At 36.7% G+C, this 288,358-nt stretch overlaps 2 protein-coding genes, 1 long non-coding RNA gene and 2 pseudogenes across 6 annotated transcripts; 2 read left to right on the top strand and 3 right to left on the bottom strand.

Annotated features, from left to right (window-relative positions):
- Window positions 1–59,765: 59,765 nt before the first annotated feature.
- Window positions 59,766–121,426, top strand: LOC125965496 (uncharacterized). Its single transcript, XR_007479439.1, has 5 exons — window positions 59,766–59,834; window positions 61,051–61,131; window positions 63,649–63,702; window positions 115,195–115,273; window positions 121,291–121,426. It is a non-coding gene; the product is annotated as an uncharacterized LOC125965496 (long non-coding RNA).
- Window positions 82,222–83,795, bottom strand: LOC101284913 (stress-induced-phosphoprotein 1-like; annotated as a pseudogene).
- Window positions 107,474–160,554, bottom strand: TMEM168 (transmembrane protein 168). 4 transcript variants are annotated; one of them, XM_004269879.4, is made up of 5 exons: window positions 160,414–160,554; window positions 154,768–156,021; window positions 124,414–124,556; window positions 121,828–122,102; window positions 107,474–112,702 (listed from the first exon to the last, which is right to left on the bottom strand). In XM_004269879.4, the coding sequence occupies exons 2-5, from the start codon at window positions 155,893–155,895 to the stop codon at window positions 112,155–112,157; spliced, it is 2,094 nt and encodes a 697-aa protein (XP_004269927.1). In that variant the 5' UTR covers window positions 155,896–156,021; window positions 160,414–160,554; the 3' UTR covers window positions 107,474–112,154. The 4 variants fall into 4 exon arrangements, with proteins under 4 accessions (XP_004269927.1, XP_049571174.1, XP_049571173.1 ...); XM_049715217.1 differs by having other exon boundaries at window positions 155,985–156,021; window positions 160,414–160,548; XM_049715216.1 differs by lacking the exon at window positions 160,414–160,554 and adding an exon at window positions 159,518–159,654 and having other exon boundaries at window positions 155,985–156,021.
- Window positions 160,555–167,843: 7,289 nt separating this feature from the next.
- On the bottom strand, window positions 167,844–254,964 carry BMT2 (base methyltransferase of 25S rRNA 2 homolog). Its single transcript, XM_004269878.3, has 5 exons — window positions 254,678–254,964; window positions 239,729–239,870; window positions 222,819–222,989; window positions 186,750–186,864; window positions 167,844–171,065 (listed from the first exon to the last, which is right to left on the bottom strand). Exons 1-5 carry the CDS (start codon window positions 254,835–254,837, stop codon window positions 170,436–170,438), a joined length of 1,218 nt encoding a protein of 405 aa, XP_004269926.1. The 5' UTR covers window positions 254,838–254,964; the 3' UTR covers window positions 167,844–170,435.
- Window positions 171,966–173,002, top strand: LOC125965491 (protein-L-histidine N-pros-methyltransferase-like; annotated as a pseudogene).
- Window positions 254,965–288,358: the final 33,394 nt, after the last annotated feature.

The raw sequence follows: 288,358 nt of genomic DNA, 5'->3' as shown, positions 1-288,358 counted from the left end.
GGAACAAGTTCATAGGAGGCAAAGCCAACTAGCTTGAGTAAGTAAAAGTTGGGGGTCCTTTCATTTCTACACAAGGAGACGTGTTGACCTTTTAAGTGGAGCAGTAGGAAGCTGGAGACAGCAATAGGATCTGAAGGCATTATACAGAGTAGGAACCACTTTTAAAACAGAAAAAGTACTTTTAGTCTATAATATCTCAAAATGTAATGCATTACAAGAGACTGCAATCTCTTTTAAGAAAAATAATCATGTACATTAATATCAGAAATATATCATTTGGAACCCTGATCTAGTCATATTAAGATTCAATGGTGAAGCCAAAACTTCTTATTGCTCTTAAAATAAGGCTCTGTCATGGTAATTATAAGGGTGACAATCAAACTCTAGAAATTAATATGACCAAGCTAGACAATTTATTAAATTTTTTCCCTTCCAATTTTAGGTTGTTGAATATTACACTGAACTACTGGACATTCTAAACCAAGTGGAAATATACCAGATATACAACCCTGACATTCCTTTAGCCCTACTGATGATTTTTAACTTTCTTGCCAAAGAGTATTATTTTGGGCGGTAATGAGATCATACTTGAAAATAGAGTTGAATTTCTAGAATGAAAAGTGCAAACTATGTATTATGATTTTCATTATTAAGTGTTGTTTATTATTATTATCCTAAGAAGTACCCAGTCATGGATACAAAGTAGGGTTTCTTTGTTTGTGATTCAGAAAAACTAGTGAGACTGGATCAGTGCCGTTATTCGGCCTCCTTAAAGGATATTTATGCAGCATCATTCTGTTGGACTCACCTTTGCAAAGAATAGAACAAAATAGAAATCAAAGTAGAAGACAGAAAAACCAAATCTATCCACTCTGCTCAAAGAGTGTGAACCTAATGACGCTGATAAACATATAAACTTTGTATTGTTAAGAGCACCAATCCTCCAGAGCAGTGCTTCTCAACAAGGGTTAAACATTAGACTCACCTGGGGAGCTTGTAAATGTTCAGATGCCCTGGCTATACATCAGAATCTCTGGGGGTGTGACCTAGGTTGTACATTTTTTAAAGCTCCCCAAGCAATTTCAATGGTCAGTGAAGCTGGAGAATGAAGAATAACTGTAACACCTTATTAATGAATTTCATTATTTTAAACCTTGAGAAAAGCCTTTTAAATATGAACCTGAATTTAAAATACATGTAAATTTCAGACAGCAGAAGCAAGAAGAACTATAATCCTTCAGCCTGTGGAAAAAAAAACCACATTCACAGAAAGATAGACAAGATGAAAAGGCAGAGGGCTATGTACCAGATGAAGGAACAAGATAAAACCCAGGAAAAATAACTAAATGAAGTGGAGATAGGCAATCGTCCAGAAAAAGAATTCAGAATAATGATAGTGAAGATGATCCAGGACCTCAGAAAAAGAATAGAGGCAAAGATCGAGAAGATGCAAGAAATGTTTAATAAAAATCTAGAAGAATTAAAGAACAAACAAACAGAGATGAACAATACAATAACAGAAATGTAAACTACACTAGAAGGAATCAATAGCAGAATAACTGAGGCAGAAGAATGGATAAGTGACCTGGAAAACAGAGTGGTGGAATTCACTGCTGTGGAACAGAATAAAGAAGAAAGAATGAAAAGAAATGAAGACAACCTAAGAGGCCTCTGGGGCAACATTAAATGCAATAACATTCACATTATAGGGGTCCCAGAAGGAGAAGAGGGAGAGAAAGGACCTGAGAAAATATTTGAAGAGATTATAGTCGAAAACTTCCCTAACATGGGAAAGGAAATAGCCACCCAAGTCCAGGAAGCACAGAGAGTCCGATACAGGATAAACCCAAGAAGAAACACACCGAGAAACATAGTGATCAAATTGGCAAAAATTAAAGACAAAGAAAAATTATTGAAAGCAACAAGGGAAAAATGACAACAACATACAAGGGAACTCCCATAAGGTTAACAGCTGATTTCTCAGCAGAAACTCTACAGGCCAGAAGGGAGTGGCATGATATACTTAAAGTGATGAAAGGAAATAACCTACAAGCAAGATTACTCTACCCAGCAAGGATCTCATTTAGATTTGATGGAGAAATCAAAAGCTTTACAGACAAGCAAAAGCTAAGAGAATTCAGCACCACCAAACCAGCTCTACAACAACTGCTAAAGGAACTTCTCTAAGTGGGAAACACAAGAGAAGAAAAGGACCTACAAAAACAAACCCAAAACAATTAAGAAAATCGTCATAGGAACATACATATCGATAATTAGCTTAAACGTGAATGGATTAAATGCTCCAACCAAAAGACACAGGCTCGCTGAATGTATACAAAAACAAGACCCATATATATGCTGTCTACAAGAGACCCACTTCAGACCTAGGGACACATACAGGCTGAAAGTGAGGGAATGGAAAAAGATATTCCATGCAAATGGAAATCAAAAGAAAGCTGGAGTAACAATACTCATATCAGATAAAATAGACTTTAAAATAAAGAATGTTACAAGAGACAAGGAAGGACACTACATAATGATCAAGGGATCAATCCAAGAACAAGATATAATAATTATAAATATATATGAATCCAACATAGGAGCACCTCAATACATAAGGCAACAGCTAACAGCTATAAAAGTGGAAATCGACAGTAACACAGTAATAGTGGGGGACTTTAACACCTCACTTACACCAATGGACAGATCATCCAAACAGAAAATCAATAAGGAAACAGAAGCTTTAAATGACACAATAGACCAGATAGATTTAATTGATATAGGACATTCCATCCAAAAACATCAGATTACACTTTCTTCTCAAGTGAGCACTGAACATTCTCCAGGATAGATCACATCTTGGGTCACAAATCAAACCTCAGTAAATTTAAGAAAATTGAAATCATATCAAACATCTTTTCTGACCACAATGCTATGAGATTAGAAATCAATTACAGGGAAAAAAACACAAAGAACACAAACACATGGAGGCTAAACAATACATTACTAAATAACCAGGAGATCACCAAAGAAATCAAAGAGGAAATCAAAAAATACCTGGAGAGAAATGAAAATGAAAACACGACGATCCAAAACCTATGGGATGCAGCAAAAGCAGTTATAAGAGGGAAGTTTATAGCTATACAAGCCTACCTCAAGAAGCAAGAAAAATCTCAAATAAACAATCTATCCTTACACCTAAAGGAACTGGAGAAAGAAGAACAAACAAAACCGAAAGTTAGTAGAAGGAAAAAAATCATAAAGATCAGAGCAGAAATAAATGAAATAGAAACAAAGAAAACAGTAACAAAGATCAATAAAATTAAAAGCTGGTTCTTTGAGAAGATAACCAAAATTGATAAACCATTAGCCAGACTCATCAAGAAAAAGAGGAAGAGGACTCAAATCAATAAAATTAGAAATGAAAAAGGAGAAGTCACAACAGACACGGCAGAAATACAAAGCATCCTAAGAGACTACTACAAGCAACTCTATGCCAATAAAATGGACAACCTGGAAGAAATGGACAAATTCTTAGAAAGGTATAACCTTCCAAGACTGAACAAGGAAGAAATAGAAAATATGAACAGACCGATCACAAGTAATGAAATTGAAGCTGTGATTTAAAATCTTCAAACAAACAAAAGTCCAGGACCAGATGGCTTCATAGGTGAATTCTATCACACATTTAGAGAAGAGCTAACACCCATCCTTCACAAACTCTTCCAAAAAATTGCAGATGAAGAAAAACTCCCAAACTCATTCCATGAGGCCACAATCACCCTGATACCAAAACCATGCAAAGATACTACAAAAAAAGAAAATTACAGACTAATATAACTCATGAATATAGATGTAAAAATCCTCAACAAAATACTAGCAAACAGAATCCAACTACATATTAAAAGGATCATACACCATGATCAAGAGGGATTTATCCCAGAGATGCAAGGATTCTTCAATATATGCAAATCAATCAATGTGATACACCATATTAACAAATTGAAGAAGCAAAACCATATGATCATCTCAATAGATGCAGAAAAAGCTTTTGACACAATTTAACACCGATTTATGACAAAAACTCTCCAGAAAGTGGGCATAGAGGGAACCTACTTCAACATAATAAAGATCATATATGACAAACCCACAGCAAACATCATTCTCAATGGTGAAAAAGTGAAAGCATTTCCTCTAAGATTAGGAACAAGACAAGGATGTCCATTCTCACCACTATTATTCAGCATAGCTTTGGAAGTCCTAGCCACAGCAATCAGAGAAGAAAAAGAGATAAAAGGAATACAGATTGGAAAAGAAGAAGTAAAACTGTCACTGTTTGCAGATGACATGATACTATACATAGAGGATCCTAATGATGCCACCAGAAAACTACTGGAGCTAATCAATGAATCTGGTAAACTTGCAGGATACAAAATTAATGCACAGAAATCTCTTGCATTCCTATACACTAATAATGAAGAATCTGAAAGAGAAATTAAGGAAACACTCACATTTACTATTGCAACAGAAAGAATAAAATACCTAGGAATAAACCTACCTAGGGAGACAAAAGACCTTTATGCAAAAAACGATAAGACACTGATGAAAGAAATTAAAGATGATACCAACAGATGGAGAGATATGCCATGTTCTTGGATTGGAAGAATCAATATTGTGAAAATGATTGTACTACCCAAAGCAATCTACAGATTCAATGCAATCCCTATGAAATTACCAATGGCATTTTTTACAGAACAAGAACAAAAAATCTTCAGTTTTGTATGGAGACACAAAAGACACTGAATAGCCAAAGCAGTCTTGAGGGAAAAAACAGAGCTGGAGGAATCAGACTCCTTGTATTCAGACTATACTACAAAGCTACAGTAATCAAGACAATATGGTACTGGCACAGAAACAGAAATATAGGTCAATGGAACAAGATAGAAAACCCAGAGATAAACCCACACACCTATGGTCAACTAATCTATGACAGAGGAGTCAAGGATATACAATGGAGAAAAGACAGTCTCTTCAACAAGTGGTGCTGGAAAAACTGGACAGCTACATGTAGAAGAATGATATTAGAACACTCCCTAACACCATACACACAAAAAAACTCAAACTGGATTAGAGACCTAATTGTAAGACCAGACAGTATAAAACTCTTAGAGGAAAACATAGGAAGAACACTCTTTGACATAAATCACAGCAAGATCTTTTTTGATCCACCTCCTAGAGTAATGGAAATAAAAACAAACGTAAACAAATGGGACCTAATGAAACTTCAAAACTTTTGCACAGCAAAGGAAACCATAAACAAGACAAAAAGACAACCCTCAGAATGGGAGAAAATATTTGCAAATTAATCAATGGACAAAGGATTAATCTCCAAAATATATAAACAGCTCATGCAGCTCAATATTAAAGAAACAAACAACCCAATCAAAAAATGGGCAGAAGACCTAAATAGACATTTCTCCAAAGAAGACATACAGATGGCCAAGAAGCACATGAAAAGCCACTCACCATCACTAATTATTAGAGAAATGCAAATCAAAACCACAATCAAGTATCACCTCACACCAGTTAGAATGGGCATCATCAGAAAATCTACAAACAACAAATGCTGGAGAGGCTGTGGAGAAAAGGGAACCCTCTGGCACTGTTTGTGGGATTGTAAATTGATATAGCCACTATGGAGAACAGTATGGAGTTTCCTTAAAAAACTAAAACTAGAATTACCATATGATCCAGCAACCCCACTACTGGGCATATACCCAGAGAAAACCATTATTCAAAAAGACACATACACCACAATGTTCATTGCAGCACTATTTACAATAGCCAGGTCATGGAAGCAACCTAAATGCCTGTCAACAGACGAATGGGCAAATATATGTGATACATATATACAATGGAATATTACTCAGCAGTAAAAAGGAACGAAATTGGGTCATTTGTTGAGATGTGGATGGATCTAGAGACTGTCATATAGAGTGAAGTAAGTCAGAAAGAGGAAAACAAATATCGTATATTAATGCATATACGTGGAACCTAGAAAAGTGGTACAGATGAACTGGTTTGCAGGGCAGAAATTGAGACACAGATGTAGAGAACAAACCTATGGACGCCAAGGGTGGAAAGCGGCAGGGGGGCGGGGGGTGGTGTGATGTATTGGGAGATTGACATTGACATGCATACACTGATGTGTATGAAATAGATGACTAATAAGAACCTGCTGTATAAAAATATGTATATATATATGTGAGAGACACAAAAAAATAAAATAAAATACATGTAAATTTTAATGTGGGGATCACAGAGGCAAATGTGGAGTTCTTTGCATACTGTTTCTCTGACTGAGAATGGGAAGAATCAGGAACCAGATGATATGAATTTTAGGCAAGAAATCAATGTGTAAAAAGATTCTTAATTCATTGTAATACTTCAAAACCCAATTCCTTAGATTGGGGGAAGGAAACATGTGATGAAAACTTGTTTCATGGCAGTCTCTGGAAACATGCTCATCACCATGACTTGAAACCTGAGTGTGAAAAGAAGTCTCATCCAATCCTGTTGTCTTTTCTGTGGAGACTGAAACAACTAAGGTTGTTGATTTTACAAGCACTCACTGTTTTTTTTGGCTGGCGGGCTCCAGATGATTTTCATTTATTCATATATTCAGGCTGGAATAACTCTTCCAGTTAACTTATTTTCTTCCTCTTAAAAATATTGAAGAGGTAGAATTAAAGCTATGCCAAGTGGTTGAATGTGCACTTCGAGGGCTGTATCTGAGTATCTTCTGTGATGATACCCTCCGTTTTGCCAACCAGCTCTTCTCTTAGAATCTTAATGGTACTCATCCTCCTCAGAAAGCCACCCACTTATCCTGAGCTCAGTAGCAAGAGATGAGGTTTTCGTGCTTATGAGCCATGATTGGTTGTCAAAAGCTCATTGGAACAAAGCAGAAATTAGCCCCAAGGCATTTTCCTCAATAAGTCTCTTCCAGTCCTACCACCATTAAGTTGGGTTTAGACATTTTTAATAAATCATCTTCTAGCCCATTAATTACTAAAAATTATTCGAGGTTTTGAATTCCTCACTTTTATTAAATACCATAAATTTTGTTGGTCTCATTTTTTAGGAAAGAATAACAAACCCATCTAAATTTATTAGGTAGCATGTATTTCGAAGTTTTTTTTTACTGTGCTGAAGCTGTAGTTTCAATCAGTGCAATTCAACATGCTTTGTAAATAATTGGTTTCCATAAATATTATTCCAAGTATGTATTGGCAATGATATCTGATGGAAATATTATAAAACAATAAAAATGGCAACTGTTATGCTTAAATAAAAAGTATTTTGGACCATATTACCAAAACCATCTTGGGCCTGATCACTATTGAAAAAACCCTGTTTGTTGAATTGCCAGTCAGATTTAGAATTCCTTGCAGCCTGGCTTTCTATTCCTCACAGTGATAAGGGACATTTTTCAAAGGTCATGGTTGCCTTTCATGATACCTCAAAAAGCTAAGCTGTCACTCAGACATTAGGTTAACAGATGAGAAAGTATGATTTTTCCAAGCAAGTAAATATACAGACAGAAGAGCAAAGGAGAAAGAGCTGACCTTTATGGTAAATACAGTGTTAAGATGGGAGAAGTGGAAGAAAAGTCAGAGAGAAGCAGTCATAAAGGGGGAAGAGAATGAGAGTAGGGCTAAGACCCCACCCAGTAGAGACTTTCTTAAAAGATGAGCAAGGAATAAAAAAGGGTTAAGTCTTTCAAAGAAATGGAGGAGAGTGATGAATGAGAAAAAACAGATTTGGTGACCTCCATGAACTTATAAATACTAAGTATAAGTAGCATTAGATATAACTACACTTTATTTTGTCTTACTCATTTTTAAGTTGTATTTTGTCTCATTTCTGGTATTTTATTGTTTGTTTTTGGCAACAGAAAGAGTGAATTATTGCTTCTCCGAGTGTTTCTGGGTCAAGCCCCAGAAATCTTGCCCAGAACTTAGGCACCAGCAAAGTCAGAAAACCACAGATTATTAGCATTGAGAAGGCCCTCAGGAGTGTGTCCTGGTTCATTTCATCTTATTGGTGGGGAAATTGAAGTATAGAGTGGTTGAGTGGCTCCCATCTGAGAAGCTCCCTAAGATGAGCCTGGAGGTCTGAGCCAGATCCAGGTCCCTCCTCTTTCTGATGTGTCTCCATGTGGCTTTGGAACAATCAGTAGCGTCAGCTAAAAGCCTTAGGCTCTCTTCTGACTTACGTATTCAGTCCTTCCTTGGTTTCTACAGGGGTTGGTTCTGCAGCCAGTACCAAAATCCTTGGATGCTCAAATCCACCCCTTAAATAAAATGGCATAGTATTTGCATATAACCTATTCACATCTTTCCATATATTTCAAATCTTCTCTAGATTACTTATATTACCTAATACAATGTAAATACTATGTAAATAGCTGTAAATACAGTGTAGATCTGTGGATGTGGAACCTGCAGTTTCAGAGGGTGGACTGTATCTCGACTTGCATCAATGTCACATAACAGAGGGAGACCCTAGACCAAAGAAAGATATTAAAAAAAAAAAAACTTTATTGTTGAATCAGAACACTGATCTGTGTCTGGTTTGTTTGGTTCAATGCTTTGACTGCCTCAGTGCCTCTTTTAGACATAACAACATATTTAGAATCAGTAGTGTCAGAATGAAATACATACTTTTTCTGGAAATGGATATATATTTAAAGACTTTAAAATTGTGGCACATAACTTACAGCATTGGAAAATGTTGAAAATAACAGTGGTTGAGATTTTAAGAATGAATTTCTGTGTAATTTTGTGTAGTTTAGCACATCATGGTAGAAGACGGCTGCTGGAATCAGCCCTGTTATTTTTCTACCTCTGCTGCCTGTCCTTGTGGCTGTTAATGTATCTGTTTACTCACAAGCCAGGAGATTTGCTCTTACATGGTTAGGAATGTAAACTGACGGACAAAAACTTTCACAGTATCCAGGAACCTATAGGAAATGTGTTGTCATACTTTCAAGAGGGAACTGTAAGCTAGTTTGTACTACAAGAGAATGTGTCTGCCATTTCAAACCACTAAACTCCTAGACTAGTGAGGGTTTGGAGCTGTACTGTGTAGGGATCTATAGATGCGTGTCATCATAGACTCATGAGCTTACTTTGGTTTATGTGTCTTTGGACTGGTCTGTTCTCAGTGGCACTGCGGAGACTGAGGCAACTTCCCCTACATCATGAATGACATTAGTAAAAGGGCAGAAAGAACTTCTTTTTTTATAGTTTAAGCTTAGCCAAAAGCTTGCTACTTCAAAAAACAAAACAAAAGCACAGAAACCTGGAGTATTTTGACACCGCTTTTCTCTTCCAGCTCTATGAGCGTCATTTTCACTTAGCAGTTGCTCTCCAGAACCTGAATCTCCACAAGAAAGCCACCCAGCTATTAACAAATGCCTCAAGGATTGCCTCCATACCAAAGGTAAACCTGGGGACTGTTGCTTAGAATTTTCAAAAAGGTGCAAATTGTAGGAGTGCAATGTGCTATTTGATGACAGCCATGTGTTTCCAGCAGCTATACATGGCATCATGTAAAAGACATGAAATGCACCAACCCAGAAAACACAGCACATTATGTGGTTCATATCAGGCATCACTATCAACCATTTTTCTGAATATTTTATGCTGCTTCATGCTTTGTTGTTGTTGTTGTTTTAAGTGACTATTTTTCCAGTTGTAGAGGTCATATGTATTCTGTGTTGAGAATTTGGAAAATGAAGAAAGGTACAAATCTCATCAACCATAGTATCTTCTGAATCTCCTAAAACAATGATATCACTCTCAAACAAGTAAATGAGAGACTTCCATTACGAGTGGAATTTTTCTTTTCTTTTCCATTAAATTTGTGTCTAGTAGAGTAAGTTTAGGGAGAAATTGGCTCTTCTGACTGTTCTGTAGTGTCATTTTACTTACATTTACTTATATTATTATTACTACTAAAAATGAACTTTCTCCCTGAGCACTTGACAGGTTTGGGACAGAATGCTAAGCACGGCATGTGAATTATCTCACTTAGCCCTCACGAGAAACCTAGGAGATTGGCAGGATCCCCCGTAACTTAATACAGGTGGATTAGTGGAAGCAGAGTGAGAGTATAACGAGCCCAAAGTCAGGCAGCTGGTAAGAAGGAAGGTGGATTCACACTGAGTCCTCTGCAATCGTTCCACTACCTAATTGTGAAAGGAATGGAGGGAAGGAGGTGATTTATGGAGCTTCTCCATTATGTAAGGTACTGTACTGGTTACTTCCCTTGCTGATCTCGGTCCATCCTCACAGCCTCACAAGGTAAGGCTTGTCATTTACATTTGTCATTTACAACCATGGAAACTGAGGCTTTGGGGGATTAAATACTATATTAAAAGTCACACAGCTAATAAGTGGCAGAGCTAGGAGACAGACTCAGCTGTTTCCAAAGCTGTCATTCCTAGTCAACCACACACAAAAAATACTGTTTTTGTACAAAAAACTATTTTTGTATCTCTTTTTCCCACATGGATTTATAGGACACAAATGGCTTTCCTTTTTTATATATATATATAAATTTGTACAGGATAATATGCACACTGGATCTGAAAACTCTTTAGCCCTGTAGATTCATGCTGACTTGGATTTTGAGGTCCATCTTGAAGAATTTCACCACAGATTCAACATAATGCCCGAAGATTATATTGAATGCACAATCTAATGTCTTGATATTTTAATGTTGAATGTCAATTTAAAATAAATTGGAAAGAATAGATTTGACACTTTATAAGAGATAGCGTTTTAAATATGTGTAGGAGGAATTTCAAGCACATTGCTGAAGTTTCCCCAGTCAAAAATGTTCTCTCATTTACCGATTAGATAACAAATGAAAATAAATAGATTTGTCATAACTTAGAATATATTTTTGCCTATAAAATAATTTTTTAAAGAAATTATAAATAGTAGAGAAAAGTGATATGAGAAACCTGGCTTAAGAGTGGTATCATAGTTTATTCAACAGTTATCTATTGAGTACACTTTTCTAGGTGCTGAAGGTACAGCAGTGAAAAAAGCAAAATCCCTGCTCTCGAGGAGATTACTTCCTAGTGGCGAAATGCAGACAGTAAACATAAATAATATATCAGATGGTGAGCTGTGCTATGGAGAACAATGAAGATGGATAATGGGGGATAGGAAGTCTGGAGTGTAAGGGGAGGTTATTGTTTAAATAGAGAAGTCAGAGATCCCCATGTAAAATGGAAACTACAATTTCTGCCTTAAAGCAATGTTGTAAGAATGTGGGATAAATAAAAGTATCCAAAGCTCCCTGTACTGAGAGGAAGGTTATATTATATTTTATAGATGAGAAACAGATGTGGAATAACAAGGTTGAGTTCACTCAGTTACTGCTAATTGGCAAAACAGGATTTAAAATCAGTTTTTCTGACTCTAGAATCTGTGATCGTACCATTTCACTTTGCAGTTGTGCTGTTTCCCATGGGTACTGATCGCCCTTGGACAGACATTGAAGATAATATTTGCTTGCAAATGAACCTAACATAAATGCTTATTTTTCATTTTCATAAATTTTTCTGTGATGCATTTTTGTTTGGAAAGTGTATTTACTGTTAACTGTAATTTTTATGTCTGTTAAATGTATTTTAAAAATTATAATCTCTAAGGATGTGAATTGATTTATATTAATGTGTGGCTAACGTTACAAGTTTTTAAAACAACCTCTTGAATTTTCATGTTGTTTTTAAAATGCGAGTGTTATTATAGGAAACATTTATGGAATGATGGCATAAGTCAACCCTAAAGGAATAGCAAAAGTCCTGGAGTAGTTTTGTAGAGACCTGTCAAGATTAATAAGGATGGTGATTTAAAACAAAGAACCTAATACTTTTACATGTACCTGTCCAGTTTTGCCAGCACCACTTATTGAAGAGGCTCTCCTTTCTCCACTGTACATTCCTGCCTCCTTTATCAAAGATAAGGTGACCATGTGTGCGTGGGTTTATCTCTGGGCTTTCTATCCTGTTCCATTGATCTATCTTTCTGTTTTTGTGCCAGTACCATACTGTCTGATTCCTGTAGCTTTGTAGTATAGTCTGAAGTCAGGGAGCCTGATTCCTCCAGCTCCGTTTTTCGTTCTCAAGATTGCTTTGGCTATTCGGGGTCTTTTGTGTTTCCATACAAATTGTGAAATTTTTTGTTCTAGTTTTGTGAAAAATGCCAGTGGTAGTTTGATAGGGATTGCACTGAATCTGTAGATTGCTTTGGGTAGTAGAGTCATTTTCACAATGTTGATTCTTCTAATCAGGTACATGTAAAAGTATGAGATTAGATCACTCCCTAACACCATACACAAAAATAAGCTCAAAATGGATTAAAGACCTAAATGTAAGGCTAGAAACTATCAAACTCTTAGAGGAAAACATAGGCAGAACACTCTATGACATAAATCACAGCAAGATCCTTTTTGACCCACCTCCTAGAGAAATGGAAATAAAAACAAAAATAAACAAATGGGACCTAATGAAACTTCAAAGCTTTTGCACAGCAAAGGAAACCATAAACAAGACCAAAAGACAACCCTCAGAATGGGATAAAATATTTGCAGTTGAACAACTGACAAAGGATTAATCTCCAAAATTTATAAGCAGCTCATGCAGCTCAATAACAAAAAAGCAAACAACCCAATCCAAAAATGGGTAGAAGACCTAAATAGACATTTCTCCAAAGAAGATATACAGAGTGCCAACAAACACATGAAAGAATGCTCAACATCATTAATCATTAGAGAAATGCAAATCAAAACTACAATGAGATATCATCTCTCACCAGTCAGAATGGCCATCATCAAAAAAATCTAGAAACAATAAATGCTGGAGAGGGTGTGGAGAAAAGGGAACACTCTTGCACTGCTGGTGGGAATGTGAATTGGTACAGCCACTATGAAGAACAGTATGGAGGTTCCTTAAAAAACTACAAATAGAAATACCATACGACCCAGCAATCCCACTACTGGGCATATACCCTGAGAAAACCATAATTCAAAAAGAGTCATGCACCACAATGTTCATTGCAGCTCTATTTACAATAGCCCAGAGATGGAAACAACCTAAGTGTCCATCATCAGATGAATGGATAAAGAAGATGTGGCACATATATACAATGGAATATTACTCAGCCATAAAAAGATATGAAATTGAGCTATTTGTAACGAGGTAGATAGACCTAGAGTCTGTCATACAGAGTGAAGTAAGTCAGAAAGAAAGACAAATACCGTATGCTAACACATATATATGGAATTTAAGAAAATAAAAAAATGTCATGAAGAACCTAGGGGTAAGACAGGAATAAAGACACAGACCTACTAGAGAATGGACTTGGGGATATGGGGAGGGGGAAGGGTGAGTTGTGACAAAGCAAGAGAGAGGCATGGACATATATACACTACCAAACGTAAGGTAGATAGCTAGTGGGAAGCAGCCGCATAGCACAGGGAGATCAGCTTGGTGCTTTGTGACCACCTAGAGGGGTGGGATAGGGAGGGTGGGAGGGAGGGAAACGCAAGAGGGAAGAGATATGGGAACATATGTATATGTATAACTGATTCACTTTGTTATAAAGCAGAAACTAACACACCATTGTAAAGCAATTATACTCCAATAAGGATGTAAAATAAATAAATAAATAAATAAAATAAAACAAAGAACCAATTGTGCTCATCCATTACAGTATAAAATTATTGTTAGATTTGTTGCAAGGGATTTTTATATTTGGCAATTCTAGCTGACCGCTAAATTGCTCTGAAAAACTGTGCCACCAAAGAAATGACCAAAGTATTTTAGTCTATGTAATCAGAGCTAAAGATGACATATGAAAAGTACGTTCAGTTGGAAGCAAAAAGTTGTACCCCAATATAATTAGCAAACACAAAATTTCATCCAAAAAGAAGTAGAACTATTTAGGAACCAGTAAAAATGTTTGTGGTTGCTACTAATCATAGAATAATATTAAAAGGCAGAACAAGTTATTTTTCTACTCAGATTAGTTGAAGGAAATGGTTGAGAAGAGACAATGAAAATGGTATTTTTATACCTTGCAAGTGGGAAGACAAATGTTACAACCCTCATGAAAAGCAATGTGGTAACAGGAACCAAGAGCCATGAAAAGATTTGTAGTATTATTTTTAATATACAGGATAGCCCATTCTCAAGGCTCTGACCTTTATTTATTTTTTAAATTTATTTATTTATTTATTTTTGGCTGCATTGTGTCTTCGTTGCTGCGTGTGGTCTTTTCTCTAAAGGCAGCGAGTGGGGACTACTCTTCGTGGTGGTGCGCGGGCTTCTCATTGCAGTGGCTTCTCTTGTTGCGGAGCACGGGCTCTAGTCGCATGGACTCAGTAGCTGTGGCCCACGGGCTCTAGAGTACAGGCTCAGTAGTTGTGGCACATGGGCTTAGTTGCTCTGTGGTATCTTCCCGGACCAGGCCTCGAACCTGTGCCTCCTGCATGGGCAGGCCAATTCTTAACCACTGCGCCACCAGGGAAGTCCAAGATTTGTAGTATTTTATCCAGCAAGTCAATTTATTGAATTTATTCTGTAAGAGTAAACTAAAATAAGGGAAAAACCTTGTTGAGGAAGATGTTCATTGCAGTGTTATCGATAACAGCAAAAAAATTAGAAGAAAAAATATCTCACAATAATATCATACTAGGTAAATTAGGGTGGACCTACTTGTTAGAAGACTGTGCAATTAGAAGAAATGATCATGAATGTAACATAGCAATGTAGAAATACCCTTAATATCTTAAGTGAAACATAAGTACAGGAAGTAGAATGCAGGCTATTATGATAGCTATAAACAATTATATAGAGAAGACGGAAAGGAAACATAAAAAATTGTTTGTAACTTATTTAAGGATAGTGGGATTATATATTTCCCCATCGATTTTTCAAATATTCTGCACTATTGTTATAATGCTTTAATAATAAAATGTTAATTCAAAGATTATTAATAAAATTCTTCATTTATTTCCAGTATGGCTATAATGTTGGCTGTAAATATGAAACTTTCTTCCACACACCAGTATTTTCAAGACTGGCATATTCTCATGCAGTATGTGGTAAAATGCATTGTTTCTCTCTGGATTGGGCTGATATATTTTCAACCTAACAAACCTGTTTCCTCTATGAAATTAAGTTTCCACTGGAGACCTTACACTCACTGTATATAAGCAGTAGTTAACAAAAGGCCACTATTTTGAAATGTCAAGTGCTTCCTATACTAAGATGTTTTTATATATTGATAAGTTACAATCAGCTTGATTAAAGCACTGCATCTTAAAAGTGCATTGGGACAACATCTTCATATGCACAGGATAAACCCAGAGGTTCAGATACAGAACTTAAACACAGAGGTTCAAATACAGAACTACTATTTTTGAGGGAGGTACCACTTAGGAAAACCATGTTTTGTAGGCCAGGAGAGATGTACTTAAATCCAAGGCTTTCATCCCTTGGAAGATGAATGAAGATCCCTTTGTTTTTATCCTTCACCTCCTAGATTTCCCAAAACCTGACTTGGAGAGAAGTCTGCTTCTGTGGATTGAGCAGAGAAGGGTGCAAATAGCTTGAGCTCAAACAATAATGCTGTATCCAATTTCATACAAGATTCCACATTCCTGAGACTTTCTCCTCAAGTCTGCATCTCTTCCTGTGTTCCCTATCTTGATTCATGGCTCCATCTTTCAGGAATTTACCTCAGAGAAACACTTCAGAGATATTCCAAGGCTTCCGTCTCTTTCATCCAAAAACTGTCAACTAAACCTCTAAAATGATTCTTGAGTTGATTCCCTGTTTATTTCTATACCTGGACTATTGTATTAACTTTTTGATAGGCTTCTACCAGAGTTATCTTCCTCAAACACTATTTCAAAATTTCTACTTTTATATTAAAAATCTTTGATGGCTCTTTACTGGCTGCCAAAAAAGGTCCATATTTCTTTTAATTTGAAAATTAAAGCCTGGGAATTGGTCACCTGCCTTTACCTCTTCTAGCTGTGTTTTTTCCAACACTCCCTTATGCATTTCACATTTAATTCCGACACAGCAAATTGTTTTAATTTCCTCAAACCAGGAGGCCTTTGTATGATTGCATGCCTTTGCTTGCATATTTTTGATAGCACATTACAAACACATGGCCATAATCTGCTTACATCTGTCCCCCTCACTAGATTGTCAGTCACTCAGCACAGAGACCATCACTGGATATCAAGCAGCTAACAGAGGTTGCATTAGTTGAGTGAATGAATGATTTAATAAATCCTATAGTGTAGAGTGCAGATAAAGTTAATGTGATGCTCCAAAGAGATGACTCTGGTTTTCATTGCGGGAAACTTTGGGAGGGGAAAAGCTGGGAGTGGGGAGTGTCCACAGACGTGGCCCAGATTAGAGCTGGAAGCAGAGCTCTGACAAGTGTTCTAAAGCTAGGGAGGAGGGGACCAGACTAGGAATGTGGTGGGGCTGCCCTGGAGGTCAAGAACCACGAACCAAAGATACTGACTGAGTCAAGAATAAAATTGCATATAATTAGAGAAACATAGATCCTGTATTATCTTTCCTATAGCCTCCCATAGATACTCTCTTGGAGCAGATGGGACCAAGTTATTTTTTTTCTGCTAAGAACTTGAGGTAGACAGAACCTGTGTAGGGAGAGTAGAACCAAATATTTTGACAGGCAGCTGGGTTAAGGGCAGAGTTGACTTCTACTCTTGAATGTTAAGGAACTTAACCAACACATGCATGCATCGCTGGCTAGAAGTGGACTGAAGACATTCCAGTTAGAAGAAACAGAATGTAGAAAGGTTCAGAAATGTGAAGGTGTGTATTATGTTTGAGGAATTTCTAATACTCTCATTCAGTAGGAAGATAGAATGTGAGAGAGCAGTTAAGGAGAGGATTAGAGAATTTGGGGAAAGAGTGAAAGATCCAAGGTGGCCCCCCTGATCCCTGCCTCCTGGTGTTCACGTGGAGTCCTCTCCCCTTAAATGTAAGCAGAACTTGTGATATGATTCTAACAAGTGGAGTATGGCATAGGTGATGAGATGTCTTATGATAATATTACATTCTACCCTACTCCATCTTGCTAGTGGACTCGCTCCCCCTTTTACTTTGATGGTTTTGAAGAAATAAGTGCCATGAATTCTGTAGCCAAAAGGAGCTGAATGCTGCCAAGAACTGCACGAGCAGGGAAGCAAACCCCTCTATAGTTGAGCCTCCAGATAAGAATGCAGCTGTGGTCACCACCTTGATAACAACCTGTGAGACTCTAAGCAGATGATCCAACTAAGTCATGTCCACACTACTGACCCACAGAAACTGTGAGATAATAAATGTATGTTGTTTTAAGCTACTAAGTTTGTAGTGATTTGGCACGCAATAGCAAACAAATACAGATTTTAGTATTTGGAAATGGGATGCTGCTATAACAAACACCTAAAAATGTGGGAATGGCTTTGAAGCCAGGCACTGGGTAGTCTAGAGAGATTTTGAGTTATAATAGAAAAGGCGTAAATTCCTTCAAACAAGTTGTTAGTAGATATCTGGACTTTAAGGACTCTTGGAAGACTCAAAAGGAAGTGAGCCTGTTATTGGAAAATGGGGGAAGGGGGATTCTTGTTGTATAATAGCAGGAAGTAAGCAAATTGTTTCCAGCAGTTTGTTGTTCTTCAACTATCTCAATAGGAGCCAAAGATAGAAAAAAGATTATCTTGAAAAGATCTGTGGGTATGGCTTTTGTCTAATAGAATGAACCCCCATTGAAATCCATGAGAGACCCACAAAATTTTTGAGAAAATTGTTTCAGCAGAAACACTTCCAGCCTGGGTGGAAAGGGGCAGAGAGAGAACAAAATGAAAGGAGGTTGTTGGACTCCCAACATTCTTCTGTCAGGAAGTAGGCTGATAAAACTACCTGGCTGTAAACCTATGCTACCATTTATGAAAAAGGAAAGATGATTTGAAGGGCAGAACCAAGATCGCAGAAGACTAGGCTGAGAGACATGGAGGATTATTTCCAGCCTTTGAAAATTAATAAAGGAACTCCCAACTTTTGTCTGGCTGGATTGATTTCTAAACTCCTGTAGACTAGTAATGGTTTTTGACCTTTGATTTTGCCCCTTTATGAATTAGGATGTCTATAGCAGTTTTCCTACACTTATCCCACCATTGCATGTTGGCTCTGTTTGGACAGGTAACTTTAGTTTCACAGGTCTGAATATGGAGAGTAATTGTTTCTCAGGAGTTGTACTTAACAGATTATACCTAAGAGCCTAATCTGCACCTGGACCTAATTCCTAATTTAGATGATGAGAGTTTAGACTTTGAGCTGATGCTATAATGCAGTGAGACTCTTGGGAATCTTAAGAAGAGAAAAATGTATTTTGCATGTGGAAGAGATGTGAATTACTGATGCCAGAGCATGGTCTATGGCAGACTCTAAGGCGGCCCCTATGACCTCTGTTTCCTGGTGTAATTACCTCCTCTTACAAGACCTGTGACTAGCTTGATTCTAACCAGTAGAATATAGCAAACGTGATGGAATCCCACTCTACTGATGTTATGTTATACTAGAATCTGTCTTGCTAGCTGACTTTCTCTCTTTCTCCACTGTAGTTTTAAACAAGTCAGCCTCTATGAATCCTATAACCGCAAGGAAGCGAATGCTTACAGCAATCACATGAGTGGGGAAATGGATCCTTCCCCAGCTGAACCACCAGACCAGAGCTCAGCCCTGGCCTGGGTCTTTGTATTGTAGTAATTTTTTACTCAGCAATAGATAACTAATACATTAGTATAGGAGGCAAAAGCCCCTGATAATCTCTACTTTCATCCCCAGTCTATAAAAATGGTTAAAATATTAAGTTTGAGGGGGAAACAATTATATTTCATCTTATCAAGATTTGTCAAATCTTTCTGAAGCATTTTAGTAGGCTTCTATCCAAAGAAGTAAAGAATTATTAAAACCAGTTTTCCTCTCAGATTAATCTTCTATTTTCTTCTCTAGCTCTTTTACATTGCTTATCTTCATCTCCAATTCAAGCTATGTCCAAAGCCAACCCTGCTGGTCTGATTTGAGGTGATAGGCCCTTTACTTCCATCAACTGTATTTAGATTACTTCAGTGGCTCATTTTTATTTTAAAAAACCTTTTCTCACTTTATAAATCTGTAAGAATTTCAGCATGTCCTGCAGTACTTTTCAGTAAATTGAAACTGTCTATGCACATGTCATATAAATGAATATCAGAATATTATATGCATTTATTATCCAGTTTATCCTTGGCAATGAAATGTAAAGAGAGACTATGGAAAAATATACTTACTTTCCACCTTCTCTACATTGATTTAGGACAGATGAGAGAAGCAATAAAGGATGCTAATAAAGCTATTTCTTTTTTTTTTTTATAAATTTATTTATTCATTTATTTATTTTTGGCTGTGTTGGGTCTTCGTTTCTGTGCAAGGGCTTTCTCTAGTTGTGGCAAGCGGGCGCTACTCTTCATCGCGTTGCGCGGGCCTCTCACCGTCGTGGCCTCTCTTGCTGCAGAGCACAGGCTCCAGACGCACAGAGCTCAGTATTTGTGGCTCACGGGCCCAGTTGCTCCGTGGCACGTGGGATCTTCCCAGACCAGGGCTCGAACCCGTGTCCCCTGCATTGGCAGGCAGACTCTCAACCACTGTGCCACCAGGGAAGCCCCTAATAAAGCTATTTCTTTGGACATTCTTAACCCAGTAGGTTTGATAAATTTTAATGTAAATAAATGACTAATAATAGTGTACTATTCTTACGATTCTTTCCTTTGTAATCTCTGCTTGCTAGTTGTTAGATACTGCAATTACCTCTCCCTATTTTTATGTATGTCTGTACCACTATGTATCTCCTTGACTAGTTTTTAAGTCAGTGAAAACTGTGCACCTTGGGATGCACAATGAAATCCCAATGAAATTTAGGAACACTTAAGTTAAAAACTGTTATAAACAGTAACACTATACTATAGTGATTTACTACCATACGTCATTTTCATAGAATGTGCCTCTAAAAACTTCACTTTCTGTGAAATAGATTGATAAAATGTTGCATTAACATTATTAACAATTTATCACCAAATGGCATATGCAGTTTTCTGAAAACATAGGCAGAGCTAAGGAATGTAGCGAATGAAAATACATGGAGAAGATGGTTGTAAGTCTATAACTTGAGAAGCCTGAACGATATCTGTTGCAGTTGTCTCACTTTGCAGATGAAGAAAGTAAATCCAGGGAACTGATTGGTTAAAGTTATGTGGGCTCCAGGGCCACCAGGTTGTGAATGACAGCAACCTTGGGGGGCACGATTCACATGATCTAAGTTTGGAGCATGTGAATGGTGCTCACGAGTTTCCAGTGCACAACCTGCATGGCTGCACAATTAGTACAACCCTGTTAGTTAATGGAACTCATGGGACGAAATCCAGATTTCTGAACTCATGGGCTGGGGCTCTTTAAACTATGTTACTCTAACCTGCCTGTTTCTTTTTTACTTGTTTTGATTCTTTTTTTTTTTAAGCCTTCTTTTATGGCTGAATAATATTCCAGTATATAATGTGTGTATGCATATTCATCCATCAATGGACACTTAGGTTGTTTCCATGTCTTGGCTATTGTAACTAATGCTGCAGTGAACATGGGGGTGCAGATATCCTTTTGAGTTAGTGTTCTGTTTCCTTCAGATAAATACCCAGATACAAGATTGCTGGATCATATGGTAGTTCTATTTTTAATTTTATGAGGACCCTCCACACTGTTCTCCATAGTGGCTGCACCAATTTACATTCCCACCAACAGTGCACAAGGGTTCCCTTTCCTCCACATCCTCACCAACACTTGTTATTTCTTATCTTTTTGAGAATAGCCATTCTAACAGGTGTGAGTAATCATCTCATTGTGGTTTTGATTTGCATTTGCCTAATGATTAGTGATGTTGAGTACCTTTTCATGGACCTGTTGTTTGAATATCTTCTTTGGAACAATGTCTATTCATATCCTTTGCCCACTTTTTGAATTGAATTGTTTTTTTGCTTTTGTCTTATTTATTGTTTCTCTGCAGTTGTGCTGTATGAATTCCTTATATATTTTGGATATTAACCCCATATCAGATATGTCATTTGCAAATAATTTCTCCCATTCTGAGGTTACCTCATTTTGGTGATTGTGTCTTTTGGTGTGCAAAAGCTTTTTAGTTTGATGGAGTCCCACTTGTTTACTTTTGCTCTGTTGCTTGTGTTTTGGGTGTCATATTTATAAAATCATTGCCAAGACCAATGTCAAAGAACTTTTTCCTGTGTTTCCTTCTAGGAGTTTTATGGAGGTTTCAGTGAAGTCTTTGTTGTGTAGGGCTTTTCTGTGCATTGAAAGGTGTTCAGCAGCATCCCTGGCCTCTACTTAGTAGATGCCAGTATCACCCTCTGTCTCAGTTGTCAGAGCCAGAAGTGTCACTAGACATTGCTAGGTGTTCCCTGTGGGGGGCAAAACTTCCTCCCAGTTGAAAATCACTGCTTTATTCCCCTATTTGGATTCATGTAAGGTTTTTGGAAAAGGCTTTAAGTAAAAACAATCTTATCTCCTGCTGTCTGGGAGTGCACACGTAGTTAAACTTTTCCAACCTTGTCAAGCCCCAGATTTCTAGATATTGTAGCCCTTTACCTCTTGCAAACTGGCCAGTTCTTGCCTGATCTCATATCTCTCTCTCTTTTTCTCTCTCTTGTAATAACTTGCCAAAAAGTGGCAAGAAGCTGCAGGTGCATGGTGACGTTCTGGCTTTTTGTTTAGCTGCTTCCCCTAAAGCAGTAGGCATGTAGGCATATGATTTGCCATCCAGATTATCATGGGAGACACTGTTACCAAAAGTTTTGCTGTAGCATAACAAGTCACAAGATTTTTAGCTTGCAGTGTCTGTGTGCTTTATTCCTGCCATCACACTGCTAAGCCAGTACCACATTTTAGGCTTTTATAATGGCAGCACTCCACTTCTGAGTATCAGTCTCTGTTACAGGAAAAAATAAGCCATTTGAGGGTTAAGGAGAAGACTTGAACAGAAGGAACAGCTAGTAGAAAGGTACAAGAGTGGGAGCATACTTGGTCTAGTTGAGGAACCAAAAAAAACCCAATGTGGATGGAACTTAGTGGAAAAGGGGTGGAGCAATCTGAGATGAGGTCACAGAGGTAGGCAGGGCCTAGCTCTAGTTGGGCTTTCTAGCCAGTGTAAGAAGTACAGATTTGGGGCTTCCCTGGTGGCGCAGTGGTTGAGAGTCCGCCTGCCGATGCAGGGGACACGGGTTCGTGCCCCGGTCCGGGAAGATCCCACATGCCGCGGAGCGGCTGGGCCCCTGAGCCATGCCCGCTCAACCTGCGCGTCCGGAGCCTGTGCTCCGCAACGGGAGAGGCCACAACAGTGAGAGGCCCGCGTACCGCAAAAAAAAAAAAAAAGTACAGATTTGTTCTAGGAACAATGGGAAGCCATTGGCATATATTAAGGAGGAGGGGAAAAAAACTTGGATCATTTTGGCTACCATGGGAGAAATGGGTTATGGGGAAACAAGAGCAGAAGCAGGGAGTAGTCCTATAAGAAGTTCCTATAAGAAGTGTGAGATGTGATAGTTGTTTAATCGTGGACTGTAGTCAAAGAGATGGAGGAAAATGGATGGGTAAGGGATGTTTCAGAAATAACACTGGAAGACTTCTTGATAAATTGAATATTCAGTGTAAGGACAAAAGAGGGATGAAGGATAATTCCTGGACTGTGACTTAATTACCTGGAGGAATAATGGTTTAATGTATTTAGCTGAAAAGGATTCAGAGATAAAAACAAGAGTTTTGTTTTTGTTTTTGTCAAATTAAATTTGAGATGCCATTCATCAACCATGCAGTTATATTAAGTGGCCAATTTGCTATATGATTCAAAATTTCCAGTAAAGGTGTAAGGAATAGAAATTTTGACTGGAGAGTTGTCAGTTTTTGAGGATATTGAAAGCCATCATCCTAAATGAGGTCATTATTGGAGAATGGAGAAGAGAGGGGAGCTTAGGATAGGTTCTGAGGCTTGCCGACATGCAGAATGTGAGTACAGTAGGAGGAACAAGCAAAGGAAACTGACAAGGGGCAGACAGAGAGGTAGGAAGAAACAGAGAGATTGGGAGTCTGGAATGTATAATGAGAGGTGAATCTTCTTTCTTCTTCTGATTTCCAGTTCTCTTGTCAGTAGCGGTTTCAGGTATATCCTTCCAGGAGGTGTAAGCAGGTAGTTTTTTCCTAGAGGATTCATATTCTTTAAAGATACTCAAATCCAAATAGGAAGATACCACAATATTATTTTGCAACTTGCTTTCTTAACAGTACATCTTTCCATATTAATACATACACATTGACCTCTTCTTTTCTATGACTTCATAGTATTTGAAACTTCAAAGTCTAAGCAATGCTCCAATTTTCAGATGAGTCTTTTTAAAATGCTCTGTTTACACACGTACACACACCCCAATGATATACTGAATAAGAAGCTACCAAACATGAAGCAATTTCAATTTCAATTAATGAGTTTCAATTAATGAATACTTGGAGGATCAGCTCTGACCTTAACTTAAAGATTTAATAATTGCCAAAACTGAGGGTTATAGAAAACCAGCCACAATGTTTTCCTCAATCTCCAGAAGAGAAAATGTGGAAAAACAAGAGAAAATGTTCCTTATGCAAGTTTCATGTGCTCAGAAGTAATAGATAAATGAATACCCTCTGACAATGCCATGGAATGGAGAGTTATTTAAGCCATCCAATCATAAACCCAGGCTGCTGGAATCCTTGCTCCAATTAAGTAAATACAGCAGCTTATTTTGGTTTTATTGAGTTATAAGTAGAAAAACTCAGCCTGCTGTTTTCTGAAAAAGTTAATAATCATGGGTCTAAAAAGTTTCTTCTCCATGTATTACTGAACAATGATGTTTCTTACTGCAGTGAAGCAATGCGATGTGTAAAAAAATGAATCACTGGATGCTTACATTACCATCAAACTATTCAGATTCATTTATTAGATTCCTTGTAATTGGAAAACAGCTTTTTGCACCACAGAAATAGACTTTGTATAATAATAAGTATACAATTAGTCGCCATAAACAAACAGATGACTTAAAACAGTAATGACTTTTGAGATTAAAAATTTCTCACACTTTTGTTCACTCAGTGATCACTGCATTTAAGCATCATTAATGAAGCATTAGCAATTCACATTAATGCAGTTGAGATGCCATTTTTTTCTTTAATAGGTTTGTAAAATATGCCCAACTAATAAGCATGTCTTAGATGTTACAGACTTCAACAGTCCTAAAATGGCTGATTTCTGTGACAAGTGAGTGGTGTAACAGATGAGAAGAATTTAAGTTACTTTTAAAAAATTCATTGTTATAATGAAATCAGCTTAATTTTTTTTCTGTCTGTTAGTATAAACATGCGTCAACGCCAAGGCCTGAGAGCCTGGGGAGGGAAGGGGACTCAGGCCTGCCTGAGCAGCTGTATCAGATCTGCCATGTTCTTTTCTCTTGAAATTATGTTCCAAACGCACACAAAGGCCACCCCATGACTTGAGGTCTGTGTCTTCTCCAGAAGGGCTCTCATTCTGATCTGATGCACAAGTCCTCCAGTGGCTTCAGGCTTTGCCTTACTCTCATTTTTCTCCTCTCCATCTGGTCAAGCTTATGTATTCTGTCAAGAACATTATCCTAAAAATTCTTTTTCTTATACCCTCTTTGCTTGTCTTCTCCTGCTAGAAAGTTGTTTTGTTTTGTTTTGTTTTGTTTTTGCGGTACGTGGGCCTCTCACTGCCGTGGCCTCTCCCACCGCGGAGCACAGGCTCCGGACACACAGGCTCAGCGACCGTGGCTCACGGGCCCAGCCACTCCGCGGCACGTGGGATCCTCCCGGACGGGGGCACGAACCCGCGTCTCCCGCATCGGCAGGTGGACTCCCAACCACTGCGCCACCAGGGAAACCCCGCTAGAAAGTTTTAAAGAGCAGAATCTGTGTGATTCTTTCAGCCCACACCAAGTCACTGTCTGCTGATCATAAGGAAGAATTCTTCTCGGGGTGTACTTTGTTTTTTTCACAGATAGCCACATGCCCCAGTCTCATCCCTCAAAGTAGAGTTTATATATATATATATTTGTTGTTGTTGTTGTTTTGTTTTGTTTTGTTTTGTTTTGTTCGGTACGTGGGCCTCTCACTGTTGGGGCCTCTCCCGTTGCGGAGCACAGGCTCCGGACGTGCAGGCTCAGCGGTCATGGCTCACAGGCCCAGCCACTCCGCGGCATGCGGGATCCTCCCGGACCGGGGCACGAACCCGTATCCCCTGAATCGGCAGGCGGACTCTCAACCACTGCACCACCAGGGAAGCCCTTTTTTTTTTTTTTTTTTCTTTTTCCAGAATTTTGTCTTCCTTCTTCAGCGCACTGTACTGTTTTCCCAAGAGGCGTGTTGATTTCTGGCACTTTTTTCACTTAGTTCCAAATTGCTCTGGTTTTAGTATTTCTCAAAATGTGAAGTTTGAGTTTTGGACTCTTTCCTGTTGGCAATGCTGATTGTTATTTGTTATTTTTGTTGCTGTTTTTCATCTGGTTTGGGGGATGGGCTTCTTCAATTCGGCACCAAACTACCAGTTACCAAAATACAAGCTCCCTGAGAGCAGGGATCTTGTTTTATACTCCACTCTCTGTCCAGTACCAGACTAATTTTGAATAATGAATGAGTCTTACACAATAGCTTTGGGGATATATTGAAAGTGACAGGATGAATCAGTTATCCTACAAGTCTCTGGGAACTATATTCAGTGAGTGACGTGGACCTACTAGACTAAAAGCATCAGGGTGTGGATGTTTCCATTACCACCTACAGCTCCTCATCCAGGTGAACAGTCCCTCTTGCCAATCCATGGTCTCTCCTGCACATCCTCCTTCTCACCAAAGGCTGCCTCTGGACACCCTCAAATCTCAGCCAAGCACTGAGAATTGCAAGGGGTGAATTCCATTTTAGGCACTTGGCCTGACTCAGATGAACACTGTATGCTAAATAGTAAATACTTATATACAGTTCCTCTGCAGAAGGTGTAGCAAAGGCTCTTCCTCAATTGTGTAATATTTTTTTTCTCAGTGTGAACAATTGTGTGTGTATCGACTAAAGAGAGATGTGCCCTGCCTGCCCGCTCTGTGTCTGGCCTTGAGTACAATCATGACTAAAATAATCTCTGCCCTCAGAGGGTTTATGGTTGAGTGAGAGAAAAAAAAGTAAATACAAATTATATACATCTGCAACCTGCTTTGATGGATTGGGTGAAAAAATTTCAAATTAGATAACATCCTGCAGGATTCAGGGATTATTGATAATAGAGATGAAAGTTCAGAGAAGTCTTTATGTTTTATTCCCTTACAGATTGGAGGAACAGATTAGTGATTGTTTTTTAAAAGTAAAATGCTTTCGAAATTTTGGCTGAAATTCAAATGAAAGTTTTGCATAGAATTTCTGGGCTTCAGTGAGAAAAATAATATTTGGCAACGTGAGTATCTATTGTTGTGTGGTTAGGAATCTTTTAATATCCCTTTTGTATGCACTTAAAAGTCAAATATTCACACCAGCTATTCAATTCATTGAATTTAACAGCTGTGTCTTCTGCTGAATTACTAGTTTATTTTTCCCTTGCTCTTTGAAAGTGAATGCTGTATGCAAATTGCTAGGTATACTTGGTAAGGTGTAGGCGTAAATGGTATAGTCTGAAATTGTTAAAATGCGTTTTACCTATACAGCTGTTCCATGGAAGAAAGTTAACAATGACATTTTATTTACTATACCAGGAAAACGCTATGTTTATCTTAAATCATTATCATTTCAAGATGGTATTTGCAACGTCTTGTCAAGATTTTTGCAATAGAAAATTTAAATTCTGCATTGTTTTTAAAATAAGCATTTTTCCATTCCATTTCTATTACATTCCATTTTCCAAAAAACTGCTAATTTCATTTTCTTTGAGAAACAAAGTACTCGTTCATCTTTAAACTGGTCGTCTTTTTTGTTCTCAGTAGCCTGCTCGGAACCATACTCTGCTCCCAGGTTTTTAGATATTTGATCTGGAATCTAATGGAATTAGAAAACAGGAACCTGTAAAACCATTACTTTATCATTATCTGTCTTCTTCTGGTAACACCAGAGAGAGATTCAAAGCATGTCCTATTTGTGTGTGGCAGCCCTCAATGCTTTCCTTGAGAGAGGAAGAGTAGTGTAATCCAAGGTCATCTGCAGGTTACTAGGGCAAACATTCTGGGTCTACCTGTAATCCTGTGAGGAGAGGAAATTGCATAGAATGCTGCCTGTACCTTTATCAGGTCCTGTAGGTCTTTGCAGAAATGCAAACCTGCAGAAGCTGCCCTACACAGATTTCTTTCAGTCCCATATCCGGGTCTCAGGAAAAATGTGCAAGTAGGACAAGAAAAATAGAATCCCACAACCAAATATTTACTTGCTCACCCTTCTCTGTCTTGGGTCTTACCTTAATTCACCTTTACTGCTTTGAGGTTTCAGGTCCAGGTAGAATGGCAGGTAAACTATTTGGAAGTGTTCTACATGTGGGAAGGTGTATCAGTTAGAGGTTGTTGGTTGCAAGCAACAGGCCAATAAAAAAAGAAACAGACCATTTTGCTTCATGTATTTGAAAGATTAATACATTAATGTATTGTGGCAGTGGCCTCATCTTAACACTATAAATGTAATTTAAAAGACTCACCCCCAGAAAAAAAAATCCAAGTAAAACAGAATCTAGCACACAGAAAAAAACCTGTTACTCCTGTTTTGGGAAGGTAACCTGGCAATGTGTATTAATAGCTATGAAAATGATCATGCCCTTTGACATAATCTTAACCTGTAGCCATCAAAAAAGTTTGTTATTTATTAAGTTTACATTTTTGGTAAATTTTCAAAATGCATTTAACCTTGACTTTCATTTGGAGAATACCTTCATAAATTATGATTCGGTGGAATTCAACATTTAATCAACATTTCAAAATATTTTTTGGATAGCTCTGTGACTATGGAACTTTTTTTGTTTTTTGTTTATTTTTGTTTTTATTTCCATTACCCTAGGAGGTGGATCAAAAAAGATCTTGCTGTGATTTATGTCAAAGAGTGTCCTTCCTATGTTTTCCTCTAAGAGTTTTATAGTGTCCAGTCTTACATTTAGGTCTCTAATCCAGTTTGAGTTTATTTTTGTGTATGTTGTTAGGGAGTGTTCTAATTTCATTCTTTTACATGTAGCTGTCCAGTTTTCCCAGCACCACTTATTGAAGAGACTGTCTTTTCTCCTTTGCCTTTTCTCCCTTTGTCATAGATTAGTTGACCTTAGGTGCGTGGGTTTATCTCAGGGATTTCTATCCTGTTCCATTGATCTATATTTCTGTTTTTGTGCCATTACCATATTGTCTTGATTACTGTAGCTTTGTACTATAGTCTGAAGTCAGGGAATCTGATTCCTCCAGCTCCGTTTTTTCCCCTCAAGAGTGACCATGGAATTTAACACTCTCAAATTTGTGACTCAGAGTTGCAGTAATCACTCCCAAGGAGTACCATTCCCAAAGATGTGCAAAATATGAATCGTTGACTCAGGCAAAGAACCTTAATGCACAGAGAGCTGGTTTAGAGCCAGCTCCCTGAATCTGAGACTCACAAACATGCCTCTGCCTTTAGCTGAGAGTGCTTTTAACTTGGAATTTGAATCAAATTTAGCACCAAGTCTTCTGAAGTGAAAGGTCAGCTATTTAATGGAATAGTTTTAATTAAATGATAATGGCTTTTGTGTTATATAAAAAGAAAGTAAGCAAATTCCAAAATGGAAGACTGAATAGCTAATTCTAATGAGGAAGTCAGACTTATGAACACAGACAACAAAGTTCTTATTAATTGCTTTCTTTAATGAAAATTTATTTTGTTCCATATGCCTCTGTATTAACTTTTATAAGTAGAGTATATTTCCTATATTTATATTAAGTTTTTAATTACAATAGGTTTTTCTGAGTCATCCTACTCAGGATGTGAAAAATAGAATGAGAATACTGAAGTTAAATTTTTACTGGGACTTGAGATAAACATTATGTGCATTGATTAAAACTCACTTTCAATATGCTTTATTTTAAAAAACAAATTTTTAAGCCAGATGTAGTATTAATTTAAAGTCAAAATTATTTTTCCTTCAAAATTAGCCATTACTATCTCAAAACTGAAAATATTTCTCATTTCTGTGGATAGGGTTTTGTATATTCATTACTGAGTTTATGGTTACTATGATTAAATTAAACAATAGGACCCAGAGCAACTTTGAGAAGATTTGCACTCAAGTGAAATTAATAATTGAGTGATCAGCAACTTTAATGTGCACATACACAGGTATGCTTACCACTGTTTATATTGGGATGACCTGTTACTGGGTGTGTTACCAGCTCGGGTCCCTGGACATTTTAATTGATAGAAATTGATAAGAGGCCAGAGGAGAAATTCAGGCAAGGCCTTATTGAGACTCCTGCTGCAGCAAAGGGGAGAGAAAACAAGTAAGAGGTGTCCTTGCTCGCTCCCTGAGGAGCGTGTGCTGGTTCCTTAAATGGAGGGCGGGTAGGGGCGGATAGGTGGGTTGGGCTGGAGGGGTGGCTTAGTTGGTCTGCCCACCTCATTGGTGGTGCTGTGTGCAGGGATCCTGTGCAGTACCCTGCTTTTGCTGCCGGCACCTCAGAGGTGGCAGTAGGTTTGGGCCTTTTTGGATCTTATTGTTCGTAGTTTGCCCCAACTGCACATGTACAATATGTGGTTATTTTTAGTCCCTTATAGTTCCTTGTGTTCTGTTGCTCTAGGAGACATCTGTCCAGGTACAAGCACTCCAGTAAAGGGCCCCGGGTCCCAGCCTATCTGAGTGGCTTCAATCTTTTCAACATTTATCTATCAACAGCCTCCATTTCTTTCTTACTTTCATCTTATATAAAAACTTTAAATCCGTCTTTTAGCCAAATTACTCTATTGAAAATGTTCTGAGAAATCCAGTGATTTTTCTAATTGCCAGTGCCAATAATTTTTAATACATTTTAAACAAGTTTAACATAAGACATTGAAAAATGCACATATCATAATTATATAGCTCAATGAATTCTCTCTTCTAAAGGTAACCACTAACCTTTACCTTTATGGTTTAGTTTTGTCTGATTTTTGAAATTTATGTAAATACAACCATACAGCTTCCCCCCACCCCTGCTTCTTTTACTCCACACTGTATTTTTGAAATTCTCCTATGTGATTAGGTGTAGCTATTTATTTTTCTATAGAGTATTCCTTTATAGAATATAATTTACCCATTTTACTGCTGTGGGACATTTGGCCTTTGATCAGGTTTTGGCTATTATGAATAATGCTTCCATGAACACTTTTGTGCACATATTCTATTGAGTTATATATTTAGGAGTAGACTGCTGTGTCATAGCATGAATATTCTCAACTGTCGTTGACAATACCAAAAAGTTTCTTAAAATTGTGGTAACAATTTATGTCTCCACCAGAGCTATAGGGTTCTATAAAAACCGTATTTTGAGTCTTTTAACTGTTTTGGTAGGTGATTAGTTATATCTCATTGCGTTTTTAATTTGCATTTCCTTAATTACTAGTGAAATGTGTCACTTTTCACAAGTCTGTTCTTTACTTGGATTTCCTCTTTTGTGCAGCAGTGGTTCAAGGCTTATGCTCATTTTTAAAACATGGGTTGTTTGTCTTTTTCTTATTGATTTGTGGTTATATGTGTACCCATATCTCCTCCTAGTCTGTGGCTTGCCTTTTACTGTCTTAACTGTGTCTTTTGATGAACATACATTTTTAATTTCAATAAAGTCATATTTGTCAATTTTTCCTTTATTGTTAGCACTTTTTATATTTTGTTAAAGAAGTCAGTCTCTCATCCCGAAGGCATGAGAATATTTCCTATATTGTCTAAATATTTTATTGATTTACCTTTTAAAAATCACTTCCAGGCGTTGTGGGAATTAAAGAACAAACCAAACAAGGCTTGTAGGAACATTATTTACGAAAAGTGGAGGATCTTAAGTTCGATATAAATGGCTCTAAGTCAAGGGCTCAAGCAGTTTTTACTTAAAAAATAATATACTCCAAGGTTCAGAAGAAGGAAGATATAAATAGCATTTTTAGGAGCAATGGTGGCTCATCCTGGCAGCTGTGGGCTTTGTGATTTTCCACTTAATTGGATTACAATATTCCTGAGTGTGCTAAAGAGTGAGTTGCTTGGACATGTCAGGAATGCAAGCCCAGCTTCACTGAAGATCATCAACGGGGAGCCGCATATCTCATACAGAGGAAGGGATTTGAACTTGCAGGAAAGGCAATACATCTCAACTAAGATATATGTGTTTGGAGAAAACTCATAGTCCTTTTTTTTTTTCCATTCAGTTGGATTTTTATCTTAATTCTGGTGTATATATCACTGAACAGAAAATAAAACATGAGCCATTTACCTGAAAGATAAAAGTATTAAGGGAAATCAACTTCACTTTTACTTAAAATGGAATCAGTTCTACAATTTGGTTTCTTTTTCTTTTCTTTTTTTTTTTTTACAACTCCTATTTTACACTTCCAATTAGTAATACTTTCATGAAATATCTAACAGATGGAATAAAAGTATATATAGATATGAAGATAAATATACTTACTGGTCCCACTTGCCTTGTTAAGCTAACTTTCTATCAGACAAAATAGTTCCAACGCTCTTGGTTAAATAAATTAATAATGATTAAAATAGTCAGGATTCCCGGAAAGGGGCAAGACTTCAACTCAGTCTTGAGTGAGTTTAATTTTAGTCATTTGAAAGAACTTGAGTAAAGAAATCACAGAAGTGTGAACCACCTGGTTTGGGATGGGTTCTTGAAGGGTGGTGGATGGTGGGGAAAGTCCAAATTTAAGTGACGTCTGATTTGGAAAACATCAAAAACTAGGCAGACGGTTGTGGATTTGATGCATCAGGAAATGTGGAAAGCTGTTAGAGAAATTGAAGAGTGATGAAAACATTGTTTAAGAAATGCTAACTGTACAGTTGTGAGCGGAAGGAACTACAGTGGTGAGATTCTGTGAAGGGCAGGCCGGCTGAGGATTGATCATGTGGACTGCACAGGGGCTTTCAAATGAGAAAAGCCTGGCTGTACTCCCAGCTCTACCACCCAGCCTCTCTAAACCTCCTTCTCCTTGTGTTAATCAGTAATCTTTTGCTGGCAAGTGACTGAATCTCACTTCAATCTGTGTTTAAAAAAAAAAAAAAAGTGTTGGACAGTAAACTGGACTGACTCCCAAATCTGAGGGAAAGTTGAACAACCAAACTTTGGGAAACACAAACCAAGGCAACTGGGGGGGACTCAAGAAATGAAACTAGAGATTTAAAACTGCCCGGATTCTCTCTTCCTCTCTGGGGAAGGGATGTGAGCAGATTTCACTGTGAAGTAAGGGATGTGGCTACTGGTAACTGTAGCTCTTTTAGCTCCTTCACCAAGAGAAAAGGACTCTTTCCATAGCTATGGTTCTTAAGTTTTAAGAAAAGACTAGCTCACAACCTTAGGCAAGTTCTCTCTGTGCTTCTGTCTCCTTATCTGATAAATGGGAAAAGTACTGGCACCTAAGTCATAAGGTTGTTGTGAGAATTAAATGCCTTAAAATATTTGGAATAGTTGCCAGCACAAACCTATCATTTTTGCTGTTGTATAATTGTCATTAGCTCATCCCTGGACCATCATTATGGTTCCATGGTTGACCTAAACATGCCTGGGAGGAGGGATAAGTGCACTGTCATTGGCACCACTGGGGAGGTGGGAGATAATGCCCAAAAAAACTGTGAGGGGAAGAAAGGGGTGTCAGGCAGACAAAAGCAATAGCTTTCTACCATTCTTCATTTGTAAAAGCTTTACTATTGAGTTATAATGTAAATGTATTAATAATAATGAATAATAACAATAATAATGCATATAAAGTATCTGTCCCATCTCAGGCCTTCAAGATATGTCAGCTATGCAGTCTGCACGTGAAAAAACCCAGGCCTGGGCTGGATACCAGTAATGCAAATTAATGAAATAAATGTTTTGAAGGAAAATCAGATAGACTTGGATTGGCTTATGGATTGTATTGATGGTGGACATGGACTGTCACTTTGGATGTTTTATCTCTGGCTGTGCCTTGCAGCAAAGAGCAGTCATATCATATATGTTACATTAAAAATATAAGTTTTGATCCTTTCTCCTACGGGTGGGAGGGTTTCCAGTAAAAGGTGCAATCTCTCCAGCTGAGTGGTATTCAGTCTGCTCTAACAGAGTCAGGCCTCAGCATCCTGCCGGTCCCCTGGGACCCTGGGTTATAATTCCTTCCGTCATCAGGTACCAGTAGAGAAGGCAGTGTCCATGCTTGGCCAGAGAGACCTTGCTAATCCAAACAAGTTCATGGGAAAGGAATCGTCTTTTTATGAGGCTTATGGGGTATTGTGGCTCTTACCAGTTACTACCAGATGATCCAGTCATTTACTCTTTGCTCCACACAAATATTCACATGATTCGAAATGCAAACCAATATTTATATCGTCATATTACATTGTTTACAAATTTGAGTCTATAGGCTTCTACTAATTAAATCAGTACTCTTGTGGTTGTGTTTTTAAAAATCCATTATATGGTGCACTGAGAAGGGAAATCAGGCCCAAGAATGATAATCCCAGACCATTTGCAGGCTCAGAAATAAGAGAGAGGCCTGAGTCAAAGATAATTCCAGGTTTTTCAAGGCTTCAGTTGAGAAGTAGGAAACTATGTTTTCATTTCAAACCCTTTGGAATGTGCAAATAAATAAGCATGCAAAGATCTCTATGTATATGATGTGCTCAAAATGAGCAAGGAAAGCTACAGATTTCAGCAAAACTTACCATTGTGACGTTGCTCTGAAAAAATTTATGTGAAAGAAGGAGTTGGGTAAGGATTTGATTGACACAGATTAACCCTGCAGGAAAGAAAAAGCCTAGGGAGACAATGAGGCAGAGAAACTATACTTGTGAGTTTTTCCTACAAGAGCCCAGCAGACCAGAGGGAATTAAAGAAAGGAGGTTGGGAACGAAACAGGGAAGGTCAAATGTAGGGGGTAGAAAAAGAAGCTGCAGAGGCTTCTGTAAAACAGGAGATTGTGAGATACCTTTGCTTCAAAATGATACTCTCTAACATGCAGAAAAGTAAAAGAGGGGTTGTTATTTGAGATGTTTATTTGACTTCATGTTAATCGTTTATGACACTCATTGACCAGAGTTTTATTTGACATGAAAAATGCCTAGCCTGTACCTCACCTTTCTCATGTCTTTACGATCTTAATAATCCCCGGGGCTGCCCTATGTACACAGTCCACCCCTGGCCCTCGCCACACACCTGTGTATATGTGTATAAATATAATAATTCTTTTAGAGAAGGAAAAGGCAATGCTGATCACACCCATTTTGGGAGTGTGCCTGTGGAGCACGTAGCTCATTTACTCGTATGTCAGCTTCATGTGAACTTTATTATTAATGCATCAGCTCACTTTGGAATTCGAGTCTTCTAAATTAGCTAATTATCTTGACTAAATGAATTAATAAGCACCAGTCACCATCCCAGTTAATTAGCAGCAGGAGCAGCAGCAGTAACCGTTTCCAGCTCTCTAGTATTTTATAATTTACAAAGCATTCTCACAGATTTATCTCATTGGATAAATGAGCGTGCAATGCGTGCAGCATGCCGTCGACTGGCTCTTTACGTAAACAAAATGATATATTTAAATAAGGGTAGGTAACCCTTTTCTCACAACCATAGAGATCGACTTCTGTCCCAAGGCCTATTTCAGTAAAAAGTTTATGTGGACCAAATATCAGTCCCAACATGAATAACAGGTTTAATTAATATGAGAGACACAAAGAGAGCAGTTTAACATGCAAAATTACAGTGGCCTACATGCTGAGCATTGGACTGTGCTAAAGAAGAGTACAACGAGCTCCACTGCTGCTGAAGATTAATTGGAACGATTCCTATGTAGTAGGAAAGTGTGGCTCATTTTTGCTTGAAAAATGTTAAATGTACTTAGCACTCATTCCTTTTGTGATTAATTTTTGGCTGATCATCATTTAAAAACAGTTCTTGGCCTAAGTTTCTAACAGCTTTATTGAGGGTTAATTGACATATAATAGCTTATATTTACGTGTACACTTTGATGAGTTTTGACATACGTGTGCTCTCGTGAAACCATCAGCACAACCAAGATAATGAACATATCCATCATCCTGAAAATTGTCTCAGTGCCCCTTTGTAATTCACTTCCCACGCCCCCCGCCCCCAGGCAACCATGGATCTTTCTGTCATTACAGAGTAGTTTGCATTTTCTAGAGTTTTATATAAATAGAATAATACAATATGTACTCTTTTGGTCTGGGTTCTTTCACTTAGCATACTTTTTTAATTAATTAATTTATTTTTGGCTGCGTTGGGTCTTCGTTGCTGGGCGCGGGCTTTCTCTAGTTGCGGTGAGCAGGGGCCACTATTTGTTGCGGGGCGTGGGCTTCTCCGGTTGCAAAGCATTGGCTCTAGGTGCGTGGGCTCAGTAGTAGTGGCTCACGTGCTCCAGAGCACAGGCTCAGCAGCTGTGTCGCACGGGCTTAGTTTCTTCACGGCATGTAGGATCTTCCCGGACCAGGGCTCGAACCCGTGCCCCCTGCATTGGCAGGCGGATTCTTAACCACTGCGCCACCAGGGAAGCCCAGTGTAAATAATTTAAGATTTGTCCATGCTGTTAATGTGTATACATAGTTATTTTCTTTGTATTGCTGAGTTGTATTCCATTAGATAGTTTATGATTTGGTTATCATTCACCTGTTGATGGACATTTGGTTTTTTAACTTTGGGTTCTTGCAAGTAAAGCTGCGATGAACATTTATGTACAAGTCTTGGTATAGCTATATTCTTTCAGTTGTCTTAGGAGTGGGATAGCTGGATCATGTGGTAAATGTATGTTTAACTTTTTAAGAGACTGCCAAACTGTTTTCTAAAAATGGAAATCTAGCAGATTGTTTAAAAAACAAACATTTCTTCAACATAAATTTTAACTTGCCGCTGTTTGAAACAATTGATTCCTGGTGTGTTTGTGTGTATTGTTCAAATTAATTAATACAATTAGTCTTAATTGAGTTGATACATGTTTTAGAATTTTTGATTGACATGCTAAAGTTTGCTCCAATAGATTTTTTTCAATCTATTTAGAGCTAATATGCCAAATATAATCTCGTTATCCATGTGCAGCACCCATTCCATTGCGTGGGCTGTCGCATGTCAGTCACTTGCTCTGCTTCTTCCCTTGTTTATTTTGAGGTTAATAGAAAGATCGTTACTAAAATATCCACATGAAGATTTGCATTATATGGCGATTTTAGTTATAAATACAAATTAATTGAAATGAGGAATCTCAGAAAAAGATTTATTTCTGGAAATACACATCTCCTTAGAAACCGTAAGTAACCAAGTTTGACACACAAGCCATAGAACATAGAGAGAGTTGAAGGCAAATTTACAGATGCCTGTCCCCAGCCCCGCTCTCCTGCTTTATGGGGTTTTCTTCCTTTAACGTGAAAATTACTATCATCCCCATTCCATGCATGGAACCAGCAACCCCGCCCCTTCCCACGTTGCTGAAGATTTGGGGGCCTGTGTTTCTCTTGCTTTAAGTTCCTGCTTCCTTTGAGGTCTTGCTCTCCTCTGTGTCTTGCCTCCTGCAACTGGCTTCTTCTGTCTGCCCCAGACCAACACAAATACAGAGCAGCCAGCTTTTCTTCAATACAAATGCAGGGCTCTTGCCTATAGCAGAGTAGTAGTGCAGGTTTGGATATATAGAGGACATAGGATGTGAGGGGCAAGGGATTGTTTCACAGCACAGCAAACAATTTAATTGAAAATGAAACATTATTTTTCTGGAGGTCTTTAACCATCTGCCTTAGAAAATTTTTGCCCGACACCATATTGCTCTCCCCCTCCCCCTTTCTCCAGACCCTTGTCAGTCTCCCCTTCTCTCAGCTGTCTAGAATCCCTTAATACCTAAAGCGTTTCCAAAGAGCCTTCATTTTCTTTTTTTAACATCTTTATTGGAGTATAATTGCTTTACAATGTTGTGTTAGTTTCTGCTGTATAACAAAGTCAATCAGCGATACATACACATATATCCCCATGTCTCCTCCCTCTTGCGTCTTCCTCTCACCCTCCCTATCCCACCCCTCTCGGTGGTCACAAAGCACGGAGCTGATCTCTCTGTGCTACGTGGCTGCTTCCCACTAGCTATCTATTTTACATTTGGTAGTGTATATATGTCCATGCCACTCTCTCCAGAAGTGCCTTCTTTTTCTCGCATAGACTAAAGCAGTCCTTCTCAATTTTAATGTGCACCTGGATCACCTGGAGATCGTTTTAAAATACAGATTCTGATTAATATGTCTGGAGTGGGGCCTGAGATTCTGCCTTTCTAACAAGTTCCCAGGTGATGCTGGTTCTGCACGTCGAAGGGCCACGCATTTAGAACTACTGGCCTGGAACAGTCTAACTCTGGTCTGTATCCACGTCTGAGCCTCCCTTTGTCTATCCTAGTGGTTTTGAACTTGGGTCAATTTTGCCCCCCGAGGTACATTTGGTGACATCTGGAGACATCTTTGATTGTCACAGCTGGGGGGAGAGTGCGAAATGCATCTCATGGTAGAGGCCAGGGATGCTGCTAAACGTCCTGTAATGCGCAGGACAGCACACCTCCTCAAAAGGAATTATCCAGTCCAAAATGCCAGTAGTGCGATGGTTTACAAACCTCGATTTATTCCAATGATCGAAACTACTTTGCTGAATGCAAGACCGCCTACCAGTGTCTCCACCCTTAGAAGAACATTTATGTGGTGACTTTAAGTTTTAATAGGATTCAACTTGGAGGCTTTGCTTCCTTAGCTCAGCTGCTAGTTTCTATGTGGAGGGTCCATCTTCCCCTTCTATCTCCTCTCCCTTTATCTGAAGGCAGAAGCAGCTGAAGTCAGTTTGTTGCTTTTGTTTGTTTTAAATATCAATAAAAACATTTCCCTGCCAAGTACAAGTGCAATATAAATGTATATTTATTGTTACAAACATAAAGGAGACCTCAAGCATCCTGCTAGCATAATAAAAAAAATTATTTTATAAATGTATGAGGAAAGGAACTAATTTACCTGACAGAGTTCTGGTTTAGGCTAAAGAATAATTCTCTCTGCTTTCCTCAGCTTCTACCTGTGACCTACCAGTTACCGTTCTAGTTACTTGAAGGTCTGTTTAACTAGAGTATAAAATCAATATGCATGATAATGAATAGTCCCTGAATAATATAAAAGAATTGACCTTGATGAAATCAGGGACCTACCAAGAGTGAGCTTGGAGGGGTTGGTATTGCCAACATTCCTAGGAATAAGCCCATGGGGACAGGAATTATGTAAAAGGAAAAAGTCCTAGATTAGTATAATGGTTAAGGGTAGGGGCTGGAGCCAGAGCGCCTGGGGTGGAGTCATAGCTACACTGACTACTCGCTCTATCACCTTGGCAGAGAAACTGCATATAGCAGTGTAGGGTGTCTAATGGCACGCCCTGGAGTTGTGCAATGCACAATCTGCATGTGTATAGTCCTGAATCTTGGGCGCCTTTAAAAATTATTCTGTGCCTCTTTTTCCTTATTTGTAAATGAAGGATTTAGAACAAAGGCTGGCATATGGTAAACATCCAATAAATGCCATGCCATTAATTTTCTTTACAAGGTTAGCAAAGAGGTAATAGGGATTTCCACGAAACACAGGAGTTTTTGGTGACTTTGGGAGGAACTACAGAGAAGGAAATAGAGGGGATTGAAGACAAAAGAATATTTGATATATACCCTTATTGTTAATGCAAAAATAATAGGACAAAATTCTATGCAGTTAATAATTATGACTCCAAATACCCAGCTTCAGGACTCTTGAGTCAGAATGAGAGACAGTCCCTTTACTTAGGAAGAAATTAGGTCAGGACCAAGAACAGTAGAGATAGCTAAAGGAGAAAAATGTGGCAAGACTTTCATTCTACGTTATTCAACAAGTATTTATTGAACACAATGATAGGCGCCAGGGATGCAGTGATGAATGAGATGACAAGGTCTTGACCTCTGAAACTTATCATTCAGCTGGAAAGACAGACAAGAGAACAAGCAATTACAGTGTGTTAAGTAGGACAGGGTGATTTGAGGGCACGCATTTTGTGTTCAGCCTAGGATTTGCTATATGTTTTTCTGAAATTTTTGAAGGGAAGCGTTTTAAAATTTTTAATGGTAACAACTATAAGGGAGGAAAGTTGTAACTATTAAATACCCTCTTCTTAAGATTTCACATGGCTCATGCTTCTTTCCCGCTATCTCCAGGTGGAGCATAGGAATGCCGCCAAGCTCACTCCCTCAGCATCCCTTCACCTCCCACACCATGCCAAGGAACAGGTTGGGAAGGGGCCATGTGTGATAACTTCCCATTGAAATGAAAGGTGGTTTGGGTTCACTTTGTGAGGATTCTGTGAAAGTAATGGACTAGTTGTTCTCTGTCAATAAGATTCCAGAGAAGATGGAGAAATGGCCAGAGGTTCTTGAAGAATTGTGACCTGCTTGTCACCTTGTCCTCTTGTTCCTTGACTCTTGAGCCAAGTCTTAGCATCTCCCTTTTTCTCTAGAACGTGGGTTGGGTATCTCTGGTGCAAGGAGGGATACGCTACAGCTTGCAACTCCACCTTAGTCCAGCTCCGCGCCCTAGTCCTGAACAGGCTCATTTATCATCCTACTTGATCCATACCAGCCTCATTTCATTTAGAAAAGCCTTCATAGATCTATGATAACACCATGCCCACAGGTTTTCTTAAGTGGTGATCAATGCTTTGGCCACATGAAGAGCATTTTTTTGCATCTTTTTAAGGAACGACTACTGAGAGTGTATCTATTACATTACTCAGTAAAGATCACTGTGATTTTTTTCCAGAATTTACTGCCAGGCAAGTGATGGTCTCTGGAGAAAATAGTATAGATAGTTACAGCTGTGAAGCCACCTGCCTCAGCTGCAAGGAAGTTCAGAGCTAAATTTAGTACTCAAGCAGAAGATTACATCATCCTGTTTCCTTTTTTTCTGTTAATTTAGAATCTGTCTTAATTTTATTTCCCTATGTACGTGCCTTTTCTATAAGAAGACTGGTTTCTTTTTATGAAAGTAGGAAAGATATAAATTATACATTTATTTTTAAGGTAGTAATATATTTGATAATGTCTTCACGATTCTTCAGGTCATCCAGGGTCAAATCTTATACTCCTCTCTCCCCCACCTCCCTCATTCCCTAAAGCTATGTCATATCAGTTTTTTCTCTAGAAAATTTTTATAGACATTTTCCCCCCTCCATCCCCATTGCTCCTACTGAAGTCCAGACTCTTACCATATTCCACCTGGGTTATTACAACATCCTGCTATCTGACCACTTGGCCTTAAGTGTGTCCCCCTGAATCTAGCCTCAATACCCACATTCAGTAAGTGCGAATTTCATTATGCTACTCATATGCTCAAAAACTTACAATGATTCTCCATTCGTTTGCTAAGTTTTACCTTTGCCAAGCCCTTTGGCCATATCTTGCTTGCTTGTCTCTTATTTCCATCTAACCTCTATTATTCAAACTCCACTCTTGTTTAGCTTGTTTCCTACCACCCCGTACCTGTCTCCAAATTTTCTCTCACCAAAAATGCTTTCCTTCCTCCTTCCCCTGCTCAGTTGAAATGCCTTTTTTTAAAGTAGTATTATCTTAACAGGTGGTATCAGAGTTTCTCTTAGGAAGAGAATCATCTTTGTTTAGGAAACATAAAAACCAAACTTTGATAAGTTGCTTGGAGTGAAAGATGGGACCTTGTGGGCATGGGTCAGCAGCAGGTAAGGCAGAAAAGGAATACCTGATGCCTCTGCATTACAGATGGGCAGAACTAAGAATGGAAAGAGCAGAGGACAGCAAAGGGGCGGCTTAAGCAACAGGTGGAATGTTTTACGAACAGGGAGGTCTGATATTCAATTTGAAATTCTTTTCTTTGCGGTGATGGAAACTCCCTCCTCATTTTCCCCAAACTTCACTTGACTGGCTCTTTACACACAGGCCTAGTATGAGGGTTTCCTCATAGAAATCACAGAAATGAGCTGTTTCTCCTTTGATTCAATGCAGAACAGAATATTGTTTTCTTCTGAGCTAGATTTTAAGCTCCTCGAGGGCAGAAGTTACAACTTAACTTCCTTGAGATTCTTCACAGGGTGAAGCACAGAGCTGGGCAGTCACCTACCCAATTTACCAGTGACAAAACTGGCCCTCAGGTAGATGTGATGAACAGTTCCCAGGGGTATTTACAACGGGCAGAGTAGGTAACATACTCACATGTAAGAGGCAAGTAAATTGCTGCAAAACCTGTTTTTAGGAAGTGAGCTACAATGTTCTCATTTACAGCAGAGGTTGGCAAACTTTTTCTATAAGGGCCAGATGGTAAAGATTTTTGTCTTGTGGATGATAATGTCTTTGTCACAAGTACTCAAGTCTGTGTTGTAATGTGAAAGCAGCCATACACAATAGGTAAACAAATAACCATGGCTGTGTTTCAATAAAACTTGATTTATGGACACTGAAATCTGAATCTCATATACTTTTCATGTGTCATGCAATATTCTTCTTCTTTTGATACTTTTCAACAGCTTTAAAATGTAAAAACCATTCTTATCCTGTGGGCTGTATTAAAAACAGGTGATAAACCAGATTTGGCCCTGAGGCCTTGGTGGGTAACCCCTAATTTAGAGAATCTATCTTGCTTGCTTGTGTTTTATGAAGTAAGCTCTTATTTTTTAAAAAAATCTACACTCTAAGCTCTTAGTTTTAAAAATCAACACTCTACCCTGGGAATTCCATGTATAATTTTGTTTGAAAATAAAGTTTTCCTGCTTTAAAAAAAGTATGAGAACTCATAATAATGATTTTAGACCATCATCAAATGGTTTTATTTCCCTTGAGTCACTATTAGAACTATGAACTGCGTGTCAGAGCAAGCAACTATAAATGATTCAAACACATGGGATGAGAGAGAACACATGTAGGGCCTGAATACCTAACATTTGTATATTTGATGGCCGCATCTCATAGACTGTTTTCTTTTTCTTTTTTCCCAAATCTCTAGAACAGTTGGAGACTCTGTTTCAATTAACTGTATGCCCATTTGCATCTTTGCCACTCTTGGAGAACTTAAAATGTGTCTACATTAAATTTGTGCAACATCCCTGAGATTGGTATCTGGTGTCTGGTGACTTTAGGAAAATTATTTAAGTTTTTAAGCCAAAATTCAGAAGAATATTTTGACTTCAGACTGAAAATAATGCAAGGTTGTAATTTTCTTACAGAAATTCCTGAAGTTATAGCTTGATTTGCCTAGGGAAGAAATTCATAATTCAGGAGTTCCCATTAGTTTTTTGGAAGCCCAGAAAAGCTTGAGTCTAATTCATATACTATCAAATTTTTGTCGTTGTTGTTGCATTTTTCCCCACCATGGGTCATTTAACTATAAAGTCTCATTAACCATTTTCGTAAAGATATCACAATACACTGAAGAGATTATTGTAACATTAAAAAAAAATTATTCTGATAACCCATTTTACACTGATTACACTCCTGACTCACCATAGTTAGAACACATTCTGTTCTAAATTTGTCCAAAAGGGCTAGAGAAAAAAAATTTTTTTAAGATAGAAAAGGATAATGATACCAGAAAAGCGAATACACTTCAGTAAAGCCACAGAAAAGAGCCATAGGTATGCTCGTGCCAAATAAATGTGAATGTATTGGAACCAAATATAACATGAATCATAACCTGAATGACCCCCCACTCCCATGTATATCAATGTGATTTGCCTTCTTATTGCTATAAGGTTTTCTTAGTTTTCTTAGTTTGGGTTTTCTTAGTTTGTCTTCTTCCTGACTACACCTATCTGTTTGGAGAAGATAACAATTTCTTCCAGTTTTAATGTTTTTCTTTTTTCCTATTGTGAGTAGCATTTAATCTTTTTGTGTTAAAAATGTATGGAGTTCATATTACATGTAAAATAGCCAAAACAGTAAAGAAAATTGAGGCAAGTAAAGAAAACAGTTACGTTTGGCTTACTAAAATTGTCTTTCTTCTAGATTCTAGTGGTCTCTGGACATCCCTTACACTATCACAGTGGTAAAATTATCAGAAAGACATACTTCATCTTCTAGCAGAATGTATTCAGATCTAGGTATGCATGCTTAAAGTTGGGGGTAAATGTTAATTAGACAAATGTTGATTTTCAAGCTATTAAAACCAATGATGACTAAATGAAGAAGGGAATGTGTATTTCCAACCAGAAGCAAAGCTACCAGAAGTCTCTGCAGGAAAAAAAAAAAAGACAAGTTTGGGTCCCAGCTGTGCGTATGGGTGATGATGTTTAGTGTCAGTTCAGTTTTGAAAATCCAGTGAAACTAATTTATAAACAAGTAAATTTATAATTTGGTAGGTTGATTTTTTTCACTTTTTCTTAACCAGTTTTATGTTCCTTAGCTACAACCTACGTATTAGAAAGTAACACAGTGATTGGAAGTGTAAGGTTACGAATGATAATAAATCAGAGAAAGAAAGAGAGAGAGAGAGAAAAGGAAGAACTTGAGAAAGGGAAGAAAGTTTCTTATCTGGGCCCCCTGGGAATGATTAGATGATCTTTTCTTCCCCCACTGTCTAGTTTTCAAGATTACAGTGAATATAAAATTCACTCAGTTGAAGAGGATGAAAATCAAGGCAGTTTCATAGCAGTCTTGAAGTTGGATAGCATTAGTACTCCAACTTTGCTCTTCTCCTTCAATACTGTGTTGGTTCTTCTGGGTCTTTTGCCCCTCCACGTAAATTTTAAAATGAGTTTGTCAATATTCACAAAATAACTTGCTGTGATTTTGACTGGGATTGCATGGAATATATAGATCAAGTTCTGAAGAAGTGACAACTTGACAATTTTGAGTCTCCCTATCCATGAACATTTATCTCTCCATTTATTTAGTTTTATTTGATTTCATTCATCACAGTTTTGCAGTTTTTCTCATATAGCTCTTGAATATATCTTGTTAGATTCATACTAAGGATTTCATTTTTAGGGGTGCTAATGTAAATCATACTGTGTTTTTAATTTCAAATTCAATTTCTTCATTCGTGTATATGAAAGGCTTTGACTTTTGTGTAATAACCTTGTATCCTGTAACGTTGCAATAATTCCTTATTGATTCTAGGAGCTTTTTATGGCAATTCTTCAGGATTTTCTACATAGACAATCGTGTCATCTATGAACAGACAGTTATGTCTTCCTTCCAAATCTGTATACACTTTATTTCCTTTTTTGCCTTATTGAATTAGCAAGGACTATCAGTGTGATGATAAAAAGGTGTGATAAAAGGAGATATCTTTGCCTTGTACCCAATCTTAGTGTGAAATGTTGTAATTTCTCACCCTTAAGTGTGATTTTAGTTGTAGGTTTTTATCAAGTTGAGAAAGTTCCCCTCTATTCCTGGTTTACCTAGAGGTTTTTTTTGTTTGTTTGTTTTGTTTTGCTTTTTTTAAAAATCATGAATGGGTGTTGGATTTTGTCAAATGCTTTTTCTGCATCTATTGATTTGATCATGTGATTTTTTTTTTTTAGTCTGTTGATGTGATGGATTACATTAATTGATTTTCAAATGTTGAATCAGCCTTGCATACCTGGGATAAATCCCACTTGGTCCTGGAGTATAATTCTTTTTAAACCTTTTTGGATTTGCTAATATTTTGTTGAAGAATTTTGTCTACACTCATGAGAAATATTGGTCTGCAGTTTTCTTTTCTTGTATGTAATGAAGTTTTCATTTCATTTTTTAACTCCAGGATCTTCATTTTAAAAAATAATTTTTAATCTATTGATATTTTATATTTGATGCAACATTATCATACCTTTTTTAACTTCTTTAATCATGATTTCCTTTAGTTTTGGAACATATTTATAATGACTACTTTGAAGTCTTTGTTAATTCCAGTGATCTGGTTGTTTTCACAGGTAGTTACTGTTGCATGCATTTTTAAGATATTGATCATACTTTCCTATTCCTTTCTGTGTCTCATAATTTTTTTGTTGTTGTTAGAAACTGGACATTTTAGAAAATATATTGTAGCGACTCTGGGTGCTGGTCCCTCTCATCCCATACCAGGGTTTGTTATTGCTGTTTCTTTGTTGAGTTGCTGGCTGTATTTTTTTAGTGAAATCTATTTCCTCCCTGCCATATGAAGTCTCTGATGTTGCTCCAGGGGAGATGGGAGGTAGGGGGTTAGGGGCGCAGGCTTGGGTAGGCCACAATCACCCTGGGTTTTGCCGGGGTTTTCTTAGTTTGTCTTCTTCCTGACTACACCTATCTGTTAATTTTCAGTACTAGTTGCTGGCTGACTGCTCTATTGTTTTCAACATGCCCTGGGCATAGATTGTACCATCCTCTGATCCAATCAAATTCAGGCTTCTTTGAAGGGGTGCTCCAGATGTGGGTGCTTGAGATTTTTACTGGGTTCAGGAGGGCTCCTCCCAGATGTCTCTTCCCAGCTGTCTGCTCTCTCTGACAAACTAGTTGATGTACAGTTTAGCTTTTATCTCCAATGAATCTATCAATTTCTTCCCAGTTTTCTTTCACCAGACCTTCACTGCTTTTGAGAGGATGCTTAGACTTTAACTTCTCTACAGTCTGTTACAAATGGAGTCAGTTAGTTTAGGACAAGATTTGGAGCTGTCTATTTTATGGCCTGCTTCTTACTCTGAGCAAAGTCTCAGAGTGGGGACAAGTTTGCTTTTCTCTCTGAGTGATACATTCATTCCAGGAGCTGAGCACTTGGTGGAGGGGGTGACCAGTAGCTTCAGGTCTTCTCAGCTTGCCTCTCCTGGCTTGGAACCTCTGATTTACAGACTACAAATGAGTCATGGCAAAGGCCCCAGCATTCGTAGTATTCCGTACCCAAGGTAGAGCCTGCATCACACCAGCGGGTGATGGATAGAAGACAGCCCCCAATTCTCAGCTACATTCACCCAGAACTTAACCTCAGCACCAGGTAGCTGGGGGCAGGATGAGAAATGTTGACATTGTGCATCTCTTGGATGACAGCTCTCTAGCTGGGACCTGTGGGGAGATGGAGCCCTGTGTAATTGTCTGAACCAGTCTGGAGAGGAGTTTTGTCTCACTGAGCTGGGAGGGAATAGCAAGGAAGTAAATACTGGTTCAAATACCACAGCCTCTGTTGTTACTAAGTTTTAGTAGATTTTGAATTCTTTATTTGCTGTATATCCTTCAGATCATTTCCCATGACTTTAAATGGTGGGTTGTTTTTTTTAAAATAATTTTCACCAATTTCACTGGTAAAATGGAAGTGGGTCTGTGGAACTCCTTACAATATCTTGCTGGAAGTAGAATTTGATTTTAATTAACTGGAAATCACACACACTCACACATACACACATGTGTATACGTACATGTATATACATACACACATGTTTTACTAATACATTATGCATATTATAAATATTTATAATTTACTATATAAATTTTTGAATGATAAAATTATTTCAAATAAACTTTTTAAAAGGTACTTTGTATTTGTGGTACAAAGTATCATATTGCTCTTTTAAAAAATAGGTTATTATATTATAAGTGATTAAATTATACTAATATTTTTAGTGAGAGTAGTGTGATTGAAATGCTTCTTTGTTTTTAAAGTCCTAGTTCTGATACAGTTTATTTTGATGCTTGGTTTTAATGGTGCCTTAGCTGGGAAAATACCTAACAAAGAACTCTAGATCTGAATGGATGAAGTACGTGGCTGGATGTACTTACTAAATCACTCTTAATCCTATTCAACAATGAAGCAAAGACTTGTTGAAACATGACTAGTAAATTTCCATCTCCCATCATGCCTATCACTTGTTTTTGCAAACTAAGTTGGATGGTTTTGCAGTTTAATATTTTTTTGAAAAGAGGTTCGAGCCCAATGAAACTCTTCATTTGAAAGATTTTAAAACAAATAATAAAATTGTTTCCAAATTTTTAAAGTGTTCAGACATAAAAATGTACCAGAGTGATAAATTACATTGGTTTTGCCCCAAACATTGCATAGCAATGGGAACATTTTCAAATATGTGTTTTCATAGTACTGTTTCTGTAGTACAATTTATTTTGAAAGACTTTCCTTCAAAAATCTGGTGCATTCTCTCTCTTTTTAACTTTTAAAGGATGGATTAGGTGTGTTCATGTGTTTGAAAACATTTGATGGATAGCATACTATCAAACTGCCACCAGTCATCACACTCGTCTCTGGAAAAGAGAAATATCCACCGTCTTTAAATCCAGATAGCCAGTCAACATCTGCTTGAAATTTAAAATTCACTATCAGCTGCTCATCTTTTTATAAAATATTAGGAATATACTATATTTCAATGTCCTGTCTTTATATAATTAATTACATTGCTATGTGTTTTAGCATTTTGTTCACTCCTGACTTTAATACTTTTCGTGTAATATTGACCTTGAATAATCTTTTGAAAATTGTTCCAGTTAAAGTTGCAGCTCCAACTAACACAGTTTTCCCACAAAACATTTTTTCAACCTAAGAAGTTACTGTGGAGACTATATCTTTTCTGATGCATCTTTCATTTGTTGACTCACAAAACAGGAGCTCTGTGTGTTTCAGAACCTAGGGGCTCATTCCTAACAATTGTGGATATATATACTCATATTTCAAATAGTATTCTTGGTTACTTCTTTCTTCTTCTTCTTCTTCGGCTGACCTCCTGTCAGATCTAATTTCATCATTGTTGTTTCTACATTGCAATGTGTCTACGAAGGGCTTATGTTAGGAATAGAAGAATCAGGTCTGCCATTTTCTTACTGTTTGCCTGTACTTACATTATTAAGTCTGTCTTTATTCCTCATTTCCTTTGCAGACATCTTTTAAAGATGTTTATTCATTTTGTGAAGGTTAGCTTCATTAAAATTAGAGAATATAATCTGGAAACTCTATGAGGTATGGCAGTTTCTATTAACAGAAGGACTTGCTGCGGGGGAGGGTGGGATGGATTGGTAGATTGGGACTGACATACATACACTACTGTGTATAAAATAGATAACTAATGAGAACCTACTGTACAGCACAGGGAACGCTACTCCATGCTGTGTGGTGACCTAAATGGGAAGAAAATCGAAAAAAACAGTGGACATATGTATACATGTGACTGATTCACTTTGCTATACAGCAGAAACTAATACACCATTGTAAAGCAATTATACTCCAATAAAAATTAATTAAAAAACAAAACAGAAGGATTTGCTAACTCACCAGAGGAGTTGTATTTTACCAACTTTATATAGCACTTACTATGCGCCAGGGTCTATTTTAAGCATTTTAGACATATTATCTCATTTAATCCTCATAATGATCCTATGGCATAAGCACAATTATTTTCTTACTTTACTTAGTAGGGAACCAAACCCCTGGAGCTGGGAGGCTGTCTGGTTCTTAACTAGTACACTCAGCTGTCTCTGCCTGTTGAACAATTATTAGAAAAGTGTAACTCAAGTTTGGAATGCAAATGGAAAATCAAGTCCTGACCTTCCTTCCCAATCTCACTCCCACCAATTACAAGGTCAGAAATCCTTTTGTGCTTCATTCTGGATAGGAAACCCTCTCAGAGATTATTCTATTTTCTCGGAATAAGTCTGTTCTAGGGAAATGGTCTGGGAATACAAATGGAATTAGAATATTATTTTATTCTGGTTAAAATAATATTTATTCTTTTGGGGAGACAGGAAGTTATTACAAATGAAAGAAAAAAGAAAACCTGTCCACCCAGGTGATTAAAAAAAAAGAGAGAGGAGGAAGAAAACCAAGTATGCTTTGGAGGAAAAACAAGCAGGGCTCAGTACATTTCCTATATGTTTGAGGTCGTGGGGAGGTGAAGGATAGCAAAATGACAAAGATGAAGGAAGAAGGGTTTGTCAGCAAAATTAGAGACATGAGAAGGAGGTGTAGATTTTTAAAACTTAATTTCATTTTTAATCTTTAATTTTTAAAAACCTTTTTGTGATGAGGAATTTTAAACAAATACCAAAGTAAAGATAATTATGTGCATGACCCCTTGTGTAACCATCACCGGCTTCAACTCATGTTTTATCTTATTTCATCTATAACCCCCAGTCCCTTTCCTGATAGAGGATTTCAAAGAAAAATCTCACACATCACATAATTTCATCCATAAATATTTTAGTGTGCATCTCAAAAAGATAAGGACTGTTCTAAAACATAACTTCAATACCATTATCACACATAAACTTTAGCAGTAAGTTCATGATATTACAAATTTCCCTGATTGTACCATATCTTTTTCCAGCTTTTTTGAATCAGGTTCAACATATGATCCACACAGTTGATATGTCTCTTAAGTCTCTTAATCTATAGGTTTCCCTTACATTTCTCTCTTGGCTTTTTTTTTAAATTGCAGTTTACTTGTTAAAAAATAAAAATGAGGGGGGTATTAGGGTAAAATGACCGATTTGGTGTTGCTCATGTTGTGTTGGAGGTGCCTGTTGACCATCCAGATGGAACTGCTCTGGAAACAGTTGACAGTGTGGGTCAGGAGCTTAGGTCAAGGCGAATCATATTGATCTGGTAAATATTTGAACTGAGGTTTATATTGCAGTCATAGGAGCAGATGAGATCACCTCCTGAGAGGACACAGGACAAGAAGAGGACTGGGTCAAGAGCTGGGCTGTGGGGAGAGCGAGGACAGGCAGGGCCAGAACAAACCAAGGGAGGGAAGTGCTTCAGGAGCTGTTGTCAGTAGTGCCCATCTCTGAACCAGGACTAAGGAAGACGACTGACCAATGAATTCAAGTGTACAGTTATTCTGAGATCTTTGGCAGTAAAGAGGAGAGATAGCACACAATTAGAGGGAATTGTGTTTTGTTTTGCTTCTAGAATACTGGAACTCTGGTGAACTCAGGAGAAATAACCTGTGGAGAAGGAGAGACTTATGGCCTCTCCCTGGAAAGGGAGAGACAGTGGAGATAGGAAAAAGTCACTGAAGCAGAAAGGTCTTGCAGGTTCTGATTGACCACGGAAGCAAAGACACATGTAGAGGAGTTGGCCTTGGGAAGATAGAAGGGCCTGTACCCTCTGAGTGAGGAGGGAAGTGACACAGGATGGATGAAGGAACAAAGAGCTTGTAGTGGAGAGCAAGGGAAGCTGAGGGAGCCCACATGGAGTAGCCTTCACCTCCCAAGAGACGAGGAAAGTGAGGGTAAGGTTGGGGACATGAAGAACAGTAAATAGTCCTTTTTTCTGCTAACCCTGTTCTCTACTCCTAACCTTGTAATTAATACCAACCTGAAGGACAAAGAAGTGAGGAGTTAGTATGTGTCCAAATGTTGAACTTAAAAAACTGCCTCACAGGGGCCTTCCCTGGTGGCGCAGTGTTGAGAGTCCGCCTGCCGATGGAAGATCCCACATGCTGTGGAGCGGCTGGGCCCGTGAGCCATGGCCGCTGAGCCTGCGCGTCCGGAGCCTGTGCTCCACAACAGGAGAGGCCACAACAGTGAGAGGCCTGCGTACCGCAAAAACAAACAAACAAACAAAACTACCTCACAGCCCTTTATTCAAGCCATCTTGCTTTGGTGCTCATGCTGAGGCAAATTTCAGTTTCTGCAGGTTTCTATGCTCTTCTAAAACTTTTCACCCTCTGATAAATGATCTGCTTGACTCTCACTCTGGTAAATTTTGAAGCATGGAGCAGATCTCACCATTTGAACACCCTCTACTAGAGAGGAGAAGACTACTGTTATGAGCTGAATTGTGTCTTTCCCATCCCCTGAAATTCGTGACCCCAGTACCTCAGAATGTGACTGTGTTTGGCGATAGAATCTTTAAGAGGTAATTAAAGTAAAATGAGATCATATGTGTAGGTTCTAATCCAATATGAGTGGTGTCCTTATTAAGAAGAGAAGGTTGGGGATGCAGAAACACAGAGGGAAGACCATGTGAGGGCATGTGGAGAAGACAGTCATTTACAAGCCAAGGAGCGAGGCCTTCAGAGGAAACCAACCCTGCGGAAACCCTGACTTTGGACTTCTAGTCTCCAGAACTGTGAGAAATAAATAAACTTCTACTGTTTAAGCCACCCAGTCTGTGGTACTTTTTAATGGCAGCCCTGGCAAACTAATACAAGTACCCTGTTGTGAAAGTTCTTTGCATCCTGCAGACATTGGAATATGGCTCCCTACAGCAAGGGCCACAACTGCAGGAACATAAATAATCATAGCCTCAGGTACCACTCTACTGGAGAGCACAGAATTGTCCCTGCAGGCTGAATAAGTACCCTCCCTGAAGTCAGCGCAGCTGTCTCTGGAGAAGTCATCAGAGCAAACAGGGCACATTTTTAATAAAGGCTGATTCAATGTGGAAAAAACACTAAAAGGAAATTGATGTATTGTGAGAAGTAAAAATGGATTTTGGAGAGCCAACTAGTAAAAGACCATTTAATACAGCGTTGTTGTTTTTTTAACTTACCAAATTACCATTAGATTTCTTTCACATTTACCAGATGATTATCAAGCCTGCAGGGCATTGCTTTTCCCTAACATGCAAAATCTAGTCATAGTACTTTTTGTTTCCTCCTTTGTACTGCTAATTCTTAAGGTTCCTACTTTTCCCCATTCAGTCTCCTTACTCTCCTCAGACTACATTTTTATTTTTCAAAAGATCATTGATAAGGAATGGAAACAAGATAGGGAAATCATCTAGAGAATTGCAGTGGACCAACACATTGATGTGGTGGGGGGGATTATGTACATTTATCATTTTTGTGATTATCTTAAAAACTCTTGAATCAGAAAAAGGAATTTACCAAATGGCAAGGTCAAGAATTAGGATTAGTTAAACTGAAAAGAAAGTTTGTCTTAAATAAAATTTGTCCTCTGGTCAATGGACTCATTCCAGTTGAGATTGATAAGATTGCAGTATGATCTTTAGGGCTCCCCACTGAGTATACTATCAATTGTTTGACATGCATGACTAATTCACTTTGGTGGTTGCCAATTACCCTAGATCAATTGTTTGACATGCATGACTAATTCACTTTGGTGGTTGCCAATTACCCTAGAAGAGAGCAAAACCTCTTGGTCAGACAAGACTCTAGTGAAGATCTGTGTCTCCAGAGATATTTAAGCATTTTCTTAACTGGTGAGTCCTAAATCTCCTGAAATGCCTCACTCGGATTAGTTTCCCTCTTTGTAGAAATAGAACATTGTCCTCCATATATATAGAGAGAGGGTAATAGATAGACAGAACTGATATCCCCCTTTGGATGCAGTTACAGACACTGGGGAAAATCTAGATCGGTATGTCCTCTGAGAAAGCTTGTTTAAAAGGAGACAAAAACCAACTATTGTTAACTCTCTACTATTTAATGCAGCATGATTCTTAACATCTTTATGCTGCACTGAATTCAGTTTGCACTGATATTGATATCTCTCTGTTCTGTTTTAAGAGCTTCGTAGGGATACTGTTAACAAGAAACAAATAGGAGTTCTTAATTCTTGGATAGATGTGACATCAAGAGACTAAGTCATGGAAAAAGTGTGTGGGTAATTTGGCATAGAGGAGGCCAAGCATATTAGTTTAGCCAAAACAATTTCATATAGAATCATGAGAAATGTGAATAAGTGCAACCTCCTCTCATCTTTCAATCTGGTGACCTATTAGCCTGCTTCTGGTAATTGTAGGAGAAGGACAAGACGTAATGCTGAAGAGGGCGTCCCATAATTATCTTCTGGGTAGCTATTTCCTGGAGGGATGGTAAGCCATAAAGCTAGTAGGAAAACAGTAAAACCGGGGCACTACCTTGCCTTGCTGATACCAGAGTGGATAGTTCCCATTTTGGCCTGTAGGAAGATATCACTCACCAGCTAGTTTCCACTCCACCCTCCATCAAAAAACAAAAACAACAAAAAAACCAAAATAGAGTCCCACAGCCAGAAGACATACTCTGCTCAGCAAGTGCAAGTGAGCGAGGGGGCAGGGTTCCAACTGCAGCTGCCCACTTGGCCACCCTAAAATGTGCCCAGTGAGCTCCTTACATTCCTTGGGTCCTTTGACTCTGAACTTGCAGCTTCCCTGAAACTAACCCCATGGCCATAGCAGTCTTCTCTGCGTCTTGCTTTGGGCTATCATTTCCTATATTTACCTCGGAGATCTGATCTTGTCTACTTTCTATTTTTCAAGTATTTCTCAGAATTTTTGATCCCTTTATTATTATCTAGTGCTGTTAATAATTTATTCTTTTCAGAAATACATTTTTTTCTTTCTTTCCTGGAGGTTGGAAGGCATAGGGAAACTTGCCATCTTGATACAACTAAAGATGAAAATTTATTTTTGAAAGGAAATCAGAGTTTATGGGAAAAAATCCAACTATTTACACTGGGTGTTAGGCTATCAACTCACCCATGAGTGCTAGATATTTAAATGACTTACACAAATATTTTAGAAAACTATTTTCTAGGAAAGCATATATCAAGGTCATAAAGACCACAGTTACTAAAATCATGAGATTATTTTCAAATTGTATTTTTCTAAAGAGGCTACCTAATTTATGTAGAATTAAAATTCTTCCATGTTAAAGCAGAGGCAAAGTTTATTTATAAAACAGAGGGACTAGCATTTTATCAAGTTTACCAAACAAGTGCTTACATAAATACTCTTACATTTTCCTATCTACTCTAGTTAGATGTTCTATATTGTAATACTTTGCAACCAGTTTCCCTATACTTGCTCCATGTTGAAAGTTTTAGCTGGTAACCGCTCTAGAATGTCAGATGTAGCAAGTTATTTATTGTTAAACATACATATATCCATTGGACTCTTTTCATTATACTTCAAAATTTAGATATAAGCAGCTGAAATACTGTGGGTACAGCAATAATGCTGCTGGGGTACAGGAGGGAGAACTAGTGTGGAGTTTTCTTCCACTTGATTGAGAAAACACCTGGAGAGCAGAACAAACTCCCAGGTAAAGGACCAAAAAGCAGAGGACCCTGGGAAGAGCTTGGCCTCAGAAAGCTATGGACCTCCCTGGAGAGATAAACATTAGTCCAGCATGAACATGACCTACTGTCCTGACTCCCCAAAGTCCAAGAAGTTGCTGAATGGGTGAGCCAAACCTGCCTTGCCCCTGATGCTGGGGGTCGGATACAGGAAGACGAAGTTGCCGAGAGACTTTCACCAAATACCTTAGCAGGAAATTGGCTTCTTCCTTTACTCCATCAACAGCAGCCGTTACAGGGGTAGAGATCACTTTGCCTGCCACCACTCACAGGATTGCCGCCAACTTAGGGTACCCCAGAATCAGACCTGAGCTCCAGTCAGTCAATTAAGAAAAATACCACTGAAGGGAACCTACCACCCAGAAATGAAAATTAGTCACACTATAAAACCAAATGTTTAGTGAAAGACAGTTGTTAGATAAGACAGATTAAAAACTTGAATTATGGACTTCCCTGGTGGTGCAGTGGTTAAGAATCTGCCTGCCAATGCAGGGGACATGTGTTTGAGCCCTGGTCCTGAAAGATCCCACATGCTGCAGAGCAACTAAGCCCGTGCAACACAACTACTGAGCCTGTGCTCTAGAGCCCGCGAGCCACAACTATGGAGATTGTGTGCCACAACTACTGAAGCCTAGAGCCCGTGCACCACAACAAAGAGTAGCCCCTGCTCACGCAACTAGAGAAAGCCCGTGTGCAGCAACAAAAACCCAAGGCAGCCATAAGTTAATTAATTGTTAATTAAAGAAAAACAACTTGAATTATAAAATATCAAAGTGAATTAGGGAGATTCTAGTGGAGTCCATTTAAAATTTAAAAACAGTAATCAAAACATATTTTTTAATGACTCAGTAAATAAAATGAAGTAGACTAAAATTAGTGACCTGAAACATTTAGTGGAAGAACTATCTTGTATTAGTTTCCTAGAGCTGCTATAACCAATGAATTGGGGACTTATAACAACAGAAATTTATTCTCTCACAGTTCTGGAGGCTAGAAGTCTGAAATCAAGGTGTTGGCAGGATCATGTTATCTCTGAAGGCCCTCGGGAAGAATCCTTCCTTGCCTCTTCCTAGTTTCTGGTGGTTGCTAGCTGTCTTTGGCATTCCTTGACTTGCATCCCTCCCGTCTCTGCCTCCATCAATACATGGCTTTCTTACCTTTGTGTCTCTATATCTCCAAATTTCTCTCTTTCAATAAGGATATCAGTCATTAGATTTAGGGTCCACCTCATCATCACTTATTTACATCTGCAAAGACCCCGTTCCCAAATAAAGCCACATTCAGAGGGACTGGAGGTTAAGATGTCAACGTTTCTTTTTAGAGGACACAGTTCAACCCATAACATATCTCAAAGCACAAAGCAAGAAATATAATGAGATACAAATCATCAGAGAAAAGATAAGAGAACTGGACGATATATATCTAGGAAGCTAAACATGGAAACAAAAGCAGTTCCAGCTGAGAGAGAAATCCATACATAGGGATAAGGCTGTAAGGAAAGCAAGAGAGGAAGAAAGTGTCCCTGAGTAAAGAAAGATCTGAATTTTTATATTGAAATGTTCACCAAGTACCTGGTCATATTCATGAGGAGAGACATATACTTAGATATATCCTAGGAAGTTTCTGAATTCTAAAGATAAGTTGAAAATATTGAAAGCTTTCTGTCAAAAAGAACAAGCCAACCATAAAGGGGAAAAAAAGGCCTGTAATACTGGGTTTGACCTTCTCATTTGCAACACCAGAACCTAAAAATCAATGGAACAGTATCTGAGGACTATTGAGAGAAAAGAATTTCAATGTGAAACTCCTATATACAGTCAAGAAATTACCCACCTGTCAGAACAAACTAAAGATATTTGAAGATATGCTAGTGTTCAGAGAGGATAATTCTCAAGAAAAGACTAATGAAAACAAAAAATAAATGTCACAGAACACAACAGAAGCCTAAGATGGGGAATCAAAGACATGAGAGGACAGTGATAAGAAATGAAGGTTTATACATTAAATCAACATTGCTTATGCAATTGAAATCCAAATGGATAAGAAAGAGCATTGTAAAGTAAATGCTAAGCAAAACCCCTAGAAACAGAAGGAATGTAAAATAATGTAAATTCTAATAAAAGTTTTTAAACTTAAATGTATTAAACTACCTTAGCAAAACTCAAGAGTTAGTGAAGAATACAGAAGGGTAGGGATGGGAAAGTAAAAGCACTCATTCATAGGGAAAGTGGAAGAGGAAAGAAGGGATAACATATATGTTATTATTATTTTACTTTACAATTGAATTTCTTTGAATTCAAGCAGAAGCAAAAATGGATATTGGAAAGAAAATTAACTTTAAAACTCAGTTCTATAGGAACTTGCTAAAGAAAGCCATTTTTTTCCCTTGCCAAAATGTGTTCCATCCCTTCATTTCTGAGAGCTATGATGCCGTCCATCATTCTCCTGTAACTGTTTTCTCCAGCACAGCCTCAGCCCTTGGTCTCTCAGAGGAGGCAGTGCTTCCCACAAGTGCCTGATAAGTACATGAAAACTGCCTCAGTGTTCCAGACATAAATGATAACTTAACTGGAAGCCTCTCCCCGCCTCCCTTCTCAGCATTTGCCCTACCTCCCAGGTCACAAAGGATAAGGATTCATGACTCAGAAAATTTCAGCTTAGAGATCAGCTGCAATGTTTATTCCTCTCAGTTAAAAGTCTAATGTAGAAGAAATCAGTGGTGTAATTGAAAATAAAATTATTTAAAAGTCTCACTTCATTGAAGAGAAGAGAAGTAGGGAAAAAACAGTTGTTGTGGCATCTTGTTTTCAAATGGTAGTAGAGAAGTATATGCATTTTATGAGACCAGAGAAGGGGAAAATAATATTAAAAGAATTTTTAAAAACTTTAACATTCAAATTAATAAAGGGAAAAATTGAATGAAGTACAACTTGATCAGTCCAATAAAAAATACGAAAAAAGAAATATAAAACAACAATGTACAAAAGTAATAGGTAACATACATGATGGAAGAGTAAAATTAATGTCATTACACTAAATATGAATGAACTAACTCCTATTGAAGGGCAGAGTATATCCAGTTGAGTAAAAAAGTAAACCTAGTTGTGAAGTCTCTATAAGAAACACAGTTAAAATACTAAAGAAATGTTGAAAATATGGCACTAGAAAAAGATATATTAGATACATTTAAAAAAATGTACACATGACAATGTTAATATGAGATAATGTAGAATTTAGAGTAAAATTACTAAAGATATGGAGGTAATTTCATAATGAAAAAGATACAGTCTACAGAAAATACACAGTCATAATTCTGTATGAGTCAAACAATATAACAGATAAATATATAAGCAAAAACTGGCAGATATACAAAGAGAGTTTTTTAAAAAATAAAGTTATAGTGGAAAACTTTAATACATGATAGGACAGAATGAGCACAACTTAGAGAACTGAATCACATAATTTAAAAACAATGTGATGGATAATGTGTGTATGTGTGTATACATATTTTCTAGCCCTTTACTAGAAAATAAGCTTTTTATCATGTATTTCTGAAATATTTATAAAAATTGATTGTGTTATCAACTAAAAAGGAAACCTTAATAAATTTGAAGCAGTAGATATTTACAGGTCACACTCTTTTGTCATGATCCAATAAAACTAAAAGTATGTTAAAAAGAGTGACTGAAAATATCATAATTCTTGGAAATAATCTATCTTTTTCTTTTTTAATCTATTTTATTTTATTTATTTATTTTTGGCTGCCTTGGATCTTTGTTGCTGTGCATGGGCTTTTCTCTAGTTGCGGGGAGCGGGGGCTACTCTTCGTTGCGGTGCGTGGGCTTCTCATTGTGGTGGCTTCTCCTGCTGTGGAGCACAGGCTCTAGGTGCGCAAGCTTCAGTAGTTGTGGCTCACGGGCTTTGTTGCTCCGCGGCATGTGGGATCTTCCCAGACCAGGGCTCAAACCCGTGTCCCCTACATTGACAGGTGGATTCTTAACCACTGCACCACCAGCGAAGCCCTAAAGTAATCTATTCTTATAAACCTTATTTATATCAAAAAGGAAATCAAAAGAAAATTTATGAACTTTTAGAAAGCACTGAAAAGAAGAACATTTCATTACACTTCATAACTAGAGACCCAGTGAAAACTCAGAGGAAAATTTAAAGCCTTAAATTTTTTCATTATTAAAGAAAATGGAGAAAAATTAAGACACTAAGCAGTTCTTACTGCAGTGTTTAAGAGGACCCAATAAATGGCATTCCTTTTCCTGCCCAATAAGAGAAAGTAATAAGATAGATGAAGACCATAATATCAACAAATGACCTTGATCACTTCCATTCTCATTTGATTAGCCAGAGCAAGTCATTTGACCACACCTGAGGTTCAAGGGGACAAGGAAGTGCATTATTGCCTTTTACCCAGAAGTAGAGAAAACAGGAATATTTGTGAAAGCCCTAAAGACTCCCATATTTCTTAATCCCAAATGTCATTTGTCTGGAATTTAGATAACATATTCAAATTTCCAATCGAAGCCTATTTAATACAAAATGTAGGTGAAACAGGAGCTTTTAACCACTGACAATTCCAGTGTATTAATCCTGCATTTCCTTTAAACATTCTTAAATCTCTCTAGGTCTGATAGCTGAGTTGGAGAAGTCTGTATTTGCACAGCTTTCTAGGCATTGGTGAGTCAAGTGTCTAGTGAGAGAGTAACAGCAATTCTATCTCTGTGTATGTCATTATTAGGTCAAATTTTAGTAAATTAGTGCATGTACACCTTATAGTTAATGAGATCTGTAAAAAATCTCCTTGGTTAGAAAGTACTGGTCTGAATATAAGTTATTTTATAACGTAGGCATTTCTGTATTTAGTGATAGTTCAGTGATGTAAGTAAAGTACTTTTGTTGAAAGGGGCAGCTCGCTATCTTACTGAATTAATAAGCAGGGCTAATCTGAAATGTAGCAGTAAAATCATTAACCATAAGTGTTTATTTGCATTTACATTTGCTACCCAATTTGTTAAAAGATTCTGCTTATAGTGGTGTGTTAAAATATTATGGAAATTATTATTTCTTAGAAAACAAATTTATGTCAGATGGTTGTTTAGCATTTCAACAAAACACATACTGAATAATCATTACTAAAGAAAAAAATTCACAGTTTGAAATTGAACACTGCTAACAAATACTGAAGTATAAAAATGATATGATATAGAAAATTTATAATGATGCAAGTTTTCAAAGACAACACAAAGAACTCCAGGACCATCTTCTGTATCTAATAATAAGGCTTTCATGACTCACCAATGACAAAATTATCCACTATTTTTTCAGGTAAAAGAATAATAAAAAATATTCTGATTGAAAACAGAATGAACATGGAAACAATTCACTATATGTGGTATGTATACCAAGAACTATGATCTCTCTCGATACAGATATAATCTTATTGCTTTGTTCTTTATAGTAGTAACAATAAAACCTGAAAACTTTAAAATCATTTCAACTTAGCTTTTTCCTCCACCTTGTATTAATGTATCAGAATATAACTGATTTTCTTAATTTCTTGGAGGCTAACACCTTATGTAAACTCTTACAATCTCATCAGACATTCCGTCTTTTTTTAAATTTTTAATTAATTTTTAACATTTTTATTGGAGTATAATTGCTTTATAATCGTGTGTTAGTTTCTGCTTTATAACAAAGTGAATCAGTTATACATATACATACATCGCCATATCTCTTCCCTCTTGTGTTTCGCTCCCTCCCACCCTCCCTATCCCACCCTTCTAGCTGGTCACAAAGCACCGAGCTGATCTCCCTGTACTATGCAACTGATTCCTACTAGCTATCTATTTTACATTTGGTAGTGTATATATGTCCATATATACACTACCACTCTCTTACTTTGTCCCAGCTTACCCTTCCCCTCCCCTTGTCCTCAAGTCCATTCTCTAGTAGGTCTGCGTCTTTATTCCCGTCTTGCCCCTAGGTTCTTCATGACCTTTTTTTTTTTTTTTTAGATTCTATATATATGTATTAACATACAATATTTGTTTTTCTATTTCTGACTTACTTCACTCTGTATGACAGACTCTAGGTCTATCCACCTCACTACAAATAACTCAATTTTGTTTCTTTTTATGGCTGGGTAATATTCCATTGTATATATGTGCCACATCTTCTTTATCCATTCATCTGTCGATGGACACTTAGGCTGCTTCCATGTCCTGGCTATTGTAAATAGAGCTGCAGTGAACATTATGGTACATGACTCTTTTTGAATTATGGTTTTCTCAGGGCATAAGGCATTCTGTCTTGCAATTACAAAACTACTGATTAGCCTTAGTTCATTTCAGCTCTACTCAGAATTTTTCTAAATGGTTTTCTCTCTATTTCACTATCCATTTTATTTTTAGAATTCTTAAATTTTGGGAAGATCTTTACAAGTATCACTCTGTAGTATAAAACTTTCCCCTCATTGTCCTTCCCTCCCCCTAAACCTGGGAGAGATTGCTGTGTTTGATCCTCAATTTACCAAATGTGCTCAATTATAATGTCTTTAAGCCAAACAATTTATTTAGAATTCCCTAAATAATTTTTTTAACTAATTCCAGATTTTTAAAAGAGGTGTGATCAGAGTATCAAAGAGACAATAGAATCATAAAGTGCCTAACTGGAATGAGAGAAATAAATCTGTAAGTTCCTTTAAATTTATTTGCTTATGATTGTAGAGGTAGTGTATGATCACTGTAGAAAACTTGGAAAAACCCAAGGAAGAATAAAGAATAGAAATCACTATAAGTTCTCCACCCAGATAAAAAAGATGTAATATTTTGATTGAATTATGTTTTAAAATAGACTGTAAGCTGCAACAGACTTCCATAAGGCAATAAAAATAAATGCCTTTCTCTTTCAAATTGTTTCCTTTTGGAGACTCAGAAGAGCAATACTAAGCAAAGGAGAAAAGAATGAGAATCAGGAAGAGGAGAAATTAAAGGCCACCATGTATGTAGTGTGCCAAAAGAGAGCCATTCATGTGCTTTTTCTGCAACAATATCTTCCTTGGAAAACAGTCAAGTTCAGCTGGTACTTCTACTTGGCAATTTATATTACAGCAACCATGATATTAACAATATTGTACTTTATGATACTGGTATTTAGTATTTTGGGTTACAAAAATTAAGCTGGAATGATTTAAATGTGTCTGACACATGAACGGAGCTTGTATCTTAGTTTTTCTTTGTTTTGTCTCAGTCTACCCACTATTTCAGCTCCTTTAAGCGAACATCTTTTTAATTGCACTTTTGAAATATTATCAAGCAAGACAGTGTCAATATCAGTAGGTTTACCTGTGCTATGAGGTTTAGGGAACATCTGGTCTCTAGGTCAGGCCTTTCTCATCTGTTTCCTCTATCTCTGCACTTAGGATCTTTTCTAACACAGGTACATACCTTTGAAGGATGTTGGACCTTCCTATTCAACTGTCTCTTCTTCAGGCTATTCTTCTTCACATAATTTTTCCCTGAAGTCCAGTTTCTATAAATGAATAATTTTTGTTGTTTCCTTCAAGACTACCCAAAGATAACTTTCCCTGTCTCCTTCAATCTTTACTTGAAAATAAAATATTATTCAAGACAAAAAAATTTTTTGACTTAAATTCTCCCACTACCTGGGCCACAAGGTTTTATAATAGGCGAGTAGCTGGAGACTTTTAAAGTCAGGTCAGGTGCTTACCCTTCAATCCTAATTCCTTATCTGCAAATCTCTTTCTTTCTTGTTTTCTTTATCTTATTTTCTTCATTATAAAATATTCTTATCCCCCTTAAATAGTTCACTGGATTATGCTTACATTTAAGAAAAGATCTTCTGCCTTTTCTATAATAATATCATATTTAAAAATTTTCTGTGATATATATTCATTTCATTTTCAGAAAATATTAGCAAGACAGTATTTTCAATGTAAGAGATAAATCAGAGCTTATTAATTGAGAAATAAAATTAGACCCAAAAAGAATGCAATGGCTTTTATTTAAATTAACTGCAGCGTCTAGAGATTTTACCTTGAAAACATATAACTACCTGATGTTATAGAAATAAATAGCTTGAAGAAAATGGTTTAGAAAAAAAGTATTGTCTTATTTTTATATAAGCTCATCTAAATATGCTTTAAAAAAGTAAAAGGATGAACAAAAATAAAAGACTGATTAAATTATTCTTCTAAAATTTATCTCTAAAAAGCAAATTGATTACTTCATCACATAGTAATAATAATGTATCTTAATGACATAATTAATTGATTATAATGCCCAGAAAAATATGTCTGAAGTAGGGAGCAAAGTTTTAAAAATCCTTAAAAACAGATCGATTTCCTCAAAACGTAAAAGATTTCAAGGGCTTCCCTGGTGGCACAGTGGTTGAGAGTCTGTCTGCCGATGCAGGGGACACGGGTTCGTGCCCCAGTCCGGGAAGATCCCACATGCCGCGGAGTGGCTGGGCCCGTGAGCCATGGCCGCTGAGCCTGCGCGTCCGGAGCCTGTGCTCCGCAACGGGAGAGGCCACAACAGTGAGAGGCCCGCGTACCGCAAAAAAAAAAAAAAAGATTTCAAAATCTGGCACTATCCTGTCAGTTGACAACATTCAAAACTACACATGAGTAGAACATTGAAATCTAACAATTACTATAAATCAGAATATTATAAAATACATATATGCCTTGATTTATCTTGGAACTAGTTTATTAATTATATGATATGTAAGGTGAATTTCAAACCAGAAATCTTGGCTCAGGCTTTTCAGTAAGTATTATATTGACAAATGGAGAATACCTGAGCCATTACTGAGTAAGTTTTCCCCCCAGAGATATTAAGCCTAACTCCTAAATGTTCTGAGTTTGAGTCAGATTCCATACTAAAAGGTTTCATTTGCTTGAATACACTGATATCGTCACTCCTCCCAAACTCTCTCAAATTCATTCTTTCTCCCTTTCCTCTATTTTCTCCCTTCCCTGAATTCACTGATTTACGTATCATTTCATGTGTCGATTTCTTCCTGATTGCCTCTATATGCCAAGAACTGTGCCAGATAATGGGAAAACAGTAACGAATAAGAAGCATTTCTGCTTCTGACTATTACAGAGTAATTGGCACTAGATTAGGGTTTATGTTATAAAAAACCATATAACTGTGTAAAATATATGAGGCCATTGTTTTCAGGTATTGGACAAGGGACAGCACAAGATAGTGATCCCTGAAAAGAAAACTCATCAGGTAATATCCCATAATCATTCCAGCTCTCTGCCTGGAGACACTTAATTGTGGCTCAGTGAGCTAAAGTCTGAGCAGAGCATGGAAGTCCCAGTTAGAAGAATAAGAATTGGGGTAGATATAGTCACCAGAATGTGCAGGGTAGGAATTGAAGAAGGAGCAGAGTCAGGGAGGGCACAGAAGTTCTGGGTAAGATGACACAGGCTCACCAGAGAGCATTTGCTGTGAGGTAGAGATTGAAACAAAGAATCTGGGAGACATTGGAGTTCCAGCCCAGAAAGAATGTTGACAGGCATCCAGATGAGGCAGCACAAAGGCCAGGCCTTAAGACCAAGGCCTATGCTGTTAGAGAAAGTCTATTCTAGAGCTACCCTAGTAAGGCTGAAAACCACCAGCCTAAAAGTCTGTATGTAGTGAAATTATCTTTCAAAAGTGAAGGAGAAATTACCACCTTCTCAGGCAAACAAAAATTGAGGGTATTTATTGCCAGTAGACTTGCCTTGCAAGAAATGTTAAAAGAAACTCTTGAGAAGGAAGACAAATAATGTGGGTCAGCAATTTAGATCTTCATAAAGAAAGGATGTGTGTCAGAGAAAGAATAAATGAAGGTAAAATAAAATTGTTTTCTTTTTTTTCACTAATCCTGCAGATAAAAATTTGTTCAAAATAATAATAGCAACAATGTATTTGGTGATTGTAGCGTATGGATAAGTGAAGTAAATGACAGCGATGTTACAGGGGACAGGAGGGATTAGGAATATTCTGTTAGAAGGTACCCATACTACTCATGAAGCTGTACAGTGTTATTTGAAAGTGGACTTGTATTGGTTGTAAATGTATCTTGTAAACTCTAGGACAACAACTAAAAACATTTTAAGAAAGGCTATTGATATGCAATTAAAAGCAGAAATCAGAGAAGGCAGAAAAAGAGTAAATAAAAAGAAGAGGCAGAGAAAGAGGAAGAGGAAGAACAACAGCAACAAATAACAGCAACAACAATAACGGCAATGAATAGAAAACAGATACAAATATGGCCAATATTAATCCAACAATATCAATAATCACTTTAAATGTGAATGGGCTAAATAAACCAATTAAAATACAGAAACCATCAGAGTGGATACAAAAGTAAGATCCACTGTATGTCTACAAAAAACCACTTTAAATAAAAAGATGCCGATAATTTAAAGTAAAGGAATGAAATAAGATATACCACAGTTAACAGCAATCAAAAGAAAGCTGAAGTAGCTATATTAATCTCGGACAAAGCAGACTTCAGAGCAAGGAAGATTATCAGGGATAAGGAAGGGCATTATATAAGGATAAGGTATCAATTCTTCAAGAAAACATAAAAATCCTTAATGTCTACTTGCCTAACAACAGAGTGTCAAAATACATGAGGCAAAAGTTGATAGAACTGCAAGGAAAAATAGATAAATCTACTGTTATAGTTGGAGACTTCGACACCCCTCTATCAGTAATTGACAGTTCCAACAGGCAGAATATCAGTAAGGATGTCGTTAAACTGAACAGTAATGTCAATCAACTGGATCTAATTGACATTTATCGAACGCTTCATCCAACAACAGCAGCATACACGTTCTTCTCAAGCTCACATGGAACATTCACCAAGATAGACTACATTCTGGTAATTAATACAAATAAAACACACCTCAGCAAATCTGAAAGTATAGAAATCATGCCAAGTAGGCTCTTAGACCACAATGCAATTAAAGTAAGAATCAATTGCAGAAAGAGAGCCAGAAAATCCCCAAATATTTGGAGATTAAACAACAGACTTCTAAATAAAATTTGGGTTATAGAAGGTTCAAGAGAAATTTAAAAATTCTTTGAGGAGAATAAAAATGAAAACAGAACTTGTCAAAATTGTGAAATGCAGCAAAAGTAGTGCTTAGAGGGAATTTTATAGAATTGAATGCATATATTAGACAAGAAAGATCTATAATCAGTAATCTAAGTTTCCACCTTAAGAAACTAGACAAAGAAGAGTAACATAATCCTAAAGCAAGAAGAAAAAAATAGATGACAAAAATTAGAGCATAAATCAATGAAATTGAAAATAAATTAATAGAGAAAATTAACTAAATCAAAGCTGGTTCTTTGAAAAGTTAAAAAAAAAATTGATAAACCTCTAGCCAGGTAACCAAGAAAAAAGACAAGACCAAATTACTACTATCAGAAATGAGAGAGGGGCCATTACTATTGATCCCATGGACATTAGAATGTTCTGTTCCTCTGGTGGGATCTTGAATAAGAAAGGTACACACATTAAGTTCATACATGTATGTAAAATACAAGGTGTGAAAGGATATTCACCAAAGTCAATAAAATGGTTGTTTGGGGGGAAGAACCAGGATTAGAGTTGGAACTTAGAATTGGGTTTTAGGCATCATTCTTTTTTTAAACCAAGAGAAGATTTCTTGTGCAATTAAATAGCATTTTCCAAAGAAAAGAACAGTTGAAAACCTGGATAATCATCTAATCAACAATACACAAGGCAAAGGTAAGTGTTGTTAACATAAGAGTGCAAAACATCAGTGTGAGAAGAAAAGCTTTCTATCATTTCTGATAGCATAATACATGTTCGGTAAACGCTCGCGATGTGCCAGCAAGATACTAGGAGTAAAAAAAGAAGCATAGGGCTTCCCTGGTGGCGCAGTGGTTGGGAGTCCGCCTGCCGATGCGGGGGACACGGGTTCCTGCCCCGGTCTGGGAAGATCCCACATGCCGCGGAGCGGCTGGGCCCGTGAGCCACGGCCGCTGAGCCTGCGCATCCGGAGCCTGTGCTCCGCAACGGGAGAGGCCACAACAGTGAGAGGCCCAGGTACCGCAAAAAAAAAAAAGAAGCATATATATGCGTTAGCATACACCATTTGTTATATGGGGATATATGTATGCATATGGCTGATTCACTTTGTTGTATAACAGAAACTAACACAGTATTGTGAAGCAATTATCCTCCAGTAAAGATGTATTTAAAAAAAAAAAAAGCAAAATGGTGTCTGCCCTCCCAAGAAGGAGACATCCTCATCGATACCATACTCTTCACACCTGCTTTTATTCCTAAGCGTCAGTGTTTATTGAGTGCTAACAAAATGCCAGGCACTGTTCTAACCTGTTCGTCATGTTTTACACGTGATTTTCCAGTCAATCCTCATAACAGCCACATGGACGTAGGCATTATTTTTATTATCCATGTTTTAAAGATAAGGAACTAAGCCCCACAGGTGAGTTACTTGCTCAAGGTCCCCCAGCTAGAAGCTGGGATTTAAACTATGCAGCTGATCACAAGGCCTAGCTTCTTAACCAATACTACTTTGTTATCTCGTTTAATCCTCACCCAAACCTGGCCACCTGCTACCCATTATTTACAAATGGGGAAACTGAATCCTGCAGAGGCTGTGGAACTGGCGTAGGTTACGCTAATGGTGGAAGGCAGACCAGGTTTTAAACCAGCCCTTCCTCTATTATTCTTCAAGAGGTTGTCGAAATAAATAACTGTAATCACGTGTCACAGAGGTTTGGCTAACAGACACCTCCTCGGTGACTACGGAGCTTCTTTGCCACAATGTTTCTCCTGTACCTTTGTCGGTTCCCCTCAGTGTCCTTCCCTTGGCTCCTTTACCTGCCGTTTCTCTGCATGGATTTTCTCCTCATCTGCTTGGTGGCTGCTTTCTCCCTTTCCCCTCTGTCTGCCTGCCTCTCTTAACTCCACCTTTCTGAATACTTATACCACACACCTATGTTAAAAAACAAAACTCTTCATACTTCTCAGTTGAGGGAGGGGCAGGAGAGGAAGCATTTATGGTCTTGGTTAAATTCAGGTCTTTGTTGATCAATTCCTTCCTGAAGAGTTAACAGTGTTTTTCTTCCTGTTCAAATTCACAATCATTGTGCTTGCAGTAGTTTTATGTGCATCTGTGTATCCTTCTACATGACATACACAAGTGTTGATGGCATACTGCTTTAATTGGTAAAGAACTGCCCGTTGGTGCCTGGGTGCTTAGACTGACTATTGCTTTTGAATCCTGTGCTGAAAACTTCATAATGAAACCCAAATGACAGAAGCATAAACACAGCTGCTTATGCCTATAAAGTAAGTGGCTTACAAGGGAAAGCATAATCAGTGGAATCTAGTGTTTAGTCAATTACATTAACAGCAGACAAATAGAAATCATATGTATTTGACAGGAGGCCATTTTAAGAAACTGTATATTTGTATGCTGCAAACGTAATGAGACATCTTACAAGAAATGTGATCCATTATTCATGAACTTGAATAAAATACAAAGAAATCACCCGAAAACCAGAAAATTTAAATTCTGTTAAAAATGTGAGGTTTTCTTTTTTATTGAAGTATAGTTGATGTACAATATTATATGTTACGGGTATACAATACAGTGATTCACAATTTTTAAAGGCTATAGTCCATGTATAGTTATTATAAAATATTGGCTATATTTCCTGTGTTGCACAATACATCCTTGTAGCTTATTTTATACATAGTAGTTTGCACCTCTTAACCCCCTAGCCCCTCTATTGCCCCTCCCCCCTTCCCTTTTCCCACTGGTAACCACTAGTTTGTTGTCTATATCTGTGAGTCTGCTTTTTTTTGGTTATATTCAAAAATGTGAGGGTTTTATTTTGGTAGTTTATTTTATTTCTTAAATTAATTCAGAGGTTTTTTTTTTAAGTGATTACAACCAAAGAGATTTAATATATCTTAAGTATGCCGTAGGTATTATTTCAAAAAACACTCTATTTGGGTGTTTTCCAAGGCTGTAAGAAACACAACCAATATCAGAACTTGAACTGGGTTGGAGGAGGGCCATAGTGAATTGTCATCCAGCAGAAGGTGGGAGGTGATTAAGGAAATTCCTTAAATGGATGATAGAAGGTAATCAGTGAAGGCAGCTGGACCATCGGCGCAATCTCGTAGCGTGTGAGGGTCAGAGGTCAAGCCAGAAAGCTTAAAAGACCCATTGCCAGCTCATTGGTGGAGTTTCAGCCCTTGGGTTCAGAACACAAAGAAGTCGCTGATGAAATTGATAAAGGAATCTGGAAAGACCCCTATGCTGGGACGTGGGTACAAGGATGCTGCTATTGGAATTGGGGCTCAGGCAGGAACTTGGTACGAGGACAATTTCCAGGACATCCAGACCTAAGGTACAGTGGTGGTCATTTGTTTCTTAAATTCTACTGATTAAGGACTGTTGTGAGAGCCTGGACTGGGGCCTAGTCTTCAGGTACCAGGTACATTGTCACAGTTACAAGTCCTGTGGGGAGCGGGAGAATGCCAGTTGCAAATGAAATTTTACTAATTTGGTATAACTGCAGTGGTGATAAATTGATAAAGTTCCAGTGTGAACAACTAGTAATTGCAAATTTCACAGGGCATTTTTTTTTTAACATCTTTATTGGGGTATAATTGCTTTACAATGGTGTGTTAGTTTCTGCTTTATAACAAAGTGAATCAGTTATACATATACATATGTTCCCATATGTCTTCCCTCTTGCGTCTCCCTCCCTCCCACCCTCCCTATCCCACCCCTCCAGGCTGTCACAAAGCACCGAGCCAATATCTCACAGGGCATTTTTGAAAGCATTCCTAGATTTCAATTATTACAGGACTAGAAGTCCTTAAGGTATCTGTTAATAACTAAGATAATAATAAATAAATGGATAAGATGCATGGTTGTGTAATTAGCAGAGATCCCCCAACAACTATGCATGAATCAGTTGCATCTGAAACACCTGGTGTTGCTTTAAGACATTAACTCCCAGGCCCACGAAAAGCCTACAGAATCAGTATCTGAGAGAAAGCCTAGAAATCTGAATTTTCTCCAGACTCCCCAGGTACTAATGACAACTCCCCTTAGAACCCTGTCAGGTTTATTCCACATAGCATTTCAAGTGCTTCAAAGAGTTTGAAAGTTTGAAGATTTTGTTATCGCAAATAGTTTAAGCATTCCTTTTCCAATAGTATCCAATAAATACACAGATAAATACAGCTTCTTGGTATACCACAGTGTGTAGCTTTAGCTCAGTGCTTCCCAGAATTATCATGAATTCCAATTTAGTAAGCCTAAATTAGTGAACTCTTAATTCCAGAAAATCATCCCCCTAAAATCCTATTCCTCTGCAGTTGCTCCATCCACCCCTGGGGTGCATATTTCCATGGAGACAATGTCCTTGAATAATCCCATCTGTATCTTTATTTTGTGTACCTTATTCTTCACTATCTTTCATGTCATGCTGAAGTGACTTTTGTCTGGTGTTGTTGGGAAGTGAGGAGAAGCCTTGATCCACTTCATCAGAAGGCAAGGATTCTACATCCAGTCAGATTATTGTTCCAGCTATAGGTGAAGATGCAGGTGCATAAGACTTTGCCACCCGAGTGCATTTCCTACCACCTGCCCTCTGAGCAAATCTCTCTGCCCAGCTAGCAGCTAAAACTGTTTTCTAAGTCTGTTCACGACCCCTGGTGATCCCAGACTCCTGGATGGGGAATCAGGAGATTCCTGGGTTTGCCTCCAGGACTAGCCAGCTGTATGGACTTACACAAATAGCATCACTTCTCTGGGCTTTATTTTATTTTAGTGGTAGGATCAAAGGTTTGAATCATGACTTCACTTACTATTTGTGTAATTTGGGGCAAATTATTGAACACCTAGTGCCTTGATCTCCTTACTTATAAAGCAGAGACAATAAAAGGACCCATCTCAGAGTAGTTGTGGCAATTTGCTCAGATATTGCCTGCTAAGTACTTAATACAGTGCCTGGCACAAAGTAAGTTTTCTGTAAATGTAAGCTATTATATTTAGGAAGATGTGAGATAATAGATGTGAAAACACTTTGAAATGGTTGAAAGTCCAGATGTACATAAGATAAGTGAAAAGTATTAGTATTAGCTATCAAATGCTATATAATAAATGACCCCAGTTAGCAGCTTAAAATAGCAAATATTTATTATCTCACACAGTTTCTGAAACTAACTGGTTTTGGCTCAGGATCTCTTGGTGTCAGGAGCTTAGCTAAGCTTGAGAAAGAGCTGAGCCGACAGGTGTTGGAGTAGCTGGTTAAAGCACAGGCCCGAAAAGATTTAACAGTGGAACCTTTAATCACTTACTGCTATGGTAGAAGCAAGAGTCTAAACCCGGAAAAGGTGTCAACTGCCCCCATTCCATTTTCTCCCATAGGGGACTGTGCTGGTCATGCATGAGGCAGGGAGGAAATGAGGGATAGGAGTGGAAAAGTACAGGGTACTGAGTCAGAGTCTGAAAAAAGTATCTTCAAAGTCCTCCCCCATAGAGGCACCTGAGGAATGCCTTGGCTGAAATGTGCCTGGGTTGGCCAGACGGGCTCCAGTTCTTGACTGAAATGCCCTTCAGAGACTGTAATGCCTTGGCTGTGCACCAAGTCTGACATAGGGAGAGCACCAATCCCCCGTAAGGCCTACCAAGCAAAGCCTTTGTCATTGCCTATAGTCAGGCCTGAAAAGTCACACATGGTTTTTCGTCAGCAGCTGGACTCCTCGGTTCCCCCAGATGTGATCTGCTGGGGTCGTAACACCACACCGCATGCAAAAGGCAGGCCTCAGTCACAGAGCAGCTGAAGCAAGAAGCTACAGCCCACTTGGATGAAGGGTGCAGGGGGAACAGAGGGCAGGGCCAAATAGATCAGTTCAGATAGACATACACAGGAGGTCAGGTGAACAAGGTGAGCAAATATCAGAGGGCCAAGAGCCAGAGTAACTCCCCAGTCAGTCAGAAACAGGGACCGTAGAGCGTTTCTCCATGTGTAGTGCTGGGACAATCTGTGTCGTCACCTGACAAGCTTGCTAAGCACTCCCGGCCCCACTCGCAGTTTCTCACTCACTAGTTTTTTGTTTTTTCATTTTATTTTATTTTGTATTTTATTGAAGTATAGTTGATTTACAATATGGTGTTAGTTTCAGGAGTACAGCACAGTGATTCAGTTATATATATATATGTGTGTGTGTATATGTACATATATATATATACACATATATATATATTCCTTTTCAGATTCTTTTCCCTTTTAGGTTGTTACAAAATATTGATTGTAGTTCCCTGTGCTATACAGTAGGTCTTTGTTGGTTGTCTAGTTTATATATAGTAATGTGTATGTTAATCCCAACCTCCTAATTTTCCCTCCCCCACCCCCCTTTCCCCTTTAGTAAACATAAGTTTGCTATGTCTGTGAGTTGCTTTATGTTCTGTAAATAAGTTCATTTGTATTATTTTTTTTAGATTCCACATATAAGCGATGTCATATGATATTTGTCTTTGTCTGGCTTACTTAGTATGATAATCTTCAGGTCCATCCATGTTGCTGCAAATGTCATTATTTCATTCTTTTTTATGGTTGAGTAATATTCCAGTGTGTGTGTGTGTGTGTGTGTGTGTGTGTGTGTGTGTGTACACACACGCCACATCTTCTTTATCCATTCATCTGTCGATGGACATTTAGGTTGCTTCCATGTCTTGGCTATTATAAATAGAGCTGCAATGAACATTGGGGTGCATGTCTCTCTTTGAATTATGGTTTTCTCTGGATATATCCTCAGGACTCACTAGTTTTAAAGTGGAATCGGAACTTTTTTTAAAAAAATGTTTTTAGGAAGTTCCTCTGTGATCTTGATGCAGACAACAATTTGAGAACCACTAGATGAAGAGGTCAGGAAGGAGCAAGAGAGCAGGTCAGAAACAACCAGAGAGACCAGGCAATGGCAAGGTCATTGAGCACCAAGGCAAGGCTGACTGAGCCCCATGCCCACTCTACTAGGTTTTAGTCCCCTCTTTTCAAGGTGGGCATCTTCCACCTTTGGTGAGATCTAGCCTGGAAACAACCCAAGAAATGGTAATTGTGTGGGGATTTCCATTTAATTCCCATTAAATGTAATTGAGAATGGCTAAAAAAAAAAAAAAAGCAGGACAGGTGTGGCTCTTAATATTGGTACCTGGTAATAGCCCAATAACCCGAGCACCAGGGCTCTTCTTTGCCTTCTTTCTGGCTTGGGTTTTCCACCCCAGGTGGGAAATGCAAACTTTGATTGACGTGTGAACCCTTTAGGCCGCTTCTCACACATGATCTGCAATCATTGTGACAGGACGACTTAGTTTACGTGGTTCAACCTCGTAGAAGTATTTCAGGTTTCACTGAACTCATGCTAAGGCAAAGTTAATTTGCTCTGTGAGAAAGCCAGCTGGACTTCAGTTGTCTTCTGAGATAGTTAATTGTTTTAGTGGCGTAGTGATTGTGGTCACTGGTCATGATGCAGTGAGTGAGTAGTTAGTAAAGCATGCAAAGCCTAATGACCAGTGGCTGTCTAAGCTAAGAGAAGAGAATCATCGAACTGAGAAATTCACAACCCTCATTCTTGGTAACATGCTATAGAGCACCATAAGCATTTGTTATTTGTGTCTGCTGTCCCCACTGGCGACAATCAACAGTTTAGAAAATCCGGGAAAGATGATTCATAAAACCCTAAAGATTCTTAGGATGTTAAAAAGCCCAAGGGCATAGCCTAGGAAATGTGAATGAGACTTGTACTCACCTACTGATTGCTTTCAGACCAGATTATATGTTACACAGAAGTCCAATTTAATGAAAAGAGGGGTCTCATAGTGGGGCTCCGTTTGGGGCAGTATTATGGGTCAGATATTCTGAAAAGCTATCCTGCTGAAGTACAGATAGATCCTGAACAACGAATATATTTTAAAAAATGACTGAGTTTGCGAGAACGTAAATTCCCAAGAACCAAAAGAAAAAACTGTGAGCTGAAATCAAGGTTATAAGTAAATAAAAGCCTGCCCTATCATGGAGCACATGCTAATACCTGGAATCTAAAGCTTTGGGGCTTATAATTGCTAAAGAAATGAAGGGGTAAGCTTTGTTTCCATGCGAAACAGGGGAACAGAGCCTGAGATGCGAATATAAAGTCAGGACCCTTTTGAAGGGGCTGTGACACCAATGAAATAATGTGTAAGAAGACAAATCTGACAGCCAGCAAAGGGCAGGTAATAGGAAATTTATCTGGGCTGCAGCACTGGATAAAAAACAATAATAACAAAACAACAATATCATCCCTTCTGAGAATTTTTAACCTTATCCATTTGTGATTTGGGGGTTTAAATTTATACTATTCATTGAATTTATACTACTGACAAACAGGAAAATCCCAAACTGAAAAATAAAATAGTTCCAGACTGGAAGTATTCCTAGTACCTGCCATATACAAATACAAATCCTAGAGACAGCATCTCCTCCATGAGGCCTGAGAATTCCAACATATTAGATTAAAACAAATAAAAATTCCCAGTGAAAAATTAACAAACTCTTGTTTGAAAGTCTGCAAACACAACAAATGATAGATTTAGATAATATGGAATTCAGATAATGGGATTTTCCAATATTGGCAATAAATAACTACCTAAAGAAATAAAAGACAAAATAAAAAGATTGAGAATGCAAAAACATATTGGCAAACAGAATCCAATACCACATTAAGAAACTAATACATCATGACCACATGAGATATATTCCCATGAATGCAGGGTTGGTTTAACTTTAGGAAATTCAGTAATATAGTTTACCATATTAATAGTTGGAGGTGGATATACACTTCTTAAATTACACTTCTTTACTGAGATATAATTAACCTACAATAAATAGAACATATTTTAAATGGGCAGTTTTGTAAGTTTTGACACATGTGTATACTCATGAAACCAGCACTAAAGTCAGGATAATGAATATATCCATCACCCCCAAAAGTTTCCTCCTGCCACGTTGTGATCCTTTTCTCCCTTTCCTTCTTGTGGGCTCCCTCCCCATCCTCTTGATACCACTGATCTATTTCCTGTCACTATAGATTAGTTTGCATTATCTGGAATTTTATGTAAGTGGAATCACATAGTAAGTTTGTGCTCTTGTCTTGTCTGGCTTCCACTAGGCATGATTATTTTGAGGTTCATCCATGTTATGTGTGTCAGGAATTCATTCCTATTTATTGCTGAACGTTGTTCCAATGGTTGGCTCACTTTAGAAAATTACTGGTAAGTCCTCTCTAGCTGAGTGGGCTCTAGCAATGCTGGAAGCTAACGGGCAATGGAAGAATAGGAAAGACCTCCACTTGCTTCTTGAGACTTGGCTCAACAGCCATAGGCCTGTGTGAATTCACAAGCACCAATAATCCTTAAGTTTGGACCATCTCCTTGAACTGAGTAGAGCTCTTATTGGAAGTAGGTCTGTGGCTCTAACTTGTCCTGGTTTGTGTCTACAGTGAGGCAGGAAACAGGGTTCATGTGCTGTACTCCTAGGTGTTTCCATTGGTGGGCATGCTGGGGGACCTTGCCACAAAGGCTGGATTTTCTTCTTGATTTCTTCTGAAGAACCAAGATGAAAAACCTTGGTCAATCAACTCTGTATAGGCTTGGGCCCCTCCCAGCTCCATCATGGGAGACCAGAAGGAAGCTAACCCAGCGTTTTTGCTGCAGGTTGTATTGTAGGGAAGGAGGGAAGGAGAGAAAACAGTTTTGAAATGGGCCACAATGATTTATACCCATCTACCTACTGGCATGCTCATCATTCCTTCCATTTCTTACGAAACGCTCAGGCAGGGGGAGGAGGATACAGAGCAGAAGGCAACAAAAGAATTCAGGAGGACTCATAATTGGCTTCAAAGATATAGAAACCTGTGGGTCCACAGCAATTTCCTCAATCATCTTTTATACTAAGGTGCAGCCAGCAACAGACAGGCCTACAGGACGGCAGAACCAGAAAAACGGTCAAAGGGCCTAAGTAAAGACTGTAGATTTGAGAGGGGGTCAGAACGGTCCAGAGACAGAATCCAGTGATCAGCCTGTTCTGATATTCCAGGAAGCGTTGAGAGGAGCCAGGACAAACATTGGCTGAGGGTCATGAGGACAAACATTGGCTGAGGGTCATGAGGACAAACTTTGAGTAGGCCTAGGGAAAAATGAAGGGTGGGCCAGGAGACAGAGAACTGGCATTTGACCATTTCAGGAAAGGTAAGAATGACTGATAATGGAAAACGTCAATCAATGATTTTCACAGCTGAGACATATATCAGCCAAGGTTATTGGCCATGTCAACTCTTGCCACAAACTCCCTTCCAACACAGGCTGGAACCAGTTCTCAAATAGGCTGACACAGGCAAACTGGCACAGCTGCTAGGGGAATGTGGTGGCAGAAGGGAAATTTACTTTCTTAGGGGTAGTCCTGAAAAAGCAATTACGTGCTTAAAGAAGTTTTTTGAATAGTGGCTCTTCTAGTGCCTTAGAAATATTTGATTTATGTACAGAATTCCCGCTTAGTACCCAATGTAACATATTTTTAAAAATACAGTCGTCCCCGCTTAGCCACAGTTTTGCTTTCTACAATTTCAGCTACCCACAGTCAACCACAGTCCAAAAATATTAAATGGAAAATTCCAGAAGTAAACAATTCATAAGTTTTAAATTGCATGCCGTTCTCTCTCACCAACCTGCCCCATCCTGCATGGGACATGAATCATCCCTTTGTCCAGCATGTCCTGCCCATTAGTCACTTAGCATCATCTTGGTTACCAGATGGCCTGTCATGATATTTTAGTGCTTGTGTTCAAGTAACCTTTATTTTACTTAATAATGCCCCCAAAGTGCAAGAGTAGTGATGCTGGCAACTTGGATATGCCAAAGAGGAGTCATAAAGTGCTTCCTTTAAGTGAAAAGGTGAAAGTTTCAACTTAAGAAAAAAAATCATGTCCTGAGGTTGCAAAGACCTTTTATTTGTGATTTCGTGGAAAGGGAAAAAGAAATTCATGGTAGTTTTCCTGGTGTACCTCAAACCACACATGTTACAGCCACAGTGCACGTTACATGCTTAGTTAAGATGGAACAGGTATTAAATTTGGACAATAAGATATTTTGAAAGAGAGAGATCACATTCACATAACTTTTATTACAGTATGGTAATAATTGTTCTATCTTATTAGCTATTGTTAATCTCTTACTGTGTCTGGTTTATAACTTAAACTTTATCATAAGTATGTGTGTATAGGAAAAAACATAGTATGTATAGAGTTCAGTACTATCTGCAGTTTCAGACATCTGCTGGGGGGTCTTAGAATTTATCTCCTGGGACTTCCCTGGTGGCGCAGTGGTTAAGAATCTGCCTGCCAATGCAGGGGACACGGGTTCAATCCCTGGTCAGGGAAGATCTCACATGCCGTGGAGCAACTGGGCCCATGAGCCACCACTACTGAGCCTGCACTCTAGAACGCACAAGCCACAACTGCTGAGCCTGCACGCCACAACTATTGAAGCTCATGTGCCCTAGAGCCCGTGCTTCACAACAAGAGAAGCCACAGCAGTGAGAAGCCCACGCACCACAATGAAGAGTAGCCCCCGCTCGCCGCAACTAGAGAAAGCCCGCTCACAGCAACGAAGACCCAACGCAGCCAAAAAAAAAAAAAACAAACACACGCAAAAAAGAATTTATTCCCCAAGGATAAGGGGGGACTACCGTAATAATCACTGTAATTCCAACGTAGCCGTAATCCCCACCCTGAGGATCTCTCTAATGCAGATAAACAGAAGCTATATCTGTAAGTAGTCACAGCAGCAATAGCAGCCAACACTTATTTGGCTTGCTATGTGTCAGAGGCCGCTCTGAATGCTTTCCAAACATTAATTCTCACAACAATCTTTTGAAGCAAGCATCATTATTCCCATTGTATAGAATGGCCTGTTTGTGTGTCACCAGCCTAACAACACTTTCATTAGACTAACAGGTTTTTTTAAGGTCATGTAATGCGTATATTAATAGTATTAAGAAAAAATTTAAACTCTCTTCAACTAATGATATCAGTTACGATGATAGCCATATTTATTCAATGAACTTCACTAACTAGACATTCTTTGGGGGCCATGTACTGAGAAGAGCATCTTATGCAGACTGCATCTTTAAACTCTGTCTTTTGAAAAGAAATCATTTCAACTTGCTTACGAAAGAAATAATGTTTAATTATTCTGGACACAGAGCAGAGTGTTTGGTGGTTGTTTTTGCCTTTTAACATAACTCTCAGTGACTTCTGGTTTCTCCACTTCGGTGACAGTTTGTACTGGTTATCTAGTACAGTTTACATTCTGATAAGCACATAGATAGAATAAACAAATTACATTTTTGAATTCATTGTTGTATAAGATAGGTACTTCTAAAAATGAATCTGGTTCTAAACCGGTTCCAACCAGTTTGGTTTTTAGAAGTTTTGCCTTTTTAACAACTGTCATACTATGAAGAGATCTCATTTTATTAACCAGTATTGTATTAAGGAAAAATTAAGTGTGAAATGTCTGCTGAGTTATAAAGAGCGTAGAAATGACTTCCTGGCTAAAAAACGTACCCTACCGCCCTGACTTGGGCCCTGATAGCTAGAAAGGGTCAAGCATTAAATCTGTATCTTCCAGACTTCCCTGGTGGCACAGTGGTTAAGAATCCACCTGCCAATGCAGGGGACACAGGTTCGGGCCCTGGTCTGGGAAGATCCCACGTGCCGCGGGGCAACTAAGCCCATGCACCACAACTACTGAGCCCACGTGCCACAACTACTGAAGCCCGCGCACTTAGAGCCTGCGCTCCGAAACGAGAAGCCACCAAAATGAGAAGCCCGTGCACCACAATGCAGAGTAGCCCCCCGCTCACTGCACCTAGAGAAAGACTGCATGCAGCAACGAAGACCCAATGCAGCCTAAAAAATTAAATTAATTTTTAAAAAGTCTGTATCTTCCATCAACAATTCAGCATTATGTTCCATTTTATACTGTAACCCATTTTCCTAAATTTCCTTCCATCCACTGCTCTTGAAAGAAGGAGTGGAGAGAGAGAGAGATGAAGGGCTTAGTATTCCTGTGGAACAGGTCTAAATTGAATGCTGTAATGGGAGATACCAGGGCCTGAACATCTTCAGCACAAGGACTGGGTCTCACAGAGATCATGACGAGAATGATTAAATGCTTTGGCAACCACATGGTGCTGCAGAGAGCTGTTAGAAGGCGAGCTGGTCACCGGTGCTTGATCTTGACTTTCCCACTCTTCAGCCTTCCCCTAGAGGAGCTCGGTATTGTCCTGGCTTCTGCGAGGACCTACATTCTACATCCTGCTGACTCGCACATTTCTTTTTCTAAAAACAGGTACAAAGTTTATTTATTTTATTTTTTTATTAGCTATCTACTTTATACATATTAGTGTATACATGTCAATCCCAATCTCCCAATTCATCCCACCACCACCACCCTGCTTTCCCCCCTTGGTGTCCGTACGCTTGTTCTCTACATCTGTGTCTCTATTTCTGCCTTGCAAACTGGCTCACCTGTACCATTTTTCTAGATTCCTCATATATGCATTAATATACAATAGACTCCCACATTTAAAAAAATTTATTTATTTATTTATTTGACTGTGTTGGGTCTTAGTTGCAGGTCTTAGTTGCTTCTCGGCATGTGGGATCCTAGTTCCCTGACCAGGGATCGAACCTTTGTCCCCTGCATTGGAAGGCAGATTCTTAACCACTGGACCACCAGGGAAGTCCTGACTCCCACATTTTTAATACCAACCCAAATCTCTCTTCTGAGCTGCAATTCCATATAATCTCGCTGCCTATTCAACATCTCAACTTGAATGTCTCTGGAGGCACAGGTTGCAACAGTGAACAAAAAAGCCAAAAAAGCTATCATCCTGGAACTCATATTCTAGCCCATATTCAAACATGTCCCAATGAAATCATATACCTTAAACCTATCCAAGCCATTCAGTTGCTGTGGTTAAAAACCACATCTCATTAGCTTTACGTTTAAGGTATTTTTCCTCTTCAATACCAACAAAATCATCCAAGAAATCCATCATTTCTCTCCTAGGCATCTATAAAAGGCCCCTAATAGTCCTCCGTCATCCACTTTTGTTCTTGGCACCCCCCCCCACCACCACCACCAGCCATCTAAGTCATATGGTTACTTTGTTTCATTTTCCAGGAGTGACCCTTTTAAAGTACAAAGCTGATCATGGCAATCCCTTGCTTAAAAATACTTCAAATGCAACTTGAATAAAATTGAGCCTACTAGACTCAGCAGGATCTGGCTCCAGCTTTCTTTCACAGCTTTCTCCCCTTTATGCTCTGAGTTCCAGACACAGTGACATTCTGTGAGCTCCTAACTAGGCCAAAATCCTTTTCACTCTAGTAACACACTTCTTCCGTTTGTCTCTGTTAACTCCTAATCATTATCAGATCTCAGGCTGAGCATCTTTTTTTTTTTTTTTTTTTTTTTTTTTTGCAGTATGCGGGCCTCTCACTGTTGTGGCCTCTCCCGTTGCGGAGCACAGGCTCCGGACGCGCAGGCTCAATGGCCATGGCTCACGGGCCTAGCTGCTCCGCGGCACATGGGATCTTCCCGGACCGGGGCACGAACCCATGTCGCCTGCATCAGCAGGCGGACTCTCAACGACTGCGCCACCAGGGAAGCCCTGAGCATCATTTTTGCTAGGCTACAATTCCTGCCAGATTACCAGTCCCTTTATGTGTACATTTGTAGCATTGTTTTTTCTTATGCTTGCTAGCATTGTAATTAATTACTTGTGTGATGATGATCGGTTTAATGTCTCTCTTCACCATTAGGCTGTCAGCTCCGTTAGGGTAGGAAATGTATCCATCTTTTACACCACAGAATTTCCAGTGATATCACAGTGAAAATAGTAGGCATTCATTGAATATATGTTATATTTATTCAATATAAGGAAAGGCTACAACTCCTTCAAGTAAGCCAGTATTATAACAACTAATAAGAAATAAAAATTCATCGTTAAGAGGGTTATTATGGGAAAGGAAGGAATTCTATTGGACTAATTAGAAAAAACTTAAATAAAATTTTTATTTTCCGGATAAGAATAGTGAATTAATACAAAATGCTACAGGGGTAAATGAATGTTGATAATACATAACTGATAGGAACAAAGAAAGACATTGCAGCAGCTCCTACCTGGATAGAATGAGGAGGGAAATGTCATCAATGATGAGAAGTGACTTTTGTCTGTATAAAAGAAACTGAAGACCTCACAGTGATTGTACATAGGACTTCTAGGGACCTTCCTGCACCAAATATCTTGGGAGCTATGATCTCTTGCATTCAGATATTCAGATGTGGTGGAATAGAGTTGTGTAGAGAATAGTATGAAATACTCAACTGGAGTGGGTAGGACCCTAGGCAGCTGGTATGTGGAGAAAGCAGAAAACACTGAATAGTTTGCCTGCAGGTAGATGCCTGTGATGACTTTTAAATCCGGTTTAGGATGCATAAATATTTCATGAACTGAAAAGCTTTAAGGTTAGGAGTGGCCCTGTACTGGTTGCACGTGATTTTCTCCTGCACAGAACTCCTGTTGACTTCAGATTTCAAGAGAACAGATTTGGGCCAAAATTACTTGCTGTGCAGTAACGATTTCATAATTGGAATATTATGTCTCAAGGTTTAGAACTTTCTAAATTATTCAAAAATCTTCTGAAATTTTTATTTTTCAGCTTCAAAGGATACAGTTCATTTTGTTTTGGGGAAGAGAACATGTATCTGTATTTCTGAGGCCTTGTTCTTTTATAAAAATAAATCAAGATAAATAGGTTTACATACTTGGGAACATGGGAACAACGTTTCTGTATTTTAATCCCAAAACGTTGAGTAAAACATTCAGTCTGCTCAGTGCCAAATATTACATCAGTAGACTGTGAAAGCACTTCAGATACTGAGCTCTTAGGTCAACATTAAAAATAGTTGTGAAGTTTTAAGCTGCTTTTATTAATAAATTGCTTTTTTTTCCAAAGACACCTTGATAATAATGCACTGTCACCTTTTCTCATTAATTAAGCTATGATAAGAGGATCTGAATTGACTTCTAGTTTCCTATTCCTGTAAAAGAACTAAGCTTGAACAAAGATGTATTTTCTTTCTCTTTCTCTTGTCTGGTCAATACTAACAATAAACAGAACTACTTTTTCTTTTCTTTTTTTTTTTAAACATGTGACCATGCTGGACTGGCTTGTGTTGTTGGTGAAGGGGTCATGGAGCTAATAGTGTGAAGCCACTTGGGGCCTGAGGTTGGGAAGAATACCCTCCCCTCCACATACATGCCTACTCCCGGCCCCCAAATCACCAACTATGCGAGAGCAGCTGGAACAGTGACTTGAGTGCCAGGGGTGGGACACATGAAACCCTGGGGCAGCAGGAGAGACCGTGTGTGTGCTAGGAGGGCCCAGAGGCCGCACAAATGACTCCAGTATAAGTCTCTGTATCTTCCACATAGGTCTGTATAAACATATAGAGAAGATGTTCGCCTTTTCCCCTTCTCTCTCTTCTGCTCTATGCTGCTTGCCACAGTTCCCGCTCCTTTTTCCACATGAGGGTGAAGGGAAGGGTTATGATGAGCAAGTCATCACTGAATTGCAATCAGACCCACATCCAGCAGCTTCTGGATCTTCTGCACTATTACAGGATTCTTCATGTGTCCGCTGAGTGCTTGGGGGTCCTTCTGCATCTGTTGCAGGATGAGCCACATGGCCAGGTCACTCATCTGCTGCACCTTGGCCATGGCCCATCGCTTCACATCTTCAGGGCTGTCATATTGGTTGTACAGGACCATCATGTAGCCATGGTGAACATCTGCTACCTCCTTCCAATGGAGTCCAGGTCTAGTGCCTTCTGGCAGACATCCATGGATTTTGTATGGTCCTTCATTGCTTCTCAGGGCAGCTGCTTTCCGTGTATAACCCTTGGTGAGGGTCAGTTCTAGCTGGATACACTCCTCACAGTCCTTGAGTGGCAGCTGAAACTCCAGGACTTTGATGAAGCAGGTAGCTCAACTGCTGTACAATTTGGTATCTCTTGGGTTCCTGTTTGATGGCTTCTGTATAGTGCTTCCTGGCCTGGGGATATTTCCAAAGCCAGGCCAGGGTTTATGTGGTCTAGCCACTCTTGCTCCTTCAGGATTTTCTCTGCCTGTTGGCATTTCTTGAGCACGTCTGGGGTTCAGTGCTCTGCCAGAGATTTGTAGAAATGGATGGCATCCTTGTACTTTCCTTCTTTGAAATAGGCTCTGTCAATTTGACATAAGCTTTGGCAATCTGTCGAGGATAGTCTTCTTGTCTAGCCTCTCTTCAATGGCCTTCTCACAAAGCTCCTGTCATTCACTCTCGTCGCCCTTTGTGAAATACATGGCTGCTTGATTGGTCATGCGAGTCATGTTGGTGGGGTCCTGGCCCTTGCTTCTGTCATACTGTTTCAAGGCTGTGTCAAAGTCTTTTTGCTTACAGGCATCCTTCCCCAACTTTTTCTTTCAGTGCCTGCTTATTATTCCCTGGAATATCTTCTTCCGTTGGCTCTGACTTGGTCTCCTTTTAGGGAGAAGGTGGTGGTGGAGGTGTCTCAACTTCTTCCTCCTCATCCGCACTGCCCAGATAGCCTCGAAGGAGACACTGAGGGTAGTAACGATCTGGGGATGTTGCAGTTTTTGCCCAGGTCAGACGGCCTGTTTGACATTGTTCTATCAGTTCCTGGTAGGTAGCATCCATGAGTAGTGTCCTTGACCTGGGATCACTCTCCAACTTCTGGTGCAGATCGGACATGTTGAAAGCATTCTTGAATTTCATCTCTGCTGACTGAGGCTCGATATTCTGTAAACCCTCTTTGAGCTGAGGATCGTTTGCTTCATGTTTTAAAACCTTGTCATAGGTTCGAGTGGCGGATTTAAATAAGTTTAAGAACTCAAGAGCTGCTGCTTTTTGGAAATAGCCTTTGCCCCAGTCAGGTTTTAAGTCAATGGTTTTGCAACCATCCTCATAAGCCTTCTGGCGGTCTCTGTTCTTGGTGTAGGATGCTGAGCGATTGCTGGAGAGCACATGGGCCTGGGGATCTGACTTACTGCCTCAGAGCGGCACTGTAATCCACCATCCATGTTGCCAGCACTCAAGGCCTTATTGCCCTTCACTTTAGCTCATTTACCTGCTCCATAGCCTGGCGGCAAACACCATTCAATAGACTTGATCTGCTCCCTGTTCCCAGCCTAGAAGTTGTTTTTTTTTTTCTTTTTACATCTTTATTGGAGTATAATTGCTTTACAATGGTGTGTTAGTTTCTGCTTTATAACAAAGTGAATCAGTTATACATATACATATGTCCCCACATCTCTTCCCTCTTACTTCTCCCTCCCTCCCACCCTCCCTATCCCATCCCTCCAGGAGGTCACAAAGCACTGAGCTGATCTCCCTGCGCTATGCGGCTGCTTCCCACTAGCTATCGACCTTACGTTTGGTAGTGTATATATGTCCATGCCTCACTCTCACTTTGTCACAGCTTACCCTTCCCCCTCCCCATATCCTCAAGTATGTTCTCTAGTAGGTCTGTGTCTTTATTCCTGTCTTACCCCTAGGTTCTTCATGACATTTTTTATTTTCTTAAATTCCATATATATGTGTTAGCATACGGTATTTGTCTTTCTCTTTCTGACTTACTTCACTCTGTATGACAGACTCTAGGTCCATCCACCTCATTACAAATAGCTCAATTTCGTTTCTTTTTATGGCTGAGTAATAGTCCATGGTATATATGTGCCACATCTTCTTTATCCATTCATCTGATGATGGACACTTAGGTTGTTTCCATCTCCGGGCTATTGTAAATAGAGCTGCAATGAACATTGTGGTACATGACTCTTTTTGAATTATGGTTTTCTCAGGGTATATGCCCAGTAGTGGGATTGCTGGGTCATATGGTAGTTCTATTTGTAGTTTTTTAAGGAACCTCCATACTGTTCTCCACAGTGGCTGTATCAATTTACATTCCCACCAGCAGTGCAAGAGTGTTCCCTTTTCTCCACACCCTCTCCAGCATTTATTGTTTCTAGATTTTTTGATGATGGCCATTCTGACTGGTGTGAGATGATATCTCATTGTAGTTTTGATTTGCATTTCTCTAATGATTAATGAAGTTGAGCATTCTTTCATGTGTTTGTTGGCAGTCTGTATATCTTCTTTGGAGAAATGTCTACTTAGGTTTTCTGCCCATTTTTGGATTGGGTTGTTTGTTTTTTTGTTATTGAGCTGCATGAGCTGCTTGTAAATTTTGGAGATTAATCCTTTGTCAGTTGCTTCATTTGCAAATATTTTCTCCCATTCTGAGGGTTGTCTTTTTGTCTTGTTTATGGTTTCCTTTGCTGTGCAAAAGCTTTGAAGTTTCATTAGGTCCCATTGGTTTACTTTTGTTTTTATTTCCATTTCTCTGGGAGGTGGGTCAGAAAGGATCTTGCTGTGATTTATGTCATAGAGTGTTCTGCCTATGTTTTCCTCTAAGAGTTTGATAGTTTCTGGCCTTATATTTAGGTCTTTAATCCATTTTGAGCCTATTTTTGTGTATGATGTTAGGGGGTGATCTAATCTCATACTTTTAGATGTACCTGTCCAGTTTTCCCAGCACCACTTATTGAAGAGGCTGTCCTTTCTCCACTGTACATTCCTGCCTCCTTTATCAAAGATAAGGTGACCATATGTGCGTGGGTTTATCTCTGGGCTTTCTATCCTGTTCCATTGATCTATCTTTCTGTTTTTGTGCCAGTACCATACTGTCTTGATTCCTGTAGCTTTGTAGTATAGTCTGAAGTCAGGGAGCCTGATTCCTCCAGCTTCATTTTTCGTTCTGAAGATTGCTTTGGCTATTCGGGGTCTTTTGTGTTTCCATACAAATTGTGAAATTTTTTGTTCTAGTTCTGTGAAAAATGCCAGTGGTAGTTTGATAGGGATTGCATTGAATCTGTAGATTGCTTTGGGTAGTAGAGTCATTTTCACAATGTTGATTCTTCCAATCCAAGCATGGTATATCTCTCCATCTATTTGTATCATCTTTAATTTCTTTCATCAGTGTCTGATAATTTTCTGCATACAGGTCTTTTGTCTCCTTAGATAGGTTTATTCCTAGATATTTTATTCTTTTTGTTGCAGTGGTAAATGGGAGTGTTTCCTTGATTTCACTTTCAGATATTTCATCATTAGTGTATAGGAATGCCAGAGATTTCTGTACATTAATTTTGTATCCTGCCACTTTACCAAATTCATTGATTAGCTCTAGCAGTTTTCTGGTAGCATCTTTAGGATTCTCTATGTATAGTATCATGTCATCTGCAAATAGTGACAGCTTTACTTCTTCTTTTCCGATTTGGATTCCTTTTATTTCCTTTTCTTCTCTGATTGCTGTGGCTAAAACTTCCAAAACTATGTTGAATACGAGTGTTGAGAGTGGGCAACCTCGTCTTGTTCCTGATCTTAGTGGAAATGCTTTCAGTTTTTCACCATTGAGGACGATATTGGCTGTGGGTTTGTCATATATGGCCTTTATTATGTTGAGGAAAGTTCCCTCTATGCCTACTTTCTGCAGGGTTTTTATCATAAATGGGTGTTGAATTTTGTCGAAAGCTTTCTCTGCATCTATTGAGATGATCATATGGTTTTTCTCCTTCAATATGTTAATATGGTATATCACATTGATTGTTTTGCGTATATCGAGGAATCCTTGCATTTCTGAAATAAACCCCACTTGATCATGGTGTATGATCCTCTTAATGTGCTGTTGGATTCTGTTTGCTAGTATTTTGTTGAGGATTTTTGCATCTATGTTCATCAGTGATATTGGCCTGTAGTTTTCTTTCTTTGTGACATCCTTGTCTGGTTTTGGTATCAAGGTGATGGTGGCCTCGTAGAATGAGTTTGGGAGTGTTCCTCCCTCTGCTATATTTTGGGAGAGTTTGAGAAAGATAGGTGTTAGCTCTTCTCTAAATGTGTGATAGAATTCTCCTGTGAAGCCATCTGATCCTGGGCTTTTGTTTGCTGGAGGAAGATTTTTAATCACAGTTGCAATTTCAGTGCTTGTGATTGGTCTGTTCATATTTTCTATTTCCTCCTGATTCAGTCTTGGCACGTTGTGCATTTCTAAGAATTTGTCCATTTCTTCCAGGTTGTCCATTTTATTGGCATAGAGTTGCTTGTAGTAATCTCTCATGATCTTTTGTATTTCTGCAGTGTCAGTTGTTACTTCTCCTTTTTCAATTCTAATTCTATTAATTTGAGTCTTCTCCCTTTTTTTTCTTGATAAGTCTGGCTAATGGTTTATTAATTTTGTTTATCTTCTCAAAGAACCAGCTTTTAATTTTATTGATCTTTGCTATCATTTCTTTCATTTCTTTTTCATTTATTTCTGATCTGATTTCTTTCCTTCTGCTAACTTTGGGGTTTTTTTGTTCTTCTTTCTCTAATTGCTTTAGGTGCAAGATTAGGTTGTTTATTTGAGATGTTTCCTGTTTCTTGAGGTAGGATTGTATTGCTATAAACTTCCCTCTTAGAACTGCTTTTGCTGCATCCCATAGATTTTGGGTCATCGTGTCTCCATTGTCATTTGTTTCTAGGTATTTTTTAATTTCCTCTTTGATTTCTTCAGTGATCACTTTGTTATTAATAGTGTATTGTTTAGCCTCCATGTGTTTGTATTTTTTACAGATCTTTTCCTGTAATTGGTATCTAGTCTCATAGTGTTGTGGTCAGAAAAGATACTTGAAACAATTTCAATTTTCTTAAATTTACCAAGGCTTGATTTGTGACCCAAGATATGATTTATCCTGGAGAATGTTCCATGAGCACTTGAGAAAAATGTGTATTCTGTTGTTTTTGGATGGAATGTCCTATAAATATCAGTTAAGTCCATCTTGTTTAATGTATCATTTAAAGCTTGTGTTTCCTTCTTTATTTTTATTTTGGATGATCTGTCCATTGGTGAAAGTGGGGTGTTAAAGTCCCCTGCTATGAATGTGTTACTGTCGATTTCCCCTTTTATGGCTGTTAGCATTTGCCTTATGTATTGAGGTGCTCCTATGTTGGTGCATAAATATTACAATTGTTATATCTTCTTCTTGGATCGATGCCTTGATCATTATGTAGTGTCCTGCTTTGTCTCTTCTAATAGTCTTTATTTTAAAGTCTATTTTGTCTGATATGAGAATTGTTACTCCAGCTTTCTTTTGGTTTCCATTTGCATGAAATATCTTTTTCCATTCCCTTACTTTCAGTCTGTATGTGTCTCTAGGTCTGAAGTGTGTCTCTTGTAGACGCCTAGAAGTTTTTAAAAGATAATTCCTCGCCACTCTTGCAAAACAGTTTGGCAGTTTCTTAAACTAAACATGCAACTACCATAATATCCAGCAGTTGTACTCTTGGGTGTTTATCCCAGAAAAATAAAAACTTATCCTCATGTAAAACTTGTAAACAAATGTCTATAACAGCTTTATTCAGAATAGCCAAAAACCGGAAATAAACATTCTTTAGTGGGTGAATGACTAAAGGAACTGGAATTCATAACCTTGAATACTACTCAGTAATAAAAAGAAATGAATTATTCATACATGCAACAATTTGAATGAATCTCCAGGGAATAGTGATGAGTGAAAAAAACCCAATCCAAAAAGGTTAGATAATATCTGTGTGATTCCAACATACAACATTCTTGAAATGACAAAATTATACAAATTGAGGAGACATTAGTGGTTGCCAGGGGTCAGGGACAGGGCAGGGAGTGGAGTGGGTGGTACAGTGGGGAAGGGAGTGAGTGTGATTATGAAAGGGCAACATAGGGATCTTTGTCATAATGAAACTATTCCGTATCATTGTTTACTCCTCCACTTGCCAATGGACATTTGGATCTTATGTCTCTTAAAATAATTATAAGAAAAGAAAATGGATATTTATACATTTTTTTTATAATTACCCACATATTTACCATTTCTGGTGCTCTTTTTTTTTGTGTGTGTGTGGTATGTGGGCCTCTCACTGCTGTGGCCTCTCCCGTTGTGGAGCACAGGCTCCGGACGCGCAGGCTCAGCAGCCATGGCTCACGGGCCCAGCCGCTTCACGGCATGTGGTATCTTCCCGGACCGGGGCACGAACCCATGTCCTCTGCATTGGCAGGCGGACTCTCAACCACTGCGCCACCAGAGAAGCCCTCTGGTGCTCTTTGTTTCTTCCTGTGGATTCAAGTCACCATCCTGAGTCATTTCTTAGTAGTCTGAAGGACTTTCTTTAGTAAATATTTTTTAGGCAGGTCTAAGTTCTCTCAAAGTTTGCCGGGTATAGATTTCTTGGTTGATAGTTTTTTCTTCCAGCATTTTAAATATGCTATTCCTCTGTCTTCTGTGCTCCACTGTTAAGGTAATCCTAAGTAAATTTGGCTTCTACCTTCTTTTAGAACTCAAAATCCAGGTCCTTCCTGCCTCATAACCTTGGCCCTTATATTGCCCTTTTTTCTGGACTCCTTGGCCATGTGTTTCATTATACAGTAGTCCTGGAAATCTCTGAGCCTTGGTGATTGTACTTTCCTATAATGAATGGGCTAATCTGTGGAAGAAAAAATGAACTTTACTTGTCCATAACAACAATGGTGCTGTGGCTTGTCAGAAAGCTGAAAGTTAAATTTCATGCAAAAAATAATCACTGACTCTTAATATAATCACCTTTCTTTATAGAACTAGGAGTCTTTCTAACAACTTTAAAATTTTTTTGTTTTTAAATATTCTGATAGTGAATCATTAAAGAAACCAGATTTCCAGTTGGGTTTAGTTTTTAAGCTTCTAGGACCACAATCCTCATTTTATTTACCAAGCTATCACATAGAAAAATTAGCCCTGGGGGGTGATTTTGAGCTTTCCTACCCATGTGTGATTCATGCAATCATGGGTCTGACTAACACAGTCCATTTACACATCCAAAGGAAGCAAATTACAATCTTTACAATAAGTATTTTTCCAAAAATTAAAAAGGGAATAAAACAATGCTTTACATGCTTCTTTGTTAAAAGAAACATTATATTTAACAAAAATTGGATATTATGGGAAGACCTTTTCCTTAATAGCTCAGGAAGAGTGTGTGACTGTCTTAGGAGGCTTACTGCTTCATGTAAGTAAACATGTTAAGAGACACTGCCTGGTATCTGTTAAGATCTAGTCAGGAGACTGCAGTCAAACTAGTCACTTAACAGAGAAAATAGGACATAAGTAATTATCAATTAGGTATAAAGTTAATTGGGTGACTGAAAAGGCAAAAAAGAGAAAATGAGGAAGCAGCTACCTCCCTTAGAGCTGGAAGAACAAAGGAAAGACGTTGTACATATTTAAAACTTCTCTCTCTCTCTCTCACACACACACCCACACACACAGAGCACAATTAGTAGAGCTTAATAGGGAGCCATCTGGCAAAGAGGTTTGCACAGTCCCCACTCCAGTATCACATAAAACAGCTGGAAGGAGAGTCAAAATCTTAGTAACTGGCACATTTCTTTAATCCTAAATAAAAACTTTTTCCTACCTATCCAGTTTCCCCTTTGCCTAAGATTACCAGAATGTTCTGATATGAAATAATCAAATGTTATTTTGGCTTATGTTTTCTGACAATTTTAACAAATGTTGATTCAAAGTTGACTTTTGCTTTTTTATTATTAGGAGGGATAAGTACGAAAGAGGGGAAGGATTACTTTTCATTTCCATAATGGACACAAGTTTTATTGTTGACTGCCTCAAATATGTTGGCAATACATGGAGTATAAATTGTAAATAAATACAACTCAGTTGTCCCAACTAATAAAAGAGATTCTCAACACTTCCCCAATTGTCTAACTTGGGGATGGGGGGTATGATTTTAATAGCAAATATTTCAAGCTAGATAGCAGACACAGTGGAAGAAAGAGGAGATAATTTGAGCAGACACAGCATTTCTTCAATCTCAACTGCATTTCTTACTCACCTGAGGACCACCAGCCTAAAGGAATGCCTGCCAACTTCAGGATAGAATAGCCACTTGGGAGATACAGAAAATGACAAAGTACATACATATTTAAAGTAAGAAAAAAAAGCTAAGATTTCTTTAAATGAAAATCAAGATGGAAATAATTTTACTCTGAAAACCTTCAGAGAATTAGGAGGAGTCTTTAGTTTTTTCCCTTTAACCGATATTTTTAAAACAGCCTATTTGTCAGTCTAGATTTGAAAGAATCTTTAAAATTGCTGCAAAAAATATATACTGATACATCTTACATGGTAGTACTTAACATGAAACAGGATGCTTTTACTTGCTCTAAGGAAAGCTTGTTACATAAGTGCATTTAAACATAGAACCCTCCTACCTGACATCAAAAAAAAAAAAATCTATAAATTCCTAAGGATCCTGAAACTCTTGAGTTTAAAATTTTGAGGGATTAGGGAAATGTAGGTTATACTCCACTTTTCCCCCACAAGAATGGTGGTTTTCAACCTCACATAGTCTTGCAGAAGGGAAGGGTAGAAAGGTATGAGTTATACAGAATTTTTCCTTGGCAACTTTGATATTCTCCTCTCTCGCACACCAGGTTTAGAACCTGGTGGAAAAAAGCAAACATGGAGGTAGAGAACTGCAATATCTGAAAATATGTTACCATTTAAAAAAAGATTTTCCATCTGATTATGTTTATGATTATTTCATTGTTTTGCATTCTAAGCTATCTTACATAATGATAAGAAGAGCACTGATAACAGCAACCATCACCAAAAAAAAAAAATCTTCATTCATAACTGGGGACTAAAATGGCCCATCAAGCCAGGCAGCTCAGTGTAGCTGGAATCTGCCACAAGGAATATAGATCGCACAAAACAGTAGACTAGGAATGAGGACAAAATTTAATTAGGCAAGGACTAGTCTCTGCTGAGACGAAGCCAAACGACATGGAGAGCAGAACTTGTGGGGCTGCATTCACAGCAGGCACAGGAGGCAGTGGACCCGCCAGCAGCCAAGAACTGCCCCAGGCTGTGGTGCTTCTCTCGGAGAAAGCCCTGCGAATAGGCTCTTGTTGCTAATTTTTCTAAAATACAGCCAAAAAAGGCTCATGTTGCCAGGTTACCAGCCCAGCAGAGGGCTTTTTCTTTTCCTTTTTCTGTTTCTGCAATTTCGAATGCCCTTGACTTGGAAAAACAGTTTATGAACCAACCCAGTTTCCACATTATCTTAACATCGTCACCCCATATATCTCCTGTATTAACTTATCTATGTTAGAAAGACTTTGTTATAATGGATGGACCTAGAGATTATCACAGTAAAGTAAGCCAGACAGAGAAAGATGAATATTATATGATATCACTTATATGTGGAATCTAAAAAAAATAATACAAATGAATTTACAAAACAGAAACACTCTCACAGACATAGAAAAAAAAATACGGTTACCAAAGGGGAAAGGGGTTGGGTTAGGAGTATGGGATTAACAGGTACACATCACTATATATATGGTAGATAAACAATAAGGATTTACTGTATAGCACAGGGAACTATATTCAATATCTTGTAATAACTTAGAAAAGAATCTGGGACTTCCCTGGTGGCACAGTGGTTAAGAATCCGTCTGCCAATGCAGGGAACACGGGTTCAACCTCTGGTCCAGGAAGATCCCACATGCTGCGGAGCACCTAAGCCCGTGGACCACAACTACCGAGCCTGTGCTCTAGAGCCCGTGCTCTGCAACAAGAGAAGCCACTGCAATGAGAAGCCCGCTTACTGCAGCGAAGAGTAGCCCTCACTCACTGCAACTAGAGAAAGCCCGTGCGCAGCAACGAAGACCCAACACAGCCAAAAATAAATAATTTTTTTAAAAAAAGAAAAGAATCTATCTATCTATATATATATATACACACACACACACACACAACTGATTCACTTTGCTGTACATGTGAAACTAACACAATATTGTAAATCAACTATGCTTCAGTTAAAAAGAAAAGAAAAAGAAAACTTTGTTATAGAACAGACTATCAGAATATCTGTTGATATTTGAGGTCTCAAATTTTTAAGGGAAAACTTTTCACAAATATATAAAAAAGATGTAGAACTATATTTAACCCTTGGCATTTTCAGAATATTTGTAGTGTCCTCTGCCCTCATTTTCACAAAAGTCCACATCGTGTGTTGATTTAAATGAAGATAATAATTCCATTGTATTCTATAAAGTTGTTGTGAGGATTAAATGATATAAAGTAGAGCACTGAGCAAGACTTTAAGTGTCAGAGGTGAAAGTCTGCAGGTCAGTCTTCTGTTAGAGAGGGAAGAACCCACTGATGGTTCACTAATCCAATTAATGAGTGGCTCCATTTTAAAGATTCTTTGAGGCTTCCTGCAATATACTAGAATTCCTCCAACTATTCTTCTACGCTTTTGATGAAAGAAAACATTTTACACTCAATCTGAACACTTCAATTGAAGAGAGAGAGCACTTTGGTTAGAATTAGGCTTCTGAGCCAGACCACCTAGATGGGATCCTTCCCTTTCCTACTGAAGGATCCAGGTGATTTATTTTTCCCTTCTGCCTCATTTTCTCATTCCTGAAATATTGATAATAATAGTACCTCCTTCACAGGATTGTTGAAAGGATTAAATGAGTTAACATATATCAAGGCTTACAACAGAGGTTGGCTATGTGAGCCAATGTTAGCTATCCTCTAGGGGTAAAGTAAAAAATATCTCCCATATCAACCTGGCTTCTGGAAAATTATTTTTAACTTAGTTCCAGTAACAGCAAAGCTAGCCTTAACAGTTTTGTTCACCACCAACTATAAGTAAACTAACAAAATCATGTTTAAAACCTAGTTTTCTACTTACTTTTTTAAAATATGGCTATTAAAAGAAAAAAAAAAAAACTATTCCAAGCAACTCTACAAAGCTCAATGGATTATTTACTGAGTCTATAGAATTGGCATTTTAGAACCCGCTTTGAAAACTGATGTCTTTGGCTCACTTTAATCGGCTTTGTTTTGATGTGCAACAATTTCCAAATCTGTTTTCTCTCTGTCAATGACAAATATGTTGGTGATGCAGATGGCCACACTGTAGTATTGTCAGAAACCTTGGCTGAAAGATGCTGTGGAAATACAAAAAAAGAAAACAATATTGCCCCATTTTTCCAAAAATATCTTCATGATATGTTGACGATTATTAAGGTTATTTCAAATAGAGTGGCAATTATAGCTGCCACATTTGACTTTGATAATCAGTAATTTATATCACAAAACAATTCTGGCTCATCAGCTTTATGTTTCTTCTCTGTGAATTATTCTTTAAAGTGCTTTATATAGATGATTCAGTGAGCATCACCATGGAACTAGTTCATGTTATAAAGCTTAATTTTAAATGTATATAAAGAATGGGAAGAGCTCATAAATGATGAACATAGGCATTAAAAATCAATTGCTGATAGAACTTGGGCATAAAGTTAATGAGGCAGTTCATGTTTTCTGGTAACTTTTCATCTACTGCATGGGAATTTCCATTAGGAACAGAGTTTAAGGTCCAGTGTGTCACCCATTTATCTTTTCTAGTGATGATTTTTCTTTCTCCAACTTATTCTCTTGTAATGGTCTTGGGACAAGCTACAGTCACTTCAGGATTATATTGAATAATATTAAAATACAGTTATCAGATCAGTACAGAAGGCATTAGGGATCAAGTAGTAAAGAAGTGATGGAAATAAAAGTGAACATACCTGGAAATAAATGACTTGAAGGAAAACAATCAAAGTCTTCCTTTTTTATCATTTGAGCAACAAAGTTCTCATTTTGTGGTAAATAGATAATGCAACCCTCATTTCTGAAAGAGCATAAAAATAGATTGAATACTTGTAAAAAGCAATATGGTTGGAAGATAAGAGTGCTGTGTAAAGAATCATAGCCAACACGAGTTTCTTCCTGGAAAGTCATTAAAAAAGAATTGATTAGCAAGTTTGATATCCTTTGGCATAAATTAGATTTTATTTTGCACAAATCTTGGCTGGAAATGAATTTGCAAATTATTATGTCTTCTAATGTAATTGTATTGTCCTCCAGTATAAATCACTTCAGAAATGAAAACTACTTTTAACAAGAAATGAATGCATATTCTTGGCAGAATTACATGAAGATCTAAGTAGAAACTGAAATGCATATGCACCGTGGACCACAAAATGGAAAAATATAGGATGCATAGCATCTCCATAAATGCTTGCTTTGAATATGAGTATCTTTGCACAGGACTGTAGGCTAAGTTTGGTACATTTGTTTTAAAGATCTATTTATTTAACTTGTGGAATCTCAGGAATTTTACTTTTTAAAAGTTGGGTTTGTTGCAAAACGTTTGTCCCTCTGTTTCTTCTGGGCAGTTAAAAACTTAAGATATAGTTAGATAACATGACCAAACCTTGTTTATTAAATGGTAAGAATTGTGTCATGGTTGGATGCATATCCTGGTTGGGATGAGTTTGAACTGTTTTGAATCCTGTTTGGTCACTTACCGCCTGAGCAACCTCAGGCAATCCTCATCTCCAATTTGGGTATACAAAACCCGCCTTGCAGGTTCATTGTGAGGATAAAAAGACAGGATGCATGCAGAGTGCCTTGCTGGTGCTAAGAGTATCTAAAGTATCCAAGAAGTAGCATTTTTATTTATTTATTTATTTTTGCGGTACGCGGGCCTCTAACCGTTATGGCCTCTCCCGTTGCGGAGCACAGGCTCCGGACGCGCAGGCTCCGCGGCATGTGGGATCTTCCCGGACCGGTGCACGAACCCGTGCCCCCTGCATCAGCAGGCGGATTCTCAACCACTGCGCCACCAGGGAAGCCCGAGAAGTAGCATTTTAAAATTTCCAATTATGGGAACATATTAAGGAGAACTTCTTAGGACAAAGTAAAGTGATTAAATCAGTTATTCTTTTCAATCATACACCCATGAACTGTCCTCAGATGTGGGTTTAAATTTACCATTTTACTGTTTTCTGTCTATTCTGCTCATGCTATGTTCTGTTTTTTCCCCTTTCTTGCTTTTCTATGAAGTCATTAATTATTTTAATTCCACTTTTTTTCTCTGTTAGTCTGAAAATTTGGCAATTTTTGTTTACCCTAGATAGAAATGGTAAGTTAATTAGTACTTTAACCCTCCACAGGAAAATACAACCAATATGCTATTATTTACATATGCTTTCTATTTTAATACTCTCTATACTTTAAACATCAGGTTATTATTATTACTTTACATAGTCAATGTTCATTTAGATTTACCATGTATTTATGGCTTTCTTTGGAATTCTTTCCTTCCTACATAGCTAACCTTCTAAACCATTAAGATTTCCTTCTGCCCAAAGGATATACTTAATTCCTTCCTGAAGGTCTGCTGGTAGTAAATTCTCTAAATTTTTCCCCAACAATATCTTTATTTCATCTTCATGCCTGAAGGATATTTGTGCTGGATGTAGACTTCTATGTTGGTCATTATTTTCTTTCAGCACATTGATTGCATAATTCTATTGTGCTTTGATTCTATTGTGCCCTTGCTTAAGTAGAGTTGTCAGTATACATTTTGCCTTTTTGAAGATAATCTATCCTTAAAAAAAAAAAACTAGTTGCTTTAGATTTTTTTTTTCTACAATTTCACTGATATGTCTACATGTAGATTTTTAAAAATTTTATCTTGATCAAAATCCATCATTAAAATAATTCCTTTTCACATCACAGTTAACATTATAAGATCATTCCTACTTGCAAACACCTTACTTGCAAAAAGCTAGTTATAACCATAATTTTCTACAGTCCTAATACCCATTACACTCAAAGAAAACAATAATATCTGGACTTATAAAATAAGGGAAGCTGGAAATCTTTTTATTTATTTTCCACCTTTCCCTGAATAACAAACTGAATATAACAGTGCTTTTTTTAGCTTTCCATTCCTATAGGTGTGAGGTTAAAAACAAAAGGTAACTGACTGACCAAGGAAGGATTCAAGGAAAGCAATTGAATGGTTTTAATGAAGTTTTTTTTTTTGACCATCCAAAGCCAATTGGTCCTGAGAAAGGGTGTATGAAAACAAATTATTCTGAAGAACATTGATGTTGAATTTAAAATATTTTTAAATTACCCTGTGACTTTGTCTTTGACCCAGTAGTTACCTAGAAGTATGTTACTTTAAAATATTTGAGGATTTTTGTAGATACCTTTTCATTTTTGATTTTTAATTTATTCCTGTTTTCATAGAAATGTTTCGTTTGATTGCAGTCATCTGTAACTTAATGAGACTCGTATTTTGGCCCAGCATATGGTCTATCTTGGTGAACCTTCCAGGTGCACTTGAAAAGACTATATACTCTGCAGTTGTTGACTGTAATATTCTAGAAGTATCATTTAGGTCAAGTTGGTTAAAAGCGTCAAATCTTGTATAACCTTACTGATTTTCATCTAGTTATTCTAGCAGTTAATGAAAGAGCAGTGTTTCAGTCTCCAAATATGGTTATAGATTTTGTCTTTTTTCTTTGTTTCTGTCAATCTATGGTTCATGTATTTTGAAGCTCTGTTACTAGGTGCATGCACATTTAAGTCCTTTTGATAGGTAGATTGTTTTTATCATTATGAAATATCTCTTTTTCTGGAAATGCCCTTTGTCTTCAAATCTGCATTGTCTGATATTAATATAGTCATACCAGCTTTCTTACAGTTAATATTTGCATCTTTACCCCATCCGTTTCCTTTAAAACTATCTGTGTCTTTATAATTAACATGTGGTTTTTTGTAAACAGCATATTGTTGGCCTTGGTTTTCATCTAGCCAAGTGGTTCTCAATCAGGGCTGATTTTGTCCCTCAGGGCACATTTGGGAATATCTGGAGACAATTTTGGTTGTCATAACTGAAGGGAAAAGGGATGGTGTTACTGGTATCTAGTGGGTAGAGCCCACAGATTCTGTTAAATAGTCTGCAGTGCACCTCTTACAACAATTACGTGGCCTAAAATGTCAGTAGTGCTGAGGCTGAGAAACTCTGATCTAGTTTGAAAAATCTCTGACTTTTAATTGAAGCCATTACTTCATTTATATTCAATATAATTATCAATAAGCTTAATTTTAAATCTGGCATCTCACTATTTGTTTTCTATTTTTCTTAATGGTTCTCTGTTCTTCCTTTCCTACCTTCTTTGGAATTAATCAAATATATACATACATACACATATATATGTATATATATTTAGTATTCTATTTTATCTCCTCTACTGATTTTTTAAAATATGCCTCTTTGTTTTTTTCTTTTCTTTTTTTTAAGAAGTGAAGCAGTCCTTTTGTTCTTTAAAAAGTCTTCTCCTTGGTGTGTGTGTGTAGTCTTTTATATACATAGTCTAGTCCATTTGGAAAATAATGTTCTAATTTATGCATATATAATATATATGCTATAAATGTGTTATATAATATGTATTGTAAATTAGATATTAAGTATGTAAAATAGAGCATTATTTTTCTTTGTTTTTGTTTTGTTTTGTCTTTGTTTTGTTTTTCACACACACACACTGTATTTTATTTTTACAAGAGATAAATAGACTGACACCAAGCATTGTAAATAGATGACCACAACAAAAGCAACAATGATTGCAATTACCAAACACGAAACACATTCATACTATGTCATAATATTGACATTCAGTCCAGTAATCCTCCACTGTAACAGCTCCTTTACTTTGCAGTGAAAATTGATTTGTATATTTTTTGCCTCTGAGTCCTTGTGGGATATTTTTTTTTATTCAAACAAAGTTACAAAAATTATAATCACCCTCATCAGTTCACTCAGTCCTGTGTAATTAATTTTTTTCATCTTGATCTTTTGTTAGCACTTTTATGAGTTCATCAGTTTTCCATTAGAGTTCTGAAAATGCTTATTCATTCAGTTCAGCAGTATAGTCAGTTACCAAAAACCTGTACTTGTCAGAGACTTTTCCATGAATTCCTTGAAGATGAAACCCTTTTATAGGAAAATATTTGCAAAACCATCACAGTACACACAGAACTGTCTGTAAGTGACAAAAGACTTAAAAATGACCACGGTTAAAGATTTGATGAAAGTTCATAATAATGCAATTGACAAGGAAATCTAGTTATTTCTGAGATATACATTTTAAAGTAATAACTAGAATTATGACTTATAACATTATACCAGAATATATAAGATTTTTAGAAATTTCATGTAATGTCTGAAACATTTATATTAACATATTTCCATACAAATAACCCAAAGAAAGTTTAGTATTAGTTATTTTGTTTGTCTGTTTGTTTTTTTATACTGCAGGTACTTACTAGTCATCCATTTTATACACATCAGTGTATACATGTCAATCCCAATCGCCCAATTCAGCACACCACCATGCCCACCACACTGCGGTTTTCCCCGCTTGGTGTCCACACGTCTGTTCTCTACATCTGTGTCTCAACTTCTGCCCTGCAAACTGGCTCATCTGTACCACTTTTCTAGGTTCCACATACATGCGTTAATATACGATATTTGTTTTTCTCTTTCTGACTTACTTCACTCTGTGTGACAGTCTCTAGGTCCGTCCAGGTCTCAACAAATGACTCAATTTCGTTCCTTTTTATGACTGAGTAATATTCCATTGTATATATGTACCACCTCTTCTTTATCCAGTTGTCCATTGATGGGCATTTAGGTTGCTTCCATGACCTGGCTATTGTAAATAGTGCTGCAACGAACATTGGGGTGCATGTGTCTTTTTGGATTATGGTTTTCCCTGGGTATATGCCCAGTAGTGGGATTGCTGGATCATATGGTAATTCTATTTTTAGTTTTTTAAGGAACCTCCATACTGTTCTCCATAGTGGCTGTATCAATCTACATTCCCACCAACAGTGCAAGAGGATTCCCTTTTCTCTGCACCCTCTCAGGCATTTGTTGTTTGTAGATTTTCTGATGATGCCCATTCTAACTGGTGTGAGGTGATACCTCATTGTAGTTTTGATTTGCATTCCTGTAATAATTAGTGATGTTGAGCAGCTTTTCATGTACTTCTTGGCCATCTGTATGGCTTCTTTGGAGAAATGTCTATTTCTGCCCATTTCTGGTTGGGTTATTTGTTTCTTTAATATTGAGCTGCATGAGCTGTTTATGTATTTTGGAGATTAATCCTTTGTCCGTTGATTTGTTTGCAAATATTTTCTCCCATTCTGAGGGTTGTCCTTTTGTCTTGTTTATGGTTTCCTTTGCTGTGCAAAACCTTTGAAGTTTCATTAGGTCCCATTTGTTTATTTTTGTTTTTATTTCCATTACTCTAGGAGGTGGATCAAAAAAGATCTTGCTGTGATTTATGTCAAGGAGTGTTCTTCCTATGTTTTCCTCTAAGAGTTTTATAGTGTCTGGTCTTACATTTACGTCTCAAATCCATTTTGAGTTTATTTTTGTTTATGCTGTTAGGGAGTGTTCTAATTTCATTCTTTTAGATGTAGCTGTCCAGTTTTCCCAGCACCACTTATTGAAGAGACTGTATTTTCTCCATTGTATATCTTTGCCTCCATTGTCATAGATTAGTTGACCATAGGTGCGTGGGTTTATCTCTGGGCTTTCTATCTTGTTTCATTGATCTATGTTTCTGTTTTTGTGCCAGTACCGTATTGTCTTGATTACTGTAGCTTTAAAGTATAGTCTGAAGTTAGGGAGTCTGATTCCTCCAGCTACGATTTTTTCCCTCAAGAATGCTTTGGCTATTTGGGGTCTTTTGTGTCTCCATACAAATTTTAAGATGATTTGTTCTAGTTCTGTAAAAAATGCCATTGGTAATTTGATAGGGATTGTATTGAATCTGTAGATTGCTTTGGGTAGCATAGTCATTTTCACAAATTTGATTCCTCCAATACAAGAACATGGTACATCTCTCCATCTGTTGGTATCATTAATTTCTTTCATCAGTGTCTTTTTTTTTTTTGCGGTAAACGGGCCTGTCACTGTTGTGGCCTCTCCTGTTGCGGAGCACAGGCTCCGGACGTGCAGGCTCAGTGGCCATGGCTCACGGGCCAAGCCGCTCTGTGGCATGTGGGATCTTCCCAGACCGGGACACGAGCCCATGTCCCCTGCATCGGCAGGCGGACTCTCAACTGCTGCGCCACCAGGGAAACCCTCATCAGTGTCTTATACTTTTCTGCATACAGGTCTTTTTTCTCCCTAGGTAGGTTTATTCCTAGGTATTTTATTCTTTTTGTTGCAATGGTAAATGGGAGTGTTTCCATAATTTCTCTTTCAGATTTTTCATCATTAGTGTATAGGAATGCAAGAGATTTCTGTGCCTTAATTTTGTATCCTGCAACATTACCAAATTCATTGAATAGCTCTAGTACTTTTCTGGTGGCATGTTTAGGATTTTCTATGTATAGTATCATCTCATCTGCAAACAGTGACAGTTTTACTACTTCTTTTCCAGTTTGTATTCCTTTTATTGCTTTTTCTTCTCTGATTGCTGTGGCTAGGACTTCCAAAACTATGTTGAATAATACTGGTGAGAGTGGATATCCTTGTCTCGTTCCTGATCTTAGAAGAAATGCTTTCAGTTTTCACCATTGAGAATGATATTTGCTGTGGGTTTGTCATATATGGCCTTTATTATGTTGAGGTAGGTTCCCTCTATGCCCGCTTTCTGGAGAGTTTTTATCTAAATGGGTGTTGAATTTTGTCAAAAGCTTTTTCTGCATCTATTGAGATGATCATATGGTTTTTCTTCTTCAATTTGTTAATATGGTGTATCACATTGATTTGCGTATATTGAAGAATCCTTGCATCCCTGGGATAAATCCGAATTGATTGTGGTGTATGATCCTTTTAATGTGTTGTTGGGTTCTGTTTGCTAGTATTTTGATGAGGATTTTTGCATCTGTATTCATGAGTGATACTGGTCTGTAATTTTCTTTTTTTGTAGTATCTTTCTCTGGTTTTGGTATCAGGATGATGGTGGCCTCATAGAATGAGTTTGGGAGTGTTCCTTCCTCTGCAATTTTTTGGAAGAGTTTGAGAAGTGTGGGTGTTAGCTCTTCTCTAAATGTTTGATAGAATCCACCTGTGAAGCCATCTGGTCCTGGACTTTTGTTTTTTGGAAGATTTTTAATCACAGTTTCAATTTCATTACTTGTGATTGGTCTGTTCATATCTTCTATTTCTTCCTGGTTCAGTCTTGGAAGGTTATACCTTTCTAAGAATTTGTCCATTTCTTCGAGGTTGTCCATTTTATTGGCATAGTGTTGCTTGTAGTAGTCTCTTAGGACGCTTTGTATTTCTGTGGTGTCTTTTGTAACTTCTCCGTTTTCATTTCTAGTTTTATTGATTTGAGTCCTCTCTCTCTTTTTCTTGATGAGTCTGGCTAATGGTTTATCAATTTTGTTTATCTTCTGACAAACCAGCTTTTAATTTTATTGCTCTTTGCTACTGTTTTCTTTGTTTCTATTTCATTTATTTCTGCTCTGATCTTTATGATTTCTTTACTTCTGCTAACTTTGGGTTTTGTTTGTTCTTCTTTCTCTAGTTCCTTTAGGTGTAACATTAGATTGTTTACTTGAGATTTTCTTGTTTCTTGAGGTAGGCTTGTATAGCTATATACTTCTCTCTTAGAACTGCTTTTGCTGCATCCCATAGGTTTTGGATCATCATGTTTTCATTGTCATTTGTCTCTAGGTAGTTTTTGATTTCCTCTTTGATTTCTTCAGTGATCTCTTGGTTATTTAGTAATGTATTGTTTAGCCTTCATGTGTTTGTGTTTTTTACATTTTTGTCCCTGTAGTTGATTCTAATCTTATAGCGTTGTGGTCAGAAAAGATGCTTGATATGATTTCAATTTTCTTAAATTTACTGAGGCTTGATTTGTGACCCAAGATGTGATCTATCCTGGAGAATGTTCCATGAACACTTGAGAAGAAAGTGTAATCTGCTGTTTTTGGATGGAATGTCCTATAAATATCAATTAAATCTATCTGGCCTATTGTGTCATTTAAAGCTTCTGTTTCCTTATTTATTTTCATTTTGGATGATCTGTGCATTGGTGTAAGTGAGGTGTTAACGTCCCCCACTATTATTGTGTTACTGTTGATTTCCTCTTTTATAGCTGTTAGCAGTTGCCTTATGTATTGAGATACTCCTATGTTGGGTACATATATATATATTTATAATTGTTATATCTTCTTCTTGGATTGATCCCTTGATCATTATGTAGTGGTCTTCCTTGTTTCTTGCAACATTCTTTATTTTAAAGTCTATTTATATTTGATATGAGTATTGCTACTGCAGCTTTCTTTTGATTTCAATTTGCATGGAATATCGTTTTCCATCCCCTCACTTTCAGTCTGTATGTGTCCCTGGGTCTGAAGTGGGTCTCTTATAGACAGCATATATATGGGTCTTGTTTTTGTATCCATTCAGGAAACCTGTGTCTTTTGGTTGGAGCATTTAATCCATTCATGTTTAAGCTAATTATCGATATGTATGTTCCTATGACCATTTTCTTAATTGTTTTGGGTTTGTTTTTATAGGTCCTTTTCTTCTCTGTGTTTCCCACTTAGAGAAGTTCCTTTAGCATTTGTCATAGAGCTGGTTTGGTGGTACTGCATTCTCTTAGCTTTTGCTTGTCTCTAAAGCTTTTGATTTCTCCATGTAATCTGAATGAGATCATTGCTGGGTAGAGTAATCTTGGTTGTAGGTTCTTTCTTTTCATCACTTTAAGTATATCATGCCACTCCCTTCTGGCTTGTAGAGTTTCTGCTGAGAGAGAAATCAGCTGTTAACCTTATGGGAGTTCCCTGTATGTTATTTGTTGTTTTTCCCTTGTTGCTTTTAATAATTTTTCTTTGTCTTTAATTTTTGCCAGTTTGATTACTATGTGTCTCAGCATGTTTCTCCTTGGGTTTATCCTGTATGGGACTTGCTGTGCTTCCTGGACTTGGGTGGCTATTTCCTTTCTCATGTTAGGGAAGTTTTCGACTATAATCTCTTCAAATATTTTCTCTGGTCCTTTCTCTCTCTTCTCCTTCTGGGACCCCTATAATGCAAATGTTGTTGCGTTTAATGTTGTCCCAGAGGTCTCTTAGGCTGTCTTCATTTCTTTTCATTCTTTTTTCTTTAGTCTGTTTGGCAGCAGTGAATTCCACCATTCTGTTTTCCAGATCACTTATCCGGTCTTCTGCCTCAGTTATTCTCTTATTGATTCCTTCTAGTGTAGTTTTCATTTCAGTTATTGTGTTGTTCATCTCTGAATGTTTGTTCTTTAATTCTTCTATGTCTTTGATAAACATTTCTTGCATCTTCTCGATCTTTGCCTCTATTCTTTTTCTGAGGCCCTGGATCATCTTCACTATCATTATTCTGAATTCTTTTTCTGGAAGGTTGCCTATCTCTTCTTCATTTAATTGTTTTTCTGGGGTTTTATCTTTTTCCTTCATCTGGTACATAGCCCTCTGCCTTTTCATCTTGTCTATCTTACTGTGAATGTGTTTTATGTTCCACAGGCTGCAGGATTGTAGTGCTTCTGCTGTCTGCCCTCTGATGGATGAGGCTATCTAAGAGGCTTGATGGGAGAGACTGATGGTGGGTAGAGCTGACTGTTGCTCTGGTGGGCGGAGCTCAGTAAAACTTTAATCCACTTGCCTGCTGATGGATGGGGCTGTGTTCCCTCCCTGTTGGTTGTTTGACCTGAGGCAAGCCAACACTGGAGCCTACCTGGGCTCTTTGTTGGGGCTTATGACAGACTTTGGGAGGGCTCACACCAAGGAGCACTTCCCAGAACTTCTGTTGCCAGTGTCCTTGTCCCAACAGTGAAACAGAGCCACCCCCTGCCTCTGCAGGGGACCCTCAAACACTAGCAGGTAGGTCTGGTTTAGTCTCCCTTGGGGTCACTGCTCCTTCCCCTGGGTCCCGATGCTCACACTACTTTGTGTGTGCCCTCCAATAGTGGAGTCTCTGTTTCCCCCAGTCCTGTCAAAGTCCTGCAATCAATTCCCACTAGGCTTCAAAGTCTGATGCTCTAGGAATTCCTCCTCCCATTGCCGGACCCCCAGGTTGGGAAGCCTGACGTGGGGCTCAGAACCTTCACTGTAGTGGTATAAGTGTTCGCAAGTCTGTGAGTCACCCACCCACCAGTTATGGGATTTGATTTTACTGTGATTGCACCCCTCCTACCGTCTCATTGTGGCTTCTCCTTTGTCTTTGGATGTGCGGTATCTTTTTTGGTGAGTTCCAGCGTCTTCCTGTTGACAACTGTCCAGTAGCTAGTTGTGATTCTGGTGCTCTCGCAAGAGGGAGTGAGAGCACGTCCTTCTACTCCTCCATCTTGGTTCCTCCTCTGCCTCTTTGTTTTAACATTACTGTCCTGTTCATCAAAGTCATGAAGTATGTATGCATATGTATATATGTATACATATACACATATAGTTATACATATATGTGTGTATGGGCACTTAGTAAGGGCACTTAGTTTCCTAATGCTCAAATTGTCCCAGCTCTCTGGAACTAACATATTCCAGGCTCATCAGAAGTAATCAGTTATTTCTCCAAAGAGCCCTGGATCCTTTCAGTGGAGAATAATATTCAGAAGCCATGATCTGGGATCTAGGTGTGTTCATTGCTATGGGGGCACTGCTAATCTCAGACCTTCTTAGTAAACAAAGCTAGGGATTACATGTATAAAAACATAAACACATATCCTTACACATATTTACATCTTATTAATTTCTATATCTAATACTGCCTCTTCGAATCCAACACCTTAGTGACTATTCTAGCTCTCTCCATTTCCATGTTTGCAATTCCCTTCTTCAACAGAAGAATCTGCTCCCATCATCTTAAATATATTTTCATGTTTGATAAATCCGTGCTTATGTAACCAATCTCCCATTATCATCTTTCCCTTGTCCCTGGTGTGGATGTCCTCCTTAGTCTATGCCAGATAGCTCTGCTTTGTGGTTCCTGCCACACTCTGACACCCTATGCTAGGGACTAACCCTCACCCTCAAGTACCATCCAGTGATTTAAAGTTTTCTGACATATTTATTAGTCCTAGAATATCCATTTGGTTTGAAAATTCTTGTGTGCTAGTAATCTACAAGTCTATTTTTTGACTGCTTACTCTTGATAATGGGTCCAGTTCCTCCCCTCTTCATGTCTTATAATTTAAAAAAATGTATTCTGTATTATGCATATAAAAACAGTGAAAAGTGTAATTTGTGTCTGTTCAGAAATGGCATGCCTTTCATTCTAGGTGGTTTAGGTGAGGGACTTACCCTTCCGAATCTCCCACAGGTTTACCTGAGCCAGAGCTGGGCAGAAGCTTTAATCAGATTCAGTTCACCTTCCGTTAGCCCAGTCCCTAACTTCCCATGCCTTATCTGCCAAGATACTGAGTGATTTGATCTTTTTAGTGTTTTAACTGGAATAAGTCTGTTTTACATAGTTCAGATTCATATTTGATTCCAACCCTGGCAATTAAGTGTGATGTGCAAAGCTGCATGAATTTCTTCATTTATGAGGCTCTCCTCCACTGCCACTTTCTTGGCAAAATTCCAGGGAAAGGGGGCAGAATTTGTTGGGTCAAGTGCTTACTGCCCTTGCAGACCCATCTCACCAGCCCACAATGCTGTCAAAAGTTTGCCTGGTTTCCTCTTTCCTGCAAAATCTCCCAGTCCATGGCAGCTCCGATTCTAACATACTAGCTAGCACTCAAGGCAGGCATTTGCCCCAGGTATAGAAGCTGCTGCAGTCTCTGCTTATTTATGAAGAATTTATTGCTCTCTGGGATTTATTTCACCTAGATTTGTTTGTATGTACTATTCTGCAGCAGCTCCAATAAAGAGTATGTTTATTTTAACCTGGAATTTTTCTAATGTTTCCACTGGATCAAAGTTCTTTTGTATTTTATACACAAACCAGAAGTAAAAGTCAATTGCACCGTTTTTTTTTTTTTTTTTTTTTTTTTTGCGGTACGCGGGCCTCACTGTTGTGGCCTCTCCCGTTGCGGAGCACAGGCTCCAGACGCGCAGGCTCAGCGGCCATGGCTCACGGGCCCAGCCGCTCCGTGGCATGTGGGATCTTCCTGGACCGGGGCACGAACCCGTGTCCCCTGCATCGGCAGGCGGACTCTCAACCACTGCGCCACCAGGGAAGCCCTCACCATTTTTTTTAAATGAAACTTACTTTGGCTTTGAGTTCAAGATAGTGAACACATGCCTCTATATCTTCTCCTCCAGTTTAAAGGAATAAACAAGTGACTATACCATCAAGATGTAGGGAATGGGGGGATCTATTATCAGACCAGAGATTTCAGCACACATTCAAAGACAAAATGGATAAAAGAGTATGAACTGGGTGGCAGAGAAAAGCAAGCACTAGCCTAGCAGCCTCCCAGAATATGCTTCTGGGGCGGTGTGTCTGAGCAGTCCAGTACAACCCCAGAAAGGCTCTAGCATCAGAGACTGCTAGAAAATTAAGGAAGGAGCTGAGAAGTGGGGCTGATATTAGTACAATTAATAATTGAAGGTCTTTATATTGACCAATTGTCCCTCTTCCCTATGCTTACATGCTTATAGCCAGGTGTCTACCCCCTTGACAAAATACACAAACAGTTCTCTAAAGGGTATGTAGGTATACATACCCGAGTAAAACCTTCCTTTTCTTGGTATGTGGGAGTCCCCACAACATAAAATCTGGTTTAGAGCTGAGTTTGAGACCCAACTTCTTATCCATAGATGTGTCATGTGGGGAAAGTTACTTAAGTTCATTGACTCAGTTTCCTCATTCATAAAATAAAAGTACATCCATCACAAAAGGTGGTTGTGAGGGTTTAATGAAATCATGTATACAGAAGTGGTTAGCACAGTGCCTAGAACATAAAAAAACATTCAACAGATGATAGCCATTGTCACTTTTATTGTTATTGATGAATTAGTTTTATGTAGAAAGGAGGAAAGGAATCCAAAGGTTAGGTTTTGGAAAGAGTAGTATCTCTTCTAATTAGATAGCAGAGAAATAGGTCAGAATGAGTATGAATGCATGGGGATGTAGATTACAAATCAAAATCCTCACCCCACTTTCCTTACCAATACCTAGTTGTGTAGAACAAGAAATCAGTATGTATAAGGACTCCAAAGAACCTAGAAATATCTATTATAAAACTGCATTAAAACAGTACCCACCTGAAGTTCCATATATATTCAAACAAAATTATTTTTTTAGCGAAAATTCATCGTGCTATTTGTGTTTCCAGGACATAAGACAAAGGATTTTTTTTTCTTTTTAATATAGAGTATCATTAACGTCCAAAATTGTGTCCAAAGAATCTTCAGTGTTCTGCAGTAAGGAGAACAAAGGACCTAGTGCAATATTAAAATGCTTTGAAGTCTTGTGATTTACACTAAAAATTAATGCAAATATTGCTCAGTACATTGGTATGTTTTAATATAAAAATATTTTTACATCACATGGGAGTAAATATTGCTGATCTAGGGAGATATGCCATATTTCTCACTGACCCTGCCACACTGATTTAAGATAGATCAAGATTTTTAGGTCCAAACCAAACAGTAACAACAGAATTTTACTAAACTTGTCTACTTACTCTACTTATTTTAAGTTGATACTTAAAAAAAAAATACTGAGGTCATCACACAAGATGATTGGCCAATTTGACTTTTAAATCAATCAAAAGGGTTTTTACATATTAATATTGAAGAAACCTTAGTGATTAGCCTACAGATTTCAATTTTGAATCATCTTTGGTCTAAGTAATATCTCCTAAAAAACATAAATGTAAATTACTTTATCAAAATAGTTGCTCAGAACAATTGTTGCTTAAATTTCATTGTATCATACTGTACACCTATGTGTTGCAACTAGTGAGGATACTCCAAAGCTGATATAATTTTAGTTTCCCTAACTTGTCCTGAACCTGCTTATGTTCACAGGCCCATTTTCTCTGATTTTACAGTCTAGTTGTCAGTGACAGGCACAGCCGAATTCTTTCTTTGTTCATCTGTCAGACTTTCTTTCAATAATTTCCATTTGTGATAAATCTCCAACCTGTCTATATGTTTCTAATGGGAAATCAATGAAAGATTCAACCTTAATCATATTGGAGACATGAGGAAAAGGGACTCAACCCACAAAAAGCCACTTTTTGGTGATTGATATCAGCTATGTTTTCATTCAAACAAAGTTTTTCCTTCCCTAATCTTGATCCTATGGCTCTTTAACTACAAATGTGATATTAGTTTTCCTTTCACTGATTCTGTAACTGTCTTTGGTAATTATTAATTTAATGAGGATCTTGAAGTAATATCCACTTAAGGTAAAACTGTCAAGAAAATGTAATAATTTACAATCAAGTTATTCCAATTTCTCATTAGGAGTCTAAATTCATTCACTCAGTCAAAAATATTTTTTAAATAATAAGAATTATAGGCAAGGCACTCTTCTGGGTAATTGTGTACCAGAAATACCAAGATGGGCAAGCCTCTGCCTGAAGAGATGACAGTCTAGTTACTTCCCAACAGAGGAGATGTTCAAAAGTACTGACAGATCTAACTCCTTTGAGCACTTACTATCAAATATACTTAATCACATGCTTAAAATTAAGCCATTTTCTTTTGGCATACATAATATTAACTATCACATCACCTGTGGAAAGGTAATGTAGAACATTATTTTGAAAGAGACTATGCTCTAAATGTGAAAGGATACCTATAAAAAATGCAGTATCCAAAACAGCAAATATATTCAAGCCAAAATTTACAAACAAAATGTACAGTTACAAATAGACTTTAGTGAAGATTTTACTCCAAAAAAATTCTACCCACTAATGCATTAAATATAAATGCATTTGAATTAGCAATGTAACTTTTAAAAAGTATGTAATTTATGAAAAGTGTTCATAAAAATGGTTTTCTGAAAAAGGTCTTGTCTATAGAATTTCATATTTATTAAGAAGAGTGAGATAGAAAGCTATGCAAAGATAAATCCAAATATCCCAAGAGTTTAGTCAGAGCAAATTAAACTTTTGAATGAAATAATAACATAACTAAAAAATTATGAGAAAAAGAACTTGACTCCTTAATTTATCACATAACAGTGTATACATTTGAAAAAGATGTTTTTAGAGGGGAGTCTTTTATGGTTTTAGCAAGGTATCATATAAGGAAACAAATTAAGTCAACATTATGTTGAAAAACATTTCCATGTTATCTCTTTTTAGTGGAATGGTAAAATTTTGCCCTAACATAAATTCTATCACTTCAAGTAACTCCTTCCTAAACATGATATATAAAATGGAAGCCATAAGAAAATTAGTCTCATTGTCAGGTCTGTTTTTTAATCTTTAGGTAAAAATAACCAATCAATTTAGCCTTCCTGTAATATTCCTTCTCCATACTATCATTTATCATACTTGAATGTTTTTAAATAGGCATCTTTAATTTAGGATGCCATCTCCTAAGAGTCATTTATAGTGTCTTATTTGTATGGGTAGGAGAATTCATCAAACTTAATAAATAGGCTCAAGTCACATTTTTAGCCCAGACCTTTTTTGGTTGTACTTTATAGAAAATATTTATCAAAATATTAGCTTTGTTGCTGTAAAAATGTCTGCTACCTTTTGAATGTGATTTTTAGTAAAATCTTAGTATCACTTTATAAAGAATGTAGGATATACTTTTATGTTTGGCTTTCTCAAAGAGATACACTTTAGTTAAAGCTAGTTGGCTTAATACTGGCTCAGAATTTAAAAGATGATTTTACTTAACGTTAATTAAACTGTTTTTTAGCTGTAAGCTCATAATTTTAACACTTGGCTTGTCTGCTACACTATTTTTGAATAGTAATGAAACACTATGTACTATTTCATTTGGATGATGTTTATATAAATATGTAACCAAATATTGGAAAATTTTAAATCAACGTGCTACTAACAATGAACTCTAATACTTGGACATTTTTTATGACTCTCTCTCTTAATACACTAAAACATTCAATAACTGTTATTTGCACATTATGTGAAAAATTAATTTTTGACAAAATTTTATTCAGAACATTAGGAAAATCATACTCAAAACGCAGAAATAATCAGACTCTATATAACAACGCTGCATAGATAGTGGTATACAAGTTCCCTGACGCTAAGTGACTTCTTCCTAACTAAAACTTCAAGTCACCAGGTAGAAGATGGTAGAGGCATTATTTACTCTCTCTGAGGCTGGAAAAAACGGCTTTAATGGTGAGACGTCACACCATTTAAACAACAAAGATTAGATCATCCCCCAATTTAATTCTATTCCCTTCTTGTTATTTCTCAGAGATGAAAACTTAGAATGTAAGGATTATTGGAAGGGAATAGGAGGTAAATTACCTCTTAGGAGATACCCTGATCCATGCCTGCTTTAATCCGAGAAAACACTGCATTAAGTTTTAAAAATTACAACCACACCATTATGCTTAAGTAAAATTGCCAATATGAATACTTTTTTACATAATACATTACATGTATACATGAAGAAAAATCACCTGTTTCCAATCCTTTGACCTTCAGTAGAAAAAAGTGTTACCAGTAATGGGGATCTGAAAAATAGTTTTCATGACAGAGCATTAACTCTAGAGATCAAAATCATTTCTCAGTACTGAAAATAGCCTAAATCAACGACAAATGGCTAAATTTCTTAAGATCACTTTTTGAAAGGGAAGACAATTTATTTTGGAAGGAATTTGCAGCTGGAAACATTGTTCATTAAGAAAACATTGTTACCCTGAGAAAGACCCTTAAAACTGCCAGTGCTTTCATAGGCCCCTAACAATGCATGAAGGAGCAATTTGTAGGCTCTAGCTTCTTACAGTTACCTATATGAAGAATGTCTTGACCTAAACAGTGATTTGGGCTTCTCTGTGATACCGATAACAGGTCATAGCCAAGTAACTAAACGTGATGGACTACAAGCAAATTTTGCATTCATTTTAAGCAGACTTCTTCCTTTTCCCTTTTCTGAGAGAGAGCTTGTAATTCTTCAAATGGCCTTGAACTCAAACCTACTGTTCACAAAAAATAATCTTCTGTAAGCAAATTGGTAGTTTTCTTATAATAGTAAACAAATTGTCTGGTTTACATTCTTTAATCTATGCCTAGAAAATAAGGCATTAGTAATTCTTCATTGGCCACTGCAGAGCAGAGTGTCTTCTTTCTAATCAGAGGCATATGCAAACATTCCTCAAAGTGCATTGTTATTATTTTTAACATCTCTTATGCATTTACAAAGTCAACATTTGTGACTCCCTACATATTTTTAGTATAAAATAGTGCTTATTCCCAACACCTTACATATACCATAATTACTGGAGAAAAGACAAAATGAGAGCAGCTACAGAAGTAACAAGATATTCTTTACAAATAAAAATACAATATGCAAAAAATGGCAAGTTAGTGATAACTGGTAGAATGAACTCCCAACAATATTCCACTTTGGGTTCCAAATTAAGATTTGACAAGTTTGAAGCCTTGTCCTGTGTCCAGCACGGTAGGAAGAAACCAATTCATTTTTAATCTTTTCAAGCACCTAAAACAAGTTTTGCAGATCCAAAAAAGGTTCAGACCACACAACCAATTTGCCAAATGCACTAGTGGATATGTAATACGAGGAAAGTACAACATCCAGTGCTTGGCCACATCGCTTCCCGTTGGCAAATGCAGAGTGTAGTCACTCCACCGTTTTGACACGCCATACACTGCTTTCACTGTGCGTCCCTTTTCAGTCCAGCAGATGTTATTAGTGGAGTTGCAGTTATATTCTACCCAGTCTTTTGTAAAGTCACCCAGCTGCGGTGGGTCAGCGTCTTCAATATCTATTGTTTTTGTCATCTCTGCTCCTTGCACTGCAATGTACTGGTCATTGATTTTTCTCACTTCTTTCACCCAGGGGGTTGAATTCTCACTGTCTAATATGATAATAAGTCGGGAACAGAAGGAACCATTCTTTTCTCGCCACCATTCTAAAAGTGTGTCAAGGCGTAGTATGTCTCCACCTGTGAACAACAGAAAGTTCAGTAGAGCAAGAATTTCTGAAGTGTCTTACTAAGAATACTCTTTTGTCTTAAGTGTATTTTCTTTAAGTTCTTAAAATATGTAAGAAAAAAAAAAGAGGGAGCCTTTTTTTCAAAGTATCTCTTTCAGAAGAATTTTTAAAAACAAAAAACAGACTTTCAGCTTCAGGTGAAAAATCAAACCAAAAAAAAAAACCAAAACACCCCCAACCCCCCAATCATCCTGTTATTCACATTAAAGGGGTATGCTATGATAAAATAAAATTATTTTATAAAGTTCAATTTAGTGAAAAAAATTAAAATTATACAGCAAAGCAAATATGCTACATCAGGGGCAGCAAATTATGGCTCGTGGTCAAATCCAGCCTGCCACTTGTTTTGCATAGCCTGAGAGCTAAGAACTGATTTTACATTTTTAAATGGTAAAAAAAAATTTTTTAAAGAGAAGTTTGTGACATGTAAAAATTATAGGAAATTTATATTTCATATTTCTATAAATAACATTCATTTATTTATATTCTGTCTATGGCTGCTTTTATACTACAATGGTAGAGCTAAGTAGTTGCAACAGGGACTTTATGGCCTACCAAGCCAAAAATATCTGGTCCTTACAGCAAATGTTGGCTCACCCCGTTCTACACTTCTAATGAATTAACTTATCTTCTCATATGTAGCTACCTACGAGATGAAAAACACCCTTCCTACCAGTAACAAGAATGAATTTGGAATGGGTTTATTTTTAAATCAGTTTTATACCTGAACAACAATAAAGGATTAAAAAAACATATACCAGAAAGGTCTAAAGTAAATATATTTCTGACTTAAAAATATATCTTACAGCTAGTATTTACATGTGGTTCATTATGGATGGTTTTTTTTGCATTAACTTTTGATTTTTAAATATATTGCATTAAAATGTTATCTTCATCATTTAATTTTTAGCACCCTCTTAAATTCTGTGCCCCAAGCAACTGCCATGCTCACCTCACCCTAGTCCTGGCTCTGTCTCAAATGGTATTCTAATCCCGTCATTCCAATTCTAGGAATTTACCCTAAGGAAAGGGCAGAAATGCAGACAAAAAAATACATATAAAGCTCATCTTCCCACTGCTATCTAAGATAGTGTAAAATCTGAAACTACTGGGGGAACGGCTATAAATTATGGTATAACCTTATGAGAAGAGGTTTATAATAAATGATATTTATAAAGAAATTTTAATGACAAAAATATCTATGATATTAGAAAAAGCATGACAGAGAAGTGTATCTACAAAAATAACAGCAATAGTTATTTCCGGGTATTTGGATTTCAGGTGGTGTTTGTTATACTTCTTCATGTGATCCAAAATTTTTATGTTGAATATATGTTACTTTTATAATTAGAAAAAAGTTTTAACATGCTACAATCTACTAATACAAGTTCCAACAACCTAACTTCAGAATATGTATTTTTAACAAGAGCAACCATGCTCTTTGCTAAACTATCAAAATGACAATACTGAAGAGATAGAGAATCCTTTAGAATTTGGATTCTATTAATAATATGACCTATAAAGTCAGGGTATATGACATTCTTTATGAATAATTAATATTCTTTTATTCATCAGCCTGCTGTATCTTAGACTGTGACAATGAAAAATTTGTTTCATGAACTGCTCTTACACTCATACCTATCAATCATCTCAGAGACACTATTTTTCACATATTACTGTCTTTTTTTTTTTTTTTTTGCGGTACACGGGCCTCTCACTGTTGTGGCCTGTCCCGTTACGGAACACAGGCTCTGGACGCACAGGCTCAGTGGCCATGGCTCACGGGCCTAGCCGCTTTGCGGCATGTGGGATCTTCCCAGACCGGGGCACAAACCCGTGTCCCCTGCATCAGCAGGCAGACTCTCAACCACTGCGCCACCAGGGAAGCCCCAGGAGATATCTTTTTAAATATGATCAAGCTCACTTTTCTTTATGGCCAGTTTTATTAAACGTCTCTGGAGATGCCAGGACAACACAGATTACAAGAGGAGTTATACAAATTCCATCTGCCACAAAACATCATTGTTCTAACTTGCCTGCATCATCGTTCTAACTTGCCTTCTACAACTATTTCAATAAATATTCTTCAGCACACTCTACACTAATTCTCTTATAAACACACTCTTTAGATATCAGCAAGAAATTTAAAGCAGTATTAAAGCCCTTTATACTATTGCTCTTGTTTTGTTTTGCTCTGCTTTCTCCTATGAACAGTTTCTATGTTGCATTTGGCTTTTGGCCCAGATGCAAAATATTTACATTTATCTCAGATAACAGCCATCTGATTCAAGTAATCTAATTCAAGCCAACAGTTCAAGTAATTGAGACTGCTTTTTAAAGACTTTGTTTACCTGTGATAAACTGCTTTATAGGTTTTCTACATTTTTTTATGTATTTCTGTCTCTCTTGTCATTACCATAATTGTTTTTTACCCTCAAACAGGCAAAAATATCAGGTTCTACACTATGGAGCCCCATAAACGTAAGAAGACTACATATTCTAAGAAGTACTAACAGTAAAGGTATGGGATAAAGGGCACATACAGATTCTCTTTCTCACAGTGATTTTTGGACCTACTCTTAACTTGCTGAAGTAAAATTGAGTCGTGATGTTTCCAATTTAGACGTTTCTAGAAAAATACCTATTGATAAAGCTCACTGCTTAGAGTTCTTTGTCACTTGGCCTGGAATGAATTAAAGCATTTTCTTCAGGGCAGGGGTGTTCAATACTACTTCTGAGATAGAATCAACCTTTGAGGGTTGTTTCAGGCAGGCCAGGGCCAGGAACTGACTGAAAAGAGGACTCATCCACTGAGCCAGGTGCCTCAGGCCGTGGGGGAGTATACAGTTGCTGAATTATTATGGGACAAAAACCTAGCCTTCATGGGAAAGGGAAGGCCTGTCAAGCTATGCTTTCTCCATTTTTTTTTCCTATTTTTACAACAAAGACTCTCACAAAGAAAGTTACACATACACGAACAGATCTTCTGGCCTAATAGAAGAATTCTATAATGGTTAACTTATTGACATACTTAAAAAAATATTATAAAGATAACACTGCAGAATGTAACTGCTAGACATTTGCCTAAAATACTACCCTACTTTAGAGTTTGTGTTCATAAATTATTCCTTATTCATAGTGAATGAAAATTTAAGAACACTTTTATGCTATTTATCTTGGTGTCTATTACATTTCCTAAGAAATGAAAAAGATAATATAAATATCAGTAAACTGAGAAACAAGAAGTACTACAATTCTGCAGCCTGTGGAACAAAAACCACATTCACAGAATGACAAGATGAAAAGGCAGCGGGCTATGTACCAGATGAAGGAACAAGATAAAACCCCAGAAAAACAACTAAATGAAGTGGAGATAGGCAACCTTCCAGAAAAAGAATTCAGAATAATGACAGTAAAGATGATCCAGGACCTTGGAAAAAGAATGGAGGCAAAGATCAAGAAGATGCAAGAAATGTTTAACAAAGACCTAGAAGAATTAAAGAACAAACAAACAAACAGAGATGAACAACACAATAACTGAAATGAAAACTACACTAGAAGGAATAAATAGCAGAATAACTGAGGCAGAAGAACGGATATATGACCCGGAAGACAGAATGGTGAAATTCACTGCTGCAGAACAGAATAAAGAAAAAAGAATGAAAAGAAATGAAGACAGCCTAAGAGACCTCTGAGGCAACATTAAATGCAACAACATTTGCATTATAGGGGTCCCAGAAGGAGAGAGAGAAAGGACCCGAGAAAATATTTGAAGAGATTATGGTTGAAAACTTCCCTAACATGGAAAAGGAAATAGCCACCCAAGTCCAGGAAGCGCAGAGAGTCCCATACAGGATAAACCTAAGGAGAAACATGCTGAGACACACAGTAATCAAACTGGCAAAAATTAAAGACAGAAAAATTATTGACAGCAGCAAGGGAAAAACGAGAAATAACATACAAGGGAACTCCCATAAGGTTAACAGCTGATTTCTCAGCAGAAACCCTACAAGCCAGAAGGGAGTGGCATGATATACTTAAAGTGATGAAAGGGAAGAACCTACAACCAAGATTACCCAGCAAGGATCTCATTCAGATTCAATGGATAAATTAAAGGCTTTACAGACAAGCAAATGCTAAGAGAATTAAGCACCACCAAACCAGCTCTACAACAAATGCTAAAGGAACTTCTCTAGGCAGGAAACACAAGAGAAGGAAAAGACCTACAAAAACAAACCCCCCAAAATTAAGAAAGTGGTAATAGGAACATATATATCAATAATTATCTTAAATGTAAATGGATTAGATGCTCCAACCAAAAGACACAGACTGGATGAATGGATACAAAAACAAGACCCATATATATTTGCTGTCTACAACAGACCCACTTCAGACTTAGGGACACGTACAGACTGAAAGTGACGGGATGGAAAAAGGTAGTCCATGCAAATAGAAATCAAAAGAAAGCTGCAGTAGCAATTCTCATATCAGATAAAATTGACTTTAAAATAAAGATTATTACAAGAGACAAGGAAGGACACTACACAATGATCAAGGGATCAATCCAAGAAGAAGATGTAACAACTGTAAATATTTACGCACCCAACGTAGGAGCACCTCAATACATAAGGCAACTGCTAACGGCTATAAAAGAGGAAATAGACAGTAACACAATAATAGTGGGGGACTTTAACACCTCACTTACACCAATGGACAGATCATCCAAACAGAAAATTAATAAGGAAACAAGCTTTAAATGACACAATAGACCAGATAGATTTAATTGATATTTATAGGACATTCCATCCCAAAACAGCAGATTACACTTTCTTCTCAAGTGCGCACAGAACATTCCCCAGGATAGATCACATCTTGGGTCACAAATCAAACCTCAGTAAATTTAAGAAAACTGAAATATCAAGCTTCTTTTCTGACCACAACACTATGAGATTAGGAATGAATTACAGGGGGAAAAACACGAACATATGGAGGCTAAACAATGTGTCACTAAATAACCAAGAGATCACTGAAGAAATCAAAGAGGAAATTAAAAAATACCTAGAGACAGATGACAATGACAACACGACGATCCAAAACCTTTCGGATGCAGCAAAAACAGTTCTAAGAGGGAAGTTTATAGCTATACAAGCCTACCTCAAGAAACAAAAAAAAATCTCAAACAATCTAACCTTACATCTAAAGGAACTAGAGAAAGAAGAACAAACAAAACCCAAAGTTAGCAGAAGGAAAGCAATCATAAAGATCAGAGCAGAAATAAATGAAATAGAAACAAAGAAAATAGCAAAGATCAATACAACTAAAAGCTGGTTCTTTGAGAAGATAAGCAAAATTGATAAGCCATTAGCCATCAAGAAAAAGAGGGAGAAGACTCAAATCAATAAAATTAGAAGCGAAAAAGGAGAAGTGACAACAAACACTGCAGAAATACAAAGCATCGTAAGAGACTACTGCTAGCAACACTATGCCAATAAAACGGACAACCGGGAAGAAATGGACAAATTCTTAGAAAGGTATAACCTTCCAAGACTGAACCAGGAAGAAATAGAAGATATGAACAGACCAATCACAAGTAATGAAATTGAAACTGTGATTAAAAATCTTCCAACAAACAAAAGTCCAGGACCAGATGGCTTCACAGGTGAATTCTATCACATATTTAGAGAAGAGCTATCACCCATCCTTCTCAGACACTTCCAAAACATTGCAGAGGAAGGAAAACTCCCAAACTTGTTCTATGAGGCCACCATCACCCTGATACCAAAACCAGACAAAGATACTACAAAAAAAGAAAATTACAGACCAATATCACTGATGAATATAGATGCAAAAATCCTCAACAAAATACTAGCAAACAGAATCCAACAACAATGTTAAAAGGATCATACACCATGCATGATCAAGTGGGATTTATCCCAGAGATGCAAGGATTCTTTAATATATGCAAATCAATGTGATACACCATATTAACAAATTGCAGAATAAAAACCATATGATCATCTCAACAGATGCAGAAAAAGCTTTTGACAAAATTCAACACCTATTTATGATAAAAACTCTCCAGAAAGTGGGCATAGAGGGAACCTACCTCAACATAATAAAGGCCATATATCATAAAGGCAAACCATTCTCAGTGGTGAAAAACTGAAAGCAGTTCCTCTAAGATCAGGAACAAGACAAGGATGTCCACTCTTACCACTATTATTCAACATAGTTTTGGAAGTCCTAGCCACAGCAATCAGAGAAGAAAAAGAAATAAAAGGAATACAAAGTGGAAAAGAAGTAAAACTGTTACTGTTTGCAGATGACATGATACTACTATACATAGAGAATCCTAAAGATGGCACCAGAAAACTACTAGAGCTAATCAATGAATCTGGTAAAGCTGCAGGATACAAAATTAATGCACAGAAATCTCTTGCATTCCTATACACTAATGATGAAAAATCTGAAAGAAATTAAGGAAACATCCCCATTTACCACTGCAACAAAAAGAATAAAATACCTAGGAATAATCCTACCTAGGGAGACAAAAGACCTATATGCAGAAAACTATAAGACACTGATGAAAGAAATTAAAGATGATACCAACAGATGGAGAGATATACCATGTTCTTGGATTGGAAGAATCAATATTATGAAAATGACTATACTGCCCAAAGCAATCTACAGATTCAATGTAATCCCGATCAAATTACCTATGGCATTTTTTACAGAACTAGAACCAAAAATCTTAAAATTTGTATGGAGACACAAAAGACCCCAAATAGCCAAAGCATTCTTGAGGGAAAAAAACAGAGCTGGAGGAATCAGCCTCCCTGACTTAAGACTATACTGCAAATCTACAGTAATCAAGACAGTATGGTACTGGCACAAAAACAGAAATATAGATCAATGGAACAGGATAGAAAGCCCAGAGCTAACCCACGCACCTAGGGTCAACTAATCTATGACAAAGGAGGCAAGGATATACAATGGAGAAAAGACAGTCTCTTCAATAAGTGGTGCTGGGAAAACTGGACAGCTACATGTAAAAGAATGAAATTAGAACACTCCCTAACACCATACACAAAAATAAACTAAAAACAAACAAAAAAAATCAGTAAACTGAACATCTAGAACTTATTTCCAAAGCCACCTTTTAAAAAATACTTGAGATAAATTTTAAAGGACTTAAGAAAAATGCAAACTTTTGGCAAAATGTTTACATTAAGTAATAAATCCTTCATGGAAACGTACAACATGTTTGCTTCTTAAATTACTTTCTTTTAAAACTTAAAAATTACTAAGGATATATGCATGGCCACCAAAATTATGCCTTTTTCGACCCATTTGCTTAGGGAAGAGGTTATTATTATAAGCACTGCAGTAGTTTTCAATAATCAATCCCTGTTTTGGGGTCTGAAATATATTTCTGTAAAGATTTTTGAACAGACTAGAACTTTTTCTCTTGTGCTCTGAAGTACACAGAATGCTATACTTTACCTGAACTTGAAATAGCCATAAAAATTAAAAAGTTATTTTATACACTGTTATTAAAAAGTATAGGTCAAGTAAATGATTTTATAAACCATTATACTGACGTAGTTTTAATGCTGACTAGCTTCTTCTATATTACAGTGTTTTGAAAATGGGTGAACCATGCTAACAAAAATATCTACTGAACCAGAACATGCCATTTCTCTATCTTCATGGTTTTCATCTTTGGCAGCAACATGGTGCAATAGGGGGAAGATTTTAGGGGTCAGGGAGATCTGGGCTTGAATCATGATTCCATCACTTAGTAGTAGTATGACTATAGATAAGTTATGTAACCACTTTCAGCTTTCATTTCATCCTCTGAAAACTGAAGATAGAGATGATAGTATTTACTTCAAAAAATTTCAAGTGAAGATTAAATCTAATAATGTGTATAAAGTACCAAGCATAGTAGCTATGCTTCAAATGTGCTCAGTAAGTATTAGTTTGCCTTTACTCCTTCTAGACAGCCATTGAGTTATTCAATATTTATTTGCAAAACCAAAAAATGTATTTATAATAAAACCCTGGAAACCAATCTGGCATGAAATTAGTGAGACCATGATGGTTTGGAATCGTGTCTCCTTTAACCTTGAGTTTATTTCCTTTCTTCTGGAGTTCTTGTATTGGCGTTCTACCTCTGTCCTTCCATAATACTTTTGTTTTATATTTTTCTTTGATCTGAATATCGTTTTCTACTTATATTTTATGATTATTTTATTGTTTGTGTTCATGGTGTAAAACATCTGAAATATTTTATAGAAAAAAAAGTAGGACATAATTAAATCTAAAAACTATTTCTAATCTAAAATAAGAAATTACCTTTTTTTGTGATTCATTCAGTGATTTCATCCATCTATCTATATTACTTAAGGATCTCCTACTATATGCCAGACTCTCTTCCAGGCACTAAGCAAGTAATTCATAAAACAAAGCCTCTGACTTACAGGGTCTCATTTCTCCCTTGGCAAGGAGACTTAATATTACCCCTTCTATTTACAGATGAGAGAACTGAAACAGAGAAACTTGCCTCAAACAACACTGTTGGGGCAAATGAGGACCAAGCACTGACCTAAGCACTACTCCAACCATATCATATCACCTGCTGCTTAAAACTATGGTGAGCTTTCTAACATAAATAAAACTCCATATATGAAGAACTATTGAAATCAGCATCCTGTAACACCTTAAAGACTTACAAGTATTAGTCAAATAAGTTAATCAGCTTCTGAAAAATGTAACTACATTTAATAATTCTGAAAATACTTTAAAGGGAAACTAATTATAAGTCTTAGATCAAGCAGTCAGATTTTTTTCTTCCAATCAACACAAAACATAATTTTCAAAACCTTTAGAGATTACTAAAATTATGCTAAACAAGTATGCCAGAGAAAAGGCAAACAAAACAGTCGTATGTATACTTGGTAATCTGTGAAGTGGAAAACTGAGAATTTGGAAACTTAATGTTTCAGTGTGAAGGACAGATTTCCACAAATAGGCATATTTTTACAATAGTGAAATTGCTAGAGGTGGATTTACCTGCAAGAGCCCACTCTCCTGTACCATGGGTGTGCCCACTGTAATACAAAACATACGTATCATGTCTAGGTCCATCCACAGTCCGAAGTTCAAGGAAAGCTTTCAGTTTGGAATGTAGAGTATCAAAGGACAGGCCACTTGTAGAATAGTCACATCCATAGGTCTCAATCATGTGATATGCAAAAAACCTTTGGATAGCATTGAGCATGCCAGTAGACCTCAAATTTAACTCCTGTACATGTTCTGGTGGAAGAAGTGTTGGCTGACCATCAGGACTGAAGAAGGAGAAAAAAAGATCATTTTAGTGTTTATGAAGTGTTCATTCTATGTCACAATCCTATTCTTCATTTATAATAAATTATCTAAGAATCATAAGTGGCTAATTAAATGGCAGGATTTTTTTTTAAGAAAAACATCTTTCCTAAATTTTCTACAGTGATAAGAATTAAGCTTGGAAAATCAAAGCCTAGTTTCTAAAAATTATATTTCTTATCAATAAAACTGGAAGCTGGGAGAATATCTCCAAATGTAGATAGTACTACTCTTCATTCTTTATTCATATCTTCTTACCAAATGACAGATATTAAACAAAACTTTAAAAAGCAAGACTGTACTAATTCTACCCCCAAAATGTTTCAAGAATACCTGGGTGGGGACAATAATGAAAGTACTTTTTTGAGAAAAAAATTTTAACAAAACATGGAAGTGATATTTTAAATTATATATTTAATTTGTGTTGAAAAAGACAGCCTTTATAAAGGCTTTATAAAGTTGTGTTCAAGTTTTACTAACTTAAGGTACATAAATGATAGAACTTACCTTTTAATAAATGACATTTTAAAACAATTATTATGGACTTCCCTGGTGGCACAGTGGTTAAGAATCCGCCTGCCAATGCAGGGGACATGAGTTCAAGCCCTGGTCTGGGAAGATCCCACATGCCACGGAGCAACTAAGCCCATGTGCCACAAGTACTGAGCCTGCACTCTAGAGCCCGTGAGCCACAACTACTGAGCCCACGCGCTGCAACTACTGAAGCCCGCACACCTAGAGCCTGTGCTCTGCAATGAGAGAAGCCACCGCAATGAGAAGCCCGCGCACTGTAACAAAGAGTAGCCCCTGCTCGCCTCAACAAGAGAAAGCCCAGGTGCAGCAACGAAGACCCAACGCAGCCAAAAATGAATACATAAAATAAATTTATTTTAAAAAAATTATTACTATTTAGGTCCACTGCCTTATATACTATTGAATACTAACTGAAGACTTAGACCTGATCCTGGAATACATGTAAAATGGTACTTTAGTAAAGATAATAAACCAAGTCTTAAAACTAGCAGAATCAAATCAATATTGAGGGAGAAAAAAATCATAACTCTTATCCAGAAAAGAGATTTCTAGTAGGAATTTTGAAAACTTTATATTTTGCTTCATGTATTATCAATACTATTCTATTAATTCTATAAAAGTTTTCATTAAAAGAACAAAACATTTTGTCCCTATCTGTATCATTTAACAGCCACAAAATAGCAAAAGAATAAAGCAATGCATAATCAAAAATTATAACAGAATAAAAATCTAACGGTGCAAATTACTACTTCCACATATTCTTCCTGCAGAGTTGTCATATCTTACTTTATGTGATCCTTCTAAACTTATTTCTTTTACTTCTCATGAGAATCTTCTCATGAGAATCTTCATGAGAATCTTCAATCTTCAGTATCAAGTCTTTAATATGGAGGAAATATTTACTACGTGTTTTTATGTCAAATATTTGAAATCAGATAAAAACTTCATTTCAAGCCCTCTCCCACCCCTGGCCAAGGAAAGTATGATGACTGCTTGGTCAACAGAATTCATTAATGGCAAGGAACTATTTTTTTCTACTTCAAAGGTACTTAACTACAAAAGAAAAACTAAAATTTGGCAATATTTACAGACTGAAACAGGTTTGCCATACATTTGGGGTCAAAAATATTTCCAAATAAAACTGCAATCAAATACTTCACTGCCAATGTTTTTGAATTCGTGGTATTTGTATGACACTTTCTAGTAGTGTTTTTACATTTATAGTCTCATTAGCTCTTCATAACATTTCTCTATATGGGCAGAATGGTATTGTTTGCATTTTAGATAAAGACACTGAGGTCCAGAGAAGTTATGATCTGCCTAAAGTAACACAGAACTAGAATTTAGAACGCTGAGGTCCAGTGTACATTCTATTATACTTCACCATGTTGTTTCACATTTTCTTAAACAAGATATCCCTCTCTAAAGAAAGGGCAGGAACTTTACTTAGAAAATCCATTCATATTTTATGAAAATCCATTCATATTTTATGATTTTTAGCTAAAATAAAAGCTAATCACATTTATCAAAAATAAAATTTTAATTGAACCCTGAAGATTATATTATTACTCAGAGTAGATAAAGGTTTTTAAACATTTGGGATAAATGGAAAATAAAAAAGCAAGAGTATTATACTTTGAGAATATTATAGTTTTGAAAATATGAGCTATCATCTTATACCAATATTAGCAAAATATTAAGAGTCAAGTAGCTATTACTTATTATACTAGGTTACTGTACCTGCAGAAGTTGGTGGGAATCACAATAGCATATCCAACAGATGTTCCTCCTAAACAGTTACCCAATTCATGGAAGAGGCCATGAGCCATAGATTCCAATGGCAAAACAATCAGAAACATGCTCAAGAAGATTCCATTCGTTGGCTAAAAAAAATTTAAAACAGCATGTTTACACAGAGTGTGTGACTGAACTTATATATGTGTATATGTATATATATTTACATAAACGCATATTCATTTTTTGCCTCTACTTCCAAAAAGGATAAAAAGGATAATTAATGACCTAAAAATCGTTATAAGTTGAAAGAGACAAGTGTATACATGGATAAGCAATGAACGCTAAATTTACCTCTAAGCTGCTTGGAAGTCATGGCAAAACAAATACAGCACACTGCATTTTTATGACGTGCTGTATTTTTATGATGGGATGTCAAGTAACATCCCACTCAAACTAAAAAACAAAACAAAAATATAACCACACCCTTGATATGACAGAGAAAAAGCCACAAAACAAATCCTTTCCTGTTAAAACCCACATGCTCTAAATCATTTTACAAATAACACACTCATTTACTTTATCAGAAAAGGTACTTCAGAAAGGGCTTTTTTTTCCCCTGTGAAATGTCCAGAAATTAAGAGAAAATCTTAAACTGTAAGCTCCTTAAAGCTATCAAAATGAATTCCATTCTTAAATTAAACTTATAACAAACTTTTCCTTTGAAAAGCTCTAGACTATAAATTCAAAACTAAAAAAAAAGTATATATATATATATACATACATACATACATACATATAAAGACATATATTGAAGACATTTAAGCAGCCTAAAAACAGAATGGAAAAAGGGAGACAGGAGACATATTAAGAGAAGACAAGATTTAAGTAGTATTTGCAATTAAAAGAAACAAACAAAAAATTAAAGGATCCATTTAAATGAAAAGGAAAAGGAAGGATGAGTCACTCAGAACTGACCTATATTTTTACAATACGGATAGTATCCCACATTTTTTGTGTTGCTACTGCACATATTACAGAGTTATGTGTCTATGTGCATGAATACAGTTTTCTAACACTAAGAAGTGGTTCATTTGATCGGAATTTCAATAAAAAAATAAAGTTGACTCCGATAATGGAAAAATGGATATAATGCCCTATTTTTGGTACATTCTGTGTTATCAGTTACATAAATAATACAGTACATGCTCAATTTAGAAACAATAGAAAATACAAATGAGTAAAACTATGATTAGAATAATTCCAAGTACCATCATCCACACACAGCTAACTTTTTAAAATATGTTCAGACATCATACAATATATATAAATATTCACAAATATTTAGTTTCTTACCAAAGTGCAATGATATATAATGTTCTGCAAACTTTTTAATATGTTAAAGCCCATTAATGTAATTCTAAATTATTTGTAAATATCAAATGGCATTACTATCATATTTATAAAATTTTAATTAGCTGATTTCCTATTTGTTGTATTTAGATTCCTTTTAATTTTCCCCTATGATAAACAAAACCAGAATAAGTATGGAGTTCTCTGATTATTACTTATGTTAAATACCTTTGATCATTTTGGTTTCATCTTCGGTGAAGCATTTTGCCACGGGGCTGCCTTTCTGTCACTGATTTACAGTTTTATTTTGCTCTCAGTATATTTTAGATAAAAGTCTTTAGTTGGATACAAACAGATGGAGAGATATACCATGTTCTTGGAATGGAAGAATCAACATTGTGAAAATGACTCTACTACCCAAAGCAATCTACAGATTCAATGCAATCCCTATCAAACTACCAATGGCATTTTTCCCAGAACTAGAACAAAAAATTTTACAATTTGTATGGAAACACAAAAGACCCCAATAACTAAAGCAATCTTGAGAAAGAAAAAGGGAGCTGGAGGAGTCAGCCTCCCTGACTTCAGACGATACTACAAAGCTACAGTAATCAAGACAGTATGGTACTGGCACAAAAAAAGAAATATAGATCAATGGAACAGGATAGAAAGCTCAAAGATAAACCCATGCACCTATATGACAAAGGAGGCAAGAATATACAATGGAGAAAAGACAGCATCTTCAATAAGTGGTGCTGGGAACACTAGACAGCTACATGTAAAAGACTGAAATTAGAACACTTCCTAACATCATACACAAAAATAAACTCAAAATGGATTAAAGACCTAAATGTAAGGCCAGACACTATAAAACTCTTAGGGGAAAACACAGGCAGAACACTCTAGGACATAAATCACAGCAAGATCCTTTTGACCCACCTTCTAGAGAAACGGAAATAAAAACAAAAATAAACAAATGGGACCTAATGAACCTTAAAAGCTTTTGCATAGCAAAGGAAACCATAAACAAGACGAAAAGACAACCCTCAGAATGGGAGAAAATATTTGCAAACGAAGCAACTGAGAAAGGATTAATCTCCGAAATATACAAGCAGCTCATATAGCTCAATATCAAAAAAAAACCAAACCTAATCCAAAACTGGGCACAAGACCTAAATGGACATTTCTCCAAAGAAGACATATACAGATTGCCAACAAACACATGAAAAGATGCTCAACATCACTAATCATTAGAGAAATGCAAATGAAAATCACAATGAGGTATCACCTCACACCAGTCAGAATGGCCATTATCAAAAAATCTAGAAACAATAAATGCTGGAGAGGGTGTGAAGAAAAGGGAACCTTCCTGCACTGTTGGCAGGAACGTAAGTTGATACAGCCACTATGGAGAACACTATGGAGGTTCCTTAAAAAACTAAAAATAGAACTACCATATGACCCAGCCATCCCACTACTGGGCATATACCCTGAGAAAACCATAATTCAAAAAGAGACATGTACCACAATGTTCACTGCAGCATATTTACAAAAGCCAGGACATGGAAGCAACCTAAGTGTCCATCAACAGATGAATGGATAAAGAAGATATGGCACATATATACAATGGAATATTACTCAGCCATAAAAAGGAGTGAAACTGAGTTATTCGTAGTGAGGTGGATAGATCTAGAGTCTGTCATACAGAGTGAAGTAAGTCAGAAAAAGAAAAACAAATACCGTACGCTAACGTATATATATGGAATCTAGAAAAATGGTACTGATGAACCTAGTGGCAGGGCAGGAATAAAGACGCAGACGTAGAGAATGGACTTGAGGACACAGGGAGTGGGAAGGGTGAACTGGGACGAAGTGAGAGAGTGGCATGGACTTACATATACTACCAAATGTAAAATAGATAGCTAGTGGGAAGCAGCCGCATAGCACAGGGAGATCAGCTCGGTGCTTTGTGATGACCTACAGAGGTGGGATAGGGAGTGTGGGAGGGAGGCTCCAGAGGGAGGGGATATGGGTAATATGTATACATATAGCTGATTCACTTTGTTGTACAGCAGAAACTAACACAACATTGTCAAGCAATTAATTAATGTAATGTAATTAATTAAGTAATGTAAAGCAATTACTCCAATAAAGATGTATAAAAAAAAGTCTTTAGTTGGTTGTATTGCAAATACCTTTCCCTCTGTGACTGTTAATGCTGTTTTTTGCTTAAGTTCTTAAGTGTAACATAGTCATTTTGTGTCTTGTTAAATCTTCTCCACCCACATAAAAGTCAAGAAGGTATTGTACATTATCCTCTAAAGGCTTTGTTGTTTTGCACTTTGCTTTTAGGTCTATAATCCAAATGTAGTTATTTTTATAATAACAGTCCAAATTAAGTTTTTTATGTGAACACCCAATTATCTAATTACTAATTATTGAAAATCTCAACCATTCCACATTACTGTGCCATCTTTGTCATAAATCAAGTATTCTGGTATCTACTTTTATACTCTTATGTTCCACTGGCCTATCTGTCTATCCTTTCAAATATTTCCTTTTGCCTACATTTCCTCCTTTATTTCTGGGACTCCAGTAAAACACAGATGATATCTCTCTGTATCCTCAATGAGTCTTATCCTTTTCTCTGTATAGTATTTTCTCTATTTTTCCTCTTTAAGCTCCTTCTTTCATAGCTTCATCTGAACTATATTTTCCAGTTCACTAATGCTCACTTCTCATTTGTCTAATCTGTTAAACTAGCACACTGAATGAATTTCAGATATTTTATTTTCTGATTCTAAAACCTGTCTAGTTCTTTTTCAAATCTGCCTTGTCACTTTCTTATAATTTCTAACTTCCTACCATTATGTATTATCTTTGCTTTTTTTTCAACTTGCTAAGTATGATGGCTTTCTTTGTTTGATAATTCCAATATCTCAAGACTTTTTGGTCTGCCTATTGTCTGTTGGTTCTGCTGCTTCTTGCTCTCAATGCCATGTGAGTGTGTGTGTGTGCGTGCATCTGGTTTATTTATGAGCTGAACACTGTATGCAAAAAAACTATTATATGATTAATTTTGGACCTAGGATAATTATACCTTCTCTAAGAGGATGTTTGTTTCTTCCAGGATGCTGGGGGTTATTAACAGTCTACATATCTTAATCCAGGTTTGACCACTTAATCCAGGTTGGATCACTAATAGGATACAATGTCAGGAGGCAAATTCGTTAAAGGATGTAATGTACATATTAAAAAATGTATTTCCGCTATAAACACCATTTCTTCTCATACAACTTATGTATGTCCAAGAGAATTTACATAGTTTGTATATTGGTTGGGTTAATGATGTGAGCACAATTACCATTTTTTGACATAGCTTACAACTTAAAAGATGCAACAATTCTTACAACTATTACTACAGCAACTTCAACTGCTTTTTCAGTTAACTCTTAGGTTTAACGGGTAATCATCTTATCTACAAATATTGATAATTTCATTATTTTCAATTCCTATACCTTCTATTACATATGTTGCTCCATTATAATAGAAAATGCTTTGATCAATTAAACCCTTATTCACATAAAAGTGGATAGGGAACTTTTAGATATGGATGGCCAACTGTACTACACCATAAATACAAGGGACTTGAGCAACTGTGAATTTTGGTATTCACAGGGGGTACTGGAACCAATCCCCTGTGGATACCGGGGGAGGACTGTACATTCAAATTATGTCAGCCATTTATATAAAATAATTATTGGTGGGGTGATCAACATGGTGAAGAAGTAGGACAGGGAGCTCACCTTCCCCCCCCCCCAAAAACATTAAAAACACATCTCCAAGTGGAACGATTCATATAGAACATCTACTGAACACTGGCAGAAGACCTCAGACTTCCCAAAGGGCAAGAAAACCTCCATGTAACAGGGTAGGACAAAAGGAAAACGAAAAAGAAAGAAATCGGGACAGGGCCTGCACCCCAGGGAGGGAGCTGTGAATGAGAAAAGGTTCCTGAATTTTGGGGAGTCCCCTCACTGGTAGGGAAATCAGCCTGGATGGAGGGGAGCTTTGGAGCCTAGGAGGAGAGTGCAGCAACAGGTTTGCAGAAGGCAAAACAGTCACCTGCACAGAAGGTCATCAGTGCCACCCTGTGCTCCCCTGCCTGAGACGCTCAGCTGTTGGTGAGGGTGGGGGCTAGGTGCTGAAGTACAGGCTTCAGGGGTCAGACCCAGGGAAGGGACCAGGGTTGGCTGCATGGAGACAGCCTGAAGAGGCTAGACTGTGGCAACAGAGGGGGTACTCAGAAGAAGCCAGGGCCTGCCACAGAGGCAAGGTGCCATTGTTGGGGGTGCAGGGGGAGAGGGGTGGGACCACCATTAAGAGCTCCTTTCTCTGTGAGTGCTCACAGGCAACAGGACACCGCCCACAGGAGCTGTTGGTGGGAGGGGGTGGTGGTGCGCAAGTCATCACTGCCATCCTGGGCTCCAGAGGTGGGCACAGGTCGCCACTATGAGACCTAAAAGCAGGCTGCCCTCACTATCCCAGGAGTGCACAGATAGCAGCCGCCCACAGGAGACCCCCAAGCAGGTGCCAAGCCCTGCCCCCACTGTCCTGTGAGTGCACAAGGGCCGCTGAACCCGCACACCCCACATAAAAAGGTAAAGGCCAGCACACGCTGAGGAAAGAGACAGCAAGCATCCAAACTAAAAGCTGCCCCTCTATTTTGGAAAAGATGGCGGAGTAGAAGGACTTGAGCCCCCCTCCTCCCATAAAAATACCAAAATCACAACTAACTGCTGAACAACCAACAACAAAAAAGACTGGAACCTACCAAAAAAGATATTTTACATCCAAAGACGGAGAAAAATCCACAACAAGATGATGGGAGGAGTACTTTTGTGACATTATCAAATCCCATACCTGCCAGGTGAACAACCCACAAACTGGAAAATTATACTGCAGAGGTTCTCCCACAAGAGTGAAAGTCCTGAGCCCCATGTCCGGCTCCCCAGCCTGAGGGTCTGGCATCAGGAGGAGGAACCCCCAGAGCATTGGGCTTTGAAGGCCAGCAGGGCTTGAGCGTAGGAGCTCCAGAGGAGTGGGGGAAACACAGACTCCACTCTTGGAGGGTGCACACAGGCTTTACATACACTGGGACCCAGCACAAAGCAGTAACTCCATAGGAACCTGGGCTGGACCTACCTACGAGACTTGGAGGATCTCTGGCAGAGATGGGGGGCAGCTGTGGTTAAATAGTGGGGAGGGGGAGCAAGAACACTGATGGCAGAGGCCCCGGAGAATACTGATCAGCATGAGTTCTCCCAGAGGTCATTGCCAGTTTGGTATCAAGACCTAGTCCTAACCAACAGCCTACAGGCTCCAGTGCCAGAATGCCTCAGGCCAAACAACCATCAGGATAGGAACACAGCCCCATCCATCAGCAGACAACGTGCCTAAAGCTGTACTGAGCTCACAGCAACCTCTAAGCACACCCCTTGACATGGTCCTGCCCAGCAGAAGGACAAGACCCAGTTCCACCCACCAGTGGGCAGGCACCAGTCCCTCCCACGAGGAAGCTTACAAAAGCCACAGGACCAACCTTTCCCAGCAGGGGGCAGACACCAGAAGTAAGAAAAGCTACGATCCTGCAGCCAGTGGAAAGGAGACCACAAATACAGAAAGTTAGACAAAATAAGAAGGCAGAGAAATATACTCCAGACAAAGGAATGAGATTAAAACCCCATAAGAACAACCAAATGAAGAGGAGATACGCAACCTACCTGCAAAAGAAATTAGAGTAAGGATAGTACAGATGATCCAACAACCCAGAAAAATAATGGAGGTACAGATCAAAAAGATACAAGAGATGTTTAACAAAGAACAAGATTTAAAGAACAGAGATGAACAATACAATAAGTGAAATGAAAAATACACTAGAAGGAATCAATAGCAGAATGACTGAGGCAGAAGAACGAGTAAGTGAGCTGGAAGACAGAATGGTGGAAATCACTGCCACAGAGCAGAATAAAGAAAAAAGAATGAAAAGAAATGAGGACCGTCTATAGAGACCTCTGGGACAATACTAAACACACCAACATTTGCATTAAAGGTATCCAGAAGGAGAAGAGAGAGAGAAAAGGTCTGAGAAAATATTTGAAGAGATTATAGCCGAAAACTTCCCTAACATGAGAAAGGAAACACTCAAGTCCAGGAAGTGCAGAGTCCCATACAAGATAAACCCAGGGAATAACACACTGAGACACATAGTAATCAAACTGACAAAAATTATACACAAAGAAAAAAATACTAAAAGCAATTAAGGGAAAAACAACAAATAACATACAAGCGAATGCCCATTTCAGCTATTTTTCAGCAGAAACTCTGCAGGCCAGAAGGGAGTGGCATGATATATTTAAAGTGATGAAAGGGAAAAAAACTACAACCAAGAATACTCTACACAGCAAGGCCCTTGGTCAGATTAAATGGAGAAATCAAAAGCTTTACAGACAAACAAAAACTAAGAGAATTCAGCACCACCAAACCAGCTTTACAACAAATCCTAAAGGAACTTCTCTAGGCAAAAAAGAAAAGACCACAACTAGAAACAAGAAAATTATGAGTGGGAAAGCTCACTGGTAAAGGCAAACATAAAACAAAGGTAGGAAATCACCCCCCACACAAATATAATATCAAAACCAGAAATCGTGAGAAGAGGAGAGTACAAATGCAGGATATTGGAAATGCACTGGAAATTAAGAAGAGACCAGCGACTTAAAACAATATTGTACATATATAGACTGCTATATCAAAACCTCATGGGAACCACAAACCAAATATCTGCAATAGATACACACACAAAAAAGAAAAAGCAGGGCTTCCCTGGTGGCGCAGTGGCTGAGAGTCCGCCTGCCAATGCAGGGGTTGCAGGTTCGTGCCCTGGTCCAGGAAGATCCCACATGCCGCGGAGCAGCTGGGCCCGTGAGCCATGGCTGCTGAGCCTGCGCATCCGGAGCCTGTGCTCCGCAACGGGAGAGGCCACAACAGTGAGAGGCCCAAGTACCGCAAAAAAAAAAATAGAAAAAAAAAAAGAAAAAGAAATCCTAAAGATAGACATCAAGTAAAAAGAGAATAAAGAAAAAGGGAAGAAAAAAGACCTTTAAAAACAAATCCAAAACAATGAACAAAACAGCAATAAGAACATACATATTGATAATTACATTAAATGTAAAAGGATTAAATGCTCCAACCAAAAGACACAGACTGGCTGAATGGATACAAAAGCAAGACATAGATATATGCTGTCTACAAGAGACCCACATCAGATCTAGGGACACATACAGACTGAAAGTGAAGGGATGGAAAAGGGTATTCCATGCATATGGAATTCAAAGAAAGCTGGAGTAGCAATTTTCATATCAGACAAAATAGATTTTAAAATGAAGACTGTTGCAAGAGACATAGAAAGACACTACATAATGATCAAGGGATCAATCCAAGAAGAAGATATAACAGTTGTAAATATATATGAACCCAACATAGGAGCACCTCAATACATAAGGCAAATGCTAACAGCCATAAAAGGAGAACTCAACAGGAACACAATAATAGTGGGGCACTTTAACATCCCACTTTCATCAGTGGACAGATAATCCATGTAGAAAATCAATAAGGAAACACAGGCCTTAAATGACATATTAGACCAGATGATTGCATTGATATTTATAGAGCATTTCATCCAAAAGCAGCAGATTATCCAGGATTGATCACATACTGGGTCACAAAGCAAGTCTCAGTAAATTGAAGAAAACTGAAATCATATCAAGCATCTTTTCTGAGCACAACACTATGAGATTAAAAATCAACTATAAGAAAAAAGGTAAAAAAACACAAACACGTGGAGGCTAAACACTATGCTACTAAACAACCAATGGATCACTGAAGAAAGAAAAAGAGGAAATCAAAATATACCTGGAGACATGGGCTTCCCTGGTGGTGAAGTGGTTAAGAATCCACCTGCCAATGTAGGGGACATGGGTTCAAGCCCTGATCTGGGAAGATCCCCCATGCCACGGAGCAACTAAGCCCCTGCGACACAACTACTGAGCCTGCACTCTAGAGCCCACAAGCCACAGCTACTGAGCCCGCAAGTCACCACTACTGAAGCCCACATGCCTAGAGCCCATGCTCTGCAACAAGAGAAGCCACCAAAATGAGAAGCCTGCACACCACAACAAAGAGTAGCCCCCACCTGCTACAACTAGAGAAAGCCTGCACACAGCAACGAAGACCCAACGCAGACAAAAATAAATTAAAAACAAAAAAACCCCTAGAAACAAATGAAAACAAAAGAATGACAATCCAGAACCTATGGGATGCAGTGAAAGCAGTTCTAAGAGGGAAGTTTATAGCAATACAATCTTACCTAGGAAATAAGAAAAACCTCAAACAAACAACCTAATCTTACACCTAAAGCAACTAGAGCAAAAAGAACAAGCAAAATCCAAAGTTAGTAGAAGGAAAGAAATCAAATATCAGAGCAAAAACTAAATGAAATAGAAATGAAGAAAATAATAGAAAAGATCAATGAGACTAAAGGCTGGTTCTTTAAAAAGATAAATGAAATTGACAAATCTTTAGCCAGACTCATCTAGAAAAAAAGGGAGAGGGCGCAAATCAATAAAATTAGAAATGAAAAAGGAAAAGTTACAACTGACACCAAAGAAATATAAAGGATCATAAGACACTACTACAAACAACTGTATGGCAATAAAATGGACAACCTAAAAGAAATGGACAAATTCTTAGAAAGGTACAACCTTCCAAGACTGAACCAGGAAGAAACAGAAAATATGAACAGACCAATCACAAGTACTGAAACTGGAACAGTGATTTAAAAACTTCCCACTAACAAAAGTCCAGGACCAGAGAGCTTCACAGGTGAATTCTTTCAAACATTTAGAGAAGAGTTAACACATCCTTCTGAAACCCTTCTAAAAAACTGCAGAGGAAGGAACATTCCCAAGCTCATTCTATGAGGCCACCATCACCCTGATACCAAAACCAGACAAAGATATGATAAAAAAAGAAAATTACAGGTATCACTGATGAACACAGACACAAGAATACTCAATAAAATACTAGCAAACCGAATCCAACAATACATTAACAGGATCATGCACCATGATCAAGTGGGATTTATCCCAGGGATGCCAGGATTCTTCAATGTCTGCAAATCAGTGTGATATCAACAAATTGAATACTAAAAACCATATGATAATCTCAATAGGTGCAGAAAAAGCTTTTGATAATATTCAACACCCATTTATGATTAAAAACTCTCCAGAAACTGGGCATAGAGGGAACTTACCTCAACATAATAAAGGCCATATATTGATTATCAGTCTAAAGCAAGCAGATATAGGAAGGGTTTAACATACTTGAAAAACAGCGCAACCACAAATCAAAAACATACAATAGATTCACAAAAACCAAAAAGAAGAGAATACAAGCATAAAATGAAAGGAAATCATCAAACCACAAGAAGAAGAAGAACAAAGAAGAAACAAAGAATCAACTGGAAAAAAAGGTTGAAATGGCAATAAATACATATGTACCAATAATTACCTTACATGCCAATGGACTGAATACTCCAATCAAAAGACAGAGTGGCAGACTGGATAAAAATCAAGAGCCTACAATATGCTGCCTATAAGAGACCCACCTCAGGGCAAAGGACACAGACAGATTGAAAGTGAGGGGATGGAAAAATATTTCAGGCAAACGGAAATGACAGGAAACCGGGAGTTACAATACTCATAACAGACAAAATAGACTTTAAAGACTATGAAGAAAAATAAAGAAGAGCACTATATAACGATAAGAGAATCAATACAAGAAAACGATATTACACTCATCAACTTATATGCACATAATATAGGAGCACACAAATACATAAAACAAATAATAACAGACATAAAGGGAGAAATCAATGGAAATACAATAATAGTAGGAGACTTTAACACCCCACTCACATCAACAGACAGGTCTTCTGGAGAGAGAATCAATAAGGCAACAGAGATCCTAAATGATACAATAGAACAGTTAGACTTAATTGATATCTTCAGGACATTACATCCAAAAAAACCTGAATACACATTCTTTTCAAGCACACATGGAAGATTCTCTAGGATTGACCACATACTAGGGCACAAAACTAACCTCAACAAATTTAAGAGTACAGAAATTATTTCAAGCATCTTCTCTGACCACAATGGCATGAAACTAGAAATCAACCACAGGAAAAGAAATGAGAAAAAAAATGACTACGTGGAGACTAAACAACATGCTACTAGAAAACCAATGGGTCAACAAGGAAATTAAAAAATAACTTGAGACAAACGACAATGAAAACACAACCATACAAAATCTATGGGACACAGCAAAAGCAGTTCTTAGAGGGAAGTTCATAGCGATAGAGGCCTTCATCAAAAAACAAGAAAAATCTTAAGTAAACAACCTAACTTACCACCTAAAAGAATTAGAAAAAGAACAAACAGAACCTAAAGTCGGCTGAAGGAAGGAAATAATAAAGATCAGGGAGGAAAAAACAGAGATTCAAGAAACAACAGAAAAAAATCAACAAAACCAAGAGCTGGTTCTTTGAGAGGGTAAACAAAATTGACAAACCTCTGCCCAGGCTCACCAAGAAGAAAGAGAACCCAAATAAACAAAACAAGAAATGAAAAAGGAGAAATCTCAACTGACACCACAGAAACACAAAAAACCACAAGGAAATACTATGAACAATTATATGTCAACAAATTTGACAACCTAGAAGAAATGGACAACTTTCTAGAAACATAGAGCCCACCAAAAGTGAATCAAGAAGAAATAGATAAATGATGTGAACAGACTGATCATTTGAAGTGAAATAGAATCTGTAATTAAAAAAACTCCCTACAAACAAAAGTGTGGGACCAGATGGATTCACAGGCAAATTCTACCAAACATACGAAGAAGAACTTATAACAATTCTTCTCAAATTCTTCCAAAAGAATGAAGCAGGAACACTCCCAAAGACATTCTATGAAGCCACCATCACCCTGGTACCAAAAGCAGACAAAGACATCACTAAAAAAGAAAATTACAGGCCAATATCTTTGATGAATATAGATGCAAAAATTCTCAACAAAGTATTAGTAAACCAAATCCAACAACACATAAAAAAGATCATACACCACAACCAAGTGGGATTCATCCCAGGTTCACAAGGCTGGTTCAACATTTTCAAATCAATCAATGTAATAAACCACAGTAGCAAAAGAAAAGTCAAAAACCACATGATCATCTCAATAGATGCAGAAAAAGCATTTGACAAAATTCAACATCCATTCATGATAAAAACTCTTACCAAAATGGGAATAGAGGGAACATATCTCAACATACTAAAAGCCATTTATCACAAACCCACAGCTAGTAGTATAATACTCAACAGTGAAAAGCTGAAAGCCTTCCTGCTAAAATCTGGAACAAGAAAAGGATGCCCACTCTCACCACTTCTATTCAACGTAGTATTGGAAGTCCTAGCCACAGCAATCAGACAAGAAAAAGAAATAAAAGGTATCCTAATGGGAAGGAAAGAGGTAAAATTATCACTATATGCAGATGACACAATACTATATATAGAAAACCCTAAAGACTCAACACAAAGACTATTAGATCTAATAAATGAATTCAGCAAAGTAGCAGGATACAAGATTAACATTCATTTATTTACATTAACAATGAAATATCAGAAAGGGAATGTAAAATATATATATATATATACCTTTTAAAATTGCACCAAAAAAAAAAAATACCTAGAGATAAACCTGACCAAGAAGGTGAAAGACTTATATGCTGAGAACTATAAAACATTAATAAAGGAAATAAAAGAGGATTCAAAGAAATGGAAAGATATCCCATGGTCTTGGATTGGAAGAATTAATATTGTAAAAATGGCAATACTACCCAAAGCAATCTACAGATTTAATGCGATTTAATGCGATCCCTATCATATTACCCATGACATTTTTCACAGAACTAGAACAAATAATCCCAAAATTTATATGGAACCATAAAAGACCCAGAATTGCCAAAGCAATCCTGAGGGGAAAATAAAAACAAAGTAGGAGGTAAAACTCTCCCAGACTTCAGCCAATACTACAAAGCTACAGTAATCAAAACAGTGTGGTTTTGGTACAAAAACAGACATACAGATCAGTGTAACAGAATAGAGGCCAGAAATAAACCCACACACCTATGGTCAATTAATCTTTGACAAAGGAGGCAAGAATATAAAATGGGAAACAGTCTCTTCAGCAAGTGGTGCTGGGAAAGTTGGACAGCTGCATGTAAACCAATGAAGTTAGAACACACCCTCACACCATGCACAAAAATAAACTCAAAATGGCTTAAAGACTTAAACATAAGACATGACACCATAAAACCCCTAGAAGAGAGCATAGGCAAAACATTCTCTGACATAAATCGTACCAATGTTTTCTTACGTCAGCCTCCCAAGGCAGAAGAACTAAAAACAAAACTAAACAAATGGGACCTAATCAAACTTACAAGCTTTTGCACAGCAAAGGAAACTATTAAAAAAACGAAAAGACAAACTATGGAATGGGAGAAAATATTTGCAAATGATGCAACAGACAAGGGCTTAATCCCTAAAATATACAAACAGCCATACAACTCAACAACAACAAAAAACAAACGACCCAGTTGAAAAATGGGCAGAAGACCTTAATAGACATTTCCCCAAAGAAGCCATACAGATGGCCAGCAGGCACATGAAAAGATGCTCTACATCACTAATTATTAGAGAAATGCAAATCAAAACTACAATGAGGTACCACCTTACACATGTCAGAATGGCCATCATAAAAAGTCTACAAATAACAAATGCTGGAGAGAGTGTGAAGAAAAGGGAACCTTCCTTACACTGTTAGTGGGAATATAAGTTGGTACAGTCACTACAGAAAACAATATGGAGGTTCCTCAGAAAACTAAAAATAGAATTACCATATAATCCAGCAATCCCACTCCTGGGCATATATCCAGACAAAACTATAACTCAAAAAGATACACACACCCCAATGTTCATAAGCAGCACTATTCACAATAGCTGAGACATGGAAACAACCCAAATGTCCATTGACAGATGAATTGATAAAGAAGTTGTGGTATGTATATACAATGGAATACTACTCAGCCATTAAAAAAATGAAATAATGCCATTTGCAGCAACACAGATGCAACTAGAGATTATCATACTAAGTGAAGTTAGAAAGACAAATACTATATGATATCACTTACACGTAGAATCTAAAATACGGCACAAATGAACCTATCTACAAAACAGAAATAGGGACTTCCCTGGTGGTGCAGTGATTAAGAATCCCCTTGCCAATGCAGGGGACACGGGTTTGAGCCCTGGTCCGGGAAGATCCCACATGCTGCAGAGCAACTGAGCCCATGCACCACAACTACTGAGCCCGTGTGCCACATCTACTGAAGCCCGTACTCCTACAGCCAGTGCTGCGCAACAAGAGAAGCCACCGCAATGAGAAGCCTGCACACCACAATGAAGAGTAGCCCCTGCTCGCCACAACTAGAGAAAGCCTGCACACAGTAACGAAGACCCAACACAGCCAAAAATAAATAAATAAAATTGATTTTAAAAAAACAGAAACAGACTCACAGACATAAAGAACATACTTGTAGTTGCCAAGGGGAAGGGAAGTGGGGGAGGGAAGGACCGGGAGTTTGGCATTAGCAGATGTAAACTATTATATATAGGATGGATAAACAACAACATCCTACTGTACAGCGCAGGGAACTATATTCAATCTCTTGTGATAAACCATAATGGAAAAGAATATATATAAAAAAGAATGTCTATACGTGTATGACTGAGTCACTTCGCTGTACAGGAGAGATTGGCATAACACTGTAAATCAACTATACTTCAATTTAAAATATTTAATTTAATTAAAAAAAGATAGCATAGATAAAAGTGAACAGTTTGGCAATACAAAAAATTTGCAGTCTTAACAGTTGGCAAATATGTCCAGGGGAGCCAAAATAAATTTAGGATGTTTTGTCCATTTGCCACATTCAGAAAGCTTCAATTTTACTGGCCTGCAACCCTTTATTCTACAGCTTCAACCTAAAAGTCATTTGTGACTTGGAGTACACCTTACATTTTAAACAACTCCCTGTAACAAATAAGATCAACTTATTTGACCAAAACTAGTAAGTATAGATACTTTTCTTCCTTTGCTTCTACAAATCACCCTAAGCTCACTAGCAAACTTTTAAGACATGGCTCAAATTTCAAAGCAGGTATGAGCTGAACATAATAGCAGACCAATAAACAACTTTAAGTAATATTCTTTCCATAAAATGTAGTTACTAGTTATTCTCTATTCATCTGGGCTTTCAAGTCATGGTCAAAAGATTCAATATTTTCATATCCTAAAACTTTCTCAGCTAATAGGAACAAAATCTATTTATCCAATGTTGGAATTTCATTTTTTTAAAAAACCTGGCATTTACATAAGAGATATGAATATTGTTTGTTTAGAAATATTTTTGTATGAGTCACATTAGTAACCAAGTTTGGGAAATATTATACATAGAAGTCTAACTAAGAAACACAATATATAAATGTATGTTACAATGCAATATGTAAATGGAGATATTATGCTCTTCAATGTGAGAAACGCATATTTAAGAAACAATAGGCAACTTCCCAAACTTTGCTTAGTTCCAGAACTTTAAGAACATTAGGAAAGCTACTTTACAGTTAGTTTTAAAGCAGCGATTTCTTTAAGTAGAGGCAATAGAGAAATTGTAGGGGAAAGGACTCAAGCTTTGGAGTTAGACTTTGGTTCAGTCCTAGCATAGTCATTTACCATCTGTGTGTACATGAACAAATTAAGCTTTTCAGTCTGAATCTATAAAAGAGGGATATTTCATGAGCTTATTACATAGATTAGAAATATGTGAAATATGTCTAGTACAATAAAATGGTAGCTGTAATTTACAATGAAGCATTTATAAATTGCAATGAGGTTATTATGAACAAAAAAATAGAAATTTAAATGACAATTACCTTTTAATCTAAATGACAACTGCTATTTAGGAGATCTTATAGAGTTAAGGCCCTAGTAGATGCATTAGAAAAAAAATATTTTTCGAGTAGCCTCAAAAGAGATAGCAAAAATAGAAATTTTTGTAGACCACAATCTTGATAAAGGTAAAACACTGGTATGGGAATCAAACTTGGACAGTGTGTTGAATCTTACTTCTCCCCATGGACAAAATAGAGATGTTACATTAAATAATCTGTATGCTCATTTCCAACTCTAAAAATACATGGAACTAAGTAAAGTGGTTAAGAGTAAAGGCTGTGAAGGCAGACTGCCTGGATTCACACCAGCTGTGTAGCCTCAAGCAAGTTTCCTAATCTCTCAAGCATGTTTCTTCTCTACAAAATGGGAATAATAATGGTACCTATCTCAGAGTGTCATGAGGATTAAATAAATACACTCAAAGTACATAGAATGGTGGATAGCACATAAAAAACAGTTAATAACTGGTAAGCCGTATTATTAAAACGAAAATATCTCCAGTTATTAAAAAAATTTTTTTTAAAGCTGGAAAGTCAGGGCAAAGGAGAAATTCATGTGCTTGTTTCATGAATAAAATAATATTCAGATCATTGTTATTGTTGTTTTAGGGGAAAAAAAGCATCTACTCCTGTTTCATTGTGTTCTGGCAGAATGCATAAAACATCAAATTAAAAGTATAACTTCAATCTAAAAAGACTTAGTGTCCCCTCCTCTAATCTAGACTAAAATATCTCAAAACTTTAGGAAGAGAAATGAAACAAAACAAAAAATTATGAAACGTGAACTTCTAGTTTTGGCAACAGATTTGAAAACTCCCTGCTCCCCATGTCAAGTGAGATAATATGGCTGATCCAGCCATCTTGCTAGAAATGAAACTGTGCTGCATCTGTGGATTCCCTCCCTTCCTTGGATATGAAACTGGTCTTGTTACATCTGTCAAACCCAGTGATTGCTAGTGCTTCCCCTACAGAGAAATTAACGGTGATTATGGTTTTTCTGGTTTGGGTCAAAGGGCTCCTCCAAAAAGTTGCATCAGACCCCCATGGAATCTGCAAATGACGGTAGCAAGGAAAGGCATATAAAATCTCATGTGAAAGATTTCAGAGAAAATTCCTAAACAAAAGAGCAAGCCATGGGGTATGCTTCCTTGGGTATCTGGACACTTTCCTCCCTTTTTATCCTTATATGAATTGTCAAGTATCAACTTCAGAAAAGCCTATGGCTGAGCAATAAAACTAGCACCAAATGGCTATGGTACTGTGTAAGTACTTCTTATTGACTTATTTAAGGAAGAAAAGTACAAAAGAGGAAAGCAAGTAGCAAATTCAATGAGCATAACACAAATTGCAGGAAACAACAGCTGTAAGGTTGCATTTTAAGATTGGAATGAGATTATGAACCAAACACAACAGAAGTTAATGGTAAAATTCCAGCTTTTTAATGTACATGACTTGGAATGATACTACTGACTCATTTTGAAAATGTTATTAAATTCAGTAAAACTAACAAAAAACAAAGCTATCCATGTGGGGTTATCCAGAGAGTCTACTCAAATGAGGTCAAAGATTTCTTAGGTATGACATCAAAAGATAATTTCATAAAAGAAAAAAATGGATAAATTAGAGTATAGCAAAATTAAGAACTGCTCTTCAGAAAACAAGGCCACTTGGAGCAAACATTAGCAAGTCATACATCTAATAAAGGACTTATATCTCAATACAACATGAAAACAAACAACCCAGTTTTAAAAATTGCTGAGATCTGAAATTCTCATGACAAGTAATCACATGAAAAGATACTTAACGTCTTTAGCTACTACAGAAACAGCAAATAAAAACCACAATGAGTTACCATCACACACCTATAAGAATGGTTAAAAAACAAAGAGATAACTCCCATACATTGCGGGTGAGAATGCAAAATGGTACAGCCACTTTGGAAAACAGTTTGGCAGTTTCTATAAAGTTAAACATGGCTCATACGTTTATCATACAACCCACACCAGGTAAAATAAAAACCTATGTTAACACAAAACCCTGTCTATGAATGTTTACAGCAGCTTTATTTATAATCACCAAAAACTAATTTCAATGTCCCTCCATTGAGTAATGAACACACTGTGAGACATCCACATAATGGAATACTGCTCAGCAATATGAAGGAATAAACTGATATTATAACACAACAATATAGATGAATCTCATATGAATTATGCTAAGTGAAAGAAGCCAGACTCAAACAGCTATACACTATATTATTTCATGTATATGACACCCTAGAAAAGTGTTTAGGGACAGAAAACAGTTTAGTTGCCAAGTACTGGGGATTGGGAGCAGGATTAACTACAAAGGGGCGGCAGGGAATTTTGGGGGGTGATGGAACTGCTCTATATTTTGAATGTAGTGGTCATACAACTATATGCATTTGTCAAAATCACAGAATTGTACACTAAAAAGGGTGAATATTACTGTATGCAAATTTTTCCTTAATAAAAAATTTTTGTTAAGTTATGTAAAACTAAAAAAACCCCCAAACTACTGACATGCAAAAGAGTTTAAAATAAGAAAAAGTGGCTAAGCCCATTTTGGGAAGTAAGGTCTAAACCACATTGTGCTCCATGAGGCAGATTAGTCTCATCTTTGTGTCTGTTTGGTTTTACTTTTCTGGTAGTAAAATGAGAGTACATTTGACTGCCTAAAAATATACTTTAAAAAATAAACCTACTCTAAAATGTTTTGTTAATAACAAATGCCCACTAGGTCATTAACTCAATGAAATCCATCATCCTACATTCCCATCCGCTCCCTTTAGCCTCTCAACATCTTTTTAATATTTAGACTATCTAAATACCATGTCAAAACACTCTTCATCTCTAAATTTCATCAATTTATTTCAAATTCTCTATAAATTTTACTTTTCAACAAGATCTGTTTTTCCCTTGATACTTCTATCAGTTATATCCTTAGCTCAGCAATTTTTCCCTGTCACCTTAGTCCAGGTCCTTATCCCTTGCTCTTACCTAGTCTTCTAGATTTCAGTCTACCTCTACTTTCATTGATCCTACTTATGGCTGACTATTTGATCTACTCAAAAGGCTTTAGTTTCTCATTTTTTTCCTGCCACATTGGGTCTGCCCCCACCCAATCAGTTTTCCAGTGGAAATCCATCCATTGAAGGATATTTTAATGGGACAGAGGGGAAAATCAGTTTTATGCTTTAGTATTACTCTCACAGAAATGTGAAAAATGGGTTTAGATTATATTATTAAAAAGCTAATCAGTATCAATATCATTTAGGAATGTTAAGCAAAAATAGTTCAAGAAAAATCTAATTGGAAGAATCTGAGATGATCTCACCGAACACTCGGCAGAGCACAGATTAGTTAAATTAAAATTAAGTTTAGGGACTTCCCTGGTGGTCCAGCAGTTAAGACTACACACTCCCAAGGCAGGGGGCCTGGGTTCAATCCCTGGTCAGGGAACTAGATCCTGCATGCTGCAACTAAAAGATCCCACATGGTGCAACTAAGGATCCCCCATGCTGCAACTAAAAAAAAGATCCCACACTCGGCAGTGAATATGCCACGTGCCACAACTAAGACCTGGCACAGCCAAATAAATAAATAAATAAATGGTTTTTTAAAAAAATTAAGTTTAAAAAGTTAATTGCATCATACTGTTATCCATAGTGGCTGTACCAATTTACATTCTCACCAATAGTGTAGGAGGGTTGCCTTTTCTCCACATCCTCTCCAGCATTCATTATTTGTAGAGTTTTTGATGATGGTCTTAAAAAACTGAAAACAGAGCTACCATATGATCTGGCAATCCCACTCCTGAGGATATAAACCATAATTCAATAAGATACATGCACCCCAATGTTCACTGCATCACTATTTACAATAGCCAAGACATGAAAGCAACCTAAGTGTCCACCGAGAGATGAATGGATAAAGATGTGGCACATATATACAATGGAATACTACTCAGCCATAAAAAAGAATGAAATAATGCCATTTGCAGCAAGATGGATGGACCTAGAGGTTATCATACTAAGTGAAGTAAGTCTGAGAAAGACAAATATCATATGATATCACTTATATGTGGAATCTAAAAAAATACAAATGAACTTATTTACAAAACAGAAACAGACTCACAAACATAGAGAACAAATTTATGGTTACCAAAGGGGAAACGTGGGAAGGAGGAATAAATTAGGAATTTGAGAGTAACAAACACACTACTATATATAAAATAGATAAACAACAAGGACCTACTGTATAACCCAGGGAACTATACTCAATATTTTTTAATAACCTATATGGGAAAAGAATCTGAAAAAGAATATAATATACATAAACTGAATCACTTTGCTGTACACCTGAAACTAACACAACACTGTAAATCAACTACACTTCAATTAAAAAAAAAAAAAGTTAATTGCATCAAAGACACAATGCCTACACCACAAGTAGCAGTTACCAAAGAGCAACTAATGCATACAAAACTCTGATAGATACACATTAGTCTTGAATAGCTAAATTAATACCTTGCCACTCAGTAGGTGTACTTCTGACTAGGACTTTCTGCATAACTTTTAAGATTTCTGGAAATGCAGAGTTTCAGGCTCTCCCTCAAAACTACTTAATTCCAGTCTTTGGGATTTTAACAAGATCCCCACGCAATTCCTATGTATATTAAAGTTTGAGAAGCACTGGCCTAAAACAGGAGTTGGCAAACTCTGTAAACAGCTAGCTAGTTAATGTTACATTTTGCAAGCCATTAGGTGACTGTTGTAACTATTCAACTATGCTGTTTATCATAAAGATAAAAAGGTCAATACATTAAGAAGGTATAATTAAAGATGTATAAGGCTTCCCTGGTGGCGCAGTGGTTGAGAGTCCGCCTGCCGATGCAGGGGACACAGGTTCGTGCCCCAGGCCAGGAGGATCCCACATGCCGCGGAGCGGCTGGGCCCGTGAGCCATGGCCGCTAAGGCTGCGCGTCCAGAGCCTGTGCTCCGCAACGGGAGGGGCCACAACAGTGAGAGGCCCGTGTACCGCACAAAAAAAAAAAAAAAAAAAAAAAAAAAATGTATATACACCTAGAAAGAGAGCCCCAAAATACATAAGGCAAGAAAATGAAAGAATTAAAATGAGAAGTACACAATTTAGTTAATTATAATGGAGATTTTCAATATCACTCTCTCAGAATTAGAAAATCAACAAGGATATAGATACATGAACATCACTACCAACCAACATAACCTAGCTGGTATTTATGGAACACTTTAATCAACAACATCAGGAACTTACTCTTTTAAAGTAAACACGATGTATTCTCGAGAATACAACACATGCCAGGCTACAAAACAAGTCTTAATAAAAGACTGAAATCAAACAAACTATGTTCTCCAATCACCTGGAATTAAATTAGAAATCAATAATAGAAAAAATGTGGGAAATCCCCCAAATATTAAACTATCACACAATAAACTTTTAACTTTAACATAGGTCAAAGAAGAAATTGCAAAGAAAATTAGAACATACCTTGTGAGACAGCATAGTCCTGTTTTAAGGATAGATATACAGGTCAATGGAACAAAAAAGAGAGCTCAGACACTGATTTTGGACAAAGGTGCCAAGGTAATTCAACATGGGAAATGATAGTCTTTTCAATAAATGGTGCTGGACCAATTAGAAAGCCATATTAAAAAAAAAATCCTTACTTCATACCATAACAAAAATTAACTCAAAATGGATCATATACCTAAATGTTAAAACTAAAATGATAAAACTACTGGAAGAAACTATAGGAGAAAAATCTTTGTGACCTAGGCCTAAGCAATGAATATCTTAGATGTGATCCTAAAAGCACAGCCCATAAAAGAAAAAGTTGGGGCTTCCCTGGTGGCGCAGTGGTTGAGAGTCCGCCTGCCGATGCAGGGGACACGGGTTCCTGCCACGGTCCGGGAAGATGCCACATGCTGCGGAGCGGCTGGGCCCGTGAGCCATGGCTGCTGAGCCTGCGCGTCCGGAGCCTGTGCTCCACAACAGGAGAGGCCACAGCAGTGAGAGGCCCGCGTACCGCAAAAAAAGAAAGAAAAAGTTGACAAACTGGACTTCATAAAGCTGAAAACTTGCACTCTTCAAAAGGTATCATTAAAGGGCTTCCCTGGTGGTGCAGTAGTTGAGAGTCCGCCTGCCGATGCAGGGGAACGGGTTCGTGCCCTGGTCCGGGAAGATCCCACATGCCGCGGAGAGGCTGGAACCGTGAGCCATGGCCGCTGAGCCTGCGCGTCTGGAGCCTGTGCTCCGCAACAGGAGAGGCCACAGCAGTGACAGGCCCGCGTACCACAAAAAAAAAAAAGTATCATTAAAAAAAAAGATAAGCCACACACTAGGAGAAAATATTTCCAGATCATATATCTGATAAAAAGGCTTGTATTCAGAATATAAAAAGAACGCTTAAAATTCAATCATAAGGAGAACTTCTGCTGCCAGTGTCCTTCTCCCCGCGATGAGCCACAGCCACCCACTGCCTCTGCAGGAGACCCTACAACACCAGCAGGATATCGAATCCCTAACAGGAGGACAGACTGGTTCTAAGGGGGCTGATCGACCGCTGTGTGGCTGACAGGGTCTTGGTGCTCGGTCGGGTGTCAGGCCTGAGCCTCTGAAGTGGGAGAGCCGAATTCAGGACACTGGACCACCAGAGACCTCCCGGCCCCAAGTAATATGAATCAGTGAGAGCGCTCCAAGAGATCTCCATCTCAATGCTAAGACCCAGCTCAACTCAACGACCAGCAAGCACCAGTGCTGAACACCCCATGCCAAACAACTAACAAGACAGGAATACAACCCCACCCATTAGCAGAGAGGCTGCCTAAAATCATAGTAAGTTCACAGACACCCCAAAACACACCACTGGACACAGTCCTGCCCACCAGAAAGACAAGATCCAGCCTCATCCACCAGAACACAGGCACCAATCCCCTCCACCAGAAAGCTTACATAACCCACTGAACCAACCTTACCCACCAGGGGCAGACACCAAAAACAATGGGAACTATGAACGTGCAGCCTGCGAAAAGGAGACCCCAAACACAGTAAGCTAAGCAAACTGAGGAGACACAGAAATATGCAGCAGATGAAGGAGCAAAGTAAAAACCCACCAGACCAAACAAATGAAGAGTAAATAGGCAGTCTACCTGAAAAAGAATTCAGAGTAATGATAGTAAAGATGATCCAAAATCTTGGAGATAGAATGGAGAAAATACAAGAAACGTTTAACAAGGACCTAGAAGAACTAAACAGCAAACAAACAGTAATGAACAACACAATAATGAAATTAAAAATTCTCTATAAGGAATCAACAGCAGAATAACTGAGGCAGAAGAACAGATAAGTGACCTGGAAGATAAAATAGTGGAAATAACTACTGCAGAGCAGAATAAAGAAAAAAGAATAGACGATAGTCACAGAGACCTCTGGGACAACATTAAATGCACCAACATTCAAATTATAGGAGTCCCAGAAGAAGAGAAAAAGAAAGGGTCTGAGAAAATATTTGAAAAGATTATAGTTGAAAATTTCCCTAATATGGGAAAGGAAATAAGTCGAGGATACGCACAGAGTCCCATACAAGATAAATCAAAGGAGAAACATGCCAAGATACATGTTAATAAAACTATCAAAAATTAAATAAGAAGAAAAAATATTAAAAGCAGCAAGAAAAAAAAAAAACATACAAGGGAATCCCCATAAGGTTAACAGCAGATCTTTCAGCAGAAACTCTGCAAGCCAGAAGGGAGTGGCAAGACATATTTAAAGTGATAAAAGGGAAAAACCTACAACCAAGATTACCCAGCAAGGATCTCATTCAGATTTGACAGAGAAATTAAAACCTTTACAGACAAGCAAAAGCTAACAGAATTCAGCATCACCAAACGAGCTTTACAACAAATGTTAAAGGAACTTCTCTAGGCAGGAAACAGAGAAGGAAAGGACCTACAATAACAAATCCAAAACAATTAAGAAAATGGAAATAGGAACATACATATCGATAATTACCTTAAATGTAAATGGATTAAATGCTCCAACCAAAAGACACAGGCTGAATGGATACAAAACCAAGACCCATATTTATGCTGTCAACAAGAGACCCACTTCAGACCTAGGGACACATACACACAGAAAGTAAGGGGATGGAAAAAGATATTCCATGCAAATGGAAATCAAAAGAAAGCTGAAGTAGCAATTCTCATATCAGACAAAACAGACTTTAAAATAAAAACTACTACAAGAGACAAAGAAGGACACTACATAATGATCAATGGATCGATCCAAGAAGAAGATATAACAATTGTAAATATTTATGCACCCAACCTAGGAGCACCTCAACACCTAAGGTAAATTCTAACGGCCATAAAAGAGGAAATTGACAGGAAGAGAGTCATAGTAGGGGACTTTAACACCCCACTTTCACCAACAGACAGACCATCCAAAATAAAAATAAATAAGGAAACACATGCTAAATTATACATTAAACAAGATGGACTTAAGTGATATTTATAGGACATTCCATCCAAAAACAACAGAATACACTTTCTTCTCAAGTGCTCATGGAACATTCTCCAGGATAGATAATATCTTGGGTCACAAATCACACCTTGGTAAATTTAAGAAAATCGAAATGGTATCAAGTACCTTTTCTGACCAAATGCTATAGGACTAGATATCAATTACAGGACAAAATCTTTAAAACATACAAACACATGGAGGCTAAACAATACGTTACTCAATAACCAAGAGATCACTGAAGAAATCAAAGAGGAAATCCAAAAGTACCTAGAAACAAATGACAATGTGGACACGACAACCCAAAACCTATAGGATGCAGCAAAAGCAGTTCTAAGAGGGAAGTTTATAGCAATACAATCCTACCTCAAGAAACAAGAAACATCTCAAACAAATAACCTAACCTTACATCTAAAGCAATTAGAGAAAGAATAACAAAAAAAACACCCAAAGTTATCAGAAGGGAAGAAATCATAAAGATCAGATGAGAAATAAATGAAAAAGAAATGAAGGACACAATAGCAAAGATCAATAAAACTAAAAGCTGGTTCTTTGAGAAGATAAACAAAATAGATAAACCATTAGCCAGACTCATCAAGAAAAAAGGGAGAAGACTCAGATCAACAGAATTAGAAATGAAAAAGGAGAACTAACAACTGACACCACAGAAATACACAGGATCATGAGAGATTACTACAAGCAACTATACGCCAATAAAATGGACAACCTGGAAGAAATGGACAAATTCTTAGAAAAGCACAACCTTCCGAGACTGAACCAGGAAGAAATAGAAAATATAAACGGACCACTCACAAGCACTGAAATTGAAACTGTGATTAAAAACCTTCCAACAAACAAAAGCCCAGGACCAGATGGCTTCACAGGCGAATTCTATCAAACATTTAGAGAAGAGATAACACCTATCCTTCTCAAACTCCTCCAAAGTACAGCAGAGGGAGGAATGCTCCCCAGCTCATTCTATGAGGTCACCATCACCCTGATACCAAAACCAGACAAAGATGTCACAGAAAAAGAAAGCTACAGGCCAATATCACTGACGAACATAGATGCAAATATCCTCAACAAAGTACTAGCAAACAGAATCCAACAGCACATTAAAAGGATCATACACCATGATCAAGTGGGGTTTATCCCAGGAATGCAAGGATTCTTCATTATATGTGAATCAATCAATGTGATACACCACAGTAACAAATCGAAGGATAAAAACCATATGATAATCTCAATAGATGCAGAAAAAGCTTTCAACAAAATTCAACACCATTTATGATAAAATCTCTCCAGAAAGTAGGCATAGAGGGAACTTACCTCAACATAATAAAGGCCAGATATGACAAACCCACAGCCAACATAGTCCTCAATGGTGAAAACTGAAACCATTTCCACTAAGATCAGGAACGAGACAAGGTTGCCCACTCTCACCACTATTATTCAACATTGCTTTGGAAGTTTTAACCACAGCAATCTGAGAAGAAAAAGAAATAAAAGGAATCCAAATTGGAAAAGAAGTAAAGCTTTCACTGTATGCAGATGACATGATACTATACACAGAGAATCCTAAAGATGCTACCAGAAAACTACTAGAGCTAATCAATGAATTTGGTAAAGTAGCAGGATACAAAATTAATGCACATAAATCTCTTGCATTCCTATACACTAATGATGAAAACTCTGAAAGAGTAATTAAGGAAACACTCCCATTTACCATTGCAACAAAAAGAATAAAATACCTAGGAATAAACCTACCTAAGAAGACAAAAGACCTGTATGCAAAAAACTGTAAGACACTCATGAAAGAAATTAAAGATGATACCAACAGATTGAGAGATAGACCATGTTCTTGGATTGGAAGAATCAACATTGTGAAAATGACTCTACTACCCAAAGCAATCTACAGATTCAATGGAATCCCTATCAAACTACCACTGGCATTTTTAAGAGAACTAGAACAAAAAATTTCACAATTTGTAGGGAGACACAAAGGACCCCGAATAGCCAAAGCAATCTTGAGAAAGAAGAACAGAGCTGGAGGAATCAGGCTCCCTGACTTCAGACTACACTACAAAGGTACACTAACCAAGACAGTATGGTACTGGCACAAAAACAGAAATACAGATCAATGGAACAAGATAGAAAGCCCAGAGATAAACACATGCACGTATGGTCACCTTATCTTTGATAAAGAAGGCAAGAATACACAATGAGGAAAAGACAGCCTCTTCAAAAAGTGGTGCTGGGAAAACTGGACAGCTACATGTAAGAGAATGAAATTAGAACTCTCCCTAACACCATACACAAAAACAAACTCAAAATGGATTAAACACCTAAATGTAAGGGAGACACTATAAAACTCTTAGAGGAAAACATAGCAGAACACTCTATGACATCAATCACAGCAAGATCCTTTTCGACCCACTTCCTAGAGAAATGGAAATAAAAACCAAAAAAATGGGATCTAAGAAACTTAAAAGCTTTTGCACAGCAAAGTAAAACATAAACCAGACGCAAAGACAACCCTCAGAATGGGAGAAAATATTTTCAAACAAAGCAACTGACAAAGGATTAACCTCCAAAATATACAAGCAGCTCATGCAGCTCAATATCAAAAAAACAGACAACCCAATCCAAAAATGGGCAGAAGACCTAAGTAGACATTTCTTCAAAGAAGATATACAGATTGCCCACAAACACATGAAAAGATGCTCAACATCACTAATCATTAGAGAAATGCAAATCAAAACTACAATGAGGTATCACTTCACACCAGTAAGAATGGCCATCATTAAAAAATCTACAAACAACAAATGCTGGAGAGGGTGTGGAGAAAAGGGAACCCTCTTGCACTGTTGGTGGGAATGTAAACTGATACAGCCAGTATGGAGAACAGTATTGAGGTTCCTTAAAAAACTAAAAATAGGACTACCATATGACCCAGCAATCCCACTGCTGGGCATATACCCTGAGAAAACCATAATTCAGAAAGAGTCATGTACCACAATGTTCACTGCAACTCTATTTACAATAGTCAGCATGTGGAAGCAACCTAAGTGTCCATCGACAGATGAATGGATAAAGAAGATGTGGCACATACATACAATGGAATATTACTCAGCCATAAAAAGATATGAAATTGAGTTGTTTGTAGTGAGGTGGATGGACCCAGAGTCTGTCACAGAGAGTGAAGTAAGTCAGAAAGAGAAAAGCAAATACTGTAAGTTAACACATGTATATGGAATCTAAAAAAAAAAAAAGGTTCTGATGAACGTAGGGACAGGACAGGAATAAAGACGCAGACGTAGAGAATGGACTTGAGGACACAGGGAGGGAGAAGAGTAAGCTGAGACGAAGTGAAGAGTAGCATTGACATATATACACTACCAAATGTAAAACAGATAGTGGGAAGCAGCCGCATAGCACAGGGAGATCAGCTGGGTGCTTTGTGACCACCTAGAGGGGTGGGATAGGGAGGGTGGGAGGGAGACGCAAGAGGGAGGAGATATGGGGATATATGTATATGTATAGCTGATTCACTTTGTTATACAGCAGAAACTAAGACACCATTGTAAAGCAATTATACTCCAATAAAGATGTTTAAAAAAATTCAATCATAAGAAGACAACCCAATTTAGATCAAAAAAAGATCTGAATAGATACTTCAGCAAAGGTAAGTGAATGACTAATACACACATTAAAGATACTCAACATCATTAGTCATTAGAGACACGCAAATTAAAATCACAATTAGATACCACTCCACACCTATCTCAAGTAGATAAACTTTAAGAAACAGTTGACTGGAAGGTGAGAATCTGGAAACTGTCTTAAAATTATCTTTGCTGACAGACTCATTGGAAAGCTTCTGTGTATCTCCAGTAGTACACACACCATGTTTAAGACCACTTGTATGAGAAAACAAGAATTTGGTGACTTACAAAATATTTGGTTTCAGGATTTGATGATTAGAAAGGTGTCAAGCATGAATGAGGCTGATTTGGAATTAAAAAAATGTCGGGCTGGGAAAGGAGCTAACAGGAAGGAGAGAAGAGAGGAAGAGGAATGAGAACTCTTGGTAGAGTTCTCATCCATCATCATCGTTCTGATAGTCCCTAGCACTGGCAAATAGAGTAAGATATCCTCAGGCAACACCCATGATTTTTTCTTTTTTAATCATCTGGTTGACTCCCACACAGGCTCCATGCCCTAGCCCACAATGACTAAAATGTACCATTCCCAGGCAAGTCTCCACATCTCCTCTTCAGACACTCACATCGACAAATCACTCTGCTGCAACTGGTGCAAAGCAGAGAACTGCACCAAGCAAAATTCACCTTCATTTTTGCCCTACATCACAACCTAATGTACCCAAATTACAGTATTTGTGACACTGTAATAATAATTATTGGTTTACGTGCCTTGCCTCTTCCGCCTCCCATTAGAGATTGTGCCTTCTTTAATGACGGAGACATTTTTTACTCATCTCAAGATCTTCAGCACCAGTACAGTACCTGATATACAGTACAGTCAATAAATGTTCAGAGAATGGAAGACTGATATAAACTACAGATATAAACTCTAGCCATATAGTTTGAATGTCTTTGTCTACAAAAGACCTTTTTTTAAAAAAAAACAAAAACATATTGTGGGAAGCAAATGTATTGTAAAACTAGTTTTTTTCTTTCTTAGGAGAGGCTCTAATCTGTAATTAAGAATCTGATATGTTATTATATAACTAATCACCTTTTACATAAAATCTTAGGAAAATGACTATATAGAAGAAATGTAATGAGGAGACCAATGGACTAGACAGAAGCTAGGTAACCTAGTTCTGGCTAGTACCAGTGACTCTGGATATGTTTTCTGGCTTTCAGTTTCCTCATGTGTAAAGTGAAAAAATTAAAGAACAATCTCTAAGCACCCTTCAAATGTTAATATTCTAAGGATCTTTAATCCATGAGTGTTTCATTAATGAACAATAAGAAGGCAGGAGGCATGTCACATGCTGAGTATTCCTAATATTCTGGTTCTTCTTGCTAGAAAGCAAGTGAAATTATCCTGTCAATATTCATTCAGTACTTCAATTCCAGGAACAAAATTAAGTAAGTGCCCCACCATCTACTTCTGAAATCAGGAACTTGACCTTTCAATTCTAATAATTCAACTCTTGAAGCAAGCATTTAATCACATATCATAGGCACTGACATAATAAACAAACTGTAAGCTTACCTGCCAGGAAACTGCTCCCAAAATTGCTGTTGCAAGAAGACTAAAAAAAACTAACTGCTCTGAAATTAAGCAAAAGTGGCGCATCCCTTTGGATGCCATGATTCGATCTAGGTTATTGTTATCTACCCTGTGAGTAAAATATACTTTATGGCAGTCATTTAATTTGGAATGGAATCCCCAAAGAGTTAAAAGAAAAATAATATGGCAAATCATCCAGAATATTCCAAAAATGGAAAAGCCTGGTATTACAAAATACCAGAGATGAGTGTCTCTAAGTTTAAATGCTGAAAGAATGAAAAATGTAAGCTCAATCATCCCAGTGAAAACAACAGAAAGTCTTCTGCAAATTCTTCCACGGTACAAATAGGGTTTCCACCTTTCAGTCACTGAAAGTCCACTAAAATAAATGTCAAGGAAAGGATCAGTTATCAGGCAAATAAAAAAACATGCAAAAGCAACTGGATTTTGGGGAGTTTCCAATGCGGAGAAAAACAGCAAGACTGCAAAAATAACTAAGTTTGGAATAGCTAGAAAAGACTTCATTCTCAGGTCAATAATCAGCATGGCCAAAGCTACAACAAGTAAAATGACACTCAGAGACTTTTCCACCAACATAGTTGTGCTGGCAATGGCAAATCCAACAAGTTCCAGAAATTCAACTGTGGTTAGTAAGGTGGGTCGATGACGGACATAACCAGAAATTCTCTCCACCAAAGAGCATAGTATCCTTAATACTATGGAAGTTAGAAGCAAATATTTGGTTGATTCTTCTTTCACATCATTTTTAAAGGATGAATTATCAAGAAAACACAGGAGGCCAAGCAAGAATCCAAACCAAAGATTGGATAGACTTAAACTTGCTGCTTCCATTGAAAAATAATAATAGAGTATGCTGGCAATTCCAAGAACAAAAAGACCAAGAATAAAAATTACCAAAATTAAGGAATTTGCTGTTTTTTCCCATCTTACATAAAGACCTAAGCATATAGCAACCAGTAGATTAATTCTGGCTAAATAGCCAAGATAACGCACTGAAGAATGCATGTTCACTTCTCTGTTTACTTCTTCCAGTCTTGTCATTGCTAAATAGAGACAATGACTAAAGCAATAACGCAGTGATTTACACATTAATCTGTCAATCTGGGCTTTCTCCCCACGTTACAAAAATTAACTGCTTGTATTTCATCCAGCAAATCCAATGTTTCTGTAACTCCTACTTCAGCATTTTCTCTGGTGGAATTTGTTTGTAGTGATCTAAAAAGAAGAAAAAATATTTCGTTGTTAATTTTATGTAATTTTCCTTTCACATGTATCTTCCTTATACAAAATAATGAATAAGTGAGAAATAAAGTTTGTTCTGAAACCCAGCTTAAAATGTGACTTGTGTGTATCTTAATGGTAATTGTCTCTGGCTTAAAAACTCTGCAGTTTATCCAAACAAAAATGGAGATTTTTTTCTACTCATCCTATGCTAGGATTGTATGACTAAGTCACCATCAATGAAACTGTTTTTCCAGAGATGGTGAGGAATTCACATAATTCATTTTTACTCCGATATGTGGTTTTTCAACAACACGCAAAGATGAGATATTCAACTTAGCTTAGATGTAGCAGATGCGTCTGGCACAAGGGAAAGCTACTCAATTCTTAAATGAAACAAGGGACCTCATCATTACCTCTAATTTGAAAAGCATCAGTATCCAATAATAGCAACCATTACTACCTGCCTAAAATCATCTACATCTTTTTACCAGTCACCTCTAAAATGCGATGAAATCTTAATCTAACAGTGTTTAACTAATAAACTTATTAGAAGATTAACTGTATTAAAGTTACTCAGTCACTAAAGTTGATCCATAATTCTCCCTGTACTTTTTCCTCTACTAAATTACTTTGATTATCAAACCTACAATCTTTGTAGCAAACCAATTCTGGACCTTTCTAGTCAAAACTGTAAAGTTGGAATGCTGACCAATATTTATTGTAAGGTAAATTTTTAAAACTATAATTTTACTTTTAAAAAGTTACCACAATTATTTGTCAAAGAACCCAGATAATTATTTCAATCTTAAGTGCCCCTTCAAGTTGCACTTCAAACATGATGTAGTCAAAAAATGATTTAACTATCTACTACATAATTCTTCAAATTTTCTAGTATGCTATTTCAGAAGAAATGATCCATGCAATGGCTCAGGGTCACACTGAATATCCATAGAGAACTCAATCAATAAAAACTCAAAAAGTAACTAGTTTGTGATCAGCTTATTTATACTTTCTAATAGCAGGACACTAAAAGAAAGACCCAAGAGAAATATGAGATAACTTGGAATTAACTCTTAGTTACCCATTTAGCTGGAAAAGAATGTCACCAGGTGACAGCTTTAGGGTCTCTGGGAGGTTCCAAGTATTATTACTAATTTACATGTTCAACATGTATATTTTTTACAGCTAAGTTTATTTAATTAACTAAGAATGCTAATTTTTCCTCAATTACATTTTCATTCAATCATTTCTTAAGAAACCACACACCACTAAAGAAAATATCTTCCTTGGTATATTTAGGTTTTATCTTTTTACTTAAGAAACTGATAGTATCTAGAGTATGTTGCATTTTTTTAAACATTACTTCTATGTGTTATATAATCATTCAACAAATATGTTGGAATATATGTCCTCAAAAGGTCGATGGTACAGTCTGGGCTCAGATGACTGAACACTGTTGGAGAAAAAAAATCACACACTAGACTAAATGGTTGCCACTCAACTCATGAGACATAGTTCTGTGTTTCTCTGGTCAACACACTCTCATTCTCTGTGATTATGCAAACCTCTTTTCCCTATCCTCAAATCTCTGACATCCACTTCCCACCAAATTCTCACCAGATGACTTTGCCTCCAATGAAGTCATCAGTAGGGAGCTTACCTGAGTTTCCAACACCACAAACTCACCTCTATCTACATTTCCTGATTCAAGAAAGGAAGGCTGTCCCTTCCCTATCTAAGGCTACATATTTTAGCCACACACGTATCCCTTCCCCTCTGCCTCTTCCAGAACTTCACACTCTCTCCTCTCTCTTTAAACTCCAACTCTTCTCTTATCCATTGACACAACCATTTGCAAAGCTCTTTTTAAAAAATGATACCAGGGCTTCCCTGGTGGTGCAGTGGTTGAGAGTCCGCCTGCCGATGCAGGGGACACGGGTTCGTGCCCCGGTCCGGGAAGATCCCACATGCCGCGGAGCTGCTGGGCCCGTGAGCCATGGCCGCTGAGCCTGCGCGTCTGGAGCCTGTGCTCCGCAACGGGAGAGGCCACAACAGTGAGAGGCCCGCGTACAACAAAACAAAACAAAACAAATCAAAAAATGATACCAAAAAAAAAAAAAAACATACAGAAACAACAAACAAAACTAAACAATCCTCACTAATCCTCATCTCCTCTTCCAAGTTCAATCTTCGGTCCTCTTGACAGCCAATATTTGACTGCTTTACTTCTCATACCAACTAAACAGTGGTTTCCACCACACAACAACAAACTGCTCTGCCAAGTTCTAAAATAACCTGCAAATTCCTAAATCCCATGGGTTCTTTTCACTCATTATCTTGCACATTCCTCAAACAACCTTTGACGTTTTTGATTCCTTTCACCTTCTGAAACCTGCCCTTCCTTTAGCTTCCAAAGACCAGACTCCAGATTTTCTTCCTAACTCACTGATCTCTCCTCTCTGTCTCCTTGCAGGGTTTTCATTCTGAATCTATCCTTTGGATGTTCAATCCCAAGCCTAGGCTCTTCTCTCACTATACACTTAAACACATATGTATAAACCTACCTGACAGAAATAAAAGCACTAGCTCGGTTCTGCACTGAGGTAAAAGCTTAGAAAAAGGTAAAGGAAAACACGTAAATAATAAAGTACAGCACATTCATAGCATGGAATATATGCAGCCACCCTGTTATAGGCCAAAACCAACATGACAGAATATTATTTTTAAATAGCTAATTTACAAGTCTTTTCCCATTCTGACCTTCTTCAAAAGACAAACAGCCTGAATCAGAGTAAAACAACAAAGCACTGCAAACCTTTTCAGTGGGTCTGCCATCACTAATGATTCAGTAGGAAATTCCTTGAGAGGCAGATAAAAAAGGAGCACAGAAGAGTCAATCTGAATACCAGAAAAGTTAACTAACAACTGCCAGAGTCTGTTTTATAAAATCCTATGTACTACTCTAAACCCTCTTCTCCTTCACCACCTGTATGTAATCGTCACCCAAGTCTTGTCCACTCTTTTTCCTGCACACCTCTTAAATGTATCTACTTCTTTTCATCCTCAAGGTCACAATCCCAGTTCTGGCCACCATCATCTCATGGTTGAATGTCTCCTTGCATCCACTCTTGCCCTTCTCCAAGAAGTATCTTTTTTTAAAGCCAAAATTTGTCACATCATTCTGTTACGTAAAAGCCCCCAGCGGCTTCCCATCACTCTAAGCAACAAAGTCTAAACTCCTTAAAATGCCTTATAACACTCTCCTCATTGGATATGCATAATTCTCCTGCCTCATCTCTTACCATTCTTCCTCTTGAACTTGTATTCTAGCCATACGGACCTTTCAATTCTGAACCATACTAATGCTATTCCCTCTCCAGGTGCACTGCTTTCCCTCCTCTTGGCCCCATCCCAGTCCTCACACCTGGCTCACTCCTATTCTTTACTCTTTACACCTCAGCTTAAATGATTTTCTTAGGGCAATCACCTTGACTCATTTATATGATCCATGTACTTCCTCTGTAACAGCAAAATATTGACCATCAACTGTTTAAAATCTGCATTCCCCATTAGATCAAAAGGTCTCTGAAAGTCTGTCTTCGATACTGTACACCAGTATTGAAGACAATACTGTTTAGCAGAAAGTTCGACACCAAGTAGGTATTCAACACGTACTTGTTGAAGAAATAAAGAGTGATGCAGAAATAACTATATTTAACAACAATGCCAATCAGTTATAGGGCACGTATTAATATACAAAGAGTAAACGAGCTAATTGGTTTGCTTCTCTCTCGGCCTTATGCCAGCCTTCACTTAATTCATCCAAATTCCTCCAAACCAACAAGTTCTCTTTCATGTCCTACTTCTAGGGAATCCAAGACACACTATATCACGTGCAACGTCTTTAGACTCAGAAACTATTTCTGTCCCATCTAGGGGAAGTGTCAAAAGCTGAAAGAACATACTGAGCACCCAGGGTCGGGGAATTCCAGTGCTTCGGTTCTATGAATTCATGATAATAACTCTTTGGACCCATCTCATACAAGGAGAATGGCACCTCGAATACTAAATCCCTCAGCAATAGGGCAGCAATAACAATTCTTCTTCCATTCTGCCTCCTCCTAGCAAGATGTGGGAGGCCCAAGAAGAAGCCTCGCTGTTGTCGACCATAATCCAGCTGAGTGGGGAACTGCTGGGGGATACGGAGAGGCGCCCCGCCTTCCATCCTCCACACCACACCATCAACTTCTCTCTGGGCAGGTATCCCTACCTCCGCCCCGGGAGGCCGGCTGGGCGGAGCTTGGGGCCCGCACCACTCTGAGCCCTGGGCGGTGACTGTGCCCAGGTCTCACCGCCTCGCCAGTGACCCTCTCGCCCACCTACCTGACTCGGCCGCTGCTACCAACTCTCTCAACCCTCGGAGTCGGCGCTGGGGCCAGCACGGTAAAGGGAGGGCCCTTGCGGCTGAGCCTGCGACTCGGAGCGGGGAGGCGGGACTCCAGGGGAGTCGAGGGCCAGAGGCCGCACGCTCTAGCACAGGCCAGTCTCGTCGGAAACTTTCTCCGTTACTGGCCCGGTTACGGCCGCCATATTCCCGCCGCCGGATCCGCGACGGTACGGAACGCCGCCGGGGTCAAGCGGCACGACGCGCTTCCTCCCTGAGAGCCGGCCCAGGCCCTGCCCCCCTCCCCGCCCAAACCCTCCGAGCCGCCGCGGACCCAGGTGCGTTCGGCGCTGCGCGAGCGCAAACGGCCCCACCTGGGGTACAAGCTGCCGCCTTCCTGGACCTGGAATGGGCGGCGAACAGGAAGCTGGAAGACCACGAAGGATCAGGTCGACCGTGTCCATCAAGCCTCTAGGCCGCCACCTCGGGCTTGACCGAGACCGGGGCAAAGCGGCCGGGCCGGCCGGCCACACAAGAACAGTAGATACTGCAGGAGGCGTTGCTGCTCTTTAATACCTATCGCATAATATATGGCTTTGTGTCCACTGACCAGCTAAAAGCTCAAGCTCCTTAGGCTCGCCTTCAAAGCCCTCCTCGCCTCCTTTTCTAATTAAGACTTCCTTTCATAAACCGCCTGGGTCTTTACTCCGCCGACAACGCTAAGCTCCCCCAGTCCTGACCCAATTCCATTACCCCTCTCCCCCCGCCCCCCGTCCCTTACACGTTCACCGGCCCCGCATCCTGAGGGTCCTTCACATTCCAGGGCTAATTCTTCTTTGTATCTGAACGCACTGAATAAACATAAGGGGATATTCCTCGGCAGCGTTTCACAACAGCTGTGGAGCTGATGATTTTGGGGTTTGAATTCTGGTTTCTCCCCTCCCTATGTGCCACCTAGGTTTCTCCATCTAAGAAATGGTAACAAAACCTTCTTTGCAAAGGAAGGAAACCTTCCTTCTATGTTGTGAATATTCAGTAAAACATTTTTTTTTCTGGCATCATAAGGTAGGCCCTCAAAAAGTATGAATTCCCCCTCCCTCTCCAAGAAGCCCTTCCTGCCTGCCAGCCTTCTGTCCCTACCATAATTTTCTACTGTTCATAGCACTTAGCGAGGTCAGTCTCTATGAACCCCAGTTCCCTCATATGTAAGTAGAATGCTAATAATACCTACCTTACAGGGTTGTTGTAGGGATTAAATAAGATGATGTATGTAAAAATTACCTTAGGGCTTCCCTGGTGGCGCAGTGGTTGAGAGTCCGCCTGCCGATGCAGGGGACACGGGTTCGTGCCCCGGTCCGGGAAGATCCCACATGCCGCGGAGCGGCTGGGCCCGTGAGCCATGGCCGCTGAGCCTGCGCGTCCGGAGCCTGTGCTCCGCAACGGGAGAGGCCACAACAGTGAGAGGCCCGCGTACCACAAAAAATAAAATAAAAATTATCTTAAAACCTTTAGATGGTTTATCTCCTTTGGGATAAAGCACAACAACAGACTATACAGCAGCTTGACCTCCAACTGAAACAGTAGGGAAGGGGGCAGGGCACAACCTTTAAAAGAATGACATAGCCGTAGGACATGACAAAAACTGGTTAGAACCAACTAGGTCCAAGATGGCAGAAGATTTGACTTCCAGTGGACCTTGAGCCTCATTATTCGCTCATTGTAATACATCAGCGGGCTAAATGACACACCCACAGGTGCCATGACAGTTCTGAGGTCAACCATAAAAGGTCAAAAAGTGGGCCGTGGCCCAACTCCTGGAAATCTCCACCCCTTCCCCAAAATGACTGGAATAATTCTGCCACTAATTAGCCTTTGAAATTACCCAGCCCATAAAAACTAACCACCCCATATTTCGGGGCCTCTCGCCTTCTGAGATGACCCACACTCTTTCTGTGGAGTGTGTTTCTCTCTAAGTAAATTCACTTCTTACCTATCACTTTGTCTCTCACTGAATTCTTTCTGCAAGGAGACATCAAGAACCTGAGCTTCTTTAAGTTCTGAGACCAGGTGTGTGATCTCAACTAAAAGACGGTGGGTTCAGGTCCCAATCTGGGTTCCGGCTGGGTTGAAGTCCCAATCTGAGTTGCATGATTTCACCACCACACTCCCCCAACTCTGCACCCTAGCCTGCTTCCATTTCCTCAAATGCAGGGACATGTCCAGTTTTGCTCACCATTAAATAGGCCTACGTGGTGCCTGATATATAGTTGGTACTTAAATATTTGTTAAATGAAATAATAGAACAGAGTAGGTCCTCTCCTCCCACTTATTTTCTATTAGTGTCTTCTATATTCTTGTTCTATTTCCCCTAACAGAGTATGAATTTCTTCATTTTCATTTCATAGATGGTGAGGGGTTGGAGTGGACAGCACGTCTATAAGTGATGAAGCACCCTCAGACTCAGATTTCTCATTTGTAAATGAAAATTTTGTGTTTGATTCTTTCCAGACTCCTGTCTAACTCTAAATTCAATCAGTACCCAGCTCCCAAATCTGTAACTCTGTTTCTCTGGGGAATACAGCGTCACATTTCCAACTACCTGCTAGATGTTTCTACGTGAATATATTGTCCTCACTTCTAATTCAACTTGCCTTTAATGGATTCCCACCTGAACCCTGTTTCCATGTGTGGTGAATTCTCCCCTGTTGACTGAAAAAAATGCACAACCTAAAAGTTGAGAATTATGTTTTATCTGGCAGACAAAACAGGGGACTTAAGCCCAGGACACAGTCTCAGATTGCTCTGAGAGACTGCTCCAAAGAGGTAAGGGAGGAGCCTCGATATATAGGAGTTTTCACAACAAAGACCAAGTAATCGGAATTTCAAAAGATTAGTGTTAATTAAAGAAAACCAGACATCTCAAGTTAATGAATTTAACACTTTTCTATGTATGGGAAGATGCAATAGTCTGGGCTTACTGAAATCATTTCTTTGATATGTACATCAGCTACCTTGAGCCAGTATCCTGTGTTTTCCCATCCTGCGTCTCCTCAGGTCTCACCTTCCGGGGGTGGGGAGGGACCTGTAATTTGATGGCTGCAACATTCTTTGTTTACTGACATGGCAGCCAACATTTTTCACTCACCCCCCCCAACCTTACAAGTCTAGTAGCTGAAACTGAAATGCCAAGTATTTACTCAACCAATCATGAGCACCAGCTGGAAGCTATTGACTCAAAAAAGCAGGCACAGAAAGCTATGCTCCCTGGGTAACTGCAGGAATGAAGCAAGGTAAGCTCCTGGGGCAGTAGTGAGAGTGGTGATGGTGGCTGTGAAATGGTTAATGTGTGTGGAAGGCACAGAACAGGCAAGACTAAGAGAAAGTAACAGGGCTATTAAAGCCTATTTGCTAAGACAAATAATACTATGTGTTATATCCCTACTATGTGACAAGATTGTATTACTTGCTTTATATAAATTGTTTTTAAACCTATCTTCAACACAGCAAAATGTGTGGATTAAGAAATAAGTCCTGAGGAAATTTGCCCAAGATGTCATAGTATTTAATGGTGGAAACCTATCTGGATATAAAGTCATTGGGCAGTAGTTGGAATAATGTATCCCTTACACAAATTAAGAAACTGCTGGAGTACCACTTCTCTTGTGGAGTTGAAAGATATCAATTAGCTAAGTCTTCCTTTTTAGTATGTAGTAAAGGTAATGATGGCTTACAAACTTAAATTATTTTATTGGCAATGAGAGAGAGGTGGGGATTGGATGTCACAGAGACATGGTGAGAACGGATCTGAGATTAAGATACAAGAAATCTAAATGGGTAGGAGTAAGCAAGCAGGGGGAGGGGGGAAGTTACTTAGTATTGATCTAAGCTACATTTTATACAAACCAATTCAGACTTTTCTGAAGTATAAATTGAGCTATATCCTGATTCTGAGAATACATTAAGTAATAAACAATATAAAACAGACCTAGACCTTCTCCCCTCCCCCGAAAAAAAATTCATAAACTAAGTATTGGCAGTGAAGCTGTGTCATCTCGCTTGCATTCTATAAAGTAAAATGAATTCATCTGCAAATATTTATTGATCACCTGTTTGTGCAAGGCACTTTTCTCAGCTGAAGATACAGAATAGGATGGAAGAGGGCCTTGCCCATATGTATAGACAAACAAGGAAAAGGATAAACTTCAGATAGAGTGATGCAGAGACTACTTTAGATTATGTGGACTGGGGAGATCCTCCTGAGGAGGTGACATGCAAGCTAAGATCTGATTAGCAAAAATCAGCTAGCCATGCAAATCCAATATAAGAGGGAGAAATTCTAGGCAGAGGGACTAGCTGTTGCAAAGGTGAGCACAGGCTGGGTTCTCCCTTGCCCCACCCTCAGGGGGTTAACATTGGAGGTGAAGGAGAGAGTGTAGGAGGTTGAATTGGGAGCGGCAGGGAGGGGCATAATTTATATTTGGTACTTCCATGATGAGAGATACCCGTATTTAATTGCATCTAGATTGGTTATGAACAGTGTGCCATAATCACATGAACAGATTTCAATGATATGTATCACCAAATGCAGCAGTGCCAGAATATACTATTCTTCAATTTTAAAGTTTTTCTTGCTTCATATTAATGCAAATGTATTTCTTTTTTTCTTAAGTTACATTGTTAGCTCTGAAGAGCACAACAGACACCTATTCCTTACAGTACCTAGTCTAGTGTAATACTATAGTAATGAAGCCTCAAATGATGAATCAAGCAGGACTAAGGAGATGGTTTGTGACATTCTAACTCCCATTCTATAGCTCATTCCAGTTGGCATCATTCTCCAGGCCACTGGGGTCCCTCCTACCTTGATAATACTTCTGGTCACACAAGATCCAGAGCTTTTCCTATCAAAATGTTATCTTAACTTTTAAATTCCCAGGTCTCTAATTTTCCACAGTAACCTGCACTCTGGTACTTTAATCTGTGCTAATATTTCAATGGGATTGAAAAACATAAAAGCTCCTTTTCACAGTCAAGCCATTAGACCCTCTTTCTGTCTCAGGTCTCTTTCCTAAGCATCTTTCTACTTGCAGGCAGGCTCATTTAGCCTGCTTACCTCTCTTCTTGCCAGCAATCATGCATCTACTTTACTTCTAGGCCTGGCTTTGCGAATGTTATCTCTTAGATTCCTAGTGAAAAGGCCTGTGGCGATTTAAAAACTATAATTGTTTCTGGATGACTTTATCTTTCCTACATACTTTAGCCTGTCTCAGCAAACTCTCTCCAAACAGGGGATATGTTACAGGACAAGAGTTTGAGGGAGAACTAAATTAATACTGGCCATGGCCATGTTTGTATTCTTTTTCCTTGGTAGAAGGCAATGGGAATAGCTAGAGTGGCATTAGTTAACTCTAGGAAAGATTTGTAGGTCTAGGGAATAAATGTAAATGACTTACATGTGGATTCCATAATAGCCTCATGTAGACTGTATCTGTGACAACAAGTCATATTCTTCTAGATATCTGATTCCCCCCACACCAGCTCAAAGGTATATGGAAAGAATGTTATTAGGAGATCACTGATTTACTTGGTTGTGTCTGCCTTCAATAGATAAGACATACAAGCAATAAAAATGCATGTACATTCTCCTGGCTATTCTCTGTAAAGAGGTGCAAATAGGCCCAGTGCCAGGAAATGCTACCAGGCATTGTTTTGTCTTTTGAGTAATGCTTCCTACTACTTTTATCGTTTACGTGGGTATTCCAATCCAACAATATTAACAAATTTATGTTTTACAATCTTATTGACAAATTAAGAAACAATCCTGCAGTCAACGCCTATGACCTAATTTTTTGTATTTTCCTGTAAGTTAAAAAACATAGGTACCATCTTTGGTACTACTGATGGGGCCAATCTTAGAAATTGTTAAAATCTATAGTGCAAAACAGTTATCAATATATTCAATTACTAAAGACAAGCAGTGACATGAATAACAAGTGCTTTATATTATTGCAAAAAGTGGAATAGCTTTCTATTAATTGAGCAAAGGTGTTCTGTTTAAAAATAAAATTCACAGTTGAACACTGCTTATGTAGACTCAAAGTTACCCCTCAGTAGTGCCATCTGTAACAAATTCTTATCTGAAAAATACATACTAAACTACCGAGCTCATTCTGAAACAAATTTGGGATAAAACATACAAACTTGAGTTTAAAATAAATTAAGAGATTCCAATTATTAAGGTTTGAATATCTCTAAGACAAAATAGGGTTTAGAAAACCTAATACTTCTCTCCTTTTATAACATTTAGAGGTCTTAATTTGTTAGCTATTGTAGCATGCTTGTTTATTGGGTATTATGTAATATAGGCCACCACTAATAATTTTGGGGAGCTTTGTGTTCAGTTGATCATGGACATGAATTTTTTATTGTGAACTATCATGCAAGTTACTGCAAATCAAGTTTTTGGAACGAATAAAATAACTATAATACAAACATTCTTTGTAATAAACGTTTGTATTATGTTTTTTGGGACTAGTAATTTAGAGGTATTTGTTTTTCACCTTTGCTGTCTAACAATTTCCAACACGAAGAAGGAGCCAGATCTTAAGTCTACATTCTACTTACCTAGTATGTGGACTCTTGAAGACGAATACCATTGCAGCACTGTGCTCAGAAAGTGTGGGAAAATGGAGCAAAAGCTCAATTCCATTTTTTCCTTGCTTTTAACAATCAGAATTTTCAGTTTGCACTTTTCTGGAGGGATGAACAATATATCCCTCTTATCTACAATGTGTTTGTGATTTGCTAAACAGTTTTTGTTGTGTTTTAAAATTTTTTTGTCTCCTGTTCTATTTAGGAAACAAATTAAGGAAGTTAAGCAGGAGCAAAGGTATAGGATCAGTAGGCAATCATTCCTAGATACAGATGTTAACTCCATGTAGAATGCTTGTTGTCTTCATTAGATCGTAAGTTCCAATGAAAGCAGGGGACTGTGAACACACCAAGCCCTGCTGTTTCCCCAGCATATTGCACTTGGTAGAATTCAAATATCTGTTTAATGAATAAAGAACCCTTTCACATTATGAGAAAGCTATCTGCTGCCCTAAAATAACTGATATACTTAGGTAAATTATCTTGGATGTAATTAACTTTCAAGAAAAGCAGGGTATGACATAGTTGACATATAATGAACTAGAATTTGTTGTTTGTTGTCCTTGTTCGTCGGTAAATAGCATGATAATGGATAAGTCACTTGAGCTCTCTGGATCTCAGTGAATGAATTTATGAAATTAAGGGACTGGACTAGATGAAACCAGATAGAAAATTCTAAGTCATTTAAGTTTTAAATTGCTTCCCAATTCTGAAATCACTTAGTGAGATTAGGTCAAGACCACAAAACTTTCAGTTCATAAATAACAGACAAGGAATATTAGAAAATTTAAAATTTTTAATAAATGTGCTTTGTTCACAAAATGTGAAAAAATACAACAAACACAAACATACATTTTCAGGTAAGCCACCTCCCACCACTTGGCAACTACCATATAAACCACTTGATCTATTCATAATCCTGAAGAAACCAAGCAAATGATCATTTGTTTTTGAAACATCAAATTATTTTGGAGAATACTGTTGTGAATGTGACAGGAGGCCCCTTAACTTCTTCATATCCAAACAAAATCATTCTCAAGAGTACCCATACAGTATTAAAGGCTCTAATAACTTCTTGTGTCATTACATATATAATCTGGCACCAAGCCACATGACTGCTTATATTTTAACATTTATATGTTGAATTGGCTTTGGTGGAATACATATTAGTTTAAATCCTGCGCCAACCTAATTTTGAAGATGAATTTACAGTAGTAACAAACGAGATTTATAAATCCAAACAAATTTATACTAAGTGAGAGTATAGGTTTTTATAAAGAGATTTTTCTTTAAAGTACTACTTAAAATACATCATGCACACTTTGGAGCATAAGCAGAATCAACATCTGTAAACAATCAGAAGAATTTATAGCACCAACATTTTAGCTGTAACACATGGGCTAACTCCAAGGTCATATATCAATACTTACACCAGCCTCTCAAAAGCACTGTTTTCATTTACTTTCAAAGCGCTTTTGTTTGGTATGTTGCTTTTCTTTGCCTTTAAGATAGCATTTAGCCAAATCACAGAAAACGGACCGTATGGTAAAGGAGGTACTAACAACACACATTTTTCTATGTTACCCTGAACACAGTGTTTTTTTTCTTCTTTTGGGCTAGTTACAAGACTTGACCTGTAGTTCTTAATTGGAAAGAAAGTCTAATTATTCCTTATTATTAAGTAATCTTATGCTATTGAAAGTAAACGAAAAACTTCAAGTTACTTCTGGCATATTTGAGCAACCAATATTTATTGCATTTACTCAACTGACTTTTAGGTTAATTACAGTCTTGTTACTTTCATTAATTTAGAATGTGAAATTTAATTTCAAATATTGGGTATACACACTCAACCATTTATATCTTAAAGGGTAAATTTTTTATTTCTAAGTAAAGTTTGACATTCAGAGTTAACTACAGCAATTCACAATAAGCACAAAAACACTTTTATCAGAGTAAAGAAGTTCAGTTTATGAATTTAGGATCAACTATTGAAAATGCAAATTTCCTTTAAAAACGCACACACACAACATTAACCATGAAATCTGAAACTGTGATATTTCAGTGCAAAAACCTCAGTATGAGGTAATTTTAATGTAATAACCACTTGAAAAAAAATCCACACAGTGGCACTCTTAAAAATGATAGTTTACATGACAATTGCTGGCTGACAAGACAATGTGGACTAAATGTTCTTAGCCATTTAAACTAATCTTGTCTTGTTGGACATATATTTCTCCTTAATCATTTGCTTCTGATTCAGAAACACAGAAAGGCATTTATCAATGTGGAAAGGGAAAATTCCCACAGCCAACTAATGGTTTATATATTCAAAGAAAAATTTCTGCTAGGATTTAGATAGAAATTAGAATACCGAAACATCAAAACCATTTTATGAGATTACCAGCAGAGGGTTAATTTAAAATTTTTCTATATAATTCCAGACTTGTAGTGCAGCACCTCCTAATGGAAAGGTGAGGACCCTATTAAGGTTGGTCTAGGTAGAACATAAGCTCTCTTACAAGTGCAAACCCTTTCACATATGTGTTTCGGGTCAGTATTGAGTATTATATTGTTCCTTGCTTAAATAGAAAATTTTGTAAATGAAACCTAAATGTAAAAAAGTAAAAGTGAATTCTCACCGTTAAATATACTTTACACCAAGGCCCAAATCAACAAGAAAGATATGAAAACTCTATTTTGGCAATGGTGTTTACTGTACTATGCTAATCAAATTAGAATACACACTTTGGGGGAAATATCTCCCCAATGTCTGATGCTGCCAAATGAGCAAGCAAGAAAGAATAAGAATTATCAATTCCAAAAAGTTTGGGGAATGTTCAATCATCAGACAAAACTGAGCCAAAATGGCTTTCTATAACAGGTAACAATTTAGTTAGAAAAAAGAATAAGTGCATCACAAAACTACTAAACCAATCTATCTCTGTCACATTTAACTTGTGAGTCATCAAAGTGCAATCTACAGCTTTCTACATATCTTAGTTTCTCATTGCAATGGTTTAAAGTCAACACTGAAAAGATGAAAATAAGAAAAATACATAGCAAATTATGCTTCATTTTTCACAATAGCACTAAAGAGAAAAAGGTACCTTTCTATAATATCTTAGTGCTAAATGCTAAAATAACAGTGGTTTCTGCTATGACAGGAGTCACTCTGCATGAAACTTTAAGCTTTCTATATAAGAATAAATTTTAAAATCCAGAAGTAGAAAAAAATAGCAAACTCTGTAAACCTTTGCATTTCTTCTATGCAAAGCAGGTTTTAAGTACTGAGTTCATGTTAGTATTTCTGATTAGTGTAAGCAATTAAGTTTAGGAGTCTGGACTGAAAGGGCCTTTTGCTTTTATATTAACTTAAAAGTAATATGGGATCTTCTAGCTCATAGAAAGGAATAGAGCTGGATTGACTTTCTCCAGAATCTGAGTCGTATGGAGCATCAGGGAGCTCTGTGAAACCATATGCTAGCTGTTCATCTTCTATATCTGATCGAACGTAGCAGGAAGGGTTAGAATATTCCTCATCTTCTATACTGTTGAAATCTTGAGGAATATATAACATCCCTGGGTAGTTCCTACTAACCAAGTCACTTGTGGTTTTTAGGGAGGTTTTTCTAAATGCCATCAGATGCATATGTGAAAATTTTGAATACTTGAAACGTTTAAAGCCCAGGGACTCTATAGCAATCTTCCAGCTTTTCATCATCATAGCGTGACGGTTCTGATGGGAGGAATCAGGTGTGATGATAAGCAATAAACCATTTAACACTAACAGTTCATGGGCTTTCTTGCAGCAAATCCATCGCTGGTAAGGTGATGGAAAATAGGAAAGAAGGAGAGAGAAAACAACCACATGGAAAAGTTCTCCAGGAAGAGAATCAATAGGGTTTTTTAGCTGCTTCAAAAAGGCATCTATAGCATCCTGTGCAAGCTGGAGTGGTTGCTGAAGCTGCAAATTCAGGAAGTCACATTTATACACACTCTGCAGAAAGGGAAAAACAAGGCATGTTAAGAATTTTAAGATCACCTCCACCTAATTACATAAATTTTAAACCAAGCTATTTCATAGCATTTCTATATAATTCAAGCTTTAATTATGTACCTTTCCCTTATAAATATTCCACTTGCACAGACTTATTCAACCAAAACTTTTACTCAGAAAAATCTCAGAGTAATTAAGCCCAAAGAATTTCTAGTCATTATTTAAAAACAATATTTCTGAGTAACAATTAATTAAAAATTAGAAATAATGTTTAAGTATATATTTTTTAAAAATAATAAGGGTTTATTTGAAATTTTATTTGGGTAAGAGCCTACAGGGATGATTTATTTCTAAACTTAGTCATATTTATATTCACTTAAACATTTATAGTTACCAAAAAACAGGTTTACATAAAAATAACTTTAAACAAGAAATACCATGAAATAAAGATGAATCAAAGAAGTCAAAGAGGATAATGAAAGCAGTTATAAATGTGTAAAAGCAAAATACCAGAACTGTTAAGGTCATGAAAAACCTCTTTTCAACCATTAACTTTAACCATCTCAAAAGTAATTTTAATAATATATTGATTCTATTAAAAAGCTAATCTCCGGCTTGAAACAAACTATGTATTAAATTAATTAACTGAGTCAAATGACCATGAGATACACTGCAAGTAAAGAAATAAACAGCACTGTATCATTTGCTGAATATTAAAACTCTATGGAGACCCTCCGCCTCTGCCCTGAAGGGTCTGGATGGGCGAGTTTGGCGCGATGGCTCGATCCTGGGCGGCGGCGGCGGCGGCAGCGGCAGCGGCGGCGGCGGCTGGAGGCGGCAGCGCGTCCTCCTCCCTGCCCCGGCACCGGCGGTGACCGGAGCGAGTGGCCGCGGCCCCCGATGAGACTGCTCGCGGGCTGGCTGTCTGAGCCCGGCGTCCGTGTGGCTGGCGCGGAGGATGTGGACCCTGCGGAGCCCGCTCACCCGCTCCCTGTACGTAAACATGACGAGCGGACCAGGGTGGGCTGGCGGCAGCCGAAGGCAGCAGGAAGAACCACCAGTGATTTGTGTGCAACAGAGAGAAACTATGCGAATCACTCCAGGCTGTCTTTGTTCAGAGTTACCTTGATCAAGGAACACAGACCTAAACAACAACACTGAGAAATCGGGCTGGCTATTTATCCAATTATATCACTCTTTTGTGTCATCTGTTTTTAGCCAGTTTATGTCTAGAACATCTATCAATGGGTTGCTAGGAAGAGGCTCAATGTTTGTGTTTTCACCAGATCAGTTTCAGAGACTGCTTAAAATTAATCCACACTGGAAAACCCACAGATTTCTTGATTTAGTTGCTGGAGATGGAGAAGTCACAAAAATCATGAGCCCTCATTTTGAAGAAATTTATGCCACTGAGCTGTCTGAAACTATAATATGGCAGCTTCAGAAGAAGAAATACAGAGTGCTTGGTAAAAATGAATGGCAGAATACAGGGTTCCAGTATGATATCATCAGCTGCTTGAATTTGCTGGACCGCTGTGATCAGCCCCTGACTTTGTTAAAAGATATCAGAAGCGTCTTGGAGTCAACTAGAGGCAGGGTCATCCTTGGTCTGGTCTTACCTTTTCATCCCTATGTGGAAAACATAGATGGCAAGTGGGATAAACCATCAGAAATTTTGAAAATCAAGGGATAGAACTGGGAAGAACAAGTGAATAGTCTGCCTGAAGTTTTCAGAAAAGCTGGTTTTGTTATCGAAGCTTTCACCAGACTGCCATACCTGTGTGAAGGTGATATGTATAAAGACTACTACGTTCTGGATGACGCTGTCTTTGTTCTCAAACCAGTATAAACATGTGGAGGTTGAAGTCTTCAGAGTCCACCCCAAGAATGTATGCTCCGGAAGAGGGTCTGTGTTCTCAATTTTGTGAAGGGAGGACATTTGGGGGCTGCCATTCTAAATATCATGCAGGAATTTTAAAAGCCAAAATACTAATTATTTCTTTGTAGTGTGTAAAAAATGTTTTTGAAAAACAAAACCCCAATTCTTTGAGGATTTTTATTAACTCTTTACTCAGTAATGCAGGTCACACTCCGATTATGGGAGATATATGTATTTTTTTGAATTTTATTTATTTTTTATACAGCAGGTTCTTATTAGTTATCCATTTTATACATATTAGTGTATATATGTCAATCCCAATCTCCCAATTCATCACAGCACTCCCCGCCCCCGGCCACTTTCCCCCCTTGGTGTCCACATGTTTGTTCTCTACATCTGTGTCTCTATTTCTGCCCTGCAAACCGGTTCACCTGGAAGATATTTTTTTTATACTTAATTGCAGTAGGGACTCATTCTCAGGCAAAGCAACAGTCATGACTTCACACGGAACCAATAAATATGGATTGTCTTTAATAAAATGAAGACTGGCAATAAAGTTGTCCATCCAGTTGCAAATACTGGTTATAGGATATAGCCACTGATACTCTTTTATGTTTAGAAATTCCATCATTATTCAAAAAATGTTTTTAATCATGCTAATAAACTTTTTTGGAGATGGAAAAAAAAAGCAAACTCTGTGGAAATAATCCAGAATAAGAAAGCAGTTTTAAAATTAGATAAAAATTAGTTACCCTTATATACAACAATAGTTAATTAATTATCAAAGATATGAGCTAATACCTTAGTCCCTCAATTCTGTTAGTGTGTAGACAAGCTGGTCACATAAGCATCTGGACTATCTATTAGGAAATGCGACACAAAGTTCTACTACGTGGAACTACGCGGAAAAAGATTTTCTTCTTCCTTTTGCTCCTTTTGGGGCAGGGGGATAGCTTTATTGAAGTATAACTGATGTACAACCTGAAGTATAACTGACACACAAACATTTAAAGTACACATTTTGGTAAGTTTTAACATTTATACACTCATGAAACCACTACTACAATCAAATTAATGAATAGATCCAACACCTGCCAAAGTTTTCCTGTGCCCCTTATATAATCCCTTCCTTGTACCCTCCCTGTTCTTCCCCTGCCACTAGGCAATCTTTGATGTGACTTCTATCTCTATAGATCAATGGGTATTTTCTAGAATTTTAGGTAAGTGGAATAATACAGAATAATGTACTATTTTCATACAGCACAATTATTTTCAGATTAATCCATTTTTTTGCTTGTATTGATAGTTTATTCCTTTTTAATTGCTGAGGTAGGCTACTATATTAAGATATACCACACTTCGTTTATCCATATACCTTTCATAGATAACTTGGTTGTTTCCAGTTTTTGGCTATTACAACTAGAGCTGCTATGAGCATTCCTGTTTGTCTTTGAATGAACATGTTTCATTTGTCTTGGGCAAATACTGAGGAAAGGGGTGGCTGGATCATACAGTTCGTGCATGTTTAACTTTTAAAGAAACTTCAAAACTATTTTCAAAAGCACTTATACTGAGTTTTACATTTCTACCAGGAGTTTATTGCAGTTCCAGTTCCTCCAAATCCTCATCAACACTTGGAATGGCCAGGCTTTTAAATTTTAATCATAGTCACAGGTGTGTAGTAGTATATTGAAGTTTTAATTTGGATTTTCCTAATGAGTAGTAATGTTTACCTAAGTATCTTCTTTGGTGAAGTGTTTGTTCAATTTTTTTGCATAGTGAAAAATGATTGGGTTGTTTTAAATGTTAAAAACCTATTTTCTTATTGAATTTTGAGAGTTCTTTATTCTTCATTCAAGTCCTTAATCTGATATATAACTTGAAAATATTTCTCTCAGATTATGGCTTGTCTTTTCATTCTTTTAACAATGTCTTCTTTTTTTATTGAAATATGGTTAATTTATAATATTAGTTTCAGGTATACAGCCCAGTGATTCAGTATTTTTAGAGATTATACTCCATTAAAAGTTATTATGAAATGGCTATATTCCAGAGTGCTGTACAATATATCCTTGTTGCTTATCCATTTTATACACAGTAGTTTGTATCTATTAATCACATACTCCTATCTTGCCCTTCTTCCCTTCCCTCTTCCCCACTGGTAACACTAGTTTGTTTTCTATATCTGTGAGTCTGTTTCTGTTTTACTATACATTCATTTGTTTTATCTTTTAGATTCCACATATAAGTGATATCATATAGTATTTATCTTTGTCTGACTTATTTTACTAAGCATAATATTCTCTAGTTCCAACCATGTTTTTGCAAATGGCAGAAATTTCATTCTTTTTTATGGCAGAGTAAGGTTCCATTGTGTGTGTATGTATGTGTATATACCTGTGTGTATGTATATATATGTGTATGTATTTTCTTTATCCATCCGTTGATGACACTTAGGTTGCTTTTTTATCTCAGCTATTGTAAATAACGCTGCTATGAAAACAAGGGTGCATTTATCTTTTTGAATTACTGTTTTCATTTTCTTCTAATATATACCCAGGAGTAAAACTGCTGGATCATATGGTTATCTATTTTTAGTCTATTGAAGAACCTCTATATTATTTTCCTTAGTAGCTGCACCAATTTACATTCCCACCAACAGTGTACAAGAGTTCCCTTTTCTCCACATCCTCTCCAACATTTGTTATTTGCAGACTTTGAGGACAGCCATTCTGAGGTATAAGGTGATATCTCATTGTTGTTTTGATTTGCATTTCTCTAAATTAGCAGTGTTGAGCATCTTTTCATGTTCCTATTAGCCATCTGTATGTCTTCTTTGGAAAAATGTCTATTCATGTGTTCAGCCCATTTTTCGACTGGGTTGTTTGTTCTGTTGATATTGAATTGTATGAGTTGTTTATATATTTTGATATTAACCCCTTGTCAGTCATATCATTTGCAAATATCTTCTCCCATTCTGTGGGTTGTCTTTTTGTATTGTCAATGGTTTCCTTAGCTGTGCAAAAGATTTTAAGTTTAATTAGGTCACATTTGTTTATTACTGCTTTTATTTCTTTTGCCCTAGGAGACAGATCTGAAAAAATATTGTTACAATTTATGTCAGAGTGTTCTGCCTATGTTCTCTTCCAGGAGTTTTATGGTATCATGTCTTATGTTTAAGTCTTTAAGCCATTTTGAGTTTATTTTTGTGCATGGTGTGAGGGCATGTTCTAATTTCATTGGCTTACATTCAGCTGTCCAATCTTACCAGCACCACTTGCTGAAGAGACTGTCTTTTGCCCATTTTATATTCTTGTCTCCTTTGTCATAGATTAATTGACCATAGGTGTGTGGGTTTATTTCTGGGCTCTCTATTTTGTTCCATTGATCTATGTGTCTGTTTTTGTGCCAGTACCATGCTGTTTTGAATACTGTAGCTTTGTAGTATAGTCTAAAGCCAGGGAGCATGATATCTCCAGTTTTGTTTTTGTTTCTTTTTTCAAGACTGCTTTGGCAACTTGGGGTCTTTTGTGATACTATATGAATTTTAGGATTAATTGTTTTAGTTCTGTGAAAAAGGTCATGGGTATTTTGATATGGATTGCATTAAATCTGTAGTTTGCTTTGGGTAGTATGGCCCTTTTAACAACCTTAATTCTTCCAATACAAGAGCACAGGATATACTTCCAAGTTTATGTGTCATCTTCAATTTCCTTCATCAATTTTTTATAGTTTTCAAAGTATAGGTCTTTCACCTCCTTGGTTGAGTATATTCCTAGGTATTTTATTCCTTTTGATGTGATTTTTAAATGGGACTTTTTTTTTTTACTTTCACTTTCCAATAGTTCATTACTAGTGTATGGAAAAGCATAAGATTTCTGTATATTAACCTTATATCCTGCAACTTTACTAAATTCATTTATTAGTTCTAATAGTTTTTTGGTGGAGACTTCAGAGTTTTCTATATAAACTATCATGTCATCTGCAAGTAATGACAGTTTTACTTCTTCCCTTTCAACTTGGATGCATTTTATTTCCTTTTCTTGCCTGACTGCTGTGGCTAGGACTTCCACTACTATGATAAATAGAAGTGTGACAGCGGGCGTCCTTGTCTAGTTACTGAATTTAGAGGAAAGGCTTTTAGCTATTCACAGTTGAGTATGAAGTTAGCTGTGGGTTTGTCATAGATGGTCTTTATTATGTTGAGAAATGTTCCCTCTATACCAACTATGATGACAGTTTTTATCACGAATGGATGTTAAATTTTGTTAGATGCTTTTTGTGTCTATTGAGATGATCATGTGACTTTTATCCTTTTGTTAATGTGGTGTATCACATTAATTTGCAAATATTGAAACATCTTTGCATCCCTGGACTATATCCCACTTGATGATAGTGTATGATCTTTTTAATGTATTGTTGTTGGATTTGGTTAGTTAATATTTTGTTGAGGATTTTTGCATCTATTTTCATCAAAGATATTGGCCTGCAATTTTCTTTTCTGTAGTATCTTTGCTGTTTTTGGTATCAAGCTAATGGTGGCTTGTAGAATGAATTTCGGAGTGTTCTGTCCTTTTCAATATTATGGACTAGTTTGAAGAGGAAAGATATTAGCTCTTCTTTGTATGTTTGGCAGAATTCCTCTGTGAAGCTATCCAGTCCTGGACTTTTGTTTGCTGGGCGTTCTTTTAAATCACAAATTCAGTTAAACTACCAGTGATCAGTCTGTTCAAATTGTGTTTATTCTTGATTCAGTCTTGGCAGGTTGTATGTTTCTAGAAATTTATCCATTTCTTCTAGATTGTCCAATTTGTTGGCATATAACTGTTCATAGTATTATTATTATTATTTTTTGGTATCTCTGTGGTATCAGTTGTTATTTCTCCTCTTTCATTTCTTATTTTGTTAATTTGGGTTCTCTTTTTTTCTTGGGTGACCCTAGCTAAAAGTTTATCAATTTTGTTTGTCTTCTCAAAAACCAGCTCTTGGTTTCATTGATCTTTTCCATTATTTTTGGTGGTCTCTATTTCATTTATTTCCTCTCTGATCTTTATGATTTCCTTCCTCCTGCTGACTTTGGGCTTTGTTCTTCCTTTTCTAATTCCTTTAGGTGGTCCACGATTAGGTTGTTTGAGATTTTTTTTCTTGAGGAAGGCCTGTATTGTGATAAACTTCCCTCTTAGAATTGCTTTTGCATCCAACAGATTTTGGGAAGTTGTGTTTCCGTTTCCATTTGTCTTGAGGTATTTTCTGATTTCCTCTTAGATTTCTTAATTGAACCATTGTTTTTTTTAGCAGCATGTTGTTTTAGTCTCCCCATTTGTTCTTTTCCCATTTTTCTTCCTGTAACTGATTTCTAGTGTCATACTGTTGTGGCTGGAAAAAATGCTTGATAGAATTTCTATTCTCTTAAATTTGTTGAGACTTGTTTTGTGGCCTAGCATGTGATCGATCCTAGAGAACATTACACATGCACTTGAAAAGAATGTGTATTTTGCTGTTTCGTGATGGAATGTCCTGTAGATATCTGTTAAGTCCAACTGGTCCATTCTGTCATTTAAGACCACTGTTACCTTATTTTTTTCCTATCTGGGTGATCTGTCCATTGATGTCAGTAAGGTGTTAAATTCCCCTACTATTATTATATTCTTGTCAATTTCTCCCTTTATGTCTGTTAGTTATTTGCTTTATATATTTAGGTGCCCTTGTGTTGGATGTATATATGTTAATGAGTGTAAAACTTCTTATAGTGATCCCTTTATCATTATATAATGCCTTTCTTTGTCTTTTGTTATACACTCTGTTAAATTCTATTTTGTCTAATATGAGTATTGCTACCCCCACTTTCTTGTCATTGTATGAAATATCTTTTCCATCCCCTCACTTTCATTCTGTGTGTATCTTTAGCTCTGAAGTGAGTCTCTTATAGGTAGCATATAGATGGGTCTTGTTTTTTAGGCCAATCAACCACTCTATGTCTTTTGATAGGAACATTTAGTGTATTGGCATTAAACTGATTATTGATAGGTATGTACTTATTGCCATTTTATTACTTGTTTTCTGGCTGTTTTTGTAGCTTTGTTCTTTTCTTCTTTTGTTTCTTCCCTTGTGGTTTGATGAACTTTCTTTAGTAGTAAGCTTGTGTTCCTTTCTTTTTAATTTTTGTCTATCTATTTTAAGTTTTTTTATTTATGGTTACCACAGTGTTCATATGTATTGACCTATAATATAAATACTTATTTTGAACTTACAGTCATTTAAGTTCAAACACATTCTAAAAGATCTACATTTTTAATTCCCCTCCCATTTGTGTTTTGACGTCATATTTTACATCTGCATGATTCTCCCTTAACTGTTTATTGCAGTTACAGTTGCTTTCACAATTGATTCTCTGTCTTTACTATATATTTGCCTTTCCTAGTGGGATCTTCCCTTTCCTGTAGATCCTTACTTCTTTCCACTTAGAGAAGAGCCTTTAACATTTCTTTTAGGGTAGGCTTAGTACTGATAAACTATTTTTTGCTTCTCTGGGAAGTTCTTTATCTCGCTTTCTATTCTTTTTCTTTTCTTTTTAAAATTTTTTAATACAGCAGGTTCTTATTGCTTTCTATTCTAAATAATCGTTTTGCTGGGTATCCTAGTTTGTAGGTTTTCCCTTTCAGCATTTTGAATATATCATGCCACTCCCTTCTGGCCTGCAAAATTTCTGCAGAGAAATCAGCTGATGGCCTTACAGGAATTCCCTTGTATATGACTCTTTGTTTTTCTCTTGCTGTCTTTAAATTCTCTCTTTAAATTTGCCATTTCTATTATGATATGTCTTGATATGGGTCTGTTTGGGTTCATCTTTTTGGGACCCTCTGTGCTTCCTGTACCTGGATATGAGTTTTTTCTCTTTCAGGTCTGGGAAGTTTCCAGCCATAATTTTCTCAAATACATTTTTGATCCTCTTCTCTCTTCTCCCTCTGGGACCCCTACAAGGGGTTTAGCCCTATTTGTGGACTCTCTGTTATATTTCATTGATAATCTTGACACTAATACCACACTGTTTTCATTACTATAACTTTAAAATAAATTTTGAAACTCTCCAACACTATCCTTTTAAAAAGTTGTTATTCTAGGACCTTTGGATTTCCACACAGATTTTAGAATACATTTTTCAATTTCTACAGAAAAACCTGCTAGAATTTTTATCAGGATTGCACTGAATCTATAGATCAATTTTGGGAAAATTGATGTGTTAAAGATTTTGAGTTTTTCCACCAATAAACACAGTATATATCTCTACTCATTTAGGTCTTCTTTACTTTCTCTTAATAATTTATAGTTTTCAATATACAGGTTTGCCATATATTTGTCAGCTTTATATTTCATATAAATATATGTTCATATATTAAATACTTCATATTTCTGATGCTATTATAAATGGTACTATTTTTAATTTCTAGTTGATTGTGGCTAGTACATATGAATTGATTTTTATATGTTAATCTTATATCTTGCAACCTTGTTAAACTCACTGGTTCTAGTAGCTTCTTTGTAGATTCCACAGAATAAAGTAATAGATGATCAATGTCATCTGTGAACAAAGACAGTTTTACATCTTATTTTCCAATTTGGATGCCTATCATTGCTTTTTCTTGCTTTCCTGCACTGGTAAAAACCTTTAGAGAATGCTGAATAGAGATGGTGAGAGTAACCTTATCTTGTTCTTTTTTCAGTTTTTATTGGAAAAACATTTTTCTTTCACTATTAAGTATGATGTTAGCTGTAGGTTTCTTTTTTAGTGTATTACTGTGATGAAAAGAATAAGTGGGGTTTTTTTATGGTATATGTAATTTTATTTTTAACCATTTTTAAACTGAAGTATAGTTAATTTACAATGTTGTGTTAGTTTCAGGTGTACAGCAAAGTGATTCATTTATATATATATTCTTCAGATTCTTTTCCATTATAGATTATTGCAAGATACTGAGTAGAGTTCCTTGTGCTATACAGTAGGTCTTCGTTGTTTATTTTCTATATAGTAATGTGTATATGTTAATCCCAAACTCCTAACTTATCTCACCACCAAACCCGTCCCCCACTATCCCGTTTGGTAACCATACATTTGTATTCTGTGAGTCTGTTTCTGTTGTGTAAATAAGTTCACTTGTATCATTATTTTTAAAGATTCTACATATAAGTGATACCCTATGCTATTTATCGTTCTCTGTCTGACTTCATTTAATATGATAATCTCTAGGTCTAACCATTTTGCCACAAATGGCATTACTTCATTCTTTGTTATGGCTGAGTAATATTCCATTGTGTATATATACCACATCTTCTTTATCCATTCATCTGTTGATGGACAGTTAGGTTGCTTCCATGTCTTGGCTATTGTAAATAGTGCTGCTATGAACACTGGGGTGCATGTATCTTTTCAAATTGGAGTTTTCTCCAGATATATGCCCAGGAGTGGGATTGCAGGATCATATGGTAACTCTATTTTTAGTTTTTTAAGGAACCTCTATACTGTTCTCCATAGTGGCTGCACCAATTTACATTCCCATCAACAGTGTAAGTGGGTTCCTTTTTCTCCGCACCCTCTCCAATATTTATTATTTGTAGACTTTTTAATGATGGTCATTCTGACTGTTGTGACGTGATGCCTCACTGTAGTTTTGATTTGCATTTCTCTAATACTTAGTGATACTGATCATCTTTTCATGTGCCTGTTGGCCATTCATATGTCTTCTTTGAAGAAACGTCTATTTAGGTCTCTTGCCCATTTTTTGACTGAGTTGTTTTTTTGATAATAAGCTGTATGAGCTGTTTGTATATTTTGGAGATTAATCCCTATTGGTAGCATTGTTTGCAAATATTTTCTCCCAGTCTGTAGGTTGTGTCTTTTTGTTTTGTTGATGGTCTCCTTTGCTGTGCAGAAGCTTTTAAGTTTAATTAGGTCCCATTTGTTTATTTTTGTTTTTATTTCCATTACTCTAGGAGATGGATCAAAAAACAAATATTGTTGCGATTTATGTCAGAGTGTTCTGCCTGTGTTTTCCTCTAGGTGTTTTATAGTATCTGGTCTTATATTTAGGTCTTTAATACATTTTCAGTAGATTTTTGTATAGGTGTTATAGATTATTTTTTTTAACATTAAACCAATCTTATACTCCTAGAATAAATCAAACTTAGCCATGATGTATTATCCCTTTTGAAATACTGTTCGGTTCAATATGCTAGAATTTTGTAGACAACTTTTCTATGTTTATGATGGATATGGTCTATAAGTTGTTGTTTTTGTTCTGTAATGTCTCTGGTTTTGGTATTGGGGTAATGGCCTCATAGAATAAGTTGGGAAGTGAAGCCATTTGAGCCTGGAATTTTCTTTGTGGGAAAGTTTTTAACTGCCAATTCAAATTTCTTTAATACATTTAGGGCTACTGAGGTTATGTATTTCTTCATGAGTGAGCTTTGGCAGTATGTGTCTTCCAAGGAGTTTGACCATTTCACTTAAGTTGTGGAATTTATTGGCATAAAATTTTTTGTAATATTTTCCTTTCTTTTAATATTGGTAAAATATACATGATGTCACGCCTTTCTCTTTATTTCCTAATCAGTATGGCTAGTGATTTATAAATTTTATTGATCTTCTCAAAGAGGTAGTGTTTGCTTTCATCAGTTTTTCCCTACTATTTTCTAAAGGTTTTCTATTTCATTGATTTCTGCTGTAATCTTTATTATTTTCTTTCTTGTATTTTAGATTTAATGTGGGTTTGGTTTTTTTCCTAGTTGGAAAGTTGATGTCATTACTTTGAGACCTTTCTTATTTTTCTAATAAAGGTGTTTACTATTGTAAAATTTCCTCTAAGTACTATTTTAGTGTTTTTAGTGGCATCCTATGCATATCTTATGTTTTTGATATCATATGTTTTTATTTATCTTCATTTGAAAATATGGTCTAGGGCTTCCCTGGTGGCGCAGTGGTTGAGAGTCCACCTGCCAATGCAGGGGACACGGGTTCGTGCCCCAGTCCGGGAAGATCCCACACGCCACGGAGCGCCTAGGCCCGTGAGCCATGGCTGTTGAGCCTGCACGTCCAGAGCCTGTGCTCCGCAACGGGAGAGGCCACAACAGTGAGAGGCCCGCATACTGCAAAAAAAAAAAAGAAAGAAGAAAAGAAAATATGGTCTAACTTTCCTTGTGAGTTCTTCTTTGACCAATGTTCTAATTGTTCCATCAATTATTGAGAGAGGGGTAATGAAATCTTCAACTATAATTTTATAAATGTCTATTTGTAATTGCTACCTTATCAATTTTTGGTTTACGTATTTTGAAGCTCTGTTATTAGATGCATATATATTGAGGATTGTTTTGTACTCTTGATGAATTGAACTTTTTATCATTATGAAATGGCCATCTTTACTGCTGGTAATATTGCTCTGACATCTACTTTGTCTGACTGTAATAGTGCCACAGTGTCTTTCTTTTACACATCCTATTTTGTGTGTTTATAATTGAAGTGCATTTCTTATAGGCAACATATATTTGAGTCTTGCTTTTTTTAATCCAATCTGACAATTTCCACCTTTTAATTGGGGGTATTTAGGCCATATCTATTTAATGTGATTATTGGTAAACTTAAGTTTAAATGTATGATCTTGCTATTTATTTTCTATGTTTCCCATCTGTTCATTGTTTCCTTCCCTTTTCTGCCATCTTTTGGATTAAAGAAATTTCTTTGTAATTCTATTTTATCTCCTTTGCTGGCTTATTAGCTGTAACTCTTTATTTTACTGGTTGCTTTAGAATTTATAGTCTACATCTTTAACCTATCATAGTCTACCTTCAAATAGTATTTTACCACTTTATATATATTATAAAAACCTATTACTATACATATAGTATATTTCCCTTTCTCCCCTCTTGTGCTATTGTTATCATACATTTTATTTTTATATAGATTATAAACTCTACATTACAACTGACTCTTGAACAACATGAGTTTGAACTGCACAGGTCCAATTATACATGGATTTTTCCAAGAAATATACAGTTAGTCCTCTGTATCTGTGGACATGGAACACAGGGATATGAAGAGCCAACTCTAAGGACCTGAGCATCCACAGACTTTGATATCTGTGGTGGTGGTGGGCTGTCCTGGAACAATTCCCCTGGGTGCTAAGGGTCAGCTCTACTATTAGTTAGCTTTTATCAAGTTCAGAAAAATTCTGACCATTATTTCTTTCATTCCTTTCTTGGGGGGACTCCAATTATGCTTATATTTGGCCATTTGAAATTAACTCACTGCTTGCTGATGCTTTTCCATTAAAAAAAAAATCTCAGTTTAATTTTGGGTAGTTTCTATTGCCATGTCCTCAGTTTAACTTTTCTTCTTCAATATCTAATGTACCGTTAATCCCATTTAGTACATGTTTCATATCATAGATCATAGTATCCGTCTCCAGAAGTTAGATTTGGGTTTTTAAAATTATCTTCCATGTCTCTACTTTACTTTTTGTTCATACAGAATACAGTCATAATGTCCCTATCTTAATGTCCTTGTTTCTGAATTTTAACATCTGTGTCAGTTCACAGTTGGTCTCTGCTGGATGACTGACCTCCTCATTGTGGGTCCTATTTTCTTGCTTCTTTACTTGGCTGATTACTTTTTTATTGGACGCTAGGCATGGTGAACTTTACTTTGCTGCGTCCTGGATGACTTGGTATTGCTATAAATATTCTAACTTTGCTCTAGGATGTAGTTAAATTATCTGGAGACAATTTGATCTTTTTGGTTTTTGTTTCAGGATTTGCTAGGTGGGACTACAGCAGCCTTCAGTCTAAGGCTAATTATTCTCCACTACTGATGCAAGGCTTTTCTGTGTACTCTACCCAGGCTACTGTGATTCTTGAGGTTTCCAGTATGGCTGGTGGGAACGGGTGCTACTTCCAGCCTGTGTGAGTGTGCTGGGCACTATAACCTCTAGATCTTTGAGGTGGTACTTCCTCCAGTCTCATGTAGTTTTCTCACAGACGTGTACTGATAAGTACTCAGCTGAGTACTCACGGAGGATTCTTTGCAGACCCCTGGAGTTTTCTCTCTGTGTAGTTCTCATATCTTTGGTACTTTGTCCATGAGCCTTAGCTGTCTTGGTCTCTCAGGACTCTCACCTCTGCCTCTACAACTCACTACCAGCTGGACTCTGCTTGGGAATCCCCTGTTTGTGCCACACGTTGGAAACTCTCTGAAGGCTGTATGTGCAACCATATGGCTCATCTCATTTGTTTTCCATCTCTTGGGGATCACTGTCCTTCATTACCTGATGTCCAGTTCTTGTATATTATTTTGAATATTTTGTCCACTTTTTAGTTGCTGCAGGCAGGGGGAAAGAGCATCAGTCTGGTCCCTGTCACCCCATCTCGACTGGAAGTATAAGTTTCTTCCCTTTGTTTTAAAATTAGTTATAGGGTTCTGGAACTATCAAAGTCTGATTCTACTACTGAACTCATGTATAGTAGTTCTTTTGCCTATCTAATGGCTTTACAGTTGAAAATTTATAGCCCTATATATAAATAAGCTTAATATTTTAATATTTGAGCCTTAGGTTTAGATCAAATGGTCATCATGTCTTACCAGTCCTTGAAGGACATCTCTAATGTGTGTCTTGAGGAAGGAAGGGGAGAGAATCCATGTACAAATCCACCTGCACTTTAAAACTATCGCTTCTAATGGCCCAGGAATTCTCTGCAGTGGTAAGCTAAGAACAGCTGTTTTACCGTACAGCAAGTATCTGTCTACCTTTAGGAGATAATAGTAACGCTTTTAGCATTTTCTTATTCGTCAGTGTTAGTCACATAGATTCAATATAGACAGTCAAGCTCATAAGAATCAAAGAATAAATTCATATGAAAGTTGACTCTTCATGCAGGAACTTTTCAATAATAACAGCAAACATTTCTTTAGCACTCACAATATAACAGGTGCTTTGTTAGGTGCTTTAAATACTTTTTCTCAAGTAAACACAACAACAATCTTATAAGGTATAGTCCATTACAAACCCCACTGCACAGACGAGAAAACTGAGGCTCAGAGAGTCAAATCAAGGTTAAATAAGATTTCATTCTTTTATTCAAGAAGTATTTAATGAGTACTTAGTATGCCAGGCACTCTTCTAGGTACTGGGAATATAGCAGTGGAGGAAAAAAATCTCTGAGCCTGAGTTTATACTCTACCACAATCTCTTTACAGCAATAAAAATTTGTAAAAAAAATTTTTGTGTCTGGTGCCATATCAAAAGTATAATGGCAAATGTTATAAACTTATGTCACTGAGGGGAAAAAAAATCTAATTTTAAAAGCAGAGGAAACATTCTTTGTAAAGTTGTTTAATCTACTAAGTACAAATAGCTGGGATTTAATAAAGTTTTGGCTGTCTCCAAAACCCTTGCTCTTTCCACTATTCCATAATAGCTCTACATCAGAGTACATTTCAGAAAGAGATGCATTAAAAAATAAAATAAGGAATCTTTGCAACTTACTGAAGTTTCTTGATTGAAATGATAGATGATAAACAGGGAGCAAAACAAAATGAAGACAAATATGGTATTGGTCAAATTAATATTATTAATATTAAAATTAATAATTAATTAATTAATATTAATATTAATATATACTTTTAGTTTTGAATAGAAATAGTCTCTTATCAACTTGTACACAAGAAATATATTTGCTATTTCAGGAGTGTAAAGACAGTGCTTTCCTTTGTATATATACATGTAAAATATTCATCTCAAAACAAACAGAACTATGCATACCTCTACAGCAGGTACGATGTCTATGCCAACAGTTAGAAATTCTTCAAACTTCAGAAATGGGTTAAAGCAGCTGCCAACATCAAGTAATCTGATCTTTCCTGAGGTTTGTAGCAACCTAAAAATAGATTATTTTCATTATGCTTTTTATAAGATGAAATAAAATATAAGAAAAATTCAAACATTTGAGAATAAAAAAAATAGTATAGATTATTGGCTCTCTTTTTGGTCTCATGATCCCTTTACATGTTTAAAAATTACTGAGGGCCTAAAAGAGCTCTTTTGTTTATGCAGGTTCTATCAATAATACCATATTTGAAATTAAAACTCAATGGTTTAAAAACATCAATTCATTTATAAAACAATAACACTATAGTATATGCTAATGTAAATTATACTTTCTAATGAAAGTCTAGATTAGAAAGATAGTAAAAATGAGTTACTGTTTTACATTTTTTCAAGTCTCTCTAATGTTGGGCTTAATAGAAGACAGATGGATTCGCACGTCTGCTTTGCATTCAAGCTGTTGCAACATCACATGCCATGAAGTTTCTAGAAAACTCAACCCTACACTCAAAAGAGGATGAGAGTAGAAAAGGCAAACGATATTTTAGTATTATGATGAAAATAATTTCCTCCCCACAGAGACCCTAGAAGGGTCTCAGATCCCCAGACCACACTTTGAAAACTGTCTTTGTAGATGAAAGAATCCATTCACAAATTAATTCTCAGTAGTCAATATAATGATGTCTTTGGACTTTAATTTGTCTCAATGATTTAAAAGGACCAAAGAGCAAAGCAATGAAAGGATAGTATTTCTTAAGTTATGAAAAATTTTATTTTGTTCAGGAGTGTTCCTTGCGTCCAAAAGTAGTAGGAAAAAAGAAGGTAAACAAAACCGGACATGACCATTAAAGTTAGTCAAATGCAACTATTGATAATACGGATCTACATAGCGGCAAATAAGGATGAAGGAAAACAGTGGATTTTTGTTGGTCTGAAGCCTATAGTCCTAGACAAGTAAAGCAATAATAAAAACCAACTTAAGACATATGCCATTTTATTGATACTAAGACAATTTTGCTGAAAAAAATTATGAGTAGACACTGGAAACATAAAGGAAAGAAATATAGTGAAATAACTGGGTAAAAACAGAATCTTGGTTCTTTAAAGCCTATAGGGCAGAGAAAATCTGCCCAGCTTCTGTTCCTTTTACCTCAGCTAGCATATTGCCATAGTGTCCATTAGAGAGGTGTTAAACTACAGACTGTAGTTAAGCTCCTGGAAAAGGCACTGTAAGTCAAAATAAAATAATATAAAGTTGATTTTTTTTTCCAGAAAAGGAACACAATAAATAGGGGTTACATTTTTTACCAAGAGCCTGATGTCCTAACATTTTATAGAAATGACCATAATCACCATTTGATTATAAATAAACTGTATACAGGACCTGTTTAATACAGTACATGGCATTTTATAGTACCATAAAAACAATATGAACCAATTAAAAGATTTTTGTCAACCAAATTTTATTTAAGAACTCATCCAAAGAAGGGGTTATGAGGGTATAAGGAAATAAAAGGAATAGCTAGAAACTCCCTCAGCAACAAGAGCTGATCCTAGGGCTCAAAAGGTAATTTTCTGTACTGCAGCCAAATCAGGAAGTAGATTATTATGTAGTTTGGGTGATGTGTATAACAAATAATCATCTGTAAAGTTGAATTAAGTTTAGTGATACTTGAAATATCACAATACACTAGCTCTAAGGAAGAAGGAGGCCAGCGAACTACTGTGGTATAGGTTCCAAGTTGCTAAACAGAGCAAAAGATCCAGTAGATAGGTACCTTGAAATGCCTGGCATATAGCTGACATTTACTGCTAAATTAACAAATTTGAATACTTAAATCATAACCAGTTTGAATAAATGAATCTATAACAACATGTAATACTAAGTACACTACTAGATTGCCATTCTAATCCTTATGTGGGGCTATGGTTAAGAACAAGAGTTCTGGAATAAGAGAGACTAAAATCAAAACCTGATTCTGCCCTTTACCTGTGTGATATGGGGACAACAATGGTACCCACACTTAAGAGTCGTTTCTAGGATTAAATGAGATTATGCGTTTATAATTCTTGCCCTAGTATCTGGTACATGGTAAACGCTCAAAAAGTGGTAGATCTCATTGTTAGCTATTAATATCATGTTATATATAAAATCTTTTGTGGTTTGTCCCCTAATGATCTTCCTGAACATGGTAGAAGCAGAATTTTACTATCTTCCTGAACATAGTAAAAGCAGAATACTGGTAGACTCTAGTAAATTGGGTAACAAAAAATTTCTGATAGTCTTTAAAAAAGTGCTTCTTAGAAATTAACCTTTCTACCTGGATGGAGTATTCCAAATCATTCAACTTAATTCAACTTTGAAATATAATTACCAATAACTTAATATCATGGATTAACTTAATAACATTAACTCTCAGTAATACACTTAATCCATTTCAAATTCTTTGGTTGAGCTCTGTAATTTTTTTTTGCATCAACATATATTTAGTTTAAAGACTAATCACAAAGTGAACAGAATATCCAAGTAATTATCACCCAGGTCAAGAAATAACACATTGCCTGCACCGTAGAAACAGGATCCTCCCTGACGACATCCCCTACCCCTTTCTGTAATGGTAGCCACTATCCTAATTTTAGTGATAATCGTTCCCTTGATTTCCTTTTATAGTCTTGCTACCTATGACTGTCTTCTGAATAACATAGTTTAGTTTTACACTACACATTTGCTTTTGTGACTTTCTTCTTTCATTTAATATTAAGTTTGTGTCATTTGTGTTTCTGTAGTTAATTCATGTACATGGCTGTGTGATAGTACCTTTATACAACACATCCCATTGTGATTTTGATTAGAGTGGCACTGAATCTAAAGATCATTTGGGAGAATTAACGTCTTTACAATATGGACTCTTTTAATCCATGGACATGGCATAGTTCTCCATCTATTTAGTTCCTCATTGTCTCTCAATAGCTTTAACAATTTCTCTTAAAAGGTCCCATGTATATTTTGTTGGATTTGTATTTCTTGTTAACTCATATTTTTTGGTGCTGTTATTGCTTTTCCCCTATGGATAAACCTTGTTATTTTTTAAAATTTGATTTTTCATTGTTGGTTACAGAAATGCAATTCAGTTTTGTACAATGATTTGTATCCAGCAACATTACTAAATTCCTGTTATCTCAACTGCTTATCTGTATATTATTTGGGGTATTCTAGTCTGGGTACGTAGTTACATAATCTGTGAAAAATAATATTATTTCTTCTTTTCTTATCTATCCATCCACCCACCCACCCATCTATTTTTTGCCTCGCTGCTTTGCCCAGGACTTCTAATACAATATTAAACAGGACTAATACAAGCAGGTACTATTTTGTTTCCAGTCTCAGAGGGAACATTAAGTATAATGTTCACCATTAATGTATAACTCACCATTAAATATAATGACTGTTGCAGGTTTTATATAGAATCCTTGATAAAGCTGATGAAGCTACTTTTATATTTTGCTAGCTCCTTTTAAAAAAAAATTTCACACAAATCTATGTTAGATTTTATCAAATGTACTCAGCTACTGAGATATGACTTTTCTTTGATCTGTTTATGTGATACAGTATACTCATTAATTCTGTAGTGTTAAATCAATCTTGCCTTATTGGGAAGAATCTAATTTGGTTTTGATAAATTACTGTCTTCATAACTTAAAGGATTTGTTTTATATATGTATATACAGTTGGTTCTATTTGTGATGGGTCTGGTCTATAAGGTCACCACGATCACTAAACCATGCTCCTAAGGAAAATACAAGACTAGGCCTCTGGTTACAATACTTTCAACACCAGAGCAACACATAACCTGGATTTATGTGTATTTCTGTTTAAAGGTAACTTATTTAATATGTATTATGATGCATCAACACTGAACTCACAGCCAACACCATTATAACTCATGCCTAAGGGAAGCATATCTAATACACTATTTTCTCTGTAAGGCATAATACAGCATTCCTGTGCTTAGAACAGGCTCGATGGAACTTTAACATTATGCTTAGGGGCCATTTTTAAAGCAAAATAGGGCTTCCCTGGTGGCGCAGTGATTAAGAATCCACCTGCCAATGCAGGGGACACGGGTTCAAGCCCTGGTCCGGGAAGATCCCACATGCCGCGGAGCAACTAAGCCCATGTGCCACAACTACTGAGCCTGCGCTCTAGAGCCCACGAGCCACAAGTACTGAAGCCCGCCCGCCTAAAGGCCGTGCTCTGCAACAAGAGAAGCCACTGCAATGAGAAGCCTGCGCATCGCAACTAAGTAGCCCCCGCATCACGACAAAGTAGTCCCCGCATCACGACAAAGTAGTCCCCGCTTGCCGAAACTAGAGGAAGCCCCCGCGCAGCAATGAAGACCCAATGCAGCAAAAAATAAAATTTAAAAAATAAACGTAAAATCAATAAAGCACAAAAAATGTGATATTAAATAGACTGAAAATGGGACATTTTTATACTTGAGAGCTGAAACAATAAGGCAGAGCTTGCATTGTTCAACTTCAGCTGGGAAGGTGTGTGTCAGATGACAAATTTTTCACCACCCTCAGCATGTCCACAAATGAGTCTGAAAATGCCATGAGTACTCACCTTGGAGTTGAATTTTAGTGAGTAGGTGAATTTGCAGATATGGAATTTCTGAATAATTAGGATAAACTCTGTGTGTGTGTGTATGGATTTTTGCATCTATGTTCATAAGTGAGATCAGACTATAATTTTCTGTGCTAGTACTGTCCATGATGGGTTTTAATATCAAGGTTATGCTAGACTCTTAAGATGAGTGTGGGATAACTCCTTTCATTCTATTTTTAAAGAGTATGTGTAAGAACAGAATTCATTTTTCCTTAAATGTTTACTAGAACTCGCTGGTAAAGCCATTTAGGCCTGGAGTTTTATTTCTGAGATCTTTAATCACTGATTTAATTTCTTTAATGTTATTACAAAATTCCAACTTTTATCTCTGACTTTTTCTATCTTCCTGCTCTTTACTATTTCCTTTTCATTTTTTTTTGGAGGGGAAAGGGCCTTATTTGCTGAGGTATCTTTAATTTCTTGAGATAGATTCTTAGTTCACTAGTTTCAGCTTTTCTTTATAATATATGCATTTAAGCTATACATTTTCCTTTAAGTGATGCTTTAGCTATATCCACAAGTTTTAATAAAAAGCACATTTGTAACTTTTGACAAAAAATTTCTTCACAAAAAGTATCATTATTATTTAGTTGAAAATATTTTCTAATTTTTATTATAAATTTTCATCTAATGGATTTTTTTTTTTGGAAGGTTATTTACTAATTTCTAAACCTTTGGGTATTTCCTTATTGCAATTTGGTACCAATTTTTAGCTTAATAGCATTGTCTACATAATTCAACCCTTTGAATCTTACTAACATTTGACTTATAAATTTTTATAAATTAAATAATACCTTAAATATTTAATATAATTTTTTAAATTCACAATTTTTTAAAAAACATTTTTATAAATGTTACCTGTATGCTTGAAAGAATATTACTTTGTAGCTTTTGGGTACACTATTCTATATATGGCTATTAGATTGTTAATTATGTTGTTCAAATCCTCTACAGTCTTACTCACTGTGAATGCTTGCTCTCTGTTATTGAGAAGGTGTGTTAAAAATCTTCCAACTTTTTTTTAAAGAAGCAGATAAAGATCGCCATAAATTGATTTGAAATAATAGTTATTGAAATTAAATAATTATGAACACAGTATTCTGATTATAATCATATCAATGGGTGAAATTTTAAGGACAAAAAACTGCAAAGAAATCCTGAATTTTACTTAGTATGTTGTTGTGGTACTACTGCAGCCATTTAAAAACTATTTTGTGTGTATTGAAGGGCTGAGCAAATAGGGAAATAAACTAAAGTTGCTGGGAGATACAAATTCAGAATGAGGGAAAGGAGAGAAAGAATCCTTCGGAGATAGACTAGAATTAGAGGTTTCATATGAAAGGGTGTAGATGCAATAACACCCCAGTAGCAGTGAGGATACCTAATGCCAGAATTTGGTCCCTTGCTAAAAGGAATCTGAACTTTTTACAGGAAGGCTTATTTCAGGGTTGAAGCAGAGAAAGTACAAGGTGAGCTTCAACTATCTTGTTGTACAAGAAAGTAAGGTAACGCTCAAAAACTAATAGGAATATACCAAAAGGTCAAAGGAGCTAGCTTACAGGAGTTTCCACTGGCCTAATTTGAGATGATTTTAGCATCATAATAATGATAGGAATGAATTATAACACACTGAATTTTTTAAAAAATCTATCAGTCTACAGAACTTTAAAAAAGAGGGGAAAAGGGAAAGTTTTTCTTTATAGAAGAATACCAACCAATGAATGTGTAAGCAAGCTAGAAATAGAAAAATCACCTATTTCCAACTATTATAGTAAAAAAAAAAAAACCGAAACAAAACTTGACTCAGGCAAGACCATGTTAAAGTTACAGTGAAAATTGTCAAGGAACAGGAAATTGTCTCGATCTTCACGTATAACCCAACAGATTAGAGATTAAAAGTGCCTTTACAGTGAAGAAATCTGGAGGATACCAATTTAGTCAAATGATGAAACTTAACATGAATGATAATGGGACAAACTGACATATGCCCTCTTAGTGATATACTGAGAACACAGTATCATCTATATCTATCAAAAATGTTTAACATGGATCTATCATGGGGAATTTTCTAGATTAATCAAGCCTAAGAGATATTCAACTAAATACAATATATAATATTTGATTGGATCTTGGATCAAACTACCAACCCACAGTTATAAAGAACATTATTAGAACAATCTGGAAAATTCAAATGTGAACTATGTAAACATGTAACTATATCAATGTTAAATTTCCTGAATGTGATGACAACTGTACTGTGGTTATGTAGGAAAATGTCCTCAGTCTTTGGTGATACATGATAACGTATTTAATGTTGAAGTAACTCAAATGGTTCAGAAAAGAAACAAAAAGAAAAATGTGTCTATATATACACACACAGATTTATGGAGTAAATGTAGCAAAATATTAACTGTTAATGAATCTTGGTAACAAACATAAATGAGGGTATTGGTTGTACTACTCTTAAAATCTCCCTTAGAGTTTTGAAACTTATCAAACTTTAATGCTGGGGAAAAAAAAAACAAACCTCCTCAAAACAACTGTAGGTTTGTCTGTCAATTTTTGCTTTATGTATATTGAAGCTATACTATTAGGCACGTACAAATTAAACACATATTCTCCTGTTAAATCACACCTTTTATTATTATGAGAAATATACTTTATCTCTAGAAATTATATTTATTCTACCATATTATATTTTGGATATGTCTCTCATAAGCAACATAAACTGGATTTTTATGACAATAAAAAATTTCTTTTAATTAGAGTATTTAGATCATTTACTTTTAAAGTGATTTACCAACATATTTTGATTTATATATAGTACCTTACCTTGCACCTTCTATCTGCTCTATCTGTTCTACGTTTCTTTTCCTCTGCTCCTTGCTTTCTGTAGAATCACCCTGGGAGCTTCAAAATTACTTAAAGACTCTGATTTAATTGGTTTAGGATGGAGCCTGGGCATTAGGGTTTTTAAAAGCTTCCCAAGTGAATGTATTGTGTAAGCCAAGGTTGAGAATTGGTTTTAGATTTTTCCTTTTAAATTTTAATAATTCCATATTGTTTCATTTTACTGATTTCAAAAATTTATAGTTTGTTCTTTTAGAAAAATATATACTTAACTATTGAATAATCTTAGCCTTCTCTCAAACCATACAAATGCTTGAGACCACAATTCTGTTGTGTGGTTATGTTAGTCTTTTTGTGTATTCTGTTTTATAAATGTTTGTCCGTATTTACCTTTTCGGTTGTTGTTGTTGTTGTTCATTCTTTCTTTCACTTCAGACTTTCCATCTGGGGTCATTTTCTTTCTGCTTGAAATACACCTCTAGAATTTCTTTTAGTAAGAGATTTCTCTCTCCCATTCTTTTCTCTCCTTCTGCAACTCCATTAAGAAGTTAAACCTTATTTTATCTTCTGTGTCTTTAACCATTTTAATTCATTATTATTTTTTTTCCTTGTCCATATGTGGCATTCTGGATAATTTCATTTACTCTGTCTCACTCAGTTCAATAATTTCCTCTTTAATTCATGTCATACACTGAGTTATTTTAATTATTTTATTTTTTATCTCTAGAAGTTTTCTTTTTAATTTTGGCTTTCCAAATGGCTTGTAGGTTCTTAAAGTTTCTAGTTCCTTCAGAAACTTTCAAGCATTCTTTTATTTTTAAAATATTATTTTATAAACAGTGACTCATAATTCTAGTGTCTGAGGCCTTTAAATATCTATTCTTGATACGTGCTGATTTTAGATCATGGTTCCTTGTTTCCATACATGCTTCATAATTACTTCTTACTGTGAGATGTTTTTCTTAAAAAATTATTTACGAAGTTTCTTTGAGCAGAAGTATTCATTTTTGCTCTGTCAGGCAATCTGGGATACCACCAGTGCCGGACCACTTTCAACCAAATAAACAGGGTTTAAAGTTTTTTGGACCACCCTTGTGATGTGAATTTAGGAGTTTATGTTTAGGATGTCCTGTAGTTTCAACTTGTCAGAGTCTGTCATGCTGTGGACGAACGGGGTAGATTTATTCTGGTTCACCCTTAAACTGAGAAAGTAATTTTCAGAGTTGAAGCTCCAACCAGTCGAGTATAAAAACTAAAGTTGAAGTCTGCAGTTTGGAAAAATGCTCTCAAGGCTAAAGAAGCTTTGTGCTCTGCCTCCCTTTCTGGGTTCCTGCCAGCATTTGCATTTGGCCCTACCAATTCTTTGGTGTTTTTAAGATTTATCCAACATTTTTAAAAAATTATTCTTTTCAAGTTTGAGAGATTAGTTAGAATATCCTGCTAGCATATTCTAGTTAACTTTCAAAGTAAATATATAAACAGATAAAATTAATTTAGTCTAGTTGGTCAGCATAAAATCAGTCTGTGACAAAAAGAGTCAATAATTATAAAAGGAGTATAAGAAGTATTTCATTATTATTCACAGATATGAAAATACTTATTATGTGAATACACTAGGTGTGCTAAGAGCAAAAATATCCTCTGAATAATCTATCAAATGACTTTGAAGTTTCTTAATCAAAAAAGGCCAGAGAACCAACCTTAAGTGACCTTATATGACAGACTTCATAGTTAAAATGCCAAATACAGATATGACTAAAATGACATTGAATTACCCAATTTTCTCATTTTAATCACTATTTCAAATTTTTCTGCAAGAGAAATAAGCAAGTCTTTTACGTTAATACTATGTAAAAGCTATCCTGGTCTCTCTCAGGTTTACCCTTAATAAATTCTTATGGGATTTGTAATCCCATAGTCCAAAATAAATAAAATTTATAAGGACTACTTTCACATCAAGATGATTTTTATTGATAATGACTAAATCCTGGCACCTATATTTCTGTATTTGAAGCACCAATACTTTAAAATTAAGCAACAAACATTACTACTTATGCAAATTCTCATATTATAAATTTACTTGGAGGAAAAGCCCATTTTATTTGCAAGTTAAATGATAGGTAAGGTGGTGGTTAGGTATCTGGAATTCAAAACATTGGCCTCAGCAAAGTAAGAGTAATTCATTTAACAAAAGAAATACTTAAACAGTATAATAGGGCGTTTTTCTTTTTTTTCTCAATAGTACCAACAAACTACTCTTCCTCACTGAAGCTGAAAGATCTTGAAATTCCAGTATCCTGGCACCCAAATTATATTTCAGAATACCTTTCATTCACAACACAAAAACAAAACAAAATCTTTGTCAGATCGTACGCTCTAAGTTTTGATGTGGAAATGTAAGTCTGAAGCCTCAAGGTTCTAAAATCAAAAATAAGATTAGATTTTGGAAGGAAATTTTCAAGTTTATACTAAATAGCTATAATCATAAATATATAGTTAAGACTGTTTAATCTTAGCTTAGAAGTTGTTTTAATTTGAAATTATTCATCAAAACAGTATTTCAAATCTTCTACAAAAACCTGAATAGCTTTAGTATCATTTTTAAAAATACTTTAAATGTATACATAACTATAACTTGACAAATACTTATTGAATACTTATTGTACCTGTCTACCTCTTTTTAGGAGCTTGAGATTCCCAAGTAATTCAGTTCAGTAAAGAAGACACACATGCAAATACAACATGAAAACAATGCAATGACTGTATAGTAAAGGAGTGTATAAAATGTTATAGGAGCAGAAGAACACTGGTAGAAGAGAAGGGAAATCCATATCTGGGACCTGCAGGATAAGCAGGCTTCTCCCAGGAGAAAATGGGAAATGGGGGGTGAAGAATAAAGGGAAGGACTGTTGAGGTAGGTGACTGTCATTCCAGTCAGAAAGCATAGTAAGTGCAAAGGTACATGTTTCCAAGTAGGTGTGGACTTTCCATAAAATCTGTGAAACTCATAAAGTGCCTTTTGAAATGTCCGGTAACTGATTTCACTGTATTGTAGTTTTTAAGTCCAGAGTGACAATTTTTTGTTCTTTTTGCCCTTAACATTTTTAAAACTTTGAATTTTAAAAACAAGCAAACAAACAAAAAAGCCTCTAAACATATTTCCTAGAAAACAGAGAAGAATATTATCTGAAATGGCTCTTTCATTGATTTATCCAAGACTAGAAATCTAATTCCACTACCATGAATAAGTACATATATGTATATGGCACTATTTTTCAAACTGACTTACATATTTTAATAGAACATTCACAATGTAATTTCCCCAAGAAAATTTCCCCAGAAGAAGTAGTTACTAAAATGCCAGTAACAGCACCTTCTTCATAGTGTTGTATAAACATTAAATGAGTTGACTATGCATCATAGATGGGGACAAGGAGTAAGGAAGTAATAATTATCAAAAGTTTGGTACAGTTAAAAAAAAAAAAGGCTCTGGAGACAGTCAACAGAACTCTATCTTCACTTCTGCTTTACTACCAAGTGACCTTAGAAATTTTACTTACCCTTTTTTGCGTCTCAGTTTCCTCATCTGTAAAATGAAAGGCCATTCTAATTCTAAAATTCTAGATCAGTTCTTGATAGAATACCACCCCCTTGCAGATTTGAAACCTGCCTGTATCAATGTCCCATTGAAAATAATCAAATAAACAAAAACTAAGACTTCTTAAAAAAATTACTACCTAGTGAATTTTCCTGAGGTCCAAATTTCATGAAAATCTATTTTGTCAGATTGTTAATAGACATCTAATAGCAGCAAAGCTCTAAGGGGCATCTTTTTCAACGTTCCATATATAGGATAAAAACTGGCATAATTATGGCACTGTCAGATGCAACAATAATGAATCAAAGTCTTTCACTGCCTCAACATGGAGGCAAAATGGAAAGGGACTCTGTCACTTAGGATGCCTCTGCATGAGGCTCTCTACCAATAGTTCTTAATCTTTTTGGGTAACAAACTTCTTTGAGTATTTGATGAAATCTATGGCCTTTTCCCCCTAGACAACAATACACATATGATACACAAATCACATTTTTATATAATTCAGGGTGGTTCACAGACTCTGCTTGGATTATCTGAGTTTCCATGTATAGGCAGTGATGATGAAGATAAAGTTTTATAGAATCATTGTCTTGGTCTGGTATAGTTTTGTTGCAAGGAACAGAAAACCACTTAAACTAGCTTAAGTAAAGTCAAATTTATTTTAAATATGAAAAGATAGCTCATGGAATTCAACTTTAAGAAGCACAGTTGGTCTTCATGGGAACAGAAAAGTTACCAAGGAGATAGTCTTCTGTCTCCTTCTTCTTTCCAGAAAGCTGCCTCAGTTGCCTACAAAAAATTTCTGGACTTTGATGACAAAAATAGACATGGTCCTATATCCCTGAACTATACTATTAAAGTATAATTATTTTTCACTTCAGTTTAGAGTAGTTAGTATTTACATACACAGTCAGGATATGAGCTAGATTAATAAAGTAATATTTGTGAACTCCTCTCTGAGTTAACGTTTAGCATTCTTTGTTAGGATGTGCTCTTTAAATCCCTTCCAAGACACCTGTAACTCTCAGATAGCCCTTCTCAGATTATACTTTTCATGCTTTATCCCTCTTCCCATAGCAACCTAAGACTTATTACAGCTATATCATTTTCTACTGAAACATCTCTCCAAAAATTAACATCAAACTCAACCACAATAGACAATCTGCCACCATTAAGAATGTTTAAAAGAAATGCGAAATGTAGGAGTTGTAACTTCATTAAACAGTTGTAATAAATTTTGTGGTCTACGGCAGCACTGTTGGAACATGTTAGTGTTCTCTGGAGACTACTCTGGGGCATTTAAACACATTTTTCTAAATGTGCACTAGGCTGTATGTAAGCCTTAGATTTTAAAGCCTTTTTTTGACACGTAAAATGTGATTCCAAAGAGATCAAGGAAAAGAAAAAAAAAGTCATTATACCTTATGAGAAACAAAACAAAAAGAAATGGCTGAATTTACTAATGTTGGTAAGGCAAATATTTGGAAAAAATTAGTTTTTCTGATCAGGAAAATCTTTATAACAGGTCAACAGTCTGACTAGTCAGGAAACAAATGGTTTTCTAAAGGACAGCTAATGAAATACAGTTAGATTGGTTCCTAATTTCAGCATATATGCACTCACTTATTTACATTCTGTAAAGTGATAAAACATACTGATTAGAAAACAAAGTTTAGCTAGAAAGTTTGTAATGCTTCCTCTACATTTTAATGCCTCTTTCAAATGTTCATTTACATTCCTCAGTAAATTTTCATTTTGCTTCTTTAGACAGATTTACGCAGAGAATCTTAAAATTGTATTATTTAAAAAGATTTTTAAAACTTAAGAATTCATAGTCTTCTAACTTCATTTGCAGTTTTTCAGAAGTGTTAAGAAAAAAATCTTATATGTAAAAAACATGTATAGGCTGGTCAAATGATAACTTTCTATTTAAATTTCCCATGTTGGTGTTTACTCAATATTGTCTTTGTTCTCTTTTCCAAAACAGTTATAGTAAAACATCACATTTCTTTACTCTCTCCCCCTCAATTCCCATCCACTGGTTAAGGAGTTTAGTAAGGAAATGCAGGATTTTATTTCCTACAAAATTTTCTGTCTGGCATGCTGCCAGTGTCAACAACAGCATCTTGAACTCCTCAAGACATATTAAGAGGGAGCTGTAAACTCTAAGTAAAATTTTTTGCTCATTACATAAGAAAATCTGGCAATATTTACCCAAGTATGCAGTTTACAACAGTTTTTCAAAGTGCTCTCTACAAAGCTGTAGGTATTTTCCAGAGTCCATTCAAGGGCCAACAAAGGCAGGTATGGGAGATATCTGGAGGCTACAACTTATATACCCTTTGAGCGTACCATAAAATGTTTCCTCTGAAGAAAAGGTTCTATGGTTAAAATGGTTGAAATCAATGATCTAGGCCTTATTAATTATCCCTGCTGGTTTGATGTAGAGGAAGGGAGAAATTAGATTTCCATATCTTATCTTTTTGAGAAGAAAAAACAAGAAGAAAATGCATTTTTGAGAGTTAGTATGTAAAACAACAGCACTGTCACTCTGACTCTGAATTCATGACAGTCATATATATGGAAATTTTTCTAAAGCCAAATTTTAGGGCTGATAGATGACAAATAAGTGGGGAAAATTTATTACTAGATACCTTGGATCATATAAAAATCCTTAGTTCCACCTATCCTCTTGTCTCAATCATTCCTTCAAGGAACAGCAAAAAAAACCAGTTAAAATAGAAAACTTCTGACTCTGATGACTTGGTTTATTATCATTTATTTAGCAACTCGTTCTTAGCATTGTACATAATCCATTTCATTTCTATATGTATCACAAATCCCTGAAATGACGCTAACAATTATTGATTTTGATGGCAATGTGTAAAGCCAGACAACAGCTTCCCCTCCATATTTTGGTAGTAAAGAACAAAAAATATATTGGAGGGAGATTAAGTGTGTGAGTAAAGGTTGTTTATAGGCTAAATAATCTGCACTAAGTAGATGAAGTCAGGCTTTAAGAGGAAAAGAGAAAACAAGAGTTAGCTCATGGAGTTGATTTATATCTGAAGGGACAGTTTTTCCCAAAGTGCATTTCACGAAATAGTCTTGCAAGTCGCTTCTATGTCAATAGGTCAATGAATGTGGAAAATATTGTCTCTTTTTGAAGAGCTACAGGCACGTAACCATATAATAGCTCTACAATTAAGAAACTCAATTTAATTTTAATGTCCAAATTTATTTTGTTGACAAACTCCCTTTCAAATTATGTATTACTTATTTTACAGAACTTCTCTGGGAAACTTTTGAGACGAGATAGGGATTCATGAGAAAGGCATGGATATCTAGTTTTTAAGCAAAACATCTGAAAAAAACTGAAAGGATGACCCAGAAAATCCATATACAGAGATCAGAGAAGGGTATAAAAAATTAAGTGAAAAGATCTCAGCATGGTTTCACATGAATGCCCAGATTCACGCTCTTATTGACAACATTCTTTGTGTTGCCATCATGGTGATCAGTGTAATCATGTAACAATGGTCACTATATCGGCAATGTAAAATTCTTACGAGTAGGTACTACTACTCTCATTTTATAGATGAGGGGAATGAGGCTTAGAGAAGTTAAATAACACATGGAAGGTCATATGCTAGTAAGTGATTTCAGGTGGAATTAAATCTGTCTAACTCAGCAGCCTGAGCTTTTAACAATTATGCTCACTACGTTTAGCATAGAAGGAAGTAGCAGTTTGGATACAAATTAACAGTTGTCCATGCATAAAATAAATATGCTATGGAAATATATACTATAAATGTAGTTCTTCATTTTGAATACAAGTTAGTCATATGTATTAGTTTTCTATTACTATATAATAAACTACCACAAAGCTAACTTTAAAATACAACCTAATTCTATAGGTTAGAAGTTCCGGTATGCTTGCCTGGTACTCTGCTCCAGGTGTAATAAAGCTGAAATCAAGGTTTCAGCAGGCCTAGGCTCTCATTTAAGAGTTTTGTGAGGGAAGAATCCATTTCTAGGCTCATTCAGGCTGTTGGCAGAAACCAGTTCCATGTGGATGTAGGACTGAGAGCCCTGTTTTCTTGCTGGCTGTCTGCTCAGCTTCTAGAGGCCACCTGTATACCATGGCTCATGGCCCACCCCATTTTCAAAGCCAACAACAGCATACTGAATCCTTCTCATGCTTCAAATCTCCCTGATACCCTCCTTTTCCCCTCCTGTTCTGTTGCATTTGGAAAAAATTCTGTGTTTTTAAGGGCTCATGTGATTAGATTAGGCCTACCCAGATAATCTTCCCATCTTAATCAATGGATTAGTAACCTTACCAGAAAAAAGACTAAGGTCACATGAGGAAGAGGGAATTCTGCCTCCAGACTACTTTTAGACTCAAGATGCAACATTACCACTTCCCTGGGTCTCTAGCCCGCTTTCCTGCCTTGCAATTTTGGACCTGCCAGTCCCTATAATCATGTGAGCCAATTCCTTAAATCTCTGATCCTCTACACACACCCACATACTATACTGGTTCTATTCCTCTGGAAAACACTAACTAATACACACTCCCCAAAAGAATCCCTGTATCTGGTGGTCAAGCTTCCTGTTTTTGTGTAGGGTTACCTGAGAGATGAGAAGGAGTTCCAAAACACGGAGAAATACCAGTGGCATATCCCTGCTATTTGTTCCCTAGCAGCATACCACAATATATTGAGTTTCCTTGCTCCCAGGTAAGTCAATAGATGACTGAATTATTGATTTTAATTAAACTAAGCCTCATGAAAGACTAGCTTATCAAGATTCCTGGCAAAGAAGTTTAAAGGTTGAGGCTTCCCTGGTGGTGTAATGGTTGAGAGTCCGACTGCCGATGCAGGGGACACAGGTTCGTGCCCCGGTCCAGGAAGATGCCACATGCCGCGGAGCGGTTAGGCCCGTGAGCCATGGCTGCTGAGCCTGTGCGTCCACAGCCTGTGCTCCGTAACGGGAGAGGCCACAACAGTGAGAGGCCCGCGTACCGCAAAAAAAAAAAAAAGGAAAAAAAGAAGCTTAAAGGTTGAAGATAATCTAAAAATGGAAACGCAAGGGAGTTACAAACCAAACAAAACAAAACAGATCTGACACTTCGATTCCTAGTAAAAACATTTCTTAGCTAGACTGAAGCAAGCAAAAAAAAAAAAAAGACTAAATCAGATCTGGCAAGAAATTGGAAAAATTCAAAATTATAAAGTTAATTGAAATGCAGATTTATATTCACTCATGACCTTGTCCTAAGTGATATTTTAAAATACTGTTTAGGGCTCCCCTGGTGGCGCAGTGGTTAAGAATCCGCCTGCCAATGCAGGGGACACAGGTTCGAGCCCTGGTCTGGGAAGATCCCACATGCAGCGGAGCAACTAAGCCCATGCACCACAACTACTGAGCCTGCGCTCTAGAGTCCGCAAGCCACAACTACTGAGCCCGTGGGCCTAGAGCCTGTGCTCCGCAACAAGAGAAGCCACCGTGATGAGAAGCCCGCGTTCCACAACAAAGAGTAGCCCCCGCTCACTGCAACTAGAGAAAGCCCGCGCGCAGCAACGAAGACTCAATGCAGCCAAAAATAAATAAATAAAATAAATTTTAAAAATACTGTTTATTTCAACTTTCTCAAATAAAATAAATTTTAAAAATACTGTTTATTTCAACTTTCTCACCTGTTATTTATGAAATAAACAATTTGTTGGTAACCTACACTTCAGTATTTTTTAACAACTCAAAATTTTGTGATAGGGCATGATTCTTTAAAGGCAAGGATCTAGTGCTTGAGTGACAATATATTTTATATGTAATGGAAATCTTTTAAGAGTTAATATATTCTTACCTGTCTTCTTAAAAATGACTTGAACATTATCTTTTCTGGACATCGGAGGTATTCATCATGACCATTAATCATCTTTATAGATATATAAGACTCTGCCCCTCCAAAAAATTTGCCTGTTTCTAGAATTATTTGTTGCTTTTCTTTAAGATAGTTGGTCTTTTCTCTGTCACATTTTGTTATTATGTAAACTGACTCTTCTGTTTTCTTAAGGTTTCTAATCTATTATGCTTTGAAAAACTCTCTCCTTTATTTCCTCTTCTTCATTTTTGTGTATGAAGGCCTAATTCCATGGCAATTACTTGAACTGATCTCATCTTTATTCAGGGTGGTTAAATATAAGTCGGCTAAAACTAGATATACTGTCTTTTATTAACCAGGGTAAGAAGCCAAATAGTAGAGATATTAGATTACCAATGTTTTCTGAAGATATAAAGTGTCACACACAACACCCCCCAACATCTGCACCCCCTTTTTAAAACCTTTTCTTAGTCTACTTCTAACATTTTAATCCTTTGTTGTTTCTCCTTGGGATCACCCATAATCTGTTGTATTTATGGCTCCATCCTACTCTAAATACTTTGGACCAACATCACCATACTCAATGGTATACAGAACTGCAAAGATATTCTAGGGATAAAAAGAAAATAAAGGAAACAGGGTACTACTGATTTTCCCTGTTTCTAACCTTGATTAAGTCATCTTTTTCTAAAGTCACAGTTAACTTAATCATGAGATTTGCACTATTTGGGGTTTTGGTTAAAATTAATTTTATAGTCCCTTCTAACAGAATTCATTCATTCACCGATTTAGTGTGTTCCTTTATGTGCAAGGTTACTGTGTTAAGCCCCCAAATTATAGCAGAGAATAACAGAGTTTGATCATCTGTCCTCATGATGCTTTATACACTAGTACATGGTCTGGAAAATTATAATGGTTAGGAAGATTATAATGCCCCTTGGGCCAGTTACTAAAGTGAATAACTTAATTCTTTTAGAATTTTCTAACCCTTTTTTAAAGTTCTCAACTACTACTAAAGCCTAAAGAAAACCTGGCCTTTAGACACAGACACAAGTTCTCTTGTGATTTTATGATAGAGTAGATTATTTTACTTAGATTAATTTACTGTGAATTCTCTCAAACATACAGACTTTCCCAGGTTTTCAAAATTGTTTCTACCTTTGAGAATATGTATTCAATCTAGAGTTAATCCATAACAGTACAGAGATCTTGGGAGGAATAGGCTTTTCCTCTTACACGGAAATAGACATAAACATTGCCTAAAGGCTTAGAGATTGAGTGAGGTAGACAATGTCATTCTGAAATACCTTACTACTCTACACTCATATTTATAGTTTAAGTTGTAGGCTGTGACCTCTATCACTGTTGGCGTAGATAAAAATTAACACAGGTAACATTGTTTCTTTGAAGGCTAAAAACCACTGCTTTGGAAAACTGAGGTAGAAAAGAATCCAGCTGGCTAAGGTTCTTTAACAACTTACATATTTCACAGAAGGCTTCCACCTCAGATTCACATTTCATGTCTGGTCATGTTCTTAAGGCCACATTCTTAATTTTAAAATATTCTCCAGAAGTAAAGCAATTATGCTCATACTTTCTATATTAGATTACTCAATTGTTTCCATTTTTCTTTCATTTATTCAAATATATACTGAGTACTTATTGTATGCCAGGTATTCTGTAGGTACTGATGATACAGTGGTAAGGCAAACTTACTGTCCTTAAACTTACACAGCAGGAATCTAATTTAGGTAAGTGCTGTATAAATAAAACATCATGAATTATTTTCATATGGCTTTCTGTAAGTAGAGCTGAACTGAGTGAGAATGGGAAATACACACAATATAATAAATATATAGTACTACATGAGGACCACCACTTCAAAAAAGAGTCATAAATAATATATGATTTGGGAACTGAAGTGTCTATTCACTCCTCCATATACAGTTACTCAGTATCACTAATTTGGCTATTACCAGTATAGTAAGAATAAACTTAGTAACAATGTGTTATTAAATTTGGTGCAGGGAAACATTTCAGAATTCTGTGCAACACTGTGACTAATCTAAAGACTCCAGCTCTGACTTTGGCAGATCCGCAAGTAGGCAGTCTCCATGGGCCAAGTGAAGCACAGAGAACGGTCGAGAATCAAGGAAGGAAAACTATCGGGTGAGAATCAAGGAAGGAAAGCTATGAACTACTTGCTGCTGCCTGGTGAAACAGAAGAGGTCAGGAGGGAGTGGGCTGAAACCCAGGAAGGCGGCTGTTTATTGTTTACAGAGTTTCAGTTCCTATTTTATCTCTAAATAGCAGCTTTCCCACAAGCTTCATGGTTGAAGGTTTAGAAAGCCAGACACTAACTATTCTTCACTATAGATCTCAAACTATAGATCCTGTCTAGGCCTAAGTACTAGATCTCAGAAGAGCTTTATAAAATCTGTAGAGTACTATCCTTAACCATGACAGTTATCACAGCAATATTTTGACACTTTCATATCAAAATGCTGTGACAAAGATTGAGTTATATTTATCAAAAGGCAAGTGACTGAAGAAAAAAAATGTCAAAGAAAACATAAGTACCATCACTCTCGAATACTCCATATAAAATTAGTGAATGTTTTCTAAGGTTCAATACCAAAAAACCAAGTTATCCTAGTTAACTAGGAAAGATAGCACTAACTAATAGAAAATCCATTCTCTGAGTGTAATGAATGATTTTAAAAATTACGGACCAGAAAGACTTACCTACAAATGAGGCGGGGGATAAGAACAAAGCTTTCAAGTAAATAAAGCATTTCTTTTGGAGAAGTACTAAACAGGAGATTTTTATTAAGAAAGTGATTCTCCTAGGGATAAGAAGGAGGTGATGATTTAAAGTTGCAGCACAAACAACACAATTTACTGTTCAACCCACTCAGTTCTATACATATACATACATCCTCTGTTCCTTGACTTTAGCCAGTTGCTTGTATATCTCCATCCTCTAATTTAGTTAATGCTGTTGTATTAGCATTAAAAATAAATCCAGTTAAATTCTTATTTAGATGATTCAAGATAATAAAAAAATTTACTCTATAGACTTACAAGTACAGAATAATGTGTGTGTTGTAGTCACTTGGGGAGAACTCCTGAATTTCCCTAAAGACATTACCCTATCTTAACCTTTTCACTTGCTATCATGCTTCTCTTTAGAGGATCATTACTCTATAAAGCCCCCCCACCCGAAGAACATCCTCTCAATCTGTATCCAATTAATGATTATCCTCCTAACTCTTACATTCATTATACCTTCCTTTTCATTCCTGTTATACACAAGCATTCCCTAAAGTTCCATAATTAAGGTTTCTCTCTTTCCTTCTCTCTTTCTACTTTACAATTTTTCTCCAGAATGATTCAGGTGATATTCTGTATATCCAGATGATATCATGTACTTCCAACAATCAAAATAATCCCCAAATGCAGATGATACTTCTATATCTACTTTCTGATTTTTAAAATTTTTTTCCTAGCTCTAGACTCACATTTCAACAATATGCAAGATAATAATAAACACATGCTGTTGAATTCAGTAATTTAACAAGTATCTATTGGGGACCTTGTATGTGTTGGCACTATGCTAGGAGCTGAGTTACCCACAAGGCAGACATGGACCTTATCTTCACGGGGTTTACAATGTGGTCTAAGAGGAAAGACAAACCATAAACAGAATAAGGAAAATACAATGAGTTAGAGCAGGGGTTTTCAAACTTTTTGGTTTCAGAATACCTTTCTACTCTTAAAAGTTACTGAAGACATCAAAGAACTTTTGTTTATGTGGGTTATATCAATTGACATTTACTGTATAAAAATTATAGCTGAGTAAATTTTTAAAAATTTATTCATAAAAATGGCAATAATAAAATCATCACAGGCTAACTTTATAAATAGCATTTTTGGAGAAAATTATATTTTCCAAACAAAAACTTAATGAGAAAAGTGACACTGTTTTACATTTTTTTTGCAGATCTCTGTTGTCTAGCTAAACAGATAATAGCTGGATAATCATGCCATCATGCTTTAGTGTGCTTTTTGTGTATTTCCCATTTCATCACATGACATTAAAAAGACAATTACTCAATAGTTAAGTTTAATACAATTTATAATTTTTATTGCTTCATCACCAACAATCAAGTTGAAACTGGACTTTTTTTTTTAAATTGTGGGTTCATGGCGAAGAATACGACTATTAATATAATTTGGTTTCACTGCCTTGATTTGTGCTAAGATGTCAGCAACTTTATCCACCATTGCTTCTGAACTATCAGTACAAATAGCAACATGGTAAAAAAGGCAAATAATATTTTAATATTAACATGGAAATACTGTGAACTCACAGACCTCCCCAAAAGGGCCTCAGAGACTCCTAGAGATCCATGGATCACACTTTGAAATCTGCTATGTTAGAGGATTCTGGTAGCCTTGTTGATGATACCAAATCTAGGAGTAAAGGAAGTTCCTTCTCAGAGTGTTGAATAAGACTATACGTAAGGATTAACAGGAAATTATCCAGGTGAAGGGGTTGAATGATGGGTTGTGAGAGGATGCTCTGGGCAGAAGGAAAAACACCAGGCCGAAGCTGGAGTTCTACATGAATTAAAGAAACATCAGTATTATTAGGTCATATAGTTGAAAAGAAAAGGTACTGAGGAAATGAGGGATGCCGAGGTCAATAATGAAGGATTTTCTATGTTATGTTAAGGAGCCTGCATTTTATCTGAAGAGCAAAAGAAAATCCCTGAACAGTTTTAGGTAAGAGAGCTGGCATTATCAGGTTTATGTTTCAGAAAAAAATTCTCAGGATGAACTGTGGAGAATGAATTGCAGTAAGACTGGAAATAGAAGTCTATTGTAATTGCCCTGGTGGGAGAAGAGGACAGAGAGATGTAGACTGACTGAAGTGATATTGAGAACTTAGAAATGATAATAGGACTTGGTGATTAACTGGATGTGGGAAGTGAGACAGGGAAGGAGTCAAGATAAAATCTTTAAGTTTCTAGCTTGGGCATACAGATGCGTTTAATGAAACAGGGAACATTGGAAGAGGAACAAATTTGGGTGATTCAGAGTGTAGGAAAGGGGAGAATATTAGCTTGCTCATGATACAAGGGTATCTCACAGGCACAAACGCAAACAGAGTTTAGTAGGCACCTAGATATATGAAGCTCAGATCAGAGCTCTGAACTGGAAATACAGATTTGGTATCACCAGCATATACGTGGTAACCAAAACTATGGAAGTAAATTAAGCTGCCATGAGAGGATATGAAAATGAAGAGTAGAGAGCACAGGACCAGCATTTAAGAGGCAAAGAAAGGGGATGTACTGCTATTAAGAAATGACAAGAAATGTACTGATAAAAGGACGTGTCCTTACAGCACATGTATTAAGATGAAGACATTTATTTTTTAAAGATAACACTGCAGTCATAAGGAGAAGAATACATAAGTTGATTGTTAATAACCACTAAATTACCATTAAGACTCATAAAATAGGTACTATAGCACATGCCTCTACCACCCCCATAAAATGAATAACATTCACTGATATCTGTTTCAGGATGAGTTTTATTAGGCTTTAGGTAACTCACTAGAAAACGGTAATTTGTTAGTTAAAACACCAAAGACTCTATTTCCTAAATTATACTTCTATAATTCCATGTAAGTCTAATTAGCTTTATATTTTTTATTAGATCAAATTAGATTCAACTCCAGTTACCAAAATAATAAACAACTTGTTTTAGATAGTAAATCTTTAATTTACTATCTGTTGAGGACATAATATACAGAACTATAATAAAAATCCTATAAACTGAAGTTAACAGAATTTGGGGGGAATGCTTTAAATCTTACTAAGGAAGCATATTTACTTTAAGAATTCCTCCAAACAGGGACTTCCCTGGTGGCGCAGTGGTTAAGAATCCATCTGCCAATGCAGGGGACACGGGTTCAAGCCGCGGTCCAGGAAGATCCCACATGCCATGGAGCAACTAAGCCCATGAGCCACAACTACTGAGCCTGCGCTCTACAGCCCGCAAGCCACAACTACTGAGCCCACATGCCTAGAGCCCGTGCTCTGCAACAAGAGAAGCCACCGCAATGAGAAGCCTGTGCACTGCAACGAAAATTAGCCCCCACTCACCGCGACTAGACAAAGCCGCTGCGCAGCAATGAAGACCCAACACAGCCAAAAATTAAATAAATAACAGAATGCCTCCAAACAGAATTTTTCGTAGAAAATATTTTTTGGTCATTATTTTCCTTTATATATACAGTCAGATTATAGAGGGCTGGATCACGGTATTCTTCTTATGACAATTTGCCCCTTGTGCTATTGTTACCCAAATGATGCTTTGAACCTATATAATCATCACTACTTTCATTCCCAACATCTAGTACTTTGGGTCATTATCTGAAAGCTCAGACCTTTGGGGTCTTTATACGTAGTTCTTCCTATTTTTTTTTAACAGAAGACTATACAGCATTATTTTATTTTTATAAATAAAGGGAGACTCAGGAATGTTAGATATTTTCCCAAGGTTATTCTCTGAGCCAGTGTTAAAATTGGGAAAGGAACTATCTAACGTTTTAAAAAGGAGCAACTGATAAGCACGGATTATTAGCATTCAGCTTATTCATAATCTCCAATATATATATATTTTTTAAATGAAGAAAACCTATGGAGGAAAACTTTACATTTTGAATTGGTAATTAATACACATTGTTTCTGTAGAAATAGCTTTAAAATATTATACATGGCTTTAAATGGGACTTAATATCTTTTCTTTTTTTAACAAAAGGCATCAGCCACCATGTCTGTCTCTTTTTTTAAAATTTTATTTATTTAGTTATGTATGTATGTATGTATGTATGTCTGCGTTGGGTCTTCATTGCTGTGCGCAGGCTCTTCTCTAGTTGCAGCGAGTGGGGGCTACGTTCGTTGCGGTGCATGGGTTTCTCATTGCAGTGGCTTCTCTTGTTGTAGAGCATGGGATTTAGGCACACAGGCTTCAGTAGTTGTGGCACATGGGCTTCAGTAGTTGTGGCTTGCAGGCTCTAGAGCGCAGGCCCAGTAGTTGTGGCGCACGGGCTTAGTTGCTCTGCGGCATGTGGGATCATCCTAGACCGGGACTCGAACCTGTGTCCCCTGCACTGGCAGGTGGATTCTTAACCACTGCGCCACCAGGGAAGTGGGACTTAATATCTTAATATTTCTAAAACTCCATATTTGATACTTGTAATCACAATTTTATCCATTTAGTGTTTCAGTGAAATAAATGAAAAATTTTACTCTCAGGTTCAAATTTATATTTGTATATATGCTTTGATTAATATGTAATGCATTTCAAACTAAGAGCAAAACACCTGAAAAGCACTACTGAAACAAATTTTTCATTTATATACTGTATTATGTTCAAAAGACATTTAACTTCCTCCTTTACTACCGTAATATCTTTTACTTACTAGGATAACCTTCAACGTTAAAAGCCAAAGAAAATACGAAGAATGCTAAAAACTGAATAAAAATCAACTGCTAACTAAAACTTTGAAAAAAAAGAACACTAAAATGGTATTCAAAACCACTATTTAATTATTATAAACCAAACTCTCAAAACCAGCATTAGTATGTCAAATTAGGTCCTCTTTATTAGATATTACCTATCATCATGTATTATATTCTCTTTCTGTCACAAGTCTTTTAAGAATATGTCCAGTATCTTACATCCTAAGGCAGTATGCAGGTAAAGTCCATAAGACTCTTGGATTGGCAGTGACCATCTAATAAATAGTCTTTCCTTTTGCTCAGTGCCACCTCTTCCTTCCCCCTTTCTCTACCAATTAACTAAATCTCAAGTAGATGATTAGAAAAACCTGATTCTACTGTCCTAAATATGTCTTTCCTTCTTTCATTTCCTTCCATCCATCCGTCCATCTGTCTGTCTGTTCTTTTACCCATGAAGCATGTGTTAAGCCCCCACTCAAATCACTATAAATGTCCAGTAATATCCTGAGTACTAAAGAGCTCATACAAATTGACAGACTTAAGATCATAAAACTTAAGAGAGCAAATGACATGAACAGACAATCCTTAAAAAAAAAAGAAATAATGAAATGATACTATTCGAAGCCTTGGCTTAGATGCTAAGAAACTTAGAGTCAAAACTGTGTGTTCTATTTGTAACAACAGTAATGGACATAAATGGCAGATGATGAGTTTCTTCTCTTATATTGACTGATTAATTGGAAACACCTTCTTAGAGTGCTGTGTAAAAGGGATTCTGAGGCAAGTCCAGGCTCTGTAGGAAAGATCCAATGACCAACTACCTACATTTATCATGGATTTTGGAAAGTATTATGAAAGCCATGTATGCCATGTTTCTACCATGGCAAGTACTAGAACATCACAGAATGAATTTTATTTTTCTGATTTCATATGATTTTCTTTTATTTAAAAATTTTCCTTTTTACTTTAGATTGGGAAATGGGAAGACTGGTTTAACATCTTAAATTACATTCTGCTGGCCTCACAGAATGAATTCAGAAGTGTTCCCTCTAATTCTATATTGTGGAACAGACTGTAGAGAATTGGTCTCTTTTTCCTTAAATGGTAGATATCACCAGTACAACCAACTAGGCCTGATGCTTTCTCTTTTGGAAGACTATTCATTATTGCTTTAACTTCTTTAATTAATAAAAACCTATTCAGATGATCTATTTCTCTTTGTGTGAGTTTTGGTAGATTGTGTCCTTCAAGGAATTTCATCTAAGTTATCAAATTTGTGGGCATAGAGTTATTTATAATATGCCTATATTATCCTTTTATTGTCAATGAGATCAGTAGTGATGGCCCTTCTTTAATTTCTAATATTAGTAATTTGTCTTTTTTTTTTTTTTTTTTTGGTTAGCTTGACCAGAGGTTTATCAATTTTATTGACCTTCAAACACCAACTTTTAGTTTCACTGATTTTCTCTATGGCTTTCCTGTTTTCAATTTCATTAATTTCTGCTCTGATCTTTATTATTTCATTTTCTCTGATTATTTTGGATCTAACTTGCTCTTGTTTTTCTAGTTTCCTAAGGTAGAAGTTTAGATTACTGATTTTACATTTTTCTTCTTTTCTAATATATACTTTCAATGTTAAAAATTTCCCTCTAAGCATGCTTTCACTACATATCTTCAATTTTAATAAGATGCATTTTCATTTAGTGCAATTAGTGCAAAGTATTTTAAAATTTCTCCTGAGACTTCTTGTTTGACCCACATGCTAATTAGATAATCAATAAATATTTTGGGATTTTCCAGTTCTCTTTGTTATTGGTTTATATTTTAATTCTATTGTGGTCTGAGAGAATACTTTATATAACTCAAATCTTTCTAAATTTGTTAAGGTGTGTTTTATGGCCCAGAATATGGCCTATTTGGTAAACATTTTGAAAAAATAATACTTTTTAAAAGGAAGCAAAGTACTTATTTTGTATCATTTACAAGTATATATGTACAACAAGAAGGAGGGTTGGGACACAGCTATCTTAGTATTAGAAGGATTGGTAGTAATTGGGGCTTGGGATAAAATTTCCATCAATCACATTATATACAGATTCAAAAACTGTCACGTCTCAATTCTGAGCTATAGATGACTTTAAAAAGTGACTCTAAAGAGGAAATAGGCAGTCTACCTGAAAAAGAATTCAGAATAATGATAGTAAACATGATCCAAAATCTTGGAAATAGAATACAGAAAATACAAGAAACGTTTAACAATGACCTAGAAGAACTAAAGAGCAAACAAACAATGATGACCAACACCATAAATGAAATTAAAAATTCTCTAGAAGGGATCAATAGCAGAATAACTGAGGCAGAAGAATGGATAAGTGACCTGGAAGATGAAATAGTGGAAATAACTACTGCAGAGCAGAATAAAGAACAAAGAATGAAAAGAACTGAGGACAGTATCAGAGACCTCTGGGACAACATTAAATGCACCAACATTCAAATTATAGGGGTCCCAAAAGAAGAGAAAAAGAAAGGGTCTGAGAAAATATTTGAAGAGGTTATAGTTGAAAACTTCCCTAATATGGGAAAGGAAAGAGTTAATCAAGTCCAGGAAGCACAGAGAGTCCCATACAGGATAATACAAGGAGAAACACGCTAAGACACATATTAATCAAATTATCAAAAACTAAATACAAAGAGAACATATTAAAAGCAGCAAGGGAAAAACAACAAATAACACACAAGGGAATCCCCATAAGGTTAACAGCTGATCTTTCAGCAGAAACTCTGCAAGCCAGAAGGGACTGGCAGGACATATTTAAAGGGATGAAGGAGAAAAACCTACAACCAAGATTACTCTACCCAGAAAGGATCTCATTCAGATTTGATGGAGAAATTAAAACCTTTACAGACAAGCAAAAGCTGAGAGAGTTCAGCACCACCAAACCAGCTTTACAACAAATGCTAAAGGAACTTCTCTAGGCAAGAAACGCAAGAGAAGGAAAAGACCTACAATAACAAAACCAAAACAATTAAGAAAATGGTCATAGGAACATACATATCGATAACTACCTTAAATGTAAATGGATTAAATGCTCCCACCAAAAGACAAAGACTCGCTGAATGGATACAAAAATAAGACGCATATATATGCTGTCTACAAGAGACCCACACAGACTGAAAGTGAGGGGATGGAAAAAGATATTCCATGCAAATGGAAATCAAAAGAAAGCTGGAGTAGCAACTCTCATATCAGACAAAATAGACTTTAAAATAAAGACTATTACAAGAGACAAAGAAGGACACTACATAATGATCAAGGGATCGATGCAAGAAGAAGATATAACAATTGTAAATATTCACACACCCAACATAGGAGCACCTCAATACATAAGGCAAATACTAACAGCCATAAAAGGGGAAATTGACAGTAACACAATCCTAGTAGGGGACTTTAACACCCTCTTTCACCAATGGACGATCATCCATAATGAAAATAAATAAGGAAACACAAACTTTAAGTGATACATTAAACAAGACAGACTTGATTGATATTTAGAGGACATTCCATCCAAAAACAACAGAATACATATTCTACTCAAGTGCTCATGGAACATTCTCCAAGATAGATCGTATCTTGGGTCACAAATCAAGCCTTGCTAAATTTAAGAAAATTGTAATTGTATCAAATATCTTTGCGGACCACAACGCTATGAGACTAGATTTCAATTACAGGTAAAGATCTGTAAAAAATACAAACACATGGAGGCTAAACAATATACTACTTATTAACCAAGTGATCACTGAAGAAATCAAAGATGATATAAAAAAATACCTAGAAACAAATGACAATGGAGACACGACGACCCAAAACCTATGGGATGCAGCAAAAGCAGTTCTAAGAGGGAAGTTTATAGCAATAAAATCCGACCTTAAGAAACAGTAAACATCTCGAATAAACAACCTAACCTTGCACCTAAAGCAATTAGAGAAAGAAAAGCAAAAAACCCCCAAAGTTAGCAGAAGGAATCATAAAAAACAGATCAGAAATAAATGAAAAAGAAATGAAGGAAACAATAGCAAAGATCAATAAAACTAAAAGCTGGTTCTTTGAGAAGATAAACAAAATTGATAAACCATTAGCCAGACTCATCAAGAAAAAAGGGAGAAGACTCAAATCAACAGAATTAGAAATGAAAAAGGAGAAGTAACAACTGACACTGCAGAAATACAAAAGATCACGAGATTACTACAAGCAACTCTATGCCAAGAAAATGGACAACCTGGAAGAAATGGACAAATTCTTAGAAATGCACAACCTGCTGAGACTGAATGAGGAAGAAGCAGAAATATGAAGAGGCCAATCTCAAGCCCTGAAATTGAAACTGTGATTAAAAATCTTCCAACAAACAAAAGCCCAGGACCAGATGGCTTCACAGGCAAATTCTATCAAACATTTAGAGAAGAGCTAACACCTATCCTTCTCAACATCTTCCAAAATATAGCAGAGGGAGGAACACTCCCAAACTCATTCTACGAGGCCACCATCACCCTGATACCAAAACCAGACAAAGATGTCACAAAGAAAGAAAACTACAGGCCAATATCACTGATGAACATAGATGCGAAAATCCTCAACAAAGTATTAGCAAACAGTATCCAACAGCACATTAAAAGGATCATACACCATGATCAAGTGGGGGTTATCCCAGGAATGCAAGGATTCTTCAATATACGCAAAGCAATCAATGTGATAAACCATATTAACAAACTAAAGGAGAAAAACCATATGATCATCTCAATAGATGCAGAGAAAGCTTTTGACAAAATTCAACACCCATTTATGATAAAAATCCTCCAGAAAGTAGGCACAGAGGGAACCTTCCTCAACATAATAAAGCCCATATATGACAAACCCACAGCCAACATCGTCCTCACTGGTGAAAAAGTGAAACCATTTCCACTAAGATCAGGAGGAAGACAAGGTTGCCCACTCTCACCACTCTTATTCAACACAGTTTTGGAAGTTTTAGCCACAGCAATCAGAGAAGTAAAAGAAATAAAAGGAATCCAAATTGGAAAAGAAGTAAAGCTGTCACTGTTTGCAGATGACATGATACTATACACAGAGAATCCTAGAGATGCTACCAGAAAACTACTAGAGCTAATCAATGAATTTGGTAAAGTAGCAGGATACAAAATTAATGCACAGGAATCTCTGGCATTCCTATACACTAATGATGAACAATCCGAAAGTGAAATTAAGAAAACACTCCCATTTACCATTGCAACAAAAGAATATCTAGGAATAAACCTACCTAAGGAGACAAAAGACCTGTATGCAGAAAATTATAAGACACTGATGAAAGAAATTAAAGATGATACAAATAGATGGAGAGATATACCATGTTCTTGGACTGGAAGAATCAACATTGTGAAAATGACTCTACTACCCAAAGCAATCTACAGATTCAATGCAATCCCTATCAAACTACCACTGGTATTTTTCACAGAACTAGAACAGAAAATTTCACAATTTTTGTGGAAACACAAAAGACCCCTAATAGCCAAAGCAATCTTGAGAATGAAAAACGGAGCTGGAGGAATCAGGCTCCCTGACTTCAGACTATACTACAAAGCTACAGTAATCAAGACAGTATGGAACTGGCACAAAAACAGAAATATAGATCAATGGTACAGGATAGAAAGTTCAGAGATAAACCCATGCACATATGGTCACCTTATCTTTGATAAAGGAGGCAAGAATATACAGTGGAGAAAAGACAGCCTTTTCAATAAGTGGTGCTGGGACAACTGGACAGCTACATGTAAAAGTATGAAATTAGATCACTCCCTAACACCATGCACAAAGATAAAGTCAAAATGGATTAAAGACCTAAATGTAAGGCCAGAAACTATCAAACTCTTAGAGGAAAACATAGGCAGAACACTCTATGACATCAATCACAGCCAGATCCTTTTTGACCCACCTCCTAGAGAAATGGAAATGAAAACAAAAATAAACAAATGCAACCTAATGAAACTTAAAAGCTTTTGCACAGCAAAGGAAACCATGAACAAGACAAACCTCAGAATGGGAGAAAATATTTGCAAATGAAGCAACTGACAAAGGATTCATCTGCAAAATTTACAAGCAGCTCATGCAGCTCACTATGAAAAAAACAATCAACCCAATCCAAAAATGGGCAGAAGACCTAAATAGACATTTCTCCAAAGAAGATATACAGATTGCCAACAAACACATGGAAGAATGCTCAACATCATTAATCATTAGAGAAATGCGAATGAAAACTACAATGAGATATCATCTCACACCGGTCAGAATGGCCATCATCAAAAAATCTACAAACAATAAATGCTGGAGAGGGTGTGGAGAAAAGGGAACCCTCTTGCACTGTTGGTGGGAATGTCACTTGATACAGCCACTATGGAGAACAGTATGGAGGTTCCTTTAAAAACTAAAAATAGAACTACCATACGACCCAGAAATCCCACTACTGGGCATATACCCTGAGAAAACCATAATTCAAAGAGTCATGTACCAAAATGTTCATTGCAGCTCTATTTACAATAGCCAGGACATGGAAGCAACCTAAGTATCCATCAACAGATGAATGGATGAAGAAGATGTGGCACATATATACAATGGAATATTACTTGGACATAAAACGAAACGAAATTGAGTTATTTGTAGTGAGGTGGATGGACCTAAAGTCTGTCATACAGAGTGAAATAAGTCAGAAAGAGAAAAACAAACACCGTATGCTAACACATATATATGGAATCTAAGAAAAGAAAAAAAAAAGTCATGAAGAACCTAGGGCTAAGATGGGAATAAATACACAGACCTACTAGAGAATGGACTTGAGGATATGGGGAGGGGGAAGGGTAAGCTGTGACAAAGTGAGAGAGTGGCATGGACATATATACACTACCAAAGGTAAAATAGATAGCTAGTGGGAAGCAGCCGCATAGCACAGGGAGATCAGCTGGGTGCTTTGTGACCACCTAGAGGGGTGCGATAGGGAGAGTGGGAGGGAAGGAGATGCAAGAGGGAAGAGATATGGGAACATATGTATATGTATAACTGATTCACTTTGTTCTAAAGCAGAAACTAACACATCATTGTAAAGCAATTATACTCCAATAAAGGTGTTTAAGAAAGAAAATGTGATACACACACACACACACACACACACTGGAATGTTATTCAGCCATAAAAGAAGGAAATTCTGCCATATGCAACAACGTGGATATAACTTGAGGGCATTATGCTTAGGGAAATAAGTCAGACAGAGAAAAACACTTATGATCCCACTTAAATGTGGAATCTATAAAAACCGAACTCATAGAAACACAGAGCAGATTGTCAGCGGCAGGAGGTGGAGGGGGAGAAAATGGTAAAGGTGGCCAAAGGGTACAAATTTCCACTTATAAGAGGAATCAGTTTCTGGGGATGTAATGTAAGGTAATGTTCTGTACGTGAATATAGTTAACAATACTGTATTTTATATTTGAATGTTGTCTAAGAGAGATTTTAAAAGTTCTCTCCTCACAAACACACACAGAATTCTAACTATGTGAGGTAACTGCTGTATTAACTAACCTTATTGTTGTAATCAGTTTGTGACATATGCATGTATAAAATCATTACATCGTAACCTTAAACTTACACAACGTTATATGTCAATTATATCTCAATAAAGTTAGAAGAAAAAAAAAGTGACTCTAGTAGTAATAAATTTTTGGTTTTCATGAAATGTAAGTTAAAAAAACCCAAGGTATTTTTGCTATGTGAGCCATCACTATCTGAACTCGGAAATCAAAATGACTTGATTTTGTGATGACACTGGGAAAAAGATAACCCTTGCTAGCTACACTTGCTATCCAAAGTCGGAAGTCAAACAGATTTAGATAGTAACAAATACATATCTTCCTAAATAATAATATCTATAAATAAAGAGAGTAAACATCAGACCTTTGACTATTTCATCTACCTGTCTAGAAGTGTGTATGTGTAAGAGAGCGAGAAATTCTCTTTGGAAAAATTGACTATTATTTTGTATGAGTATCACTTTATATTTAGACACATAAAGTGGTAGATATTTATGATAAAATATAATGCAGAATGAGTGTTTTAATAGCACAGGAAGAGCAGTTTACACAAAATTTTTTATACTGCATGGTCTCTATTGTGTAAGAAAACAGTGCCTATTAAAAAGACTGGAAAGAAATACACCTAAATGTAACCAGGATTGAGTAATAATTTTTCTACACCTATAATCTTCTCTACATGCAAATTTTTCATACTGTTATCTTATTTCATCTGCAGTCAGGAAAATATAAAATACTGATTTTAATACAACATGATAAGTACTGTAATAGAGATATTAAAAGTTTGATATTGGTACCAGAGTACCAATTCTTTTGAGAAGTTCAAGTTAAGTTCTGGAAGGGAAGATGCTTCAAATATAGCCTAATATAATACAGCAACTGTTGATCAGAAAGAGGATATATTGTACTTGCAAATGCCAGAAAGTGAGAACATGCATGTGCCACTAGGGGAATTTAAACAGTTCCATAAGACTAGAATATGGGCTGCAATAATGGTAGGAGGAGTGGGAGGGATAAGTCTACATACACATGTTGGGGCCAAATGCTATACAAAGTAGTTTCTAGAATGAAGAAAATCTAAACCTAGCCATCCTAGGCTAAGATGTTTCAATGCTTAATTTCAATACTAAGTAAGTCCTGACCTATAACAATCATATTTCCTTCAAATACTTAAAACTACTTTTTCTCCTTTAAAATTAAAACAGAGACTGAAATTTCTTGACTATGGCAGGGGAGAGGCTGGTGGCATATCCACTCCTCAGTAAACAACTATAACAAAGAACACAATCATCAAACACAACCATTTCAGGGCTCAAACCTAGGCAAACACGTTGCAAAGTGTTCATTCATGAAAACCAGCTAAATCTTAGCTAACAACAGTGGGGATCTGTGGTGTCTTTGCCTGAAGCCACTCTCATCATCCCCGCCCTTTGCTCAGTTGGTATGGAAGTTCTTTGAGGACAGGGCTGGCTGTGAGAAACAGCAAATTCCCTGCTGGAAGGGGTTAACAGGATTTGGAGCAGAGGGTGAAAAACCCACAGAACAATGTCAGTAAAAGTAACAAAATGGTAAGAAACAAACAGGGCAAGTCAGCAGCTATGCCAGCTTCAGGCTGCAGTTTTGGTTGGCCAGAGCTGTAGACTGGAAGACTGGTCAGAAATTTAGAAATTCCAGAAATATCCTGGAAATGAAAGAGGCACAGAAGGGCTAAATAAGCTTTCCACATAGCCTTGGTTGATTGGGAGGCTAAATGAACATGCACGGGAGACCCACGAGGGCCTGATGGAAAGCAAAAAGTGAGGCAGACTTGGAAACTGCCTGAATTTTAAATGTACTCCCAAATCAACACACATCCACTGGCAGAGGGTGGGAGCCTTACAGGCTGGAGAGGTGTTTGAGCACAACCTCTGACCTATCATTGACCCCTAATCTGTGCAGACACAAGTACAAACTGTAGGAAACCAGCCTAAAAAAATAAAAATAATAGTAATGTACAAACTACCAGGGAAACAGACTCCACAGATTAAGTGCAGGGAGATTACTAAAAACCACCACCACCATCGCCACCCTCCTTGGGGAAAAATCCAAAACAAGAGTTTCTATAACTTCAAAAATATACTGGACAGTTTTCAACAAAAAATTATGAGACATGCAGAGAAAAACAGGAAAGTGTAGTCCATATTCAAGAAAAAGAGCAGTAAATAGATTCTGAGTGAGCCCAAATGTTGTATTTAGCAAAGACCTCAAATCAGCTATTATAAAAATGTTCAAAGAATTCAAAGAAACCACGTTCAGAAGAGTAAAAGGAAAATATGACAATGACTTAACAAACAAAGTAATCTCAACAATGAAACAGAGACTATAAAAAAGAACGATATAGAAATTCTAGGGTTCACGTTTTCCATATGTACCTGTTTTTGATAGCACTGTTAACTATATAATTTCTTATGCTGGTCAATATTTTAAAAATATTCAAGAATGTTCATAACACCTGAGTTATAAGATGTTTAGTAACTCATTATGCTTTGTAAGCTTTGTAGTAACCTTTGAATAAAGGTAAAGATCTTTTCCTACAGAACTAATCAAAGGTATATATTAATTTTTGAATGAAACTGCTTATACCTAACTAGATAATATTTCAACATGGTATAAAATCAAAGTAACCAAAGGTAATGTTATGTTGATATCTACAGGTTTGGAAATGTTTTAAGAGGTTAATTTAATTTTATTTCCATGGTTAGCCTGCAGTGTCTATTAGGAATGTTTCTAGAATTATTCGAGCTTAACATTTTCAAGAGAGTAATACAATATTACTTGATTCCACAAATTTATTCTGGTACTAAGGTATATAAATAATTTTAATACTACTAAAATTAATTGGATTATAATACATACACAATGAAATATTATTTAGCCATAAAAAATGGGAAATCCTGCCATTTGCAACAACATGGATGGACCTTGAGGTCACTGCACTAAGTAAGTCAGACACGAAAAGACAAATACTGTATGATCTTACTTCTATGTAGAGTCAAAAAAAAAAGTCAAACTCATAGAAACAAAATCAGATTTGTGACTGTCAGATCACAAATTTAGGGATTGGGTGAAAGGTACTTCCAATTATAAGATAAATAAGTTCTGGAGATGTAATATCCAGCATGGTAACTATAGTTAACAATACTGTATTGTATATTTGAAAATTGCTAAAAGTTCTCATAAGGAAAAAAAATTGTAGTTAGGTGAGGTGAGGGATGGTTAACTAAACTTACTGTGGTAATCATTTCACAATATATACATATATTAAATCACTTTGTTGTATGTGTTAAACAGTGTTACATGTCAATTATATCTCAGTAAAACTGGGAAAATACTCATGTACTTATTAAATAAAATTTATGCCTATATGCATATATATAAATATTACCAGCAGGCAGATTTTTATATTGAAAATAAAATAATGGGAATTGGTTCTATTAATAATCTTCCATTAATTCCTTATTTGTGATTTGTCAGTGGATAGACACTTTATATTTAATTGGATTTCACTGTTTTGATTCTTTGTATTACCATAAAATGTAACATTTAATGAATGATTCTTTCTCATTTTTAGTGAGAACAATCGATGTTATGGAACTACTAGTTTCCCAGATATCCCTTAAAATTTTATGCTACTTTCCTACCTAATAATATAACAAATTTACATTTCTCAGACTAACATACGACCAGAGAAGCAAGCAAAATGCCCACTACTTGGTGTAAACCATTACACTATTTTACATTATTAACACAGCTATCCAGGATAATGTTAATAATCTAAGTAGAAAAGTATACTTACTCAGTTATAAATTCAGGGTTTGTAAAGCTGAGGTTGGTTAAATGACCTTCAAGTTTAGAAGATTCATGCGTATTTAAGGCTGGAGTGGTCTTAGTGGCGAGTACAGCTCTTTTTTCATCTTTTTCAAGTGCTTTTCTCTTCCCACCATTTTGAAAATATTCTCTGCATACACTACAAGGCAAAATAAAGTTATATTTTAAAACAATAGGTATGAATATAAAATAAAATGGGAAAATATTAACCTTTATTAATCAAAATGGGAAATTTTCAAATTATAGTGTCCTATTTTTAAAATGTCACATTGAGGTAAGTTTGAGCACCTGTAGCATTTTCAAATTTTTAAAATTACCATACAACAAAGCATGATCATAGATTATGTTTAAAAGTGTTTTTTCAGAAGTACAATGTGCCTGTATGTTTTGCGGAACTTTATTCTTAGCTAAAACATAAGTTCCTCCAGAAAAGCTTAAATAACTCTGTTATTCAGTGACAGAATTCAAAAAGTAGTCACAGTTAACTCTGAGCCAGCTCTGCTGGTAGTAGACAGTTGTTTTTCAGATCCCTCCTGGTTTATAAAAACAAAGTCACACATATATACACTAATATGTATAAAACAGATAACTAATGAGAACCTGCTGTATAGCACAGGGAACTCTACTTAGTGCTCTGTGTTGACCTAAATGGGAAGGAAATCCAAAAAAGCAAGATATATGTATACATATGGCTGATTCACTTCGCTGTACAGTAGAAACTACCACAACATTGTAAAACAACTATACCAATAAAATATATATATATATGTATAGTTATCACACAAAAGAGAAGCTCCATTAAACTATATCCAATTGCTGTTAAAAAAAAAAGTCACAAAATCAGGTTGCCAAAATATTAAGAATCATGCTATTTGCTCTGAAAGAAGAACATAAAAATCTGGTTAAGGTAAAAATGGTATCATATTATAAAGGTATACATTCAGAGAGAACAAAGGTTTTAACATAATAGTGATTTTTATAACACTTGGAAATTATTCCTGTCCATCAAGAGACCACTACTGCTTGTCCCAATTCTTATAATATAAATGGATATTAAAATGCAGATTTTTCAGGATGTATTATTTCAAACTCATTTAGTTTAGCCCATATCAGGTTGTTATCCGTAATCAGAAACTGATGACTGGCATTAAGATTAAACAATTTTCTTCATACCTAATACAATTTTAGGGTGAAAATAGTAGGGTACCATGCCTGGGTATGTAACAGGACAATAAACATGAACCACAGAATCAACTCAAAACACTTACTAGCTATTAAAGACAAAAAACTTAAAGGAAGCAAGACTGGTATGATCTGCCTCTGGCCCTTGAGCTTACAATATGACAGGAGATACATACTTAGACAATTAACTGATATACTTATCAAAGCTTAAAGTGAATGTAAATGGAAACTGAACAAATTTTCTTTATTTTTAGATTCTTAAACCACATTATTATTCCATATAGCTCATACTCTGAACAAGCTAGACTATTTTTCTCCATAAACACTCCTTGGTGCAGTTTCAAAAACACATGGCTAGAGAAGAAGTGAAAAATTAATTTAAAACTGATTTCAGCAAGTAGAACTATGGTGTCTAACGAAACAATGCTTATTTCCCCTCACACTTAAAGGATGCTATTAGTTCAATTTCAGTTTGTCTAAGTATCTAATAAAGACTTCTTTAACTTATCCTATGGAGATTTAATTTTAACTCAAATTATATACAGGAGTTGAAACTCATTTATCATTAATCAAACATTTATTAAGTACCTATCATGTGCCAGGCACATAGGTGATGGAAAAACAAATTGAAGAAGGCATTGCTGCCCTCAAGGAGCTCAGACTAGTGAAGGAGACAAATAATTATATATTGGGTTGGCCAAAAAGTTTGTGTGGGTTTCCAAAAGAAATTTTGGGGCCAACCCAATAGTAAAGAAAATACAATTGATAAATACCTAACGCCCAATCTAAAATCAGTAGTATAAGCTGATTTTAGGAAGATAAGTAGGAATAAATCAGGCTAGGAAGAATGTTAGTTAAGGAGGAAAGTGCTTTCCTGGCAGAGAGAACAGCATGAGCAAAGGCATGGAACAGAAAAGCATCATGGATCCCGCAGAGATAGACATCAGTTCAAGGCATGTGAAATTTAAACTGCCAGGCAGAAAATGGATGGATGGACTCATAAGTGAAAAGGCCCTAAGGCCAACACACATATAGAGAGGAATGACAGCCACATGACACTGGAGAGGTAAACAAATTTCAGATCATGCAAGACTGACAGGCCTATTTAGGAATGTGGTCTTTTTTAGAAATCTAATCTAATGACAGAAATGGTTTAGTGGTTTCTTTGAGTGGGGGGTGGGCTGACTACAGAGGTGTACACTAGAGCTTTTTAGAGTCGTGGAAAAGTTCTGTATCTAGACAGTGGTGATGGTTACACAAGTGTAAACAACTGTCATTACTCACTGAACTGTACACTAGAATGGGTATATTTTACTGAATATTAATTAAACCTCAGTAAGGTTGATTGAAAAATATAGCCTGAATCACCTTGGAATTAATACTAAAAATAATACCTTTATCATATAATATTTCACTAAGGCATGAAACACAAGGGTAAAGAGATTACTTACCTTTCTATTAGGTAGAACCACAAAGAGCTGCTGATATTCAGTAGTTCTTGACCCACAAAAATTGCAATTTTATGTGGTTCAATCTCAATGTTACCTAGACACTTGACTGCAAAATACTTAAAGGGCTAGAATTCCAGATACTCATAGGATAATAACCACCATCTAAACCCCAATCTCCCTACAAAACTTCCAAAAAATATACAAAACATTAGGAAGAGCAAATAAAAGCACACACAGTTCACACCTATGGCATAACTAGGAAACAGGAATAGCACCTTATTTTACATGTAATTGGGGAAATAAAAATCTGAGGCCAACTGAGTTGGCTTTGGAGTTACCCGAAGTACAGAGTCAGATGAGGACTGTGTAAGAGAGGAAGGTATGATGGGGTCTTAGAGGTGGCACAGAAAAATCGATAATACTAGCTAAGGTTCACCACAGAGAGAGTCCAACTCTGAATGGAGAGATCTTAAGACTTATGGGACATAGTGAAACAAGGCATTAGGCACAGGAAGACCAAAAGGAAAAAGTCTGGAAAGTATATGGGAAGGGCTGTCACCAAAGGTGAGAGCTCTGTGAAGATATTATTTCTGAGGGAGAAAGGAAGCACCTTGAAAAAAGGGGGTATCTCTGGAGGTGTGTTGATAAAGGGAAAGAATCAATTAAGAATAAAGAGCATACTGACATAAGTTAAACCTATTAAAAATTCATAAATCAGCCAAAAGAGGACAATACTTATTAAAGGAACTCCACTTTCATATCTGTAGCAATCAAGCAAGGATCTTTGGAATTAAGAAACAAAGCAAGCACCCAAACCTCTACCTATACCTCTATACACAGTCTAACATAAAAGACAAAACACATAAAAGAGATGTCCAATGAATCCAGCAATCGTACAAGTTTCTATTAGAAGGGAAGAGAAAGATATCAAAGCTTTTCAGTGGATGAAAATTCTCAAAAACACAGAAAATAACAGTTATAAAAGAGAAGAAAACTGTAACAACACTTCAATATTAATTATACATAATTAAGCAATGCAGATATGAAAAACATTTCAAATTTGAAATTAAATAGAAAACTGAGGATAAAGAAGAACTACATAAATAGATATTCCATGAATATGAATAGGAAGACTCAATACTGTCACTATGTTAGCTCTTCCCAAATTGACTTATACATTCAACACAATCCCAATCAAAAGCAGAGCAAAATATCTTATAGATAAAACAAATGGATTCTAAAGTGTACATGGATAAGCAAAGGACCCAGAATAGCCAACACAATATTGAGGGTGATGAACAAAGTTGGAGGACTGACACCATCTGATTTCAAGACTTAATATAAAGCTGTAACTATACCATTACTATTAGTAATCAAGGACAGTATGTTGTAGGCAGAACAATAGACAAGTAGATCAATGGAACAGAAGAGAGAGCCCAGATATAGATCCATGTAAATACATTCAACTGATCTTTGACAAAGGAGCAGTGGAGTAATACAGTGGAGTAAAGACAGTCTTTTCAACAAATAGTGCTGGAACAACTGGATATCGACATGCCAAAAAAATAAACCCTGATACAGATATTACACTCTTCACAAAAATTAACTCCAAATGGATCACAGACCTAAATGTAAAACACAAAACTCTAAAACTCTTAAGAGAGTTTTATAAATTTTTAGGAGAAAATCTAGATGAACTTGGGTGTTATATCTAAAAAGTCATTGCCAAATCTAAGTCACAACCCTTAAAAAAAAAAATTGAGACACTAGATTTAATTAAAATAAAAAACTTCTGCAAAAGACAATGTCAATAGAATGAGAAAACAAGCCATAGACTAGGAGAAAATATTTTCAAAAGATCTATCTCATAAAAGACTGTTATCCAAAATATATGAAGGACCCTCGAAACTCAACGTTACGAAAACAAACAACTTGATTAAAAAATGGGCAAAAGACCTAACAGACACCTCACTAAAGAAGGTGCAGATATCAAATAAGCATAAGAAAAAGACTCTCCATATCACATGTCATTGGGGAAATGCAAATTAAAATAGCAATGAGATACTACTACACATTATTAGAATGACAGAAAACCAAAACACTAACACCAGCAAACGCTGGTGTGAGCAACAAGAACTCTCATTCACTGCTAGTGGTAATGCAAAATGGTATAGTCACTTTGGAAGACAGTTAGGTAATTTCCCACAAAACTAAATATACTCTTCCCATATAATCTAGCAATCAAGTTTCATGGTATTTCCAAAAAGAGTTGAACACTTACTTCCACACAACAACCGGCAGATGGATGTTTACAACAGGTTTTTTTTTTTTAAGATTTATTTATTTATTTACTTTATTTATTTTTGACTGCTTCGGGTCTTAGTTGCAGCACACAGGGTCTTCATTGAGGCATGTGGGATCTTTCGTTGTGCCACACAGGCTTCTCCCTAGTTGTGGCGTTTGGGTTTTCTCTCTCTAGTTGTGGAGCACGGGCTCCAGAGAGCACAGGCTCTGTTGTTTGTGGCACGCAGGCTCTCTAGTTGAGGCACTCGAGCTCAATAGTTGTGGTGCGCAGGTTTAGTTGCCCCACAGCATGTGGGATCTTAGTTCCCTGACCAGAGATCGAATCTGCGTCCCCTGCATTGTAAGGTGGATTCTTTATCACTGGACCACCAGGGAAGTCTCTACAGCAGTTTTGTTCGTAACTGCCAAAATGTGGAAGCAACCAAGATATCCTTCAGTAGCTGAAAGGATAAACAAGCTTTGATCCATCTACACGATGGAATATTATTCACCACTAAAAAGAAATAAGCTATCAAGCCAAGAAAGACATGGTGGAACCTTAAATGCACATTATTAAGTGAAAGATGTCAATATGAAAAGGTTAAATACCTTAATTCCACCTACATACATTCTAGAAAAGGCAGAACTATGGAGACGGTAAAACAGTCAGTGGTTGCTGGGTATGGGGGGAAGCTGGGGGGAGAAGGAATTAACAGTTGGAGCACAGAGGATTTTTAGAGCAGTGAAACTGTTCTGTATGATACTATAATGGTGGATACTTGTCATTATATATTTTTCAAAACCCATAAAATATATATTACCAAAAGTGAACCCTAATGTAAACTATGGACTTTGGATTCTAATGATGTGTCAGTGTGGGTTCATCAACTGTAACAAAGGTAGCACTATAGATGGATGTTGATTGTGATGTGACTGCCTATGTGTGGGGTCAGGATGTATGGGAACTACCTGTATTTTCTGCTTAATTTTGCTGTGAACCTAAAACTGCTCTAAAACAATAATGACTATTTGAAAGAAAAAAAAAAAAAGAACACAGAATAGATCATGTGCCTCTTGATGCAGTACCCTGAGAAGGATACAATATCACCTATGTGATATTCTTGCTAATAATATGCTTAACTTGAACCTAATCACAAAGAAACAACCATACAAATCTAAACTGAGAGACAGTCTGTAAAACTTTGACTTTACAAAATGTCCATGTCATAAAAGACCGAGAATTTTCCTAGATTAAAGAAGACCAAAGAGGGATAACAACTAAGTGCAATGATACACACTGAAGGATTCAGGAGCAAAAGTCTTGTGATCTCTGCAACTGACTTTCAAATGGTTCAATAGAGAGTGCAGGGAAAAGGCAAGGGGGGTGTGGCGGGGGGAGAAAAAGGGGAAACGATACAAAATGAGACTAAAATAGAGCAACATTTTGTTTTTCAAAACCGAAGGAAATAAAGTGTGAGTCAAGGATTTTATATCTAGCCAAGTTATGCACCTTGTAACAAAACTACAGAAATATAGCTTTTGGTAGGTAAGAACTCATAGAATGTCACAGTTGCAAGATTATTAAAGCATGAACTTCATCTATGAGATGACTGGGAAATGTTGAAGAAGAGGCTGGTAGAGAATAAAAAGCATTAAATGAATTAAAAAAGGATACTTTATCATGCTGAAGACCACAATTCCCAGTGAAGCCATGTACTATGTATCATAGCAGCCATCCTTACAAAGCAGAAACTCCATGAGATGCATGGAGAAACAGGCAAAACTAAAAACAGGGAACTTTAACACACCACTCTCAATCAAGTAAATGAACAATAAGTAAGGTTACAGAAGCCCTAAAGAGCATAATAAGGTTTATCTTATCACTGCATAACAAACTTCACTCTATTCTTTTTCAAGTGCACATGGAATATTCACAAAAATTACCATATACATGTATTAGGTCACAAATAAAACTACAGTAAGAGCCATAGGAAAAATAATAGACAAAATCATCCAATCTCAACGCAATAAGGCTAGAACTAATAACAAAATAAAACAAAAAATTCATTTCACCTGCAAATTTTTTTAAAAGTTAAATAACTCTGGAGTCAAAGTACTAATAAAAATCACAGAACTTCTAAAAAACAATAACAAAACCACCACAAGTCAGAATCTAAGAAATGCACTAAAATAGCGACCTGAGGAAAATTCAGACCTTTAATATTTATATCAATACAAATGAAAGAATCAAAATAAATAAAATAAATATCTAACTCAAAGGATTAGGGGAAAAAAGTAAAACAAAAAAAAGGGAGTAAGATATTAATGTTAGGAAAAAACAGAACCAACAAATAAATACATAAACTGGTTCTTTAATTTGTATAACTTTATACAAATAAAGCTGAAAACTTAGATGAAACATAATTTTTCTAGGTAAGTATATTAAATATAGGATATAGGAAAATTTATTAAACTTGACTCTTGATTACTGGTAGAATTAATAAACTGCAGTTAATTTTGCAATTAAATTGCAAAATTTAAACAAACCCAAAATTCATAGATGAAATAAGAGAAAGTTATCAAAGAGTTGCTTCACCAAAAAGCATCAGTATCCACTGAGGAATTCTACCAAGGCTTCAAAAATCAGATAACCCCTGTATTTATCAAGCTTTTAATTTTCTGTAACTTAGGATGTTCTGACATCTGGGAGGGCCTTACAGACCCAGGGAGAAACTGCCTCTCCAAGGCTAGCTAATTCCTAAAGATAATAAACAACTTACTTGGGAGCGCGCCTCTCAGAGTTGCAACTATGGGTTGCAACCCAACCATTTCCTTTATTTAACTCTCACACAAGTCCATGTTTCCCAAACCCTAAATTAACTCAGGTCCAGGTACCAGACAGTTAGGGACAGCTCGTATGTTCCAAAGCCCACCAAAATTATTCAAACTAGCCAGTCCTATACTGTTTACACTGCTTTGCCTTTCCCATGTAAACCCTATAAAGGATCAGGTCTATTTTTTCCCCTCACTCCTGCTTCTGCCTCCTGACCAAATGTGGTGCTTCCCTGTGTGACATGGCATACCCACTTCTCTCAGGGCATGTAAGTAATAAATTCTTTCAATGGCAATGACCTCTCCATGCCATCACTCAGTCACCTCTATAAATAAAACACACAAGTACAAATTCGGCAACGCCAAAACTGTTTAAACAGTTCCAGACCATATAAACAAAGGAAAATTTTCTAAAGTCATTTGTTATGGAGCAAATACAATGATAATCAGGTGTGAGAATGTCTACAAAAAATACAGAAATATAAAATACAAAATATAAAAATAAATATCAATGTAAAATATGAAATAAAATTTTAACAAACAGAATCAAATATGACCGAGTATGTATCTCAAGAATATGAGGATTATTCAATATAAAAAATCCTTCCATATAATTCACTATATTCACAAATCAAGGAGAAAACATTCATTTCCATAGATGCTGAAAGGACATTCAACAATATCCAACAGCTATTCCTAATAAAATCAATCAATCAATCAGGGCTTGGTGAATGCTTCCTAACAGTTAAATTGTATCTATATATCAGCCAAAAAAGCCAGCAACTTATATAATGGGGACATACCACACACATCACTGAATGAGTAAAACATAGCTAATGCAACAGACAAGAGAAAAATAATTAGTTAAATGAATTGGAGAGAAAGAAATAAAACTCTATGTATACACAGATATGATAATATACCTAGAGAATCCAAAAGAATCAATCACAAAGTAATACAAACAGTAAGAGAATTCAGTAAAACAGGATGTAAAACATACAAAAATCAAAAGCCTCCACATGTATACAAACAATAGCCTGTTAGGATATACAACGGAAGGAAAGATTTCATTTATAATAGCAACAAATGATAAAGTACCTAGGAATCAACATAATAAGAAATGTGCATAATCACTATACAGAAAACCTTAAAACACTACTGAAAATTCAAAAGTGGACTAGAACAAATGGAAGGATATATAACTTTTTCATGGATACAATGACTCAACATTATAAAAATTCCACTTTTTTCCAGTTATTAAAAAATTTAAGGTAATCCCAATAAAAATACAAACTTTAAAAAATTTAGTTATCAGCCATAAAAAGAAACGAAATTGAGCTATTTGTAATGAGGTGGATAGACCTAGAGTCTGTCATACAGAGTGAAGTAAGTCAGAAAGAGAAAGACAAATACCGTATGCTAACACATATATATGGAATTTAAGGGAAAAAAATGTCATGAAGAACCTAGGGGTAAGACAGGAATAAAGACACAGATCTACTGGAGAATGGACTTGAGGATATGGGGAGGGGGAAGGGTGAGCTGTGACAGGGCGAGAGAGAGGCATGGACATATATACACTACCAAACGTAAGGTAGATAGCTAGTGGGAAGCAGCCGCATGGCACAGGGAAATCGGCTCGGTGCTTTGTGACCGCCTGGAGGGGTGGGATAGGGAGGGTGGGAGGGAGGGAGACGCAAGAGGGAAGAGATATGGGAACATATGTATATGTATAACTGATTCACTTTGTTATAAAGCAGAAACTAACACACCATTGTAAAGCAATTATACCCCAATAAAGATGTTAAAAAAAAAATTTAGTTAGACCAGTTGAGTCTCAAGTACATATGGTGAAAAAAAAAACCAAGAATAACCAAGAAAATCCTGAGAGAGAAGAATGGTGGTGGGGAGGCGGAAGAATGATATAGAATAGCATGGATTAAATGATATAGACAAGGAATCATTACAGGAAGTCCTAAAACAGAACCAATTATGTGGGGAATCTTCGTATATCACGTAAGTATATGTCAAATCACTGTAGAAAAGGTAGACGTTTTCATAAATGATGTTGGAGAAATAAATAACTATTGGGGGGGGTAGATCTATACTTTGCAACAAACACTGGAATGAATTCCAAAGAGGTCAGAGATCTAAATGTCAAAAAAAAAATGATTACCATAAAAGTACTACAAGAAAACATGAGTGAATTTCTAACAGGAATTCTTACAGTCTGAGAATCAGAAAAGCTTTTCTAAGACAACTGGAATCTTGAAGCAATAAAAGAAGAGACAGATATATCTGATTATGTGAAAACAAAAACCTTCTGCATGGCAAAACAAAAACCTGCATGGCAAAAGATACAAACTCAAAGAAAAAGGGCACATATCTCTAAATTATATACAGAGCTCTAAAAAAAAATCAAGAAAAAAGGGACCAAAAACCGTTAGGAAAAAAAGCATCAAAAACACAAACATATAATTCACAGAAAGAAAAGGCAAATATTTCCTAAGTATATGAAAACGTACTCAACATCATTCATAAGAGACACGTAAATTAAAATCACATAGAGATATCAATTCCCATCTATCAGACTGGCAAAAATTCAACAGGTAGGCAACATACTCTGTTGGTAAGATTTTGGAGAAACAGGTATTGTCATTTTTGCTGGTGGAATTAAATGATATAACCTCTATGGAGGGTGATGTGGCAATATCCAACAAAATCACATATGCATTTACTCTTTTACTCTGCAATTCCACGTCTACAAAGATACAATGCCAAAAATACAAAATGAATATGCACAAGGTTATTCGTTACAGCACTATTTGTGACAGAAAAAGCTTGTATGTAACTTAACAAAATGAGGAAAACATCTATATACTTGTGGTGGTCAATTTATGTGTCAACTTGACTGGGCTACGGCGTGCCTAAATATCTGGTCAAATGTTCTGGGTATTTCTGTCAGGATATTTCTGGATGAGACTAACATTTAAATGGGTAGACTGAGTAAAGCAGATTGTCCTTCTTAATGAGGGTAGGCTGTATCCCATCACTTGAAGGTCTGCATAAAACAAAAAAGCTGACACTCCTCAGAGTACGAGAGATTCTTCTTGCCTGACTGCCTTTGAACTGGAACACTGAATTTTTCCTGCCTTGGACTCAAACTGAAACAGCAGCTCTTCCTGGGTCTCGAGCCTGCTGGCCTCAGGATAGGAATTATACCACTGGTTTGGAACTCCTGGGTCTCTGGCGTGTCAACTCATCCTGCAGATCTTGGGACTTGTCAGCCTTTACAAACACATGAGCCAATTCTCTGGAGAACCCTGATTAATACAATATCAAATAGAATGAACTCCATGACATAATATTAAGTAAAAATGAAATGTACAAAAGAGAGTATAAAACATGTACCACTTGAAGAGATAAGACAGGGTGGATACATGTATATACATTGTATGAATTTGCTTATTTCTTCAAAAAGGAGAAACAAGAAACAAATGAAGAAAATGGAAGGGAGCCTATTCTGAGTATACCTTTTTGTAAAGTTTTGACTTTTGAACCATGTAAATGCCTTATATTCCCCCAGATTAAAAGAAAATAAGAAAAAAGCCCATAAAACAAAGTGAAACTAACTGCATAGTAAATTGGTAACATAACCATACACAAAAGAATTGTTTCATGTAACTTTTACACACAGTATTCTGACCCTTAGTGAGATATGTTCTAAAGACGAAAGAACTAACTGCAAAGAAATCTTAAACTTCTCTCAGTTTATTGTTAGAAGTAGAATTGGTACTGTAATTTTGAAACCATTTTATGTGATCTATAGAACAAAGCAAATATGTTGATGTTATTCCAAACTAAGTCCTTCAGAGTAACAGAAGAGATAATATAGAAATATAAAACAGAGAAGTTAGGCAAAAAACCTGTAATGTTACATTTGAATAGCAAATACCAATTATGAATTTAAGACTATATAATATTTCTGTTCAGTGAAAAAGTCTAGAAGAAAGGACACCGCAGAAACATATCTAGTGCCCAGATCTTAATTTCTATTTCTCAGTACAAGAAACTAAGGCTCCTTGATTGTAGGTCTTGACTGGGAAGGTAAAGCTTATCTTGTAGTAGATAGCAAGAAGTGCTCAAAGGTGCTGTCAGAACCAAGAAGCCAGCTTTGAAGAGGCTCCCACTGGCTAAATACAGATTAATTTGAACACAAACACACACTCAAACACAAATCAAAGACTGATGGAAAAAGTGAATCCAGGAGCCTGCAGTGATATTCCAAAAACAAACAGACAAAACCCACCAAAACCAAACCAACCAACCAAACAACAACAACAAAACCACAACTCACTTGTCACAATTGGAATTGACCATTACACCAACTCCTTACTCTGAAAATTGCTAATTAAACAGAAAGAATTACATGTATATGTTTACTTTTACCTAGCCTTTCCAGAAAACATGAAATCATTCCCTGTTCATAAGGGAAAGTTTTTATTTACAGAAGAATGACCGCTAATAAATGCAAGGAATGATACAATTAAAAAAATCATTTTACCACCCCAAATTTATTTAATAAATGGAGTAAACCTGTTAGTTGAAAGATTGTTGGGAGACAAGATTGATTCACAAGCCAAAAATGTCACTCTACGTATGACTTGCTAATTACAAAAGGAAAACATAAGTTTACAATGGAAGGATCTAGTAGTTACCACCTTAACCAAATGGCAAAATTTATCGTCTCTAACAGTGGAATAACCTGACAATAAGAACTTGCTAACGTGATGCAACGTGAAGTATGCAGTTTCACCTAATAAATATTTTGGCAAAAATCTGGGACCTGAATCAACACTTTAGACTCAATGTTCAGTTTACAAGAAATAAAGGAGACTGAGGAAGTAGTTAAATGGCACCATGATAAAACAATCAAATAAATCCAAAACAAAGACACAAAGCTAGTTTTGGATTAGGATACAGATAATCACAATAGACCCCTGGTTGTGCTATAACTAGGAAAAAAGAAAAAAACCTACACAATCTAAAAATAATGTATTAAAAAGAAATCAAGAGAACTGAGTACGCAAAGAGGTCTAATGGAAGGGACCACAGGCACTTTGTGCATTTGCTGAAAAGGAGCATGAGTGGTGAAGGATCAAGCCTTCCAAGGTAGAGGAATTTTGTTCGATTAAAGGAAAAGCAGCAGAGCTTTCAATGGCTGCTTAGAATGGAGTGACACACTGGAAACTTTAAGAAACCCAAATGCAGAGATTGTTCTCGGCATTCTCCTGCCTTCCCCCATAGGTCTTTTTTCAAGTAAGAAAAAGATAGGGGAGGGGGGAGCACTGGAGACTTGGAGTGGGACTAAAAAAGCAAAAAAATTTTCTGCACTCTTCCATGGGCTTAGGTCCCAGAGTCCTGCTACAGGTTGGTACCTGTAATATACACAGAACAAGACTCACTCTCAAGGCATTTGAAGCCAGATGTGAATTGAAACTATCTAAAGTGGTAATCAAGCTTCAACCCAGCCTAACTCCTGATAAGATGAAAGTGTTCAATCTCTTATCCCAGCTGCCTATCAGAGAAAAAACCATGCCCTCTCTGGGAAAATAATATTTACCCCAGTCTCTTCTAAACATAATGCCAGTATATATGGGTTGGCCAAAAAGTTCGTTCGGGTTTTTCTGTAAGCGGTTACGAAAAAACCCGAACAAACTTTTTTGGCCAACCCAGTGTACTTTTAAAATTACAGACATACAAGGAAGCAGAAAAAAATGATCCATAACCAAAAGAAAAAAACAGCCAAAAGAAACAGAACCACAGATTAATTTTATGTTGGAATAAGCTGACAAGGACTTAAATAACTATTATAAATTTTTTTAATAGAGAAAAATATTAACTGAATAGATGAAAATATGGAGAACTTCAATAGAAAATGAAATCTTTAAAGAAGAGCCAAATTATTATAGAAAAATTAAGTAAAATGATATCTTGGAAACATCTCTTTTGGTAACTGATAGAAGGCCAAAAAGAAAAATCAGTAAGGATATACAGAATATTTGAACAATGCTACTAATCACCTCAAACCAACAATCACAAAATACAGAATGTGGTATATTTTACAAATCAACTGACATTTCTCTAAAAACAATGCAATGTTAGGGAAAACAAAAACAATAACCTAAAAAATTTAACCACCAAAGCACAAGCCTTGATTTAGGGGAAAAAAATTATAAAGCATGTTATGGGGACAATAACAAAAATCTGAATTTTATGAACTAGATATTTTAGGAAATTACTGTTAATTGTCTTAATGTGTTTATAGTATTGTGGTTATGTAGGAGATGGAGATGAAATGTCATGTCATCTGCAATTTACTTTCAAATGGTTCAGGAAATGGTGTGTTTATATGTTCCTTCCTCTGTGTGGAGAGTTAGAAAAGGTAAATTCTTTTATTAAACATACAACTATAACTTTATATTGTGTTTTGTTTCTAATTTAAATACTTCATATTACAAATAAAATTTTACTAATTTTTAGAAGGAAATCTTATGTATAATTCTTCAAGCTAAACAGTCAACAAAATCTCAGCAAGGTAATGTCAGTAAGACTTATTTCACATATCGAATTCCTCTAAAGTTTTAAGTATAACTACTGGAAGCAAACTTTTGTCAAACCCCTTTTAAAGCTGATTTTAGCTTTTCAGAGTGACACTGCTCTCTTAGAATTGTCAACAGGGAAAGGAAATACATATAACCCAAGTTAGAAATACAGATAACTCATTTCAAAATTCAATATTGCTTTGAAGCCTTTTTTCCCCAACCTAGTTTTAAGTTTAAAGTAAAGACACTATAAAACTTCTCTTGGGATTACTTTCCATAGTAACATCTTTTTACCATATTTTGCCACTGTTATTTTTCAGCAGTTTGACCTAAATTCTTATTAATGTTCTTTTTCAGCAGTTTGACCTAAAAATAACCTCTTTCAGAACACATGTAAATACAAAAACTACTGATAAAAACACAAATCTGAGGAAGAAGAAAGAAGAGCGAAGTGTGAGGCATATTCATTATTCAAGTGGAAGGTACAAGCAAATGCTCCTATGAGAATACCACATATCAAAGTGGTATTTGAAATAAAGTCTGAGAGCTTGCCTGATGTATTGGAATACTAATTTAAAAGCAGTGCTGCTAAGAGCAAAGAATGTTGGTCTTAAATAGCGATGGTACTGACTTCCTGATTGGATTACATTATTACTTTGTGTCACAAGGGAAATATTTGGCTCAGTAGTATGCCTCAATTTGCGTTTCTTAGCTTGAAGGAGAAATGTATACTCCGTAGAACAGTCACATTTATAACCATTTTTTCTCTAGAAAAAGAAAAAAAAAAACCCAAACATTTTAATCCCAAGCATCTCATTTCTTATTATTCTGGCTCCTTCCTTTAGTTCCTCAACTCCACAATTCTTTGGCTCCACAATCCATTGATAATACCAATCTTTTCACTGTTCCTCACCTACCTCACATTTTCAGCTCACTTCTTACATATCATCATAATCACCACCATGTATACATCACCATCTCCCCTGCTCCTCTCTTAAGTCATTATACTCATTTGAGCATTAATCCTACCACACTGTCTGTCCATTCACTCTCTCCTTCTCCAAGAAAACTGTTTCACTATAACTTTGTGCCTTGATTACTGTAGCAGCTTCCTAACTGGTTTCCTCACTAACATCCTTGCCTTTTCTATAGTCTATCTTAACACTACAATTAGTTCTTAAAAATCCTTGACACATTTCAAAAGATTAGTAAGATCCTGTAACTTTTTCTTCTTAAAACATTTAATGACTTCGCATCTCATGCAGAATAAAGGCCAATGTCTTCACAATGGTCCACAAGATCCTACAAAATCTAGCTGTTTGTTATCTTATTTTCTATCACTCTCCCCTTCTCATTCTGTTCTAGCCAAACAGGTCTCCTTGCTGTTTCTGAAACATGCCAGCAAGCTCCTGTCTCAAGGCCTCTGGACTTGTTAAGGCTTGCTCTCTTACTTCCTTCATGTCTTTTACACATCACTTTAGTGAGGCCTTCTCTGTCTACCCTCTTTAAAATTGTTTTATTTCTCCTTGCTTTATTTTTCTCACAGCACTTACCATTATCTGACCTAGTGTATATTTAACTTATGTATTGTTTCTTGCTTCTAACCCTCACTAGCATGTAAGTTCAATGAGAGCAAGGATTTTATCTGTTTGGTTGAGTGCTATACTCACAGTGCCTATGATGTGACTGGTACACAGAAGACAATCACTTAAAGTTATTTATTAAATGAATAAATAAAAGAACGAAGTAAAATACATATTTTTCTCTGGATTATTTATTGAATAAATGAAATAGGCACTATTATATAACTTTTAAATGAAATCAAAACAGAAACTTTGAATAAAAGATAATTGAAATGAAATATAAACCTAAAGTTACCATAAACTTATTGTCCAAGCAGAAAGATAATGTTTTGTTTTCTGGGAACTGATTTTTAAATTCAGTCAATATACAAATTCATTCTTATTATTTTACCACTTGAGAGAAATGATCAGCAGTATTCCATTTTCTGATGTTTTTAAAATTAGCTCTGCTATGAGAAAATAAACATTATCCAAAGTCAATATAAGTGCTGGAATACCCTGAATCACATATAAAAATTCAGGATTTGGAAACTTTTAAGATGTTTTCAGCTTTAAAGAATGGAAAGTATTCATTTTTACTTGAATCCAAATATAATTATCTAAAGAACTTTCTATACTATAACTTATTAATGATGAGTCAAGTGCTAAATCTCATATTTTAAATGTACCAATGCTTAATTAAACAAATGTATTTAAAGTTATACACTTAAAAAGTTGAAACAAAGAAATTTAAGTTATATCAAAGAAAAACATTTTGATTAAAAAAAGGTGAATGAAATAAACATGGAGAAAGTGAGGCAATGGGAAGAAGCTATTTAAAAGACATCATCTGTTTTAAAACATTTCTATTTTGGTACAATGAATCATATACGGCATTACTTAGACTTAAGAATTTAAATAATACATTAGAAACCAAAACTGTTAGTTCATAAAAACACTCACCTACAACACCATTCAATACGACCTTCGCCCTCACAAGTTTTTGCCCAATGATTATCCGCCAAATTTTTCATTGCAACAGCATATTCACAAAGTGTTTCCTCATCCTCACAATGTTCTCGCCAGATCTTATCAAAATCTCCCACTAAAAACAAGGAAAAAATTAAATTAAGTTGACTTAAAATACATCAGGCTCCTAAAAGCTTCAGCATAATCTACAATTATTTAAAGACGAATAAAAGCAAACTCATGAAGTAAAATTCTATGAAGTTTAAACTTCATAATTTTCGAAGTTCCTTTATGCAAATTGGATCCATCATTTTAACCATGATGATTTGATAACCAAATAAATTTTACCATTTTAAACAGATGGATTTGTGAAGCTGAATAAAACTAATAAATACAAGTAGACATACACAAGTTATCAATTTATAAACCAAAAACATCCTGGTAGGGGACAAGTATGGCTGGGCATTCAAACATTAATTGTCCTGCTACCATTGGGCAATACGACCTTGCAGCAACAGAGAAGCCACTTAATCCTTCTTCTTGTCTGTTATTTTCTTGGATCTCTACAAATTTATCAGTTTTCTATATTAAAAGGGGTTGATGAGTGAGATGGCAACGTAAATTAGCATGCAAATTAAATGGTTGTGTATTGATACACTTGGACTTGCTGTAGGCATACTACACTTAAAAAATTATAATCCTAGTGCAAAAACGTTGCTAGAGAAATTACCTTGGAAAACTCTCCAAAGTTTTGAGTCTTTATAAGATGAATAAAAATTATAAGCTGACTACATTATCTGGCCACAGCATTACTTCCAGCTACTACCTTTTTTCTTTTTTAATTAGATCAGTCATCATATTTAATTTGAAAAATCAATGTGAGTTCTGATAAAGAAAGGTATGAATATGCCACAGTCAAATAAATAACATTTACATAATTGTAAAGGTAAAAGAGTAAAAAAAATTATCAAGTTGGCTTCAATCAATGTTCTTAGACATAATCTAGGTTCTCTTGCCACATGTTCAAATATAGGCACTTGTTTAGCGACAGAATAAACTTAAAAACATAAATACAACAATCAAATTTGGGGATGATAATTATATTCAAGTTCTTTCCCCAGGTGAGACAATTAGATTCCAGTATTTAAGAGTTGGTTTTTTTTTTAACAGAAAAGGAATTATAATAGTTCAAATTTAACAACACTTACCTATTCAAAATTTGAAAAACTTTACTGGTTATTTTAAGCACTTAGCCCAGCACATACTGAGCTGAAAACCAAACTATTAGCCTTCTAGTTTGACCAATACCAGAAAGAGCAATAAGGGTACAAATATGCCCTCACACTCACATTGCTCAGTTAAGATGAATATGTATCAGTCTCAGCCTTGGTCTGAATATTGACTTTAAACCCCAAAAGAATGAAAAGCTTTCTCTTTTTTCATGGTTATGTTCTTATACAATAATATTTTCATTAATCACTAATATTTGTGTAGTGACAGGGCTCTCAATTTGTTATACAGCAGGTTGGCAATAACTGTCCACTGAAAACAAGCAGGCAAACAACTTTTTCTACATTCTCAAAGAAAAACCCCTCAGTTTTAGTAACATCTTTCAGATGTAGTTATTTATCAAGTATCTAAGTAGGACTACAGGAAGTAAAGTCTTTGAAACAAATACTTTGATTAATGATACCTTAATAAACCTATGATGTTCATAAGACTATTCCTGACTTTACTCATCAGACTTGATGTCAAATGATTCATTAAGGTACAGTATTATTTTAAAGGTGTTTTATCTTTTTTTGAGATGGATATCGTCAACTCTAAAAGGCCCTTTGTTTGAATATGTAAGTTTCACTGTCTTATGTAATGTACATATTATAAATAAATATATAAATTTACTACATTTTCTGGTAATAGAAGTCATTCAAACAAAAGTTTTAAGATCAAATACGTTCGGGAAAAGCTATGTTTAACATACTTAAACAGATTTCCTTTTTTTAAGACTTCTTAGTTTAGATTCTACAGAAGGTACAACTTAAGACAAGAACCTGGGTTCAAGTAGTCTATTTAGGAGGGAACCCTATGAAACAGGAGTGAGGGAGTGGGGAGAACAAGTTAAGGGAGGAGAAAATGCTAATACAAGGGTGCATTACTGAGGCTGCTGCTGTGGGCAGCACAGAAGCATACAGAAAGCCTCTGGAATTGTATACCTAAAGGATGGGAGGCTGGAGCATTTATCTATCAGTTACTATCCCCCATTAACTGAGGGTTGTTAACAACCTGTACCTCTAAGTCTACACTTAGGCACTGAAAAAGGGGATTCCCTCAGTGGGCTCCATCAGTGTTGGAAAAAGGTGAAAAATAGAAAAGAAAGCAACACACATTTAAAATGGGACTCCGTCGGGGTCAAGTGCCTCTGAGCTCACAGTGTTTGTCCACCACACCCAAGGACCAATGGTATGCTGTGAGCCGCCAAAGGCATCTACTATAAATTCTCAGAGTCCTTACTATAACATCATATACTGTGAAACTCAATTTACCCTAGAATTATTCTACTAGTTATGAGATACAAAGACGAGTTTATATATATGTGGAAACCTATTGCCCTTCAGCTTTTTAGATGACCTCTAGTTTCTCACACTCAAAATTCTCTTTAAATACTTCAATTTTTTATGTAGTTTTAAGGCTTACTATCTGCTCTACTAAAGTTTTGAGGAAGGATTCACATTTTGTCTGTAAGCCTATCAAACTGATTGTAAACTTCTATTTAATGTTTTCACTAACATTTAAGAGTCTCCAGACTCTCTAAATATGCTGATACTGAGATTAACGTGATTAATAAAGTCAGTACACTTAATATATAATTGAAACTAATGCAATTGTACATACTTTTCATTCCTTCAACAGATTTGCTGGGAAAATACTCTAGGTCAAACACTATAGAGAATAATAAAGCTAACGAGCAAGCACTGGCATCAAAGGAAGGGGAGAAGATGTATTAAAATGTGGTATCTGCTCTAATAGAGATATGAACCTGACATATTCACTATGGTCCATGTAAGCCATTCTGGACCCAGAACTTTTAAATCATGTATTTATTCAACAAAAAGTATCAAACCCCAACTACTAGGTATACACTATGTTATATGTCTGGTGGTTACAAAGTTGAACAAAAAATATAGTTAGCCTTCAGAAATTCCACTTTCCAGAATACCCTTGAAAGGTTATTTTTAAAATAAATAAATTTATTGAAAACAGAATGGGAAAATTCAGTATTTTTTCATAATAGCCCATTATTTGTTTTTACAGTATTCAAAATAGTGCTATTTACCTTTTAATCACTGTATTTTCAAAATAATTTATGATTTGGGTTCCAGAAGTCAAAAAAAGTTAAAGTTCACCAGTGCCCAGTATACAAATTCAAAACTCTGCTGCTAACTTGGTCAAACTGCATATGCAAAAAAATATGTTAAAACTCAATTCTGAGGATTTTTTGGTTGTTGTTATCTTTTAGTTATTAGGTCAACCAATATTTAAAAGACTGTCTTATTTAAAAGGAAATACTTATTCATTATCGAAAGGTAAATTAAGAACTAAGAACTTCCTGAGGTCTGCATCAAAGATCTACTCAACAGAACAAGAAATGCTTAAGTATTAAAATTCAATCAATCAGAGGTCTCAATGAATTAATAATTAGCTTTATAATGATTTTTATATATTGGTATTTGTGATGACTCAAAATTATTGTGATTAATAATCTATTTCCTTACTTATTTCTTACAGGCATCATATAAAAATATGAATGTATCTTAGTTAAAAAGAGAGACACAGAGAGAGAAAAGGGGGGAGGGGCGAAGTGAAGAGAAGGAAATGGAGAGAAGGAGAGGAAAATCTCTAATTAATGCATACATTCGAATTTGCCCTAACACAGAGAAGTCTGGGCAATTAAAAAATTATATTTAGAAAGCACAATTAAATATATATATGTCCTGCAGCCTAACTTGAAATTAATAGTTAATAAACATTTTATAGTCAGACTAAAATAATAAATCTAGAGAAGGAATCAGTATTCATTTGTTCAAATACATCATTTTAAGATCAACTTAAAGCTCTGCCAGGTCTTAAAGATAAAGTCACCTGATTCTCATAAAATTCTAGAATGAAGTTCACATTAACATGACTTCTATTCATTATATTCTCTTTACATTTAAATTTTTAAAAACACTAATTAAAAAATTAATTAATAATTCAAAACACAAGTGATGCCAACTTAAAGTTGCCAAACCAAATTCAGTATGGAAATCGATGAACCAAATTATTCTGAAGCTTGGTCCTACTGTCAGGAATAATACCATAATTATTGACTAAACTCACCTTCACAAACATATGCAACAACTAAAGAATAAATATAAGTTACTTCCTATGAAAAGACAATAACTAGGAAAAAATAGCACATTCATTAGTTGATTAAAAAGACAAAGTTCTATGGAATCTAAGAAGGAAAAAAAAAACCAAGCAAGCTCATAGATACAGAGAACAGACTGGTAGTTGCCAAAGGCAGAGGGTAGGGGAGTGGGCAAAATAGGTGAAGGGGGTCAAAAGGTACAAACTTCCAGTTATAAAATAAATATGTCATAGAGCTGTTAAAAAAAAAAGTTCCATTTTTAAGAATTTTGTGATTAGTTTAAGATATTATTACTTTGACTGCAGGTGTCTTTGTAAGAACCAAGTATAATAAGTTAAGGAGTTATTTATTGTTGCTCAAGAACAGCTGTATTACAGGTCCAAACTCAGGTGAACCAATGGAATCTCTAAACTGTCTCTTTAGAATGGATACTCTTTAGAATGGATACTATTCTTCCTTTTTGAATTAACCTCTCTCATGCCTTCAAAACATAACTGAATTCCCATGTTCTTCAAGAGGATTTACCTGCCTCCCATTTGATCATCTTACAATTCCCCCCATATGCAGTTGCCATCCTTATAGTACTCTGTCACTTGTTTATATAAAGAGTTTTCTATTAAAACCAGGTGTGATTTTTCCCATTAGAAAGTATAAATTGAAAGGCAAAGACTACTTTTGATTTATAACTTATATAAGCTATAGAAGTTAATCATGGTACCCCATTAATGGGGGAGAAAATATTTAAATTTTCACCGTGCTCAAAAATTATAAGAAGGGCTTCTCTGGTGGCGCAGTGGTTGAGAGTCCACCTGCCAATGCAGGGAACACGGGTTCGTGCCCCGGTCTGGGAGGCTCCCACATGCCGCGGAGCAGCTGGGCCTGTGAGCCATGGCCGCTGAGCCTGTGCGTCTGGAGCCTGTGCTCCGCAACGGGAGAGGCCACAACAGTGGGAGGCCCGCGTACGGCAAACAAACAAAAAAAATTATAAGAAACACCAAAAATTACAAATTAAATGGTTGCTAGAGTAAAATTCAAATTACAGTTCATAACTGTCAATAGATAATAGTGATGAATAAGCAGTAAAATTTGAATACTTCAAACAGTGTTCTCAAAATATTAGTTACGAGACGTTTAGGAAACCAATAGGTTCAAAGTCAATTTTCTGGAGAATCTCTCCACTGTTTTAAGCTAACTTATCATTTTTTTTCACTTCACATTATTGTCAAAAAAAAAAAAAACAACCAAACTTGCAAGTGGAAACACAATCACATCATTAAATTCTTCGATTATAGTACATGGGTCTTTTTGGAAAATCTATAACGTTAAGAAGAAATTATTGGTAACACATTACATAGATAAAAAATTACTTATAAATGAATAAAATGAATAAGAGGTGCTAAGGTTCATGCATTTTTTCATGCTGGGACCATTTGATGTTTAGAAGTACATTAGAAATAATATTATTTTTTCAATAACTCTATTCTAATTCTCAGTATAAAAAGACAGAATATAAAGCACAGAAGGTAAGACATTTAGCAAGTGTAAATCTGAGGCCAATTTAAGATAAGAATAGCATGTCATTCTTGTCAGTTTAGCCTTGTGAGTCACAATACCAAAGATTAACATTGCACTATTTTGGTCCTTAAGTGGCGTACAATGCAATGGAGAAGCTATCACATGATTCCATGTATATAAAATTCTAAAATATGAAAACAAATCTACAGGGACAAGAGATCAGTGGGACCAAGAGTAGAGTGAGAGAATGACTGCAAAGGAGCACGAGGAAATTTGGGGGGCAACAGAAATGTTCTGTGTCTTGATTGTGCTAAAAGAATATAGGGTGTATACATCTGTCAAACCCAGTGAATTATATACTTTAACTGTGTGTAGTTTATTGTATATAAATTGTACCTCAATAAATTTCATTTTAAAATATGACGTGCTGTGAACACAGCAAAAGTTACAAAATAAAAACTGTATTTCATTAAATTTGAGGGTCATCAAATACTCTGAAAACAAAAACAAGGAGTTACCTTGAGTATCACAAACAAGTCTTAAACTTTTAGAAATTCAGAAAATTTTCACTTTTACTTAGGTATATTACCAAATAGATGACCAGATTACCAAATTCAAGTTCAAAGAACATTTAAAGGTCATTTTCTCTAATATGAAGTAAGCAGAGAAACTCATGACCAAGTGGAAACAAGTTCAGCAGCCATTCCAAGACATTAAAACAAAGTGATCAGGACAAGATTGTCTCACGAACATACTTAAACCACACACAGACCAGCTTTCTCAGTATTCTTGAGCATCTGATATAGTGACACACATAGAGGTGGGACAAAAACATCCAAGATGTTTGGTGTTGAAGCAGCTCCTGAGAATCAAACAAACGAACCACCTGAAAACCTGCATCTTACACCTAACGTGTTGCGACTAGTCATTTCTCTGATAAGGGGAAAAACTCAGTATTCTAATGTGCTAAAAAGGTTGGACCTTTCACATAAAAAGTTAGAAATACAAAAAGCAAATGGGTCAAGAAAAAAAAGAAAAGAAAAAACACTACAGCAATCCTAGTACTGAAGAAGAAAGACACTATAGAATAGTCTAGATACAAATTCCAGAAACCATTCAATCTTTAATGCCCTTAATGCATCCAGGTGGTAGCTACAGATACACCTTTAATTTTTAAAATTATGTATTTAACACAAGTAATGCTTCCTATGTGCCAGATACTGTTTTAAGTACTTTACAAATATTAATTCATTTAATTCTAATACCAACCCATTGAGGCAGATATTTTACTTTACAGATAAGGAAATTGAAGTATAGAGAGATTAAGTAACTTTCTCAAGGGTACACATCAAACCTGGCAGTCAAGTGCCTAAGTCCATGCTCATAACCGCTATACCACCTTGCCTCTCTTTATGAGTTTTTAATTTATAAACTTTCATGGATATGAACAAAGCTTTGCACTAAAGCAAAGTACACTGACTCTACTAGCCACAAACAAATGGTCTTTTGTCAGTCAAACGCAGTTATTTTCTCTCTGCAACTGCATTATTTGTTAGATTTCTGGCAGTGATTTCAACTCTGGCTGCACACTGGAATCCCCTAGAAGTTTCATTTAATTGGTCTGAGGTGGGAACTGGTCATTTATTTCACTGCTCCCCAAATGAATCCACTGTGCAGCCATGGCTTAAAGCCATGGGTCTATGGCAAGACTGTAAACTCAAAAGTCTGGTGAAATAATACACAGAGCAATTGAGACCTGGGGCAAACTGAAGAGTCAAAAATTTAATTAAAAAACAAAACACTGCATAGATTAAAGTTCACATTTATAAACACAGTTTGGCCCATGGTGCATCTTCTGTGCATGGAGCACTCTCTTACTATAAACATATTTATGATAAAAAAGTTAATTGAAATGTAAAACTTCGAACACATCCTGTACAAGAGATGGAAAAAATCAAGAAGTTAGAAATAATGGCATCAGTATCTGTTATTCCCCTGTGAAACAACTTTACCGAAATGTGTACCACCACACAGATCTCTTGTTTAGTGTAAGCAAAGGACTTATGGAGAAACTTCTGGGACTTAAATTTTTATATAAATGGGAATAGGAATTTCTATATAAGTAGAGCAATTTCTGTATAAATGAGAATAGGGGATACTCAGATGTCCCTCTAAAGGCATGGGGTTCTAAAATAACCCTTGCAATGAGCATCAATGTACCTACACTTAAAGCACAATAAATTAGTACAGTTTAGATCAGTGGTTCTCAGATGTTTGGATTTTACAACAAGTACAAATTTCACCTCCAAAATTTAGGCAATTGATATTGGGGTTGCAAAATTTTGTGTGTGAAATTAGAGGATATAATATATATACACATACACAAAATTATCACCTTCTTATACCAACACACACAGAGACACATTATACCACACACTATATCCTTATTAGTTCTCATTTTCTGAGAACAAAAATTTTTTTAATCTATATTTGCCACTATTTACAGTTTTTTTAATAAAAAAATGGAATGATACTAATAATGATAATTTGGACCATTTTCAAAAGGTTAAATTAATCTAATATACTCACTTTAAAAGATATGACAATAAATTCATTACAAAAAATTTGTATCCAAAGTTAAAATTTTAAAGTTATGAATACAAAAAGATTAGACTCAAACTATAAGGAAATATGTATATCAGCTTCTTTCTTTTGTGTGTGTGTGCCTTAAATCTACAAGGCAAGGTGCTAGGTACTAGGGATACAAAGATAAAAGGCAGAGTCCTACTCAAGTAACTAAATTCAGTGAGAAAGACAAGTGAACTGATAAGTGATAACTATGATAAAAGCAAGGCAATTGTGCCATGGGAGCATACAGTAGAATGGGCAGTACTTACGTAAAACTGGACACTACTGGTATCTTCCAAGGATCTGTCCTCAGTTATACATTACCATCACTCCATTGGGTCATTCATCTGCCCTCAAAGCTACAACTTCAAGAGAGAGCTTCCAATCCTTCACTTCCAAGGGATACATTCCAAACTAAATCATTACCACTATCCCTATGACAAGCCAACCTGCCTGTCTACTCCTTTCTCCCTGCTCCCACCTCAACACAGACATTTCCAAACTGGATGGAAATGGCTATTTATATTTTTCCAGGCAAGAAATCTTGGCATCATCAATGACTCTTTTCCCCTTTACCTTCATTAAAACTGCTCACTTTGACTTCGACTTATGTTTGACTATCTGACTTACCTTTCTCTATTTTCATGATCACTACTGTTATTTATGCTATTATTCACCTTTAAAAAATAGATTAGTGTAAGAGTCTCCTAGCTGATCTGCTTTCTTCTAGATTCCTTCCTACTCCAATCTAGAGTACTTTAGCTAGGTGTTCCTCAACCCTTTTGTCCACTGTATAATCTATGGAGCTTTTAAATAATACAGATGCCTGTGTTCCACAAAGTTCCAGAGATGATACTGATGTGGAATCAAGGCTAATATCCACTGCATTTGTTGTTATATTTTTTCCCACAAAACAATCAAAGGATCTATACCAATACTTTTTAGTTTTACCGTACCTTTTTAAATACAAAAAATTCCTAAAAAGATACAAAGATGACTAGAAATCAAATAGTTAATATACTATGTGTACCTCACTGAGCTGACTGTTTATCAATGTTCCCTTTATCTTTTAGTGTTACTAATTATTAAACTCTTTTCATTTTTGTTCCCCCTGCTAGAATGGCAGTTCAAACTCTCCTAGGTCCAAGTTAACAAGCATTTCTGTGGACACTTTTCACCTTATTTTGTTGATTGAGCAAAGATTCTACCAAAAAACCCAGCATTTTCAGATTCTATATCAGAATCAGAAAAGACCATGTAAAGAAAAGAGAGTAAAACTTCACTTGATAAAAAAGTAAAAAAGGGCTTCCCTGGTGGCGCAGTGGTTGAGAGTCCGCCTGCCGATGCAGGGGACGCGGGTTCGTGCCCCAGCTGCGGAGCGGCTGAGTCCGTGAGCCATGGCCGCTGGGCCTGCGCGTCCAAAGCCTGTGCTCCGCAGTGGGAGAGGCCACAACAGTGAGAGGCTCGCGTACCGCAAGAAAAAAAAAAGTAAAACAAGGAGAACCTGTGAAAAGTGCCTTGGGGTCATCGAGTTGGTCAGTATTTTGAAACAGTTTTGAAAGCCACCAAAGGAAAAAAAATTAGAAAATTTCAGTTAAAAACACATAGTCTGGGCTTCCCTGGTGGCACAGTGGTTGAGAGTCCGCCTGCGGATGCAGGGGACATGGCTTCGTGCCCCGGTCCGGGAAGATCCCACATGCCGCGGCGCGGCTGGGCCCGTGAGCCATGGCCGCTGAGCCTGCGCGTCCGGAGCCTGTGCTCCGCAACGGGAGAGGCCACAACAGTGAGAGGCCCGCGTACCGCAAAAAAAAAAAAAAAAAAAAAAAAAAAAAAAAAAAAACCCCACATAGTCTGTTATCCTAATTTTAAAAACAATTTCAAAACTTTGTTTCAGGAAAAACTCTGACGATACATTTATTCTTTCATTTTTAGACCTTTTGGTTTTAGTTTAAAATTATTTCTAATTCAAATGTTTTTTTCCTTCCCCCCTACAATTCTCATTTTAGATGTATGCTAAAGAAAACTCAATCACAAATGTATTTTTCAGCTTATCCTAAACTGCTATTCTAGCTCACCCTTTGTCTCAAACAAGGAAGAATAATTTCAATAATCAATAAGAAGTAAACATCTAAACTAGGCTATTTAGTAGTTGACTCTTAAAATGCTGCTCACAGCTGTTAACCTTTGTAACAATGTTTTCCAGACTTAGTCTACAGAACCAACCTACTCTGTGTTCTCCTTTTCTGTTTCAGTATCAGTAATCTGTCTTACGTACTCTAACCACTTTTATAATATTATCATTGCTACTAGTAAGATTGATTTTTTTTAATGTAGAAAAGTATAATAAAGATCTCCCATTAAACCATGACTTTGAGAATATCACTGTTAACAGGGTAACGTGCATTTTTATTTTTGTCTGATTGATAACCTACACGGGTATATGTGACAAACTTGTTTAACCTGTTTTGGCATACAGAATAAGTAAATTCAGAGACTTAATTAAGTTGATGAAAATTGCTAAAGTAAAGACATTCACAAGATAAGTTAAAAAATCAAAACTAAGGAATGGGGATCATACTTTTATTCCTAACAGCTGTAGCCTTTACATTTTCTTGTAGTTTTTACACGGATACTTTCAATTTAAAAAGAGATGCCAAACATAATAACAATCATTACAGGAATAAGATTATGTGACTAGGATTATGGAAAAAATCATACAAAGTCAACTGAAAATACACACGGCTCTACTTCAGTTCTCAATTGGATATGTACTTATCAGGCAGATTTGATTAAACAATGACTCCCTGTTCCAAACTCCCTGTTTGGAAAGAAAAACTAGCTGTTTCTTATTTAAAAGCTGTCTCCAATCCTATGATATATTTTAAAATATTTTTGGCTTATATCAAGGCCATTATTTTGAAAATTCTGTATAGCAAAGAAAGAAAACACCTACATCTGCAAGCATATTTCCATTTATATAAACTCAGTCTAAAAGACTGTCCCTTATCTATAAATGGCTGACACCAGAAACACCCCTTCTCATCACCATTGCTAAACATTTCCCTACCATTTCCTTTTGGTAACTACTTCAGATATCAGCACTGCCTGGAACACTGACGCTTATCTCCAGTTCTCACTTTACTCTTATACAAATAGAGAAAGGATCTCTAAGTGGTGACACAGGACAGGCAGTAAAATGGAGCAGAGAGGGGAAAAGTGGTAAAAGAGTACATTAAACTTACCTGCTAGTCTTTACAATCCTATCCACTACCCCCTACCCCAAGCCTGCTCACTGCCACAACAAGCATCAGTTTGGACAAATGGACTGGGAAGGATGGAGAAAAACCTTTTTCTACCACATCAGAAAAATCTTATTTTCAATCTTATTCCTGCTTCATGTTCAATTCCACTACCAGAGATAAGGAAAGGGAAAACTATATTATCCAACCCTACACTCATTATCCGGGTCTCACTCCTGTCTTTACTATCCAGTGAATGTTTTGCCTCCTTCTTTATTCTACTCCAACTTATTTCCTTCTTTGCCAAAACTCCTTAAGAAACCCACATCTCACATAGCCCTAACTCAGCGAACCATACCTATCCCATGGATTGCCCCATCCCCGTCAGTTTACATCCTCTTACCCAACACAAATTCTAGGGCTACGTCCTGCTTCCCATTTTCCCTACCACTCCAACATTTGGAGACACCATTAGGCTTTGAATTGGAAAGAAAAACACATTATTCCCATAAAATACGTTCTGTGCTAATGATAAACTATCCAAACTTCAAGCAAGTTATTTTACTATTTTTAGGATTCAGCTCACTCATGTGTAAAAAGGAAGTAGTTTAGATTACCAGTCCAAAATCTGGCTGACCAATTTCCAAGCACCACTGATAGGGATTCTGAAACTGTACATCTGAGGTGGAATGGAGTAATTTTCTAAAAGGCACCCATATAAGTCTATTGTTTATCCATGTTTGGGAATCACTGATAAATGCTAAAGTTCCTTCTAGTTTAACATTCCAAGATTCTAAGCTGGAATTTTCACTGCATTTTCTGATAGGAATATTGTTATAAAAGGAGTAAAGTTTCCATAGTTATTGGTGTTACAGTGCAGGCATGTTACTGATCAAACAGGCCTTTGTAACCTGACCTAGAACCTAAGCACCATTTATATTATTATTTTATAACCAGAGATGACTTTGCAAATGATATGATAATGATACTAAGACCTCAAAGGAAAGCACTAAAAATTACTTCTTTGGTATTATTATGTGCATAATCAGACTTTTTCACAGATGGCCTTTTCATGGATTTTTGTCAAATCACAACTAAGATTTGACCTACAGGTCAGAAATAAAGGTAGAAAGGGCAGACTCTTTAGGATCTTTTACTTTGCTAATTCACTGATGGGGCTTTGTATATCATGAGAGTAAAGCCTAGAGAAGTCTAGATCACTGGTGGAATTCAGGGCATTAAAATGCCTAAAGAACAGTCTCATTCATGTTTACAAACTGCCAGGACTTTACCTGACCTAAAGCACACTAGATCATTCACTTATGTACTACATGTATCTGTTCTAGCTCTCGTAACTTCCAAATACTAATTCTCATTATAAACAAGTGTTCCCTTGGTTAATATTCAGGCTTAAAGACATGTTTCAACATGTGAGAACTAAGAAAATATAAACAGCTCTTGAACGCATGATGACACATTAGTAGTATATTAAGTGGAATATATTCATTTATGAATAAGTTAATAATGAATAATAATTATAAAAAGGTAAAAATGGAAACTGAATTATATGCTACCCATTTTTCTTTAAAAAGATGTACTTGCTTAAGTTTATGCAAAATAGCATGATAAATTAAAGTGTGTCCGTTTTATTTGCTCATTTCTCCAAACAACACAAGAACCTACACTGAATGCCATTATGTAAGTGCACTCTCTGAATATCAAGAATGATGCAACGATTGCTATGGTAACTACTCATTTTATTGAATAAATTGTGGGTTGGGGTTTAAAGCATTCTTTTAAAAAACAAATTTTAACATCTCAGTATGCCCGATAAGTCTCTTTCTATTGCTACCTATTAAACAATAACTATAGGCTAGCTTTGAGGAGGACTATTTAAGCAGCTATTAAAAAACTGAGGCTTGAGTTGCCAAGGGGAAAAAACTCTTAAAGTTTGAAAAATGAAACACATCACCTACACTCAAGAGAACAAAAGACACTTAGTTTTTATCTTCCAAAGTAATTGAAAAGTGTTTGTAACTCGAAAGTAACATGATCTTACCTATCTGTTCCTTCACTGTCATAATTTTGCTTCTAATCCTAACTTAACTAAGTATAAGACTGCCGACTTTTGTTTGCAATTAAGCTAAAGACAGAAGAAAGTTATCCCTCGTTTTGATCTTTAGAAGAAATGTCTCCTGAGCGCATGAAAAAACTGAGAATTTTCACTGATAGTTTCTTATAAAATAGCTCTGTAAAAAAGCCTATATTTTAAAATACCAAGGATAACTGTAGATCCCAACTATAAACCTTCCTCAGGCCCAAGCAAAAGCTACTATGGCTTCTTCCTTTGCTCAAGACCTTCCATAAGAGGGGTTCCCAGCGACGGCCGGCTTCACCAGGGTCTGTATCCTTAGGCGGCTTGGTAGTTACGGATTAGTCAAATCTAAACAGTATTTTGAGAACCTGCCCCAGATCTCTTCCTCTCCCGCCTAAATAAACCCTAAGATGCAGCATTTGAAGAATGGGGGGGGGGGAGCAAGGATGGAACCCCTCCCCCTTTTAACAAGGTGAAGTCTAGTCAGCTCTAAGGCCTGACTTCGCAGCCCTGGAAGCCAATGCGAGGAAGCTCCGGCCCAGGCTAAAGCCGCAGGAATTAGGTACTAGGAAGGGGGTCTGACGGGGCAGCAAATCAAACAGGCTCATCAGGCGCGAGGCAGCGAAGGGTAACTCGGGCTTCTTTCAGTTCGTCTTTCTCGAATGGATTCTACCTGCCTTCGTGTTTTAGCTTCATGTCTCTCGCAGCGAGCGACCTCCGCCTCCTGTGAGAGGATTTACGTGCTTGTGTGTGCGGTGACAACAATCTCAGCACCCCGGCTGGGGACAGGGGATGGGGGAGGTGGGCACTCGGCTCCTCCACAGGCCTGGAACTCTCCTGAAGGGCCCTCGAAGAAAAGGGGGCGGGAGGAGCACGCCTGACGCCGACCGAGTACTCGACCGAGAAGGGGGCGTCCGGACCTGAGAGAGCGGCCCTAGCAGGGGCTGACGTGCAGCTCCTTCAGGTTGTAATGGTGGCCCCTTGGGGGGAGGGGAGCGGTTGACAAGGGGCTGGGGGCGACGAGGCCTCCCCTTCCCCCCGCTCAGCTCGCTGTTTACCTTCCCGGTACTTCTTGCGGAGCCGCCGGTGGACGCTCTTTACCACCCCGGAGAGCTTCTCCTGCTCCAGCTTCCGCTCCTGCTCCCTGGGCGGCGGAATGCTCGGGGGCCTGGCCCCGTGCCCGCGAGCAGCGCTTCGGCCGCCGGCCCCCGGCTCCATATCGCTGCCGCCGCCGCCGCCCCTCGGGCCCCCGCAGCCGCCCGCCTGACGGTGGAGGTGGGGAAGGAGGAGGCAGCAGCGGAGGCAGCAGCGGGAGGAGATAGAGAACCTGGAGCGACGGCCTAGGAGGTGGCCACTTACCCAAACGCACAAGCTGATTGGTGGACTCTGGAGGGCTGGGCGGAAACGGAAAAGGCCAACGGCCAATGGACGGAGAGCGCCAGGGACGCACCCGCTTGTTTGGGAAGGCGAGCAGCTGAAGGAGGCGGAGTTAGCAGGCTGGAGTTGCCGAGGCGGTAGGAGCGCCAGGCCCGACTGCTCCTCTCCTCTCCCCGCCGCTCCGGGGATCCTGTGCGCAGGCGCTGTGGTGAGGCCACGGAGACGCGCCGTGAGCCACGCGCTTGCGCGTCTGAGCTTGCTTAGGTTGGGCATCTTTCTACCGCCTAGCGTTCTTTCGTCTTCTAGCTATTCCCCCTTTTGCGAGTTATATTCTGGTGTGTTGCAGCCAGGGTCGTCTACCTGAGCCCCCGCTGCACCTTGTCGGTTGTAGGTTCCCTTTAGCTGTGTAGCCCTGAGAAGCGCTTTAGAGGTGACTTGGCAGCACTAGAATTTTAGACTTTAAGGATCCCAGGCATGGATGCTTTGGTGGGCGCAAGAGAGGTATGGCTGCCAAGTACTGGCTTAATTCACGGGCCAACAATGGTTAATGCCTGTAGTGCAAGTGCTGGGCGAAAAGCACAGAACTTGGGGAGAGGAGAGGGGCAATAAAAACAATATAAGATGGAAGAGGGGAATGGAAAGATGGGGAATCCACAACAGATGACTTCAAGAAGTTTCGTGGTGGCCCGGGTATCAGAGAAAGCCTGCGTTGGTCTAATTTGCGTCAGAGCTCTGAGCGCTTTTAAAGTTGGGTTGGGTGACCTCCTGCCTTTTATTTGGTAGGTTAGTTCTACCTCCCTCCCCTTACATCTTCTCATGGGAAGCTCATGGAGAATATGGTTACTGACTTCTGCCCCAGAAAGGTGGAACGCTGCGAGAGAGAGAGACAGAGAGACAGAGAGACAGAGACAGAGACAGAGAGAGACAGAGACAGAGACAGAGAGAGACAGAGAGAGACTGCTGGAGTGTGAGATTGTCAACCAGCTGAGAGCCCTTAATGAATTGTGTTAGGTTGTAGCCCCCGCACTCCACCCACCGCACTGCAGTTGTCGGTTAAATGATGTTGTTTGGAAATTGTTGCAGTAACTATCTGATCAGTAATTTTATAAATATGAATGAAGCCTGCGTTATGTAACCGTTTTTTATGGCACCTTCTGAATAAAGAAGACCCTGAAGAACGTAGCATACACTCTCAAGAACATAGGAGAAGCAAGAGGGAAGAAGTGAAAGCAGATACTGGTGAAATTTAAGATGGAAGATTTATGTCCCTACCAGCACAGAGAAGAAGCAGATGAAACACAGATAAACTTCGTAAGAACTATTTGTAATTATGAGGAGAAATTACATGGACATGCCTAATAAAATGAGGATATGCTTCATGAGAATATGGGGGTCTTATTTGGGGGGATTTCATTTGGGAAAAAAGGGAGCTTGAAAAGACATACCTCGTTTGGCTCTTACGTATTTTAATATTTATCAGAGGCAGAAAGAGGTGCAAATATTTGGAAGTTATAATCATAGTAAAGAGAGCATTAAATTTCATTTATACTGAATTGTAGTTAAAAAAATTTTTTTCCCTCCATGCGACTACTAGCACATGAATTTTAAAGTCCTTTTAAAAAGTAAAAATTACACTGAAGGACACCTGGAAAATACAGAAAGTAGTAAAGAAAGTAAAAGTGCTAAGAGAGTAGATCTTAAATGTTTCCATCACAAGAAGAAGTGGTAACTGTGATGGGATGGAGGTGGTAGCTAATACTACGGTGGTAATCATTTTGCAGTTTATAAAAGTTTCAAGTCAATTGGATGCCTTAAACTTACACAATATTATGTGTCAATTACATCTCAATAAAGCTGGTGGAAAAAAAGTAAAAGTCACCTGGAAACCCAGCATTGAAAGATAACAGTGCTTTTTTTTTTCCTTTGCTTGTACATACTTATTTCAAATGAGATATTTCTTATGGCTGTGTGATATTCTATTATATGAATAGCCTATCGTTTTAGTAACCAATTCCCAGCTATTGTATATTTAGGTTTTTTCCAGTTTTTCTGTATTCCAAGTAATGCTTTGATGAACACCCTTGTACACAAATGCTTGTCCATTTCTTTAATTATACATTTCACTAGACTAAGTTTCTAAAAGTTGAATTTCTGAATCAAAGGATCAAACATGTTAAGGTTTTTCACGTATATTGTCAAATTGTCTTTTCTGAAAAGTGGTAGCAGTTTATGTCACCTCCAGCAGTAACTGTGAGTGTTTATTTGATTGCACCCTTACCAACTATAGGTAGTACCATTTACAAAGTCATTAATGAGATTTTTTTTAAAGGTCTCTATTTTTAAGAAACGTGGGAATTTTCTGCTGTTTCTTAACTGGCTATTCTGGTTGGCATAATTTTTAACACTAAATACTAATATAAGAGCAAGTAAAAGGAACTTATTTAAGACTATCTAGTTGTCATTTTTCAAGCAAATTGAAGAGCTCCACACTTTTAATTTGTTTTTTGATTTCATATTTTCTCGAGAAGCAACTCAAGATTAGAAACTAAACAGCTGGATTTTATCCTAAATTTGAATGAATTCACATAGGGCAGAAGGCCAACATGTCCTGAGATACATCAATACTGAATTTTCTTTGGAGGGCTGTGGCAACCAGCCATAGACCACAGTATAAAAAGGAGTTTATAATCTTCCTCCAGTGTGATTAGCAATATTGGGAAAAGCTTTCTGGCTGTTAAGGTAGCAGAAGAATGGTAGCAATATTTTCCATTTAAGTAAAGTAATTGTCCCAATTGCTGGTAAGAAGAATTCACTGCAGAAAGTAGGTTTGGTGCCATATTCAACGAGCGTATCCTATGCTCAGGAAAATATCAGCATCTTCCCCCTACCCTCTCTATGTGTGACAGAATTTCATTTACTGTAAATATCTTTAAAATTTTTTTCTCATTATTATTATAAATGGCTCTTGGGAAAAGGGATGTTGGAATAAAACAGTATTCACTGAACGGGACAAAACAGTCTGGGAGGAAGAAACATTCCTAACGACTGCACTAAACCCCTGATAATTAAATTTCTCACCCTCATTCTTTACCTTACCTGACGGACTTTTGCACCCTTTCCCATGCACATTTGGTATGTCATAGTAAGCTTCCTATGTCAAAGGACCACTCAGTATAGGAAAATATCGTTGGCAAGAAAAATACCGTGTCTTCTTTGTTTGCAGCTATGTTCTTTGTAAGGAAAACAAGTTCCCACAGGCAACGAGAAGAGACAACATGTAAAAATAAAGTGCATTCTATTTTCAGTATTAGTTCAAAACATATTAACTGGTGATGAAAAGTAAACTTGTAGGATCCATATCAAAATCTGGGTGGTGGCACTGAGTTAGCAAATAGAAAGATTCTGGGTGCACTTTGCAAAAGTGTTGTACTTTTCATTGCTACATTTATTGAGTTTTCCTGTAGGAGGGAGAAGCCTACACAATGGAAATTGGGGTTCTTTGATTATCTAAAGCATTAATCATTGGTATGTTTTACTCCTCTTTGACCCTCTTTATCATCAAAATCTTAAAAGCAATTAGGTTTTAATGTGTAATAGAAGTATTTATATTAAATTTCTGTTTATAAAATACACAGTGGTGTGCAACAGTGCAAAAAGACTTGATGAACCTCTTTATTATTGAAGATAGAGATATTGCAAGCTGGCTTAATCTTTGGCTCATGGCTATTTAGAAATAGAATTTTTAGAAATTCAGTTAAAATGAGGACTGGAAAAGTAAAATCTATATTATTTTTTTAAATATTTATATATTATTTGTATAACTCTTACCCCTTAATATAAAAATATCCATGAAGTTTAAGTACTTTGTTTCTAGTAATTCAAATTTTTAAAGTGTAGAGGTATCATTAATTGGGCACATTTAGAGAAACTGTTGAGAAGCTTTTGTTTTTCAAATTTTATTTCAAATCACAGAAACTTTTTTTGGAATATGTATTTAATGTTTTGATAGAAACAAACATAGCAGAGAACTAGCAAGAAAAGAAATATTTTCAATGATACATCTTCATTCAGTATGGCAGATTACAACTTTAAAATTCCTTCTATTTATTGAAAATAAAATTATTTTATTTAAAAATTTGTTTATAGTAACTAGTACAATGTGTCACCTGCAATTCTTAACATATCTGCCAACATAAAAATCTTTAAAATAACAGAGGTTAGCTGTCTTTCCAGAGTTAAAATGCAGAATGGTGTTAAGACTAGTATTAACTACAGCAAGTGGTAACAATTAACTACTGCCTCACTCCAAATGCAACTATAAAATTTACAATATTTTTGTGATTTACTAATTATGAAATACATTTAATTACCACAACAAGGCTAATGTAGGAGAAGATCTACATAGGAAATGGGAAGTATTCTTCTAGGTGATAGATGATGTCCTTATAATGCAGAGTAGGACTGAGAGATTTTCTGCATCTTGATTCCAGCTTTATGCTAACCGCCAGAGCAAGGTACTTGATTTCTCTGAGCCTTATTTTTTCTCCTTTAAATGTAAAATGAAGAGATTGGATTAGACTAGCATTTTTCAATTTTTTATATTCACCACGACTCACAGTAAAAAACATTTTACATTGGGGCTTGGGATGTACCCAAGCCCCAAAGTAAAAAAAAAATATATATATATACATATATATATATATATATGTATATATATATATACACACACACTATATATATACAAATATAAATATATATTATACATATGTATGAATACATATATATTGTACATATACATATATATACACATGTAGACACACATATACAATTAGGACAAAAGTTTCACCAGACAGTACTTACCTTCCCTAAGTGCAATCCATAGTGGTATTTTCAATTCTATTTTAATTTTTAAAACTATGGAGCACACTACATTGATTTTTATGATGTTCTAATGAGTCATGGCTAAAATTTGGAAAATATTGGCAATTTAAAAGATCCCTGTCAACCCCCAAACCACTGTCATTCAGTGACTCACAATGATTTTAAGAATGCTTTGTGACATGTACCTTGCCTTGTTGAGGCTATTCACTCCGTTTTAAATTTCATTTTTATGTTTGGGGAATTTCCCCCATTATGAATGTAGGCTCAAATAAGTGACTGGACTCTGCTAATCATATTCTCTGGAGTGACCTGTCTGTTCAGAAAAGGGCAGAACAATGAAGCAGAAGCTACAGGGAACCTTTTGGTTCGTTGAGGGAGACTGTGCTGGTGTGGGTCTTTTAGGATCATAGTGACCGAGGTCCTGTCTTCTAGTGTCCAACATTTGCCCTTTAAGCCAAAAAACAAAGGTAGTGAGGTCTGACCGAGCACATTAGTCACTGGGTCTGACTTAGGTGTTGATCTGGGCTGGGTAGTCTGCAAGTCTTCCTCACTGGTCCTTCTGGAGATTAGGGGGACACCTAACATCCTTTAATAAATGCCTTTTCTATTCAAACAGCTAGAGTGAATTCTATTTTTTGCACAGAAGTGTCTAATGAAGAAACATCTCAGAAGAGAATTAGGTGACCTGAAAGCAGTTTTCACTAGCTCTCACTGTGACTTTTGGTGATCTGTTATCTGCTGGGTTCCTCAATTTCCTCAGCTGTCAATGATGGCGACTTGTCATTCTTACTTCACAAAGTTGTATGAATAAAAGAAAATCATGAACTGAAAGTGCTTTGAAAAGTTAAAAAATTACAAAAGCAAATGAATGTGATAGGTATTATTTGTTTTTAAGGGACCTGAAAAAGTGAAATTGCCTGGATGCAGGAAGCTAAATCTAGACATTCTTTTATTGAATGTTCATCTGTCTCCCTTTAGATTTTAATAGTTTGTCACCAAATCACTATTTTCTTTTTCTTTTTCTAAAGGTAGAGCATGCTCCAAAGATCTCGTATTAGTTCTGAAATTACAAGGTGTTATATGTCAAAGAATGAAGCAATTACAATACATTTCCTAAAGTTGACCGTATCTCCCCCAAATTTTGAAAGTATAATTAGAATGTTTTATGAAAAGCCAAATCAAAATTCCCCACCATAACATTTTAATAAACATGATATTTCTAATTTACCTAGAGTTTCTTAAAATTCTTTATTCTAAAACTGAACTTCAACAATTCTTCTTTTATCCCTTAAAAATGTATTCAGCCATTGGTCAGAAGACTCAATGTTGTTAGAATGTCGATTCTCCCTAAATTGTTGTAAAGATTCAGGGTAATCCCAATCAAAATCCAAGCAAGCCTTTTTGTAGAACTTGACAAGCTGATTCTAAAGTTCATGTGGAAAAAAAAAAAAACTCAGAAGATTCAAAACAATTTTGAAAATGAAGAACAAAGTTGGAGATCTCAAGATTTAGTATATGGCCACAATAATCAAGACAGTGTGGCAGTGGCATAAAGAGAAACAAATACTTCAATGAAACAGGAGAGAACATTCAGAAATAGACCCATACATGTATAGACAACTGGTTTTTCCACAAAGTTGCAAAGCTTATTGGTGGAGAAAGGATAGTGTTTTTGACAAAGGTTGCTGGAAAAATTGGACATCCATATGCAAAACAATGTTCGTCAGTCCCTGCTTCATGCCATATATAAAAATTAACTCCAAATAGAACACAGACCTAAATATAAAATCTAACACTGTAAGACTTTTAGATGAAAATCTTTATGACCTTGGGTTGGGCAAATAGTTGGCAAAAAGTGTGTGAAAAAGTGCTCAATATCGTTAGTCATTAGGGGCAAGCAAGTTAAAATCACAATGAGCTACCACTACACATCAGTGCTAATGACTAAAATTTAAAAGTTTGGCCATACCAAGTATTGGTTTGAACATAGAGAAAGGAGAATTCTCATACAATGCAGGTGCAAACGTTAAATGGTGCTACTACTTTGGAAAATGGTTTGACACTCTTAAAAAACTAAAAATACACCTACCATATGATCCAGCCATACCACTCCTAAGTATTTACCCAAGAGAAATGAAAGTACATATCTATATAAAGACATACATGAATGTTCACAGCAGCTTTATGTGTAACAGCCCCAAATGAAACAACCAAAATGTCCCTCAGCAGATGAATGGATAAACAAACTGTGGTTTAGCCATACAACAGAATACTTGTCAGCAATAAAAAGAAATAAACTATTGATTCACACAACAAAAAATAATCTCAAAATAATTAAGCTGAGTAAAAGAAGCTAGACAGAAAGCAAACCATACTTTATTATTTCACTTACATAGAACTCTGGAAAATGCAAACTAATCTATAGTGACAGAAAGTGGATCAGTAGTCATGATAGGAGGGATTACAAAGGAGCATGAGAAAACTTTTGAGGACAATGGATATGTTTATTATCCTGAATTTGGTGGTAGTCTTATGAGTCTGTACAGATGTAAAAATTTGTCACACTGTACATTTTAAATGCATGTTCTTTGTTGTATATTAATTGTACCTCAATAAATCTGTTAAAAATAATATATTCAACACCTATTATATGCCAGACATTCTGCTAGGTATTGTAGCTTCAGTGGCAAAAAAAAAAAGATTGTCTATATTTTCATGAAGTTAGCAGTTACTAGTAAGAGGATGCAAACCAATGGAATTCTTATTTATGTACTATTTATAAAATAAAGTAAGTGGAAATTTGATACAAACTACTTACTTATTTTGCTACCTAGATAAATTTAGTGTAAACATAGCAAGGACTCAGCATATCTGTTAAATGAGAAGATATATAAAAGTGAAAGAGAGATATCAAATACTTCTTGACTATATCTCTTAACAGTGTCCATAACTTTAAAATAGAAAGCGATAGACAAAGTTTTAAATTCTTTTTTTTTTTACATCTTTATTGGAGTATAATTGCTTTACAATGGTGTGTTAGTTTCTGCTTTATAACAAAGTGAATCAGTTATATATATACATATGTCCCATATCTCTTCCCTCTTGCATCTCCCTCCCTCCCACCCTCCCTATCTCACCCGTCTAGGTGGTCACAAAGCACTGAGCTGATCTCCCTTTGCTATGCAGCTGCTTGCCACTAACTATCTACTTTACGTTTGGTACTGTATATATGTCCATGCCACTCTCTCGCTCTGTCACAGCTTACCCTTCCTTCTCCCCATATCCTCAAGCCTCTTCTCTAGTAGGTCTGTGTCTTTATTCCTGTCTTACCCCTAGGTTCCTCATGACATTATTTTTTCTTAGATTCCATATATATGTGTTAGCATATGATATTTGTTTTTCTCTTTCTGACTTACTTCACTCTGTATGACAGACTCTAGGTCCATCCACCTCATTACAAATAGCTAAATTTCATTTCTTTTTATGGCTGAGTAATATTCCATTGTATATATGTGCCACATCTTTATCCATTCATCCAATGATGGAAATTTAGGTTGTTTCCATCTCTTGGCTATTGTAAATAGAGCTGCAATGAACATTTTGGTACATGACTCTTTTTGAATTATGGTTTTCTCAGGGTATATGCCCAGTAGTGGGATTGCTGGGTCATAAGGTAGTTCTATTTGTAGTTTTTTAAGGAACCTCCATACTGTTCTCCATAGTGGCTGTATCAAGTGACATTCCCACCAGCAGTGCAAGAGTGTTCTCTTTTCTCCACACCCTCTCCATCATTTATTACTTCTAGATATTTTGATGATGGCCATTCTGACCGGTGTGAGATGATATCTCATTGTATTTTTGATTTGCATTTCTCTAATGATTAATCATCTTGAGCATCCTTTCATGTGTTTGTTGGCAATCTGTATATCTTCTTTGGAGAAATGTCTATTTAGGTCTTCTGCCCATTTCTGGATTGGGTTGTTTGTTTTTTTGTTATTGAGCTGCATGAGCTGCTTGTAAATTTTGGAGATTAATCCTTTGTCAGTTGCTTCATTTGCAAATATTTTCTCCCATTCTGAGGGTTGTCTTTTGGTCTTGTTTATGGTTTCCTTTGCTGTGCAAAAGCTTTGAAGTTTCATTAGGTCACATTTGTTTATTTTTGTTTTTATTTCCATTTCTCTAGGAGGTGGGTCAAAAAGGATCTTGCTGTGAATTATGTCATACAGTGTTCTGCCTATGTTTTCCTCTAAGAGTTTGATAGTTTCTGGCCTTACACTTAGGTCTTTAATCCATTTTGAGCTTATTTTTGTGTATGGTGTTAGGGAGTGACCTAATCTCATAATTTTACATGTACCTGTCCAGCTTTCCCAGCACCACTTATTGAAGAGGCTGTCCTTTCTCCATTATACATTACTGCCTCCTTTATCAAAGATTAGGTGACCATAGGTGTGTGGGTTTATCTCTGGGCTTTCTATCCTGTTCCATTGATCTATCTTTCTGTTTTTGTGCCAGTACCATACTGTCTTGATTCCTGTAGCTTTGTAGTATAGTCTGAAGTCAGGGAGCCTGAATCCTCCAGCTCCGTTTTTCGCTCTCAAGATTGCTTTGGCTATTCAGGGTCTTCTGTATTTCCATAAAAATTGTGAAATTTTTTCTCTAGTTCTGTGAAAAATGCCAGTGGTAGTTTGATAGGGATTGCATTGAATCTATAGATTGCTTTGGGTAGTAGAGTCATTTTCACAATGTTGATTCTTCCAATCCAAGAACATGGTATATCTCTCCATCTATTTGTATCATCTTTAATTTCTTTCATCAGTGTCTTATAATTTTCTGCATAGAGGTCTTTTGTCTCCTTAGGTAGGTTTATTCCTAGATATTTTAATCTTTTTGTTGCAATGGTAAATGGGAGTGTTTTCTTGATTTCACTTTCAGATTTTTCATCATTAGTGTATAGGAATGCTAGAGATTTCTGTGCATTAATTTTTTATCCTGCTACTTTACCAAATTCAATGATTAGCTCTAGTAGTTTTCTGGTAGCATCTTTAGGATTCTCTGTGTATAGTATCATGTCCTCTACAAACAGTGACAGATTTACTTCTTCTTTTTCGATTTGGATTCCTTTTATTTCCTTTTCTTCTCTGATTGCTGTGGCTAAAACTTCCAAAACTATGTGAAATAAGAGTGCTAAGAGTGGGCAACCTTGTCTTTTTCCTGATCTTAGTGGAAATGTTTTCAGTTTTTCACCATTGAGGACTATGTTGACTGTGGGTTTTTCATATATGGCCTTTATTATGTTGAGGAAAGTTCCCTCTATGCCTACTTTCTGGAGGGTTTTTATCATAAATGGGTGTTGACTTTTGTCGAAAGCTTTTTCTGCATCTATTGAGATGATCATATGGTTTTTCTCCTTCAATTGGTTAATATGGTGTATCACGTTGATTGATTTTTGTATATTGACGTATCCTTGCATTCCTGTGATAAACCCCACTTGACCATGGTGTATGATTCTTTTAATGTGCTGTTGGATTCTGTTTGCTAGTATTTTGTTGAGGATTTTTGCATCTATGTTCATCAGTGCTATTGGCCTGTAGTTTTCTTTCTTTGTGACATCTTTGTCTGGTTTTGGTATCAAGGGGATGGTGGCCTCGTAGAAGGAGTTTGGGAGTGTTCCTCCCTCTGCTATATTTTGGAAGAGTTTGAGAAGGATAGGTGTTAGCTCTTCTCTAAATGTTTGATAGAATTCACCTGTGAAGCCACCTGTCCTGGGCTTTTTTTTGTTGGAAGATTTTTAATCACAGTTTCAATTTCAGTGCTTCTGATTGGTCTGTTCATATTTTCTATTTCTTCCTTATTCAGTCTTGGCAGGCTATGCATTTCCAAGAATTTGTCCATTGCTTCCAGGTTGTCCATTTTATTGGCATAGAGTTGCTTGTAGTAATCTCTCATGATCTTTTGTATTTCTGCAGTGTAAGTTATTACTTCTCCTTTTTCATTTCTAATTCTATTGATTTGAGTCTGCTCCCTTTTTTTCTTGATGGGTCTGGCTAATGGTTTATCAATTTTGTTTATCTTCTCAAAAAACCAGCTTTTAGTTTTATTGATCTTTGTTATCGTTTCCTTCATTTCTTTTTCATTTATTTCTGATCTGATTTTTATGATTTCTTTCCTTCTGCTAGCTTTGGGGTTTTTTGCTTTTCTTTCTCTAATTGCTTTAGGTGCAAGGTTAGGTTCTTTATTTGAGATGTTTCCTGTTTCTTAAGGTAGGATTGTATTGCTATAAACTTCCTTCCTAGAACTGCTTTTGCTGCATCCCATAGATTTTGGGTCATCGTGTCTCCACTGTCATTTGTTTCTAGGTATTTTTTGATTTCCTCTTTGATTTCTTCAGTGATCACTTCGTTATTAAGTAGTGTATTGTTTAGCCTCCATGTGTTTGTATTTTTTACAGATATTTTCCTGTAATTGATACCTAGTCTCATAGCATTGTGGTCAGAAAAGATACTTGATACAATTTCAATTTTCTTAAATTTACCAAGGCTTGATTTGTGACCCAAGATATGATCTATCCTGGAGAATGTTCCATGAATACTTGAGAAAAATTGTATTCTGTTGTTTTTGGATGGAATGTCTTATAAATATCAATTAAGTCCATCTTGTTTAATGTATCATTTAAAGCGTGTGTTTCCTTATTTATTTTCATTTTGGATGATCTGTCCATTGGTGAAAGTGGGGTGTTAAAGTCCCCTACTATGAATGTGTTACTGTCGATTTCCCCTTTTATGGATGTTAGTACTTGCCTTATGTATTGAGGTGCTCCTATGTTGGGTGCATAAATATTTACAATTGTTATATCTTCTTCTTGGATCAATCCCTTGATCATTATGTAGTGTCCGTCTTTGTCTCTTGTAATAGTCTTTATTTTAAAGTCTATTTTGTCTGATATGAGAATTGTTACTCCAGCTTTCTTTTGGTTTCCATTTGCATGGAATGTCTTTTTCCATCCCCTTACTTTCAGTCTGTATGTGTCCCTAGGTCTGTAGTGGGTCTCTTGTAGACAGAATATATATGGGTCTTGTTTTTTTATCCATTCAGCAAATCTGTGTCTCTTGGTGGGAGCATTTAGTCCATTTACATTTAAGGTAATTATCGATATGTATGTTCCTATTCCCTTTTTCTTAATTATTTTGGGTTCATTATTGTAGGTCTTCCTTCTCTTGTGTTTCTTGCCTAGAGAAGATCCTTTAGCATTTGTTGTAAAGCTGGTTTGGTGGTGCTGAACTCTCTCAGCTTTTGCTTGTCTGTAAAGGTTTTAATTTCTCCATCAAATCTGAATGAGATCTTTGCTGGGTAGAGTAATCTTGGTTGCAGGTTTTTCTCCTTCATCACTTTAAATATGTCCTGCCAGTCCCTTCTGGCTTGCAGAGTTTCTGCTGAAGGATCAGCTGTTAACCTTATGGGGATTCCCTTGTGTGTTATTTGTTGTTTTTCCCTTGCTGCTTTTAATATGTTTTCTTTGTATTTAATTTTTGACAGTTTGATTAATATGTGTCTTGGCCTATTTCTCCTTGTATTTATCCTGTATGGGATTCTCTGTGCTTCCTGGACTTGATTAACTATTTCCTTTCCCATATTAGAGAAGTTTTCAACTATAATCTCTTCAAATATTTTCTCAGTCCCTTTCGTTTTCTCTTCTTCTTCTGGGACCCCTATACATCAAATGTTGTTGTGTTTAATGTTGTTCCAGAGGTCTCTGAGACTGTCCTCAGTTCTTTTCATTCTTTGTTCTTTATTCTGCTCTGCAATAGTTATTTCCACTATTTTATCTTCCAGGTCACTTATCAGTTCTTCTGCCTCAGTTATTCTGCTGTTGATCCAATCTATAGTATTTTAAATTTCATTTATTGTGTTGTTCATCATTGCTTGTTTCATCTTTAGTTCTTCTAGGTCCTTGTTAAATGTTTCTTGCATTTTCTCTATTCTATTTCCAAGATTTTGGATCATCTTTACTATCATTATTCTGAATTCTTTTTCAGGTAGACTGCCTATTTCCTCTTCATTTGTTAGGTCTGGTGGGTTTTTATCTTGCTCCTTCATCTGCTGTGTGTTTTTCTGTCTTCTTATTTTGCTTATCTTATTGTGTTTGGGGTCTCCATTTTTTGTAGGCTGCAGGTTCGTAGTTCCCGTTGTTTTTGATGTGTGTCCCCAGTGCTAAAGTGGCACTGATCCTCTGTGCGGAAATCTCTCTGCTTTTCCCCCCACACCCTTGTTGCTGTGCTCTTCTCCGCGGCCCCGAATCTTTCCCCCTCCACCACCCACAGTCTCCACCCATGAAGGGGCTTCCTAGTGTGTGGAATCCTTTCCTCCTTCATGGCTCCCTCCCACTGGTGCAGGCTCCATCCCTATCCTTTTGTCTCTGTTTATTCCTTTTTCTTTTGCCCTACCCAGGTACGTGGTGACTTTCTTGCCTTTTGGGATGTCTGAGGTCTTCTGCCAGCATTTAGTAGGTGTTCTGTAGGAGTTGTTCCACGTGTATATGTATTTCTGGTGTATCTGTGGGGAGGAAGGTCATCTCCGCATCTTACTCTTCTGCCATCTTCCCCCTAAATTCTTAATTTGGTTTAATTCCCAGAAGTTGACAGTGATAGAAACTGGATTTTTGTGTTGAATTGAAATATGTGCTACTTAATTTTAGGAGAATATGTTTTCTTAAATGGAAAAAGAAAATTCCCATTAAAATATCAGACTAGTTAAAGAGAACTAGTGGCAGACCAGTTGAAGAGGAATATAATACATTTTTGTTTTACCCTTTTGTTCACTTTACATGTTTTAGAAAAAGCATGACATGGGGAAAATCTTTTGTTTGTTGATTATTTTAAAATATTTATCTGTCAAGTTGATTTTAGCCTATAATAAATTGGCATATGAGGTTTATAAAGCAATCATAGTTAGTAATTAACTTTTCTCAACTGAAAGAAAGAAAACCTACGGAAGTGACATACACTTTAAAGTAGAGAAATCAAGAAAAGAAAAATTGTGATCTAGATAACCTGAAGCAATATAGCTTAAATTGGATGTTTGGGACTTTTATATGGTGATTTTATACTTTTTCTTTTCTTTCTTTTTCATTACATTCCCACCCTACCTCCTTTTCAGCACTTGCATCTTAAAGATATTCCTATCTGGAACTTCCCTGGTGGATCAGTGGTTAAGAATCCGCCTGCCAATGCAGGGCACACAGGTTTGAGCCCTGGTCCAGGAAGATCCCACATGCTGTGGAGCAATTAAGCCTGTGTGCCACAACTACTGAACCTGCGCTCTAGAGCCTGCGAGCCACAACTACTGAAGCCCACGCACCTAGAACCTGTGATCTGCAACAGGAAAAGCCACTGCAATGAGAAGCCTGTGCGCCACACGAAGAGTAGCCCCTGTTCGCTGCAACTAGAGAATGCCCTCATGCAGCAATGAAGACCCAATGCAGCCAAAAATAAATAAATAAATAAAAAGATATTCCTATCTTCCTTTGTTAAAAGATAAATAACATTAGAAGGAACATTTTGTCCATGCCACTCTCTCACTTCGTCCGAGCTTACCCTTCCCCCTCCCCGTGTCTTCAGGTCCATTCTCTACATCTGCATCTTTATTCCTGTCCTGCCCCTAGTGGCATGGACATATATACACTACCAAATGTAAAATAGCTAGTGGGAAGCAGTCACATAGCACAGAGAGATCGGCTCGGTGCTTTGAGACTACATATAGAGGTGGGATAGGGAGGGTGGGAGGGAGATGCAAGAGGGAGGTGATATGGGGATATATGTATATGTATAGCTGATTCACTTTGTTATAAAGCAGAAACTAACACACCATTGTAAAGCAATTATACTCCAATAAATATGTTAAAAAAAAAGGAACATTTTGACCTTTTTTAAAAATAAATTAACCAGTCATCATATGATATGGATTTTGAGGATAAAGATTTATGCTACATGGTAGAGAAGACAAAGTTGGGAAAGTGAATAATACTGAAGCAAGAGATCTTCACAGATAAATTTTGCTTGTTATAATTTTAACCCATATCAAGAAAAGAGGCAGTGATTCATTCCAAAATTTAATGATTTAAAATAGTATCAATCATTTATTTGCTCAAAATTCCAAAATTTAGGCAGGGCTGAGCAATGGTATCTGGTAAGTAGCTCAATTACTCCTAGAAAACCTACTTCCAAGGTGGCCTCACTCATGTTTCTGGCATATTGGTGCTGGCTGTTTCAGCTGGGAACTCAGGACCAGTGGCCTCAGGTCTCCATGTGACCTCTCCACATGGGTAGGTGGGGCTTCTCACAGCATGATGATAGGCTCAGGGTAGTTAGACTTTATTCATGGTGGCTAACTTCCTCCAGAGAATGAAAGACACTTGCAGGCCTTCAGGCCTGATTCTTCAGCAATTCTACATCTCCTCCGGATCATTGTTTAAGTTTTGTCCTCTGCCTATAATGTCTTCCCCATGCCTTTTTGCTAGTCTATGTCTTATACTTCCTCCAAGATCCAGCACAAGGAGCACTTCCTTCATGAAATCTTTTCTAAATTATTCCATATCGGTATGCTAATACCAATATGGAATCTGACAGCTCTTATAATCTGTAAAATTCATTTGTCACTGAAAATATACTGTCTTATATTATTACTTACTTTCCTGTGGATACGATATTCTTTCTCCTCAACCCACAACATGGTTCTCAAAACACAAACCAAGGCCCATATCTCTATCTCACAGTGACCACCATGAAATATGCACTAAATAAATATTTGATAGAAAGGGCAGCTGAATACTGGGGCATCTTAGTTCTTTTTAGGAGACGTTATTCTGCTTGAAGTGATGTATGTCTTGAACTTATTATAGATGCTTTGTAAAAAAATCTATTTAAGGAGATGTTTACCTGTACTACCAAAGGAGATTTTTAATTACTCATTAGCTATAATGAGTTTGGATCATTTATCTTATTACATTTTTTTCAATCTTTTTTTTTTTCTCTTCATGTCTCTTGGTCTTTCTCACTGATCCAAAGCAGCAAAGGTTTTTTAGGATGTTCAGCATCAGTGAGGTAAGCCCAAAAATGCAAAGATAAAACTAGTTAGCATGCAAATCGATGAGGAGAAATGTTTATTAACCTAGTTGTCTTCAACTGGAGAGAGAACTAGAGTAACATTAATAGTATACATTTTCTGAACCACATAGCTCTATCAACACAGGCAGAGCTGTGATCAACACATTAACTGATTTTTGTCCTCTACTACTCCAGATGTTTGCAACTGTTATGACCTGGAGAGTAATAAATGTACCATTACAGTGAGGAAGGAAAACTGGTGAAAGTAGGAACTTGACAAGGAATAAGTTGGAGCTGTAAAACAATAATTCAATCTAAAAAATGTCTTGGCTTACAGATGTGTCAGCATCTTCAAAAGTAGTTTCTTTTCAGGACACTGCAGTGATTTCAGTTTGAAGTTTCTAAACTTTTAACTCAAGGTAATGAGCCAGTTAATAGGAGACTGGGTTTTGTGTAGGAAGAAATTACCCAGATTGATAGGAAACTTGAGAAAATGAGCACAAGCTTTAATGAGATTGGCAAAAGGGTCATGTGTCTGAGAGCTGAGATGGAGTAAAAAGGAATGATAATGGGAGAAATCATTAAAGACCATGGCATGAAAACCAGTAAAAATAAAGATGAGATATAGTACCATTGGATCTACCTCTCTAAGAGGCCACAGGATTAATTTATTTAAAGATAAAGTGATCTCTAGATATTTGGGAGTAAGGAGTCCATGGTTCAATTGGAGCTTTGTCAATGATTTAGTTTTAGTTCAATCCAAAATAATGAAAAAATAAGTTTTAATAGAATAAATCATTCTATGCTGGTATATAGTCTAGTTTATAGGCAACTTTTGGAAAGAGCAGGTCATAAGCACTGCCTCCACTTCCTCTTCTCTCAGTCACTTCTCAAACCACTGCAATCTGGCTTCCACCCCCACCACCCTACTGAAATTGCTGTGAGAAAGGTTAGCAATCATGTGATTGCCAAATACGTTAGCCTCTTTTCAGCTCTCAGCCTATATTTCCTTCCAGCAGAATTTGATATCTTTGATCTTTTTTTTTTTCCTGTAAAGCTCTTTCTTGGCTTCTAAGACACAGTTATCTCTTATTCTTCCCTAACGTCTCTGACTGCTCTTTACTTTTCTCCTAGTTCCATCTCTTCTGATGGAGTTTCCCAAGGGAGTTACTATCTTTTCTCACTTTACATGATCTTCCTGAATGATCTCATGCAATCCTAACATTCCAACTATTGCCTTTGTGTCTCTGAAATACTGATTTTTCAACTCTTTCTTGAGCTTTGGATTTGTCATTGGATTTACTGTAACTCTTCAGTCTTGATATTGCCCCCTCAAACCTTGGTGGGGTTTTTTGTTTGTTTCTTTTCTTGTTTTTCATGTCTCAGTTATCAGCAATCATATTTACCCTGTTGCCCAAGCTAGAAATCTTGGAGTAATCTTTTCTTTTTCACCATTCCTCACTGCTTATATTAAAGTCTGGTCCTTTTTCACCTTTCCTCACTGCTTATATTAAAGTCCATCCAACCTCTGAAATGTGTCTGATATCCGTCCACGACTTTCCATTGCTACTACTGCTATCCCAAACCGAGTTCGTTTTATTTTTTTGTTTGGCATTTTTCTTAGTGTTTTCCTAACTCGACTATCTTTCTGAATCTAGTTTGTCTCTATGTATTCTTTATATTGCTGCCAGAGTTATCTTTTTAAATGTTGGGTTTGATCACGTTACTTCCGTATTAAAAAAAAAAAATCCTCCTATGTCTTGATGATTTGAGGGCTGCCTGCTAAACTTCTAAAAATATTATCTTCTATGAACTCAGCTACTGATCCACAGGAATGGGCTTCCAGAAACCATATTTATTCAGTGACAACCCACTCTCCAGCCATAGTTGATTGGCACAGAAGTAGATACCTGAACTGGCTCAATCTCTCTCCCTCCTGTAAAAACTTATGAGCAATGGGGTCACCATATTCTAATATATGAAATGGAGAAGAATTAAACAGACTGGAAAAGAAAAGAAAAGGAGAAATGAGTGACAATAAACACACTATATTCCAGTGCTTCCCAGGCCATTACTTCTTTTTCATTCTTGAATTCTGTAAGACACCTATATCCTTACCCCTTTCATTGTAGATACCACCCAAGTAGATATCTGTTATTTGCAACTCAAAGAGTCTTAATAATTATGGTTGTTAACAAATTAAGTTCAAATTCTTTGGCAGTCATGCAGTATCCTTCAAAAGCTAGCTTTCAAGTTTCGTCTCTTTTCACTGCCTCCATTCTCCATAATAGTCTCAGAAGACCATGCAACTTTCGCTCAACCTTATGTCTCCATGAGGTCGTCCTCTTCCTTTTCCAAGCATGCTTCCTTCTCAGAAGGTCAAGTATTCATTGCTCTTTCTAGCTTTCTTTATTTTTAAATTTATATTTATTTATTTATTTTTAGCTTTCTTTATTCATAGCTTTGTTTAGCTTTCATATCCTCTCCCCTCCTTGTCCAGCTTAGATTCCACAGGTCATCATTCTCTCAAGGGCATCCTCAGTTACCATGCTCCTTCCTCAGACTTCTTTATTAATACTCCCTCTTTCCCTGAACCATCAGTCTCTTTGTACTAGAGCATCCCCATCAATGTACAAATATGCTCTGGTATCTCCTCTTGATTCAATACCACCTCTCATTCCATTTTTCTGCTTCCCTTTGAAACTAAACTTCTTGAAACTGTTGTCTACTCCTGCTTCCTCCATTGCCTTCCTTCCCATTTACTCTTCAGTCCTCTTTCATCTGAATTTTGTTCCAATAATTCTACTGAAATTGCTTTAATCAAGATTGCAAACAACCTTCAGTTTTCCATATCCAGTGGATACTTCTCTGCCCTTAGCCCCATTGAACATATTTGATCACTTCTTCCTTCTTGAAATACTCTCCTCTTTTAGGGAGATTTTTAGATTCTGAGATACCTCATGCTCTAGAGTTCTCTGCTCCCTCTCTGGTTATTCTTTATTCTTCCTTGGTTCCTTTTCTATCCAAATTTTAAATGTTGGAGTTGACCTATTCTTCCCCATCTATGTACATATTCACTTGATCCTCCCATTCTTGTAAATCAGAAACCTATGGGTCATTACTGATTCTTCTCTCTCCCTCACTCACATTCAATTCCTCACCAAGTCCTATCAAATCTGTCTTCGGATATATTCAGAGCAGCTCACTTTTCTCCATATGTACTGGAATCTCTGTAATTCACTGCCTCTCTCATCGCTCACCTGGACTTCTGTAAAACTTCCTAACTAATATTCACACCTCCGTTTTGTCCACCTTCTAATCTATTTTACATTTGGAAAAAGAAATCTTTTTAATCTTTTAATTATATAAATTGTATCATGCCATTTTATTGTTTAAAACCATTTAATAGATTCACATTGCCCTTAGAATAAAATCCAAACTTTCTACCATGGCCTACAAGGCTGTGAATTTAATAACCCCATCTATTAATCCACTTTCAACTTGTTCTACTTTCTATTTATGCTCTAGCCATTAGATTCTTTCAGGTCCTTGAACATGCTAAGTTCTTTCCAACCTCAAGTATTTTGAACATATTTCTTCCACTAGAAACTCTCTATGCACTTTCCATTCTTGACTTCTTCTCATCATTAAAGTTTCTCCCTAGAGAGGTATTTCCTGACCATCCAATACAAAACAGTGCCTTTTACCTGACCCAAATTCTCCATCACAACATTATAATCATTTCCTTCATAATATTTATCACAAATTGTAATTCTTTTTTTTTCTCTTGTTTATTATCTTTCTCCCTCACTAGACAGGAGGAGAGTTATCATATTTGCCTTGTTTACCACAGCATATACTGGCACATATGTCCATGACGCAGAGTAAATAATTAATAAATAAGTGTTGAATGAATGAATAAATAGATGTATGTTTTTGTGCTAGACTTTCTCTTTACCACTAATCCCTAACAGACTGGAAGCTTCTCAAATGCAGAACTATGCCTTATTAACATTTGTATACCTTACTCTGAGCATAATTCCTGATACATAGGAAATGCTCAATAAATGCTTAGTATAATAATTTTCAGCTAAAATGAATACACATGAACCCCAATGTTCATTGCAGCACTATTTACAATAGCCAGGTCATGGAAGCAACCTAAATGCCCATCGACAGACGAATGGATAAAGAAGATGTGGTACATGTACACAATGGAATATTACTCAGCCATAAAAAGGAACAAAATTGGGTCATTTTTAGAGACGTGGATGGACCTAGAGACTGACATACAGAGTGAAGTAAGTCAGAGAGAGAAAAACAGATACAATGTATTAACGCATATATGTGGAATCTAGAAAAATGGTACAGATGTACTGGTTTGCAAGGCAGAAACAGAGACACAGATGTAGAGAACAAACGTATGGACACCAAACGTATGGACGTATGTGTGTGGGGGTGGCAGTGGTGGGATGAATTGGGAGATTGGGATTGACATATATACACTAATATGTATAAAATAGATAGCTAATAAGAACTTGCTGTATAAAATATAAACAAATAAAATAAAATGAATACAAATCATCAGACATTTTTGTAAAATAACTTCTTCACACTGCTGTATTCTTTATTATCTAGAAGAATTCTGCCATTTTGAACAAGACCAAAATTGTCCTTGGCTTGTAATAACTTGTTTACTCTTCACTGGTTCATCAAATATCGAGAGCATACTAGTGCCAGGCATTGTTCTAAGCTCTGGGGATATAAGAATGAACAAAAGAGAAAAAAATCAAAAAACAGCTCTTCCCTCATGAAGTTTTTATTTCAGTGAGGATAATAACTCAAGGATTCTGCTGTAATTAGTGAGGCTTAAGACTTAGTATTTATTATTTTACAATCTGCCTAGGTTATTCTAATGTACAGCTGGAGTTGAGAACCATTGCTTTAGGATGACATACTCCTTTATTGCCTTTTGTTTGTTTGTTTTTGACCATGCACCACTAGTGACAACTTTTTCTATCAGAATGTGAATTCACTTTCAATATGTCACTGTTTTTTTAACTTAAAATATTTTAGGATAAGATAAGTATGCAAGATAAAATGCCATGTTATAAATAATTATTCTCTTTAGCTGGACACAGAATCCATTCCAGAGGAGTGGAACAATTTGAATTCTCTCCCTCTTAAAATGTAAATTGGAATCCTGAATGCAAAAAGGGTCTTAACGAGGAACAGAAAATATCTTTGTAGTTTCCCTCTCCCAAGTAAGCACTGTTTTGTAAGTTTGGAAAATTTCTTGCTCCTTTTTTTTTTTCTCTCATTGCTTTCTATATTTAGAATTTATATTTGATTGCATGGAAAACTATATATAGTGATAACTATTCATGGAGGACAATTATATGCAATAGGTCCATATTCTCTAATGATATTGAGGAATTTAAATTTTATAAGTGAATATGTAGTCTACAGATACTTTCTGATACCATTTTTTTTTTTTTTTTTTTTTTTTTTTGCGGTACACGGGCCTCTCACTGTTGTGGCCTCTCCCACTGCAGAGCACAGGCTCCGGACACGCAGGCTCAGTGGCCATGGCTCACGGGCCTAGCCACTCCACGGCATGTGGGATCTTCCCGGACCGGGGCACAATCCCATGTCCCCTGCATCGGCAGGTGGACTCTCAACCACTGCGCCATCAGGGAAGCCCTGATACCATTTTTATTGAGAAAAATTTACATACAGTTTGGTGAGTTACAACAGATGAATACGATCATGTAAGCATCAATTCAAATAAGATTTGGAATGTTTTTATCACTCCAAGAAATTATACTGTGCACCTTGCATTCAGTCTCCACTCCCCATATACAACTGATGTTCTGATTGTGTCACCATAGGAGTGTTTTTCCTGTTCTTCAGCTTATTATAAAAGGAATATAAAAGGAATCATACAGTAAATATGCCTTTGTGTCTGGCTTCTTTCAAATCAAGCCTCCACAAGTTCATGGATATCAGCCAGTAACTTAATTGCCTGGTCACACTAAAATCAACACTTCTCAGAGAAATATAATGAAATCTGGAGTCTTTACGATACATCATCCACAATATTCAGTGTGCAATCAAAAAGTAATAGACATACCAAGAAACAAAGGGTCTCCCTAGTCAAGAGAAAAAAGAATCAATAGGAAGAAATCCCAAGGTGATCTAGATGTTAAAATTATCAGGCAAGTACTTTAAAGAAATAATTATTAAGATGTTCATGACTTAGGAAAAAGATGATCAGAATGAGTGAATGGATAGGCAAAATGAAACTATATAAGAGAACCAAATGGAAATTCTAGAACTAAAAAGTACAATAAGCATATGAAAAAATGATCAATTTCATTAGTCATCAGGAAAATGCAAATTAAAAACACAATGAAATAAAATTTCATACCCTTAAAATAGCTAAAATTTAAAAGATGACAATACCAAATGTCAACAAGGATACAGAGCAACTGGAACCTTCATATATTGCTGGTGGAAGTGTTAAATGATAGAGCCACTCTGGAAAAATTTTTGGCAGTTTCTTATAAAGTAAAATATATATGTCCTATGACTTAACATTTCTATTTCTAGGTAATTAATCAAGAGAAATGAAAACATATGTCCACACAAATACTTGCAAACAAATGTTAATAGCAGAAACAATTCAAAACCAACAACAGTTTAATAAACTAATTATGATATATTTATACAATGGAATACTACTCAGCAATAGGAAAAAATGTCTTAAAATGTATTTCTTCTAGATTGTGTTATAATGCCTCTGTATTCTTCTCCTGGAGGTAAAGGCTAAAATTATAATATGAGAATACTGAGATGTTCCTTCTAATTGAGAATAAATTTCTTGCAATTGTCACAATTAATAAATATCTTATGCCAGTTATTCCTAGCTTGACCTAAAGTAGAGAGAGAAATATTTTGAGGGGTTTCCAATGGATACCAAATATTATAAACTGAATCATGTTCCTACAAATTTCTTATATTAAAAGCGTAACCCTCGGGGACTTCCCTGGTGGTCCAGTGGTTAAGACTATGTGCTTCCACTGCAGGGGGCACGGGTTCAGGGAACTAAGATGCCACATGCCGCATGGCCTAAGATACCACAAGCTGTATGGCACAGCACAAAAGAAAGGAAAAAAAAGCCTAACCTTCAATGTGACTGTACTTGGAGATAAGGCCTTTAAGGAGGTAATTGAAGGTAAATGAGGTCATAAGGGTGAGGCTCTAGTCCAACAGAACAGATGTCTTTATGGGAAGAGGAAGAGACACCACAGCTCGCTCACTCTCTCTGCATATACACACACAGAGGAAAGGCCATGTGAGGACACACTGAGAAGGTGATTCTCTGCAAGTCAGGAAGGGAGGTCTCACCAGAAACAAAACATTGCCAGTGCCTTGCTCCTGGACTTCTGTGAGAAAATGAATTTTTGTTGTTTAAGCCACCCAGTGTGTGATACTTTGTTATAGTAGCCCAAGAAGTATAATACATCAAGGTTGAAATCTTCTTGACTGTTCATTATTAAACTCATGATGTTAATTACTAGGGTTTCTAACTGAAAGCTATTTAGATTTCTTTGACCAGGTAATACTATTATTTTCCTTAAATTTTCTCTTCCTCTCCCTATGCTTTATATTTTGAAATAATTCATATTCACAAATAAGAAGATAGGAGCTGATTCTTAAGATTTCTTGCATGATTGTGAAATTCTCTAGAAACAGAGAAATTGACAGTGAAATGCAGTATCTCATTGTATTTGAAAATGTGGCATCAAACTTACTTTAGATTCATATAATGTCAAATGTGCCACTCAAGATTATCTTCAGAGGTAGGCATCACTGAAATCCAAACATTAAACAAACAGAATAAGGAATCTTTCATCATTCCTGTATGTACTCTTGACAAAGTGGTGAGGGGGATTTTTAGTTTTTCCAGTTTAGTTCATTTTACTATATTGCTATTATTGCTAAACAAAATAAATATTTTATCATAAGAATCTATAACCCAATACCATAATTGATTTTTTATAATTTTATAATAGTAATGTATGATGTTTTACTTACTAAGCGTTCCAATATGTGGTATAATGCTGATTTATTGTCAGTTTTTTTTTCCAGTTCTAACCACACAAAGGAAATAGTTCAAAATTTAAGTGGGAAAAAAGAGCAATTACATGGATTAGACAGTTGCAACTTCATAGAGTGTATGTCATCTTTAAAATTCTGAATACTTTATAGGAAGCTGATTAGGCTTACCATAGTGTCTCTCATATTGCATGTGTTATAATTTTATAATCAGACTATCAGTTCGTTCTTCTGTAGACCTGCCACCATAATGGGAAAATCTCATAATCATACCTTTATGGACCTTTCAGAAATGAATGTTTATTAAAAACCTGAATTTAGTAAAGCAGCATGAAAGGGGAGATGCATTTGCTGGCTAACAAATTGCTGGACCATATTATTATCTGATTATATTACCATGATATATCATGGGATAGACATTGAAGTGGCTATTTTAATTTCCTATAATTAGATTTTAGGTTATATAGCTTAGCATCCCTGTTATACAGATGAGGAAAGAAAGTTCACAGAAGCTGATCACTGAGATTCCATAAGGAAGTGAAAAAACATTTTAAAATTGACATCTTTCATTCTCCCATATCTGAATTCAGTTGATAATCATTTCTCCAAGTCTATCATGTCTCATGCATGTAGAAACACAGAGTTTTCTGTTTGCAAATGTTAAATGTTTATTTCTGGTACTTGAAAAGAAAAAAGAGCTACACTACAAGAGTGAGAAATGGGATTGCATTGATAGCAAATTGATAGCAGTGCAGATTAGATAGCAAAAATGACTTCAGAGTTTTTTAAAGAGGGATACTTAAAAGCTCAATACAACATATATGATCAAATAAAAATAGAAAATGGGAGGGCTTCCCTGGTGGCGCTGTGGTTGACGGTCCACCTGCCGATGCGGGGGACGCGGGTTCGTGCCCCGGTCCGGGAGTGATCCCACATGCCGCGGAGCGGCTGGGCTTGTGGGCCATGGCCGCTGGGCCTGCGCGTCCGGAGCCTGTGCTCCGCGACGGGATAGACCGCGGTGGTGAAAGGCCCCCGTACCGCAAAAAAGAAAAAAAAAAAGAAAATGCGAAACTAAATGTTTAATCAGCAATAACTTAACAATATTTAGACATTTCTAAGTTATTGTATATATTAACTCACTAAGTTATTTTGCACCTTGAATAGCTCTAACAGATGTTAGATTTTATACATAATTTGATAGATGTCAACCTTGCTTTTTTTGGGTAGCATACCCCATATTATCACTATCATTTCTGATGCTATAGAGTCTGTCAGTCATTTGGATACAATACCATTGAGGTTCTTTGCCAATTATCAGAAAGCATTAATTATATATAACTGAAAAATTACCTTGGTTTCAGAATGGAAGAACCCATTTTACAGTCTCATTCATTTATTGACCTATTTGTTCATCCTTCGTCAATTCATGTAAAGCTAAAAAAAAGGACAAGGAAAAAGTTGACAGTTTTAGGGTTAGAAGCAAAATTATTACACAATGAATGGAACGTGAAAAAGATGCTTCAGGAATGGCTCAATCAGAGCAAGAGCTTAAGGGTTCTTAACTTTATGTGATGGCTCCAAAGAGAGGAAAGAGAAATAAGACTACGGTCCTCTCCACCTCCTATAATCTGGGAATATAAAGAAGAAAGTATAAAAGAGATAGTATTTTTGTTGTTGTTAAAAACTGTCAAAGAATTAATGTTGCTATTCCTAGGGTATTTTTCTAGATCTAAATAATAAAGCTTGAAATTTCCATATAGATTTTATTTCAACTTCACCATATTTCCACTGCTGAAATGTTGGCTCTTAGTGATTCAGACAATTGAATAAGGAAGTGGTGTGGTATCCTTGGGGGAAATGGCCTAAGGGAGTAAGGAAATTTAGGTTCTGAATAATTTAGCTTTGACCCTAAGTTGATGAATAACTGAGAGACTTGCTAAACCTCTCTGGGAAACACAGTTTACCTCTAAAATAAGATAATCTGCTGAACCAGATATCTCAGAGACCTTTTACAGATTTTGTTTCTAATAATTGTTAGACATCTGTTTTCACAGATATCAGGTGATCTGAGACTGTAGTGAGCTCATGACAAGATGTGGAATGAACTGTTTCCAGATGAAAAGATTAAATTTGTTTTGTTAAGGGACATAGGGAAGGATGGTATGAGACTGAAGAAACTCTGATTATAATTTGAATTAATAATGCTAGAGATTGAAACTTGAGATGGCAAGATTGAAATTATCCGTCAAATACACAGAAGATTTAGATTTGCAAAGGTAGGGCATTCAAATTTCTGTGAACTATTCTAGAGACTACATTAGATTTTAAGAAAAAACTTTCTTTTTCATTGCAGAGCACAGGCTCCGGACGCGCAGGTTCCGGACGCGCAGGCTCAGCAGCCATGGCCCATGGGCCCAGCCACTCCACAGCATGTGGGATCTTCCCAGACTGGGGCACGAACCCGTGTCCCCTGCATGGGCAGGCGGACTCTCAACCACTGCACCACCAGGGAAGCCCAAGAAAAAACTTTTAAAATGGACCTAAATGAAATTCCAAGAGTTGATTAATAAATGTACAAAGGATTAGATAATTTAAATTTTTGTATGGGGAATTAAGAAGCGACACATACCTATAAAGTTAGCAAGAAAATAAACTTTGCCCAAATGTTTATTATTTCAGGTAATTCAGGTAGCCTGGCAATTCTAAATGTGGACAAATGGAATGAAAACAGAGAAATTTACATTATGGAGGTTCTATTTTTACTGTTAATTTTTCAAGTCAGCAGAGTTTGTCAGGGCTTTCAGCAGAATGATCAAAGGCCCTAAACAAGCCCTTGGGTATTGCAAATTCAGAAACCAGCAGAATACTTAGCATATCTCCAAAAAATAGTTGGTAATACACCTGGCGAAGAGGCTCATTGGGGTGGAGAATTGGGAATATAATAGTGACATAGAAAAGGGAGGATAGATATCTCTATAAGCTTAATAAAGAGATACAAAGACCCTTATCAAAGCCACGATTGAATCTTACATTTTGAATTCTATGTCTATATTTCTGGAGACTAATTATGATAACTGGGAGGGAGGATACCATGCTGAGATTGTTTCCAAGCTTTCTCCTTCTCAGAGCTGCCACCCCTAAGACACCTATTATAAATGTGTTGTAAATTGACCTAAGGTAATTTGGTCATTCATAATAATTAAGCTTCTGGGGTAGATAAGTGGAGTGACCTCCCTTAAAATTTAGGTGAGACTGTAGGTCTTCTCCCCCATAGCTTCACCGTAAGGTGAAATGTCATAATGAAAGAAGCTCGAATTTGCCACACATACAAACATTACATAGAAATGTTTATTGGGAAAAGTCATCATGCTCTATAAATTGCATCATTTTAGGCACTCTGACAGAATCTTGCCTACAAGCTTCAATATAGATGGATGTGATTATATATATATATATATAATTTATTTTTGTGTGTGTGTGGTACATGGGCCTCTCACTGTTGCAGCCTCTCCCGCTGCGGAGCACAGGCTCCAGACGCGCAGGCCCAGCGGCCATGGCCCACGGGCCTAGCCACTCTGCGGCACGCGGAATCCTCCCATACTGGGGCACGAACCCGTGTCCCTTGCATCAGCAGGCGGACTTCCAACAACTGCGCCACCAGGGAAGCCCGTGATTATATTTTAATGTCAAATATAGCTAACGTTTTAGTTAGAGTCAGTTGAGAAAATCTGTCATTAGGCAGCCAAACAATTTATTTATAATCCTAAATCAGTGCTTTATTCTAAAAGGTGTAGGCTATTGGATTGCTTAGATATTAGGTTATTCATTCAAACGTATGAAAATCTGTATAATATTTCTAGCCAATGCATATATCTTAAACACTATTCATTTCACAGTGAAAAATTACTTCTAACATATATCAAAGCCTCTTGTGCTGATTGGAGATAAAGATATTTGAAAGGCTGGTGTAGGTGTTTCTGGATTGTTTTAGTTAGAGCTATTCAAAGCCAGTTAACCACCCATGAAGTGTATGTTCCTGATCAGGACACTTCAATGATAATTACTTGCTCCTACGGTAAAATTAAATAGAAACTCATATATATCTCCATTTACACTGGGGTATTCTAAAGTAAATTACAGATAATATAGAGCAATTTCTTTAAAATGTTAAAAATAACAATAATATGGGTTTATTTATAAATAAGTAAAATAATGAAAATAAATACTGGCCTAAAATCCTATCACCCAGGTAATATGTTGACATGTTAAATGAATACATACTTGAATATAATTAGAAAAATCCATGTTGTAGAGAAAGATACAAACTGAAAGGTAGAGCCTCTTTTTCCCATGTCCCTCTAAACAGCTTCACTCACAACCACAGTCTTCTTTGTGTAAAGTAATGATAGGCACCATTTTCTTGCTTTTTTCCAGAAAAAAAAAAAAACAACTCATTCCTCTTATTCTCTCCTACAAAATGATTCTTTCTTTCCTTATTAATTTATATGAGTTCTTTGTAAATTAATCCTTTTTTAACATGTTACAAATATTTTTTTGTATATGTTCATTAACTTTGTTTACAGTTATAATTTTAGTTTTAGCCATACAGAAGTTTTTTCACATCTATGTGAAACACAATTTTAATATAAAGGACATCTCTGTGTGTCCTGCACACTATTTTTTGACTTTGTTCTGTTTCATTGATCTATTTCTTTTCATGTTCCAATCTGTTTAATTATGGAAACTACACGATGTCTTAAGAGCTAATAGGGCTAGCCCCATTCACTCTTTTGTTTTAGAATTTTCTTCAACATGTTTGTGTGTTTATTTTTCCAAATGATCTTTAGTATAACTTTGTCCAGGTGCAAAAATCATCCTTTTGGTGTTTTGTGACTACATTTAACCTATAGAGTAATTTAGAAAGGAAATGACAATATTGTCTCCCTTGTATACAAGTGGATAGTGTGCATAATAATTTTTAAAAATCTTTTTATACACTCCTCAGTGTAGTTTTAAAGTTTTAGGAATAGAGATTCTGTAAAATTCCTGTAAGTTAATATTTAGACATTTAATCTTATTATTGTTCTTGTAAAAGATAATTTCTTCCACTGCAGTTTGTATCGTTGTTGCTTAAATATTGGAAAGCTAACGTTATTTTTAATATTAGCTCTGTAACCCATGGACATGAATTTTCTTATTATTTCTAATAGTTTCAGTTACCCTTAAATACACACACATTCCCTGATGTGGAAATTGTCAGTAGAGATATGGACATATGTACGACATTTTTTTTAAAACTATTTTTTATTATAAATTTATTTATTTATTTATTTTTGGCTGCTTTGGGTCTTCGCTGCTGCACGCAGACTTTCTCTAGTTGCTGGGGGATACTCTCGGTTGCTGTGGGCAGGCTTCTCATTGCTGTGGCTTCTCTTGTTGCAGAGCATGGGCTCTAGGCATCAGGTCTTCAGTAGTTGTGGCACGCAGACTTCAGTAGCTGTGGCTCATGGATTATAGAGCGCAGGCTCAGTAGTTGTGGTGCACGGGCTTAGTTGCTCCGCGGCAATGTGGGATCTTGCTGGACCAGGGCTCGAACCCATATGCCCTCAATTGACAGGTGGATTCTTAACCACTGCACCACCAGGGAAGCCCCATGTATGACATTTTGAATCTCCACAAAATTCAACGCTAAAAGGGTAAGGTATCCCGTAAAAGTTTATTTCCACTTTAAACAGAATGGACAGACCAGATATGTATATTTTATTTAGGTAATGACCATATTGGATAAAAGAGAAAAAGAATTGTGCCTATTTACAACATTGTTATTGTAGCTGAACTCTTTGTCTGAAAGTCCTGGGATTTATAACTATGATTGAAACACTGCAATTCTGTGAACAGTTTGAGGAAAAGGTAATAGGTTAACCAATTCTTCAGACTTTCTGACATGTTATTTCAAGATTTAAGTCTGACAACATAACCTAATCTGTCCATTAGCCTTACTCTAGGTTTTTAATTGAACCTTTTGAAAAAAAATATTTGCTTTTATCATGGGCAAAGGGGAAAAAATGAGCAGAAGATGCAAACACCCAGGTCAAAACTGAGAAGAGGGCAGAAACAGCTCCTTCCATCTCCACCAAATAGATCTATAATGGGGAGCAGCAATTTTCAGGCCAGAAGTGACTGAGACCGAGGTAGAGGCTTTTGCGTTAGAAGTGCCACCCAGGTAGCCTGGGGTATCCTGGGGTAGAAGTGGGGACCAGGAAGTAAGCCCCAGTCCCTGAGAGTCAGGCAGTAGACCTTTGTAAGGACCACTCCTCACCAGAATATAGGAACATAGGATTTTTTCTAATTTTAATTTTTATACAATATTTTAAAAATAAATTTATTTATTTATTTTTGGCTGCATTGGGTCTTTGTTGATGCGTGCGGGCTTTCCCTAGTTGCAGCGAGTGGGGGCGTCTCATTGTGGTGGCTTCTCTTGTTGCAGAGCACAGGCTCTAGGCATGCAGGCTTCAGCAGTTGTGGTGGGCAGGCTCAGCTGTGGCGCACGGGCTTAGTTGCTCCGCTGCATGTGGGATTTTCCCAGACCAGGGATCAAACCTGTGTCCCCTGCATTGGCAGGCAGATTCCCAACCACTGAGCCACCAGGGAAGTCCTTATACAATTTTTAAACAATTTTTAAAGGTTACACTCTATTTACAGTTATTACAGATTACTGGCTATATTCCCCATGTTGTACAATACATCCTTGTAGCCTATCTTACACCCAGTGGTTTGTACCTCCCACTCCCCTACCCTTATATTGCCCCTCCCCCTCCTCCCCACCATAATCACTAGTTTGTTCTCTATATCTGTGAGTCTGCTTCTTTTTTGTTGTATTCACTAGTTTGTTGTACTTTTTAGATTCCACATATAAGCAATGTCATACAGTATTTGTCTTTCTCTGACTTATTTCACTTAGCACAATGTCCTCCAAGTCCATCCACATTGTTGCAAGTGACAAAATTTCATTCTTTTTTATAACTAAATAGTATTCCATTGTGTGTGTGTGTGTGTGTGTGTGTGTGTGTGTATATCACATCTTCTTTATCTATTCATCCGTTGATGGACACTTAGGTTGCTTCCATGCCTTTGCTATTGTAAATAGAGTTGCTATGAATGTTGGGGTGCATGTAGTATCTTTCTGAATTAAAGTTTTCACCAGACATATGCCCAGGAGTGGGATTGCTGGGTTATATGGTAGTTCTACTTTTAGTTTTCTGAGGAACCTCCATACTGTTCTCCATAGTGGCTGCACCAACTTACATTTCCACCAACAGTGTAGGAGGGTTCCCTTTTCTCCACACCCTCTCCAGCATTTGTTATTTGTCAACATTTTAATGATGGCCATTCTAACTGGTGTGAGGTGATACCTCATTGTAGTTTTGATTTGCATTTTTCTAGTAATTAGCGATGTTGAGCATCTTTTCATGAAGGCACATAGATCTTGATGTGTATGTCTTCTTTGCATCTTTTCCCAAATTGTATATTCTTTTCTTAGTGAAAATTTCTAAAATAGGTCTTAAAATCAGGCTTTGTTGCCAGAATGCTTGGCAATGCTTGGTCTTTTATTCTTCCACATTCTTGGTAGAAATCAGAGTTCTCTCTTCCCTAAATGAAGGAGAACCCCTCTAAGGTTTCGAGCAGAGGAGAGCAGATTAATGTTTTAATGTCTGTGTTGAAGGCAGACTATAGGAGAGAAAGTATAAAAATAGAGCAGTTGTGAGGCCATTATAGTCCAGTCGTCCCTTGGTAACTGCGGGGAGCTGGTTCTAGGGCCCCTGCAGGTACCAAAATCTGAGGGAGCTCAAGTACCTTATATAAAATGTTGTAGTATTTGCATATAATATACATACACCCTTCCATACTTTAAATCACCTCTAGACTACTTATAATACCTAATACAATGTAAATGCTATGTAAGTAGTTGCTGGTCCACAGCAAATTCGTTTTGCTTTTTGGAACTTTCTGGAATTAAAAAAAATATTTTCAATCTGCAGTTGGTTGAATCCGTGGATGCAAAATTGATGCATGTGGAGGGCAGATTGTAATTCAAGGTGTAGTAATTCATAGTGGTCTATAGAGGTGCTGGCACTGCCATGGGAGGTGGAGAGGAGTGAGAGATGGTCAGATTCTGATATATTTTGAAAGAAGAGCCATTAAAATTTCTTGAAGATTGAATGTGAACTGAGGATCAAGGTTGACTCCAAAGGAAATGATGTAGATGTTTTCAAAAGAACTTATCTTCTGTAGCTCTTATGGCTAATATATTATAAAAACCTTTTTACCTTATCTGGAGGCCCATAAAACAGTGTCTCCATGATACATCTAATTCCAAGGGTTAGAAAGTCTAAGCTGAACAAATAAATCTTGGAAGATTTCTCAATTAATGATGATTAGATGTCTACACTTCAGGGTTGCTGAACAAGCTGCCTAACTTGCGCAATGTCAAGTTTTGCAAAAATCTTCCCCTTCAGTAAGAATGGAGTTGATTGACTGTAGGAAATGGTTATGAGAGTTGCCTAAGGACATTATTTTTGTCCAACTGTAGTCTTCATAAAGGCTTAAAACATTAGGTTTGTACAGATATAATTTATGTAATCCACTGAGAATTAGAGAGACTGTACTAAAGGCTAGAGTGAGATGATCTTACAACTAGAAAAATTAAGGTGAAATTCTAAGAGCTAAATAACTAACACCTTCATATAATTGACTAAATCAGCAAATCTGTGGGTCAAGTTAGGAGAATTGCACCTAGAAATATATTTAAAAGTAAGAGTAAATGTGAAAGAAGCTAGAGCCTAATGATATTGACACATATCTGAAGATAGATTGGTTTACAGAAGAGGGAAAATTTGAAAGGGTCTGGAGAACAGGACCAAGAGTCTGTGTGTTTACTTGCACACTCTGCTCACTCTGATCAAAGCATAGGCACAGTTTTACAATTGCTTGTGTGGGAGAATGGCTAGTCACTAGCTTGAAGAATAAGAACTAGTTTATCTAAAATCTTGTCTTTTGGGGGTTCTTAGACCCAATTCCAATTTGTGTATGTATGTTGGAGAAGGGTGTTCCCCACACCAACAAGCAATGCTCAGGTTACCAGGTGGGTGTTCTTTAATTCTGACTCTATCTACTGGGAGGTAGCATCAGATTCCACAGGTTAAGGGCTCAGTCTTACAAGATCACTCCTCCTCTCATGTGAGATGCCAATCAGTCACAAGT

Source organism: Orcinus orca, chromosome 9 (assembly GCF_937001465.1).
Source record: "Orcinus orca chromosome 9, mOrcOrc1.1, whole genome shotgun sequence".
Classification (NCBI taxonomy): Eukaryota; Metazoa; Chordata; class Mammalia; order Artiodactyla; family Delphinidae; genus Orcinus; species Orcinus orca.
This window is presented reverse-complemented; position numbering and strand designations above follow the sequence as displayed.

Bases quoted from the DNA above. Each gene is read 5' to 3' on its own strand.
- TMEM168 (XM_004269879.4), bottom strand. From the start codon at position 155,895: ATGTGTAAATCACTGCGTTATTGCTTTAGTCATTGTCTCTATTTAGCA. The intron at 124,557-154,767 runs GTAAGCTTACAG...AATTTTTTTTAG, and splicing joins TGGGAGCAGTTTCCTGGCAG to CCAACGAATGGAATCTTCTT. The intron at 122,103-124,413 runs GTACAGTAACCT...CTCCTTCTTCAG, and splicing joins ATTCCCACCAACTTCTGCAG to TCCTGATGGTCAGCCAACAC.
- BMT2 (XM_004269878.3), bottom strand. From the start codon at position 254,837: ATGGAGCCGGGGGCCGGCGGCCGAAGCGCTGCTCGCGGGCACGGGGCC. The intron at 239,871-254,677 runs GTAAACAGCGAG...CCTTGTTTTTAG, and splicing joins CCGCAAGAAGTACCGGGAAG to TGGGAGATTTTGATAAGATC. The intron at 222,990-239,728 runs GTGAGTGTTTTT...TTTGCCTTGTAG, and splicing joins CGTATTGAATGGTGTTGTAG to TGTATGCAGAGAATATTTTC.